At 33.1% G+C, this 288358-nt stretch overlaps 7 protein-coding genes and 1 long non-coding RNA gene across 35 annotated transcripts; 5 read left to right on the top strand and 3 right to left on the bottom strand.

Annotated features, from left to right (window-relative positions):
• The first annotated feature begins 36904 nt into the window (after positions 1-36904).
• LOC148630167 (3',5'-cyclic-AMP phosphodiesterase 4C-like) lies at positions 36905-219678 on the top strand. 27 transcript variants are annotated; one of them, XM_088562151.1, is made up of 16 exons: positions 36905-36933; positions 43949-44201; positions 146789-146971; positions 148448-148483; positions 181414-181521; positions 191473-191546; positions 195396-195508; positions 196168-196261; positions 204681-204725; positions 210420-210613; positions 211478-211576; positions 213604-213768; positions 215509-215608; positions 216281-216558; positions 216975-217157; positions 217407-219678. In XM_088562151.1, exons 2-16 carry the CDS (start codon positions 43984-43986, stop codon positions 217686-217688), a joined length of 2172 nt encoding a protein of 723 aa, XP_088418277.1. In that variant the 5' UTR covers positions 36905-36933; positions 43949-43983; the 3' UTR covers positions 217689-219678. The 27 variants fall into 27 exon arrangements, with proteins under 27 accessions (XP_088418277.1, XP_088418302.1, XP_088418341.1 ...); XM_088562215.1 differs by lacking the exons at positions 36905-36933; positions 43949-44201 and adding exons at positions 78253-78676; positions 138712-138753; XM_088562146.1 differs by lacking the exons at positions 36905-36933; positions 43949-44201 and adding exons at positions 99223-99416; positions 138712-138753.
• On the bottom strand, positions 64041-67351 carry LOC148630168 (uncharacterized). Its single transcript, XR_015918706.1, has 2 exons — positions 66429-67351; positions 64041-65437 (listed from the first exon to the last, which is right to left on the bottom strand). It is a non-coding gene; the product is annotated as an uncharacterized LOC148630168 (long non-coding RNA).
• Positions 219679-226470: 6792 nt separating the features above from the next.
• On the bottom strand, positions 226471-236464 carry LOC148630169 (E3 ubiquitin-protein ligase RNF170-like). Its single transcript, XM_088562385.1, has 6 exons — positions 236229-236464; positions 235635-235773; positions 233725-233930; positions 233464-233540; positions 231706-231825; positions 226471-230861 (listed from the first exon to the last, which is right to left on the bottom strand). Exons 2-6 carry the CDS (start codon positions 235751-235753, stop codon positions 230586-230588), a joined length of 798 nt encoding a protein of 265 aa, XP_088418511.1. The 5' UTR covers positions 235754-235773; positions 236229-236464; the 3' UTR covers positions 226471-230585.
• Positions 236456-260967, top strand: LOC148630170 (protein Hook homolog 3-like). Of its 2 annotated transcripts, XM_088562350.1 has the most exons (22): positions 236456-236570; positions 240552-240637; positions 241035-241107; positions 241882-241932; positions 243624-243675; positions 243940-244088; positions 244590-244646; positions 244957-245040; positions 245684-245778; positions 246153-246164; positions 247240-247319; positions 247984-248048; positions 248532-248615; positions 248857-248899; positions 249286-249371; positions 249810-249974; positions 250245-250387; positions 252754-252897; positions 254832-255132; positions 255447-255551; positions 256457-256528; positions 257020-260967. In XM_088562350.1, exons 1-22 carry the CDS (start codon positions 236532-236534, stop codon positions 257152-257154), a joined length of 2121 nt encoding a protein of 706 aa, XP_088418476.1. In that variant the 5' UTR covers positions 236456-236531; the 3' UTR covers positions 257155-260967. The 2 variants fall into 2 exon arrangements, with proteins under 2 accessions (XP_088418476.1, XP_088418484.1); XM_088562358.1 differs by lacking the exon at positions 246153-246164.
• Positions 260968-261100: 133 nt separating this feature from the next.
• LOC148630171 (uncharacterized) lies at positions 261101-264678 on the top strand. The gene is made up of 3 exons (XM_088562372.1): positions 261101-262451; positions 263394-263461; positions 264407-264678. Exons 1-3 carry the CDS (start codon positions 261955-261957, stop codon positions 264664-264666), a joined length of 825 nt encoding a protein of 274 aa, XP_088418498.1. The 5' UTR covers positions 261101-261954; the 3' UTR covers positions 264667-264678.
• Positions 264679-264829: 151 nt separating this feature from the next.
• Positions 264830-269971, top strand: LOC148630172 (uncharacterized). Its single transcript, XM_088562398.1, has 3 exons — positions 264830-265963; positions 268741-268844; positions 269151-269971. Exons 1-3 carry the CDS (start codon positions 265842-265844, stop codon positions 269420-269422), a joined length of 498 nt encoding a protein of 165 aa, XP_088418524.1. The 5' UTR covers positions 264830-265841; the 3' UTR covers positions 269423-269971.
• Positions 269972-271354: 1383 nt separating this feature from the next.
• LOC148630173 (uncharacterized) lies at positions 271355-275338 on the top strand. Its single transcript, XM_088562414.1, has 4 exons — positions 271355-273397; positions 273685-273866; positions 274606-274659; positions 274905-275338. Exons 1-4 carry the CDS (start codon positions 271599-271601, stop codon positions 274967-274969), a joined length of 2100 nt encoding a protein of 699 aa, XP_088418540.1. The 5' UTR covers positions 271355-271598; the 3' UTR covers positions 274970-275338.
• A 1397-nt stretch (positions 275339-276735) lies between these two features.
• LOC148630174 (cytochrome c oxidase subunit 6C-like) lies at positions 276736-285225 on the bottom strand. Its single transcript, XM_088562422.1, has 4 exons — positions 285148-285225; positions 281471-281628; positions 277910-278023; positions 276736-276831 (listed from the first exon to the last, which is right to left on the bottom strand). Exons 2-3 carry the CDS (start codon positions 281626-281628, stop codon positions 277930-277932), a joined length of 252 nt encoding a protein of 83 aa, XP_088418548.1. The 5' UTR covers positions 285148-285225; the 3' UTR covers positions 276736-276831; positions 277910-277929.
• Between the last annotated feature and the right edge of the window lie 3133 nt (positions 285226-288358).

Here is a 288358-nt window from a genome sequence, read left to right on the forward strand (position 1 = left end):
GATCTAAGGTTTACAGGGATATAACCATGATCTAAGGTTTACTAGGATATAACCATGATCTAAGGTTTACTGGGATATAACCATGACCTAAGGTTTACTGGGATATAACCATGATCTAAGGTTTACTAGGATATAACCATGATCTAAGGTTTACAGGGATATAACCATGATCTAAGGTTTACTGGGATATAACCATGATCTAAGGTTTAGTGGGATATTATCATTACCCAAGGTTTACTTGGATATTATCATTAACCAAGGTATACTGGGATATTACCATAATCAAAGGATATTGCAATGACCAAAGGTTTACTGGGATATTAGAATAAACCATGGTTTATTGGGATATTACTATGACCAAAGGTTTACTGGGATATTACCATGACCAAAGGTTTACTGCGATATTACCATAAACCATGGTTTATTGGGATATTAGCATAATTGTAAAATGTAACCATGACCCATGGTTTACTGGGATATTACCATGACTAAATCTGATAGAAACCAATACATAATATGTATATCCTCCTGGAGAGAGGTATCAGTTTTCAGTTAAACATTAGTGTGTACAGGTTGGATGTCCTATTTAGGTTTCAAATGGACATCCATTGCTGATTAGAACTTCTGAATTTCCTTTTAATTAGCATACCAATATTACGGTAATAGAATATCAGTATACTAAGCATGTGCAGACAAATACTAATTTTATATGGAATAATTACAATGTGATGTATTGACATTATGTTGCTAACAAGTTTAGCAATACTTATTGCTCATCTGGAGCCGAGGCTTAAAGTGGCTTGTGCCATCACTTGGTGTCTGTTGTCTGTCTATCTTATTACTTTACCAATTAACAGGTATGTCGGTTTCTGTCTGAAAAGTGAGCTGCATGAAACATTCATTTATATATACTGCACACATTGTTAAAGAGGCCATCTTGGTTTTTAATTGGCCAAACTTGTCTAAAACGATGTTTTCTATACTTGAATCTCAAAAGGATGGTTGAAAGTAGAGACTTAAGCCTACGATTTTCTAGTAATTAGGTTTGATTAGGTAGCTATGATTGTCCATTGAAATACTAAAATAAATGATGGTAAGAGACCAATGCATCTTATACAAAATCATGTTTGGTTCTGGGTGATGATACTTGAGCAGGCTTTGGTTCAGATCTTCAGTTATACATACTGAAGTTTCACAAATTTAATGAATTCAGATGTGTCATTGATATGGTGGTCAACCAAGGTTAATGCTGATTTTGTTCAATTTAAGTATAACTTAAAAGACAAATGGTTTACTCTCATTTTGACAGGTCTGGGTATACCCATGTCATCCGACGGGCCCAGGGTTTACTGTCATTTTGATGTCTTGGTTTACCCATGTCTTCTGACAGGCGCAGGGTTTACTGTCATTTAGACAAGTCTGGATTTACCCATGTCTTCCGACAGGCCCAGAGTTTACTCTCAGAACAGATTCATGGTTTACTGTAAAAATGATAGTTCTGATGTTTACTGTTATTCTGGCATTAAATTGATTTTGTCTTGAGATATTTACTATAAGTTATAATTAATCAGTTAGTCACTTGATGATCAGCTTACTACTACTAAACAGAATTACTACTGTTGCATTCAACACTTTCACTAATCCCAATTCCTGCCATAACAGGTCCTTACTCTTGATATAACTGATCCACATCTCTCTAAATATGTTATATTACTGAAACTGTGATGAGTTCCAATTCTTCACAGCTTTATATATATATATATATATATTTATTTGTACATGGTACCAATGCAGAAATCATAGTATCATGCTTTATTAATCAACAAATTATATATATATATATATTTGTTGATTAATAAAGCATGAAACTATGATTTCTGCATTGGTACCATGTACAAAATGAACATTTGGTTGGTAGCTGTCTTGAGTTTTTTAACCTGTGTTTATTTCTTTAATCAATACCGACTGTCACTGAATGTTCTTATTGTCCATTGTATGTCATCATAACGTAGTTTTAGCCTTGCCTAATGATGTATCTATTTGTTTGAAAAAAGTAAAGACTGATAGGAATCTGGTTAATTGTGGAAATCAACAGTCAACGGTGTGTAATTGATCAGATTTAGTAATCTGTTACTATTATGACAGATTAGAGATGATTTACATTGAATTTCTGATTGCTGGAAATCTGGTATTTTGAAAGATTGACAAATTGATAAAAGTATTCAGTTAATGTCAGATTTAATTAACTTTTGTCAGGATGACTTGCTTAACATTACAACTTTCATACTTGAAATCTAGGATTGTTTGAAATCTAGTATTATTTGAATTGAGTACACTAAGGTAAGTTATTTATTGTTTATTAAATGTTTATAGCTACAGAAATTTTATGATCTTACAATTAAGTATGTAATTAGTTAGATCAGTAGACTTTTTACTGCTAAAATGTTTTAATTAAAATGAAGAAAACATAAAATACAGTTTATCCTTTTTGTATCAGTACCTTGATGGCTTACTGTGTGGTAGAAAATATATTTTTTTTCTTACAAAAAGCTCATTTCATTTTCCATGTTAAATAAGGATTCCAGTGTGCTTAATATGGTCAATTGATTTTCAGGAAAAGAATTTTCCTCCTAAAAAAAGCAATACAATCTCAGGATTAGGCAAATGACAAACACATTTTGGATCTAACTTAAAACAGCCAGTAAATCATAGGAAACTACTGTAAGCTTCTCAACCCTGCATGGGAAGAGTTGAGATTGATATTACATAATATTACTGATATTACTTTTTGTAATAATAATTTTTTCCACAATGCCCAGGTTTAAAAGGGTGAAAGGTTGTGATCACGCCAAAGTGCTTTAACCTGCCAAAAATTGTTTTCGCTTGTCTCAAGTAAGGAATTTCTGGCCTCTGTATGTATTGTTTCGTTTTTAAACATTCAGTTTACTTATATGTTGCTTGACTACTGGTATTGGTGGGGGGGTGCAAATATTTCACTGTACCTGTGTGAAATGTTGTTTCAGGGTCAGCTGCAGCCTGCCGTGTGGTGTGAGGATTGACTTATCTTTTATTGAAGACCCATGGCTGGCCTTTAGCTGACATTTTGTATCCTGGTGGGGTTTTGTCTCTTTGACATATTCACCATATCCATTCTCGTTATATTCATCAATAACTTCCAGTTTTTAGTGACTGAAAATCCATCAAATGATCTGGTCTTTTAGTGTAACTTACTCTGATATATAGATTATCAACTGCAATGATCATGGTTTGTTTCTATGTATTTCTTGTGTCCTACATTTAGTCAGTGATGTGTAGATATTTTAGAACAATTTGTTCTGCATGATATTAAGAAATGTATTGAATTCTCATCAAAACTATTATCAAAAGTTGGTCACTTTAATCCTCACCTGATACAGAAATAGGAATAAAATTTGAAAGGGTTTATACATGTATTAATGTTTATATGATAGCACTATAGTTTTGAAGAGAAATTAAAAGGTTGTTTGTTTAATAGAAATTCTTAATATCTCAGAGATGAAATGTGAATGTGTCTGCAAATTTACATATTGTAAATCTTGCAAAAATGTAAGAAAAGCAAATACTAAAAGATAGGGATAGTTAATAATTGGAAAATATAATTTCATGTGTACCAGGTATAAAAGTGTAATCAAGATGAAGTGGTATAGATTGCATTTGTAAAAAAAGTTATTAGGCAGGGGGATATGCCATTAGGAGAATGGGTATCATATACTTTGATATTTAGATTGGATAAATGATGAAGCTACAAGAAAGATATTGGATAGGAGAGATTTGAAGAAGTTGATTAGAGATATGGTAGTGAACTTATGAATTAAACTGTTTCATGACAAAAAATAGGAATAGAGTTAAGAAATGGGAGAGATAAAAGTTAACTTTGAATTCAGAAAATAGGAAAAGAAAAAAAAAAGATGTATTTGGTTGTGTTGATTTTTATGAAGAAAACAAAATGTATGCCTAGACCTGTTAATATATCGGATATAATATTTAAGTAGGTTCATTAGGACTCATTTAGAAAACTTTTGGTAAAATTATACATGCAGCCATCAGTCATTATAAAGAAGGTAAATCTATTGTTGATGAAGACATTAATTCTGTAAAAACTAATCAACATTAATCTGTTTGGCTTAGTTTACCAAGACTTTGATTTACGATTATTAGATCTCAATGCAAATTACATCAGTTGGCTTGTACTTGGGGGATTATTTATTTCATCAGAACCTGTTTGTTTAGATTAAGCTAAATAATTTTTAAGTGATATGTTCAGTATCTATTTTGCCTACAAGATAAAATTTCAGTGGGAATCGGTACAAATGATGAGTTGCCTGTTCTATCAATCAGCTGTACTGAGATCTATTTTTTTATTTGTGTGGTACATGTACTATGAAGTAGACTATGTAAATTTTTGGTCACAGTTTCTGGTCCATTACTCACCTGGATGTAGATTAAAGGTTTTGTTTGTTTGTTGGGGTTTAACGTCCGAGCAGCAATATTTCAGCTATATTCAGATGATAGATTAAAGGTATCTGTAGTGCTTTAGTATTAAGGAATGATCACAGATTGATGAAACTTAGCATATATGTGTATTTCACATTATGTTAGGGAAGTCTCTGTCAAGCATTCACTTCAAAAAAATTCCCTAGACTGTTTTTTTTCCGATGCAGTCGGTATAGTATCTGTTTTTACCCTTTGATGTTAAAGACGCTCTTACCGATTACCGTGATTACCGCTAAACCTTGGTTCCCTTGATTATTCTTCCATGGAAACGCAAGTCACCTGATAGCAGTTCTGTTTTCTGATTGGCCAAATACTGATAACTTAGTGGCATTCGAAAAAAACTGTATCAAAAATGGAAGCAAGATTTGCCCAAACATTTCTAAATTCCAACTTAAACAACAAAATCAAGAGTTAGCTTTTATGGTTTTACAGTTGGTACAGTGATACTGTTCATTTCAAATTATTTTAGGTATATAAGATATATTTAGGAATATATGAGATATAGGAATGGACAAGTGACAAGGGGACTTGATTATTCTATAGGTATTTAAATCTGTGTCTAATAGAAGGTTAAATTTCCGTGTTCATACCTAAGGTGATTTTCCTTGCTGATACCTTAAGGGATTTTCCTTGCTGATACCTAAAGGAATTTTCCTTGCTGATACTGATACCTAAGGTGATTTTCCTCGCTGATACCTAAGGTGATTTTCCTTGCTGATACCTAAGGTGATTTTCCTTGCTGATACCTTAAGGGATTTTCCTTGCTGATACCTAAAGGGATTTTCCTTGCTGATACCTAAGGTGATTTTCCTTGCTGATACCTAAGGTGATTTTCCTTGCTGATACCTAAAGGGATTTTCCTTGCTGATACCTAAGGTGATTTTCCTTGCTGATACCTAAAGGAATTTTCCTTGCTGATACCAAAGGTGATTTTCCTTGCTGATACCTAAAGGGATTTTCCTTGCTGATACCTAAAGGAATTTTCCTTGCTGATACCTAAGGTGATTTTCCTTGCTGATACCGAAAGGAATTTTCCTTGCTGATACCTAAAGGAATTTTCCTTGCTGATACCTAAAGGAATTTTCCCTGCTGATACCTAAAGAGATTTTCCTTGCTGATACCTAAGGTGATTTTCATGGGAAGAACAACTCCATCCCATGCACATTATTATTGTATTATTTCTAGTTTTTTTAAGTATGCCTTCAGTGTAGTTCTGAGGTGTAGGAACCTCCATTTATGACCCAGGACTTTTCAATCTCATTAGCATAGGTCCATGAACTTTTATATATTAAGTTGAATTTCTAATGATGACCTTTAGTTTACATCACATTACATGCTTTTTATTTGAAATGTACAAAGGTCCTGGACCTTCCGTTGTCAAAAATAAATTTTGAACCCTAACCGTTTTACACATGTTTACGGAATACAATTTCTTGTTTCGGGTAAGGATTAATTTTTTTTATGAATATTGATAAAACAACAGTTATGAAATTAATAAGATTTTTGTATCAGTATTATTATTGATAAACTGATAAAAACAATAATAAATTATGGACATTTTGACTCCTAGGGCATCAGATAGTGATGAGGTTGTAAGGTAATATTAGGTATCAAAACTTGCATGAGGTCAAAGTTGATTTCTGTCAGTCTGGTAAATCAGTTTCCCACACTTTATTTGGTCATGCTTTCAGATATTCATTGATATTTATGGCTTTCCCATCACAAGTTATAGATCAGGTTTGAATTTTCCTCTGGTCTATTGATTATTTGCTAAGTTATGGCCTTTGGACTAAGAAATTTAAACAATAACACTAGATAACTGCAGAAAACTAACTATTAATGTGTCATTTCTATGTTCAAGGGCCACAACTCAGCAAAAACTTAAACTTGATCTGTATCATATCAAATGAATTTCTGCAGGCATGTGGAAACAAGTGTATAAAATAGAGTTTTTTTTCATATCACTCAGTCAATAAGAGACTTTGTATTGCTAGCCAACACCTTCAGAATGCTTGTTAGTTTTTAGTCCACTACCAGCTTTAGTCCAAGGGGACTTTTAGATTTGCACTCCTTCTGTCCATCCATTTGTCCGTCCATCCGTTTGTCTGTCAGTCTAGAAAAAGTTTTCCACACTTTTTTCTAAACATTCGCAGATGTTGAGCTGATTTTTGGTTTGTGAGTTTACCTTTATGAGTTACTGAACAAGTTTATGTTTGTTCCGCTCCACTGATTTTTGTGTTAGTTACGGCCCTTGCACTTGAAAAATTTACTGAAGTTTAACTTTTCCACACTTTTTTCTAAACGCTTGCAGATATTGAGCTGATTTTTGGTATGTGAGTCTACCTTGATGAGTTACAGATCAAGTTTACATTTTGTTCTGCATTACTCATTTTTTTCCAAAGTTACCAACTTTCAGTTTTACCCGCTATACCAAAATTTCAGTTTTACACACTTTTTTTCTAAAGAAAGCCTGTTAACATTACCTCAATGTGACAGTATGTTAATAAAACTAAAGATTGGGTAATTTATTTATTTAGATTGGTATGGAATTTGAATCCGTGTCTGTCCTATTGTCCTGCATAAAACTTTGCAAATCTGCATCTGTTAAATGGATTTGAACATCTTTCTTGTCTTTGTCCATATCCATTCTCCTGTTTAAAATCAAGGTCGTTTATTCTTAATGATCCAAGATAGTATTTGGGTCTTTGATATAAGCTGCCGGTAGGGGACTATGTATTGTTTTGCAATACTTTCAGAATGCTTGTTTATTTTAATTACATTGCAATATAAGTGGGTTATGAGACAAAGAGATGAGGAAGGGTTTGATGATATAGACCAATAGAAAAAACAATTCTTAATTGGGTTAAATGTTTGAAATGATCAATGTATGGCTACAAAATTTCATCAGCCTTTTTTTTACACTGTGGATTATTACTGACGTGATCACCAGCATCCTTAGGGTATCTACTTTAAACAGATCAAGTGTAAAACATGTTAGACCATGTCACCAATATCTCAAAAGTTATAAGAGGTGTTGGAAAATAAATGTGTTCTTTTTATTTCAGCTTGAAGAGCTCTTACTAAAGTCTACACTGAATCAAAGTTGTTGGGTGACTTATTGTGAGAGCTACTGGTCTTGAAAAGGAAAAAAAGATATTTTTTTGCGCTTCTCAGCCAATATCTTGAAAAATTTAATAGATAAAAAAAACTTTCAATTGATGAACTTATCCTTATGATAAGGCTTACTAAAGTTTCATTGGGTCAAAGTTGTCAGATGACTCCCTGTTATATTTACTGTTCTTGAAAGGCAAAAAAAAATGAACCCGGTGTGTGGTTAAGGCTCCTCAGAGCCTCTTGTTAAGTTGTAAGAGGACTTGTTGATACCCTACAAACAATTGTACTCAATGTAAGGCAACTGAAGCAAGGATTCAGAACTCTCTACCTCCAGGTTTGAAGCATTATTTTGCATTCACAAGCTTATAACACAAGTTTCTGTGCAGATCTGATAACTAAGTCAGGATTAACTTAAAACTGTTTGGGATTAGATATAAGGACAGTTGTTACTTCCTGTGAAATCTTCATTACTGCTCATGTAACCCTTTTAAACTTGACTTGTTACAGTTCACATTGCCATTGTATCGTACAGATATCCTACACAGAATTACAAAGTCATTACAGTAATGAGAAGAATTAGATCAATGTTCTGTGTTCCTTTCTAAGCACATTTTTCATTAAGTTGTAGTTTTTCTGTATATGTTAGATTGACATTTTCATGCTTACACTTTGAAGGAAAAATCTTTATATTTTTTTATTTGATTGGTTGTTCAAGTATTAAAAAGTGCTAGCTCATGGTAATGATAATTTATTGTTGACCAAAATTAAATGTTTACCAAAAATCAAATATTTTCAGGAACTTGGGTATTACATCATAATATGAAATTATATTTCTATAGAATGCTTTTACTTAATAAGTCAGTGTTTTATGATGGGAAATTGAATTATATTTTTGATTCGCTGGTAAAATTGCACATAAATTGGATTTGTTCTAAATGGTAAAAAGCTGGGACTTTTAAGTTATTTGAACTGTTGAATAAATTGCTAGTTAACATGTCTAGGCTCTAGTTATATTGAAATTTTATCAAAGGTCATAATTGTAAAAAAAGTTGTCATATAATGAGTAAACATCAGAAAAAAAAACATTGCTTTATTATCCAGTCCAATGCATGTAACAAGTCACAATTACTAAAATGATAAGGTTGGAAATATGGGGCACCGAATGGGACTCTTGTGGTTTTGTACAGACAAAAGTGAATTTTGTTCAACAAAAAGGAATTCAGATTTACAAAGTTCATAAAATACTTCAAATTTTAAATTTTGTGTCACAAAAGTCTATTCTGTGGCACAAAATTCAATTTTGTGAGACAAAATTCAGTTTTGTGCCACAGAAATCAATTTTGTGAGACAAAAGTCTGTTTTGTGTCACAAAATTGAAATTTGTGAGACAAAATTGAATTTTGTCACAAAAGTCCATTTTATATGCAAATTAGTTTACTGAATCCTTTGAATATGCAAATGAATTCTCTCATCACGATTTTGTAAGGTTTCTCATTGGATATAGTAACCACAGGTATCTGATTACTTCGGGCAACGCAGGACGGTTAATACGGCCGTTTTAAGTGAAATTTCCAAAAAAATCTTTTAAGTTGTTTCTACAGTAAAACTGTTTTGAAATGACTAAAATTGCTATTATACGTTCTCAATGAGATTTGTTTTATAAAACAGGTTTTAAAACACACGAGTTTTCTACTTTCGATTTATTGGGATTTTACCTGGTGAATCACGTGATCATTTCCTGACATCTTTCAACTCAACTAAAAAATGCTTTGCCTGACCTGTTAATTGCAACCAAATTTGTTAAAATTTGACAAGATAATTTGTATTAATGTATTTGTCCCAAATTTTGCTGGAAAAAGGAAGAAATGTCAGATTAGCCAAGAAAATCATATTAGAAAGGTGTTGTTCGGTGAAATTTGTTAATCTGTCAAAGTCGAAAGATTATTTTGTTCCACTATCCCTCACGATTTTTTGCCAGATACAGTTAGAGTCCTTATTTCATTCCGATTTTATTGATGTATGACACAAGAAATTCAGTTGACTGGAACAGGTCGGGCTAGATGAAAAACAGATATAGTACGTGTCTAACTTTCGTTTCCCTTTTGATTACAAACGCTCAAATAATTTATCTTTAGATTCAAGATTAATTGACACAGTGGGTAATACGATTACGATATCCAATATTTCTTTCACTTATGTGCTTTATTATAAACTAACTAATTTGTATACAAAATTGACTTTTGTGACACAAAATTGAATTTTTTCTCCCAGAATTGAATTTTGTGACACAGAATTGACTTTTGTGTCACAGAATTGAATCTTGTCTCACAAAATTGAACTTTGTGACACAAAATAGACTTCTGTCTTACAAAATTGATTTTTGTGAAAAAAAATTGATTTTGATCACAAAAAGATCAAGTCCCATTTGGCGCCCCGTAGGAAATGTCTTAGTATCTATCAGTCCTAATTGTCATATATTTGGCCTTTGGAACAGTAAAGCAGTCAGTAAAATTATACACATACATGAATACCACTGATAAAGGATACTTGTGATTAAAGCCAGATTCATGATGTACCAGGTAATATATGCCTCTGATAAAGTTCAACAAATGGAACAGGCTTTAATTTTATAAAAAAAACAACTACTGTCATCTTAACTTACAATATGCTTGATGACAGTCTCACTGACTGTCACTGAATTACCTTATTTCAGTCTAACTGACTTACCTTATTACTGTCATCATAACTTACATGATGCTTGGTGATATTCTCACTGACTTAACTTATTATTGTCATCATAACTTACAATATGCTTGATGACAGTCTCACTGACTGTCACTGAATTACTTTATTTCAGTCTAACTGACTTACCTTATTACTGTCTTCATAACTTGCATGATGCTTGGTGACAGTCTCATTAACTGACTTCATTACTGTCATCATAACTGACATGATGCTGGGTGACAGTCTCACTGACTTACCTTATTACTGTCATCACAACTTACATGATGCTTGATGACAGTCTCACTGACTTATGTTATCACATGTCATCATAACGTAGGAGATGTTTGGTGACAGTGTTGCTGACTTATTACTGTCCCATTGATACAGATACAGTCCTATAGTGTGATGTTTGGTGACAGTGTTGCTGACTTATTACTGTCCCATTGATACAGATACAGTCCTATAGTGTGATGTTTAGTGACAGTGTTGCTGACTTATTACTGTCCCATTGATACAGATACAGTCCTATAGTGTGATGTTTGGTGACAGTGTTGCTGACTTATTACTGTCCCATTGATACAGATACAGTCCTATAGTGTGATGTTTGGTGACAGTGTTGCTGACTTATTACTGTCCCATTGATACAGATACAGTCCTATAGTGTGATGTTTGGTGACAGTGTTGCTGACTTATTACTGTCCCATTGATACAGATACAGTCCCATAGTGTGATGTTTGGTGACAGTGTTGCTGACTTATTACTGTCCCATTGATACAGATACAGTCCTATAGTGTGTGCTCTTGATTTATGGGATGAAATTGACTTTGTCAGTGATTATTTGTTGTTCTGATACCCAATGGTTCAGACTGTTATGATATGTTATAGTATGGTTTTCATGATGCTTACTTTAATGTTAATTGCAACTTATTCCCTGCTAATAATGATTTTTGACATAACAGAGGTACAGTTATTAGATGCCATATAAGAGGGTTAGATGTTTGACTTGACAGTTATTTTATGACAAAAACTTATAGTATCAACATAATTCATCCTTTGTTCACACAAATATTCTGGGTATTCGGCACTTAATATTGTTGGATTAGTGTTCACAAACCTGTCAATATTGAAATGATGAACCCCGAAAGTTTGTATAAGTATTCTACAATTATGACTTAAGTTTTACAATTAATAGTGATAAATCTTATTTCATATGGTATCTGATAGAACCATGAGGATTTTGGTTTGCTGATTTATTTCGTTATGCTAAATGGAAAGAAAATATACCTTAAAAGTAGAGTGAGTCTCCCTGAAGAAGGAATATATTATTCAGTTATCTTGAGGGATGATGTGGGCAGAGTCACATGTCAGAAAAAAGTTAATAGTTGGGAGAAAAGTACTCAGATTGATTTAAGCTGTCATGGTTTAATTTTAGGGTTTCCTAAAATCGACTGAGTCAGCTTGTCAGGACTACAATTACACCAAAAGGGCAGGAATTGATCAGATAATGGACAGTAATAATTGCATTTAAAACATCTGATGCATTGTTTGACATTTGAATGTAATAGGAGCACTTTATACTGAACTCACAGTTAGATTTATATAAAAAACGTTTTTTTTTAACCGTAGCAGACATTTTTTTCACACAACCACCAATTTTTATCTAGCCAGTGATGAAAGTTGTGGAAGGTAAGACTTAGGTATTGCTTTTCTGATGTAGGCTATGGTATCTGCATTGGTGTGGGCACCGATATGAAACGCTTGTTTTAGGTCATTGTTTTTCATTTTGACTACACTTGCTAGGTCAATGGTATTTAGTTTATGATGGTTACATTAGCATCTTTTCATAGCACTTTCATATCTGTTTCATGCATATGCCCCTGCAGTCACTATCAAATATTGACTAAGAGCCACCATGTGTGACAAGGCGATACATATTTCTGTGATAACATTTTATTTGCCTGTGCAATCACATATTCATTATTGCTTTGGTAATACAAATATAGGCATTAAATGTTTATTGACCTATGGTTTTATTCAGTACTGATGGCTTAGTGATAGGGCTTTAAGGTGTAAATATATTAAAAATAATATTAAATTGACAGTATGTTGATGAAGAGAACTTGATAATGATTCTAAGACATTGTCATAGGTATGAATATTTCAAACAGTAAAATGTTTCCAAAAATATGAATATTTATAGGCATAAAACAATTTTATTTAACTGACAATTTAGTGAAAAGGTGTTAATGTGTGTTGTTGGTTTGTAAATTAGTCAAAAGCAAACCAAGCTGAGGTTAGAAGATTTATTTATTGTTCTTTATATCATAGATTACTGTGGAAAAAATTGTAGGCCAGGTAAGGTTGTTCTTCGTTTGTTTTTTTTTTTATTCTTGACCGTATTCTGTTTCTAAAGAAATTCAGCTTAAGAACTAACTTATTGAGGTGGTGGAATCCCTATAGTAATCAGTCTGTCCCTCAGTCCATCTGTAACCAATTGTGTCAAGGCTGTAACTGAGTTCTACTAAAAACAGCTCAAGGCATCGTTCCATTCCAGTCCTATTCCATGGTTCGTGACCTTTGACACTGAATTTTGACCTCAAGGTCAAGTTAATGATTTTTGCATTACAGATTAGTGTCTTGGCTGGAACTGTTATTTCTTTTGATGTATGCTTTAATTAATAGCCATGAGGCCAGATGAGCTAAGAGGATGTGTGGCATACCATAATTAAAGATCTTTGGTCTTGAACTTTGACCTCTAGGTCAAATTAATGCTATTTGCATGACAGATTTGTGTCTCCACCATATCTTTTTTTGTCTAATGGTGTAGGTTATGATTGTGGGTATAAGAATTGTTGACCTTTGATCTATAGGTCAAATTAATAATTTTATGCATGGCTGTTGTATGGCATTTTTACAACAGTGGGGCCTACAGAGATGGTTTCTATCTTAATGATATCTAGTCTTAAATTATGTTTTCTAATCTTTGAAAAACACAGTAATTGTAATGTACCTACAATATTACAAAGACTACCAAATTATTTTTATTGATACTATAATAATACTACTTGTGGTTATTATCCCAAACAAACAAGCTTTTGGATGTATATAATCACTGTCAGTCTGTCCACCTGTTCACAAACCTTATAAGACATTCCTCTCAACCTCCTAAATGGCTCAATATTTTTTCTATGATAAAGTACATGAAGAAGATAGTTATTGTTTGATGCCTGCAAAGGAAGGTAATCTAACTTGAGGGTGTTACATGTTGAAATCACGGAAGCATAATTCCTACTATTTTGATGGAGTTTTGCTGAACTTTAGATACAGATGGAAGAAGATAGTTTTGTTTGATATCTGCAAAGGGAGATTTAAAGGGTTTTAAAATATTGTAAGCTCAACCCATCCTTAACTGCTCATTATTTGATGGATTGGCATTATGTGTAAATGTTCATGGAAGAAGCTAATTATTGTTGCTCACTGCAAGAGTAATCAAGGGAACCAAGGTTATAGTGGTAATCAAAAGAATGTAATCCAGGGACAAAGACCAGACATGGAAAACAAACACACACAACAAAGAACATAAAGTAACTAAAATCATACATACTAAGTAATAAAAGTAAATGAGCAACTCGGATTCCACTAAAAACTGGCAGCATGGACCAGGTGCACCGGTATGGTAGGCGTCCTCTGCTTTTCTAGAAATAACCGCCGAGTTGCTCATAAAAAGTCAAGTCCGGGGCAGACAAACGAGGAAAGGAAAACTATGACCCGTTGAATAAGTCAGTTTTCATGGTGCCGATGGACACACCATGATGATCCACAAGTCCACGATGACGATCATAAAACTTCTGTAGTGATGACTTCAATCCTGCAACACAACCCTGTTCCAGAAACCCATTTGTCAGAGCTCCAGCGTGATACAAAAAGTCTGCGTAGTTTCGGCAAGGTCTGGCACAACGTATGAGCTGTGATACGAACACTCCATATGCAGGAGCCGAAGGGATGTTGCCACAAATGAAAGGAAAGTTGACAATTTCGAATGAAAAGTCATCACGTTTGTCGTTAAGTTTGGTCAATAGTTTTCCATCAATTTCTAAGTGTAGGTCAAGATATGAGGCCGACTCCACCGTGTCTGTAGTATTCTTTATCTAAAGTTCTTTTGGGTAGATGCGATGTATCAAATCCCCGAAATTAGGATTGTTTAAAGATAATATGTCATCTATATAGCGGAAACTGAGATTAAAGGATCTAGCCAAACGATATTCTTTCTTTCTGATTAGATCAGCTATAAAGTCAGCCTCATAAGAGTGAAGGAATAGGTCAGCAAGTAAAGGAGCACAATTTGTTCCCATTGGAATGCCGACCGTTTCTTGAAAAACATGTGCACCACACTGGACAAATATGTTGTCGATTAAAAATTCCAGCATTTTGTAAACATCTTCCTCTGTATATTTGGAAGATGATTTGGAATTATTTCTTACAAAGTATGAGGAATCTCTACCAAGAACTATATATGTATCTAGGTGTACCATCTTTTTTGGAAAAACAATGATGTATAATGTTTTTAAGTTGGGATTTTAACTGAGTATGGGGAATAGAAGTATACAGTGTTGAAAAATCATAGGTTTTAATGCTATTATATTCAGACAGTAGTCTTGAACTGATTGTCTCCAAAAGATCTTTCGAATTTTTCAGTATCCACATTGAATTAATACCACTACGGGAGTAACAAGTGTTGTGGTAGGACTGCAGACCCTCTTTGACAGTTGTGAGTATAGAAGTTAAAAGTTAAGAAAGAGGTTTGGTGGTACATTTTGCAGATACAGCTATGAAACGTTGTTTGTATGGATTCTTGTGAAGTTTAGGAATCCAGTACATAGACGGTAAATCACAATCATCGTCCTTGGTAGAGAGACCAAAAGAGGATAGCACAGATTTATGGTTTTCCACAATCTCTTCTTTGGAGAGAGTGGTAGCAGTATAAGTCTTATCACTGTTATTATTTTCTACGTCTACCTCTGATAATAAACATTGGATATAAAACGTTTTGCAGACAAAAACAATGTTGTTTTGGGCTTTGTCTGCTGGTACGACAACATATTTGTCATGTATAGTAGACAATGTTTTTGCTACATCGGGGTCTTTGAAAACTGATGTAGCCTTGGCACTCATTGACCTACTTAAAACTTTCATTCGTTTCTAAATTAAAGACCTCACGACCTTTAAACACTCTGACAGAGAATCAATGTCTTCCTGTTCTTGTTTTATCCATTTTCTTGCATAGTCCTCGACGGCATTCATAAGAACTGTAAAGTTATAATTCCAATTTGTGGAGCGTGGTTCACGGTACTTGGGACCTTTAGAAAGGATATTACGCAGAGATTTGTTTTCGATAATGGTTAAATATCCCGTAACGACGTGACCAGAAGGACCATATTTAAATGGGGAGATTTGCAAGAACAGTCAGGTGGTTTAGCCTTGAAGTCCTCAATCTCGAGGTTCTGCAATAGCCTTTTTTAATCGAAAATTTTGGATGCGATGGGTGAAGTATAGGAATATGAAATAATTGGTATGGTTTTGTCTTTGAAATATGGGGGAATTTTGTTGGTAACGTTTTTGTGATGGAGGATGTTAGCCAAATTAATTGCATCTATACCTTTGTTGACAAACGGTAGTGGAAGAAATGATCGTTTTTCTTGATCTTGACTTTTCACACAAACTGGTTTAAAGAGTCTGTGGAAACCAATATCCATAATTGATGGCAACAAGTCTGTATAATGATGAGGTGGGGTCAGTAACAGGAGTGTCAAGACTTGTTTTGTAAAGGGAGTGTAGTAGAGTGAGAGGTATAGAATTTTGGTTCTAATGTGATGAAGCCCAAGAGGTTTTTGTATGAAAGGAAGGAGACCATCTATGGAGACATCATGTAACTTAGGTGACGTATAGTGGCGATGGCCATGACTAATGGATTAACCAACCAAACAAAATTTAAGTCCATTTGAAGTGAGGGGTAAGGTATTCATTATTAAGCTTGGTGTTTCAACCTGTCTGTCTGTCCATCTGTGAACAATTGTGTTATGCAATATAACCACATTAAGAAGTGCATTCTGGCAAACAAAATTGTAGAAATGACAGCTGAATTGTTATAAACATTAATGAGGGAGTTAATTTGCCATATTTTATTATACCATTTTTTTATATTACCATATAAAATGCACATATTGTCAGGAAGTTATGTTTGGACAAAATTGTAGAAATGATGACTGTTGGAACTTCGGCATTTTTTCAGCATAACTTGGTCTCATACATGTTGTCCACAACACTTCCTTAACGACTTGAAGGATTGTTATAAAACATAAAAGGTCCTTAAATTGATCTATGGAAATGTTCATATTGTCAGAATTTATGGCTGGACAAAAATTGTAAAAATGATGATTGTCAGAATTGGATATTTTTCAGCAAAACTAGGTCTTTTGTATTAACCACACCTCCTCCTCAAGGACTTGCAAGATTGATATAAAACTGGATGGTGTGTTGAAATACCATATTGGGATGCACATATTGTCAGGAATTTATGTTTGAACAACAGTTGTAGAATTTTAGGTTAGTTTTCAGAAAAAATATGTCTCATGTGTTGTCTACAACTTTCTTTAACAACTTGCAGGATTGTTATAAAACTCAATGGGATGTTAAATTACCATATGAAAATGTGCATATTGGAAGGAATTTATGTTGGAACAAAAATTGTAGACATGATGACAGTTGACACTTTGGGATTTTTTCAGACTTTGAAATTGGCTAGACCAAGAAAGGTCGGACATCAGGACTTAGGTCAATTGGGAAAAAAATATTGTGTCAGACAAAATTATTCAGCAAATTTGCAGTCGTATTCTTTTATTGTGTTGTCAATTAAAATATATATTGAATTATGTTTGGAGTTTGATGTTTTATGAATGGCAGCAAATGGTGTGTCAGAAGTGCATTATCCGTCATAAATAATAAATATTGTGTCCAGTATGAGTCGTGTGTCCACATTTATTCCCAAATGTACAGTGTTCAACAGACTGCTGAGAAGGGAGGGGGTATTAGTCCTGTTAGGGGCAGTGTCTAGCTTGAACTTGCTGACAATATTTCTTTGCATCTTGTTATGCAAAGTTTTATGAACATCTTTGTAATTGGTAGATATAAAATTATTTCCAATGCTATGCATAAATTTGAAGAAATTGGTTGATGAGTATAAAGGATTATATGGTTTGATTGAAACAAGAAACTAACAAAATAAAAAACAATCAAAACAGTTGACCAAACAATTTAAATATTCATTTTATCAGTGAAAATCTACTGTGATTTGTTACTTTGAATCAGCAATTAGGTTCTCATCCAACCTTTCTTTGTTCAAGGACATGGATTGAGTTGATTGTGTTATGAAGTCTTTGATTATTAACTGCTTATTAGGCACAGTGTGATGAATGAATCAAAAGTTGGATCAATCATAGTAATGAGAAGTAATCAATTTAAACCTATGTCATTGTCCACTCTAGATCAAAGGTCTTAGGCCTGATTAATGATAGACATATAGTACTAACCACAAGAGATCAGTCATCATGATTGTCATGTAGATTAATCCCATATAAAGTAGAGTTTGTTTCAACGTTTAATGCTTAGTTCTTGAAACTTGCATCTAAATGGCCTCTAATATAACTGTTAAAATGAAAATAAGAGAACAAGTTTATATGTTGAGTAAGTAGTTTCTAGACAAATTTTATCTCTTAAATAAAAAGATTAAATCATACAGCAGTGTTGGTTTATAGCAGTTACTGGTTGGCTAATAAGCTGGCTGGTTTATAGCAGTAACTGGTTGGCTGATCAGCTGGCTCCTACATCTAGTTTGCTGATCAGCTGACTCGTACAGCAGTGTTGGTTTATGGCTGTAATTGGTTGGCTGATCAACTGACAACTACAGCAGTTTTGGTGGACGCTATCAACTGACTCCTACAGCAGTATTGGTTTTGAGCAGTAACTGGTTGGCTGATCAACTGACCCCTACAGCAGTATTGCTTTATGGCAGTAACTGGTTGGCTGATTGGCTGACACCTAGCAGTATTGGTTAATGACAGTATTTGGTTGGCTGATCAGCTGGCTCCTACAATTGTGCTGGTGTATAGCATAATCAATTGACTCCTACTGCACTATTATTTTATGGCAGTAACTTGTTGGTTGATCAGCTGACTCCTACTGCATTTTTAGTTTATGGCAGTAACTGGTTGGCTGATCAGCTGACTCCTACAACAGTATAGGTATATGGCAGTGACTTGTTGGCTGATCCGCTGACTCATACAGCAGTGTTGGTTTATGGCAGTAACTGGTCGGCTGATCAGCTGACTCCTACAACAGTATTGGTATATGGCAGTGACTTGTTGGCTGATCCGCTGACTCATACAGCAGTGTTGGTTTATGGCAGTAACTGGTCGGCTGATCAGCTGACTCCTACAACAGTATTGGTATATGGCAGTGACTTGTTGGCTGATCCGCATACAATAGTGTTGGTTTTTGGCAGAACCAAAAACTGACGTTTTTTCCAATTTGAACATGAGCTAGAAGAATCCTTGAAAATGAATGATCCAAATAAGTCTGTTTTTATAGAATAAACTTTTGAGGGTGTTGAACATGAAAATAGATTGCAATGTAGGTTTATGGTAGTAACTGGTTGGCTGATAAGCTGACAAGAAATGATTTAGTTTTGAAGGAACATTTGTGGATGAATCTTTGGCAAATCTATTATGTTCAGTTTCATGAGACCACCCTAATCAATTTCCTTTTTATTAATACTTCTTGTTCTCCACCTGTAGGGATAGTGATGATTCTTCTCAAACGATTTTGTAATTTATTTCACTGTTTTGAACCTGTAGGTTAAACTCCCCCAGCTTAAATTTAAAAAAAGAACTTAAAGGTTTTAAAAACAAAAAGATGGTTCTAAAAAATTGACATGGCCTGAATTAAATTTAGTAATAACTAAGACATATTATGGATATAATACAAAATACAGCTGACAATCTGAGATTTTCTCTTCCAATGAAAGAAACAAATTATGAACTGTAGTGGTATTATAATACATCAGCAGGTTCTCCAACAGAATACCATACTTAAGTACTTGTGTGCTCATTCAGTACTGAAATAATTCAGTAATAATAATTCATTTATAGATTCTCTTTATTAATATTTCTAATTAACTACATCTAGTTCCTAATGATTCTTTTATGAAGAATTAGATGAATAACTGCTAACAATTTATAATGATGAGGGATTAACAGTGATCTATAGGTTCATTGTAGTGTGATAAGAAAGATTTGCTGGAATGTTCTGTAGGCTTGGAAAGTCTTCGACTAGAGTATTTCTACCATTAGAATACTGGTATAGTGATTCCTGGTTTACTTAGTGCTTTGAGCTGATTGTTACCATCATCAGATATATTTGTAAGTGGGCAAAGAACAATTATTATCTGTTGTTAACAATATGGCTTATTGTAGAGTGGAACACTGAATATCTTATTTTCATGTAGCATGAAAACTTTTCACAAAGTATCATATTTACTATCCCAGGCATTATTGAAGCTTTCAGTATAATAAGACAGGAGTAAAATTATTATTCTGTTGATAATTGTTTATGTGACCAATGAACTATAGGTAAACTAAGGAAAGGAAATTCTTATTTTACTAGATATATACCTTAAATTGTAAGTCTAGGGCGCTGGACTTCGTGCAGGCGGTGTTGCCATAGATGTCACAGCGGTACGAGTTTGAGTCCCGCGGCGGGAATGACCAAAGATTTGCTTCGCAAATTTGACAGTTCTATAAGTTTGCATTATCTTTCCTGTATCAATTTGATGCGATGGAGCAGTGTAGCAAATAGAGTCGTCACATTCTGAGATGTTGTATAATATTGATTTGTTGTGACATTCATCATTAATTTGATCCTCTATCCTACATAATAACACCTAGATGAACTGTCCCGTACAACCATACATCGTGTACTAAGTTACAACCCTAGATTAATCCTATGAGGAGGAATGACCCAGCCAGCGAAAGCTATAATTTTATATAGCCTAGCTGGCCGAGTTTTCTAGGTCGTTCCCTCCGCGGGACTCGAACTCGTACCGCTGTGACATCTATGGCAACACCGCCTGCACTAAGTCCAGCGCCCTAGAACACTCGGCCAACCATAAGATTCTTTGGGGCTGGCAGATTTTGAAAATAAATAATCTATCTCTGATTATGCAAGAAATAAAATAATTTGGCCTCATTATCCCAGAAAAACAATAGTCTGACTTTTCAAATTGTTAGCAGTGTGTAAGGTCATAGGCCACTATCCATGGTGGTGGGTGACTCAAATTCTTTAGGTGCCAAATATCAAAAGCCTACATCAAAAGACAAAAAAGTCTGGACACTAGTTTGTCACCCAAAAAAACAGGAATTTGATCTTGAGGTCAAAGTTCAAAGGCCACTATCCATGGTATGCTTTGCATGTTTTTTTTTGGGTGATCTACCAAAATGCAAATTATAAAATGCTTACATCTAAAGACCAAAAAAAAGTTAAAAGCTGGTGACGAGTTATTAACAAAGACAGACATAGTGATTACTGTAGGGCAACCACCAATTTTTATGGTGGGGCACTAATCAATTAGGTCAAAGATTTAAAAGTTGACGTAATCTTTTATGACCTAACATCTTTAAAAAATTGTTTTAAATCTGTATAACCTCATTTCTTAAGGAAATCTAGCATATACATACATATGACATAAAATCTAATTAACCAGAACTTGCATAATTTAAAAACCATGCCAAAAATATATGTACATGTACATGATAGCAAGATTCAGCATATCAAATTAACCCAGAAAAACTAGATATCATAATCATTTGATGGTATTTATCTCAGTGCACCCCATCTTAAATTTTTCAGGATAAACTGATAGTAATCCATATGCTGAATATTAGACAATAAAATGTTTAGCATGGCACAGCTTGATACTACTGCAGAGGTTGAACTGTGATCAGTTGGGGAAAGTGTGGACACTCCATTCTAACTTAACATAGCTATGAATTTGATTACCATTAGGTATTTGACACAGGATAAAAATTTAACTTGAACTGAAGTAGTCATTTCAGTCATTATCCCTAAATAGTTCCAGTCAAAACTTGCAGAATCAATCCTACGTTGTACCTTGTGCCACAATTCCGAAGCAATCTATGTGCTGTCACTCAAGTTATTATCCAGAAATCAGAAAAAAATATGTGTTTTTGGCTCCATTGCAACCCTTTACTGGTATTCTTACTTGACTCAAGTCACAATCCTAATAAAATGCTTCCCTGAGTGCAGCATGGTACAACTGCAGTGGTCAAACCCAGAACAGTTTGAACACAACATAGCACAAAACTTGAAATTCAGTTAAAAATCAGACCAAAAATTGAAATGTCAGTTTATGGGTGTGGCCCCTTTCTTTGACCCCTTATAACTTGAAAACTTTAAGAGATATCTGAAATCTGATTGAACAATGGAGGCTGGGATATTTATTAGGAATCCAATTAAAAAAATTTTCAAGTTGGACCAAAAATAAACGTTATTTTCTTGACATCAGGAAAATGCATATTTCTGGCCCCTTATTTCTGAAAAGTTCAAGTCTTAACCCCCAAAATCAATCCAAGTTCTGACCATTGTGGCATAGAATATTGTAAAACTATCATTGACTGCATGCATTCATATGCTTGTTTAAAGCCATGGTTGGGACTATAACCCTGCAAATCAATACTAACTTCCTTTTCTGGCTTGAAACCTCATTATAAAATTTAATATAGATCAACCAACTAATACTCAAGTTATCCCATGAAAAGCAAAGTGTCTCCAGACAGGGTTTGGAACTTTGTTATAAAATGTCATGAAGATCAACAATCAAATAATCAAGTCATGACATGAAAATCAAGTGTCTACAGACAATGTTGACAACATGGAAGTCAACAGCAACATACATGTACCTTAATACACCCTCAATTTTTGCAGTCCTATTAAAAGAATTGCCTTAGTCTCACTTATCTGACATTTGAAATGATGCAAATTATAAGCTCACATGGACTTTTAGTCCAGAGGAGCAAAAAGGCCAATAATATCACTGGAGTGAGAGAAAATTAAAACTGCATGTAAACTGCATTTTAATCCCCATGCATGTACATGTAGGTGTTAACTCAGGATAATCCTGCGTAAGTTCTTAACCTGTGAAGCTGCAAAAATGGATATTCTTTTATTATACTTATATGTACATGTATGATGTTATGATCTGCGTCTGTAATAATATCATACAAACAGTCAATGAAATGTTTTTGGCCATTATTCTACTCTTATCAATGATTGGATCAAGTCACATTTTAAAAAGTTCAAGAATTGTTTTATTATTTTTTATCCAGATAAATATATATAAATAATGTAAAATATAACAAGATTTTAGCATTTAGGGTACCAATGAAGTGAAAAGAAAGAAAACACTGTGAAATATTTAATTCTTTTAATCAAGCAAGATGTGAGAAAAAAAGGCAGATTGACTAGTATGTGACTAGGTATTGTGCATGTGGCACAAAAAATCTCCTGCAATAGACAACTTTTAACGTTTGTCATTCATGTAGAATCCTTGTTGAAACTGGTTTATGATTTGATACCAGACAAAGAAAAGACATCAGATTTAAAGGCTATTAGAACAGTAATCATGGTAATAATTATGTGTAAATACATCTCCAAACATAAAAATATCTTTTATTATATAGGTATCATTAAACTATTCTGTGTAATAACCAATTCAAATTTCTGTTCCATTTGCTCCCATTGCAATGTCTCTGATCTTAGGCCTGCCAACTTCAGTTGACTTCTATATAATTGAAGAACTTTTCCAGAAAGGAAGTGAATACAAAATGCATCTACACTCAAGGTTAACATTTAAAGATACATGTACTTCTCTGTTCTCTCTGTTTTTTATTATAGACACAAGCAGGGAGCCATGGTAGGTTTTTTATGAATTGAGAAGTCAGGAAGCATTCCTCTATCATGCCTGTTTTAAAGATTTTATTCCAACAACAAAATACAAAGATAAACCACGAAGCACCAAGTTTTTAATACCACTTCAGTTACATACAACTGTATCTTATTCAAATTATTGAGGGTAAATCATCAAATGGTCTTTGTCAAATGATATTTTACCATAAGTTGGGGCCCCGTGCAGGTCTGGGTGTCGAAAGAATAGGCCTGCAGCAGTGCTAAGCTTGTTGTAAAAGGCGACTAAATAGTGCTCAGAACCCTAGCTGGGGGGCTAGGGTGCTCTGCCCATAGAGCAACTGGGTTGTGTGCCCCAGGTGGTGGAATGGGGTACCCCTGGTGTGTTACATGCTGGGGTTGTCATGCTATAATACGGAGAACCTGACCGCAAACCATTGTGGTGCACCGTGTTGGGAAAGATGCCACGTTCCTCACATGTTAAAGAACCCTACTGTGGTATTCTCCCGGAGTAGGAACCATAGGGCTTCGCCACAGGAGGCTAAATTGCCCAACCCTACCCACCTTTCCTTATTTCCAGTGGCAATCAAAATTTGTCAACCCCATTATCCTTGTGTCCCATCCCATTTTTCATTTCATCATCATTTCATGTTCATTCGATCATCCATTTCATGTTCATTGCCTGAATATAGCTGAAATATTGCTGCTCGGGCAATAAACCCCAACAATCAATCAATCAACCATAAATTGGGTAATTAGTTATATTGTGCCAAAGTGGGATTTCTAGTGAATGCTGTTTCCAAGTATATATACAAGTACTAGAGGAAAGCAAGCATGCTTTCCAATTTTTGAAAATCCACAAAGTGTAATGTACATGTACATATAATAAAGGGCTACTACCTGTATACAAATGTTTTGTGATAACAAAAAAGCATGGCATTTCTGGATTTCATACGATCTATTGATAAAGAAAATACTTTTCTGACTCATTGTTGGTCATTTTTCTTCTGCAAGAAAGTCTGCAGTTCACAACTCATTCACAATGCAATTTGTCCCTGCACATTAACTTCGGAAACCAGTCTAGTACTAACTACTAGTTTGTCCCCAGAAAGGTTTCGCCCTCTTTTTCAGTTCGTACCAATTTCAAATTCAAAAAACATATTTTATATAAATACTTGATTCTTTATAAATGTGTATTAAAATTTATTCTTTTAATAATTATATCTCCCCAATAATTTAGATGTAGTGAATGAACTGTGATATAAACTGACCTAAAAATGTATCTTTCCGAGTGGTCGATGAAAAAGTGAAATATTAAGTGCATACTTTTCAATTTTAGTGACCGGTGTTTCCGAAAGAAGGATTTTTGAAGTTATGCGATATAAATTCATTTTTCAATAGTTTCAACAACTGGCCGGTTAACATTTACATGATTCAAGTCTGAATAACCTGCTGATCATATGAGCATAAACTAAATGGAAATAGCAAAAAATCAGGAGAAGTTATGCTATAAAGACTGCTTTCCATTTTCTTTGGCTTTTCTTGTAATTTAGTCCTTTTTGTTCCTGGCATGACTTCTTGGAACTTATTGTAAAGTATCTTAAGAACACCTGAAATCTTTTTCCTATTTTTACTTCCGAACTGTGTGAAAATCTAGCCTAAATCTTTAAGTAGGCTTTAGTAATGGATTATTGTCTCTTTTAATGCATCTTGAAGACATGTCTTCAAGACACGACTTGCCATGTCTTCAAGAGTTGTGTCCACAAGATACGACTTCAAGACACACTTGCCATGTCTTCAAGAGGTGTGTCTACAAGACATGTCTTCAAGACACACTTGCCATGTCTTCAAGAGGTGTGTCCACAAGATACGACTTCAAGACACACTTGCCATGTCTTCAAGAGGTGTGTCTACAAGACATGTCTTCAAGACACACTTGGCATGTCTTCAAGACGTGTGTCTACAAAACATGTCTTCACAAGATACGTCTTCAAGTCATGGCACAGTCCAATTTCCTGAAATAAGTTTAAAATCCATTTTGGAGGCAGGTAAACAAAAACACAGCTTGTTATCTTGTCAGTGCTTGTGATGTCAGGAGCATAAACAATGGCAAATGAAACCAAGACCATAGGAAAAAAGCCAGTATCTCTGTTATGCCTTTTCTTTGTGTTGCAGTAATACTTTGCACAGTTACTTTTTTCGACCATCTGAATCAATTTAACCCTACTTGTAAAAATCGCAAACTTACTCTTTGAATAAAACAGTTTCCTTGCAATGGATGATAATTCTGTTTCCCTTTGCTAGAGTCAGAACATTACTAGTACATACTTTTTATATACCCCACATGCAAATTGGAGGTTTATAGTGGTAGGGGTGTCCATCCTTCCTTCCTTCACTCTGTTACTCAAGGTGGACCTGTCTCATAACAACTGAATGGAATTTAGTAAAACTTTTACAGAATCTTTATTACATATTTCCATTGTGTACCTCTTATAGGTTTTGATCCAAATTTTAATTTGGGGTTTTCACATAGCATAATATATATGTAGTCATTATGAATATGGAGACATAGGGAAGTTGTTTCTTACCCCTCACTCCTCTACTCCACTTGAAATAATTATTGAATCTTTATTACAAATGTTCCCATACATACCTTTTGATCCAAATTAATTTAGAAAGGGATAAAAATTGTGTTTATTTAGAATTCATGTAGAAAGTTAATTTCTCAGTCAATTTTGACAATTTATTTCTTATGAAATTCTGGTTTGAGAATATTTAACAGATATTCAATAGCATGATTGAAAATTACCAGTGTAAAGGAGTCCAAACCCTAAAAATCAACTTTTTTATTTCTGGTCTGATTTTGACAATTTTTCTTATCTGGATTCATCATTGATGTTGCTACCAGTATTTTTTAATCAATATTGGAATATCTCTCACAGTCTTTCAGCAGTAAGGGACAAAAGAGCTCATTATTTGAAACACTATTTTTTCAATTGTTCATCTGATTTTAATGATTTTTTGTTTGTAATTTGTTCCTTTTTCAAGGGCTTTTAGAAGTAAAATTGCTAGCAAATTTACTTTACCATTTAGTGTATTTAATAATTGGGTACAGAGTAATCCAAGAAAGCACCCTGAAAACAGAATTGCCCCAAGTGAAGAGATTTCAACTGGCAGTAGTCATATCATGCTGCACTCAGCAAACTTTTTATGAAGCGTTTTGCCAAATGTATCCAATTACTATATGTAAACTGAAAGAGTGATCAGCAAACCTGTTTTGTGGAAGTAGGAGTAAGTTATTTGTAAATAAATCTCCAAATCACCCGAATACACATACTACTTATGGTAACTAGTGGGCTATGTAGATTTTATATACGGAGAATATTCACAAATAACTGAGGTAATTTTAGGACTGTAACAATGACTTGGTTTCATTAGTATTACTAATAACTTGTATTAAAATAGAAAATATTTTGGCATTTCTATGATTAAATGATAAAGATAACAAACTTTGTTAAAAAATCAACATGTAGACCAATTCAATGCATTAATTCTTAATTGGTAGAAGTTAAGTTTAGAATTATTTTCTTCGACAACTAGTTGTATAATTGTGATGACACCAAGCTGAAATCTTCTCCCATTGTTTTATTGAAGTCCAACCTAGTTTATCACCTTTTTCTGATGATGTCACCACTTAAACCATTGGAAGACAATTTGACGTCAAATTTCATCACATATTCCCTTGTGATAAGGCATTACCAATATTGAAATGTCAATAGACAGTATGTTACAGCATCATTTTAATTATGTGACATCTGTGTCCTCTGGTAACGAGTCTATAATTTGACATTCAGCCACATATGTTGTTGTAATAAGTAAAAATTGTACAAATATAGTGTTGATAATTTAAATAGCCTTTACATTTAGAAGTCTTTCAATTTATTTCCAGCCTTCAATTTATTCTCCTAGTCTAATTTGGTATCTAAGAAATAAAATAAATATGAAACAGAATTAGTCATATTGTAATGAGGACTCTGGGAACATAGTTGGTAGTTTATGTATGATAACTAAACATTACAGGAAGAAGCCTAAGGTAGAGAGAGAGAGAGTACAGCATCACATCAATTTATGATTATGTCAGTTAACTTAATGTATTCTTGGAAGTATTTGTAACATTTGTGAGGATTTAATTTTTATCAGCTCCCCTGTTACAGGTGCTAATTTGTTAAATGTCATCTGTGGTGAATTTAGTTGTCATAAATACCTCAATTATTGCTAATACTGAAATCAAACCTCCTGCTTGGAGGATATCATTTCCTTAACAAAATCTTATTTGTAGATGGGAGTATAATCAAGTATCAGTATCATAATTAGAGATTTTTACCTGAGTTTATATTTAGATAATTGGTTTTTCTCAGGTTCATTCTGCTTCAGGTAAGCAAGTGAAATTTCTTACTAGTCTTTCTTGACAATTATCTTGCTCTTAGGTTGAATTGATTATTTAAATCCACAGATTTCTTATCATTGAATTCATCTTTCCGGAGTTAATTTGTTGTACTAACATAATATTTATATGGATCTAAAGCCTATATGTCATTGGATTGTGTAGATAATATTTTAGATATCCTGTATCATCGATCAGTAAGCAGGTATGTCTTTGAGGGTTTTTTTTGGGGCCATAAGCAGGCCAATGTTTTTGAGGATTTTTTTGGGCGGTAAGCAGGCCAATGTCTTTGAGGGTTTTTTTTTGCTGCCATAATACAAATTTTTATGGTTCATGCTCATTTGCTTTTGTTACTTTGTATGTATGATTTTAGTTACTTTATGTTCTTTGTTGTGTATGTCTGTTTTCCATATCTGGTCTTTGTCCCTGGATTGCATTCTTTTGATTACCACTATAACCTTGGTTCCCTTGATTATTCTTTCATAAGTACATAGACTCGGTGGTAAATTTATTTTTGTATCGTTGGTTATACAGTAATGATGAAACGTTCAACAGACTTTTGAATAACTATTGAGAAAAAATATCAGAAAGTAATCAGGGACCTGCCACATTGAATGAAAGATACATATGTAGTTTTCATGCACTCTGTCCATGTGATTTTTCATGCCCATAACTTTGTAACCAGTCTTAAGAAAGTGATGAATCATTTCATGAGTACTATTTACCATTAAAAGGTGAGTTGTGAGTTTATGACTTAATTAGCAGGTCAAATGTCAAGGACAAGATGTCCTTCATAACATTTGTGTAGTGTAGGCTTATAATCCCTAAGACTGTAAATAAAATATACTTAGTATACAAGTTCACTAGCTTTAAAGGTGGCTTGAGATTTATTCCCATTTCTGCGGGTTGAAATTCAATTATTTAAGAAACAAGTGCTGTCTCAATATCTCCATGTTGTCTCATTTCCTTCAAGTCTAGCTGCTCATAATGTCCTGGTTGTAATGGTTGCTTTATTTTTTTAAGTTCAATTTATTTTAATGCTCACTATTAAATTTGCAACTTTTAGTTAAATCATCATAAAACATAGTGCAATTATTTGATTACAGAACACTACTGTTAATATCTGACTGAAGTACATCAAACCTTGCATGTAAAGGGATGTCATTATGTTTTGATCAAGCACAATCTAAATCCAGCGAGAACACACATTTATATGGGAATTAAAAAAAGAGGCCTCCAAAGCCTACCGGAAGAATGCTATTTCCATACATTATTCTATAAGCCTCTTGTGTGAATGTCTCCCAATATAGCATGAGAATTAGGTTGTGCATTCACCTATTGATCACTTTTTATGAATGTCCCTGATAAAGAGTGAGAATTAGGTTGTGCTTCACCCATTGATCACTGGTTATGAATGTCCCTGATAAAGAGTGAGAATTAGGTTGTGCTTCACCCATTGATCACTGGTTATGAATATCCCTGTGAGAATTAAGTTGTGCCTTCGACTGTTGATCACTGGTTATGAATGTTTCTGATAAAGAGTGAGAATTAAGTTGTGCCTTGGACTATTGATCACTTGTTATGAATGTTCCTGATTAAGAGTGAGAATTAGGTTGTGTCTGCACCTATTGATCACTTTTTATGAATGTCCCAGATAAAGAGTGAGAATTAAGTTGTGCCTTTGACTATTGATGACTGACTATGAATGTCCCTGATAAAGAGTGGGAATTAAGTTATGTCTGCACCTATTGATCACTGGTTATGAATGTTCCTGATAAAGTGTGAGAATTAGATTGTGTCTGCACCTATTGATCACTGGTTATGAATGTCCCTGATAAAGAGTGAGAATTAGATTGTGTCTGCACCTATTGATCACTAGTTATGAATGTCCCTGATAAAGTGTGAGAATTAAGTTATGTCTGCACCTATTGATCACTGGTTATGAATGTTCCTGATAAAGAGTGAGAATTAAATTGTGCCTTCGACTATTAATCACTTGTTATGAATGTCCCTGATAAAGAATGAGAATTAGGTTGTGCTTCACCTATTGATCACTGGTTATGAATATCCCTGATAAAGAGTGAGAATTAGATTGTGTCTGCACCTATTGATCACTGGTTATGAATGTTCCTGATAAAGAGTGAGAATTAAGTTGTGCCTTCGACTATCGATGACTGACTATGAATGTCCAGGATAGAGTGAGAATTAATTTTTGCCTTCGACTATTGATCACTTGTTATGAATGTCCCTGATAAAGAATGAGAATTAGGTTGTGTCTGCACCTATTGATCACTGGTTATGAATGTTCCTGATTAAGAGTGAGAATTAGGTTGTGCTTCACCTTTTGATCACTGGTTATGAATGGCCTTGATGAAGAGTGAGAATTAGGTTGTGCTTCACCTATTGATCACTGGTTATGAATATCCCTGATAAAGAGTGACAATTAGGTTGTGTCTGCATCTATTGATCACTGGTTATGAATATCTCTGATAAAGAGTGACAATTAGGTTGTGCTTCACCTATTGATCACTGGTTATAAATATCCCTGATAAAGAGTGAGAATTAGGTTGTGTCTGCATCTATTGATCACTGGTTATGAATGTCCCTGATAAAGAGTGAGAATTAGATTGTGTCTGCACCTATTGATCACTGGTTATGAATATCCCTGATAAAGAGTGAGAATTAAGTTGTGCCTTCGACTATTGATGACTGACTATGAATGTCCAGGATAGGGTGAGAATTAATTTTTGCCTTTGACTGTTGATGACTGACTGTGAATGTCCATGATAAAGAGTGAGAATTAAGTTGTGCCTTTGACTATTGATCACATTTTATGAATGTCCCTGATAAAGAGTGAGAATTAGGTTATGCCTTCGACTTTTGATCACTTTTTATGAATGTCCCTGATAAAGAGTAAGAATTGGGTTGTGCTTCACCTATTGATCACTGGTTATGAATGTCCTTGATAAAGAGTGAGAATTAAGTTGTGCCTTCAACTATTGATCACTGGTTATGAATGTTCCTGATAAAGAGTGAGAATTAAGTTGTGTCTTTTTGTTTGCAGATTATGAATGAAATTGGAAAAATTAGGATAGAAAGTAAAGTTACAGAAATGTCAAAGAAACTAATGTTAAATTCAGTTGATGTCACAGAGAATATCCATATTATTTAGTCAATAAGGCAGACAAGAATTCATATGAATGATAAAAATATATTGCTTGACCTCCTTTTCAAGGATGGATATTGAGAATTTCTTCCATGTATTGATATTAAGCTTTGTTAAACAAATTAAAGAAAAACCAAATGATCAAAGAATTGGTGAGTTGAGCTTTTGACAGAAACTGTATTGTTACTGAAGACTTGGTCAGCACATTTGTTTTGTTTTTTTTTGTTTTGTTTTTAATGGGAATCAGCATGACTTTTAAAGGAAAAAAATATACCTTTTCTGGGATTTTTTATTTATGTAGAAAAAAAAATTCCTTTGTTTCAAAAAAAAAAAAAAAGGAAGAAAAATTTTTCCATGAATTGAAAAATATAAGGTTATTTAACAAAAAGTGCCTTTGGAGATGGCAATTACTCTTGCTTATAAATGGGGAGGTGGAATTAGTCTTCAAGTAGAATATTTATTTTACCTTGTAAAAATGAAATGATTTAAAAGTCAGCACTTAAAAAGTTGTATTTGAAAATAAGCACCAATGAGTTACAGTCATAAACTGCTCCCAATTGTCAGTCCTAGCAGGGCTCTTGTACATGACACACTGTAAATAATCAACAGTTGTGACATGTTTACAAGTTTTGTGTATTAATCAAGAATTAATGTTAGACACAGAAGCTACTTGCAAAAATATATGCAAGGAATAAACACAAAGTGCACAAAAGTAGTATAGGTGATTTTAAATTGTGATGCAATTCATGGAATGGAAATATTTATTAAATTTATTGATGTAAACTTAGAATACTCAGAATCATAAAAATGAAATTTCTTTTATTTCCAGAACCGTGATGCACCCAACTTGGGAAAAGTTTGAAGATGTTTTGTGGCAAATCGAAAATTGATTTTATTGTGTTTTGTTTAAGTAGCACTCCAGCTAAGGATCATGCAATATGTGATTCATGGATAAAAAACCTACATATATTTTTATTTTTGATGTTTTGTTTGAAATGTCATAGTAAACAGAAATAAACATGTGGTTTTTCATATAACCCATGTTCTTAGGAGATAAAAATTACATAGAATGCACTGTAGATTTCAAAATTAAGGGAGATAACTCTGTAATGGCGCTCAAATACAATAGAATCTACTGTATTTTCAATGTCGATTATCTCCTAAGAGCAGGCAGATTTGAATGAATAATTACACATTTCATAGTATAGACCCATAAAACAACTTAATTACAAAAATAAAAATATGTAGCCTTTTTTGAGGTGTATCACATTTTTGAGATTTTGCATGATTCTTACAAAGACATTTACTTAAATGTTATTATATGAATTAAAGGTGAAAACCTGTAAATGTTGATATTATTAACTGTTACATGGAAACTGGTTTACTATTATTTACTTTGACATTCAATATTGTCATCATTTTTAGCATATGATATCATATCTCATTATTTCTAAGCAATTTACTGTTCATGTTATTGAATATCAGGTTAATTGTCAATGTACTAAACAAGTTCCATGTTTGAAAATCTAGTTGCTTGGAAAGCAATACATTATATAGGTAACATCATGGAAAATACATGTATTGTATAGTCATTGCTATGCTGAACATTGCTGAGGAATACAAATGAAATAGTGAGATCATTAAATTATGATAAGTTAAACCTAGAAGTTGAAAATATGTGGTGAAGTGAAGAAATCCTAAGACTCCTTCTAGCTCTTAAACTGATAAATGAAATCCATCAAAGGTTCCTGGAGGGGTTCTGTTTTATCCCATTCATCCTCTTCATCTCTGCCAGCCAAGGGTTACCGTCCTGTCCCTTCAAGGCTTGGCTAGCTAAGATGTCATCTTTTTTTGCAGTAAAGAATTTTTTTTTGTGCATATGTTCACATGATGCTCTTCTCATGTGTAAATTTTCATTGGAATCTATAAATTTAAACCTTTCCTGCTACCACTGAATATTTGTACATGATGCAGGTTACTTGTGGGTCCTCTTTCCTTGGTTGTTAAGTCATTATTCTGAAGTACATGTACACTGTACTTTCATTTTGTTCTGAATTATATGTATTTCTATTTTACAGTTCTATACATGATACATGATACATTTTAAAGAGAAAACAAATCTGTAAAATTTGTATTTCTCTTCTACAATATAAGTGGTAAAATTTGTATGATTCAGTGGTAAAATGTTCAATGAGTTAAATAGTTGATGTAGTTTTATCTTACTACATTGATGTTGAATGGTATATCATTGTAAAGGTACAAAGCAATTATCTTAAATTATAAAAATGTGATCAGTGGCTAATTTCATTTGTTTAAGTGCTTTACTCTGATTTATGGTTATAGCCTTAATTCAGTTAATATTTTCAGCAGATTTTGAGTTGGCTATACACCCATCCTGGCTCAAACTTAGTGCTGTAGTCTTCTGAAAATTTCTGAAGTGGTAATGCAGTGACATTTGAAATATACAGAGATTAAATTATTTGATAAATATAAATATTTGATTGCAATGTAAACAATAGTCAAATAATGATTCCATTTGGTTGTTTTTGATGGTGTTTGTGCTTCCACTTTGATAAGATACATGTGAGTTTGATTCACATATCAGTAAAAAACATCAGAGTAATTATAATTGTGCTAATTAAGGTATATCTATAAACTAGTCTACATTATATAATGAAAAGCAAAACAGGGAATGAGATGCTCATATTATGTGACATCCCTAATGCTCCAGTAAAGCTATCAAAAAGGCTGCTTGGAACTAATGCCTTAGGAATTGGATGTTTACATCATGTAAAACCCTTTATACCTCAGTAGATATCACAAAAACTGCCTGAGACTACTGATAATCCCACAGGAATAGGCTGTTTACATAATGTGACACCCATTATACCTCACTGCATACCACAGAGATGGTCTGAGATTACCAGTAATGCCTCAAGAATGGGATGTTTACATTATGTGAGGCCCATTTGACCTCATTTAAACTATAGTCATGTGACACCCATCAAACCTCAGTAGCTATCACAAAGACTGCTTGAGACTACTGGTAATGCCTCAGGAATGGGATGATTATATCATGTGACACCCCTTAAACTTCAATAAAGATTTCACAAAGATTGTCTGAGATTACTGGTAATGCCACAGGAATGGGTTGTTTACATCATGTGACACCCATTATACCTCACTGCCTATCACAAAGACTGTCTGAGACTACTGGTAATGCCTCAGGAATGGGATGTTTACATCATGTGACACCCATTAGACCTCACTGCCTATCACAAAGACTGTCTGAGACTACTGGTAATGTCACAGGAATGGGATGTTTACATCATGTGACACCCATTAGACCTAACTGCCTATCACAAAGACTGTCTGAGACTACTGGTAATGTCACAGGAATGGGATGTTTACATCATGTGACACCCATTATATCTCACTGCCTATCACAAAGACTGAGACTGCTGGTAATGCCTCAGGAATGGGATGTTTACATCGTGTGACACGCATTATACCTCACTGCCTATCACAAAGACTGTCTGAGACTACTGGTAATGTCACAGGAATGAGTTGTTTACATTATGTGACACCCATTATATCTCACTGCCTATCACAAAGACTGTCTGAGACTACTAGTAATGCCACAGGAATGGGTTGTTTACATCATGTGAGGCCCATTTGACCTTAGTTGCTGCTTAGGACTTATTCATCAGGAATGGGATGTTTACATGATATGACACCTACTAATACTTCAGTAGAGCTATTACAAAAGCTCCCTGGGACTAATGCTTCTATTTAATAGAAACTGCCTTTCTTATTATATCTATACCTCTGCTTCCAATGCTGACAATAATGATGGATGATGTGTGGCTTCATATAGATGGGGCATAATATGTTACAGTCCTTGAACCAATCCTTGCAACAATTTGACGGATTGATGACCGTTGACTGATTGATCGCTGATGGAACGATGACTGCTGACCGGTGACCGATCTGATCCCAGTTTTGTTATGTAAAATGACGTAAGATGTGTTTTTAAATAAAACAAATGTAAAATGAAAGTACAAATTGATGTTTAAATCTATTACATTATGTAAATATGTGTAAAATTGACAAAGAAAACAATAAAAACGTAAAATACAGTGACCTCTCTGTGGTCACGTGATGCGATCACCGGTTTAATGGATCGGTTTGGTTGATCGATGACTGACTGGAAACTGATTGGTGATCGATGACCGATCGCAATTTTTGTTGCAGGGATCGGTTCAGATACTGTATAAGCCATGTTTTGGTGTACCAGTGGGGATTAGCTGTGAAACATACCTCTAACAATTTTTTTTGTATTTTTGAAACATTAGATTGCAAAATTAAAAAAAAAAAAAAGATCAAGAGCAACAATTTCCCAGCTAAGTGGGGATATACCTAGCACAACTAGGCATGCAGCTTCATGTTTCTGATTTTATAAGTTTTTTCAGCTGAAGTTCATTAATTAAATTTATAAATGAAATATATGTTTTTGACTTATAAGATTCTTAAATACTGCATAAGGTATCTAATACATTATGTGATATATCTTAAATGGGTTATAAATATTGCAATACCTTGCTGTATTATTCATAATCACAATGTGTGAGAAACCAATTCTGTATCAGTTTTGGCCTCAAACAAAGAGAGTGTCTGACTTATAAGGAGTCCATAATTACCTGTTTATAGAATTATACGACAGGGAAATCACACTAGTTTTGTATTTCAGATGGTAAAAAACCAATATACACTTGTCAGTAAATTTATTTCTGATTATAGAGTACTGTTTGGTGGTTTTGAAGTAAAATTAAAAAAAAAATGAAACTAAATCTTAATCTATCAGGTGCAATATGTGTTCATGCTTTTAACATCAATAAATACACCTGGTAACGTTTGATTAAAACTTGGCAGAAAGCAGAACAGTTCTTATCCTGCTGGACAGATTTCAGATTCTACAAGTATTTAATCTGTCATTATAAAGTTGTTTAGAATCAGAACAGACATTAAAGTGACCATGTACAGCTATAATGTAGTACATGTAGAAGATATGTTGTTTTCAAATTAGAAAAAAAAACTTGAGATTGTGTAAAAACTGTTTGTAAGTGGTTTTGTTTGACCGTGATTCAATTAATGGATATTGTTTGATTATAATTGATCTCCGCTACCAAGTAACAAAAGGACATAGTAATTGTTTAAGTCTGTCAGTCTGTCCGTCTGGTTGATTTGTCTCTTTGGTCTTCTAGTCAGATTTCTTCTATATTTGGTTATATGAATTATGAACTGGAGATGTGTATATAATGTATGTAGGATTTTTTGGAATTATTTTACTTACTTAAACTATTTTCAAGATTTCTCAATAATGGTCATTATGGGTCTTCTCTGATAAACTGCTTGACAAATTTGGTAGGATATATTGATGTGAATACTGTACCCTGATTTTGATTTGTAGGAGTTATGGAACTTACTCTTTTTGCTTAGTCTGTTTTAAAATTTATAAATAAAAGACCTTGTGGGTGCATCTTTTCTTAAACTTTTGGCTCATTCCTTCCATATTGTTTTGAAGTGGAGATAGGCAAACTGTACAACCATTTTTATTTAACAGCTTTTGTCAGATCATGGGAACTTCAAATCTCAACAGTGTTGGGGGATATATGGGTACATATGGCTATCTTGTTTTTTCTCTCAAAAACTTTCATTTGGTTAAAATTTTAAATTATTTGACTTGCACAACAAAATAAAAAAAAAAATAGTAAAAATTCCTCTATTTGTGGATAACCTTTCTACTTGAAATCAGGAGTGTATATGTTCATGACACTGGTTTCTGTATGTAATTGCTACATTTAAGCACTGATTCAATTCTTTTTTTCCAGGTTGGAATACTTTGGAAGAAGAATTAGTGGTAAGTAGAAACTTTAAATGTTTATTGTAGGAGCAGTCTCTGTTGAATTAGAAACTGTAAATAAAAAAAGTTATTGGGAGTTGTGTGATTTAAGCTGAAAATGTGAGTTTTGAGAAAATCTTGCATCAATGATGTTGAAAATTCCATAAAGCTAGTTATTTTGTTGGGAACATGGTTATAATTTCAGTATTGAAAAAAGAGTTACTTGATTATATATATATATATTGGAGGAATGGACAAACAATTCTGTTCAGAGAATTCATTGTGTTCCTTTCTGACTGAAAATGGTGTTAGTGTTACCTTAATACACTGTTTTGAGAAGCTGTATATGAGAACGGCATTTGCTCAACTTAATATTACAACCAAAGATGAATGTGTTGTGTGTAGACCTGAATTTTGGCTGAAAGGCATTTTTATGAAACCATGGATACCACAGGACAAATTTTTGAAGGAACATATGTACTAAAATGTCAACCATGAGTAATAAGTCTGTTAATTTATTATGCTGGAACTGCTGTGCAATCTTCTCTTCGATTACATACTTGTCTAATCTTCTTTGTAACAGAAAGATATCTATAGGTGCAACTTTGCAACCTTTGGTCTGGAGTTGCTTCATTCAATATCAATATCAATATCAATATCAATTCCACCAAAATGTTTAGAAGCACAACAATGGAATCCATGATAACTGATCATAATCTTAAACATGCAGACCTGTGATGGTCCAGTTCAGACATTTAAATCCTATGAAGGAGGTCCATCAACTGCGATCAATCACATTGAAGTGGGAATACATTATTTACAATTTGTAATGAACTGTTGTGTTATCAGTGCTCTAACTTGATCATTGTCCAGTCTTTCGCTCATGAAGTCTTAACTATTCACCTTCACAACTGAATGAAGAATGTGTGAACTGAACACGAATAGCTTGGGATCGTGGAAGAAAGAATAGATTGACAAGTGACTATTCATTCAGTGATTGGGATTACCATGCGCCATAGTCACATTTCCTCTTTGAATGGCACATTGAGTGTCTAATGTGTCACGTCATGTGCGCGCATTAACTTTCCATCATTGATACTGGAGTGTTGTCCACTACTTGTGATAGTAAAAAAAGCATGAACGTGTCTTTTAACAATGTTTTTATTAGCTGCAGGCGGATGTTTTGATCATCACGTTTTTGAGGGGATCTGGAGACCGGGGAATGAAACAATACTTTGTCAGTTTTTTAGATTACATATTCTTGATCACTTATGCGTTTGAAAGAACAATAAACATTGTTTTAGAAAAAATAAATAATTTGATAATATCAGAAAAGTGTGGACTGGCGGTCCCATTTGAAATTGAAAATGCCACCAAAGACATTTTTAAGCTATCCAAAAAACAGAAGAAATTATCTTTTTCAACGCCTATAAAATATTAATGATGGTAATTACCAGAATCAAACTGCAATTGTTGTAGAATCTAACTTGGCAGCTTGACACGGTTATGAACCCCCTATTGAAGTTACTGATAATGGCGGAGTCATATTATCTGGTCCTGAAGCACCCCAAAAAAGTTCAAAATCTGATTGCAGCCAAACAAAAAAAATATGATCCTTTCTTATCAATTGTGATAAACTACTTTAATAGCCAAGTTAGGGTCTAACTGATGGGTGATCTGTGGACTATGATAATGGACTAGACAATACATTAGTTTAAAAACTCAAACAACAGAAAAGAAAAGTGATTTTAATGTGACAATTAATTGACATGTTAATTGTTAACTCTTAACAAACATTTGATCTGTAGTGTAAATTAAAGTTTTTTTATGCTACAAATTTTTATTTGGTCTTCAATATCTATGTCTAGCTGGCCTTAGCTGCTATTCCAAATTTTGTCCCATATTATTTGAGAATGGCCCATTGAAATTGAAAATGTCCTATTGAATTGAAGGGTAAGGGGGCCATGGTCCCATTGGCAAAATTTTAATCCCAATCACTGTTCAATTGCCCTCTCTCAAAATCTGTTGACATTAGAGTGTCTATATGGCAAGTTATCTGCGGACTCCATTGAATCATACTATAAATCGATTACCAACGTGATCAAATGTGCTAAGAAAGACACTTTTCCTGTAGTGAATTTCAACTGTCATGTTAAACTGTCATGCACAAAAGATCTGACCTCTTATTATGACCGGAGAGCATGCATCGACTGGCTTAATAATTGTGTCAATACTTCATGGCATACAAAGACTCTAATAGACAACAATCATGAAGCACATTCGATGATTAGGAAAGTAGCTACTCAATGATTTATTTTTAAATTGTACCACAAAATAATTTACAGGTGGAATGGTACCACACAATGATTTATTGATAGATTGTATCACACAAAGATTTAGTCGTAGATTGTACCACACAATGATTTATTGATAGTGTACCACACAAAGATTTATTGGTCGATTGTACCACTCATTGATTTATTGGTAAAATGGTACCACACAATGACTTATAGGTAGAATGGTACTATTTCTTTCTTTTTTTTTTTACTTTGGTTATTAGGTATTCTCCTTGGGCAAATACGAAAAGTGTGCTGATATTAAAAACTTTTAATATTTTCAGACTTCAACAATATGCCATCAAAAACAAGAGGCTGTAGGAAGTGTCAATTGCATGCATTTTAGTTCTTGTTCTATTTTGAATTTTTTCCTTAATGTGTAAATTTCATCAATCTAGATCATCTTATACTACAACTGTTGACCAGTCAAAATGCATTGACTGAATATTTACAAGTGATATATGGTCACTGACTGAGTATAACTTTTTCTTCTGACATCACAAATATTACAATGTTTTGGAGTCATCAGGATGTTGAGATGTTATACCTATTTATCATGCAAAGGACGCATTTTCTGCCAACATTACATGTCCAATATTGTTAATTGATATTGGGCAGTTACTTTTAGAATAAGCTGTGCCCAAATTGGAATTACTTTTTGCCTTGGAAACTGTAAACAATATGGCGGCCTCCGTGTTGATGTGGCTGAGAAAATCAGTCATACATTTTGTATGTTTTCTGCATGTAATATTTCTCCTCATTGGAAATAATGAATATTGAAATAGTGACTTGTTTTTTATGTGATATATAAATGAATGGTGTCTGAGTATTTTTTGTGTTATTTTGTAACCCTATACTAGTTTATCTCTCTCGTTCCCCATTTCACTGCAGACTTATCTGTCCTTCAGCTCATCTCAGATCTCTCTATACCCAGTCAAATCAGCTTGTTAACTCAATGTTTTATGGTGCGACGTTGAACATCCAGAATTTTAATGTTTACATGCATCCACCACCAAATTCCTTGCATGAACGACTCGTTTTGGATGTAATGATACAGTAAAAGTGTTTGACAAGACTTGTTGTGATTTTCATGATATAAAGTACAAAATAAATCATAAATTTACAAACTCATTTCAGCGTACTTTGTCAACAATTTCTTCAGAAAAGTGTGTCACCAGTTACGCAAAAAAGAAATACCTCAACTCCGCAACTGTTGTGTTGTATAAGGATCATTTTTCGGCATTAAATCCGAAAAAAAATATTTTTAAAAATACTTTTAGAGTCATTTACATTTATATAAGTATTTAGGTTACAAATACGGAAATCATTTTCTCCTGAATGTGCTATTTTAAAATGAATGGGCAGACTCGCATACGGATTTGCTTACCCATACTGTCACTAATATATTACTTCGCACTGTGTCATTAGAGGCGAAATATTGGTACTTTTTTTAAACCACATAAAAAGGCTTTTTTACATAGAATAGACTAAAACCAATATATTTTTTTATTTGCAGGATAAACACAATACAAAACCAGTGTCCTAGCATATCAGAAATGTGGGTTACTCGGCATGAAATGGGGTAAATTGCTTGGCAAAGCCTCGCGGAACCCCCTTTTCTTAGCCTCATACCCATATTTCTGATATGCAAGAACACTGAGTATGTATTGTATATAAATCATTGTGTGGTACCTTTCTACATATAAATCATTGTGTGGTAGTTCTTGAAAAAAAATTATGCCTAGATTTAGAAAGGAAAAGGAAAACATGTACTTTATTCTGTACCTCTCACTCTACTACATTCCCTTTACAAAACAAGTCTTGACACTCCTGTTTCTGACCCCACCTCATCATTATACAGACTTGTTGCCATCATTGTGGATATTGGTTTCCACAGACTCTTTAAACCAGTTTGTGTGAAAAGTCAAGATGAAGAAAAACAATCATTTCTTCCACTACCGTTTATCAACAAAGGTATAGATGCAATTAATTTGGCTAACATCCTCCATCACAAAAACTTTACCAACAAAATTCCCCCATATTTCAAAGACAAATCCATACCAATTATTTCATATTCCTATACTTCACTCATCGCATCCAAAATTTTCAATTATAAAAGGCTATTGCAGAACCTCGAGATTGAGGACTTTAAGGCTAAACTACCTTACTGTTCTTGCAAAACCTCTCCATTCAAATATGGTCCTTCTGGTCACGTCGTTACGGGAGATTTCACCATTATCGAAAATGAATCTCTGTGTAATATCCTTTCTAAAGGTCCCAAGTACCGTGAACCACGCTCCATAAATTGAATTATAACGTTAAAGTTCCTATGGATGCCGTCGAGGACTATGCAAGAAAATGGATAAAACGAGAACAAGAAGACATTGATTCTCTGTCATAGTGGTTAAATTACATGAGGTCTTTAATTTTGAAACGAATAAAAGTTTTAAGTAGGTCAATGAGTGCCAAAGCTACATCAGTTTTCAAAGACCCCGATGTAGCAAAAACATTGTCTACTATACATGACAAATATGTTGTCGTACCAGCAGACAAAGCCCAAAACAACATTGTTTTTGTCTGCAAAACGTTTTATATCCAATGTTTATTATCAGAGGTAGACATAGAAAATAATAGCAGTGATAAGACCTACACTGCTACCACTCTCTCCAAAGAAGAGATTGTGGAAAACCATAAATCTGTGCTATCCTCTTTTGGTCTCTCTACCAAGGACGATGATTGTGATTTACCATCTATGTACTGGATTCCTAAACTTCATAAGAATCCATACAAACAACGTTTCATAGCTGGATCTTTAAAATGTACCACCAAACTTCTTCCAAAACTTTTAACTTCTATACTCACAACTGTCAAAGAGCGTCTGCAGTCCTACCACAACACTTGTTACTCCCGTAGTGGTATTAATTCAAGGTGGATCCTGAAAAATTCGAAAAATCTTTTGGAGACAATCAGTTCAAGACTATTATCTGAATATAATAGCATTAAAACCTATGATTTTTCAACACTGTATACTTCTATTCCCCATACTCAGTTAAAATCCCGACTTAAAAACATTATACATCGTTTTTTTTCCAAAAAAGATGGTACACCTAGATACAAATATATAGTTCTTGGTAGAGATTCCTTATACTTTGTAAGAAATAATTCCAAATCATCTTCCAAATATACAGCGGAAGATGTTTACAAAATGCTAGAATTTTTAATTGACAACATATTTGTCCAGTGTGGTGGATGTGTTTTTCAAGAAATGGTCGGCATTCCAATGGGAACAAATTGTGCTTCTTTACTTGCTGACCTATTCCTTCACTCTTATTAGGCTGACTTTACAGCTGATCTGATCAGAAAGAAAGAATATCGATGGTAAAGGAAAACTATTGACCAAACTTTACGACAAACGTGATGACTTTTCATTCAGAATTGTCAACTTTCCTTTCATCTATTGCAACATCCCTTCGGCTCCTGGGTATGGAGTGTTCATAACACAACTCATACTTTATGCCAGAGCTTGCCGAAACTACACAGACTTTTTGTATCGTGCTAGAACTCTAACAAATAGGCTTCTGGCACAGTGTATGTTGCTACAAGATTGAAGTCATCACTACAGAAGTTTTATGGTCGTCATCATGAACTTGTGGATCGTTATGGTGTATCCATCAGCACCATGAAAACTGATTTATTTTCAATGGGTCATAGTTTTCCTTTCCTTGTTTGTCTACCCCGAACTTGACTTTTTATGAGCAACTCGTTGGGTGTGTCTAGAAAAGCAGAGGATGCTTCCCTACCGGTGCACCTGGTCCATGCTCCCAGTTTTTAGTGGAGTCTGAGTTGCTCATTTACTTTTGTCACTTTGTATGTATGATTTTAGTTACTTTATGTTCTTTGTTGTGTATGTCTGTTTTCCATGTCTGGTCTTTGTCCCTGGATTACATTCTTTTGATTACCGCTATAACCTTGGTTCCCTTGATTACTCTTTAACAAATGCAGTACTCCATTCCACTCCAATGTTCTGTATAGAAATGAAGTGGTACTCTATCTCAATAATACAATGTCACAGAATAGAAACATGTAAACTAAACTGTATGTATATATACTGAGATTGTGGCACATGTTCTCTCTTCTTACACCAACACATCAGTGCAGATAAAAGTATAAACCTTGGCACCTATTTTTTTCCACTCAGTGATAATAATGACAAAAACAGTAATATAGAAAATGAAATGATAAAAAGATATATGGGACAATATTAATAATTAAATCCTTATATAATTAGATGGCACCAGTAAGCCTTTGCTAAGAGAGCACAACACTGAACATTAAGATTAATATATATAAATTTATTGTTTGAGTTGTAGTTAATTAACACATGTACTTGTATTTCTTAAAAATATTATTTAATACTTTTTACATGTTGATATTTTCTGTCTGAAGGTTTGATGAAATGAAATACCAGGACATGAAGAGGTGTATATTAGTTGATCATATTGGTTGAATATCAGTTTAACTACCAATGGTTTGAGGCTCTTTGATGTAACCTTTCTAATTTGGGAATAGTATTGCCTGACTATATGGTTCTAGGATGTTTGATAGCTTCCTAGTCTGATTGTGATGGAATTTCCATAATCAATTAATTTTATTACTCTCCTACACTTTTAACAACAATAAAGTGTTTCTTATTGTAGCTGTGTCATTGGTAAAGGATCTATACCATGAAACCATGCTGAACCGTCTAGCCAAAAGTGAGGATATACAACGAACTTTACCATGCAGACAGCAGACAATTGACCTTGACACTGGGCATCTTTGGGCACACAGTCACAGATGTCCAGGGAAAAAGGACCAGTTGACAGTAGACGGTGGGATGTCTAAGAAGCCTCATCGATATTTGATCCTTTCTAGAACATCTCGTCTCACTTGGCCATCTGCCTCTATCAAGTAAGTCTTTTTTTTTTTTTCAAAATTACATGCATTGGAAGTCTTGTTCTATTTTGAATTTTTTTCGTGATGTGTAAATTTCATTTGGTGGCAACTTTCCTTTAAATGCTGAATTTTATTTGATGCTGTTCTGAATTTTATGATACGGACTCCATGTTTGTTCACTCAGATATTTTATTAATGTGCAGGTGCTCATTTTATGATTTTTAATTTCAGTTTTGAGAGATCTATTTAATATTTCAATCATTTATTCATTTATTTATTTAATCAACACCCCCATGCAGGTCCGGGTGTTAAAAGAATAGGCCTGCAGCAGCGCTAAGCTTGTCGTAAAAGGAGACTAAATAGTGCTCAGAACCCTAGCCAGGGGCTAGGGCGCTTTGCCCACAGAGCAACTGGGATGTGTGCCCCAGGTGGTGGAATAGGGTACCCCTGGCGTGTTACATGCTGGGGTTGTCAGGCTATAATACGAAAAACCTGATCGCAAACCATAGTGGTGCACCGTGTTGGGAAAGATGCCACATTCCTCACATGTTAAAGAACCCTACTGTGATATTCTTCCGGAGTAGGAACCATAGGGCTCCGCCACAGGAGGCTAAATTGCCTGACCCTATCCACCTCTCCCTATTTCCAGTGGCAATCAAAATTTGTCGACCCCATTGTCCTTGTGTCCCATCCCTTTTTCATTTCATTATCATTTCATGTTCATTTTATCATCAATTTCATGTTCATCGTCTGAATATAGCTGAAATATTGCTGCTCGGACGTTAAACCCCAACAAACAAACAAACAATTATTTAATCAACATATATTTTTTTAGTAATGAAGGCCTACAGTTGAACTCCTGTATGGTTAACTTTAAAAACCCATGGCCTTGACTAAATCTGATACATGTGTTACTTACTTCATAAATAAATCAAGAGACTCCATTTTATCATTGTTTAACCATGGACTGGTTTTGTTGCAATATTTTATGGACATAATTGGCCACTCCATTGTTAAACAATGAAAAGTTTCTGTGGTTTATTTCGATTCTAATACAGTACCTGAAGCAATCAATTTCCAGTCATGGATCCGTCAAACCAGTGATCACGTCACATGACCCCTCAGCGGTAAATTTTATATGTTTTATGGATTCTGTAAAATTTCGTTTATTGATTTTTACACTTATTTGCCAGATGCTACATATTTAAACATCAGTTAATTACTTTTATTTTACATTTTTTTCATATTGGACAAAATACAATATATGGATTTAATATATCAAAATTAAGACACATTTAATGTAGTACATTATATAGGACTTATTCCTATGGAAATTCAAAAATTTACATGAACCGATCAGCCATCATTTTACATAACAAAACTGTGATCAGATCCTTCACTGGTCACCGGTCATTGGTTATCAGTCCGACAGAGATTGTTTACTCATTTGTTGTAGTTCGGTCGAATAGTTTGGCAGATCAGTTCAGGGACTGTAGGACTAGTTTCTGTCATTTTGTAAAAAGACAGCTATATGTTGCAAGAAATGAATTAAGGAAAAAATGTATAAAATTTATCTCTGAGGTCAGAAATAAGACTTCATACATTCTTGACATTGGTGACCTATTTATTGAACTTTTACCACTGCTTTGGTCTAAAAACCTTTGAGGCATATCATATTAAAATTTTTGTTATAGAAACCTGATAAAGCTTACATGAGATGAGTGTGGAGCTATAGAGATTCTGTTGTAACCGTTTAATCCCCACTAAATACCTTTCACCAGTAATGGTTACAAACACTATTAATGAAGGTGTCTACTATGTGCTGGGACTGGATCAGATGTTTTTATTCATTTTATTATCTGCATAACGAAAAAGAAATAAACTGTCTCTAAAAATTTAATAGTCTTACTTCAAAAATAGGAATTTTATTGAGCATTAAATTAAACTTTTATCACCATAAATGGGCAGTTAAATTGGTGTGAAACGTTTGAATGTTTTTAACTACAATTACCTTAAGCAGTAATATCCATTGTATTAAAACATGACAGTATTCCATAATTCTACTGGCTGTGTTGATCGCTTGTAAATATTTTAATTTCAAATAATTCATTGTAAGCTGTATAATGTTTTTCTCTGTTTATAGATTTTTATCCTCAGAAGATGACTTTAAAAATATGAAAAGTCCAACAGTTAATGATCATTATACTCCTACTTGCAAAGTGGGTGGGTATATATTTATATGGGTGTCAGTGTCCTTTCATCTGTCCTTCCTGCCATCACACAAGGGGGACCCATCTTTATTCCATTACTCCTCCCATACCATCAAATGGAATTGGAGGAACTTTCACAGAATCTTTATTACATGTTCCCATTGTGCACCTCCTATTTTAGAATTTAATCTGAATCAATTTGGGGGTTTCACATTGCAAAACATGGACTTTTTCATCTTTTAATATGAGCAAATGGAGGACCCATCTCTTATCTGTTACTCCTCCTGTACCGCTGAAAGGAATGGGATGAAACTTTCACAGAATCTTTATTACATGTTCCCATTGTGCACCTCTTCTTTAAGATTTTGATCCAAATCAAAATGAAAGTTTAAAGGTGCATGTTATCAAATGTGAGAATAGGGGTATCTATACTCGGCGTCACATAAATAACATACTGTTAAAATTTGAATAAAAATATTTTCTACGACTTTATTGACACCTACCGTCGTTTAAATTGTCTTAAATGACTTGCTCATTCGTTTAACCAAACGGCTTCTCCCTAAATATTGAATCGTTAAATTCTGGTCAGATTTTAATTCTTGGTGCCAATATTTACATTGTAAAAAGTCGGCCATGTTTACAGTGATCGGGTTGCTAGGAGATGTTGTTTACGTATAAATGGTTTGTCCAAAAACCAAAGAACCCAGAATGCATTTTGGCGTTATTTCGGATATCTCGGATTTATTTTACGCGAACAACGTACAATACTGAGAAGTTGATCAAGCAGACGATTGTCACTGGAGTTTGACGGGAACTTACGAACTTCGTTTGTAAACAAATCGTCCCGTAGAAACCAACATGGCAGATATTAGTATGGGATTTTCCCGTAAGGATTTGTTGCGCATGATTTAAGCTAATAAGTGACTCGTTGGTACTAACACGTCATGCATATATGCGAACTATCTTCATGTTAAATAAAAGAGAGACAACTTTAGCGGTAAATCTCGACGGTTTAAAAAGTAGAGCTTCAATTCGAAAATGTGTTGTATGTGACGTCGAGTATAGTTAGTGAGCACTGCACACAGATTTTCAAATTAGCACACATGGCCTTCAGCCATGTGAACTAATGCCATCACTTGGCATCCGTCTTTGTTGTCATTAACAATTTTTCATAATTTTTCTCCTCTGACACTACTTGATCCATTATAACCAAACTTAGTATGAATGTTCCTTGGGGTATTCTGCAGAGAAGCGACATAGGGATTTTTGATCTGTCAAAAAACATGGCTGCCATTACTAAAAATAGAACACAGGGGTCAGACAGAAGTTTTTCACATATATCTCAAAAACTGTTAGGTTAAGCCAGATTTTGACGAAGTAAAAGTGTTCAGCATGATGAGATCTATCTGTGGTTAAATTTTTGTTTCAATCTGTGAAGCAATGTTTGAGTTATTCCCTTTTTCAACATTTTTTTTGCTTTTTTTAATGTTATTTCTTTCAAAAATCTTCTCCTCTGACACTACTTGACCAATTGGAACCAAACTTGGTTTAAATGTTCCTTGGGGTATTTTGTATATAACTGATTCAGCATATGATCAGGATGATGAGATCTATCTGTGATCAAATTTTTTTTTAATCTGTTACGCCATGCTGGAGTTATTGCCCTTTTATTCCATTTTTTGGCTATTTATGTTATTTCTTTCAAAGTTCTTCTCTGAACTGACATGGGGTTTTTGATCCGTGGAAAAACATGGCTGCCATCACTAAGAATAGAATAGAAAGTCAGACCTTAGTTTTTTGCATATTATATCTCCGAAACCATTAGGTTTAGCCAAATTCTTCCAATTGCTGAAATGATCCTTTTTATGAGGACTACTAACAATTCTAGGGATAACTTCTTGTAAGAGTTATTGCCCTTGAAATGTGAAAAATGACGTTTTTTTTTGTTTTTTGTTTTTACATTTTTCAGCCAATATCTTAAGAACTTTGATAGATAAAAAGAAACTTTCACTGCTGAAATGATCCTTATAGTAAGTCCTACCAAAGTCTTCTTGAGTCAAAATTGTTGGACAACTTCTTGTTAAATTTATTACTCTTGAAAGTCAAAAATTTAACCAGGTGAGCAATTCAGGCTTCTGGGAGCCTCTTGTTTTTACATTTGAATTTTATTTAATGTATGAATTTTAAGCCTCAAAATCTAGTACAGTTTAAGTTATGCGTGTTGAAAAAATAAGTATGGAAAATAAATATCAAAGGTTCTGTATCTAAAGTGAATTTTCTACTAGATGAAGACATGTGGTCCATTGATGTTGTACATGTTACCTATAGTTATACAGGAAAGATGATATAATGGAGCCTGACTGCTGAGGTCAGTGTAACATCTTGTGTAGTAAGTGCTTCAAGGGATTCAGTTATGTCTGTGTTATCTGATGAATTGGTTTGATCACCATCTGAATATCTCTTCACTTTTGGTTAGAATGCTGAGAAGGAGCTATGAGGCTTTATTGATATGTCACAGATGTCTCTGTGATATTATATCCTAAAGTTTTCATTTCTAAGTCCTATCAATTATATATCCTATCATTTCTCTGTCCTAACTATGTCTTATTGTTTCTTTGTCCTTACTATATCTAATTATTTATCTAACTACATCCTATAGATTCTTATTCTCTGTCCTGTTGATTTCATGTCCTATTAATTCTTTGTCCCATCATTTCTATGTTCTACCAATTGGGTGTCCTATCAATTCTCTGTGGTATTATTTCTATGTCCTATCAATTCTCTGCCTTGTCATTCTATGTCCTATCAATTCTCTGTCTTGTCATTCTATGTCCTATCAATTCTCTGTCTTGTCATTTCTATGTCATATCAATTCATTTAATATGTTTTAGTCAGTTTTTACAACTTCAGTTTTGTTAACTTGATGTATATAATAATCATGTTGTTCATCTCTGTCTGCTACTTTGTCTGTCTGTCTGTCTATCTATCAACAATTGTTTCGTAACAGTTTTCTTTGCAACTGTTTATGACAGCCACTTGATATTTTGAATCTTTATATTGATATGATGTCTTTGTTTATGTTATGACCATGTGTTTTCTGGGGAAGGTATCTTTTAGTGAAGTTTGCACAATTTTTTTTGGTATTTTTTTTCTGTGTTCCTTTAAATAATACTCTTGAGTTTATAGCCTGCTTTATATGGTTGATCTGCACCAGTGAATGGTTAAAGTTTGTGTAAAAAAAAATTAAGCCACTAATTTCATTGATAACATGACAAGTAGGAAATGACAAAAGTATAGGCATCTGGTATATCGGTAACACTATAAGACATAGTATAAATATATACAAAATTACAGTCAATGAGAACGATCACCTGTCCAGATGTTAACAACTATCAAATCAATTAGATCTGGCAACTGACAAAAACCTGAAAAATACCGACTCATTTTTAGCTCACCTTACCAAAGGTCATGTGAGCTATTGCCATCACTTGGCGTCCGTCGTCGTCGTCGTTAACAATTATACAAAACTCTTTTTCCTCTGAAACTACTTGACTAATTAGAACCAAACTTGGTATGAATGTTCCTTGGGGTATCCTGCATAGAGCTGATGTGGGGATTTTTGATCCATCAAGAAACATGGCCGTCATTACTAAAAATAGAACATAGGGGTCAGACAGTATTTTTTCGCATATATCTCCTAAACCAATAGGTTTAGCTGATTTCTGAGTAAAAGTGTTCAGCATCATGAGATCTATCTCTGGTCAAATTTTGGATTTAATCTGTTAAGCCATGTTGGAGTTATTGGCCTTTTTCAACCATTTTTGCTATTTTTAATGTTTTTTCTTTCCAGAATCTTCTCCTCTGATACTACTTGACCAGTTGAAACCAAACTTGGTATGAATGTTTCTTGGGGTATCCTGCATAGAACTGATGTGGGGATTTTTGATTTGTCAAAAAACATAGCCACCATTATTAAAAATAAAACATAAGGGTCTGACAGTAGTTTTTCACATATATCCCCTAAACCGTTAGGTTTATCCAAATTCTTTCAATAGCTGAAATGATTCATATTATTAGGACTACAAAAGTCTTTAGACTCCTTTTTGTAAGAGTTATTGCCCTTGAAAGGGGAAAATTACTTTTTTTAATAGTTTTCAGTCAATATCTTGAAAACTATGATAGATTAAAAGAAACTTTCAATTGTTGAAAAGATCTTGTGATAGTTCTACCAAAGATTTCTTTAGTCAAAATTATTGGACAACTTCTTGTTTAATTTATTGCCTTTGAAAGGCAAAATTCAAGAAGGTGAGCAATTCAGGCTCCTTGAAGCCTCTTGTTACAGTTGGGGAATGTAGGTCATTTACCACTTCAGAAGAATCAACAGTGCCACCAAAGAAATTATATGTGTTAATCATTACAACAGCACTGACATTTAAGTACTATTCTGTGCAAGAATCAGGCAGTGGGAGGCACATTGTAATTCTTCTTCTTCAAAAAAAAAAAAAAAAATCGTAAAAAATTTCGTAAAAAATTTTTCAGACACGTCTGGATGGTGTCAGGTAAAAGTACTTGGTTAATGCAATAAAATCTCTGCATCTTTTCCCCTCATCTGCCACACCTTATACACATTTTGCCTGATTGTTTGGTGGAGAAGTACTTGAAGTAATTGGTCCACTTTCCCTGAAATTGAGGAAAATGCGAGCTGTCCATTGACAGAATAGGAGAAAAAATTACCAAAATTAAGAAATGGCATTATTATTAAAAGACTTTTACCAAAAACACAAAATGAAAATAATAAGCAAGAGTAGGTGTTGAACCAAAAACCTTTATTTTACATGGTATTGTTAGTTTGACTATAAGGTGACATGGACTCTACGCTTGATTTGTGTCTTTGAAATAAGATATAAAGTATAATGTTCATACGATTGGTGTTCTTTTAAGGAAAAAGTTTTTATTTCACCCAAAAGCAAACATCTTACACTATGGTAAAGATATGTTAATCACAGAACTCAAAAAACCCAATGCTGTAATGGTTGTGAAGGTGCAGACTCTAAGTGACCAAAAAAGTGGAAAATGCATTTTCAACAATTTTTACAAAAAATATTTGTACTTTTCAAACATATGATTATTCACAAATTTGCATTTTTATTAACACTGAATGATTCTACCTGTCCTAATGCAAGTTATAATTATTTGAACAAGTTTTGATATTGACCATTTTTGCGGTCAGAAATCAATTTTTATTAAAAAGGAAATTTAAGGTTAATGTAAAGAAAAACTTTACCTTCTATTACACTACACAGTACATTGTACCAAAATGTTGACCAGGACATAGGGGGAAATCTGATAATATTTAATGTGTATGTGAATTGTATTTTTAAAATAAGTCTGAAATATCTAAGTGTTTGGTAAATCTTTTTAGCTCACCTGGCCAAAGGTCATGTGAGCTATTGCCATCACTTGGCGTCCATCGTCGTCGTCTTTAACAATTATACAAAACTCTTCTCCTCTGAAACTACTTGACCAAACTTTGTATGACTGTTCCTTGGGGTATAATACATATAACTGATGTGGGGATTTTTGATTTGTTGAAAAACATTGCCGCCGTTACTAAAAATAGAACATAGGGGTCAGACAATAGTTTTTCGCATATATCTCCAAACCTGTTAGGTTTAGCAAAATTCTGACAGAGGGTTATTTTTTACAGTTTTCAGTCAATATTTTGAAAACTATGATAGATTAAAAGAACTGTAGTTTTTCACATATATCTCCAAAACCATTAGGTTTATCCAAATTCTTTCAATAGCTGAAATGATCCATATTATTAGGAGTACAAAAGTCTTCAGACTCCTTGTAAGAGTTATTGCCCTTGAAAGGAGAAAAATGACTTTTTTTTAAAATAGTTTTCAGTCAATATCTTGAAAACTATGATAGATTAAAAGAAACTTTCAATTGTTGAAAGATCTTGTGATAAGTCCTACCAAAGACTTGTTGAGTCAAAATTGTTGGGCAACTTCTTGTTTAATTTATTGCCTTTGAAAGGCAAAATTCAACAAGGTGAGCGATTCAGGCTCCTGGGAGCCTCTTGTTCTGTGAATATTTTTATAGTGCCTTTTTGACTTAAATCAAAGCTTGTGGTAAAGAAAAAGGTAAAAAAAACCACAGATACTATTTAATATGCTTTAGCATGAAAGAGCTTTTATACAGGTATTTTCGAAATGTATAAACATGTACGAGATAGTAAATGGATTAGGATAAAAGAATATTCATTAATGAAACAAAAAAATATGCTGATGGAGAGCAAAATTTAAAAAAAAATTCACTTATAATGAATACATAAAGGTTTTTATGTGACTGTTGTTACAGAGAGTAATATAGTTGACTGCAGGGAATAGAGTCCTTGATTGAATGACTATTTATGCCTGATGAAATGTCTTAGGTAGTTGACTGGGATTCATTTCTTAGGAAGTTTAATGCAAGTTTGATAGAAAGTTTGAATCTCTTTCAGTTGTATTGTTTCATCAGGTGAATGTCATTCAATCAAGTAATGACCAACTTTATTCCCAGAAGTTAACTATATTGTTTGCTGTAATTGTGCTAAGGGGAACAAATTGAGGGAATCACTCAATAATGGAGTGGCAGGTTTCTTTTGTAGGATTTATTTAGGTTTGATATCAAGTAATTGGTAATGTCAGTAATGGCTGATTCAATTCAATATTTGAAATAGTTGTTAGATTCCAAAAATAAATTTATAGTAAAAAAGGAACAAGAATTGATAGTATAATCAATTTGTCAGATATGAATTACATCTGTTTTCTGTTTGTTATGTATTGTTGATAGATTTTACTGGGTTGGTCATGGCATATTGTTTTGTGCTGTTTCTGTCTGTGTTTCCTTTTAGTTGTCATTATTCAATTAAAAAAATTACCAAATTGAAGATTTACACAAATACAATCTCAACTTCTGTTTCGGTGTTTTTTATTTATTTATTTCTTTTATTTCTTTTTTTTTTTATTATTATTATTTTTTTTTTTTTTTAGAAAACTCAGGCTTTTGAGGACATTTTATTTAAGAACTTCAATATTGCTGGTCACAAAAATCTGGTAATTCAAAAAAAAAAAAAAAATAATGATGTTGAAAGGGTTGATGACCTTGATGCCCTCTACAAATGACCCACTTTTTGTGTGGCTTGGATGGCTGTAGCCACTTAATGGGGTTGGCAATCTGAGAGCCTTTTATCATTGTTCCTTTTTGAGTAATTCATCAGTTAGCAGGAATGATGTGAGTATAGGAAACCTTTTAAAATGAGTACACAGTTTCAAATTCTCCAGGTGACTTTTCCGTGTCGTGAGAGTCTCTAGTTTTTTATTTAGTCCTTCGCCATCATTAATGATTGAACAAGATTTAAACATACAAAGGGTATGTATAACATTTAGAAGGTGCATTAAGGTTGTTGGCTGGTTTTTGTACGTAGAATTTTGACAATCATTTAATGCATTTATACACAAAAAATGAGTAGAATACCTGTATTTTACTGGTCATTGTTTTTGTAGATTGCCTTCTGTTTCCTGTTTTCATACTTAGATTTTTATGCATTTGAATTGCCCCATTGTTGATGCTTGGGTATTTTTTTTGCAAATATTAAAAAACTTATTTGCGGCGGTTGTTGAAGTAAGAAAATATCATCCTTCTTAGCTCCAACAAATTCTTAAGATGAATTTGGATATTTGTAAATTGAGCAAATCTGTTGGATGATATTGGAAACGAATGAGAGAGTGACCATATCATAGTAGGATGAAAGTTCGAAGACTTGTGTTTTTTGTGTTAACTATGTTTATTTCTTGTTTTATTTTAGTCGTTTGTCTGCTTGCTACCAATTAGCCAGTTGACACCCAACTCTGTTCAATAGTATCTCAAGGAAATCTATTGACTACGGTGATGTTCTACAACAGCATGCTGTTTAAGTGTTAATCAGGTTGTGAAATCTAATTTAAATATGAATTCCAATAGATCCATACACACAGTGACAGTAGCAGTGATTTGGACACTTTAGGACCAAACAATGTTATGTTTTAGTTAAATGTAATTGTTAGTGCATTGCTGACTGTTAAATCGCTTAGTGACCCTTTAGAACAATTCTTACTATGATTAAAGTGTTAAATATATTTTATTAAGGCATAAATCTAGCTAGACAGAGAGCTACCCACTAACTATGTAGTTAAACACCCGCAAACAAAATTTGGGGGGAATATGTAGGAATCCCCTTGTCTGATGTCCATCCGTCTGTCCGCATTTTTTGTAAACTGCTCTAGAGATTTTGATGAAATTTTTAGGAAGGTTAGGTATCATATGTAGATGTGCAGGAGTATTACTACTGTCTATATACTCCAAAGGGAGATAATTCAAATTAAGGTATCACATACCACTTCCAGGTCAAATGGCCACCCCCGTATGTAGTACCAAAAATACACTGAACCTAGATCTATGCATTGTAAGTGCATAATTTGTGTATATTCTGATCAAAAGTGGTCAAAATAAAGCTGAGAATGTGTACTTCAAAATCATATTTGTAATTTACTACAAAAGTGTATGAATATTGTTTTCATGTGTGAATAATTTGCCTCCATGCTGTCAGTTAGCAGAAAAGGTGAAAAGTGTGGATTTTCAGTATTATTTATTCAAGTAAATGGTGTGAAGAATTTCTATGATCACTGTACCATAAGCATAATGACTTTGAAATGTCATTTGTCCTGGGAATTCACAGTGGAACTTTGAAAATTACTTTTTTAACATGTAAAGTAACGGAAATGTTAGAAGTGGTTAGTGAGACCTTATGTTTTACATTTTAAAACCTTATATGTGCAATTCCTCCTAAACCACTATAGGGATTTTGATGAAATTTTATAGAAATGTTGGGTATCATATGTTAATTTGCAAAAAGAAACAATTATTGTTGGAGGACACCAAAGGGAGATAAGCCAACGGAAGGATTTTACATGTTAAAATCTCTGAAGTGCAACTCATCTGAGTCTGCTAAAGGGATTTTAATGAAATTTTAGAGCAAGGTTGAGCATCATATGTAGATGTGCTCATAGGAATATAATTACTGATGATGTTGGATGAGGGTTTAATCCAACAAGCTTTTATATTAAAATCCATTTGAAGCAGAGGGTATATTTTTTTTGTGAGCTTGCTCACAGTATTTCTAGCTTCATTAGGCAATAATAAAAAAATCCTAGATTCTCATTCCCACCCAGATTTTTAGCTCAGATGGCCAAAGGCCATGTTAGCTATTGCTATCACTTGGCATCCATTGTCGTCATCCTCCTTCGTCTTCCGTCATTGTAGTTAACAATTATACTAAACTCTTCTCCTCTGAAACTACTTGACTAATTAGAACAAAAGTTGGTATGAATGTTCTTTGGGGTATCCTGCATAGAACTGATCTTGGGATTTTAGATTTGTTGAAAAACATGGCCACCATTACAAAAAATAGAACATAGGGGTCCGACAGTAGATTTTTTGTAATATATCTCCTAAACCATTAGGTTTAGCTAAATTCTGACATGGGGATAAAAGTGTTCAGCATGATGACATCTATCACTGATCAAATTTTGAGTTATTGCCCTTTTTCAATGTTTTTTTGCCATTTTTAATGTTATTTCTTTCAAAAATCTTCTCCTCTGACACTACTTGACCAATTGGAACCAAACTTTGTATGAATGTTCCTTGGGGTATACTGTATAGAACTGATGTGGGGATTTATGATTCGTCAAAAAACATGGCCGCCATTACTAAAAATAGAACATAGGGGTCAGACAGTAGTTTTTCGCATATATCTCCAAACCTGTTAGGTTTAGCAAAATTCTGACATAGGGTTATATTTTACAGTTTTCAGTCAATATTTTGAAAACTATGATAGATTAAAAGAAACTTTCAACTAGTGAAATGATCCTTATGATAAGTCCTACCAAAGACTTGAGTCAAAACTGTTGGACAATTTCTTGTTAGATTTATTGCCTTTGAATGGCAAAATTCAACCAGGTGAGGAATTCAGGCTCCTGGCCTTAGGCCATGTTAGCTATTGCCATCACTTGTTATAGTTGTCCTCGTCATGGTTAGCAATTTTTCAAACATCTTTGAAACCTGAATGGATTTGGATGAAACTTATTATTATTGTTCCTTAGGGTATTTTGCACAAAAGAAACGTTTGGATTTATGATATGTCCCAAAACATAAAAATAGAACATAGGGGTCAGACAGCAGTTTTTCTCATATATTTCTAAAACCGTTAGGTTTAACAAAATTCTGACTGATGGTAAAAGCATAATAAGATCTATCTTCGGTCATATTGTTGTGAAAATCTGTTGACCCATGATGGTGTTATTGCCCTTTTTGGACATTTTGCTGTTTTTGATGTTAATATTTTCAAAAATCTTCTCCTCAGAGACTACTGTACAGAATTAAATGATAGTTGGAATTATTGCTTGTTAGGGTATTCTGCACAAAATGATCATTTGGATTTTTAATCCGTGAAAAAAGATGGCCACTAATACTAAAAATAGAACAGGAGGGTCAAAATACAGCTTTTGAAAATTACTCAAAAACCGTTTAATTTAGCCAAATTCTGATGGATGGTAATATTGTTCACCATTTGAAGACGGACCATTGGTGATATTCATATTGAGTCATTAATCTGATGTAGGAGTTATGGTCCCTGAAACAGTTGTTTTTGTCATTATTGACATCACTCTTCATTTGTTCTATGACAAGCCATGCTTTTTGAGGAGTGGAGCAAATAAATGAGTAACCATATGAAGGATTATAATTGGCAGAAAGGGTAGAATATGCTTACAATAAGTATCCAATTACTGAGAAATGTTAAGCCTCTGAGAGTTTAATACAGACATTTATTTCTTTAGACTTTAGAATATTACCATCGGTTGAAGCCCTTGGAACCTTTTTAAAGATGTACTGTCAACAGGGGATCAATTTATACTTAACTAATGAACTACTCTAAAGTGAATCATTATTCTTTGTCTCAAAGGAATTATATTCTTAATTTTAATATTTTTTAGGACGGAGCATGAAAGGTTTGACAGGTTTTATATACTGCTAGGGATACTGGTAGATTCACTTTATGGAATGATTTGCTTGGGTACCTTTAATCATTTCTATGTCCCTCTTTTCCTCTCCACCACTTTGGTTGGGTAAATAGTAATCATTTCTATACCCCTTCCCTCAAGCCCCCTCCTGTTATAAAGATGCTTGTTCTTCTATCTATTCCTTAGTCTGTACCTCCATCTTTACTTCTGTCAGTATTTCTATTCTCACAGTATCTCTTATCCACCACTACTCCTGCCTTACAGTTAAGTGTTTCTCTGACTTTACCCATTTCTCATCCACCACTCTCCCTGCCTTACAGTTAAGTGTTTCTCTGACATTACCCATTTCTCATCCACTACTTGTAGATAAGTTTTCAAACTGTGTAATTGCCTAGTTGAGTAGAAAAATCTCCACCATGAGAGACGGTGTAACATCAAAATTTGATTTATATACCTTTGTACAAATAACATTTTGTACCTAGATTGACGTTATCTAATATGAGAGTGGCGTTATTGAGTTATTGGTCATTGCTCTCAGTTTTTTAGTTACGGTATCCCTGTTTTACCATGATTATGTAAATTTGAAAATAGGACCCATTTCTTTAAGTCTGAAGGCAAAAAATTCGTGACTTTTAAGATGTATGGAAAATTTGTTAAGCTCAGTTGGTTCTTGATAAATAATGTGGCTTGCAGAAAGTTTTTATTGTTTACCATGAATCTTTCCTGGCATTGTGTTGATGTTATAATTGAAGTTGTATTCTATAATAGAAATGTCACTTCTTCTTGCAGTGCTGTTCAATTTGACTTGCAGATTATAGATTGATTGAATTAGCATGTTTTTCACAAATCTATAAAATGTACAAGAGATAATTGTATCTAACAACAAGTACGAAATCTGCAGCCTTTTGTGTTCACTATCAATTAACATATTCATCTGAAAGTCAAAAAAAGTGATTTTCTATTTACCCTAATTTCTAACAAATTTACTTGTAAATCTCCATTCAATCTTTATTGTATTTACAGCTGGTTCATCACAAACATGATCTATTGTTCTTACTTTTTCCTTTTTAGCTCACCTGGCAAAAGGCCGTCTGTCGTAGTTAACAATTTTTCCAAATTCTTCTCTTCTGACACTACTTGACAAATTGGAACCAAACTTTGTGTGAATGTCCCTTGGGGTATCCTGCATAGAACTGGTGAGGGGATTTTTGATCCATCGAAAACATGGCTGCCATTACTAAAAATCGGACATAGGGGTCAGACAGTAGTTTCACATACATCTTCAAAACCATTAGGTTTAGCCTAATTCTGACATGGGGTAAAAGTTTTCAGCATGATGAGATCTATTTGCAGTCAAATTTTCATTTTAATCAGTTCAGCTGTTGGAGTTATTGCCCTTTTCGATATTTTTTTCTTGTTTTTAATGTTATTTCTTTCCAAAATCTTCCCCTCTGACACTACTTGACCAATTGTAACCAACCTTTGTATGAATGTTCCTTGAAGTACAGGGATAGAAATTAGCAGTCACTCAATAGCCCATACTTGAACGTATAAAAAATATTAAACAAAAACATGGCCTGGACTACTAGCTTTTTTAGCTCACCTTACCAAAGGCCATGTGGCAATTGCCATCGCATGGCATCTGTCATCGTCGTCCGTCGTTGTTAACAATTATACAAAACTCTTCTCCTCTGAAACTAATTGACTGATTGGAACCAAACTTGGTATGAATGTTCCTTGGGGTATCCTGCTTAGAACTGGTATGGGGATTTTTGATTCATCAAAAAACATGGCCGCCATTACTAAAAATAGAACATATGGGTCAGACAGTAGTTTTTCACATACATCTCCTAAACCGTTAAGCTGCATTCTGACACAGGTGAAAGTGTTCAGCATAATGAGATCTATCTCTGGTCAAATTTTGGTTTTAATTTGTTAAGCCATGTTGGAGTTATTGCCCTTTTTCAACGATTTTTGCTATTTTTAGTGTTATTTCTTTCAAAAATCTCCTCCTCTGATAGAACATAGGGGTCAGACAGTAGTTTTTCACATATATCTCCTAAACCGTTAGGTTTAGCTGAATTTTGACTTGGGGTAAAAGTGTTAAGCATGATGAGATCGATCTCTGGTCAAATTTTTGTTTTAATCTGTTAAGCCATGTAGACACTACTGGACCAATTGAAAACAAACTTGGTATGAATGTTCCTTGGGGTATACTGCATAGAACTGACGTGGGGATTTTTGATTCGTCGAAAAACATGTCAGCTGTTACTAAAATAGAACATAAGGGTCAGACAGTATTTTTTCGCATATATCTCCTAAACCATTAGGTTTAGCTGAATTTTGAGTAAAAGTGTTCAGCATCATGAGATCTATCTCTGGTGAAATTTTGGTTTTAATCCATTAAGCCATGTTGGAGTTATTGGCCTTTTTCAACCATTTTTGCTATTTTTAATGTTATTTTTTTCCAGAATCTTCTCCTCTGGCACTACTTGACCAGTTGAAACCAAACTTGGTATGAATGTTTCTTGGGGTATCCTGCATAGAACTGATGTGGGGATTTTTGATTTGTCAAAAAACATAGCCACCATTATTAAAAATAGAACATAAGGGTCTGACAGTAGTTTTTCACATGTATCTCCTAAACCGTTCGGTTTATCCAAATTCTTTCAATAGCTGAAATGATTCATATTATTAGGACTACAAAAGTCTTCAGACTCCTTGTAAGAGTTATTGCCCTTGAAAGTGGAAAAATGACTTTTTTTTAAAAATAGTTTTCAGTCAATATCTTGCAAATTTATGATAGATTAAAAGTAACTTTTAATTGTTGAAAAAATCTAGTGATAAGTCCTACCAAAGACTTGTTGAGTCAAAATTGTTGGGCAAGTTCTTGTTTAATTTATTGCCTTTGAAATGCAAAATTCAAGAAGGTGAGCGATTCAGGCTCCTGGGAGCCTCTTGTTTCCTAATTTTTACCCCTGGGGTATCCTGCATAGAACTGATGAAAGGTGAAAATGATATTTTTTTGAAAGTTTAAGTATTTTGAAAACTATGATTGATAGAAAGAAACTTTCATTTGCTGAAATGATCCTTGTGATAAGGCCTACAAAAGTTTGCCAGGATCAAAGATGTTATATGACTCCTGTTTAGAGTAATTGCCCTTTAAGGGGAAAAATAATGTTTTTAGCAGTTTTAACCTTATATCTTGAAAATTATGATAGACAGAAACTTTCAATTAATGAAATGATCCTAATGATAAGGCCTACCAAAGTCTGCTTTGAGTCAAAATCGTCGGACAACTCCTTGTTAGATAAATTGCCCTTGAAAGTAAAAAAATTAAGCAGGTGAGTATTCAGGCTTCTGTGAGTCTCTTTTAATTTAACCTGGCCTAAAGGACCATGTGGGCTATTATCATCACTTGGAGTCCATCATTGTTAATAATTTTTCAAAATGCCTCTCCTTTAACACTATTGGACCAATGAGAACCAAACCTGGTTTGAATTTTCCCTTGGTTATTCTGCTTAGAACTGATGTAGAGATTTTGATCTGTCAAAAACATGGCCACCATTGTTAAATGTTTTTTGCATATATCTCCAAAATTGTTAGGTTAAGCCAAATATTCCCTGTGACTAAATTGTTCAGCATGATGAATTCTATCTGAGATCAAATTTTCTTGAAAATCTGTTGAGCCATATTAGAGTTATTGCCTTTTGTGGAAGTTGTTTTGCTTTTTTCAATGTGATTACTTTATAAAATCCTCTCCTAAAACTACTGGACTGAATTCAATAGAAGTTGACAAGATTTTTCCTTAGGTATGAACATTAGGAAAACATGGCTGCTTTTACAAAAAAAAATATATTGTGGGTCATTAAGCTATTCAGGCTCTTAGAGTAAGAAAAAAACATGTAATATGGATTCTACTTTTATATCCCTTTTTACTACTGTTTTTGTTTGGTGATCTGTCTATTCGACTCCATCCAATTTTCATAGTATGGTAAGACAATTGCTTGATTTGTTTGTGATGGACTGTTTCATGCTAAGCAGTGCTTATATCATGAGTAACAGAACTTCTTCCACTTTAAGCATTGCTAGCAATTTGTTTGTGACTTTTACCACAATGACGATGCCAGTTTGTACAGGTATCCTCTTGATTAAGTAGTGAATGATATTTATGCTCACTTAACTTAATTCTATCCATACTCAGATGGCTTATGTCATGATGAAAGACTATTTCATGCAAACTTTGTTGAAATCTGTTTGTACTCAGATTGCTTAGACTAATCTATCAGTCCTTCCTAGCTAATGTAAAGTCTAATGATTGTTTCAACCTAATTGTTAGTGGTGCCAGATTATATCATGGGGAATTTTATCATGTTAACCTTTTACATTAGGTTGCACTTCTAAGTCAATTTCTCACAATTGATTTTATAATTTTATTAGATTTTCATTCTCTTGCAGATTTTTATGTAATTAAATCTGTGCTGTATGACATTAATATTTCATGCTAGTTTTTGGATCAGATATTACTGTTGTAATCAGGTAATTGGTTTCAGTTATTGTTATTACAATACAGTCTGTAAACAAGGTACTTCTGGGTTTCACCAAGAGATATTTATTAGCATCTTACTTCTGGTTCCACCAAGAAATATTTATTAGCATCATACTTCTGGATTCACCAAGAGATATTAGCATCATACTTCTGGTTCCACCAAGAAATCAGAATCATTACACTTCCTACTATTGTAATAAAAATATTGTTACTAAACTGGTGCCCTGCTTGGCACTTTCACCCTTAATGATGTACAGGACCAAGTCACACTGTTTGTTTTGGTTTTAAACAGTTTACATGGTTTATACTGTGACACTGCAAACTTGTTTTTGTTTTTGTCAAGACAGTTTTACAATTTTTTTTAAATATGTTCTATTTCGATACTTTTGTAAAAATAAATTTGTGGGATTTAGATCTTTCTTTGTATTTGATTTTAATGCTGCTGATTAAAGGTTATTCTTTTAAACATGTGTACAGCATATTGAAATTTGTTGTATTATGTGATTGGTACTGTAGTATTGCATAAAGGAGACTTTTAAGTAAGTAAAATGAGCTCAATTTTTAACCGATACCAATTTTTATATGCTCTAAAATATTATCTTTGTGTTCCCAAAGTAAATATACAAGGACAAAAGTTGTCATTAAACCACCCCCATTTATTTAAAATCAAAGTACTCATGTACTGAATCAATTTATATCAATCTTTTGAGTTTTTATGCCTCAAATTATCGTCAAATTGCAAAAAATTGGATAAAAGCAGGTATAAAAGGAAAGTACAGGGATCAAATTCAAACATGTCTAAACACAGGCTTATTGTTGTAAATGGTTAATCATTCGACCTAAATTGAAAAAAAAAACTTAAAATATAAGCCAATGAGAAAAGCAACACAAGAATAGCTATCAGATAGATTTAAACTTTTATGGGTGTTAGATTTTAGCACTTTGGTATCTAAAACTATTTTTGATAAAAAGGATGTCTTGTAAAGTAAGTAAACTCTTTAAACTTGTAAAATTGCTTTGTATTTATAGGATATGAAAATGATTTAAATGAACAATTTTATCTGACTTCTGTTTTTCTTACAAATGAGCTTGATTATCTGTCTTTGTATTCAATGATTTTTGAGTGAATGAAATTCCTACCCAGATTTCTACTTTCTAAAGAAGGTGTGAAGGTCAGATATTGGCAAGGAAATTACAGGGGCATAAGTAATTATTTTGGAAATGAATGGATCATCATTAGTAACAGAAACCTAGGGAAATTTTCTAGACTGATTTCAGATTAATTGAATTCAGTATATAACAATATTGTCATCTAAGTTCCAATATGGGTGTGAGGTAATGGCATGATGATATTCAAGCAATGCTGTTTCATTAAGGGTGGACACCTGGGAGAAAGGAATTCTGTTTTATGGAGGTTGAAGGCTGGGAGGAAGGAATAATGTTTCATAGAGGTTAAAGGCTATGAAGAAGGCATCATGTTTTGTAAAAGTTGAAGGTTAAGAGAAAGGAATGGTGTTTTATAAAGGTTAAAGTCTGGGAGGAAAGAATGGTGTTTTGTAGAGGTTGAAGGCTGGAAAGAAAGGAATGATGTTATACTGAGTTGAAGGCTGGAAGAAAGGAATTGTGCTCTGTATGAGATTTGGCAGAAGTTTGAGAAAAAGGATAGGAAAATGCTGCTTGATCAGCTGTCTCATACAAAACCATGAGACTTGACAGACCAGATTCTCTTGATCTCTGTGTTATCCTGAGCAATCTAGAAAAATGATAGCAATGGCAGCCATTAATCCGCAGTGTCACATATGGGACCTTAGTGTTACTGACATACATGTATCTTCCTGCATATTAGGGGCCTGGTCTTAGGATGGAAAGGATGCAATAAGTTAATGGGTTACTCCTTTCAGTACTAGTTCCTGATCCCTAAACTAAATAGTATCTTTCAACTTTTTTGGATATAGAAGGTCATAGGAGCTCAGTTAAGACTAAAAACATGTTTGGGAAAAGAATCACAGTTTATTGTTAAATTACACAATTACACAATTGCATAAACAAAGCAGAAATGATACAAATATAGTTTTCCACCTGGTAAACAAATGATTTGAAAGTCTGGTATTCCAAACTTCCCAAACACCTAGAGATTAGTAGGAGTAGGAATTATTTGTAGTTAGAAAGCTGATGCAAACCTACTCATAACTTGTCCCAAATGAGAAAAGGATGTATCAATGTGAGATTTGTAGGCATTTGACTTCCAATCCCCCTGGGCTTAGATCAATTCTGATGGTATTCCAATATGTATTAATTCTCTATTTTACCTACCAAAAAATACACATTACCTTCCTTGTTTGGTATTGATCTTGAAGAAATTACATCATTTTGTCAAATAAAACTGTCAGGAAACATAAAGTCATATCTAGATAATATTATCTTGTTGAATATTATATAAGGCCTGATAATATAGTGTTTTATACAGATGAAGTACTTAATATGCACAATATTGCAGATTGTTCTGTTGTGTACAAATATTAATTGTCATTTCTTTGCAGAAGAAGTCCCTGTAGAGCTCTAGAAACATGACAAATTTCCAATAACTGTAGCTTCAAATCCATGTTTCTGACATTATTGTCTGTTTTATTGTAAACAATCATAGTCTAAATACTCTTATCACCACAATACTTTAACCCAGAAAACTCCAAAGAAACAATACTGTTGTTTTTGAAAATAATGTTTACACTTTTTCTCCAATTCATTTTGTTAAAGGTAAAATTAAAACTGACCACTAACCATATATAACATTAATATGGAGTAGGAAGCCCCTGTAATCACATGATGTTTATAGGTTTCACTTTTAGTGACAAATAGTTGTATTGGCATGAACCATAGTCAGCAGGTCCTTGTATGGGCTTAAGCCATAGTCAGCAGGTCCTTGTATGGGCTTGAGCCATAATCAGCAGTCCTTGTATGGGCTTGAGCCATAGTCAGCAGATCATTGTATGGGCTTGAGCCATAGTCAGCGGATCCTTGTATGAGATTGAGCCATACTCAGCAGTTCCTTGTATAGGCTTGAGCCATAGTCAGCAGATCCTTGTATGGGCTTGAGCCATAGTCAGCAGATCCTTGTATGGGATTGAGCCATAGTCAGCAGATCCTTGTATGGGCTTGAAGCAAAGTCAGCAGATCTTTGTGTTGGTTTGAGCTGTAGGCAGCAGATGTTTGTATTGGCTTGAGCCGTAGTCAGTAGATCCATGCATTGGCTTGAGCCATAGTCAGCAGATCCTTGTATTGACTTGAGCCATAGTCAGCAGATCCTTGTATTAGTTTGAGCTGTAATCAGCAGTAGTGCCTTGTATTGTCTTGAGCCACAGTCAGTAGATGTGTTGATCATTCATATTTCTTTTAAAAAAAAAAAATATATGGCACTAAATACTTGAGGTTAACTGGCAAGATATCTATTATACTGCCAATTGAAGGCCATGAGTTGTTAATCAGCCAGGACAAATGTATAACATGTGTAAATCACAAGATTGCTTGTGTTGTTAGATTAAGTAAAATGTGTAATTTCTGCAATGTCAGATTGTTGTTTTTGAACTCATTGGAATTCTTAACTCAGGTTTATTTTCTTAGATTTTAAAGCTCAAAAATATTTTGTAACAGAGCTTATCTAGAAACTTGAATAAGCTCTGGTGAATTCAATATGTTTACCCAAGTTTGACCAAAGGCAAACTTTTTTTTATGAATTTTGATATAATTTTTTCAAATATGGATATGCCTAAATTTCACAAATGAAAAAAGAATATGACTTGAAATAAGTATTGATGATTTTTTTAAATGTATAAATACATGTACAAATATTTTAAGCGCATTATGTTTTGAAAAATTAAATTTGACAAGACACACTGGTACAAAAAAAGATATCTATCAAAATGCAACCAAAAGTAATTTCCTGAAACTAACTGTTATATCCTTCGAGGAAATAGAGTTATCTTTCTTAGGCTACAATGTTCATTTGTTATTTTTGACTCTGGAATCTGAGAAAAATATGTATATATGCTAGATCAATCCACAGATGAATGTCTCTTGAAGTTATAACAAAGTAGTGTCATTTTATAAAAGCACACCAAATATTTATGTTGTTTCTACTGAAAAAAAAAATGTTAGCCCTACTTATTAAATAGACAGTCATTTGTCAGAAAGCTGTGTATTCCCTCATTCAGTAACCCTTTTAGAAATTTTTGTTCCCCACCACAATGTTATGTAAGTAACTTATAATGGTCTTAATTAGTCTGTGCATCTATCCTTCCAACACAAATATGTATGGACACATGCTACTTATTTTGAGACTGCTGACCACACTTAGTTCTAATTTGGTAAAATTGTTAGTCACCACATGTTCTTGATCCTGGTGTCTTGCAATTTTTAACCATAGGTCCATGTGAGCTTATGACATCACTTGGTAGTTGCTGTCCCTTGTTCTATCTGTTTGTCTGTTGTCTGTTATCTTTATTTTTCTCAGAAATCCTCTCTTCTATATCCGATATGTTCATATTCAAAACAAAATGGCAGTCATAACTATAAATAGATCAAGGGACTTAATTGAGCCTTTATCTTGAAAATGTTGAGAATACTTAAGGTGCAGAATCAATTGACCTACATCTTTGATTCAGGATCAATTATCACTGAAGACTCCTTGTTTTTAGCCAATATCTTGAAAACTATGATAGATAGAAAAAAAAACTTTCAATTGATGTATTTTGCCTTGAACATTTTTATGGGGTCAAAGTTTTAGGATAACTTCTTGTTAGAGTAATTGCCCTTGTAAGGTGAAAATTTATGTTTTTGAAGTTTTTAGCCAACATCTTGAAAACTATAAAAACTTTCAATTAGACCAACAAAAGTTTTTATGGGTCAAAGTTGTAGGACTACTCTTTGTTAGAGTAATTGCCCTTGAAAAGCAAAATATGAACCAGGTGAGCAATTCAGGCTGAAGCCTCTTGTTATTTGATAATTTTAATGAGAGTTATGGGACTTCACAACATTTTTCTTCATCTTGCTCTTTTGAAACACTTTGCCAACAAAAAGAAGTCTTATTTGAAATGTACTTCAATTGTTTTTTATTTGACAACTTGTTGGTACACCCTACTCTTTTACATCACCAGTACCAATTCAGGTTAACACTGCCTTTATACACCACCAGTATGAAGTTAAGTACACCCCACTGTCTTACATCATCTGTACCAAGTCAGGTACACCCCACTGTCTTACATCATCAGTGCCAAGTCAAGTACACCCCACTGTCTTACATCATCTGTGCTGAGTCAGTTACACCACACTGTCTTACATCATCTGTACCAAGTCAGGTACACCCCACTGTCTTACATCATCAGTACCAAGTTAAGTACACCAACTGTACTCATATGTTTTACCTTACATAGATTATTGTAGTACAGTTTGGGGATGTTTCAAAACAGTACTCTGACTGAATTATAAAGCTGCAAAAAAGAGTTGCTGGAATTACTATATGTGAGATAATGATTTTTCTGTTTCATCTTCTTCATGTTTTCTTCACTTAAATGGTTATCATTTCTTGATTGAGTATATTACCTAAAATCTATATTAATATACATAATTGCTTCTACCTAGACCTAAAACAATTTTTTATTAAAGATCTTTCTATTTCTTGACTGTTAAAATTTGGAAAGCCATAATATGTTCTTAATTTTTAGATTTATTTCAGAAATATTGTTTTTAACAATTTTTTACAATGTCACCAAATTTTTATGAGTAATGGATTTAGAAAACTGTCAATTCAAGTAAATGTATAGAATCTATACACTTGTTTATAATATTGTATATGTATTGTATAGTTGTTTAAATTTTATTTGTGTTTTAGAGGGCCCAATTTTAATTGGGTAACCCTCTTGAAATAAAGAAATTTCTTACTGTCTTGCATCACCAGTATGAAGTCAAGTACACCCCAATGTCTTACATCACCAGCACCAAGTCAGATACACCCAACTGTCTTACATCACAAGTAACAATTCAGGTAAACACTGCTACTTTTATACATAATCAATACTAACCCAGGTACACCCCATAGTACATATTCAGGTACACTTCACTTTATAGCTGATCTGATCCGAAAGAAAGAATATCGTTTGGCTAGATCCTTTGATCTCAGTTTCCGCTTTATAGATGACGTATTATCTTTTAACAATCCTAATTTCATGGATTTTATACATCGCATCTACCCAAAAGAACTGAGATACAGGATACTACAGACACTGTGAAGTCAGCCTCATATCTTGACCTACACTTAGAAATCAATGGTAACGGAAGACTATTGACCAAACTTTATGACAAACATGATGACTTTTCATTCAAAATTGTCAACTTTCCTTTCATATATGGCAACATCCCTTCAGCACCTACGTATGGAGTTTTCATATCACAACTCATACTTTATGCCAGAGCTTGCCGAAACTACGCAGACTTTTTGTATCACGCTAGAACTCTAACAAATAGGCTTCTGGAACAGAGTTATGTTGCTACAAGATTTAAGTCATCACTACAGAAGTTTTATGGTCATCATCATGAACTCGTGGATCGTTATGGTATATCCATCTGCACCATGAAAACTGATTTATTTAACATGTCATAGTTTTCCTTTCCTCATTTGTCTACCCCGGACTTGACTTTTTCGGCGGGTATTTCTGGAAAAACGGAGGTCGCTTAACCTACTGCTGCACCTGGTCCATGCTCCCAGTTTTTAGTGGAGTCCGAGTTGTTCATTTGCTTTTGTTACTTAGTATGTATGATTTTAGTTACTTTATGTTCTTTGTTGTGTATGTCTGTTTTCCATGTCTGGTCTTTGTCGCTGGATTACATTCTTTTTATTACCGCTATAACCTTGGTTCCCTTGATAACTATTGCACTGTCTTACATCACCAATACCAAGTCAGGTACACCCCACTGTTATTTTCATTTACTTCAATGTAACTTCTTTTGTCATTCTACTGCAAGACGAATTTGAGATGTAAGTGTCAGTACATTGAAAGACATTACTATTTTATTGCTTGTCAACTATCAACAATGGCAAATTAACGGGTATAAAATTTGACATGAAATCAATGTTACATGGAAGCTATTTGTCAGATTATTTTAATGTTGGGTGATGAAAAGTTTTATGACTGGTTGCCTCTGTAGAAATATCTCTGCTTTTTCTGAAACCCATTTAGGTTGCTTTACTTAGTTGGATGAATCAATGTCATTCCAAAAAGAATGGAAATTCCAAATATGATATTCACTGGTTTCAGTTTAATTTCCAATTTTGAGACCTTGAGATATATTTATGCCGATTTTTATTTCATTGTATCTGTTTCTATAGATGATGTTGGTCTGATCATCAAATTCATCACTAAAGTGAACACACCATAGTTCTAGGTGATTAAAAAATAAGCCAATACTTTGCTCTTAGCTTGGAAATGTTTCAGTCTACTGCATCTGATTATTTTATGGCATGATTGATAGCATTTCTAATAAGTTTTCCTTATAAAACAAAAGCATTGAAAATGAATTTTTTATTATGCAATTTCCCATCGACATAATTTCAAAATTGAAGTTGTTCTTTCAATTTGTATGAAGTCTTAATAAAGTTCAAGATTAAGTTTCTATTTTTTTCATTCCTTTGTTTCATATAATTTTTTATGAGAAATTCAGTCCCTCCATCATTCCATCAGAATCTCTCTTTCCACTTCTACCTATTACACTCATTTTACAATAAAATGAACAAGATTGTACAATTATTATGAAGTATGATTATTGTTTATCTTATTTTCTATTCCCATTGAAAAGAAAGTTAATTTGACCGACTTAAAAATGTTTGAGTTGGTGCACCATATTAAATAGTTCATCAACTTCTTCAGCCAACTAAAATTTTGAAGATTCATTAACTGTGCATATTTACTTTGATTTTTTAACAGTTTTCAACCTATAGTGAAAAAATGACTGATCTTATGGGACTGGCGAAAACACATTTCACTCACTGGTGGAAAAAGAAATTTTTGCTCATCTTTTGGTTCATTATACCTTGTTTTTGTGGTATATAGGAATCGCCCTGTCTGTCAACATTTCTTGACATTGCCACTCCCCCTAAACCTCTCAAGGAATTTTGATGAAATTTTATAGGAAGGTAAGGCATCATATGTAGATGTGCATGAAATTGAGTTACTGTCTGGGCACTCAAAAGGGAGAAAATTCAACTTACAGGTTTAACATGTTAAAACCTTGTAAGCTCAACTCCTTCTTACCGCTCAAGGGATTTTGGTGAAACTTTATATGAAGGTTGGACATTTTATGTAGATTTGCATAAATGAATATAGTTATTGCCAGTGGACTCTTCAGGGAGATAATTCAACTTTAAGGGTTAACATGATAAAACTTTGTAGCAAAACAGTTCCCTAACTTTCAAGGGATTTTTATTAACACTTTATTGAAAGATTAGCCATTATATGTAGGTGTGCATGAAGGAATAAAATTACTATGAGAAGACTTAAACATTTATCTGCATTTGAAGCAGTGGTATTTTAACTTGCTCCCAGTATTTCTAGTTTTTACTGAACACTAATTGGAACTTCTTAGACAAATTGATCATGTTGCTGTTCATAAGTCCATTGACAAAGTCACAAATGTTTACTCAATGATGGGATGTAATCTATTGAATTGCCCTTGTTTCACGTTTTTAAAACAGTAAGTTATACTACAAATACATAAACAAGCTATAATTTTTTATCCGTAAGTTTAAATATTATTGTATCAAAAGAATGTCAATACTTCGAAATTTTTCACAGTTTGGTAGATTTGTTGTCAATTTGACACATTCCCTATTTCCATTTATGACAGCTTTGCAGAAACACTAATTGAGATGTTCAACCCTGATTGGTATTTGATGCACAAACATTATGAAACAAAAGTGGTTTCCATTTTGAGATGGTCTAAGTTGTGACCATCCATGCTACTCCTCAAACCGGACACTTGTGGTCTACCATGGTGCACTAACTCTTACTCCATCAGATTACACTCTCTCTTGTTCCTCCACAGTACACTAACTCTTAATCCACTACAGTACACTAACTTTTAATCCACCACAGTACACTAATTCTTGTTCTTCCACAGTATACAAACTCTCACTTCACCACAGTACACTAACTCTTACTAATTCTTGTTCCTTCACAGTACACTAACTCTCACTTCACCACAGTACACTAACCATTTCTAATTCTTGTCCCACAACAGTACACTAACTCTCACTTCACCACAGAACATTAACTCTTACTAATTCTTGTCCCACAACAGTACACTAACTCTCACTTCACCAAAGTACACTATCCCTTGTCCCATCTTAGTACACTAATTCTTGTTCCTCCACAGTGCACTAACTCTCACTTCACCACAGTACAATAACTCTTACTAATTCTTGTCCCCCCACAGTACACTTAACTCTTGTCCTCCACAGTACACTAACTTTCACTTCACCACAGTACACTTACTCTTACTTATTCTTGTTCCACCACAGTACACTAACTCTCACTTCACCGAAGTACACTATCTGTTGTCCCACACAGTTCATTTACTCTTGTAAGGAATATAAGTAAATAGGTCAACAAACTGCTCATATCTAATGATCTGCCTTTTTTAACCAAATGTTAACTTCATCTATTTTTTTTTTGGTACTTTAAGGAATAAACAGGAGGGGTAATAATTGTGTAAATCAATTTTGCATATATATATAATTAACTTTGAATTACTAATTATTAGGAAATTTAATGGTCTGTGTAAATAAAAAAGAAACAGCAAATGTCTCAATTTATTTTTTTCCCCTCCAAACTTGGAAACTTGGTCAGTCGATACAAATGATTGAAGATAATCATTATCTTGGATTTGCTAGTAATTGTCATAAATTTCATGTACATTGAGATTGAGTTCATTAAAAAATAAGATTTATTTACAAAATGTAGTAGTAGTATTTGCTTATGATTTCTTTAGTTGAATTTTTGAAACATGATTGAGTTTTAAAGTAATATCTTATAAGGATAAGAGTGTTCCCCAGTAGCCTATCAGTTAATACATATAGATCATCAGGAATGATATTTACATATCCTCCATTTTCTCTGTTGGTAATAATTCAAGTCTTTTTTTATGAAATAATAGTTCAAAATACCTAAGGACTTATAACAAAATCACTTGTCAGGCATTACTCAGATCTTTTTGTTTGAAATTCATGAATTCCTTTTTATCAATTTAGATCGAAGATCAGAATTAATACAGCAGTCGCCAGAGCCTTTAGATTTGATAGCATCTGTAATTATCTTACACTACTGCAGAAAAATAGTCCTAATGGCATATCCCATTAAGGTTCACATGCAGATAGTTAGGTCCACTTTGTAGGTATTTCTAATATATTAATTTCAATTCTGTGTTATTGATGCCAATAAACAAACCCAATAAACAACTTTTACTGCGAACTCAATATGCTGAATAATTAAAAATAGATGACCTCTTATCATAACCTGTTTAATATTTCTATGCATTTAACCGAATAAACAAGTCATTCAGTGTCGATATATTCAAGTTGCCTATTTATTTTTAAATGCATAATAAACCATTTAATGTTTAGCTAGAAATGCAAACCCTGCAAGACTATGAATAGTCTTCTATCATAGAATTGGAATATAAAGAGGAATGCTGAGTACCAGTTGAAAGAACTGTCTCCAGATATCTCATGCAGGCCAAGACGGATATAAGGTGCAGTGGTTCCAATCAAGAAACTTGTATGAAGAAAAGGGTGTCAAGCTATTATTTGCAGCTCTTTTGGCCGCTTTGTTACAAAAGGGTAGCATAACCGCCGAAACTATCCTGACGTATCATTCACTGTATCGTGTATTTTATTACGGTTACCGCTTCGTGACATCAGAAGCCTTGAGATGGCAAATACAATGAAACTTTGCATAGACGATGGCATAGAAATTTCGATAATGCATTTCTCGGGAATTGTGTCATTTTTTGGTCTGGTGTTATTACTTTTTGCAATAATAATTCTATTTGGCTGTTTTGGCCATGTGTATGTTATTAAAGTAGAGCTGTAGGTGCTGTAGGGCCTTAAATGTGCATGGCTAATGCTTTCTGCACCAGGCATGTTTGTTGAAATTACATCACAGGAACTTGCTCCCGCTATCAAAAATATGCAACCCGACTGTATATAATAAGAAGTATTTGGTGATTATACCTGGGTTTATTTATTAGTTTGGTTGCAGAGCAGTAAATAGTAATATGTTCGATTTTATCAGGGGGGAAATGAGTTGAAGTGAGTTACCCCCAAATCTGGGATTCCCCTTTTCGAGTTATATACTAGTCAGGCTGGATATTTGATAGTGAGAGCAAGCCCCTGAGATTATATTATAAGATTTTATCGCTTTTGTTAATGAACGTGTCTCTGGACTAGGTACCCAGAAACTAAGCACTTTTCATAGGTGTTAATAGAATAACTTGTAGCATTTGAGCTATAAAGCTTATCAACTGAGAAATGTAGCTGGTTGAGAGGAACATATTTCTTAAGTTTGATTGATTTAACAGACAGTTTCAACCTGGAGGTCGATAAATTGAATTTTGACCTGAAAATTCAAAAACTGGGAATGGCCAACTAGTAGTTTGTAATTTTGTTTACATTCGTCTAGGTATTCCATGTAAACCGATATTGACCCTGAATATTACGCGAAATTGCGCACTGCTACAATGCATTATGAATTTTGGTGTGTGTGTTTTTTTAAAATGACCTTTGTAATCAAGTGAATTTAAAAATAAAACAAAGAGATCAATATTAACCATTTATTACAATAAGCTTATGTTAAGATACGTTTGAATTTGATTACCGTACTTTCGTTTTATCCCATATTTTTGCAATGTGACGATTATTTGAGGCATGAAAACTCAAACGATTGATATAAATTGATTCGGTACATAAGTACTTTGATTAGACTTTGTTATACCAGTGGCAGTTGCTTTCTATTACACACCTGTAAAGTTTTGTTTAGGATGTGCAGGTATACTGTTATCACTGCATTACAGATGGTTCTTCCGTCTGCTTATTTTTCCATTTGCTCATCTGCCCATATGTCTGTCTACACATTTTGTAAGCTGATTTTATTAGTCCTGTCAAGGGTAATTCTAGCTGTTTTTTATAATGACCTTTAAGGATGTCATTAGAAGATGGTAACCTATGTAGTTACCACTATGTATAGAATACATCCTACTTCTATGTAATTCTCTCTTTAATGGAAGTAGAAATGCCATTCCTGATATTCATTTGTGTTTTCTATGGATTGTTTTGAATTTTGAATAGATACGAAATCATTTATTGAATTAAGGATTGGTTGTTGGAATATTCCTCAATGCTATGGTATTATTGCAAAAGTAGAGCAGGTCTTGTAAATTTAAATTGAAATATGGTTTGTTTTAACTGTCAATGAAGAAACAAATTATTTGTAATGTGGATGGAAAAGTCTTAGTGATTAAAATAGTCACCTAACTATTTCCATCTTTCTGTGTAGCAAAAAGCCATGGTTACATCAGAAGAAAGTACGGTTGTAGGACCTTGTGATTAATGGAAGCAGGACATGTCTAAAGGTTATCTATTTATTATATTAACACCATTTTCTAGAATCTAAAATAAAACATGTCCTTTGTCTGGAGTTTGAAATTTAAGATTAAAGGATGATGCTAGTGAGACAACCATGGCTGATCTTAAAGTGAAAATGTCAAGAATTTTGTTGAAAAAAGAAGATTGTTGATAGAAGATAAGAAATAATCTGACACTAAGATAACTTTTACAGTAAGATGATTTTCCCATGTTTCTCTGGATACAAGACAATAATTTCCAATTAACTTTAAAGATTTCTTCTGATTATTGAATTTTAACAGCATTTCCTCACAAATTCACCATCAATTGATGCTTATAATTAGATTTTTGTTTTTGTTTTAAGCTTCTATTAAATAACTTTACTCCAGAAGGTATTTCAATGTTCTGTAATTCCTCTTATTGGTTTAAAAAAATGCACTCTGTTTAAAGATAAAGGATGTACTAAGTGGTCCTTGTTTCTGTAACAAGTTCCATGTCTGTCAGTCTGTTAACCCATGGTAATAAGGTGGTGTAAGCTGCATTCTCATTAACTATAATGAGTTTTGTCTATCAATCTGTTTGTCTTTCAGTTGATAAGGAAGATTTATGTAGCTGAGAATTTCAGAGTTTAAATCTTGTGTTGATGTAAACAGCATTTCTCACTAACTGAAACAATTTTTGACTGTCTGTCTGTCTGTTAATCAGCAGGAAATTTTATGTAGCAGTAAATTTTTGTGGATATTCTGTATTGGTGTAAACTACATACTTCTAACACAGTTAGCCAATAGAATGCATGAACATCTGAATCAAATTTATTAATCAGATCCTGTAGAGCAAATTTAATGGTATTACAAATGGACTGTAGTATAAACTTTTCATTTCTTGTCATATATAATCAATCAATAATGGTTCTATTATTGTTGGAATGAAGAACACATATGGAATGTTTGATAAGAGTTGGTTCCTTTCTACATCATTTAATCTTTCTATACTTTTTCTGTTCTGTAGGTTTTGTCGTTTTTTTATAAGTTAGATGTATAATTACTCTCAGTGAAGCTACCTTGACATCTGGTTGTTGAAGATTATAACCTTCCTAATGTTGACATCTTCTTGTTGAAGATTGTAACCTTCCTAGTGTTGACATCTGGTTGTTGAAGATTGTAACCTTCCTAGTGTTGACATCTGGTTGTTGAAGATTGTAACCTTCCTAGTGTTGACATCTGGTTGTTGAAGATTGTAACCTTCCTAATGTTGATATCTTCTTGTTGAAGATGGTAGGCATCCAAGTGTTAACATCTAGTTGTTGAAAATTGTAGGCTTCCTAGTGTTGACATCTGGTTGTTGAAGTTTGTAACCTTTCTATTGTTGACATATGGTTGTTGAAAATTGTAACCTTCCTAGTTTTGACAGTTGTTGAAAATTGTAAACTTTCTAATATTGACATATTGTTTTTGAAGATTGTAACCTTCCTAATGCTGACATTTGGTTGTTGAAGATTGTAACTTTCCTAGTGTTGACATCTGGTTGTTGAAGATTGTAGGCACCCAAGTTTGATATCTAGTTGTTGAAAACTGTTGGCTTCCTAGTGTTGATGTCTGGTTTTGGAGATTGTAGGCATCCAAGTATTAACATTTGGTTATTGAAAATTGCATGTTTCCCAATGTTTACATCTGGTGGTTGAAGATTGCATGTTTCCCAATGTTTACATCTGGTGGTTGAAGATTGCATGTTTCCCAATGTTTACATCTGGTGGTTGAAAATTGTATGCTTCATAGTGTTGATTTCTGATTGTTGGAAAGTATGGCATTGATATCTAGTTGTTCAAGATTGTAAGCATCCTAATGTTGATATCTGGTTGTTGAAGACTGAAAGCTTCCAAATATTGATGTTTCTTCTGAAACTTTTTGTCCCATGCATTTTTAAGTATTGGACAAGTACCGGTATAGTAAATTTCATTTTGATTTAGAGATGATTCATTTGTCATATTTATTTGCCATTTCATAGTTGATTTGCACAGCCTTATTACGTCAGAGATTTCTGTTGTAGAAGAATAGGGTTTATAATTCATATTGACTTGTTTGGAAAATAACATGAGACAATTAACAGAATTATTGGCATAGATTTGTCTATAGAGATTATTGGATGGAAATTGATCTGCCTATTATAACATATGAATAATTACCTAGGAACTAAGCCTGTAACCAGTAGATAAAGCAAAACCATCTCAGAGCACTTAGTTTAATAGGCTTCTCGCAATCGGATATGCAGATTCTGTGTCCAACTGATATTGAGATCTTTTCCCAGGATAGGTGGCTTCAGTGTTTCATTCTAGTCTCCAGTGGTCTCTCTAATTATTCTTTGTAAAAAGGTCTATACAATTTACATGGAAGTGATTACCATGGGAACTCTGCAATTATTTCTCTGCATCAACTGCATGTATTGCAATCCAAGGTTCAATTTCTGTATCAGAAATTTCCAGGAATTTTCTTTAACTAATGGAGAAGTTATTTGTCTGATTAATGGTATGGTTTTGGTTAGGTTAAGTACATAGAAATGAGAAATTTATCCTGTCAAAGCTTAGCATCTATTTTAACTGCAATTGACTATTAAAGAAGGTGGAAGTAATAAAACTGGAAGTTTTATATAGTTAACAAATGCTCAAGCTATGAGTTCACACTAATGTTTGATGTTGCTATTATAAGGTGGACAAACCAGTGTGAAGCTGTGAAAGAGCAAGCAAAAAGATAATTAATCACTCATGCGAAGCTCTGAGAATTGAAAAGAAACACCCCCTCCCCCTCCCCAAATATATATATACGTCTCAGAATGTGACGACTCTATTCGCTACACTGCTCCATTTGATCAAATTGATACAGGGAAGATAATGTAAACTTTACGGATTTAGTGCAGGCGGTGTTGCCATAGATGTCACAGCGGTACGAGTTCGAGTCCCGCGGAGGGAACGACCAAAAATTTGCATCGCAAATTTGACAGTTCTAACATTGTTGGGAATTTTTCAGACCCTTCTATAAGTTTATATATATTCTTTTCTAGAAGAACTGAAAAAAAAATGCAGTTATGTTTTGGATGAGATGAATAGTAAATATTAGATAGTGTCTTCAATATATAATTGATATTTAGTATCAGTTATTTCCATTCCGTTCAGTCTTATTCAAACTTAATTTAAAAATCAACACACATTTGACTGTGCCTTATCTCACTGAATGATAATATTTTCTTTCCGACTTTATAAATGGTAGTAATTACAAGTTTCCCCTACAGAAATTCATGTAATAAAGTGATTTATATACTAGGAAAGTATTTAATAAGTTAATTAAAAAAAAAATCATCACTCAGTTAAATTTCATGGTGAGATAAAAAGAAATAGGAACTTAATAATGTCTTTGACATTTGATATTTTTTAAGCTACTACAAGCTTATCTTTAAAACTTGTAACATATGCACAGGGTAGACAACTCATGTCGTTTCCCAATCAATACCTTGGAATGATCTCTATCTTTTCCTCACTAAATTAAACCTCATAGAATTAAGGTACTACAAAAATAATCTTGGATAAGAAGATCACTGTGTGTTTATAAACATGTACATATTAATTTGAAAAGTTGACTAGCCAAAGGGATGAAGTGTTATTAAGTTTGATTAATAACTTTAATGAAGTTCTGTTCAGTGTAGTCAACACTTGATTGTGATACTTTTTTATTCTTCACTATAAATAATACAGATGGATTGAAAGTAAAGAAGGAAAAAAAAGTACCAAATAGTGACTTAATAACTGTGTGTTATACAAAAAGGAAATTCTACATTTACTTCCCATCAAACCAGGATAAAGTTTTTATAGCAAGAAAAAAAGTGATGGAAGCTGAGTCAGGAGATTTGGCTGATTTGAGGGTGTATCGGAATTGTCTGTCCCATAGTCGTAGACACACCCTTGCCAATGTTCGGTAAGTACTTGAATAAACATAAATCTGTTTGGATATAATACCAAGTTGTTTGATGATAACCCGTTACAGTGAAGTGGTAGTTATTGAGATGTATAGGAATGTTATAGGGAAACATTTTTAAAGTGTTATGTTGTTAATTTATAAAACAATTTATTATATTATGAAATTTTGTGTTATACATGTAATCTTGTTTTTATGTTGAATAACGTTTTTTATGTTGAATATCAACATATATTAGTTTTTATTCATTTAAGAATATGAAAAAAGTTGAAGTACATGTATTATGATAAGAAAGTGAACAAAAATGAATGATTCAAAAGTAGAAATAGAAAGTAGTTGTATTAATGTATTAAACATCTGTAGATTCTGGTGACAGAGGGAAGTCATTATAGAAGTATCATGCAAAAGACATTTGACCTTTTTCTTGACTTGTTGTCATTTATAACATAATGAAAAGATTTAACCTGAAGACATTTGTTTGATGTTCAATTAATTTGTTTAGCTGGTTCTTTGATTAGTAATATTTAGTTTGCCTTAATTACTGTCATCTGAATTAATCACTGTCATCATTTCAACATGAACTGATACAGAGATTCTACTTCCAAATTTGTACATTGTTTGACCTACTTAGATCAAACAGCTCTACCACTCATTCTTGTTCCTGAATGTTTAAAAATCATGCTGATTAAATGCAAGGAAACATTAATCCATTATTGATTGGCTTTAGGTTGTTTACATACAATTAAAAGTATGTCTTGGTCGTCTAGGGATCACTGCATTTCCAAATAGACTGAGCATGTCTTGATGGAATCTTATGAAACTTGGGTCACTGAACCTCTTTAAACACATCATCCAACTGTACCCTTGTGTGTGCCTTGTTGATGTAGAAAATACGTCCCTTCAAATGTTTACTTATACAGGTTTTTTTTTAAAGACTCAAAACTATGCCTTGAAGTTTTACCCAGAGGGGCCAGGTTTTGAAAAGTGGGCATGAAAAGAATATCTCTGAGCATGACTCCATGTTTTGGTATTATTATAGAAAACTGGAAATTTCATGCCAAAAAAAAATTGCAACACTTATCTAGAGCCTAGATAGCTTTTTGATGTCTCAGAGGTTGTTTTGTGTAGCAAGAGACTACATAGTTTGTCTATGTCTTCCCTCAGAGGTTATTTTTTTGTAGCAAGAGCCTAGTTAGTTTGTCCATGTCTTTGCTCAGAGGTTGTTTTGTGTAGCAAAAACCTAGATAGTTTGTCCATGTCTTCACTCAGAGGTTGTTTTGTGTAGCAGGAGCCTAGATAATTTGTCCATGTCTGCTCAGGGGTTGTTTTGTGTAGAAAGAGCCGAGATAGTTTGTCCATGTCTTCCCTCAGAGATTGATTTGCATAGCAAGAGCCTAGATATTGTCCATGTCTTTGCTCAGAGGTTGTTTTGTGTAGCAAGAGCCTAGATAGTTGTCCATGTCTTTGCTCAGAGGTTGTTTAGTTTAGCAATAGCCTAGATAGTTTGTCAATATCTCCTAGGTTGTTTTTTGGTAGCAAGAGCCTAGTTAGTTTGTCCATGTCTTCGCTCAGAGGTTGTTTTGTGTAGCAGGAGCCTAGTTAGTTTGTCCATGTCTTCGCTCAGAGGTTGTTTTGTGTAGCAGGAGCCTAGTTAGTTTGTCCATGTCTTCACTCAGAGGTTGTTTTGTGTAGCAGGAGCCTAGATAGTTTGTCCATGTCTGCTCAGGGGTTGTTTTGTGTAGAAAGAGCCGAGATAGTTTGTCCATGTCTTCCCTCAGAGATTGTTTTGCATAGCAAGAGCCTAGATATTGTCCATGTCTTTGCTCAGAGGTTGTTTTGTGTAGCAAGAGCCTAGATATTGTCCATGTCTTTGCTCAGAGGTTGTTTTGTATAGCAAGAGCATAGATAGTTTGTCTATGTCTTTGCTCAGAAGTTATTTTATGTAGCAAGAGCCTAGATAGTTAGTCCATGTCTTTGCTCAGAGGTTGTGTTGTTTAGCAAGAGCATAGATAGTTTGTCCATGTCTTTGCTCAGAAGTTATTTTATGTAGCAAGAGCCTAGATAGTTTGTCCATGTCTTTGCTCAGAGGTTGTTAGGTATAGTTAGTGGACATGTTGGTTTACATGAACTTGTGATAGGAAATACTTTGTTGTCATGTATTACTAAATTTAGAGTAATTGAGGAAATTTTGCCAAAAAATATTGAACAACATGTCTATTGTTTTTATTGTTAAATTAGTCTTTGGAATTTAACATGTAAATATGTTTTGACTGAAATCAGACTCTGAGTTAAACAATAAAAATCAGCTGTTTATGTTATAAATGAAATCTGAAGATATAACTGTTTTGGGACTGTGGAAAACATTGATTTTTATCACATGTTCAAATTGGGTTTGAAATATTAAGGAAGTGTGCAATGACTAGTAGGATCAGCTTAGTTCTCTCAGTAAAACAATTTAGAGAAGAAATTTAACATTTTGTTTTCAATAATTTGAATTATTTGTTGGCTAAGATGTAAAACCAGCAAGAAGGAGAGTTTACAGAGCTCTTACTCCACAAATTGATACAATTCAGAATCATTTTAACAAACTCAGGTACTGGGTTCACCAGGTTCTTTTTATAGTGGTTAAATGGTCATTGTTCTTGATAGATGGTGTTACTAAGTCATTTTAGAACATCAGTTCCATCATCTAATCATTGTAGATTAGTTCCTTGCATGGTGTCCACATTTTGTGTCTAAATGCACAACTTTTGCCCTGCTTACAGAAATGTATAAATAGCCAAGGGAAAAAAAGTATGTTTAAGAATGGGTAAAATCATTGTATGTTTTTTTTTAAATCGTTTTATATGGACACCTATGGCAGGATTTCTAGGCTTTAATGGTGCTCAACTACAAAATGGGAGTTCAGCAACATCTCATAAGAAAATACAAATAAAATGTGCTAGGGTAGGCAGAAAAAAATATGGTGGGTAGGGTAACCTTAAGTAGACATATTTTTTCTTGTGCTTTATTATATATATTATGTCAGTTCTCTGTCTATTCTTACATGATGTTTCTATTTGTATGTACTTAAATATTTATATACATCCATCTTTTGATACACTTACTTTTGCTGTTTACCCATGTGTCTCTCTGTCAGTCTAAATGCCATATAAACTAACACAGAAACACTTTTAGGAATTTGGAGGATTTTTTAAACACATAAAGACAATGTTTGTCTTCTGTTTACCATTGGTTTCTGATTTTCCGTTTTCACGTTATTGGATTTTGAACACTTAAAAATGGACAACAGGGCATATGTATGTATACTTTTATAATGCTGACCTGTTATTGGTAAGGGGTTTTATGTGAAGTACCAACAAACCTATGAAAAACTGCTTGGTTCTTGTATGTTGATTTACTCCCAATTCTCTTCATCATTACTAAAGATTTCTGTAAATGACTGGTATCTCCATTATTCCCATCAGTTGATTGTCTGGCTGATCACAGTATTGACAGGTAACCAGTCTCTGATTGACAGCAATGCTTGTTTTGTGGCAGTAATTGTTGTATTAACTTGATGAGAGATCATAAAAACTCCAGTGGTCAGTTCTACCAAGAATATGTATTATTATGTATATTATGGTACTTTAGAAAAGATAGGTTCATTATACCCAGGATGGAACAATTGCTGATTTTAAAATGTGTTAGAAATTATCTGAAGTAACACATTTATTATTTATGTCATATAACTTTATTACTTAGAATCATATTTAAGAGCTAGATGTTGATCCACTGCTGTAATATTGTTGCCATTTTGTTGAATGTATGTCTTCAATCACTATTTGTACTTGCTCCTTTAGAGCCCTTAATTGATCAAATAAACATGTATTCCTTGTATATGGAATTTTTCTGTCATTGTAGGCAGGTGACAGAAAGGCTGTGCTCTGTCAACATGGCTTAGTCCTATGGTCAAGTTTCATAGTTATTAAAAAAAATGACAAATACAAATGCTAGGTTTTACTCTCTCAAACACTGTGGTTGAATACTTTTGAAAGGTTGTTGTACTAATTAATTAGCAACTGTGGACAGTAGTCCAGTAAAGAGTTCTTAACAGAAATCAGTTTCTTAAATATTGTCTTGATATGCAATTCAAAGAACACTTAATAATGTAAAAATGTTTGAAATAGAAGAACAAGGGGAAGGTCCACTCTAATCCTGTGCTCAATGACAGTGTATTTTTAACAGGTAATTGTGTATTCAGCTGATGTTCTCCTTGAGTTGATAATGTATTTTGTTATACTATTGTTATAACTATTGACAAGAATGGTCATTTCTATGGAGTGACCATGATTGAATTGAATTCCAGTGTAAGTGTTGGTATCTGTTGAGTAGAATAGTGTTAATTGTGACAGGAATGCTAATGTGGCCAGGTCATGCCTCATCAGTATGCTGTATGTCTGGCTCATAATAACTCTCTCATTAGAAAGAACCAGTCAATTATGATTCCTTGGTGTTTTTGATAGTGTTACCAATGTTGTTGTCACAGTATTACATTTGATAGTGTTACCAATGTTGGTGTCACAGTGTTACATTTGTATCACAAAAAAAGAAGTTTGAACTTGTTTGACATTATGAGCACTTGATCTGTAGTAGGTTGTAATAATGACGATTCTTTATTATCACTTGTATGGTAAAGGATCTCTACCATCATCCAGTATAATCTCTGGCAATATACAAAACTATATTGGTCACTATCTGTTGTCATCTCTTAACATTTTACAGAACACTTCATTGGTCATTGTCCAGTATCATTGCTGGCAAATACAAAACACTTCATTGGTCACTATCCAGTATCTAATAGTTTACTTTTGAATATGAAGTATTATGAAGTTGTTTTTGGTTATTTACTTTTCCAGAATGGTGTATTTACTCTTGGTATTTTCATTGTATTTTCATTGTAATTTCTGTAGAATATCTGGCTCTGTCATAAAACAATTTTATGAATGAAAAATGAATGGCCCCATTTTAATAATAATATCATCCTAACAAATGGCAAATATAGATTAAATCTTTTATTTGTATCATTTTTCTAGAGATGTGGACAGTAGATGTAGTACATTGACAGTGGGAGATATGTAATAGTAGTTACATCTGATTGTTATTAAATTATTAAAGCAGAAAATGACATGAAAAAGGCAGATATTTTATAAGAATATAGATTACATTATGTGATTTGTTCTGTACTTAGGCACCTATAACAGTTCTATTATGTTAATATCTTATCACCAGATCTGTGTTCAAAAAACTTTTCTATATCTGGTTTGTTTTGATTACTTATAGATAAACTTTTAAGAAGTTATATATTGAGACACAATAAGTTCTAAGGCATATATAACATTAAGTAGATGTTCAGCTTGTATAAAAGTTCAATATCACTATGGGCTGGAGACTATCTTCTTTATTACATGGAGTCCTCTATAAACACAGGGGTCTGTAAGTTGTCTGTACCCCATATTTTATCAAGTAAAAGTTTTCACCAGTATTTTCTTGCAAAAGAAGGTTATTAGCCAAGAAAAGTTTAATTACTCTCTTCTACTTGAAGAATTCCTAATAAACTTTTCTAAATTGCATCAGAAGTCTTCCACTTCAAAGATGATTAGAAGCCTATTTTCAGAAGTTAACAAAAATTAGGTGATGTATTGTGCACCAGGGTATGCAGCTTGGCATATCAACTTCATACACTTTGGAAATTGAAGAATTTGTGCATGTAATTAAAAGTCTTTGATCATCAGAGAAAATGTACATCTGGATTTTGCTGTTTTTGCCATAAATCAGAAAAATAAACCATAATATTTGACCAGTAATATTGTCATGATTCAACATTTTCTCAAACAGCTTCAGTATGCATGCCCATGGAATTAATCAGATTTTTAGAATAGTTTGGTTATAGAAAAATTATTGATCTGATAAATGTTTGCTCCACATGTAAGAATTTTTAAATTTTACTTTTTGTTTGATTGATAGCATTTTGATAAAGAAATTCTGTAGGTTATTAGAGTGAATACGAATTAATCATTCTTATCAACACTGTATATCCTAAAGGTTAGAAATCAACTCTAGATGAGATATTGGCCTAAGAAAGTTTATTCTTGGAATAAAGTAGATTGCAAAGGATCTACCAGTAGAATGTTGTCCATACTTTCTAACAGAAATAAAAATTGCAAGGGGATATAACAGAAATAATGGTATGATGGGATCTATCTCCTTGGTCAAGCAGAAGTAATAGGTTTGAGGGAATATATTGTCTTGGTTAATCAGAAGTAATGGGTATGAGGGAATATATTGCCTATGTCATACAGAAGTAATGGGTGTGAAGGAATATAATGTCTTGGTCATACAGAAGTAATGGTGAGGGAATATATTGCCTAGGTCAAACAGAAGTCATGGGTGTGAGGGAATATATTGCCTAGGTCAAACAGAAGTAATGGGTGTGAAGGAATATATTGCCTTGGTTAATCTGAAGTAATTGGTGTGAGGGAATCTTATAACTATGTAATAAATTTACCAAACTAGCCATGGATATCATGAAACTACTGGACAGATTTTAATGCAAGTTGTCATGGATTTTCCATATGGTATCTTGCACAAATAGTGCTTTTGGATTTTTGATCTGTTAAAAGCATGGTCTCCATGTCTATGTTAGGAATATAGGGAAAAAGCCACCTATATTTCAAGGAAGATCTCTGGATAGAGGTAAATAAAGGTCAACGTCTTTCTTTTGGTTTGAAGAGCTATACTAAAGTTTCCATGGATGACTCCTTGTTAGAATTATTGCTCTTGAAAAGGGAAAAACTAACCAGTTGAGTAATTTTGGCTCCTCAAAACCTTTAGTTTAAATTCCTCTGGATTATTAACACAAATAGAAAATATGTTTTATATAAACATTAATCCTGTAAATTGTTCAGTGTACTGAAGACTATTAGTTTCAATGTGTGTATCTCTGATTTGTTTAATCAACTAATCAAAGCATACTAATTGTACTGAGGGTCAGAACCAACCAGTGTCAGAAAGTCCTATCATTCAAATTACATTGAAGCTATCAGAACATTCAAATCTTGTTCATAGTTTTATTTCATTTGAAAGCCTTATATCAATTTCTCTAACAGGAAGTTACAAGTACTGTTTCTCAGGTTCTGTAATCCCTTTCTGATAATCAGTTATATACCAATAATTGTTCATAGTATTGCCCAAGACTTCTGAATAATTTCTTGATCCCTTGCTACAGTAGGGAATTAACGATTTCTCTCAATGGTCAACAAGGCTCATAAAACCAAAAATGGGTATAGAGATTTTCCCCAATCGTTCCTTACAAAGAGTAAGATAGAATTATTAAGTAATTTGATTTAAAAATCAGCTGACCGATTACCAACCATAATCCTTTAATAGTCAGATTAATTATATCTTCAGTTTATTTGTTTGTTCTTAAAGTTTAGCTATGTAAATTTAAGATGAGTGTTTGATATTATTTAGTAACATTGTTAAAGGCCAGAAGATCATTATTAAGTGGATTGCTGTATGAATAGTATGTGGATAAACCTATCTCAGTTTAATCTGAATGAACACTTCACCATACAAATACCTTCTGTAAAGTGTTTATACAAACATGGCCAAGTTAGGTGAAATTGATATATCAATAGACCATGATAATAAGTATCTTCAGGTGACCCTGGCTGTATAAAAGATGGGGTCATAGATGATATCTGCTAGGATACATGATGGGTCCAACAAAAAAGTTCTTAAAAAGTATGGGCTGGTTTTTTTGCAATTTACATCCAATGCAGAGTTTCATTTTGATTTATTTTTGCCATTTTTGATTAGCACATATTTTTGATAGAAAAATGTCCTACTGCTGACTCAAATTCAACAGAATATGATGTTGAGGAATTCATTTTAATTGTACATTGGTTTTTAACAACATTGTAACTGTATAATGCTGTTCACAATTTTTTTTTACATTGCTTGGTGATGCCATTGTAACTGTACATTGCTTTATGACTCCATTGTTAAGTGTACATTGCTTATGACTCCATAGATCTGGCTTAGGGATCAATAGGAACTGTACATGTATAGGTTACTCTGTTATTAATTTTTCACTGCTTATTTACTCCACTGTAGCTACATGGCTTATGACTATGTTTTAACTACATATGGCTTCAACTCCATATAAACCTTGCAATGCAAAAGACTCTGTTTTAACTTTGTTTGGCTGAAAACTCCATTTTAAATGTACATGGCTTTTAGGATTCTTACTATAATTGACCATGACAAGGTGACTCAATTGGTTATGGATTAGGACTCTGTTGTACCTACATAATGCTAAGGACTCTCTTGTAACTGCACATAGGGGTGACATAAAAATGTTTAAGGGGAGGTAAATCTTTTATGATAATGTGAATAATGGTAAGCATTGTTTGTCACAATATACCAATAATATTTTTATTCAGAATTCTGTTGGCAGTCAAGGTTTAATGATCTGTTGTATATTTATGCTCAGAATAAAGTCTCGTTTCTAAGTCTGACTGGTTTTTAAATATCACAAAGAATTCAAAAAAAAGAGAAAAGAGTTTCTATTTTAATTTCATTCATTGCTTTTTCTTAAAACATTAATTATGGTGCTGTATTTGAATTTCATTTAGATTGATTGAGGTGAGAGCCAGTATAATTTTTGGGTTTATTTCAAGTCTTCCTAACCAAAGCTAGAGATTAGAGAATCAATGATATGGAAACATTTTATAGATGGCTTTTTTAGGATTGATGTAAATGAAAATCAATTATAAAGTTTTCAGTATTAACTCCTCGAACAGATTTAGATGAATAGTTGAAATGCTAAATGTATTTTGCTGTTTCATTAGATAAAGTTATTAGATTAGATGAAATGTCTCCTGTAAAAGTCTTAACATTCACTGAAATGCTAATCTAAGCTTGGAAAATACCCTCAGAAGTATGAAGGTCTTTCTGCCAACTTAACTCGATTTAGATTGTATTTTAATGGTTCCTTCACGTATTAAATATGATTTTACAATACTAAATTTGTATTTGTACATGATGACTAGGGAGATAGCTGGTATTTGTATGAATCCCTAGGATGGCCAACAAGAGAAGTATAAATTATCTAATGTCTATCCTATTACAACTCATCTCTTGTCAACTGTGTTATGCTGAATTTTAAATTGACACTTGTAAAGGTTGTATTTCAATTTAGCTCTTAGATGGTTTGGATGAATTAAATATTCTTTTTTTAATGCTTTTTTATGTTCTATTGATCTTTCATCATTTATTCAATTTAGGTATGTACTATCCATCATGTAATCAGTATAGGTTTGTACTATCCATCATTTAATCAGTATAGGTGTGTACTTTCTATCAAACAATCAGTATAGGCCTGTACTATCCATCATTTAATCAGTATAGGTGTGTACTTTCCATCATACAATCAGTATGATATGTACTTTCCATCATACAATCAGTACAGGTGTGTATTTTCCATCATACAATCAGTATAGGTATGTACTTTCCATCATGCAGTCAGTATAGGCCTGTACTATCCTTCATTTATTTAGTACAGATATGTAATATCCATCATTTATTTAGTACAGGTGTGTACTTTACATCATACAATCAGTATAGGCATGTACTTTTCATCAAACAATCAGTATAGGTGTGTACTTTCCATCATACAATAAGTAGAGGCCTGTACTATCCATCATTTATTTAGGATAGGTGTGTACTATCCATCATTTATTCAGTACAGGTGTGTACTTTACATCATACAATCAGTATAAGTGTATACTATCCATCATTTAATCGGTATAGGTGTGTACTATCCATCAAACAGTCAGTATAGGTGTGTACCAAGGGTCCGGAAATTTTGACAGCCCATGCTGGACATTTTGTCAAACCTCAGCAGACGTTTGTGCCTGTCTTTTACATGCTCAAATCAAAAATAAACTTTAAAAAAAAAACTTTTATATGTAGTTATTTTAATGTAAATATTGGAAATTGTGTTATTTCTTCACATACTCTTGTCTTTTACAAAATATTAGAATGAGTGAACGAGTTCGGTTTTGACCACACATGTACACAAATCATCGTATCTTTCAGACTTTTCAGCACATAGGCAAACAACCAAAAATTTCCGAGTGAGGGAAAAAAGTTTATTATTTATAAAGGCTAAAAACCACTAATTCCACTTTCCATAGGCTTCTATGCTAATTTCACAATATTCAATGGCTTCTCTGGACTTTACCTTAACTTTAACCTGCAGAGGACTATATATCAGCATGATTCTACATATGTCAGCTCACAATCCTCAGAATGGCATGTGGGGTTAGCAGACTTGCAGTGCAGTACTGGTCACCGGAAGTGAAGGGTCTATAAATAGCATGGGAAATCCCAGTGTTTTCACAAGATAGGGGTATATTTAAAAATCATTATGGAGATTAGGCTTCACATCACAAGAAGCAAAATGCACCCATAAAATGTACAGAAATGTTTTTCCTTTCAGTAAACTGTTTAATTTTTTTAAATAAGATGAGAACTTTTTTCACAGCACTATGAGGAACAGGGGTAATTTCTGCGTAGGACTATTTTTGCGTACGTTCCAAATGCTCATTGGTTGAATTGGTGGTCTGTAACCTATAAAAGAAAATCGCAAACACATTTTGTACGTTGATTTAAATGGTCTGTTGACTTCTGTCTTAAAACTATTCGATCGATGAATTAATAATTACAAACTACGACTGATTCGTAGGTTCAGTTCCATGTGCTTTTGTTACCTCTGAAAGATCGGCGGGAAAATGACGGGCTTGTCAATCTTTTTTCTTAATTAATCAACTAATAAATGTATGAAAATTCTCAGTCTTTTCAATTAATTGGTATATGCAATGGGACTGCAGGTTAATTCAATTGGGCCATCAACTAATCAGTTACAGGTAAATCACAGCCACAGGTGGCTGCACATCGGCTACAATTGACACACACCTGTCAATTAATTTTCAATAAACAATTAGGAGAGAGGTAGATAGTATGTTTATACACAAATAAAACCGCCGACTCTAATTTATAAGGGTTGACATTTTTTTATGTCAGGTATTGGGAAATGGTCGTCGGTCATTTGCAAAATTTGTTGGTCAATGACCAGCTTTTTTGACCGTTTCCAGATCCTTGTTGTGTACTATCCATCATTTAATCAGTATAGGTGTGTACTATCCTTCATTTAATCAATTTTGGTATGTATAGTACAAGAAAATATTGTATGCACTAGTATTGTACTGATATTCTGTATTGGATACGCTACTGCAGACATTCAATTTAATGCAATGTTGAGTACAATATGGACAAGGACACTTGTACCGTATTATATATATTTCTGGCATGATATCTTAAGATGTTTATGTTTGACCAAGATGCACAATATTTTAAATCTCAACTTCTTTAAAAGCTATAGGACTCTGTGGTGGACAGAGGTGGAACTTTTATAATCCCAATTAATAGAGATGGAAGTTTGTTTTTTTTTTTTTATGACTGCTGAAAATTGTGATTTTATTATGTTATGATGTTTTCATTGTTGTTGGTGGTGTCATTGTTGTTGTTGTCATTTTTGCTTTTGTTTGTTTGTTTTTTTTTTTTTTTCGTTTCAGTGTGATTACTTCAGTTTCAGTTGTCATGAATTATTTTTATATATTGTTACTTGCTTCATGAGAAAGCTAGCTATCAAAAATGGGGTCACTGGCCCCTTCCATTCTGTAAAACATAGGCCAAAAGGGGTTAAAAATGTGTTTATCTAAAATTGATATAGAAGTTTTATTTCTTATTCAAAAATTGACAATTCTTTTAGTTTGTTTCCTATAAAGTATTGTTTTAAGAGTATTCAAGAGATCTTAACTGTAGACAAAGGTAGAAGTGTTTTGATCCCTTTGGACAGAGTTAGAAGTGTTTTAACCCTGTGGACAAAGTGGTTTGACTCCTATCAACAAAAATGGAACTGTTTTTTACTCCTGTGAATAAAGATTGAACTGTTTCAATCCGTATAAACTGAGATGGAATGTTTCAACTGATGTGAACAGAGATGGAACTGTTTTGACTCTTGTGAACAGAGATGGAACTGTTTTGTCTCCTGTGAACAGAGATGGAACTATTTCAATCGCTTTGAACAGAGATGGAACTGTTTTGACTCCTGTGAACTGAATTGGAAGTGGTTTGACCCCTGTGAAAAGAGATTGAACTGTTTCCACCTCAATGAACAGAGATGGATCTGTTTTCACCTCTGTGATCACAAGTGGACATGTTTTTAAACCTGTGAACAGATATGAGATTTTTTTTTGTTCATCTTCGTAAGTTAGCCGCAACATTTTTCTGTTGTGAGAATATAAAGTATGGATTTTGCTATTAACCCCTAAAACTTGAAAGGTTTTAAGACATTATGTACTCCCAGTAGGTTCTATGGACAGCTTGAAGGCCAATTAGCAGTTAAGAACAACAATTATGTAGGAATATGTGAGATAGATATTGGAGAATAATATGATTTTGTCATGGATATAAATCTGTTAGTCTGATTATAGATGATAGAGAGATGTATGGACACTTTATCAGTAGGTTATAATTGTTTTCTTTTAGATCAATGTATAAAGAACCACCATTTCCTACTGAATGTAATGATGTTATTATTAGTCAATATACAACATATTTGAATGATCAGAAGTAACATAATGACGGACCAATTCTCTTGGCTTCTTCAATATCACAAGACTTATTTTTCATAGAAGATGTAGCCTCTTTCTATAATCCTCAAATGATAAAAGAAATAGATATTATTCAGTCATCATAATCTATGATGACATTCCAATTATCAACAGAATTCCTTATTGACTTGTATCTATAATGACAAATCACCTGATGACAGAGTAATCTTGTTACTGACTAACCAAACCATCAGTTTACTGTAGTATGGGCCTATCGGATATTTATATTTATATTCTTTGGGACCATCTTTGTGTTGTTATATTTCTTTTTAATTTGATTTTAAAGAATTGTTATTGTTCTGTTACTTTAACCGTCAGGGCCTTTCAGAGCTTACTTAAAGGTCCTGGAAAGGTATGTTTGCACTTATTGAAGACCTTTTGGTGATTTCTGAAAGTATTTACTATTTTGGAGCTATTGCCATCACTTGGCGTCCATCGTCATCATCATTGACAATTGTACAAAACTCTTCTCCTTTAAAACTACTTGACTAATTAGAACTAAACTTGGTATGAATGTTCCTTGGGGTATCCTGCATAGAACTGATGTGGAGATTTTTTATTCTTTTAAAAACATGGCCACCATTACTAAAAATAGAACATAAGGGTCAGACAGTAGTTTTTCACGTATATATCTCCAAAACTGTTAGGTTTAACTAAATTTTGACATGGATATAAGTGTTCAGCATGATGAGATCTATCTGTGGTCAAATTTTGGTTTTAATCTGTTACACCATGTCAGAGTTATTTTCCTTTTTCAACAATTTTTGCTACTTTTAATGTTATTTCTTTCAAAAATCTTCTCCTCTGACACTACTGGACCAATTGAAACCAAACTTGGTATTTAATGTATCATGCATAGAACTGATGTAAGGATTTTTTATCTAAAAAAAAAAATAAAAATAGAACATAGGGTTCAGACAGTCGTTTTTCACATATATGTCCAAATCGTCAGGTTTAGCTACATTCGGTAAAAGTGTTCAGCATGATGAGATCTATCTGTGTTAAATATTTGTTATAATCAGTTTAGCCATGTTCGAGTTCTTGCCCTTTTTTGACATTTTTTTGCTATTTTTAATGTTATTTCTTTCAAAATCTTCTCCTCTGACATAATTTGATCAATTCGAACCAACCTTTGTGTGAATGTTCCTTGGTGTATCCTGCATAGAACTGGTGTAGGGATTTTTGATCCATCAAAAGACATGGCCACTGTTACTAAAAATAGAACACTAGTTTTTCGCATATATCTTCAAAACTTAGGTTTATCCAAATTCTTTCAATAGCTGAAATGATCCTTATTATTAAGACTACAAAAGTCTTCAGGGATAAAACTTGTCAGACGACTCCTTGTAAGAGTAATTGCCCTTAAAAGGGGAAAAATGACTTTTCTTTTTAGTGGAGTCCGAGTTGCTCATTTGCTTTTGTTACTTTTTATGTATGATTTTAGTTACTCTATGTTCTTTGTTGTGTATGTCTGTTTTCCATGTCGGGTCTTTGTCCCTGGATTACATTCTTTTGATTACCGCTATAACCTTGGTTCCCTTGATTACTCTTTGACAGTTTTGAGTCAATATCTTGAAACTATGATAGATTAAAAGAAACTTTCAATTGTTGAAATCATCCTTATGATAAGTCCTACCAAAGACTTCTTCAGTCAAAATTGTTGGACAACTTCTTGTTAAATTAATTGCCTTTGAAAGGCAAAATTCAACCAGGTGAGTGATTCAGGCTCCTTGGAACCTCTTGTTTGCATTTCACCATATTGTTTTTTTTTCCCATACTGTATATTGATGCCACTACATCACTAGCCTAATGTAATGATTTGAATGACAGAAGACACTTTTGTGTTGAGGTCACAGTTGCTTAAAATTGACTTAAATGTGAAAAGTTGTTTCTGTCACATGAGATGGATGTGCATGAAACTTCTACCGATGGAAGCTTGAGTGAACACAAGGAAGTTATCAATTGATTTGATGACAGTATAGGTCAAGATTCAAGGACACTTCTTTAAATATTTTTTTGCAAGGCAGTGGACTATGCACACTGCTTTTCTTTTCATTTGTCATTGGTTGATTTGATTACGTGATTACCAATATATATTTGATGTCAACCTCAATATCTAGCAAAAAATAGTTTAAAAAAAATTTATATGGACCTTTTTAATTTTCAGATGACACATTGATAATAAGTTCAGCAAAAATAGATATGGCATGGAGTCATATAAAAAACTAAAAATTACAAAGTATCAGATATCAGTGTGGAGTTGTGGAAAGAGTCAGGCAAGAAAAATATGGTTATCAGATACATCTTAAAGACTTATAATGTAATGATGATAACTGTATTTGATACTGCCCTCAAACCAGACCATAGATGCCAGGTTCAATAGAGATTTACAGTTATCTATGGTCATTAGCTCAATAAGTTTAAACATTCCTTATGGTCGTCATCATGAACTCGTGGATCGTTATGATGTATCCATCAGCACCATGAAAACTGATTTGTTCAATGGGTCATTGTTCACCTTTCCTCGTTTGTCTACCCCGGACTTGATTTTTTATGAGCAACTCGGCGGGTGTTTCTAGAAAAGCAGAGGACGCTTACCCTACAGGTGCACCTGGTCCATGCTCCTAGTTTTTAGTGGAGTCTGAGTTGCTCATTTACTTTTGTTACTTTGTATGTATGATTTTAGTTACTTTATGTTCTTTGTTGTGTATGTCTGTTTTCCATGTCTGGTCTTTGTCCCTGGATTACATTCTTTTGATTACCGCTATAACCTTGGTTCCCTTGATTACTCTACAAAGATTTGTAAGAAATGTGATGGAACAATCTTAAATATGTATAATATTTTTTCTTTGTTTATTGATTACAAGAAAGGCTTGATGTCGGGTAATCTTTATATCAAAGTTGTGCTGTTAGAGAAATTATTTATATGAGTGTAAAGATATGTTAGTTTCTTTTGACCATATCTTGATATTTACTGATGTTATATAATCTTTTAGTCTATGTTATTTGTGGCAACAATTTTATGTAACTCAATGTCAGTTATGTAACTTAATATGGAGAAAGATTATAATACTACTGTTGATGTCTACTTGTTGTAATGTTTTAAAAATAGAGCAAAACAAATCTGCCAATACTAATTTAAATAGATTTTTCATTTACTGTTAATTGTAAAATGAAAAATATATATATTTCCACTTTTCAGAAAGATTGTTAATGCTAAGAGTATTGCATATTATATTAAAGTGAATGGAAACAGTATGAAGAAATATTGATTATAGAAGGTCTGATTCCATATCTAGGATTGGTAGGTCAATGTAATGGTTGTTTTATGTGAATGCCTTTCATTACTTCAGTTTGCTTGTCATGCGAGTGTGTAATTTGATTTCTAACTGAATCTTAGTCAGCAATGGTTGATATTGTAGCTTTTAGTTAATTAGAATTGCCTTATATATCCATGTTATGTTACCTTTTTTGTTCAGAACATCCCTGTGGAATTCTTCCTTTTAATCAAGTCTTTGATCTCTCATTATAATGTTGAAATTAAAGGCATCCATTCTGGGTACAAGTTTTGTTAGTTGTCATGCACACCATGCTTTCATATTTCTGTTTCCAGTTGAGTGTATTTTCTGTACATCAATAAGTGGACCATTTTAGATGATCTTTTGATTTGGAAGTGATCCTTTGTACTAAAAGAGGGTTGATTGTATTATCAATGATGAAGTTCTAGAAAGAATGATTTATGGAAAATGAATTCGAAAGATTTTTGTCTCCCACTGCTATGCAGAAGAGGACATTGAAATTTTGGTACCTGTACGTCCGACTGTCACACTTGACTTTGTTGACACAACTACTCAGAAACCATGTTACAAAGTCCATTCAAATTTTGGAATATGTAGTTCTTAGTACATACAAATATGTTCAGCAGTGTCTAAAATTAGCATTGTCCTGTGGACACAGTTTCATAATGCCAGTTAAATGAAATTGAAGAGTTTAGTTTCAGCATTTATCACTTGCAATTATTGGATGCATGAATTTAAAGCCTGTTTGGTTTTCAGAATTTTTTGCATGTTGAGTAACCAGAATAGATGGTGGTTTCCTGATCTCCTATACTGTCTCAATATAAATTCAATATAAAATGATGGATGTTCCAAAGAATGTCATGCGATAAATTAAACTTTGATGATATTTCCAAAGTAAGCTTTTTCACATATTTGATAGAGATTATTAATGGTAAATTGATACAATCAGATAAATTTATCACTTTTCTGACAGTTTCATTTCCATAAAATAGTTCTAAGTAAATAAAATTACATGTTCAGTATGTTTTACAAGTAGGTGAAGTTGCATGGTCAATATTGAATTTATTGATGAATTGAAGAAATGCTGCCTGGAGAGATTAATGGTGTTAAACACTGTTTGTACATATGTTGTGTTTCTCAAATGAATGGCATCATGAAATTCTGTATTTTAGATTTGGTGTTATGCAATTGATATATTGTTTAACTACTTCAATACTAAAAGAAAGTTTCACAAATTTGACTGGCATCTTTCTGGTGTTCTCAATAGTTGATGTAAAGTGGTGATATTTTTGTATAGAATATGGCAGGGATGTAAAGCCGAAACATTTTACTATAAAGAGAAAAATATCCTTAAGATATCAACAACTCTTATCATACATTGTTTCAACAATCCTTTTAAAATATCTTACAATGATTTCATCAAATTCATTTTTTCTCCCCTGCAACAAAAGTCATGAAGGGCCAGACTAAGGTATTGTGTTTCTGATGTCTGTATCAGTGTCAATGTTAAGATTTTTATGTTCAGTTTTCTGCTTAAGTAAGTTTTAATGTGAATCACTTGTGCTAGATCAATCACATTTAGTTTGCAAATACATTTAAAAAGCATCACTGCATCACAATTCCATATCTGTTTTGTGCCTCCACAGTCACAATCAGCTGACTGAAATTTCAAATTTCTGGTAAAGATTTTAATGCTACATTTTCTTATTAGGTCAGCTAATGATAGGTCAATCATTTGGTATCTAATTGTATTAGCATTCTGTATTCATTTTCTACCCCACACTCACAGTCTTTAAAATTTAAAATTTCTTTAGATTTTAATGTGAAGTTTCCTGATTATGAACCACTCATGCTAGGTCAATCATGTTTGGTATGCAGTTGCATTAGCATCACTACACTACAATTCCATTTTTATTTTATGCATATGCCCCTTCAGGTGCTCTCAAATATTGAAACTAGGCAATGGTGTGAGACAAGCAAGACATATCTTTGTGATATCAGTTTATGTTCACACTGGCTGTGTTTCTCTTTTGCCTAAATTTTACTAATTGATGTGGACAGGATAAAAAAAAAATTATAAGAATTTGATAGGATAAGTTTTTTTTGGAAAAATTTTACCCCCATTGAAAAAGATAAAATGTATCCTTAATAATGATTGTAATGGAAATTTACATTTTGTTCAAATTGTACAATAAAAGACATTGACAACATAAACTCAATGCAATATCAACCAGCTTTCTCAGCTAAAGTTGACTCTTTCCATATGGTGAACAACAAGTTGTTGGGAAACTCTGTGTTGTAGAATACCTAGGAATATACAAGTCCATATTCCATATGATCATTACAGACACATCTTAGAACGAGACACTATTCATTCCATCAATTTCATTAATTCAATAAAAGTTTTTTTTAAAAGATATTTGTTATGTAGTTAACCTTTATCCTTATTTTTAAGTTGTAGGAGAGACAGAATATTAACCTTTCTACATAACTTGCTGAGTACTTTATGAAGTGTTCCTGGATTGATCCATTGATGTGACATCTTGAGATAATACCTTCTGTTAAATGTCAAATGACTATAAATTTTCATATTTACATTTTTGTTCAATATCTGAATAACAAAAGGTCAAGTTTCTAAGCTCCAATACATTTACTGATCAAATCATTGGTGTAAATTAACCATACTAATCAATCTATTTAGCTTGTCAACATCATGCACCTTTTAGAGCAAGAAAAATCATATCACTATGCTGTTGTAAGGGAGATAACTCTAGCATGTTTTTTAACATTTTATATTATACCTATCTTTCTTCTTTTATTTTGTTTTGTTTCCTTTTGGTACAATTTAAACCAGATCATGTATGCATTTTTTTTGTATAATGAATTCAAATTGTAGACATTATGAGTCAGAATTCACAGGGAAAATGCACAAGTCAATACTAATGAATGGGAGGTAACTCTGTTGTTCTTAGTAATTATTTTTATGGGTATTTGGATTCATCATAATTTTGTGAAATAGGAAATTTAGATAAAGAAAGTCAAAAAATTTATTAGTTTTGTTTTGTTGTTTTGTTGTTTTTTGTTTTTTGTTTTTTTTGCTTATTTTTTTTACTAATACATGTGTAATACCTGTGATTATTTTTGATTTTCCAGGATGAACAGGCTGTTATGTAACTCAATCAGTTCTGACCTTTTATTTGACTGTATTTTTTTAAACTGATTAAAAGGAGATAATTGAGTCTCATCATACACAATATTTTGTGCAATATTTTCTGCACCCTTTCCTTTTTATCTCTTTTGGTCAATTCGTGTGTTTCAAATTAGATCAGCATCAGAACATAAACATATTAAGTAATGCATAAGATGATGGGTAAAAGGAATCAGTTTGAAGCCATGCAAACAAATTGAATTATATATAGACAATAAACAGAACTATGGGAATAACAGTCATAATATCTCATGATTGTAGTAATTTACTGTCTCCCTACAATGACAAATCTAATTATTGGTAACAGATTGATACTGACTTATCAGGCACTGTTATTGATAGAACTTCTGAATATGTTAAAGCAGACCAAAACTATCTAAAAAAAAACAGGGAAAACATATTCTGATTTCCTTCAATCTGAAGCACTTGTATTTCCTTCAACCCTTTTGATTTTTTTCTTCCTATCTGAAGTACTTGTATTTCCTTCAACCCTTTTGATTTTTTTGTTCCTATCTGAAGAACTTGCATTTATCATACAATAAGCTTTGCATTAGAAATGTTTGTACATGAAAAATTGTTGATTCATGATTTTTACAGGTTTAAGTCAAAATAAAACAATGTAAAGACATTGTAAGAATTTCTGTTGTAGAATCTCTTGGAAGAGTTGTGATATACATGTTAACAAGGAGACAGATCTTTAAAGAAAATGTCTTTGGTATGCAAGGTTGTATTTTAGTTTCAAATTGTTCACAGTTTTTGGAACAAATAGTCTAGTTTATATTGTTCAACAGAATGTACAGTTCTAAGTTCAAAAGAATCTGAAAGATAAATTGGAAGATTTCCACTATTTAGTTCAGAAAAAAAAAAAGATTTTATTTTGAATTAATCCGTTATGATTCATTATGCCCATTTGTATGATAGATAACAGTAACCACTAGTGTTAGTCATTCCACTGTACTTCTGTGTTGGTTCTGACTATGGTATAACCACTATTAATTATTTTATCCACCTATTCTTGCCAATATTTATCTATGGTAATTGTTTTCTGATGTAAGTAATATGATCGTTTACACTTTACTTAGGAACATATGCGCTGCACATGTAAACAAACAATTCACCTTACACAAATACTCTGAACTCCAACTATCTAATTGACAAAAAACATGTCTACCCCGTTTATCTGTTTAAATGAGTAAGTACAATTATGATAGGTTATAACTACCACCACTTCCCTTCACAGTATCATCATTTCACCAAGGTTGTTGGATTATAATGTTTTCAAGGACAAACTTTGACCTTATGGATTCTGGGATTAATTTTCCAACATTTGATAGTGTAGATTCTATTTTTAAGAAGCATCGAGCTCGACACCGGGATCGTGTTCAGAGGATGAGGGATAGACATAGACAATTTTTGTCTCCTCTCTCTCTCAGTGGAAATATTGACAAAATGTAAGCTCTCTTCAAATTTTGTGTATTTAAAAAGTCACTTAAAAATAATTTCAGTATTTAACATTTCAGAAAATCAATATAGTTTCAAATGCACGTATTGACCTACTTACTCTCTAACATTTGCATGTAAACTGAAATATTTCATTTATGTAGGATATAGCTGTAGATCATATAAAAGTAATTATAATGTTTAATGGTCCGTGAAAAATAAATATTATATCATACAAATTAGAAGATGATGTGAAATATCAATATTTATGTTTTACATAAAAAGAAATAATATATATGATGGGCCATTATTATTCCATTAGAATCTATAGTCTTGCATGTTGTGTCTGACTGGGTACTGTTTTAATAAGATGATGCATTTCATTGTTCCTTATGGAGTTCTCGTGTATAGTTTATAATTTTGTTGTTGTATTTACAACATTAAAAGATGAAACAGTCTGACAAAAGGGGTAAGGACATTAACTCCTATTTCAGGCCCATGAAATATAATACTTTCAGAAATGATAATCCAAAGTTTGTTTCACACTGAAGTATTTCACAAGAGTTATTTTTAGCATGTTGTTAATGTTTGAGGAAGTCAGTCTACCTTTACTGTACCTTTTATGTGAAGAAAAAGTCAATAATGTGGCAAATTCTTTCTAATTAAAAAGCTTTAATCTATAAATAGTCAAAACTCCAGACTGAAATTACAATCCTAATTTGTTAGGCTATTTTGATTGTCTTATTGACTTTATCCCTTTTCATTTCATGCTTGTAGAATCTTTATACATGTGTAATCTGCACATTAACTCTCTTTCTTCAATATTCTAATATTAAATAGCATTTCCTTAGATAAACTCCACAAAGATCAAATGTCATGTTTTGATAGATTATGAAATATGAAAAGTATTCTCGCCATAGAGTTTGTGTTAATCATAAGAATTTTTTACTTTTATCTTTTAGTGACAATTGGTATTGAAGAAGCTGTTTGAGTTGTTGATCCAATTATCATTTTCCCTTTATCAGACTTGTCTTTCTTCTAATACAATTGATGAACAACACTGTTATTCCATTTTGAAAGTTTTCTTCATATATTGTATTAACTATTTAATATGATATAGATCTAACATGTTCCATGTTTTGTAATGGCATTTCTTGATACAAATTCTGTTTAATCTCAATTTATTGTTATGCTAAGAGATTTTTTTGCCTTTTGCAGTAAATTATTTATTTTATGCATGGTAATGTCCAAGGATGACTCAATATATCATGATAGAATTGATATTTAAATGATGACAGCTCTATTATTGAGTTATGAAATCTGTGTTGGAGAAATCTTACTAAGAAACGATTTTTCCTAAAGTCTTGAAATCATTAGAAAAGAATAGATTTGATGTATTATTTCTGTTATAAATGAAAAGCAATTTGAACGGAAGAAATGTAACATGAGTTTGATCCATTATATATAGGATAAAACCTTGATTGTAGCTGACCTCTGATTAACTCGTATACCGTAATGGTTGCTATAGATTATAAAATCTGTATCATTCAAAAGATGATGTTTATGTGTCCTTGTTTACTACATATTTTTCTTTCCTAAAAATGTACATGTTCAAGATACCAGTTTTGTGTTTTTGAGAAATTGAAAAAGAAAACTTATACTTCTGCCATTATGTCGAAATATATGTCTTAACCTATGGAGACTTCATGTGCATTAAAAGTCCAAACAATCACATCCTATCTGTTTACCTCACTTCTAACAGACGTGTATTGACTGAGGACATTGCTGTCTTTATAAAACAATTCTCTTCATCACCTCAGTTAACAATGAATTTTATTGAGCCATTTCAATGCTAATTAAGGTATTCTCTGTAGTCTCAGCACGTTACTTTTTACAGATAAGTATGGTTAGAATCACATTGAACAGCACTAGACAATTAATATGAAGATAATGGTTTAAATGCTACCAATTACTTGTGTGATAAAACAACAGTCTTGTTAGGACTGACAAAGAAAAACAATACATCAGATTCTGACATATATATATAGGTACTTCCAGATTCTAGAGGGGAGAACTAAAATTAAGAGAATTTATAAAAGTTCACAGAGTGGTTTCAGTGCTGCTGTTTTGTTATACATTTGGACAGATGATAATTAAATATGATAGGGTCATGTCAGTATCATTCTGAAGTGTTGAACCTTTATGCTCTGTAGAAGTATACTCTGCCAATACATCATATTAAATTTACTGGTAGGTGCCATTAGATTCTTTGTTATGTCACTTAAAGAATTATTTTCCTCTGCAACTCACTCCCGAAACATTAGTTAAGGAAACCAAAACCGAGTTAAAGATCCAACTATGTATTCCAAATATACTTGCCTTTTATTATGAATTGATGTTTAGATGCTCTTATGTGAAGTATTGTGTCTTACAACCTAAATGTGTATTAGTCAATAATAATAGTACAATCTTTAATTATTTCTTGTTCTATAGTTTATGTGTTTGTCTGGTCTGTCAAACAAAAACACCTGTCAACTTCAAATAAAAATGAACTTTTCTTGGTCATTTTAATACCCAAACTCAGTGAGTGGCTGCTATTTTGGTCTGTCATTCTGACTGTCAGACTTTTGTCTCAGTTAAATGGATTGAATTTTATGTGGTATGTGCCTTAAATTTCTATTGTTGAGGTATATGTTGTAAGTAGTATGAACTTCCTGTAGGAGTCAGGGTATACATAGCACAACCACCATGTCTAGGATGAACTTCCTGTAGGAGTCAGGGTATACATAACACAACCACCATGTCTAGGATGAACTTCCTGTAGGAGTCAGGGTATACATAACACAACCACCATGTCTAGGATGAACTTCCTGTAGGAGTCAGGGTATACATAGCACAACCACCATGTCTAGGATGAACTTCCTGTAGGAGTCAGGGTATACATAGCACAACCACCATGTGGTTTTCACTATTTCAGTATAAAGTCTTTCAAGAACTAGAACACTTTTGGAATACTCCTTCAGTATCTTTGCTAGTTTATATCTGGTAAGTAAACAGGACTCCCATGGATTATTATGACAGTCTTATGATTTACAATGATATAAAACTGACCTGATCTGCCATGGATATGTCACAAGTTCAACATTGTCACTGATAATTGATGTTATCTTAAAGTAATAAGTCAATACATGTGCTATTATCTGTTTCAGTGATCCTTATATACATAGTAAAATGTACAAAAAGATTTATGTGCAGAGAAAATGGTTGACTTTTTGTAGGATTTCTTGCTGTGTGATGTGGTGTTGTTCTAGAATCTGTACAGAATTAGTTTGGCTTTGTGAGCGTCATTGAGTTTGTCTCTTAGATTTATTCCAGTAATCTGAAGATATTGATTTGAAATTATGTCCTTTTCAGAAAATTTAAACAAGTTGGGAATAAGTTTAGTTATTTGCCTGTCTTGTAATTAATTTATCAATATCACTTGCTGTCCTTTACACCAGGGAAATTATATTGTTTTTAAATCTCCTACTTCTGTAACTTGATTCCAAGTTTGTTGTTATGTTTCTGATTACACAGACTTATTTGTCCTCTTTCTCTCCCTGTGTCATGTGGAGAGAAATAGATGGGAGTACTTCAGTCTCTATAGTATTCATTAAAGAGCTTTATAGTTTACATATGAGTTTTAATCACAACATTTTGTTACTGAACATCTCTGTCTGTATTGACTTTATTTTAATAGTGGTGTTATTATTACTCAACATATATCATACAAGGAAAAGCTTCTAATAACTGTTATTGCTGTCCTGAGGGGCAAATATAAAGAAGAATCCAACTAAAATATGTTGTAGCATAATTAATCTTTAGAATATTAAAACTTAAGATTTAAATTTGAAGTTAACCATGGCTTAAAAGATGAATAGGTTTCTTATATGAATGAAGATGCAAGATCACCAGTTTGAGATATTCTAGTCTTTTTCATGAATGGAGCATAGTGGAACAAGTGAAAAGACCAAGAATTATCTTATGAGTGAAAGATAACCTGATCTTTTGTCTTCAGTGAGAATAAAACCTGTTTCTTCCTTGAAAACATATATATTGTGTTTGGTTATCCAGGAGAGCACCGCCATTTCTGGAAACATGATATATAGGGACATCAAATTTTATCTTGCCTTTGTTTTGAATATGTCTACAACGCTGTCACTTCTTAAATGTTTCATTGATTAGGAGTATGAGTTAAGTCCTAGTCTTACACAGGTGGTCTAAACTTGCAAAGGGCTCTGTCTGGTAGAGGAATTACATTCACCTCTATAATGAGTGTTCATTTGACTTGTAATCAGTAGGCTAACTTTGAAATAAGTGGAGCTCAATCTGTCATGCATTATGGTTACCATTTTGTATTTAGATTTGATTTGTAACAAGCTTTCTGATTAGTTGCCTCTCTATGAGCCAACCAGGTTATTTTTTATAAGAAGGTTTGGCACTGTGACATCATTAACATTATTGGCTTGCAGTCCCTTTTTCTAATTATCCCAAACAAAATAACTTTTTGCTCACTAATCCATTCTTGATATCTTCTAATTTTTGAACTGGTACCAGGTTTCTGCCAATTTACACTTTTTGTAAACTGCTTTGCAGTTTATAAGCATAAACTGCTGCAGTCTAGGTTATTTCAGTTTGTATAACCTTATCAAAATTAAGAAACATCCCTAAGATATAAAGAACACTATGCTGTTTACTTTGGGAACATGTAGCCTTCTTCCTCTTTTAACTGAGACTGCTCAAATTCCTTGTCGTTAATTTACCATAGAAATGCCAAAATTTAAAAAAAAAAAAAAAGATTACAGATATTTTGTATCCAGGGTTTACAAGATTAAGAACTTTCCTAGGAATCATGTAAATGTTCTGATTGTTTATTTTGATAATGGATACTTTACTTTATTGATTATATAAACTTTACAACTGTTGGATTTTATGTCATAACAAATTGAAATATTTGTATTAACTTTTATATGCATATTAAAATCATTGAAATGATATTGAATAATTAAGGGGGGTGGATTTTTGTATTTTTCCTAATTTTTAGCTCACCTGGCCAAAGGCCAAGTGAGCTTATGCCATCGCTTGGCGTTTTCATCGTCATTGTGGATATATTTTCCAAAGTCTTCTTCTCTGAAACTACTAAACAGACAAATTTTGAACTTAGCGTGATTGTTTCTTAGGGTATTCTGCACAAAATGACTGTTTAGATTTTTTATTCATGAAAAAACATGGCCACTGTTACAAAAAATAGAACATAGGTGTCAGATGGCAGTTTTGTTGCAAATATCCCAAAAACTGTTGCCTTTGGCAAATTTTGGCATGGAAAATAATGTTCAGCATCATGAGTTGAACCTATGCCAAAATTTTCAAGACGGATTTGTCAAGTGATGTAGGAGTTACAGCCCCTGAAACAGGTTTTTTTTGGCATTTTTCTATATGCAACTTGAAAATCTTATTCTCAAAATCTATAGCACAGAATTCAATGAAAGTTGGCATATATGTTCCTTAGGGTATCAGACACAAAATGACTGTTGGGATTTTTTGATTCATGAAAAAACATGGCTGCTGTTACTTAAAAGCATGGGGATCAGAAGGCAGTTTTTTGCAAATAACTAAAAACCTTTGTCTTTAGCAAATTTCTGGCAAATGGTAATATTGTTAAGCATCATGAGAAGGACCTATGCCGAAATTTTCAAAACCATTCATTGACAGATGTAGGAGTTACGGCCCCTGAAACAGTTTTTCTGTTTTTTTTGGTTTTTTTTTCACATGTACAACTTTGAAAATCTTCTTCTCTAAAACCATTTAAGATCATTGAATGAAGATATGTATAATAGTTCTTTAGTGTATTGTGCTCAAAATGACTGTTGTGACTTTTAATCCGTGAATAGATATGGCTGCCTATACTAAAAATGGAACTTAGGGGTCGGAAGGCAGGTTTTTGAAAATAATTCAAAAATTGTTGCCTTTAACAAAATTCTGGTTCAGGTCATGAAAATGCTATTAAAAGCATTTCCTGCATTTTACAATTTAGTTGATTTTAACTTAGCCAGTCTCATTCCTCAAGTTTTTTTCAAATAAGCAATTGGTTAACCAGGTGAGTGATTCAGGCTCTCTTGAGCCTCTAGTTATTGTGAGCAATTTCTGTGTGATTTTTTTTTAGTTTTTTTGTGGGTATTCTGTTGTATAACATTGTGTGATTAGAAATGGACTAGTTGTTCATCATGATTAAATCATGCATGATTTTTAATTTCAAGAAGAGTGATGTCGTGGACAGTTGATCATTGGTCAAGATTTATAGATTCTGTAGTCACATCTGATTCATCAATATTTCACACCCTTTTTTTTCATGATGGCTGTCTCTTAGTATTAGACATATGTCTTTTGCTATGGAAAGAGTAATCAAGGGAACCAAGGTTATAGCGGTAATCAAAAGAATGTAATCCAGGGACAATGACCAGACATGGAAAACAGACATACACAACAAAGAACATAAAGTAACTGAAATCATACATACAAAGTAACAAAAGCGAATGAGCAACTCGGACTCCACTGAAACTGGGAACATGGACCAGGTGCACCGGTAGGGTAAGCACCCTCTGCTTTTCTAGAAACATTTGCCGAGTTGCTCATAAAAAGTCAAGTCCAGGGTAGACAAACGAGGAAAGGAAAACTATGATTTGTGGAATAAATTAGTTTTCATGGTGCAGATAGATACACCATAACGATCCACGAGTTCATGATGACGACCATAAAACTTCTGTAGTGATGACTTCATTCTTGTAGCAACATAACCCTGTTCCAGAAGCTTATTTGTTAGAATTGGTCTTGAGTTGAAACATTAGTCTTTCTTAAAGATACTTTTCCTTCTTGGAATGAGAAGTATTGACAGATGTGTACAGTCTTTTTAACCTGGTTGATCGACAATAGATACCATTACTACTTAATTTATCTCCACTTTTCCTTTATTTCATTATTTATTCATAGCTATTTATGATATTATAGACTGACCTGATAAAGTTTGCCTCTTCAATTATCAATATGTGACAATGTATCAGATATGGACCAATTGAGTTCTTTATTGTTGACTAACTTTGACGCAAATTCTTGCTTATCTGTCAGAAAGGATTCAGTGATGTGGAAAATATTATAGAAAATTTTCATTCTTTTGGATAAAATTACATCTTTATATATACAGACTACACCTGTTATATTATTGTGGAATTAACATGTTTTTTTTTTATTTGGGGATATCAGAAACATAAGTAACTGTTGCCAACATTGATTTCATTCTAGAGGATACACATTAAATAAGTAAATCATACAGGAAACAATTAAATTTTCATGATGGTTTAATCTCTATAGACTGTTCTTTGTTGATTATTTCATACAAGTTAAAGAAGAAAAGAAATTCTATATAATCACAGAGAATTGTATAATTACCTGAAAGGACCTCTATTAATTTGATTTTTATCCTTCAAAAGGTGGAAACAGTAAAGATTTATTTGTCAAATTCTCATTAGAAGCTCTTTAGGTGCAATTATTGGTGATTGAATGGGTTACTAATTAGCATTACAATATTTCACTGGGAGATTATGTGACAGCAAGAAGACTAATCGTCTGTTAATCCCCCCATCGTCTACTGTGTGAAATGATTATCTGCATGTGAAGAAATTTACTGAAGGCATATGACAAGCCACAGTTCGATTGAAATTTGATTCTGTTGGAAATTTGTAAACCATAGATAGAGGATGAAGGATTTTTATGGTGTTTTCTGTGATAGAATTGTTGTTTTATGAATAGTTGTTTATAATTGACCTATCTGTAGAATTATCTATTGACATACTAAGGACAATAAAGGTGTAATGATCAATGATTTAAGTGATTTTAGGTAAATTGATGGATTTGTACATCGAATGACTTCAATTGTTACCACTCGGGATGTTACATTGTCAATATCCACTATCATTAGTCCGTTAATTATTAAGTCAACCCAGACTGATGGAGAGTTGTTGTGTGTTAAGTATGTTATGATTGGGTCAGGAAGCTACTCGGAAAGAGAACCAAGCGTATGCTAATGTTTACTATAACTCAGCTGTAATTATACCATTTCACGGATTAACGTTTCCATCAGGGAAGTTTAATTTACTGATATGTGTTTGCCCTGTTTTAAGCTTTAAATTTGACGTAAAGTAAAATTGCATAATTTTTTTTAACCATATAAGTGTTTTAAATAACTTGGATAGTCAATTTAAATATTGTAAACATTTTTGTTTTGAATGTAAACAAAATGACCACAAGATCTTAAGAGAGAAAGTATTGATGCAGAATAATGAATTAGATTACAGATGAAATCTTTCACACTATGCTCCAGTTTATAAAAGCAACTGAGTGTATATGGAATGAATGCATGGTGTAATTCTGAGGATCTTAAATCTTTGGATGTATTGATGATTGACTATTTGATGTGGTATAAATACAGGGAACATCAGGTTTTATTCTTATAATTCCTTGGTAGAAAATCCAAAGCTATGTTGACAGTTCCAGCAATCCAAGAACCCAGGAGACGTCATTCATGGATTTGGTAAGTTAGCAGATTTTCAAGGTATTATTTGTTTTTATAATTTAAAAAAAATTCTATTTTTTGGAATGGTATTGATTTTTATAATTCACCTCAGTGCAATATATTCACCTTTGCTAATCACCTTGTCAGCTTAATTTTTGTGGGTTTCATTTGTTTTCTGGATTTCAGTTTTGTTATATGTTTTTCATACAAGATTTTGAAAAAATACATGTGTATATGCCATAATTTTTTTGAGAGTTGCAAATTGATAAGTGAAAGGACCAATTAAGTATTGTACATTTGTTTTTAAAATAATGTGATCATTTTATTATGTAATAGATATGACAGTTTTTTTTTCTATGAATAAAGTGGTATGATGGGTTTCCTAATGATTTATTGTCCAGTTGTGATATTTCAATAAATGATGTTATTTGTTATAACCTCATAAGCATAAGTCCAAACAGGTCAGTTGATTTTGTTAAAATTTTGAGCATCATGTGTAGATGTGCATGAAGGAAAATAGTTAATGTCTTATGCCTGCAAAGAGAGTAATCCATCTTGAGGGGGCAGCATGATATATGTCCAATATAAGCAGGGGGTATTTTCTTGTGAGCTTGCTCTTATTACTTCCAGTTTTTCTAAACGCTTGCCGATTTGAGCCAAATTTTATTATGTGAATGTATCTTTGATAGTTTACAGACTTAATGTGGTCCTGATATTTTGAAGAAATTATGGACTTTTGGACTAGATTAATTCTTAAAGCTTCATCCTTTTCCCCACTTTTTGACCACAGTATCAGGAACTAATTCAGTATCTAAAACTAAACTATGGTCCAAAATAAAAGATCTACAAGCTTAATACATGCATGTAGTCCATAATCACCTATACTGAAAATATTCATTAGGACTAAGGCAACCATTATTACTGTTGAAGTACTTATACTTTACTTGATTTGCTGTAGTGTGATTGGTATTCCATATTTATTTGCCAACCTTGCATAATTCCATGGGTCTTAATATTACCACAAACCGTCCTATAATAGTATCACCCTGTCTTTTTCATTGATGTTGTTGGCTTCTGTTAACTTTTGTCTATTTACTATACTTAAGTAAAATTTAAATGATCTTTTTGAAATTTTAACGCATTGTTCCAAGGCACATGGCAGTAGGCCTTATCTTTTTTAGAGGTGTTTGTCCTCCATTTTGAAAAGAATAAGAAAATGGAAAATGGGTGCTATTTTTAGAATTGGTAAGAAATGTTCATTGTTGATTCCATTTTGATGGTTGAGATGTCAATGTGTTCTTTTGAAAATTCTGTTTTAAAATTGTTTTACATGGTAGACTCAACTTAAATCATTTTGGAGTTAAAGGGGTAGAAAATTGGGCCACACCAAAAAAATCTACTTTTTTACTTTTCGTCCAATATTGCATTTTCCTTTCTAGTAATAAGTGGTCAAAGGGGCTGAACCTCCAAAAATAGACTTTTTTTTATATTCTTTGTCCAGTTCGAAATTTCTTCTTAGTTGATTCCTCATGAAATTCCCTTCCTGCAGATTTTAGATATCTCTTACGGTTTTCAAGTTAGAAGGGGCTAAAGGGGTTTCTGCAATAAAAAAAACTTTTTTTTTATTGGATTCCTTATAAAAAATCCCTGCCTGCATTATTCAGTCAGGATTCCTTATAAAAAATCCCTGCCTGCATTATTCAATCAGGATTCCTTATAAAAAATCCCTGCCTGCATTATTCAATCAGATTTCAAAGGTCTAACAGACCACACCTGAAAAAAATCAATCATTTTATTTTTGGTCCAATTTGGAAAATTTTAATTAATTTTCAAAATTATGTTGTATTCTGCTCAAGCAAGTTATATTGTCTTTAATGAACTGTAAGTCCCTTTCCTTAAAAGTGTCAAAAACTAATCTTATGTCCACACTTGCCTCAAGTGAACAGAGTTTGACATGCTCCGGTAGTATAATGCTGCAATGCAAGAAGCTCTTTGTTGTTTTATTCTGGTATGGTTTCATCTTTTACTCTGTTTCCTCAGTGTATTTACTGCATTGCCATTTTACATGTTTAAGCATCATTTTGTATATACTTGGACATTTTCTAGTTCATATTAACCTATTTTATTATATGATGATGTCAGAATTAAACAGCCTAACATTAACAGAGTCTTATAAAGTGGAATCCAAATATTTTGAATTGAAATTAAGTATTTTATCAAACAACTATGTGACATTAAGAAAAATATTTGACATGAGAGATTTAAGTATGAATGACATAATATATTACAAGTTTCCTTCCGAGCAGAAATGCACTTTTATTTTTGAGTTATAAGGAGGCTTATAGTATTATTTATCTACTACTCTAAATTGATAACCTCAATAGAAGCATGGATTCATTGAACTTCAGCTGATAAAATATCTATCTAAAATTTCATTGAGATTAAGCTTTATAGGAGTGGCATTGTCTTATTTGAATGTGTGAATACACTTTTTGTAGATTATTTTATTGTTTTTCCAGTGAAGAGGTAGAGACAAAATACTGTCTGAAAAGACAGGATTTCTACCTGATTATGTGGAGTTATAGTAGACTTGAAAATGGAGACAATATAACCATGTTAGTCCATTTGTCTATCTGTTAGTCTATTTGTCTATCTGTTAGTCCATTTGTCTATCTGTTAGTCCATTTGTCTATCTGTTAGTCTATTTGTCTATCTGTTAGTCTATTTGTCTATCTGTTAGTCTGTTTGCTCATTGACTCCTAATAATCCAGGCTCTTGTAAATAATATGTGAGATATAATCTGGTGAATCATTGCTATCATTAGTTAGTTATTGTGATTTTCCCTATGATTTTGGTCAGAAATTCTTACCAAGCATTTGTAAGATAAAAGTATGATCCATGTAGAACTTACTCCTATGATCCACGTATCCACGTAGAACTTACGCCTATGATCCACATAGAACTTACTCCTATGATCCACGTAGAACTTACGCCTATGATCCACAGAACTTACTCCTATGATCCACGTAGAACTTACGCCTATGATCCACGTAGAACTTACTCCTATGATCCACGTAGAACTTACTCCCAAGTGTTTTTAGCAATTAGTTCTGGAAGATAAACTATGGAATGGCGTTATTTTATGAGTTATTGATCCATTTACTGGATTCTCAATCTGTCTTTTTGCCATCAATATTAAGATATTAAAATTTCTGATTTAATGCCCTTGATCCAGTTAATGCCCCTGTATACAGTTAATGCCCCTGTTTACAGTTAATGCCCCTGTATACAGTTAATGCCCCTGTTTCACCCTATTTTATAGCTTTTAAAGGAAAACTATAGGGTGGTATTAAGTGTCTATAAGTTTGTATACATTCAGTCATGCCATTTATTTGAAAACTTTTTTATCCATGAATTAAGAATTATTTTATTCTTTTTTTTTTAAATTGAATTGATTCTCTTTGAAATGAGTTAGCAATATTTTATAAATAAAATTAGTTGGTTGGTTCAGTCAGCTGACAGTTGTTTTGCCCTGAGTCCATGTAATCATAACAGTCCCTGACACCTGTTTACCTGGGTTGTTTACGCTCAAATACCACGGTAACATGTTGGTAAAATGTGTTAAATTGTGAATTGTAAAAATAAGTGGGATAAAAATGATTCAGCTAAGGAGGAGAAGTTCAAGGTAGGTAATTCTGCAATGATTGGGACAGTAGGGCTACTGGATAATTAAAATTTACTTTGTTATGATAAAATTACACTAAAACTAAATCATTTCATTTGCATCTTGTACCAGATACCTGTATTTGAATGCATCATATTTTATTTAAATGGAGAATTTCCTTTTGTTAAATTCTTCAATATAGTAGTTAACATGGAAGAAGTTTTGTTGGTAATATTTGGTCATATTATTGAATTAAGTTATATATTATTTTTATCAGGTTATATGTGTTTTTAGTTTCTTTCCCCTCATTTTTCCATTTATAATCCTTCCATATTAATAATACTTTTACATCCTTTAATACTATTCATTTGACCGAATTGTGATATTTATTTTGAAATTGAAGACTAGTTCAGTATATTAACTTGGTGATTGTACAGTATGTGAAATGTGATGTTTCATCTGTAGACAAATAAAAAATATATAAAATGATGAAGATGATAATAAATGGTCGATATTTGTAGTAATGTTAATATCTGTAGCCTTTAGTCTATATAGGTCAGGACAGTGATCAAATAACTATAGTAGATATAACCTGAAGCCAGACAGTCATCTAGGATCACTGGACATTTACATTTTATCATTTGCATTATCAAACAGTGAAGTTAGAGGATTTGTATTGCATATAATGGTTAAAAATCAGAATAGGTTTCTTAGTATTTTGTTTATATGCCGTTTTACTTAATACAAGTCCCAATTTAAAGAACTCAATAGTGCAAGTCCCAATCTAATTGACTTGTTCCAAGTCCAAATCTGTAAGTTAAATGCTGGTTAAATTTATCACCTGATTACAAGCATCTTTCTACTTATAAAAGGAATAGCATAGCAGTTAATAAGATTTAAATTCAAATTCTAATCAAGGCATATACACATACATTGATTGGATAATTTCATTAAGCTCCATGAAATAGATGCTAGCTTTTTATTGGATAGATACTATTGAATACCATACCAGGTTTCACTAACAGGACCTAAATTCAGTCACTGTTTATATTAACCAAGTACATATTTAATGAATCAAAGATTAAAAAATAAGTTATTTATGTATTATTTACATTCTAGCTTTTAACCTCTGAATGGATATATTATCCAATAAGACATATTAAAAGCTGTTAATTCTAGAATTATGTCATAATACCATCATAGTAACTTAATAGTAGATATTTTTCTATTCTGGTTCATAGGAGTAGAAATTCTTTTCAATGTTAACACTGATGTAATTATATATATTAATGCAGTACTTGAGACCCTGTTTAGTATTGAAAACACCCAATTATTTATTCTTAGTATTCAGTAAATGAGTTATAGTACTATTTCAAGATCACTGTCTATGTTTTTTTGTTACTATTTCTAGTTGTTAAAAGTCAAGTGTGGTTACAAATGATCATTTTTCATGCAATTTTACCACTGACTCTCCAATTAAATATTTTAAATCAAAAGGATAAATTGAAGCTGTTTGCTATATAGTTATCCCTATTTCCTTTGATGATGAAAATGTATTAGTTAAGACTAAGATATAAACATGTCTACTGAATTGATTCTACAGATTCAATCTGGTTTTTCCTTTCTCCATAGATTGGTTTTGGAAAGTTTGGAATTTATGTTTTTTTCTTAATGGAGGACATGTTTTAATGTCAGACATCATGACTATATTGGTAGAGGAAACAGATTCTTAAAGTTTAAATTATGTAAAGAATGGTAACATTTGTTATAAACTTGGTGGTTAATACATGCCTATAGCCCCTTTTTTCCTGTTAGGTCAATTCTGATCTGCCTTGTCAATTTTTACTCCATCAAAATTCAGGTACAAGATCAGGGGTTCAAAATAGTGGTGGTCCGAGGTACAGAACACTCTATTTTTTTACCTTGGACTTGGAAATTTTATTTACCTACCTCTAGGTTGTGGACATTCGGTCCTTTTCAATGACACTTTATTGAGAACTTTTAGTTTTCCTCAAGTGCACCATTGGTTTAAAACTTGAAGAATTAAAAGGTCTTTCCGCACTTGAAAGTAAATTTGAACCTTTGGAAATGTCAATGAAAATATACATGGATCTGAAAGTTATATGAGGAAAGTTATTAAGCAGAAAAAATTCTAAAAGTGTTCATGTAATTTACTGCTTCAAAGAGGATATAAGTATTAATGGGAAATGAATGTTAATGCTTGTACTGTAAAAGATAACAGTATTGCTGAAGATGGATCATGACCTACTGCTGTAGAAAGATCTCATTGTACTGCTGTAGGAAGATCTCATTGTACTGCTGTAGGAAGATCATGGAGTACTGCTGTAGGAAGATCATGGAGCACTGCTGTAGGAAGATCTCATTGTACTGCTGTAGGAAGATCTCTTTGTACTTCTGTAGGAAGGTCATGGAGTACTGCTGTAGGAAGGTCATGGCATACTGCTGTAGGAAGATCATGGAGTACTGCTGAAGGAAGATCATGGCATACTGCTGTAGGAAGGTCATGGAATACTGCTGTAGGAAGGTCATGGCATACTGCTGTAGGAAGATCATGGAGTACTGCTGAAGGAAGATCATGGCATACTGCTGTAGGAAGATCATGGAGTACTGCTGAAGGAAGATCATGGCATACTGCTGTAGGGAGATCATGGAGTACTGCTGTAGGAAGATCACAGCATACTGCTATATGAAGTTGACAGTATGCTGCCATAGGAGAGTGTATGGCCATCCTAATTGCCCTTTATTGATGAAGGCTGTGGTATCTTGAAGAAACATGATCAGGCAGAGAGAGTATTCATTTGTTTTCTTGATAAGGACTAGGTTTCTGTTTTGTTTACACCATATGTCCAAGGAGTCCATTTCCAATTATAACACTATACCAGTATGGTGCTAAAACTCCAGGGACATACAGAACATGACAATGATATGTACTTTTACTATAGTGACAGAACCATATATTCTCATATTTCTATTGATTTGTATGAAACAGCTTTTATGCCATTGACATATGACCACTTTAATGAAAGAGCAATAAAAATGTAAAATCAATACAAATAATATTAATTTAATAAGCATTAGTTTTAAATTATCAAATGGAAGGAGAATGAACTTTTTTGGACTTCAGACAGAAAACTGTGTTACTGTAGCTGTTAAACAATTTAAAAAAAAATCTTTTTCTTAATTATTAGAGTTAGAATGATGACAAAAGTTACTGCTAAAATCTCCTTCAAGTTTCTGGCTATCATCAGATTGTTATCAGAGAGGTGTATAGTCATCTATTGATTTATTGATTCCAAGGATTCTTACAGGCTATGGCATACTCAGTTTTTACTTTCTATAGAAAAAAAAATTTGTTAAAATCCTCAATTAATCTGATGCCTTCCTGAGAGTAAATGTTTGAAAGTCAAGGAACATGTTTTTTTATACTCCATAGTCCAGTGAAGTTTTATACAAAGCCTGAAAATGACAAACTTGTTAACATTACATTCCTGTCAGGCAGATGGTCCCTATGGAAATAAAATTCTTCATTATAATGATTTGCATGATGATTTTAGTGGCTCTAGGAGTTATGATATAATTTCAATATAGACTATCATCATCTCCAGGGCTATTCAGGATTATTTATTCTGATTGCTTAAATTCAAATAAATAAAGAAGCAATTAAAAGAGACTTGAAGGATAATGAATTTAACCAGAAGTGGATGTAAATTGGTTAATGGGCACAGGAGATTTTTTGGCTTTTAGTTTGTTTTAATGCATTTTCTATTCATGGTGTATGTAATGAAACTTTTCCCTGCTCACAAATGTACTAATACATAATATTGTATGGCTTAGCTGAGGTTTTTTCAGCTGGCAGTATATAATCTCCTTGGCAGAAACAGTGTGTCCCTTTTACTTGAGATTATTTTAGGTAGGGAGTTTGTTTCAGGTGAAAAATTCAAGATGCCATTATTTTCAGTATTTTAGTAGACAAACATCATGATCATATTTTACAATGACAGTAGATTTCTTTCTTATTCAATAGTCTCTGAGTGTTTTGTCTGAGCAGACTAATACTAAAGAGGTTTGTTTCCCTTGACTATACTTTGTTTCATTAATGTCTGAGCAGATGGAGACCAAACATTATCCTATGCTAAATTTGTTCTTCTCACTATAACAGTGTGACAGTGAAGCTTGGACTTGAAACTAAGCATAGTACAATTTGTGAAATAATTTTACTTTTCTTATTGTGATGAAGAGGTTTTAAGACAAAGATTATATTATTTTCTATTGTTGATTAATACTGGAAGCCTTTTATGATAGAGTGTATACTTACTGCCAAATGTCTAGTGGTCAGTTATATGTGTAATGACCACGTGATAATGACCAATGTTATTAATTACTGTAGAGAGTTTACTGATATCCAATAATATTACCAATTTCTTACTGACTAGAGGCTAACTGAACAGACTGTTGGCTTCCTTTAGGAGAGACTTATGTTACAATGATTTGTCTGGTTACTCTGTGGTACACAGTCCTAAATAGGTAATTTGTCAAATCTAAATACAGTCCTGGAAAAGGTTGTTTATCAAGTTCAACATCATCACAACCCTTATAAGGTTATTAGTCTGGTTATTCTGCTACAAAGCATTCATTTCAACAAATCATCAGTGACAAAGCATCCATTCAAACTGTCAACAAATCATCAGTGACAAAGCAGTCATTTCAACTGTCAATAAATCATCAGTGACAGAGCAGTCCTTTCAACTGTCAATAAATCATCAGAGACAAAGCAGTCATTACAACTGTCAATAAATCATCAGCTACATAGCAGTCATTTCAACTGTCAATAAATTATCAGAGACAATGCGGTCATTCCAACTGTCAACAAATCATTAGAGACAAAGCAGTCATTTCAACTGTCAACAAATCATCAGCTACATAGCAGTCATTCCAACTGTCAATAAATCATCAGAGACAATGCGGTCATTCCAACTGTCAACAAATCATTAGAGACGAAGCAGTCATTTCAACTGTCAACAAATCATCAGCTACATAGCAGTGATTCCAACTGTCAATAAATCATCAGAGACAATGAAGTCAGTCCAACTGTCAATAAATCATCAGTGACAAAGCAGATAAAAGTTGTCAGACAACGCCTTGTAAGAGTATTGCCCTTGAAAGGGAAAAAATGGCTTTTTAAATTTATTTATTATTATTTTTTTTTTTTATAGTTTTCAGTCAATATCTTGAAAACTGATAGATAAAAAGAAATTTCAATTACTGAAATGATCCTTATGATAAGTCCTACCAAAGTCTTCTTGAGTCAAAACTGTTGGACAACTTTGCCCTTGAAGGGCTAAATTCAACCAGGTGAGCAATTCTGGCTCCTGAGTGTAAAAAATAATTTGATTGAAGAGAAGTATTACTAGTCAGCCATTTTAATTTTTACCACACATATCACTGTCTTTTGACCCATTTTTCATGTATAGTTTACATTAGTGGGATATGATTTTAAAAACTTGAATATCTTACAGAAACATATTGAGTAATAATTAATAATTGTTATGGTTTGCTGAATTTATTTCCCCGGTTTATCTGAAATGTAGGTGACAATATGGCACAAGTTCACAGTAGTATTTTTTTTTCATTTATAAGTTTCTTATGATGATTTTTACAACTCATTACTATCATTGTAGTTCTAAGCAGTGTACTAATAAATCAAACAGGAACATTGAGGGATACCCTACTGAAACTTTACATAGTGGCCAAGGGATACCCTACTGAAACTTTACATAGTGGCCAAGGGATACCCTACTGAAACTTTACATAGTGGCCAGGGGATACCCTACTGAAACTTTACATAGTGGCCAAGGGATACCCTACTGAAACTTTACATAGTGGCCAGAGGATACACTACTGAAACTTTACATAGTGGCCAGGGGATACCCTACTGAAACTTTACATAGTGGCCAAGGAATACCCTACTGAAACTTTACATAGTGGCCAGGGGATACCCTACTGAAACTTTACATAGTGGCCAGGGGATACCCTACTGAAACTTTACATAGTGGCCAAGGGATACCCTACTGAAACTTTACATAGTGGCCAAGGGATACCCTACTGAAACTTTACATAGTGGCCAGGGGATACCCTACTGAAACTTTACATAGTGGCCAAGGGATACACTACTGAAACTTTACATAGTGGCCAAGGGATACCCTACTGAAACTTTACATAGTGGCCAGAGGATACACTACTGAAACTTTACATAGTGGCCAAGGGATACACTACTGAAACTTTACATAGTGGCCAAGGGATACCCTACTGAAACTTTACATAGTGGCCAGAGGATACACTACTGAAACTTTACATAGTGGCCAAGGGATACCCTACTGAAACTTTACATAGTGGCCAAGGGATACACTACTGAAACTTTGCCAAAGGGAAAAATGGTGAAAAACAACAAATGCATTAGGGTATAACCTAAATCCAAAAACAGAAATGGAGAGGCATGTTTTTTTTGTCAAATATGGACCAAAATTAAATGTAAGGCTGTTGCAATACATATTTCAGTGTATCCAGTAGTAAATTTGTTTTTATTGGTAGACTTGTATATAAGGTACTCTAATGAGAGTATTGCTTTGTTCTTCAGAGTTGTTGAGGTTTTAATAAGTAGTATAAAACTTAATTGATTTGTCTCTTACGTCTTCTTAATGGTAAAAGTGCTTGAATTATATGATTAAGAAATAAAGTTTTGTTCACATTTTTAGCTCACCTGTCCAAAGGCCATGTGAGCTATTGCCATCAATTGGCACCCGTCGTCCGTCATCGTCGTTTACAATTTTACAAAAGTCTTCTTTGAAAATACTTGACTGATTAGAACCAAACTTGGTATAAATGTTCCTTGGGGTATCCTGCGTAGAACTGTAGTGGGGATTTTTGATTCGTTGAAAAACATGGCCACCATTACTAAAAATAGAACATAGGGGTCAGACAGTAGTTTTTCGCATTTTGCCAAACTCGTTCAATTGCTGAAATGATCCTCATTATAAGGCCTTCAGGGATCGAAGTTGTCAGGCGACTCCTTGTAAGAGTAATTGCCCTTGAAAGATGATTTTTTTTTTTTTTTTTTTTTACAGTTTTCAGCCAATATCTTGAAACCTATAATAGATAGAAAGAAACTTTCAATTGCTGAAATGATCCTTATGATAAGTCCTACCAAAGTCTTCTTGAGTCAAAATTGTTGGACATCTCCTGGTTAAATTTTTATCCTTGAATGACAAATTTTATCCAGGTTAGTAATTCAGGCTCCTGGGAGCCTCTTGTTTCATGTTCAAAACATCTTTTCAAACTATTGGTATTATTAGAAATGATGAGATAAATCAATGGATAAATCAACATAATCTTGTCTTTTGTCCTTGATAGTAAAAGTCAAGGTCATTGTTTCATGCACAATGGTAAGTCAGGATGATAGAGCAGGTCTATGAGTTTACAGATAGACTTTATTACAGACTTAAGGTATGTTTAAGGTAGAAATAAGAACAATAAAATGTACTTAGATAATTATGTAAGGAAAGAAAGTTAAAAAAAAAATCACTGCCCTGCACATTAGCTGCACATTTTGGTTAGTTACAATTAAGCTAATATTTCACAATAGTGTTGTCAAGCTAAAGTTAGTAAAGTTAATTGATTACACTTTACAGCAGTGTTTTGAATCAGTAAATTACCAATAATTGGATTGTGAGGGACAGTTTTGATGGTTTGATTGGAGCCTGATGTTTTAGAGATAACCAAGGAGTAATTGGCCTGTGATGTTCCTGTCAGGCTGTGTTTATGTTCAGTTGACAGTGATAATCATGTAGATGAGGAAAAAGTTAATGTGTTACTGTGATAATCAATGAAAACTTTGGTATATAACACAATATACATTTATAGGATTATAGTTACTAAGATAAAATACATGTCCATTATTTTGCATTAGTTATGATTTAGACTAATATACATGTAAGTTATGAAGGTATTCATGGTCTGATATTAGTTATAAGGGTATTCTTGTTCTGATGTTAGTTATCAGTTAATTCCTTGTTGGATATAGCTACAAGGGTATTTGTGGTCTGATATTACTTATGAGGGTATTCCTGGTCTGATATTAGTTACCAGGGTATTCTTGGCCCCAGCGCCACATAAGTTGAAAAATTACTTGAGTCGGAGAAAATTCTTAACTGTTTGTGACCTCATCAATTTCAAAGTCTTTGATTTGAGTTACCATGGAAGTTAAGAATATTCTCAGACTTATGTATTTTTTAACTTTTGTGGAGCCGGGGCCCAGTCTGATATAGACTGATATTAGTAATGAGAGAGTAATCAAGGGAACCGAGGTTATAGCGGTAATCAAAAGAATGCAATCCAGGGACAAAGACCAGATGTGTAAAACAGACATACACAACAAAGAACATGAAATAACTAAAATCATACAAAGTAACAAAAGCAAATGAGGAACTCGGACTCCACTAAAAACTGGGAGCATGGACCAGATGCACTGGTAGGGTAAGTGTCCTCTGCTTTTCTAGAAACACCTGCCGAGTTGCTCATAAAAAGTCAAGTCCGGGGTAGACAAACGAGGAAAAGAAAACCATGACCCTTTGAATAAATCAGTTTTCATGGTGCAGATGGATACACCATAACGATCCATGAGTTCATGATGACGACCATAAAACTTCTGTAGTGATGACTTCAATCTTGTAGCAACATAACCCTGTTCCAGAAATCTATTTGTTAAAGTTCTAGCGCGATACAAAAAGTCTGCATAGTTTCGGCAAGCTCTGGCATAAAGTATGAGTTGTGATATGGACACTCCATACACAGGTGCTGAAGGGATGTTGCCACAGATGAAAGGAAAGTTGACAATTCTGAATTAAAAGTCATCATGTTTGTCATAAAGTTTGGTCAATAGTTTTCCTTTACCATCGATTTCTAAGTGTAGGTCAAGATTTGAGGCTTACTTCACAGTGTCTGTAGTATCCTTTATCTCAAGTTCTTTTGGATAGATGCGATGTATCAAATCCCCGAAATTAGGATTGTTTAAAGATAATACGTCATCTATATAGCGGAAACTGAGATTGAAGGATCTAGCTTAACGATATTCTTTCTTTCTGATCAGATCAGCTTTAAAGTCAGCCTCATAAGAGTGAAGGAATGGGTCAACAAGTAAAGAAGCACAATTTGTTCCCTTTGGAATGCTGACCGTTTGTTGAAAAACATGTCCACCACACTGGACAAATATGTTGTCGATTAAAAATCCCAGCATTTTGTAAACATCTTCTCTGAGAGTATTCCTGGTCTGATATTAGTAATGAGGGTATTCTTGGTCTGATATTAGTTATGAGGGTATTCCTGGTCTGATATTAGTTTTGAGGGTATTCCTGGTCTGATATTAGTAATGAGGGTATTCTGGTTTGATATTAGTAATGAAGGTATTCCTGGTCTGATATTAGTAATGAGGGTATTCCTGGTCTGATATTAGTAATGAGGGTATTCCTGGTCTGATATTAGTATTGAGGGTATTCCTAGTCTGATATAGACTGTTATTAGTTACCAGGGAATTACTGGTCTGATACCCAATACTTTCCACACAAATAAGAAATGCTGTTTATTTGAAGTAGGATTTTGTACTTTCCTCATTCTGGGAGTTATTTTATGAAATCTTTAATTGTTTATGAAAATGCCTATAAAACATTTATTTATTTGTCCAGATCAGAAGTCCAATCTACTTATTCATACCAAGATTTACATGTTGGTTCTTAGGTGCTTATCAAAAATCTGCTCTACTTGGCTACAGTAAGATAAAGTTAATCTTCCTCATGCCCCTCCTGGGCTTTTAATTGGTTTAATAAAGATCTATCTGTCATATTGCCAATTGGTGTTAGACATTACTGGACATTTAAAATGATGAGAATTCCCTAAATGTTTACAAGTTTTTCAAGAATTGTTTCATGTCATTTTCAATTTTCTTCCGGCAGCTGCCATGTTTTGATACACGTTTGCCATTCAGTATCAATTTACTTTAAATTTCCTTGCATGTATTGACCTAAAAGTAATTTATGTAATGCAGATTTTATGTAAATGCCACAGTTTTTCTTAAACAATTCAATTTTTTTTTGTCACTGAGCACTTAGATTATACTGTTACTATTATAAGTGTATAAGGGTTTTATGACATGCTAAATTCTGTTCTATTTTTATTGCTGTCATTGATGTAAAATGTAATCAAACCCTTTCTTAATCAATCAGGTTTTCATTTTTACAAGTTAAGTACTTTTCCCTGGTACCAAATTTTGCTCACTGTAAAGTGGGTCAACAAAATCATTACTGAAACGTGTTTGTATTACTTAAATTTAGGTATATAGAAGATGCTCGAGACAGGTATTACTAGTTAAGAGGCTTCAAACCTAGGGTTTATTTTTTTAATTTCAGTTGAAAAGGATTGTTTTGTTTATTGAGCATTATTCAAAAAATGAGAACTGAAGTGTCTTGGTAATATTAATCAAATATTTTTGTGTCACTTTAATTTTGAGATATAAATTTGATGGGTTCATTGAAAATCTTTTGATCCTATAGAAATTCTCAGCTTTGAGGAATGAATTTGATTATGTTTGGAATAAATGTAAACTGAATCCTTATTTGAGTGTGTCACAAAAGAAAGAAGACTTATGAATGACAGGGTTTCTCTAGAGTTCAAACAATGAATTCTACCCTTTTGTATGACAGTTAACACTGTGGGAAGTCATCATATAGGTATATTAAATATATAGGTATATACATGGTTTCATAGATTATTTAATCGCTTGTATGTAAGAATACTATACTTTATATTATCAGTATAATGTGAAATTTATTCTGTAATTCTGGTATATAATTTGAGGTCATAGAAGGCTAAGGGAGGTAACTGTGATATTTAAACTTCAGTTTTTATTCATGCAGAATTTGAAAGCATCCAGTCCAAATAACAAAATTTTGATGCAATTATTGACCTACAGGCCAGGAAAATAATTGATAATCTCTTCTAAAAAATATTGAACATGTTGGGTTAATGACAATACAACCCTATAATGATTGTCAGCATGGTATATACATGTTGATCTATTTTTTTATTGCTGCCACTTATTTTTATGACAGAAGCTTAATATAGGTATGGCATATCTTTTGATTCATTTTCAGACTCAAACAAAAATAACTTTCTGTTTGGCTACTTTTTTTTTTATTAGTTTCAATGAAAAAAAATGTTCCTAAAATATTCTCTGTGCCTGCTAATACATGTTTGTGGAAGGCATGATTTTTTATGACCAACTTTAGGTATTGCTAATAGATATTTTGTATGTATAGTCATCCTACTATAAATTTTATGCGACCACATTGTGGTTATATTATGTTAGGATGTTGTCTTTGTCCTTGTTAATTTTTTTGTTTCTATGCGATAACTTTAGAAAGAGTACTCAAAGGAACCTAGATTCTGGCGGAAATCAAAAGAATGTAAACCAGGGTCAAAGATAAGTAGTGAACCAAATGTCATGAACATTGATATATTATTACTTGCTATTAGAAGCAGCTTGCTAATTAAAATTGGGTCACTGGCCCTTACCGTTCCAAATATGGGGGCCAAAAAGGGTAAAATTGATGTTTATTTAAAAGAATTTTTCTTTCATTGTTGGCAATTTGTGGTTTAATTTGTTACTTTTAAAGGGAGATAATTCAACTTCAGATTTTACATGTTAACACTTCATAAGTACAACTCCTTCTAAACCATTCGAGATATTTTGATGAACCTTTATTGGAAGGTTTTGCAACATATTTAGATGTGCATGAAGGAATATAGTTACTGTGTGGTGACTGCATAGGGAGAACTTACAGGCAATACATTCAACTGCATTTGAAGCGGGGGGTATTCTATTTGTGAGATTGCTCACACTATTTCTAGTTTATTTCTTTGCAAATTTTGAAAAAAATTCTTTGAATTCTTATGCAAATCCCTGCATGTAATTTTTAACTAGTTTTGGAATACCTCACTTATTTTGAGTCACAATTGGTCAAAGGGGCCAAAAACATCATTTTTCAAAAGACTTGTTTTTTTTTTTTGGTTTTTTTTTTTTGGTTTTTTTTTTTTCAAAAATCATCTGAGTTTGAAAATCTCTTTTTATTTTTTTATTATTGATATAATGTTACTGATAAGAAAAAAAAACTTTTATTTTTGCATTGCATCATAATTGGCAATAAAATCAAAGTTTGGTTAACTATAGTAACAAAGAGAACACTTCATTCATCATGTGTGGATTCCTTCACTTGTCATGTATAAGTTAAGGATTCTTGGACTTGTAACTTATATATGTTAACTTGAGGATTCAGTATTTTTTCATTAAATATTGATGATTCAGTACTAAGATATGCTGCAATATTAGTTTTATTGTGTCAGCGTATTGGGTAATAAACTCTGACATTGTAGTTCTCCAAATCTGACCTATCTGTAAATATCTTGATCTGTTGCAGTTATATCCCTTTGTATGTTGTTGTATCCATGGAAACACTAACGTCAGTTCAGTCTGTAGATAGTGACTAAGGCATTAATTGTAGAGAAATAAATGTTATAATCATTCGGTAATTAAGAGTGCCAAAAAATGTGCATACCTTTATGCCATTTTCTCCCAATGTGGTCAGGCCAAAAGCTTTTCAGTATAATCTATAAAGAACTTTTATTACTGGTCCATGCTCTGATAGTAAAGCTTCAGTTAAATATCATATTCAATTAATACTTAATTAAAGTTCTGGTAATTTGTAAAATTATTGATAAAATGTTGATTAACTTTGTTGATTAGTTTGGAATGTTTATATCTTGCTGAAAATATGAGTAATGTAGTAAATAACATGAATATCCTGAAAGAGTTAGTCTTGTAGAATATTTTATATATATATATATATATATATATATATATGAAAAACAGAAGTATGCTAGTTTTATGTGGATTATGAAGTCGACAATGAGATGTTAGATAGCACGATGCCAGATTATACCATGTTGTTACGTAGATTGGGATGGTAAATTTGTCAAAGATATACTGGTTTCTTGTCAATCCTTGCTGATGTCATGTTGGCACAATGGCTGCCGCTGCAATTTACAGAAAGTTTAAAAAACTTGGTTTAGTTCCTAAACCTAAACATGGGAAAAATAAACACCAAGGACCTCCCATTGTTAAAACTCCAGAGGAGGAGGAGGAAGAAAGAGACACGTAAGTTATAGTAATTTGTTGATAATCAGAATCTTGATCATCATCTGATTCAGTAGAAAATTTTATGATCAAAACTGAACTGAAGCATCACTAATTGGATGTGTATTGACTTTGGTGAGTTCAAACAAGTTGATAATGTATTTCCTGATGCACTTTCTGATAAATATAAACATATGTTTTCCCTGAGAATCATGCAATAGGCTGCAACATGTTGACAATAAACTAAGTTCATTGTCTAATTGTTGTTTTTGGTGTGTTAGTTTTAGTTTGAAAGGGCATACTAAAAAATTTAAGATGACTTCATTAGCCTGGCCTGGTCTGGCCTCTGTTTTGGCTTGACCAGGCCAGATCATTTGATTGCCATGACCTGGAAATTTTAATACTGGTAGCCTGAACAATTTTCTGTCTATTTTTTTGTTTCTAAAAATAATGTGACTGAACTTATCTTATATCATTTCTTCAATAAAATTGATGTCATTGTTCAATCAGTGTGCAAAAGTATAATTTTTGATTCTAAGGAGGTCCAACTAATATAAACCTTACAAAATATAGTTGTCCCCATGATATGACAAAAAAGCCCTAAAATAATAGTTTAATTTGAAATTTCCCCTAAAGATTATCAGCTAGATATTACCAATCATATTTACACCAAGGTTGTAATGAAGAAGAAAACTTTTAAAACAGTAGGTCACTTCATCTAACATTTTAATTTTATGATTGAATCATTGGAGATTGTAACTTTTAAATAGTACAAAAATGATTCTATAAAATTTGAAAGAACCTTCAGGCAGACATATGCACTTAGTGTGACAGATTTACATAGAACAAGTTAGATTGCCCAACACTGTTTGCAAGGAAAATATAATTAAAATATAAGTAAACCTGCATAAACAATACTTTGATAAAACAGGAAGTTGTCTATAAAAAAACCATATGTTTGAAACACATAAAGTACTTTTGAATTCATGTATACCAAAAAAAACTTATTTTTCATGCCAGGCCAATTCCATGTTCTGGTCTGTAACAGATTACATACAATGTGTTTCAAAATAGACAACCTTTCAGAACTCTGTAACAGATTACACACTATGTGTTACGAAATAGACAACTTTTCATAACTCAGTACACCTGTTATATCACACTTGCCACTTATCTCTAGCACTTTGTTGTCTAGTCATTGTTTTTTCTTTTGTTACTATTGGCAAAATGTTTGAAAACTGTTTTATGAACTGTATCTTCAATATTTTGATAAGTTTACTTTTATAAGGGCCTTTCATTCAATTATGATAATAAAAAATTAACTCAAAAACTAATATTAGGATGCCATCTAAACAAGGATGACAAGAAAAAAGTCTTTTTTATAAGAAACTTCCTTGGATTTAAGATGAACCAGCATTGATCCACACTGTGACTAAAAAGATAAACTTAGTACCTTCATTGATCCACACTGTGACTCAAAAGATAAACCTAGTATCAATATTGATCCACACTGTGACTGGAAAGATAAACCTAGTACCAGTATTGATCCACACTGGAACTGGAAAAATAAGCTTACTACTAGTATTGATCCACACTGTGACTAGAAAGATAAAGCTAGTACCAGTATTGATCCACAGTGTGACTAAAAAGATAAACCTAGTACCAGTATTGATCCACACTATGACTAGAAAGATAAACTTAGTACCTATATTGATCCACACTGTAGCTCAAAAGATAAACCTAGTATCAGTATTGTCCACACTGTGACTGGAAAGAAAACCTAGTACTGGTATTGATCCATACTGTGGCTAGAAAGATAAACCTAGTACCAGCATTTATCCACACTGTGGCTCAAAAGATAAACCTAGTTCCAGTATTGATCCACACTGTGGCTCAAAAGATAAACCTAGTTCCAGTATTGATCCACACTTTGGCTCAAAAGATAACCTAGTACCAGCATTGATCCACTCTGACTTTGAAGATAAAACTAGTACCAGTATTGATCCATACTGAGACTAGGAAGATAAACCTAGTACCAGTATTGATCCATACTGAGACTAGAAAGATAAACCCAGTACCAGTATTGATCCATACTGAGACTAGAAAGATAAACCCAGTACCAGTATTGATCTATACTGAGACTAGAAAGATAAACCCAGTACCAGTATTGATCCATACTGAGACTAGAAAGATAAACCCAGTACCAGTATTGATCCATACTGAGACTAGAAAGATAAACCCAGTACCAGTATTGATCCATACTGGAGCATGAATTTGTGGAATATTGTTTTAGTTGTATTTATACTATGTCCAGCTGATCAGTGTTATGAAATGGTGTAATTTGCATTTGTTACATAGCTATTTTCTATCAGATGTTTGACTGACCTGTGCTGTGGAATAGTGTTTTTATTGTATTTATTTGTTTGACTAACGGTCTGAGTTGTTTTTGTTAAATAGTTATATTTTGTGTCAGATGTTCAAGTGACCAGTGTTGTGGTCTGAGTTGTAGTTATTTGTATTTAATCATGGAAGCCCATCACCTCAAATGATTGTTTAGCTCCTGCATAGTACAGTCATAAATTACACTTTTGTGGAACACATAATGGTATGCATGTAACTATAAAGTGTCCAAGTAGTGTTTAAACTTGCAAGCTATGTATTTGTCTAGGTGTAGTTGTAACTGTAGCAGATTTTTATTTAGATTGGGTATCAGCTGTTTCTCCAGTACACTATTACATGTTACCATATAGTTTTACAATGTAAATGCAGAGCTCTGCAGGAAAACATAAATTACATTCTTACACTTGGATAATAGATTTTACTGTATATTCCTCTTTCTATATTCTTTAGTGGTTATATTTAGATTGTTGAGTATTTTAGCAGATAATTGACAGCTAGAATAATGCAATGGAGCACACTGGATGTCTTCCTTATTATCTTTATAGTGTTAGCATTGTTTGTGTACATGGGGAGGAGTTTTAAATATTTACATCATATTAAGATAAATACATTATGGCTTAATAATTGTATGACTCGGAATTTCTTTATTCTTTGTCTTTAATTCTGTCTTTAAATGTCTTTGGCACAGTACTGCAATACTTTGTCTTGTTGAAGCTATTTTATGTCCTGTAGGATGATTTTGAGTTAAGTCCTCATTATTCCTTTATGGCCATTAAAATTTTCTTAACAGTCAAATTCAATGACATATGTGGTTTCATACTTAATTATGATCAGTTCAGTAATTTTGGTGAGAAATTATGTTCAGTATGGGAGAAGTGTCCACATGACTGTATCTTATGTAAATTTTACGAACCTTTTTTGGACATATATAAAAATGATATATGCATGATTTTAAGGAAGACAAATAAATCTAAATCATATCATATTTATTACCCATCTGCATTCATTCACCGCTGAATGATTGAAAGATGCATTAAAGAAAAGACAAATCATATCGGGGAAGGAATTCATAAAGCACAAAAAGAAAAAATTGATTGTAGGCAATGAAGCACACAATCCCACTTTATACAACATGCTATTTACAGTATGGTAATTCTGTTTCCCAATTTGCCAAATACTGATAACTTAGTGGCCTTTAAAAAAAATGTATTGAAAATTGAAATTGTGTGCCATATGTAATTTTTTGAATGAAATGTAGAAGAAAATAAAAGGAACAAATTTTACTGTGTTGGCTATCTTTTTTTTAAGGATACTACTTCTGTATTGTGCTGCCAATAGTTAAGAATTTGGTCTAAAGAAAATATTTGAAACACCATTGATCTTTGTTTTTTTTTCTCTTTATGTTGTCTCTCAGGAAAAGTTGATTATCTTTAAATTGGAGTTATTCCCCTTTGTATGTTGTAGTGCTGTATTTATGTTTTATGAGACGTTTTTTAGTTGTGAGTACTATTTTCTTTCAAGATATAGGGAGTAATTTTATTAATGTTTCTAACTTATTTTATGCAAAAACAATAGCCTAAGCTTAAAATTGCACTTGTATTTATTTCTACCCTGCCATAAGAAATGTTGTAAATATCTGATACTGACTCAATTAATTCACCTTGAAAATCAAATACTGAACTGATAAGATGGTGAGATGGATTGATTCCAAGGTACCTTCTGGCAAATTGATAACTACAGCAAATTAATAGAACTTTTTCATAATTCTTTGATTATTTCTTGATCAATTTTGTCTTGCAAAAGGGGGGGGGCAAAAAAATCACAAGAAAATCTGAAGAAGTTTGTACACATGAAAATTAAGATTGGATGTGTATGCTAATGTTGTAAATGATGCACTCATTAAAATTCTTCTGCTTAGGCACAGACCAATTGATTTGTTGGGAGGGGGTTATTTATTAGCCTTGGTTTTTGTCCCAAGAGATAATTTGCACATAAAAATTTTTGGCTCCTGCAGGCCAGTGCCTTGCAACTTACAGTACTCATACAGTTTGTTAAACATACTAAGTTCCAACAAGGCTGACAAAAATCTCATAACATTATCCGAAATCAATTAAGTTGAAATCTAAAAGCAAAATATTTTCCATGTCTGATGTCTGCTTTAAACGCTATATGAAAAATAGTTAGGAACCATGTGGACCATGAAAATTGGTGTTTCTGACCTTAAGTCTTTAAGTGTACTAACATAAATATTGTTAAACTCCCTGCTCCAAGCCAGTAAATATTAGCATAAAAAATACTGAAGTGTCACTTAACAAATCACAAATCACAAATTAACAAATCACTTCTGGGATAGTACTGCATGTAAACACACTAAATTTGTGAAGGTTAGTGTGTTCAGTTTTTTTATTCCCCACCACACAAAGTGGCAAGGTATTATGTGATACCCACCAAAAAATTGAGTGTCCGTCTGTCTGTTTGTCCCCAAACAGTTCTCAGATGATAACTTGAGAACGGATCAATGTATTTTTTTTTTAAATTTGCACAATAGCATAGTAACATAAAATACAGGTTCAATTTTTAGGAAATTCCAAAATGTATTTTATGAGTCCCTTTTGAATATTTTGCCATTCCCTTTTTTACATGGGGATATCACTTAATGTTCTGGTAATGCTCCCTTTTTTACATGGGGGTATCACTTCATGTTCTTGTAATGCTCCCTTTTTAGCTCACCTGGCCAAACGCTATTTGAGCTATTGCCATCACTTGGCATCCGTCGTCGTGGTTAACAATTATACAAAACTCTTCTCCTCTGAAACTACTTGACTGATTATAACCAAACTTGGTATGAATGTTTTTTGGGTTATCCTGCATCGAACTGTTGTGGGGATTTTTGATTACTAAAAATAGAACATATGGGTCAGACAATAGTTTTTCACATATCTCCAAAATTATTAGGTCTAACTAAATTCAGACATGAGTAAAAGTATTCAGCATGATAAGATCTATCTCTGGTCAAATTTTGGTTTTAATTCGTTAAACCACTTCTCCTCTGACACTACTTGACCAATTGAAACCAAACTTGGTATGAATCTACCTTGGGGTATCCTGTATAGAACTGATGTGGGAATTTTTGATTCGTCAGAAAACATGGCCACCGTTACTAAAAATGGAACATAGAGGTTAGACAGCAGATTTTTGCATATATCTCCAACACTATTAAGTTTCGCTAAATTCTGACATGGATAAAAGTGTTCAGCATGATTAGATCTATCTATGGTCAAATTTTGGTTTTAAACTGTTTAGTCATGTTGGAGTTATTGCCCTTTTTCAACATTTTTGCTATTTTTAACATTATTTCTTTCAAAAATCTTCTTCTTTGACATTATTTGATCAATTGGAACCAAACTTGGTATGAATGTTCCTTGATGTATCCTGCATAGAACTGTTGTGGGGATTATTGATCCGTCAAGAAGCATGGCAGCCATTACTAAAAATAGAACATACAGTGTATGGGTCAGACAGTAGTCTTTGGCATATAACTCCAAAACAGTTAGGTACAGCCAAATTCTTTCAGTAGCTGAAATGATCCTTATTATTAGGAATACAAAAGTCTTCAAGGATAAAATCTGTCATATGACATCTCACTAACCACTTCTAAAGTTTCCATTACTTTACATGTTAAACAAATAATTTTCAATGTTTCACTGTGAATTTCCAGGACAAATGACCCCTGAAAGTTGCATACTATTTTGAAGCATGGAAAATAAGGCTTTCAAAATCATCATTCTAATGATACAATGACCGTAGAAATTCTTCACAAAATTTACTTGAATAAAAAATACCGAAAATCAACATTTTAAGCTCACCTGGCCAAAGGCCATGTGAGCTATTGCCATCACTTGGCATCCATCGTCGTCGTTAACAATTATACAAATTTGTTCTCAGAAACTACTCGACTAATTAGAACCAAACTTGGTATGAATGTTCCTTGAGGTATCTTGCATAGAACTGATGTGGGGATTACTGATTCGTCTAAAAACATGGCCACCATTACTAAAATTAGAACATAGGGGTCAGACAGTAGTTTTTCACATATATCTCCAAAACCGTTATGTTTAGCCAAATTCTGACGTGGGTTAAAGTGTTCAGCATGATGATATCTATCTCTGGTCAAATTTCGGTTTTATTCCGTTAAGCCATGTTGGAATTATTGCCCTTTTTCAACGATTTTTGCTATTTTTAATGTTATTTCTTTCCAAAATCTTCTCCTCTGACACTACTTGACCAATTGAAACCAAATTTGGAATTAATGTTACTTGGGGTATACTGCATAGAACTGATGTGGGGATTTCTGATTCTTCAAAAAACATAGCCGCCATTACTAAAAATAGAACATAGAGGTCAGACAGTAATTTTTTACATATATCTCCAAAACTGTTAGGTTTAGCTGAATTCTGACAAAGGTAAAAGTGTTCAGCATGATGATATCTATCTCTGGTCAAATTTTGGTTTTAATCTGTTAAGCCATGTTGAGTTACTGCCCTTTTTCAATGATTTTTGCTATTTTTAATGTTATTTCTTTCCAAAATCTTCTCCTCTGACACTACTTGACCAATTGAAACCAAATTTGGTATTAATGTTCCTTGGGGTATACTGCATAGAACTGATGTGGGGATTTCTGATTCTTCAAAAAACATAGCCGCCATTACTAAAAATAGAACATAGGGGTCAGACAGTAATTTTTTACATATATCTCCAAAACTGTTAAGTTTAGCTGAATTCTGACATGGGTAAAAGTGTTCAGCATGATGATATCTATATCTGGTCAAATTTTGGTTTTAATCTGTTAAGCCATGTTGAGTTATTGCCCTTTTTCAATGATTTTTGCTATTTTAATGTTATTTCTTTCCAAAATCTTCTCCTCTGACACTACTTGACCAATTGAAACCAAACTTGGTATGAAAGTTTCTTGGGGTATACTGCATAGAACTGATGTGGGGATTTTTGATTCGTCAAAAAAACATGGCCACCATTAGTAAAAATAGAACATAAGGGTCAGGCAGTAGTTTTTCACATATATCTCCTAAACCGTTATCCGAGTTTTTTCAGTAGCTGAAATGATCCATATTATTAGGATACAATAGTCTTCAGACTCCTTGTAAGAGTTATTGCCCTTGAAAGGGGAAAAATTACCTTTTTTTTTTTAAGTTTTCAGTCAACATCTTGAAAACAGTGATAGATTAAAAGAAACTTTTAATTGTTGAAATGATCCTTATGATAAGCCCTACCAAAGACTTCTTAAGTCATAATTGTTGGACAACTTCTTGTTAAATTTATTGCCTTTGAAAGGCAAAATTCAACCAGGTGGGCGATTCAGGCTCCTAGGAGCCTCTTGTTTACATGGGGGTATCACATAATGTTCTGGCAATGCTATATTTTGTTATTGCTTGATGAACTCTATACCTAGTTCATAAACAAATATTCATCATCTTAATAACCAACCAAACATGTAACAAATATCAGGGGCTAGACGGGGACCATTACATCAATATTATTCTCAATACTACCATTTTATTGTCTGGAGGTCATTAAATGTAGTGATTAAAATAATGAAAAATTAATAAAACTGCTTATTAATAGATTTATGCTGATCATCATATAACTACTATTCTAACCAAGGATTGGTTATATGTGGAGAAGATATTTTGTATGAATGAGGTGCGTTTCAATAAGATCAAAGGTTCTGTTATTAAATACCAATCTGGATAAGATAGAGTTAGAATCAATTCTATTCAACATGTTTACTCCAATTTGTATTGATGACTGATTTACAAACAAGCTTGTGTATACCCACTTCTTTATCTCTTCAAAGTTCCAAATCTAGTTCTTTAATGTAGACACACATAAAAGGATAAACACGGTTGTAATTTGCATCGCAAATTAACTTCTTTTAGTACTGATGATTATTGAAGAAGTGAAATTACCAAAACTAACCTAATATTTGTGATCAATTTCTATGGATGTTAAAATCTTCAAATTACAGAGTCATGTAAAGGATAGTTGCGTAAATTTAGTGATCTGGAATAATGAGTTTGTATTGATATAAGTATGGGACACTTTTAGTGTCATAATTACATAAGTTAAATTGTAATCTTATCAAGCAAGATTTGTGCACCAGCTGTTACCTTCTCAACTTTGATGTAAAAAAAAAGATATCAATATATTTATAAATAGGATGCATGATTTGGGATGGAGATAAAACACTTACGTCAAGTTCTGATTGTATTCATGTATTTACTCCTTGATGGAAAACAACATACAATAAATTATAAGTGAAAGTTTACTGTTCATAGTAAATATAATTGTTGTATTTCTGGGACATTTATAAACTTGTTGCTTGTATTACAAATTTATTCATGAGAAAGATAAAAGTGTAAACTGTAAACCCTGACTAGGAATAAAGTAGGAATGTCCGGAAAAGAAGTTATGGATTTGTCAGATAATGAAGTAGATGATGTTTTCAGTATGGATTCAGAAAGAAGCAAGTCGGTCCTTGAACAATTAGTCAAGGAAAAATTCCAAAACCCTGATAAGTTTTCATTTAAACGATCTTCTTCTTGGATTAACCGACCAAAATCTATTAAACAGAGAGAGAAAATTAAAGCCGCCAGGTAAGATTTGATAAATCTTATTAATACTGTAAATATTAATTATTATCAGTGAACCATGTAGTAGACAAGGTTTATGGTTTTTATAATATGTTTACTGACAAATATTATTTGTATGGTTATTTAAGTAACTCCAAGATTTTATACAGTTTTTACAGTTAAACATGCATCATTTGACTGTTCCCTCTCCATCATAACTTGGTGATAACATCAATTTTTGTTCAATCATTTATATATCTGTGTGACCAGAGAATTATTTTGATAGGTGAAATAATTACTTTAGATGTATTATTATACATACTTTTAGTTTGTTAAAGCAGAAAACTTCAGAATTTGTCATATCATTCAATAGGTTCATAGTTAATATCTATCATCAGTATATTAGAGAGATTTTCATGAAAATTTAACTTTATCATCTATTTTATAAAACTACAATCCATCTTATAAGGGCATCTGTACTACATTTTCTTGTGTGCCTTGGATTTCAAGTTTTCTATATTGTTTTCCATTATGATCTTTGTCTCATCTTTCTTGCCTTACAAGTTTACACCTGTGTCTGATGCCTGTCTACTTGGGCAAGTTGATACCTTTTTCATGACATTTCTGATGTCTGTTTACCTGGGCAAGTTTGTACCTTTGTCATGATATGTCTGATCACCCTGATGTCTGTCTACTTGAGCAAGTTAATACCTTAGTCATGGTATGTCTGATGTCTGTCTACCTGGGCAAGTTCATACCTTTGTCATGGTATTTCTGATGTCTGTCTGCCTGGGTAAATTTTTGCCTTTGTCATGGTAATTCTGATTAACTTGTTAACTTGTGCAAGATCGTTATTTCTGTGCAGATCATTATATAATTAAATTTTTCTTCTTTAATTTTTCTCACAAGTAAAATAATATTCTCAAGAAGAGAAACACTGTAGTTTGTGTTATCTACCATTGTAAATTTGTTCAGGGCTAGATAGGGTCTGTATATAATCCAGTAGACAGAGAGAGTGATAATCAGTAAATCTCTTTAAATATTAGCTTTCTCCTCTGTAATATGTGGACAAACATGAAGGTGTCATTCTGGTAAACTACATGAAAGTGTAATATTTTAAGGATTGTGTCACTATTATTTCTTTTGAGGGGAAGCTATATTTAATTGTTAGACTAAAATTTGTTGCTTGTCCTGAATTTTCTATTTTTAACTCCTCTGGAATTCTTAGAAAAAAGGAGTTTACTTTATCTAATTTTCTAAATAAAACTTTTTTAAGTGATTAAATAAGCATTGCATGCCATATACTTGATAAGACTGTGAGTCAGTCACCAGGTACAGGTGTTAATTACAGAACCAATACATTAGTGGGTTAATGTGTATTGCTTTGTGGAATCAGGTGTTTTTGTGGGCTTTAATGAGATGGTGTTGGTTCTAAGTTGCTGTTTTATTTATTTCTCTGTTTGTATTCCCTTTGTTGTCACATTATATGGTTATTATAGAATTAATAATAGACAGCAGATCAAACTTTATAAACTGTTATAGTCAGAAGAATGAAAATACTGAATCAGCTTTGATGTCTATTCTCATGTCTGAAAACAGGCACTTTACATGTCATCTAAGCATTGTCTTTTGTTTTCTGTGTGTGGTTGTTTCTGTGACAATGTATCAACAGAATGACTTATCTAATGATATGATATTACTGTATGTCTTGTGTATACATCCTTACATTGTTATTTTCCTAATGTTTTTTTAATACAATATGTCTGTCTATCTGATCTTAATTCCTCTAGCAAATGAAGAAAATAGGGTTTTAAGCTATGACAGTTCTCTTATGGAACATTTGAACAGATGTGATAGGTCTAGGTTATTTCACATCTATACAGAACATACACATTAATGGTCTGCTTCCTATGTTTTATAAGATTAACTTTGTACATTTCTTTTTTCTGGAATATGTACAGGAAAATTTTCTGTAATCTGTAGTAGTTAAGTAAGCTATGTTCGAACATTTCTTGTGGGAAAATCACTAGATCAATAAATACATGTTTAGATGTTCAAATGTACTCTGTATACAAGCATAACCTAATTATGCACAGAGCCATCATTCTCTAACTATATGAGGGATTTGATGGCATTTTGACTGTCTTTTATTTGATGACATATTAACCATCCCAACATCACACCTAAGGATTCATATTTACATAACTTCCATATTCTGCTTATTTTATATTCTGCATGTAAATTGCATATTATCACTTTAGAAACTGTCTGTTTTTATTTATAGAAAAAGAACCATGTTTCCATAAGTATTGTCAAACACAACTTATATTTCTATAGACTAAAGAAAGTTTAATAATAACCAGGAATTTGGACAAATACACATACTAACACTTACATTTTATTAACTTATTATGCATTGACACAAACTTGTAGATGTCACGAGACAAACATATATGCATGAAATAGCTAGTTGTACATGCTATTGCATAAACACTGTTTCCCTAATGAGAAGTACAGCAAGGATTTTTTATATAATGCTGTACAATTGGGTTTTGGTTTATGCTGAACTTCAATGTTTTTGTTTATGCTGAACTTCAATGTTTTTGTTTATGTTCAGTTGAACATCAGTTTACATCAATGTGTTTATTTATGGTGTACATCCTAACCTATTGAATTGATTATTATTGCTGAGACTTATGAAGTTAGTAGACATAGAATAATGATTTACCCTTCTCAATATCTATCATTAGAATACTTTACAAGGACTCGTTGCTATGTCTTGACAATTTTTGTACCAGTGACTTTTTATTCACTGTAGATAGCCATTGGAAGGTTAATGATGCCATAGATATCCTCTATCATTGATGGATAGTCCTGTCTTATTTGTTATTTCCTAATGATTTTGTCAAATTTGTCAGTGATTTGCTATTATCAGTCTAACAATTCATACAAGATACACATGTGATTGGCTTGAATCTGAAGAGCTGTAATTCTTTTAAATGGATATCATATGCTTCATCATTTATTGTTGTTAATGTCATTCCAGAAATTGGTATATTTAGTGTCAGTCAGTTTTCAGAGTGTCAGTGAAGTTGTGGCAATCAGAGGGTTAACAGAAGTCAAAGTAACATATGTATAGTGGCCAGTAAAGTAGTGATTTCACAAAAAGTTGTAAATGTAAAATAAGTTGAAAGGTATGATGTCATTTATTGAGAATAATATTGTTTCTGTCATAACTTTATTTTAAACAATAAAAAAAATTATTTTTCTATGTGAAATTGAGGACTGAGGGTAAGTAATGTTGCCCCTAACAGTTGGTCATCAGTGTTTTAAAAAAAACTGAGGTTCAGTAAGTGGAGCCTCTCAATCAAAGGGTCATCATTGTTACCACTAATTCAGAAGGACATTGGTTGTGTCACAGACAGAGGATCAGTTACATTGCAGGTATCTGAATGGCAGTAGTGAAATCACATTTACAGTAAATCAGGATAGTTGGTAGGAAATAATGTGCTGTTAGATATGGCTGAAATTTGTATTTTACCATCTGTTATCATGGCAGCTGACATTATTTATATAACCTTCTCCCTACCAAATCTCAGTTTAACTTACATTTTATGATAGAAATTACTAAAATAAACTGTTACAGGATATTTTGGCAGTATATCATGTATATTTGAACTTAATTTATGTGTTTTAATCCAAGATTTTTAGGAAGTAGCCAGCATAACTAGTACTACCTACATTATACCATATATAAAGCTGTATAATGTTGTTGATTTTGGTACATTGTTACTTTTTAGGTTGATTGATGTGACAGGGAGAATTTAGTTCACCCAAATTCTTTTTGTGTTTAGTAGTAGACATGTTTTTTTTCTTGTTCTATGAAGATTGATGCTACCATTAGAAATTGCTTATATCTGTATTTGGTGACTATTGCTGAGGATATTTTTTGTGCTTTATGGTTGTACAGAGTGATAAATTGGACATAAATAGATAAAATAGTTTTCAGGATTAGGATCACACTAATCTACAGCCTTTCTGTCATTGATCTTCATATATACTAGTATAGAGTATGTCTTGTGTGAACAGCTATTGTCACAAATACCTTCTGTAAAAGTCATTACTGGTAAAAATTTGCCTGGTATTCTAGAAATGAAAATTGTGAATTGTCTCAGGTCATTTATTGAATCACTTGTTTAACTCCCCTTGTCATTGTACAGAAAGATCTGAACTGTACAAGAAATCTTATTCCAAACCTTTCTATTGTAATATTAATGTAAACTCCGACATTAATGTAAACTCCGACATTTTCACAGCATTTTTACCACAGTATTTCTATTCAATCCACTTTTCACACTAGACTTTAGATTCACGATTATATGTCAAATTGTATAAAATGGAAATCCTCTATGTAGAGAATATTTTGAACATGTTTTTTTTGTGTTAAATGTCTTACTTGGAAATACATGTATAGTGAAAACTAAAGGTCAACTTTTTGGGGTATGATTGGAGAAAGAAATGAATTGATTTAGATGTATCATTTTTGGGGAACTACACATGGTTTTCTCCTGATGCAGTTATACTAAGTTTTGGAATATTGTTTCTCTCAAAATAAAATTCCTCTGTCAATGTGTTAAATGCTTTTAACTGTTAAGTTCATCAACACCCTCTAATATGCAAGTAAATAATAGAATGAAAAAAATGTGATAAAGAAATATTTGGTTTATTGAAGGATCAAGCGACATTCTGATGGTGATATTGGCATTCATTCAAGGTAATGCAATTTTAGTTACTAAGCTCAAGTGCGACTAATTGAACTAAAGATTTTAGTGCTTAAAGCTTTGTAAGCCAATTATACTAAGCAAACAGTGTTATAAATTAATTAAATTGTACAACTTTGTCTGTTTGGAAAAAAAGCTGATGAGTAATGTTCCATACAAAGATCAGGTAATATCTGGTTAGTTGAAACATATCAGTTATAAATTTTTAACGGAAAATATAAAACCTCACATCGCTATAGTATCATCATTTAATTTGTGATGTGCGAATTCCTGCATTTAATATCTTTATTAATTTGCATGTGACACACATTTGCTTATCTTATGTGTGACACTTTTGCCCATTTTGCCTTATTTTAGAATGAAATTGTACTTATATAAATCTGGACATCTAAATGTAATGAAATCAGTCCCAGAAATTGGAGAATAAACATCCATGAAAATAAGATTGTATTTGAGAAATGGTAAGACAAGAATTTATTTGATAAAATCACTGAAATATTTGATGAAATTGTCAGCTCAGATTGATGAATTACTTTGATGACTTGCTCAAATAACTGAATTGATTGGGTTATAGGAAGATATATGTAAATCAATTGTTATTCAGACCTGTTTTGATTCCACAGTTTTGTAATCTGTCCTGGGAATTCACCCTTTCATCTATGATGGTATCTGTAAAGGCTAATCTTAGTGTACAAATACCATGTCTAACATTGTTGGACAATTTGAAAAGGAAAACATGAGTTTCTAAAGCCATCTCAGGAATCCATTGAATACTGTCAATAATACAGTGAGGTTTTCTTGAATTTATTCATACACAATTATATTTTTCATTTTTGTTTGTTTGCCTATTCTTGTCTTGTTTTCTTTGTTTATTTGTACATGTTTGTGTCTTGTTTGCCTATTCCTGTCTTGTTTTCTTTGCTTATGTGTGCATGTTTGTGTCTTGCTTGCATTATTTTTATTACATTGCCATATATAATTTTTTGGGACTCTTTTCTCTTTAAGTGTGCTCGTTTTTTGTCTTGTTCTGTTGACTGAAGGGCTGTCAAAAGTCTGATTGTGTACTAGTTGCTGTTTTTCCCTTAATCCTCTTCATTATCACTTCATTAGCTTTTTGCAACATATTTTTGTTACTGTACTTTGTCGCTCATAGCCTGCAGTTGGCAGAAGTTTCTAAAGCAGTCTTTAAAAATCAATTGATTATTTATTGGTGAAGAATTAAGCGCCATTGTTAGAATCTTACTTACTATGTATTGAAAATTGATTTGTGAGTAACCACAATCATACAAGATTGTGTTGAGTCAGTCAGGATTACTGGGTCTTAGCTTTTTAAGTCGCAGATAAATTATTGTGGGTTCTTTGAGGCAATTTTATATTTGAAGACAATAAGTGTTTTAACAAGCATTTTTGCATGAATCTTACAATCAGTGTCGTAAGCAAAGGTGCCTTTTTGCTCTGACTAATGTGGCAATAGAGAGGATATTAGTGTCTACCCTTTCTTTGGCTGATGGGGCAATTGAGAGGATATTAGTCTCTCCCCTTTCTCTGACTAATAGGGCAATAGAGAGTGTATCATTGTGTTTGGCTCCCTTCTCTGGGTAAAGTGGCAACAGAGAATGTACAATTGTGTTTGGCTCACTTCTCTGGGTAAAGTGGTTACAGAGAGTGTACTATTGTGTTTGGCTCCCTTCTCTGGGTGAAGTGGCAACAAAGAGTGTACCATTGTGTTTGGCTCCCTTCTCTTGTTAAAGTGACAGCAAAGGGTGTACCATTGTGTTTGGCTCTCTTCTCTGGGTAAAGTGGCAACAGAGAGTGTACCATTGTGTTTGGCTCCTTTCTGTGGATGAAGTGGCAACAGAGAGTGTACCATTGTGTTTTAGCTTCTTTTTCTGGGTTAAGTGGCAACAGAGAATGTACCATTGTGTTTGGCTTCTTTTTCTGGGTTAAGTGGCAAGAGAGAGTGTACCATGGTGTTTGGTTTCTTTTTCTAGGTAAAGTGGCAACAGAGAGTGTACCATTGTGTTTGGCTCCCTTCTGTGGTTAAAGTGGCAACAGAGAGTGTACCATTGTGTCTGTCTTTCAACCGTTGGCTAAGTTGGTTTCTTGTTACATTTCTAATGTGAAGAAATTGCATTGTTTTCTAAAATGTACATATTGTATATGTTTACAGACTTTTGAGATGTGGGTGGTTGTAGAGAGAAATGTAGAACATTGTTAATTTATCACATTTTTAAGCTGGCTTTATGAAGACTGTTTACTAGGTGGTATTAAGTTGTTTCTTGATTAAATATTGATTGAAAGATAAATGATGTCTCTTAACTGAAAATGTAACTCTAAGCCAATTTATTTCTGCTTTGTAAATATATCAGTACAGTAATTCATTTGAAAATTACAAAATAATGATTTACAATGGGAATATGGTTTGTTGACATCTTAAATTAGTTTTTTGATTCATTTCAGAATTTTAAATTAAACAGGTGCATAAATATTGTAAGCACTGAATTGTCAATTGATAATATATTGACAGTTTAATTCATTGAAATGTGGAGATTGCTTGGCTTCTACTGAATACAAAGTATATACATTTGGTATTTGGCTTCAGCATGGTAATTTGTAGTTTCCCTTTCACATGTTTCAAGCAATCAGACTTCCTGTGTTATTTTGAAGTGTTTGCTGACAAGGAGTTGAGAATATGCTTTGCCTGATATTATTTGAGAATGATTTTTCCTATAAAACCTAGGTTTGTAGGAGTTCCGTTATTGTAGTAAGGCTTGTTTAACTTTCAAGTTAAATCCTTAATGATAGTAGACAAGTCAGAAAAATTACTTTAAAAGAATTAAGCAAATGACTTAGTTGATTACTAGCAGTAAATCCAATCAACTCTCAAGTTAGCATTGTCAGCAATTGATTCTAATAGTGAAATAAGTGTAAGATTGATTTGTAAAGGATACTCGTATTAACATTTATGATGCATTGGATCAAGTACAAGTGTTCATTATAATAATGATATAGATCTTATTTAGTTATATGCTACTGAATATTATGACATATTTCTGCATACTTACTATCATCAGGTTCAGTCAATTATATGTCAATTAGTTGAGTAGTTTTTATTTGACACCCAGAAAATTATAATATATTTTATGTAGATATATTGTAGATGCTCCTATAGTTACTAGTCGATCTGTACCTGTGTAAGACATAATGCATTTTTTCTGACATTTGTTTTTAGAGGGGTCATGAATAAATATTTAAATTATGATAATTATGTCCTTTATACTTTGAAGTAATGATCAAACTTCTCTATTAGAATATCAATGAATGTGACCTGTACATTAAATATGTAAATTAAATAATTCCAGTAATACATGTGTTGGATTAATCACTGGATACATAGTCTATTCAATGGTTGACATTAATTTACCTTGAAAGTACTTTAACGCTTGTATATCAATTTTCATAGAGTATGGAGATAAGATACACAGGTTCGTGGATTTTTGAATTTGTGGTTTTGAGGTTTTCAGTAAACACATCTTTGAGAATCTCCTTTTCGTTGGGAATCAAATTTCATGGTTGGGCACAACCATGAAAACCACAAAGTCTTTGTTTGGCCTCTCATTCCTTAATTGTTTAAGTCATAACCTGCAAAATCAAACCTCAGTCAGGTGGTATAAAGTATTGTTAGCTATTATTAATGACATTCATTTGCTTGTATTGATGTTTTATTGTTCATTTCTATGAAAAGCTTAATTTTGGCCCATTTTTGGCCCTTAATTCAAAAATGGTTGGGAGCATTAACCCAGAAATCAATATCAGCCTTCGTTTCGTGGTTTGGAACCTTGGTCAACCAATCCTTAAGTTATTGCATTAAAACTAAATGTCTACAGAGGACAGCACCATACCGTTATACAACGGTGAGTAGTTTTTTTGTGGTCGCATAAAAAGTATTTGTCATGATTTCAGGACATTCTCACCTTAATAATGTATAGTCACATTGTTATTATAAGGGTTGCTTTGGTAATGGACTGACAAGGATTGCCTTGATAATGGACTGTCAGGGGTTGCCTTGATAATGGACTGCCAGGGGTTGCCATGGTAATTGTCTGGTAAGTGGGTCCCTTGATAATGAACTGCCAGGGATTGCCTTGATAATTGTTTGGTAAGTGGTTGCCTTGGTTATGTTCTGCCAGGGGTTGCCTTGATAATGTAGTCAGTGGTTGCTTTGTTGATTACTGTCATGTGTAAGTTTGAAGGTTCCCTTGATAATGTTCTGTCAGGTGTTAGTTTGAGGGTTCCCTTGATAATGTTCTGTCTGGTGTTAGTTTAAGAATTGCCTTGAAAGTGTTCTGTCAGGTGTTAGTTTGAGGGTTGCCTTGAGAATGTTCTGTCAGGTGTTAGTTTAAGGATTGCCTTGATAATGTTCAGTCAGGTGTTAGTTTGAGGGTTGCCTTGATAATGTTCTGTCAGGTGTTAGTATAAGGGTTCCCTTGATCATGTTCTGTCTGGTATTAGTTTGAGGGTAGCCCTGGTGATGTTCTGTCTGGTGTTAGTGTATGGTTTGTTTTGATGATGATTTGCCTGGTGTTAGTTTGAGGGTTGCCTTGATAATGTTCTGTCAGCTGTTAGTTTGAGGGTTGCCTTGATAATGTTCTGTCAGGTGTTAGTTTGAGGGTTCCCTTGATAATGTTCTGTCAGGTGTTAGTTTAAGGATTGCCTTGATAATGATCTGTCAGGTGTTAGTATTTTTTTAGGGTTGCCTTGATAATGTTCCGTCAGATGTTAGTTTAAGGATTGCCTTGATAATGATCTGTCAGGTGTTAGTATTTTTTTAGGGTTCCCTTGATAATGTTCTGTCAGGTGTTAGTATGAGAGTTCCCTTGATAATGTTCTGTCTGGTGTTAGTTTAAGAATTGCCTTGAAAGTGTTCTGTCAGGTGTTAGTTTGAGGGTTGCCTTGAGAATGTTCTGTCAGGTATTAGTTTAAGGATTGCCTTGATAATGTTCTGTCAGGTGTTAGTTTGAGGGTTGCCTCAATAACGTTCTGTCAGGTGTTAGTTTAAAGATTGCCTTGATAATGTTCTGTCCGGTGTTAGTTTGAGGGTTCCCTTGATAATGTTCTGTCAGGTGTTAGTATGAGGGTTGCTTCGATAACGTTCTGTCAGGTGTTAGTTTAAGGATTGCCTTGATAATGTTCTGTCAGGTGTTAGTTTGAGGGTTGCCTCGATAACGTTCTGTCAGGTGTTAGTTTAAAGATTGCCTTGATAATGTTCTGTCCGGTGTTAGTTTGAGGATTGCCTCGATAACTTTCTGTCTGGTGTTAGTTTGAGGGTTGCCTTGATAATGTTCTGTCAGGTGTTAGTATTTTTTTTAGGGTTCCCTTGATAATGTTCTGTCTGGTGTTAGTTTGAGGGTTCCCTTGATTATGTTCTGCCAGGTGTTAGTTTAAGGATTGCCTTGATAATGTTCTGTCAGGTGTTAGTTTAAGGATTGCCTTGATAATGTTCTGTCTGGTGTTAGTTTGAGGGTTCCCTTGATAATGTTCTGTTAGGTGTTAGTTTTAGGGTTCCCTTGATAATGTTCTGTTAGGTGTTAGTTTTAGGGTTACCTTGATTATGTACTATCATATGTTAGTTTGAGGGTTGCCGTGGTGATGTTCTATCTGATGTTAGTGTATGGTTTGCTTTGATGATGATCTGCCTAGTGTTAGTTTGAGGGTTGCCATGATAATGTTCAATCAGGTATAAATTAAGGGTTTCCTAAATTTCAAGTATCATACTGATTTTTTACTAGTCAGATCCTAGAAACATAATAGTATAAAGCTTAAAATGATTTTGTCATGTTTCAGATTTTTTTTTACCTTAATATTTTTTGTTTTCTGAATTATGATACCAGTGACATAGTTCCTTGTTATTATTCCCCCATAAATAAGTAATTTGATGCTTACTAATTACCAGGTATTTACTCAGAGATTTAAAACCATTTAGTAAACAATTGATTTCTGATAGTTATGAGTGATTGTTGACATACCTGCATCTGTGACACACAAATATGTCATAATAGGTATGTAAAAGTGCTGTATAAAAAGGAAAGTTAAGTATGTACAATGTAAAAATCAATATCTATAAGTAACTAGGCATACACATAAGTAGTTCAGATTTTAGATGTGGGGTTTTAATGTGTGTCTTCCCTTATGTGACTTTAGACTCTGGACCATACATTTATAAGAATGATCTATTCAAACAGTGAAAATTACTAGTTCCTGTGCATGATGTTATAACTCCTTAGATGTGTTAATATGAGCAAATTATACTGGTATAAAATCTCTATAGTTGAAAAATTAGAAAATCAGTGGGGCAAACATAAACATGGTACATTATAAAACATTAACATAGTACATTATAAAACATTAACATGGCACATTATAAAACCTTTAGTACAAATAGAATTAACATTTATACAACTTCCTGGTGAAGTACAGTACTTTTATCCATTTTGAAGAAAATGGTGTTTATTTCCAGTGGTGTTTAATATGCTAGTTTTCATTCAACAATCTCATCAATTGTAAATTGAATTTGTTAGACAGAAAATCAGAAAAATCTATAACCTGTACTCATGTAGATCAGTTTCAGTCTATATACATCAGTAAAATGGTTGATTACTGATAGCTCTATGTTTTTTCATGTCTTGATTGATCCCAGATATGATCAGTAAATGATACTAATCATCAAGAAAGCATGAGGATCTTTATATCTATTTAATGTATCTGGTACCTGTATCTCTTCAGGCTACCAGTGATTTGGGCAGGGATCCAGGCTATTTGCCATTAGTTTTATTTTAGGAAATGAAATGATCCATACCTGTTCTTAATTACAATATTGATACAGTCTGTCTGAATTTTTCAATGTTTGTAACATTTGTAGAAAAAAAGTTTCTTCTAGTTCTGTTAAGAATTAAAGATAACTCTAATGTTATGAAGCCCAGAATTTTCCTAACATTAATAAGTACAATGTATTTTCAGAAAAAAAAGGGCAAATAGAAAAAAAAATCTGAACTTTTTATGCTTTTATAATAAAAATTCAGACAAATAGAGAATGGGGATTGAACTTCCCAGAGAAATGTTTGGTTGTTTAGTGCACCATATGATTACATGGATTACTTTGCTAAATGCTGAAATAATTCAATCAAAAAGTTATGATGACTATATTCTGGGGGTTTGAATGATTACATAACTTTGCTAATAATCATCCATTTATGCTGTAGGACTTCTAATAAATAATTACTGTATTCTTTACTAGAAGTCCTTTCTCCCAGCCTACATGTTCACGAAACGAGTCACGAAGCTTGATATGATGATGGCAGTTTTCTTATTTATAATCAAGTTAAAACCTACAATTACTTTGTCTGTGGTAGGTTTAGAAAGTAGTTTCCTGGGCCAAGTTTTGTTTTTTATGAAGCATTTGTATCTAGCAAATAAAATAATCATTGAATTTTTGTTTTAAGAGTGTGTACATACTTTAACATAAACTGTTAATTCAGTTCTGTTTACGACAGCTCACTTTTCATGCTTTTATGAGAAGGATGGAAAGTGACAATTAGTTGGGATGATGAAGCAAAGGTCAGTTAAGACTATGGCCCCTATTGTACATGTCATTTACCTTTAGAATTAGATACCATGATAAATAATATTGAATGTTCCCATCTGTTACTTTCTATATCAGGCCTGGGAGTACTCAAATGATGTCCATGTCACCGAAATCTGTGTAATTCGCTGTGACGTGGAATTCTAGAAGTGCATAGTAGTAAAATGTTCATGTGAGGATTTTTTTTGTTCTGCATGGAAAAGAAATATAGTCTTGAAAGACTTGTCATATTGTGTATTACGAAAATGTGTTGGTTTCAGCTAATGTGATAGGTCATAATCATTTCAATGTATAGTAACTTTAGGTTAGTAACCAGTTTTTACAGACAAAGGAGAACTGTTATTTTAATGTACATAGCCATGTATAAGTATTATTGTTTTTCTTTGCAGTTTTGATGTTGAGAATGGAACAGGACCAGGGCGCCCTAACCTTGAAGGATCCAGTCCTTCCTCAAGTCGACTTATCCTACAAAACCTACCACAGAGACGGGAGTCCTTCCTCTACAGGTCTGACAGTGACTATGATCTGTCACCTAAGTCTGTTTCAAGACATTCTTCCATGCAAAGTGAAATGTAAGTAAGTTAAGTCAGTCCTGGTCTTTATAGTGTAAGTAAAATGGGGTATTTCTACTGTTTGCTACTTAAAACAAAGTAATTACAACAGGCCAGATATCAGTTACTTACCATTCCTGGATTTTACTATGATAATGCTGAAGATTTTTTTGTCTACTTGCAGCTTTTATATGTTACAGCTTTTTTATGATTTTTATGCTTGCCTTAAGGGTGAAGAGTTATCTCCTATTTCAAGTTTAGTTTAGCTCACCTGGCCCAAAGCCAATGTGAGATTGTGTCAATATTTGATGACTTCTACAATAATCTCTTCCTCAAAAATCCATACATCTGATGAAACTTAATTTTATGTATTATATCAATCTAAACAAAGTGTATATCTTAGCAAACAAATAAAATATGGCAATCATAGACCCCCATTTTTGGTCATATCTCTGATATTAAAAGAGATAAAAACAATCTGAAAAAAAGTTGCATCAACAGATCCAAAGTTTTTGCAGTGATTAAATTTTTTTACTAGCCTCTTGTATTCTTCTCTTTTGTCTAAATCAACACATTTTAACTAGGGATGATGGAGTGTTCTCCCTTTGTGTATGAAATGCTAAATATTTAATCTGATAGTACTGATGTCGTACAGTCATTGTTTATTTAGCTAAACAACCACCTATTTCAGATATTTTTTCTCCATTTTAGTTCCAAGCATCTCTGACTATAAATTAGATACTATAAATCTAAGAGATTTGCAGTAACCTGTGACTTATATTAAGTTGAGTAGGTGTAAGGTGTAAATACAATTAGATTTTATGTTTCAAACCTTTCTAGCTGAAGCTGTAAAGATTTTATTTTGTTTTCATACAAATAAAATGAATGTAAATCTGATAATGATACCAATGAAATAATGGCCGATTTATTGTCAGTAAAAGATTAAAGAGAAACATTTAATCAACGCTGGAAAGACTATTAAAGCTGTTTTCACATGAATTATTCACAAGTAGAATCAAAACTGTCAGAAACTCTTATCTTGTTCCACTCTCTTATTTAAATATTGATTAATTTTTTGCTTTTGATTGTCCACTCAAATACACAGAAGTAAAAACTTGTAATCCAACTGTATTGAATATTTAGAACTGAAGTCAATTATAGTAGGGTCTTTAAATTACAGAGTAAGTATATCATTAAAATACAATATCCATATCTGAATCCATACTGTTATAAATCAGTTTTAACTGCAACCCAGGAAAAATGGAAATTAAATATTTTCATGAATTGTAAACTAAACAAAATCCTGTAATACTTTTTGCACTGTGCAGTGACAATATCATCTACTGGAATAAGAGTAACATTAAAATAAAGGTGTATTGATATTAGAAGAATTTTATTAAATTTTACAAGGTTTCTTACTTCAAATTGTTTTTTTTTATACTTGTTTTGCTTTATTTTGTTTGCTTTTTTCACTGTAATAAGAAAGTTTATTTTAAGGTCACCACCAACACCAACAGATAAAAATAAAACCCAGTAAGTTATCACACCTTTACTAACTTGTGAGTTAGGCTAACATATTCTGTGTGCAATACCTAAATATGTTCATTAACTGTTTACACTATAGGAATGTACACTTATTTTTGGCCTGATCAGTCTGGCGCCTCAGGCGACACCACACTGCAGCTGCTACTGGAAAGGAAATACTCTCATTAGCTGGTTATGAATAATGCAACTTTTATGCTTTGCATGCTCTGCCCATTGAAGCTTTTCACATAGTTTCACATCTCTTGTATATAAACTTAAATAGTAAGGGTGATAGAGTTATCTTCCTTATTCCAACAGGTTAATGTTCATAAAAATGTATTGTCTAATGACATCTTATCGTCTGTTTGTTTTTTCTTTTAATTCTGAGTTCTGATTTAACTTCATACATTAGTATTGCATCATAGCTTAAGTTGTAGCAATATAATGCAATGTCATATAACAGTGAAAATAAGAATGTTGTAACTTTTTAACATGAGTTATTTAGATTCAGGTATCTTCCACTGACCACATTCTCTGGATGTATGTGGTATCTTCCACTGTTTATACTACTTCTTTAATAGGCCTCATTCCTTTTTTAATGGCGGGACAATTTTTTAAAAATTGAAAAAACATGGACTTATTTCAATCCAAAATCATACTGTTCTAAACTGCAGAATAAATATATAGTATGAGAAGTATAAATATTAAATGTATGCAGCGTATAATGATATAGTATTATTGCGTAAGGTTTTCCATATTGGCTGAGTTATTGGTCTGAGTCTAGCCATATGAGCCGTAGCCGAAATCCAAAATTTCTAGCTGAGGACCAATAACTCCGTCAATATGGAAAACCTTACGCCATTATACCTTTATTGTCTAAATAGTCCAATATGCTATGCCAATATCAATGTGGATGTAGGATTTTTGTGTGTTATTAATTTGATTTATTTTACTCTAATTTGAAAAAAGAAGTATTTTATTGAAAGAGAAAGAAATTCCAAAAACTACTTTAAATGATTAAGTAGCAGTCTTTGTAAAAATCATTCAAATTGTGTAATATGTAATACACCCCTTAAAAATTGGTGCACATATTTATTTTTGTTATTAAGTTGTTTTATAGATCAATATGATGAAAAGTATAATTATTCAATCCAATTTGTCTGCTCTTAGGAGGTAATCAACATTGATAATCCAATTTTTTTATTATATTTTAGTGTCATATGCAGAGTTATCTCCCTTAATTTTGATTTCTACAGCATATTGTATATAATTTTTATTTCTTAATTATATTAGAACAAGGGTTATATAAAGCCAGATGTTAACTTCTGTTTATGAAGGCTCATATTTTTCATGATTCTTAGTTGGAGTGCTACTTAAGACCATAAAAATCAATGGATAAGGCAAATCCTTATTATAGCAGTCTGACTATTAGTTTCTTGCTATTGTAGTTGAATTATGCAATATTTTTTAATTTAATGGGTTTTTTTTTATTGTTGATGTGTCATCATTCACTGTTTTCTTTATTTGTACTGGCATCAGACTAAATTACATCTTCCTTATAATTACATTCTGTAATATTTTACTATTGTATGTTTATATTGGCAAAATCTTGTCCTTCTGTTTTGCCAAAATAAATTTTGTGTAAATCTTCAGGCATCATTTTGGAAGATTAACCTGCCAAGTTAAATGAATTAAAATTTCAAGTTCATTGCTTTTTGTACCCTCTGTGTAGAACTATTAAATTACAGGACTTAACTAGCCTGTGAGTTTTGCATGACTAATTAGAAATTCAAGTCAAATCCATTCATATATAATAATGTAATAAATAATGCTAGCCTATTTATTGCATAAAGGAACTGGTCATGAACCATGTAATTTTTGGTAAACATTGCAGTATACGAAGTTATAAATGTGTATTATTTTATGTCATAGTTATTCACTTGTAACAGTAAAGTTTGATTGTATAAATACATCCTAACACTGGATGATTGACACTTCAGATAACTTTTATATAAACTTTAGATGGTTTATTTATTACCAGGTACTTGATATATACTATTTTATCAAGTCGCTTACATCGCTGTTTGTTGTGTTGTATGATAGTATTAACAGTAGTTAATGTGCTAACAAGACAAATACATGTAGTTATAAGTAAGTTTTGTTTACCAGTCAATTCAGAAAGTTACAGATATTTCCAGAAATACTGACCACAATCTCAGTACCAGTAATGTGTTTCATAAGTATTGATGATTTGGGAGTTATCGTCTTATCTCCATTGTGTCAGCTGTTTCCATCTAACTAGGTGCTGGTTTATTTTAAGGACAGCATCATTTGTAACCACGGCAATAGTCTCAGGTATAACTCTCAGGTAAGTTTGTATTAACATTTATTATTAATTAATTAGTTACCATGATAATATTTTTTTTAATTTAGTAGAATTTTAGCGCAAGCAATAGTTAAGTAAACTTATGAAACAGAGCTTTACAACCCAATTGTATATTTAATGGACTGGATATACTTCACCAATACGGAACTGATGTTTTTATTACTTGTATATTGAAGGTAAATTGCATCAAAAATATGACCAAGAAAATGAACAGTTTAATAATTTTACAGTCTGTATGAAGACAAGGTTTATGAGAAGGTCTAGGTCAATTCACTCGTTATTCTTATGTACTGACTAATTGTTACACTGTTGATAAATTTGTTCAATATATCCATTTGATTAATAATTTAAAGGATTGATTTTTATCTCAGAGTTCTGTAATTAAGTAGTTAACATGTTTATCAAGGAAATACCTGCACACAAATTAGTTACACATATACTTTATCCACTTAGTGACTTCCTTCCAGACCTGTTCTGTCAGATGAAACATTCTAGTAGTATCCCTTGACCACCCTGAGTTCTGTCTTATGAAACATTCTGGTAGTATCCATAAGATTGACCTAAATTCTGTCAAGTTAAATATTCTGGTAGTATCCATTGATTGACCTAAATTCTGTCAAGTTAAATATTCTGGTAGTATGCGTTCACTGTTCTGAGTTCTGGTGGGTGAAACATTCTGGTAGTATCCAATAACTGATGTGAGTTCTGTCAGGTGAAACATTCTGGTAGTATCCATCGACTGACCTGAGTTCTGTCAGGTGAAACATTCTGGTACTATACCTTTGACTGGCCTGAGTTTTTTCAGGTGAAACATTCTGGTAGTATCCAATGACTGACCCGAGTTCTATGTGGTAAAACATTCTTGTAGTATCCAATTACTGACATGAGTTCTGTCACATGAAACATTCTTGTAGTATCCAATGACTGACATGAGTTCTGTCACATGAAACATTCTTGTAGTATCCAATGACTGACATGAGTTCTGTCACGTGAAACATTCTTGAAGTATCCAATGACTTACTCAAGCTCTGTCAGATGAAACATTCTGGTAGTATCCATCGACTGACCTGAGTTCTGTCAGGTGAAACATTCTGGTACTATACCTTTGACTGGCCTGAGTTTTTTCAGGTGAAACATTCTGGTAGTATCCAATGACTGACCCGAGTTCTATGTGGTAAAACATTCTTGTAGTATACAATTACTGACATGAGTTCTGTCACATGAAACATTCTGGTAGTATCCAATGACTGACATGAGTTCTGTCACATGAAACATTCTTGTAGTATCCAATGACTGACATGAGTTCTGTCACGTGAAACATTCTTGAAGTATCCAATGACTTACTCAAGCTCTGTCAGATGAAACATTTTGGTAGTATCCCTTGACTGGCCTGAGTTCTCTCAGTTGAAAGATTTTGGTAGTATCCCTTGACTGGCCTGAGTTCTCTCAGTTGAAAGATTTTGGTAGTATCCGTTGACTGGCCTGAGTTCTGTCAGCTGAAAAATTTTGGTATTATCCTTTGACTAGTCTCAGATATTTTGGTTGTATCTGTTGGCTGGTCTGAGATATTTTGGTTGTATCTGTTGCTGTTCAGGGATATTTTGGTTGTATCTGTTGCTGTTCAGGGATATTTTGGTTGTATCTGTTGGCTGGTCAGGGATATTTTGGTTGTATCTGTTGGCTGGTCTGAAATATTTTGGTTGTATCCCTTGACTGGTCTGAGATGTTTTGGTTGTATCTGTTGGCTGGTCTGAGATATTTTGGTTGTATCTGTTGCTGTTCAGGGATATTTTGGTTGTATCTGTTGGCTGGTCTGAGATATTTTGGTTGTATCTGTTGGGTTGTCTGAGATATTTTGGTTGTATTGCTTGACTTGTCTGAAATGTTTTGGCTGGTCTTAAGTATTTTGGTTGTATCTGTTGGCTGAGTTTGGAAACTTTTCCTAGAAAAAGTTGTTATATATGTTACTAATTGTAACACTTGTTGTTCATATCTACAATACACAAATATTTCAGTTGTAAACATTGCAAGGTAAACATACTACAAAAAAAGGTTAGATCTATAAATAGTAAGATGCAAGCTATATTAGTAATTTTTGTGATGATAATGTCAGAGCTAATGTTTTATAGAAGTCTAATGAGGTGTGATGCAGGAAATAATAAGTGTTTTATTATCAGTTTGCATGTCAATTCTGCAACTATTGTCAACAATACTTTCCACAAAGGGAACAAAAAAATGACCAGTATTACACACTTACATGTTTTAAATAAATCAGATTTATTATACAATGTAGTATCTAGCCAGAATGTGGACTATAATGAGACTGTGGACCAACTGTTTAGAAATTTCTTTAGAGGTGATGTGAGCAGTTCTGAGACTGGTTGGTTGATGTTGTTCTCAGCCAGAGTAATCGCTGTTCTGAGATTGATTTGTTTGTATTCTTCTTAGCCAAATTGATGGCTGATCTTAGACTGGATGGTTTGTATTATTCTCAGCCAGAGTAATGACTGTTCTGAGACTGGATGAATTGTATTGTTCTCAACCAGAGAAATGGCTGTTCTTAGGCTGACAGGTTTGTATTGTTCTCAACCAGAGTAATGGCTGTTCTTAGGCTGACAGGTTTATATTGTTCTCAGCCAAAGTAATGGCTGTTCTTAGACTGACAGGTTTGTATTGTTCTCAGCCAGAGAATTGGCTGTTCTTAGGCTGACAGGTTTGTATTGTTCTCAACCAGAGTAATGGCTGTTCTTAGGCTGACAGGTTTATATTGTTCTCAGCCAAAGTAATGGCTGTTCTTAGACTGACAGGTTTGTATTGTTCTCAGCCAAAGTAATGGCTGTTCTGAGACTGGATGGTTTGTATTCTCATCCAGAGTGCTGGTTGGTTTGACACTTTGATATTAAAAGTACCTTCAGTAAGTAAATCATGTCTAGTTTATCTGAAGTGTGTCTCAATAAATGGAACAGTTTTGTCAGATATGCCAGGGAATCAACAGTTGATTTTGATCAAAAATAATTTTTTCTTTGATCTGTGATTTACTGTGGAAGATTCCAAATGGAAATCATTATTGAATGTATTCTACAATCAATTGTTAACCAAATTTATTGTTTTATGGTGTAATGAAGTGTTGCACTGAGACAGTATCAATAATTCAGGAATATTTACCATTCATTTATGAACATTAGAAGTGATGGTCTTTCACTTGTGTTACTTTAATATTGAGGAAGTATTAAAATGGTGTATAAACTTCTACAATCAGTTGAAATGGCATTTATTTGAACTCACCACTGTAGATGATAGTATGGACTTCTTGTGTTTTTTTTCTGAAGGCATATCATGCCAACTGATGTTAAGCCAAGGATTATAAATTGTTATATCTTTGTAAATAATTATATAATTGAGGTCTTTATTCAGGGTGACGATAGTTGGCAGTATAGCAAGCAACAAAATTAGCACAAACAGTTGTTTAGGTTTTTCTGATGTTGTATTTATAGAATTAAAGATATAATGTGTACAATATGCTGAAGTCTTGATTTGTTGATACTTTATTTCTGAACATGTGTTATTTTGATTGATTTTTGAGAACAGCATGTTTCAGAAAGTTGGCAAAAAAAAATGATCAGGTAACCTATAATTATACAACCTAATGGCTAATTAATGGAGGTTTTTGGGTGAAAAAGTGGTGGAAAAGGCTGTTTTCTTGAATGTAAGTTCAAACAGCTGTTCAATCAGTTATATAAGTTCTTACAAAACTGACTTATGCTTTAAAGATTTGTCAAAGACTTAGAAACAGTTTCTTGCTGGATTAGGTGAGATTAGTCCAGAAGTATAGATGTAGACTTCTAAATTACAACAGACCTAGCTAAGACTTTAGGAATAATACACTTTACATACACATCATTCATCATCTGGTTCTTCTCCCAAATTTTAAGTCTTTGAAAATGCATGTTAAATAAATTGACTATTTGCAGCTCTATGTAATATTAGATTTAGGAACTACTTAGAAGCAATCTTCTTTCAAAATTAGTTGAATTCTTCAAATAATTGGTTCAGTTCAGAAACATGAAAGAAATATGATTGATTAACGTTCTTCCTTTAAAATATTGTCACAATAATCTTAAAATACAGAAGGAGGACCTGTGCTTATACATCCTCATCAGGTTTGACATTCTATACATTAATAATATTTATTTGATATATTATGGAAAGCTTTGAACTTTATTACCAGAGTGATATACTTATGATACTGATAATGAATAGAAAACAATGAACCAAGACCAAGGTTTAGTAATTTGGTTGCCAAAAATCAATACCTTAATCTTCAGATTTTATTGTAAGAGATCATTTTTCTTACATTTTATTACCATTCTTCACTAACTAGAAATAAACTTTACCAATGTTGGGTAAACTAAAATATGTAAAGACTTGACAAATCTGAATTAGTAGCAGTTAATTGGAAAATTTCAGTATCAAATACAGTATGTAGAATGTTTCCTGCTTAGACAGATGTTTAGTTTACCCAGGTTCAAAATACTCTGACATGAAGGAACTTCAAAAACTGAAGAAGTGTATGATTCAGACTTCTGTTTATTCCAGGTAACTGTTGATAGTGATAATTGGTAGACATTATTATATATTAATTCTTAGTGATAAGTGATAACCAGGCAGTATAGGGTTCTTTGTTAATGTTAACAACAATCATTTGAATGTTGATGTACCAGGCCATACATGTATTTGGACTGTGAGGGTATGTACCAGACCATACAAACATTTGGACTGTAGGGGTATGGAATAGGCCATACATGTTTTTGGACTGTAGGAGTATGTACCAGACCATGCATGCATTTGAACTGTAGGGGTATGGAATAGGCCATACCTTTTTGGGACTGCAGGGTTATGGAACAAATTATACATGTATTTGGACTGTAGGAGTATGTACCAAGCCATACATGTATTTGGACTGTAGGGGAATGGAACAGATTATACATATATTTGAACTATGTGGCCAGGATGCAATATGTAGATATGCATATATTTAGGAATTTCTAATCCCTAAATGGATCCCCAAATTTTTCAAGTTATGATACTGGAACAGTTAGTCATTGCAAGTCTTGGAAGGATTGAGCTGAACCAACAGACCATGAGTATCACAAGTCTTGGAAGGATTTCTGAATCTGCAAACCATGTCTTCATACAAAAATAAACATGTTACAAATCTAGTGAGCGGGGGCATCATAAGTGTCTTAAAGACACATTTGATTTACTTAAAAAAAAATCACTACTAACAAATGAGGTGGGGGTTCCTGTCATAAACAGGGCTTCTAGTTTGACTGTAGGGATATGAAGCAGGCCATACATGTATTAGAACTGTAGGGATATGGAATAGGACATACATGTTTTTGGACTGTAGGGATATGGAACAGACCATATATGTATTAGAACTGTAGGGATATGGAACAGGCCATACATGTATTAGAACTGTAGGGATATGGAACAGGCCATACATGTATTAGAACTGTAGGGATATGGAACAGGCGATACATGTATTAGAACTGTAGTGATATGGAATAGGACATACATGTTTTTTGGACTGTAGGGATATGGAATAGGACATACATGTTTTTTGGACTGTAGGGATATGGAACAGACCATATATGTATTAGAACTGTAGGGATATGGAATAAGACATACATGTTTTTTGACTGTAGGCATATAACCCAAGGTGTATGTGTTGCTAACCCATGATAAAATAAATTTCTTTTTAAGAATTCCAGTAAGGTTAATAAACTAATCATATTAATCAGATGTCAAATTGTCATTATCTTTAAATTTGACTAAATATAAACATAAAAATTTGTTGTAAAATAGGAATCTAAAAGTATTGGAGATGATAAAGGACTTAAAGCTGTAGTTATGTTTTATAGTACGGTCATTGTGTATATGATATCAATAAAACCTTTGGCATTTGTTTTTGTGCAACTTAATTTGTTCATTATGTTTCATTATTCCATATCAGGTTCAATTTATTTTAAAATAGTTTGAGTCAATTTATAGATTTTGTATTTATATACACACATGGTCAAGATAATCATTACTCCAGCTCATTGTACCATTTACATATGGAATGTGAATGTCATGATGTATTTCCTTGTCAATTTGTCTGTCGACAAATATGGAGGAACAGCAAAGTACTGAAGAAGTGCTCTTTAATTTGTAATGGCATATATATTACTGAGTACTCCAAATAGGACATGTTTTTTTTCTATATTGTCTAAGAAGGACCTATTTCATAAGAATGCCCAATCTTTCTCCATACCCTGATTGGAGCTGACTACTGCCAATACACATCTCCTGATCATTAAAGGATGCCAATCACATTAACCACTTACAAATCAACCATAGATGTTTCATGTTATTCAACACTGTCATAAAACTTGTAAATATTCCATCAGTAAGTAGAATTTGCTTACTGGTACTAATAGAAGCCTCTAATATTACCAATTAGTATTCAGTCTTTAGTAGTAAACAGATAAAATAACCAGTTCAGTTTAGGTAGAATCAATACATCTCTTTCTATAGAAAGATGACTTTAATGAAATAGTTTCGGGAATCGGTGATATTGGAGATTAATCTGGTTATCAGATAATTCTATTACACCACTTAGTTATAGGGATAATTTACAAATGTGAACCTTAGGTAGCTAATGTAGGGTCTTATGACTTTTTTATGCCATGATATATCTTGGGTGTTCTGTTGATATGTACATTTTCTAAAACAAATTGTGAATGATGACAATTGAACTGTTACAAATCCTCTGGCTACTTTTTTATTGCCCAAGCTTAGTTAGACCATAAATTAATATGAATATTGGAGTAGTAAGGTCTCTATACCCAGTGGTAGAAGTCACCACAAATTCTGTTTAACTTTTGAATATACTGACCTGTATTTAATGGTTAAAATAATGAACCTAATCAAGTTAGAGTCTGGGATGAGGTCACACTTCACCATTTCATGGCCTGAGTCTGGGATGAGGTCACATTTCACCATTTCAGTACTAGTTTGGGATGAGGTCACACTTCACCATATCATTGCCAGAGTCTGGGACAAGGTCACATGTCACCATTTCATGACTAGAGTCTGGGATTTGGTCATATTTCTCCATTTTATAACTAGAGTCTGTGATTAGGTCACATTTCATTTCATGGCTAGAGTCTGTGATTAGGTCACATTTCATCATTTCATGACTAGAGTCAGCGATTAGGTCGCATTTTATCATTTCATGACAAGAGTCTGTGATTAGGTTACATGTGACCATTTCATGATTAAAGTGGGATTAGGTCATACTTCATCAGTTCATGGCCTGGGTCTGGGATTAGGTCACACCTTACCATTTCATTACTAGAGTCAAGGATACAATTCTTGGCTAGAGTCTGGGATTAGGTCACATGTCATCATTTCATGGCCAGAGTCCCGACATTGAATCAAGAGGAGGAAGTAAGATTCCCATTGTAGATATGGCCTCTCCATGTTCAACTTTATTGATCAAGTAATTTCTTATGAAGTTTGACAGTTCATACATTATTGTTGGCATCTCTTATCCTCATTCTAAAATGTTCTTGACTCTTTTTTAAGGAATTTACATTTTGTTTTAAGGTAAACAGCCTATATCCATTGAATTTCTGTCAGTTATCTTTATATACATATACATTTGCTACATCTTCATGGTTCTTTGAAATTTAAATCTTTATTTGAAAATTAATGGGAAAGTCAATATTCAGCTCCTTAGGTGTTATAATGTACAGTAATAAAACCTAACCTAAGTATGTATCTTATAACTCTGTACAGGTATATTGATGGGTCTTTTTAGCTCGCAAAACATTTTTTTATTTAATTGTATGCATTAGTTGATAGTATACTTGGCTATTATGAAGTTAATGTTTCAGCATTTTTAGGTCATTATGACTTCATTAAATAATGTCCGTAGAATAAAGAAATCTTTGTAATGTGTATTTAATGGAATGAGTTCTCATCAGATCTATTTTAAATGTTCCATATCTATCTGTTTCTCTGTAGTAGTCACTCTTTATCAGTTCTACTTTAACATCATTTCATGCTCCTTGGTAAAAACCATGTTTTAAAGCTGCTTTATATATGCAAAGTTATGATATTGATTAGTATTTTTTCAAAGGTATTATAGATCATGTTAGAAGAGCTGAATTTTATATATATGTAAAAAAACTATAAATCATAACTTGATTGTTTGAACAACTTGACTTTAGACTGCATGTTTATGAATACTTTTTATTTGACCTTGACCTAAGGAAGTTTTATTATTGTGCTGCATACTGTGTGAAAATCCCGAAAACACCATTACTTTTGTGGTACTCACTGGGGCTGGGATCCTAATATCACCAATACTTTGGTGGCACTGACTGGGCTGCTGGGATCCTAAAAACACCAATACTTTGGTGACACTGGGGCTGGGATTCTGAAATTACCAATACTTTGGTGGCACTGACTGGGACTGGGATCCTGAAATCACCAATGCTTTGATGACACTCACTGGTGCTGGGATCCTGAAATCACCCATGCTTTGATGACACTCACTGGGGCTGGGATCCTGAAATCACAAATACTTCGATGGCATTCACTGGGACTGGGATCCGGAAATCACCAATACATGTACTTATGGCAGTAGCTGAGAACCTGAAATCATCAATACTTTTAGCAGGGGCTGGGATCCTAAAAGCACTAACACTTGTGACATGGCTTGGATCCTTGGAGCACCAATACTTAATGGCTGGACTGAGATCATAAAAGCTAATGGATGTGTGGCAGAGGGTCATGCAGTGGTCACAAGGGCTTGGATCATTTGGGCCATACCTTTGGTGGCAGGGCCTTGGATCATAAGAGTAAATTTTATGTTGGCAAGGGCTTGGATCCTATGAACATAACCAAAACAAATAGGAAGATATATACATTTTGTAGTATCTGAACTCCTTGTTACAATTTTTGCATGTATATATACTGAACTTTTAGGGTAATATCGAAATTCTAATTTTAAATCATTAAATGGCTTAACATTTTTTTTTTATTTAATCAATTTGAAACCAGAATTAATATTACTACTTCCAGTTAGGTTAGTAACATGTCTTTTGGGTTTGAATAAAATAGAAACTTAAGATGCTGGATATTGTTTGGATTTCATTAGCAGTATGTTCCTACAGAAACCTTACAAGGTTTTTTATTTGCTTTTTATCCAACTGATTAAAAATGGTGGCCCATGTCAGCATTCAGACGATTGTGTTAAAAAAGGAATTAAAAGGTGAAATCAGTCCACTTTTTATTATGAAAAATACAAACTTAGAGAACTAAAGAAAATTAACTATTTCCGTATACCATAATATTAGTTGGTTGTCTGCATTCAGTAGTTAAGATATGAGTTGGTATTTCATATAGTGTCTTAAAAGCTGATGAATGACTATGGTTTTTTAAATGCACAGATTGAATAATCTTTGTTGAATTGAAACTACATTGATTTTGAACTGCGATTGTGGAGCATTGATCGAGGAGAGGACAGAAGTTATATTGTATTTCTATTAATAGCATCCAAGTATTTACAGTAGTGATTTAGATTTAGTCCATTTAATATTGGACCATCCGGAGTTTAGTTCGCTTAATTGGACTAGCTATAAAGCTTTCAAATTACTTTATTATAATTTATTCATTAAGGATAAGAACCAAATATAAGGTAGGATCTCCCTGTTTGTTACCTGTATTGAGTATTAAGTTTGTTTGGTCAGGCTAATTAAGAATTGATATTGTTTTGCAGTTTTAACCATTTTCTGTTCAAGAGTTATGTGTTTGAAAGTCAGAAAATGTTTTTTTTTTTTTTTATATTACTACCTTTTTTTACTTACTCATGCTTGGTAGCAATTAGTATTCCATTTTCTCTTGAGTGAATAACTGCTAGTTTCATTGGTTTAAGTAAAATTTTATTTTTAGACTTGTTGGGGTACAGAATGTATGTCTCTTATTCGATTTCTATTTCAGTAATTTGCAGATCTGTAGGATTTATGTTAGTGGTCAAATGCCATGAGAATAAGTTTGATATAGCTTTTAAGTCTGTCCTCATTGTATGTCTGAAATAGAATTGAAATGTTAATCACATTCTAATTATCTAAAGGAGTGTTTTTATTCTTCATTGATTCATACATTTTTGTTTATATTTATCAGTAAATCTGGGTCACTGTGACATCTTGTATAGTTATGATAACAATATATCATTTCCATGAGAAGAAATTTAATTGTTGTCATTTGTCATGGCAAAATAACTGTTTATATAGTGATTGGAGGCCATAAATCATTTAAATTTCTTACTTCTTGTATAACATTGTGCTGAATGTCTGTTGTATGAAGTACTCTGATTATGTGTTAGACCCTTTCAATATGTATGAATGGTGTGAAAAGAAAAAAAAATGAGGTATTTTCGCTTGAAGATAAAAGTGTGTTAGAAAATTTGAAGGTATTTGAAAAAAAAACTGTTGAAGGAGAGTGGGAACTGCCTCTCCTTTATCAACAACTCTCTATGGCTGGTGATTATTATCGAGTATCAAGCATTGTCAGATGTCCTGAAACTCAAGTTGGTGATTATTATTTAGTACCAAGCATTGTTAGATGTCCCAGAACTCAAGTGGTGATTATTATTTAGTACCAAGCATTGTTAGATGTCCCAGAACTCAAGTTGGTGATTATTATTTAGTACCAAGCATTGTCAGATGTCCTAAAACTCAAGTTGGTAATTATTATCTACTACCAAGCATTGTCAGATGTCCTAAAACTCAAGTTGGTAATTATTTATCTACTACCAAACATTGTCAGATGTCCTAAAACTCAAGTTTTATCTGATAACATAGACAGTCTTGTTTGGGTGTATTGTTTTGTTAACTTATTTTTAGATGGACAGTCTTGTTCAGGTGTATTTTTTCGTTAACTTATTTGTAGATTTTCTTCTGTAATTTGATGACTACTTCCCTGTATTTATGACTTCCTTTGGTGACATTGTGGTAGAACAGTGAGATAGTAATGACATTGTGGTAGAACAGTGAGATAGTAATGGCATTGTGGTAGAACAGTGAGATAGTAATGACATTGTTTGTTTGTCAATAATTTTTTCTAGTCAATGTTATATAGTTGGTTAATAAATTTGTTTTAATGTTCTGAACTGACACAGAGTTATCATATAGCATTGATAAATTCTGTAAGTGACTTACTGTCATGATGATGACATTATCTGTAAGTGACTTACTGTCATGATGATGACATTATCTGTAAGTGACCTTCTGTCATGATGATGACATTATCTGTAAGTGACTTTCTGTCATGGTGTAAGCATGATCAGTACTTTTGCAATGACTGTAAAACTTTTTATTGAAGATGAATTTATTGGTTTAAAATAAATAAATTTCTCTAGGAATGTTACCTATTTGACCTACTCAAGTTATTTTGATAAATGATGAGCATTGATTTCTCTGTTTATTTAACCTTAAATGATATTTTTAGGATCAATGTGGACCTAATATTAGTAATTTATTCAATAAGTGTTGTTTTAAACTTGAATTCTGTTATTTTTCTTACATATATTATTTCACACCATATGGCAACTGTTATTACAGTTGACATCATTGGTATTTACAGCCTGTTGGCCGAGTCTGTAGAGTATTAAAGCCTGTTGGCCGAGTCCGTAGAGTATTACAGCCTGTTTGCCAGGGTCGGTAGAGTATTACGGCCTGTTAGCCAGGGTCTGTAGTGTATTACAGTCTGTTGCCCCAGGGTCTGTAGAGTATTACAGCCTGTTTCCCCAGGGTCTGTAGAGTATTACAGCCTGTTGCCCCAGGGTCTGTAGAGTATTACAGCCTGTTTCCCCAGGGTCTGTAGAGTATTACAGCCTGTTGCCCTAGGGTCTGTAGGGTATTACGGCCTGTTAGCCAGGGTCTGTAGTGTATTACAGTCTGTTGCCCCAGGGTCTGTAGAGTATTACAGCCTGTTTCCCCAGGGTCTGTAGAGTATAACAGCTTGTTTCCCCAGGGTCTGTAGAGTATTACAGCTTGTAGCCCCAGGGTCTGTAGTATATTACAGCCTGTTGCCCTAGGGTCTGTAGAGTATTACAGCCTGTTGCCCTAGGGTCTGTAGAGTATTACAGCCTGTTAGCCAGGGTCTGTAGTGTATTACAGTCTGTTGCCCCAGGGTCTGTAGAGTATTACAGCCTGTTTCCCCAGGGTCTGTAGAGTATTACAGTCTGTTGCCCCAGGGTCTGTAGAGTATTACAGCCTGTTTCCCCAGGGTCTGTAGAGTATTACAGCTTGTTTCCCCAGGGTCTGTAGAGTATTACAGCTTGTAGCCCCAGGGTCTGTAGAGTATTACAGCCTGTTGCCCTAGGGTCTGTAGAGTATTACAGCCTGTTGCCCTAGGGTCTGTAGAGTATTACAGCTTGTAGCCCCAGGGTCTGTAGAGTATTACAGCTTGTAGCCCCAGGGTCTGTAGAGTATTACAGTCTGTTGCCCCAGGTTCTGTAGAGTATTACAGCTTGTAGCCCCAGGGTCTGTAGAGTATTACAGCCTGTTTCCCCAGGGTCTGTAGAGTATTACAGCCTGTTGCTCTAGGGTCTGTAGAGTATTACAGCCTGTTGCTCCAGGGTCTGTAGAGTATTACAGCCTGTTGCCCCAGGGTCTGTAGAGTATTTACAGCCTGTTGCCCCAGGGTCTGTAGAGTATTACAGCCTGTTGCCCCAGGGTCTGTAGAGTATTTACAGCCTGTTGCCCCAGGGTCTGTAGAGTATTACAGCCTGTTGCCCTAGGGTCTGTAGAGTATTTACAGCCTGTTGCCCCAGGGTCTGTAGAGTATTACAGCCTGTTGCCCTAGGGTCTGTAGAGTATTACAGTCTGTTGCCCCAGGGTCTGTAGAGTATTACAGCCTGTTGCCCTAGGGTCTGTAGAGTATTTACAGCCTGTTGCCCCAGGGTCTGTAGAGTATTACAGCCAGTTGCCCTAGGGTCTGTAGAGTATTACAGTCTGTTGCCCCAGGGTCTGTAGTGTATTACAGTCTGTTGCCCCAGGGTCTGTAGTGTATTACAGCTTGTAGCCCCAGGGTCTGTAGAGTATTTACAGTCTGTTGCCCCAGGGTCTGTAGAGTATTACAGCCTGTTGCTCTAGGGTCGGTAGAGTATTACAGTCTGTTGCCCCAGGGTCTGTAGAGTATTACAGCTGTTGCCCCAGGGTCTGTAGTGTATTACAGCCTGTTGCTCTAGGGTCTGTAGTGTATTACAGCCTGTTGCCCCAGGGTCTGTAGAGTATTACAGCCTGTTGCCCCAGGGTCTGTAGAGTATTTACAGCCTGTTGCCCTAGGGTCTGTAGAGTATTACAGTCTGTTGCCCCAGGGTCTGTAGTGTATTACAGTCTGTTGCCCCAGGGTCTGTATTGTATTACAGCTTGTAGCCCCAGGGTCTGTAGAGTATTTACAGTCTGTTGCCCCAGGGTCTGTAGAGTATTACAGCCTGTTGCTCTAGGGTCGGTAGAGTATTACAGTCTGTTGCCCCAGGGTCTGTAGTGTATTACAGTCTGTTGCCCCAGGGTCTGTAGTGTATTACAGCTTGTAGCCCCAGGGTCTGTAGAGTATTTACAGTCTGTTGCCCCAGGGTCTGTAGAGTATTACAGCCTGTTGCTCTAGGGTCGGTAGAGTATTACAGTCTGTTGCCCCAGGGTCTGTAGAGTATTACAGTCTGTTGCCCCAGGGTCTGTAGAGTATTACAGTATGTTGCCCCAGGGTCTGTAGAGTATTACAGCCTGTTGCTCTAGGGTCTGTAGAGTATTACAGCTTGTAGTCCCAGGGTCTGTAGAGTATTACAGCTTGTAGTCCCAGGGTCTGTAGAGTATTACAGCCTGTTGCTCTAGGGTCTGTAGAGTATTACAGCCTGTTGCCCTAGGGTCTGTAGAGTATTACAGCCTGTTGCTCTAGGGTCTGTAGAGTATTACAGCCTGTTTCCCTAGGGTCTGTAGAGTATTACAGCTTGTTTCCCCAGGGTCTGTAGAGTATTACAGCCTGTTGCCCTAGGGTCTGTAGAGTATTACAGCCTGTTGCTCTAGGGTCTGTAGAGTATTACAGCCTGTTGCCCTAGGGTCTGTAGAGTATTACAGTCTGTTGCCCCAGGGTCTGTAGAGTATTACAGCCTGTTGCTCTAGGGTCTGTAGTGTATTACAGCCTGTTGCCCTAGGGTCTGTAGAGTATTACAGCCTGTTGCCCTAGGGTCTGTAGAGTATTACAGCCTGTTGCCCCAGGGTCTGTAGAGTATTACAGCCTGTTGCCCCAGGGTCTGTAGAGTATTACAGCTTGTAGCCCCAGGGTCTGTAGAGTATTACAGCCTGTTGCCCAGGATTTGTAGAGTATTACAGCCTGTTGTCTAGGGTCTGTAGAGTATTACAGCCTGTTGCCCGAGGGTCTGTAGAGTAAGTCTTTGTTGTCTTCTTTCATGGGTTTTTGATAGTGGTCAGTCTGTCTGTAGCCCTGGTGTCTGTATAGTAAGTCTTATCTTCTGTTATGGGTTTGTAGTAGTGGTCAGTCTGTCTGTAGCCCCGGTGTCTGTAGAGTAAGTCTTTCTTATCTTCTGTTATGGATTTGTAGTAGTGGTCAGTCTGTCTGTAGCCCTGGTGTCTGTAAAGTAAGTTTTATCTTCTGTGATGGGTTTGTAGTAGTGGTCAGTCTGTCTGTAGGCCTGGTGTCTGTGGAGTAAGTCTTATCTTCTGTTATGGGTTTGTGGTAGTGGTCAGTCTGACCATGTCAGGTCGTCTTAAAAATACCAACAAGATTTTCTAATTTTGGTAAGATAATGGTTTTCATAGTTTGTGTTTAGTAATGATTGTTGGTAACTTGTTTTGTTTACTTGCTCATTTTATCTTCATTTAATCCATTCATCTGTAATGTTTCAGTAAAAGCTTTCATGAACTACATATAATCTGGAACTCATTTGAGAATTTACTTCTACACTATTGTTTAATTTTCTATAAAATTTGCAAACTGAAGAATGATAAGTTTTTTTTTCATAGTTGTGTAATTCATAATTGCAGAACATGTGAATCCAAGGGGAAACTTTACTGCACAACATGAGTAATCAGTCTGAAAAATGGAATCAAGATTTCTATTAAATGCAATCATTTTACATTTTTGTCTAAGCTATAAGGGTATGAATGCCCCATCAATCTTTCTTTTTCCTCAAACAAATGGCATTAATATTCAAGTTCCAATATTCGGTCAAATGAAGAGTTTTTATTAGTCATGCAAACATGAACACTATCTCTAACCTGAAACTATAAAAGTCATGTTTAATCTCAGCTTTAGTAAGTCTTCCTCAAGAGATAATTATAACTGATTGAGTCATTTGAACAAACTTTTGATCCTGTAAGGATGTTAAATTACTTATTGTTTATAACATGTGTCTTAATCTGTCTAAACCTTTTGACAGTTGGTTAATCCTTCCATATGTTAGCAGTTTTCATCATCTAGGATAACCCTAGTTTTCATAATTGTAATGGATGTGAGATACGAGTATTTGCCATTCTAGGACCATGTAAGGTAATCTGATGTAGAATACCAGTATCTTTTATCCTAATGCTGTGCTTCAATCAGTGTAAAAATGTGGTTTGATCTGTGAAACCCAGGACCATGTTTTCACTGATGTAATCTGGTGTGTGATGCCAATATCTGTGAAACCCAGGACTATATTTTCACTGATGAAATCTGGTGTGTGATATTAGTATCTTTGAAACCCAGGACCATACCCAGGACTATATTTCCACTGATGAAATCTGGTGTGTGATACCAGTATCTTTGAAACCCAGGACCATATTTTCACTGATGTAATCTGGTGTGTGATACCAATATCTGTGAAACCCAGGACCATGTTTTCAGTGATGTAATCTGGTGTGTGATACCAATATCTGTGAAACCCAGGACCATGTTTTCACTGATGTAATCTGGTGTGTGATACCAATATCTGTGAAACCCAGGACCATGTTTTCAGTGATGTAATCTGGTGTGTGATACCAATATCTGTGAAACCCAGGACCATGTTTTCAGTGATGTAATCTGGTGTGTGATACCAATATCTGTGAAACCCAGGACCATGTTTTCAGTGATGTAATCTGGTGTGTGATACCAATATCTGTGAAACCCAGGACCATGTTTTCAGTGATGTAATCTGGTGTGTGATACCATTATCTGTGAAACCCAGGACCATGTTTTCAGTGATGTAATCTGGTGTGTGATACCAATATCTGTGAAACCCAGGACCATGTTTTCAGTGATGTAATCTGGTGTGTGATACCAATATCTGTGAAACCCAGGACCATGTTTTCACTGATGTAATCTGGTGTGTGATACCAATATCTGTGAAACCCAGGACCATGTTTTCACTGATGTAATCTGGTGTGTGATACCAATATCTGTGAAACCCAGGACCATGTTTTCACTGATGTAATCTGGTGTGTGATACCAATATCTGTGAAACCCAGGACCATGTTTTCACTGATGTAATCTGGTGTGTGATACCAATATCTGTGAAACCCAGGACCATGTTTTCACTGATGTAATCTGGTGTGTGATACCAATATCTGTGAAACCCAGGACCATGTTTTCACTGATGTAATCTGGTGTGTGATACCAGTATCTGTGAAACCCAGGACCATGTTTTCACTGATGTAATCTGGTGTGTGATACCAGTATCTGTGAAACCCAGGACCATGTTTTTAGTGATGTAATCTGGTGTGTGATACCAATATCTGTGAAACCCAGGACCATGTTTTTAGTGATGTAATCTGGTGTGTGATACCAATATCTGTGAAACCCAGGACCATGTTTTCACTGATGTAATCTGGTGTGTGATACCAGTATCTGTGAAACCCAGGACCATGTTTTCACTGATGTAATCTGGTGTGTGATACCAATATCTGTGAAACCCAGGACCATGTTTTCAGTGATGTAATCTGGTGTGTGATACCAATATCTGTGAAACCCAGGACCATGTTTTCAGTGATGTAATCTGGTGTGTGATACCAATATCTGTGAAACCCAGGACCATGTTTTCAGTGATGTAATCTGGTGTGTGATACCAATATCTGTGAAACCCAGGACCATGTTTTTAGTGATGTAATCTGGTGTGTGATACCAATATCTGTGAAACCCAGGACCATGTTTTCAGTGATGTAATCTGGTGTGTGATACCAATATCTGTGAAACCCAGGACCATGTTTTCAGTGATGTAATCTGGTGTGTGATACCAATATCTGTGAAATCCAGGACCATGTTTTCACTGATGTAATCTGGTGTGTGATACCAATATCTGTGAAACCCAGGACCATGTTTTCAGTGATGTAATCTGGTGTGTGATACCAATATCTGTGAAACCCAGGACCATATTTTCAGTGATGTAATCTGGTGTGTGATACCAATATCTGTGAAACCCAGGACCATATTTTCAGTGATGTAATCTGGTGTGTGATACCAATATCTGTGAAACCCAGGACCATGTTTTCAGTGATGTAATCTGGTGTGTGATACCAATATCTGTGAAACCCAGGACCATGTTTTCAGTGATGTAATCTGGTGTGTGATACCAATATCTGTGAAACCCAGGACCATATTTTCACTGATGTAATCTGGTGTGTGATACCAATATCTGTGAAACCCAGGACCATGTTTTCAGTGATGTAATCTGGTGTGTGATACCAATATCTGTGAAACCCAGGACCATATTTTCACTGATGTAATCTGGTGTGTGATACCAATATCTGTGAAACCCAGGACCATATTTTCACTGATGTAATCTGGTGTGTGATACCAATATCTGTGAAACCCAGGACCATGTTTTCACTGATGTAATCTGGTGTGTGATACCAGTATCTTTGAAACCCAGGACCATGTTTTCACTGATGTAATCTGGTGTGTGATACCAGTATCTGTGAAACCCAGGACCATGTTTTCACTGATGTAATCTGGTGTGTGATACCAATATCTGTGAAACCCAGGACCATGTTTTCAGTGATGTAATCTGGTGTGTGATACCAATATCTGTGAAACCCAGGACCATGTTTTCACTGATGTAATCTGGTGTGTGATACCAATATCTGTGAAACCCAGGACCATGTTTTCAGTGATGTAATCTGGTGTGTGATACCAATATCTGTGAAACCCAGGACCATGTTTTCAGTGATGTAATCTGGTGTGTGATACCAATATCTGTGAAACCCAGGACCATGTTTTCAGTGATGTAATCTGGTGTGTGATACCAGTATCTGTGAAACCCAGGACCATGTTTTCAGTGATGTAATCTGGTGTGTGATACCAATATCTGTGAAACCCAGGACCATGTTTTCAGTGATGTAATCTGGTGTGTGATACCAATATCTGTGAAACCCAGGACCATGTTTTCACTGATGTAATCTGGTGTGTGATACCAATATCTGTGAAACCCAGGACCATGTTTTCACTGATGTAATCTGGTGTGTGATACCAATATCTGTGAAACCCAGGACCATGTTTTCACTGATGTAATCTGGTGTGTGATACCAATATCTGTGAAACCCAGGACCATGTTTTCACTGATGTAATCTGGTGTGTGATACCAGTATCTGTGAAACCCAGGACCATGTTTTCACTGATGTAATCTGGTGTGTGATACCAATATCTGTGAAACCCAGGACCATGTTTTCACTGATGTAATCTGGTGTGTGATACCAATATCTGTGAAACCCAGGACCATGTTTTCACTGATGTAATCTGGTGTGTGATACCAGTATCTGTGAAACCCAGGACCATGTTTTCAGTGATGTAATCTGGTGTGTGATACCAATATCTGTGAAACCCAGGACCATGTTTTTAGTGATGTAATCTGGTGTGTGATACCAATATCTGTGAAACCCAGGACCATGTTTTTAGTGATGTAATCTGGTGTGTGATACCAGTATCTGTGAAACCCAGGACCATGTTTTCAGTGATGTAATCTGGTGTGTGATACCAGTATCTGTGAAACCCAGGACCATGTTTTCACTAGTTAAGTCTTGTATTGGATACCAGTCTCTTGGTTGCTATGATCGTTTTTCACCACTTAAATGTGGTGTGGGATACAAGAGGGTGACTCCATTGAAGTCATGAACTTTGATTTAGTGGTATTATTGAAGTCATGGTGGTAAAGTTAGGTGCCTGAAGGTGAGAGTTTTTTTTTTATAGAAGACAGATGTTAGTGCTATCTGAGGTATATTTTTGGCACAGTGATACTGATAACATCACATAACTATAGTTTTACCTTGCCAAATTCTTAGTACTACATTTCTTCTGTATTTTCTTGTGCAGTATTTATTGTTCCTTTTGATAGGAATCAATGCTTTGATGATCAATAAGTTCTCAAGTGACCTGTGATAATACCTGATAACTTTTTCATGATTTTTCTGTACATTCTGTTTTTCTATGATATACTATTATAAGAGGTTGTATAAAGACTAGCCTGGTATTTATTTCTTAGATAGGTGAGATATTAAACAATTATATACCACAGATTTTGACCAGAAATCAGTCTTTCTGATTAATATTTAGGTACAAGTGATTAACTTTATGCAGCAAACAGTTTCTTAAAACTCAAAATTCCTCAATAATTACTTTTAAGAAGGAACATATTTTACTGATTGTATGAATGATTTATAATGTACAGTATATTGATAGGAAAAGTTAAGGACATACTGAATTGTCACTGGAAGTTGTGTTTTGGGGTACTTTTTGTAGACCATACTACGTTCATTTAATCAATACATTGAACAATGCACCTGTAAAATTTATTCGATTATTTCAAGCAGGTTTGAGGCCAATTTTTCCTCAAATTTAATGCATCACTGTAAGAATTGACCCTGGTTTTTTCTTCAATGAATTACTGAAATGAATCCTGTTGTCCTTGTTATTTTTTCAATAATTTAGTTTTTAATGTATCGATTGACTCATTGACATTTATTTAATACTTCAAAGAAAAAAAATATCAATATGAAAATAGTTCTAATGCAATGACACTATTGGAAACACTTTATAGACATTTAATCTGAAAATTTTTCCTCTTGTTATATCACATGCTAAAAAACAGTCATCATCAATTTTGGAATTTCAAAATCATGAAAAATGGAGATGACTCAGTGTGGATTTTCTGCTGCTTAACAAGGCATTGAAATATTATTTACTTGTAAAATTGATGAGTTGTTTTGTCAGTCTACTGCTGTTAATTGTGTTTCATGAATATTTAATGTTTTAAAACAGAAGAATCTCTAGGTATGAACTTATGTAAACATGTCATGGATTCCTGGATATGGAGCTAGTTACATGCAATGTGGGCAGGATTGTAGGATAATTGATGTTTGAAATTATTTCACCTTGTCACTAATTGGTCCCACAAGGACTCTTATATATCTTTTAGCAGATCTTGTATCCTCCATTGGAAGCAAGACTTTTTATTCGTTCTGATTCATAAACCTAGAGAGTTTAGATAGCTTAATCATGTACATGTAAATTAAATTTTAGAGCAAGTTTTTTAAAGGAACTCTGAAATGTCACAGATCACGTAATGGAATGTTTTCTTTAGTTAATCTGTGCTATGATGAAGGCATCAATTCTCTGTGATTAAGTAATACAATATAATCATGATTGATCCTCTTCATCATGTGTCGCCTGAATATAGCTGAAATGTTGCTGCTCGGGTGTTAAACCCCAACAAACAAACAAAAATCTTCATCATATTTCTTTTGATGAATTTCTTTTTCAAAAAGGAATTTAATTCTGGTATTATTTATAGTTGTTTACCGTGGATACCCAGTACACATCCACCAGATGTGACCTTTGATATGGTCATTTTACAGTGTTCCTGGGGACCTCCTTCAATCTTGTCAGCTCTAGGGGAGTGGTCAATAGACCAACATAGTTGGCTGTAAGTTATTTCTCACTATTTACTACAACTATTCTTTTATCGTCTTCTTTTCTATATTCTGAACTAAAGTTTGGGGAATATTTGTTTGATTGTTTTAGAGGTGTTTATTGAGTGGAATTTCATTGAATCTTTTATTTTTTTCTCTTTTTTGCACATTTATGTGTGAGGCCTAGAAAAAGTCATTAAGATTAATTTGATATTTATAATGATTATATTGTTGACATTTGATTGTTTGAAAGGGTCTTTAATTCATGTGTTATTAGGTATTAATATATCTTTCTGTTGAATCAGTTTTATACATCATTGAGTCAGTTTTTGATGAAGTGATATTTTGGGATATAATGTACTTTAGCATTTAGAGAATTGTTTTAATGTTTCACTGCTCTGAAATTAGTAAAATAAGCCCATTTTGGTTAAGGCAGTCACTACTTCTCTTTCAAGCCCATGGTATTTTAGGGGTAGAGAGATGGAATAAGAATAATATGTACGATTAGGATGACATGTCTACCTGCAGGCTGTTGCTTCTGTGAGGTAGCAAAATTAAGATCCAGCTCAGCATGTTGGTACTAGCACAAAGCAGGGTCTGTTCAATTGGTCAATCGTTCTTCTACAGAAATCTGCCATAATACATTAAACCATAATAAATCAATATGTCAATATTTCAAGGATGGCTTGTAAATTTCTTCTAAAAGTGTAATGTAAGGCTGCCTTCTGATGAAAACATTTATAGTAAACTTTATGCATTGTGAGATTTTTAGTATTATATGGTGAAAAAAAAATTGTGGTGATTGGATATTCCCCTGTAGGTTATACTATAAATATTCCGAACTATGTTAATAGGAGTTTTGTATACTTGAGTGTGGCTGTTTACTTATACTTCAAATTATGATCCCAGAGAATTACTTTAAAACCAGGCGATAAAATAGGATTCACAAGATGTCCACAAAGCTAGATTTTGAACTATGATTCCTGAGATGTCTTGACCTATATATCAATTGTTAGAAGGATCTAAGTATAATTCACTTAATGATCTTAGTTTTTTAGTGTAGTTTGTAGACATCTTTTTACTTTAATTACTTGGTATTTTATAACTTTAACATGTCAAATAAATCAATGCTTTTGTCTTAGTAGATCTATGTTGTCTTCAGGGATTAGAGAATTGAATTAATGCCAAAAATATGACTTTGTTTTAAATTTCAATAAACTAATTGATCTTTTTGTGGTTAAACTGTCAGTTTTAAGGATTTTCATTAAGCTTGAAGTTGTTTTCACATGCCTATTCCACTGTGAAGAAAGTTATGTTTTAATTCAATCCATTGTTTCTCTAATGTTTCCTCTTTCCTGTCATAACTATGATGATTCCTTTGTATGTTATTTCTGTAATCAATTCTCTGTGTTAAGTGATTGGGCTGTTTTTCTTCAACAGACTTCGGTTGATATCCAGTAACTGGTCTGTTGTTCTAGCTATGGTTGGTTGATATTCAGTGACTGGTTTATTGTTCTAGTCTTGGTTGGTTGATAATCAGTGACTGGTCTGTTATATTCTGTGCTGGCTGTTATTCAGTAACTGTTTTGTTGTTCTAGTTATGGTTGGATGATACTCAGCGACTGGTTTGTTGTTCTTATCATGGTTGGTTGAAAATCAGTGTCTGGTGTGTTGTTCTAGTTATGGATGGTTGATATTTAGTGACTGGTTTGTTGTTCTAGTCGTGGTTGGTTGATATTCAGTGACTGGTCTGTTATATTCTGTGCTAGCTGTTATTCAGTAACTGTTCTGTTGTTCTAGTCTTGGTTGGTTGATATTCATTGACTGGTCTGTTATATTCTGTGTTCACTGTTATTCAGTAACTGTTCTGTTGTTCTAGTTATGGTTGGTTGATATTCAGTGACTTGTTTGTTGTTCTAATCATGGTTGGTTGATAATCTGTGACTGGTCTGTTATATTCTGTGCTAGCTGTTATTTAGTAACTGGTCTGTTGTTCTAGTTATGGTTTGTTGATATTTAGTGACTGGTTTGTTGTTCTAATCGTGGTTGGTTGATTTTCAATGACTGTTCTGTTATATTTTGTGCTGGCTGTTATTCAGTAACTGTTCTGTTGTTCTAGTTATGGTTGGTTGATATTCAGTAACTGGTTTATTGTTTTAATCCTTATTGTTTGATCTTTTCCCCAATGATCAATGGATTAAAATTAGTAAGACCAAAAGGGTAAATTTAATATCAAGAGTTTTTGATACTCATATAAATATCTTGGTTTGATACCTATAGGTACGTTTATATGGCTCTTGTAATACAGTTCATTATTCATTAACTTATAACATTATAGCAATGATTCTGTGTTTGAACAGTAAATCTGATCTTTCTGGACTAAAATACATTACAGGTGTAGTAGGCATTTAATTCAGTTTTATTAGAAATGGAAGCAACATATTAACCAATCATTACAGTTTAATTGGTTTTTTTTCTCATAGAAATAGTAGAATTTATATTATAACAGTTTAAGGTTATACTTGATATTTTAAAGAATTGCTATCATTCTGTTGCCATGGATTTTATTACATGTACTTTTATTCAGGGCTTATTTGAAGGTATGTTTACACTTGTTGAAGCTTTTGGTGATCTCTGAAAGTGTTTGATATTTTGTATTGAGGTTATAAGCTGATGCATTTGTCGTCTTCTTTTTGCATTGACTTACATTTATCAGTGTATGAGTTGTTAGATTATTATTTTCTTAGGTCATTTTTTTCTTTATCAATAAATTGAGGAAAATTTAACAATGAGAGATGGAAGCCTAAATGCTGCTAAGGCTAACATCATGTTTTAATCAATAACACCTATTTACACCTGTAATTGTTAGGTAGAAAACAGGTATTTTTGTCTTACCTATGGAGGTAAAATGGCTTTGTTTATGTAAGCTATATACAAGTGTTGTATAAACATTTGTATAACAGTTTGATTCCATTATGGTTCTAAAACAGAAGGTGGTAAACCTTTGATATTGTAATGAGTTCAGCAATATAATAGTATGACAAATATCTTTTTTTTCAAGTTTCTTTGTCATATAATATCTCCATAGTTTGTGTTAAGCTTCCAGCAATGTTTTGAAGAAATAATATTCTAATTATTCATTTCAATGGTTTTCAAATTCTTTTTCAGGACAATTCTGGATGAGATTAATGTGAGGATATTGACAGATACTCTTGTCATGTGATTTACTAGTGTGTTCACTTACTTTCTAATATGAATAATAATAATCCATTACATAGAGTATTGAGTACAAGTGTACTAAGAATTCCACGATCTAGGTATTCTTTTTGGCAAAGGTAAGAGTTTAAGTGATTAGTGTTAATTTTTTTCTTATTTGTACAAAGGTAGATAACTCTAAAATGAATTCTGCACTAATAAGTAATTTGTTATTGCACAATTGTAGACTTTTTTATAATCATGAGAAAATAAATAATTACATCTTAGATAGAAAATAAATATTAGAATATTAAATAAAAAAAATAAGAATTATGGTTTTGATTGTTATTGGTAACATCAAAGGTTTTTTTTATTGTATATTTTATTATTACATGTGACATCAAAGGTTTTTTTTATTGTATATTTTATTATTACATATGACCTCAAAGGTTTTTTTTATTGTATATTTTATTATTACATGTGACATAAATTTTTTTATTGTTATTTGTGACATCTAAGTTATTCGGATTGTTTAGAATTGTGATGGTAGATTATCTGTTTAAGGAGCAATATATCAGTTAATGTACTCATGATACATAACAGAGTGAAATTACCTGTCAACAACTAAATATAACATAAGGTTAATAACAATTGAAACCAAAATAAAAGTGTTTGATGAAATCTAAATACAAGGCCATTATCACAAAATTACAACAAATTAATACTCACAGATTGTCTAAAGTAATGGCTAAAACGAACACAAACACTTAATGGACAATCTATATTCTCATGTTTATCCATTTTCATACCCCCTGCTTTCAAAGGTGGGCATGTATAGTAATACGTATGTCTGTTCCTCTGTAAGAACTTTTGTCCATATTTAGGTCAAGCATAGTTTTACCCATCTCTTATCCCCAACTCCTCCTACATCTTTGTTACATATTCCTGTTGTGCACCTACTAATTATGAATATAGGCTACCAATCTTTTTTTTTCTGTAACTCCTGCGTTACTGAATTTTCACTGAAGATGGTCACCCCTTATTTAGGATTTTGATGTGAATGTTTTTAGGAGGTTCCTATAGCATTTATGATTAAAGGATACCCATCTAAATGCACATACATGCACTATAAAGAACGAGTACCGGGATATCCTTCTTGTTTTTTTTTTCTCCAACATCACTTAATGACATTAATGACACTTTCACAGAATACCTCTTAAATATTGAAGATATACTACTCTTATTACAGTTTTTGAATTGTTTTTTTATTTTTATTGCTCCAGAACATGGGTTTTGCCCTTTTTTGAATTCTTCCTTTGAATGGAATTAAATTTTGAAAATACCAAAAATCTATATTGCATATTCCCAGTGTGCACCTCTGATTTTAAATTTTGATCCAAATCTATTTCGAGGTCATCTAATGGGGGATTGGAAGCATCTATTGAGTGATTTTTGCTTACATTTTTCTTTTGATATGACAATCGATGATTGTGCACCTCCTTTTTTTTCTTGATCAAGGCCTTTTTTTCTTTCTTTTAAATCGTTTACACTTCTTTTTTTTTTTTTTTCAACAACTCATCACACATGTAATGATGCATCTAATCAAATTTTGTGTGACTTGGTAATGATTAAAACTATATTGTGTAATTGGGGTGATATCTGGGGTATGATAGATAGATGGTAATGTTAATTTAAGTGTGAAAAAAATTATTTTCTTGAAATGATGTGGAGATTTTCATCCATGGTGATGCAAATTTCAAACCTTTACTACCAATATTCATTACCGTATTTGTAGTAATCCCACAATGCAACAGTCATTTACCCGATTGGTCAGATCTATCAGTATTAACATTTATAGTCATGAACTGAGATCACATGTGTACTTGACCTGTTTAAGGTTTTTACACAACAAGAGAAAATATGAATTTTAAAACCTGCATTTATATGACTGCAAATTGGTGGTCATATAATAGAATGGCACTGTTGGCAGGGGCGCTGGCATCTGTAAACAATTTAATGTCCAGAGAATAAGTGTATAGGTATATCCATATTGAATACTCAGACAAGGTGCCATAACACAAAAGGCTCAGTTTGATTTTAGGGTTGTGGCTTGAAAGGTTTAGAAATTAGGGACCAAAAAGTTATGAGAAACAAGCATTTTTATGATGTCCAAATGAGAGTATGAGATTAAACATAGAGAATTATTATGGTTAAAACAAAATTTAGTCACATTCTCATAGAAAAAAACCTGATTTGCTTTCACAGACAGAAAATTGATATAATTATACTCTTTGTAACAAAGTTGTGGAGGATATAATATTTTTGATCCATCAGTCCGTCATTAGATTTCCGGACTTTTTTTACTGAATGCTTGCAGATATTGAGCTTATTTTTGGTATGTGATTTTACCATGTTGAGTTACAAGCCAAGTTAACATTTCATTCCACTTTCCTGATTTTTCCAGAAAAAAACAGGCCTAGAACAAATTTCATAAAAATAACAGTTTTACTGAATATTTTCTCAATAATTTCAGATGTTGAGCTGATTTTAGGTATGTGAGTCTACAATGTACCATGATGAGTCACAGGTCAAGTTAATGTTTCATTGTGATTTTCTATGAATTAAGGCCCTTTGAGTTTTCTTTCTTTTTTAAAAAAAAAAACTTTTTTGAGAGTCTATTATGTTGATGGGTGTGTTATGTGAGCATGCATTATTCTATAATTAAGGGATTCAGCAATGGTCCATGTTTAAGCAATTTTGATTTTTAAAGGTTGGTTTTTAATTAATTCATAACTAGGTAGATATGAGATTTATTATTATTATGTAGATCTGTGATTTTTTGAAGTTCCCCTTTGAAAGACATTTTGATAATTCACACTGTTGGTAATTTCACTCTTGTGCACAGAACAAGTTCTATTTATATTCTTTGATCAAGGCTATTGGTTATTTACTTTTTTACAATTGATTATCCTATTATTAATTTACTGTATTAATAAAATATTCATGATTCATGTTTGAAAACTTATTGTTTATATTCAGTAATTCTGAGAATCTTGTTTTTTGCACAATTCTTGGTCAAATTTAATGTCTGCACTCAGACTAACGGATTTATTCCTGCAATAATTACTCATAGGATACATATGAAATTTTTGCTACAGATATCTTGATGATCCATGTTCTAATAGGTCTGTTTTTATGTATTTTATGTTTTCTGGGAGTGCATTGTATTTGTTGTAAATCATTGTGATTTTCCTTTCTAACAAAGAAATGCATTTTTTTCTTTGTAACTTTGATATTTTGCACATGCATGAAAAGTATTTATTTAAGAGTAATCAAGGGAACCAAGGTTATAGTGGTAATCAAAAGAATATAATCCAGGGACAAAGATCAGACAATGAAAACAGATATACACAACAAAGAACATAAAGTAACTAAAATCTTTGAAGTCTTCAACTTGGAGTTATCTTTCTTTGACTGGTATGTACCAACAGTGCATTAGAATTGTATCAAAGTACAATTTGTAGTATGGTGCACTTCTATTGTTCAATAATAATAAATTAGAAATCATGATAAGTAAACAATTATTTTCTTGAAACATCCTTTCTTACATAGAATTGTTTGTTTTGTCTTTTTTTTTTTGCTTAATAAAAATGTTTGGAATGATAGAGGGGTACAGCTGGTTTTCATATTTGGTTGTTTATTTTCACCTTCAATGACACCCTAGATGTATCTTTTACATGTAGTTACTAGTATATGGCTGATATATCTTCTGCTTTGAAAAAAAATATAGATTTGATAAAAAAAAGGAAACATTATGTAACATTTTTTTTTAACTTTTCCACAACAAGATTTGTCTCCAATAGTGTTAAGGAAATAAAATTCTCCCGTTAAATATAAATTGAACTTGGTAAATTGATATGAAATTTATCAGCCCCTTGGAAGTATACTTTATAAATGATAAAAATGAGGTGTTGGCAGAATTGGTACACTGTATATAGTTAAAAAGGGATTTCAGAATATGTTTTGAAATAATTTGTTATCAAATTTCTTTGCCATTTGCATTGTGAAGTCTACTTACATGTATAATAAGGGTCTAAAAGAAACCAATCAATGAATACATTTTCCCAATCTGATTTAAAACTGATCTTGCATTACTCCCAGTTTTCTGTAACGTTGTGTGACGGTTGACAGGAAAGCAAGAACAATGTAAGATCAGCTTTTAATTAAATAGACATTTTCCAAGAATTTGTTTTTATTGGAATTATAAGAATCAAACATTGTTTTTCTGTAATATGAATGCATAAAATAGGACCATTCAGTTGACCAATGACTCCTTTGGACTATATTTTCTCTGGTTCTGGTAAACATTGTTCTGTTTCCTATTTTTATAAGAAAAAATTGAGACAGGCTGTCTCTTTTTCACAGGTACTCCTTTTTCAATGAGTTGTTCATGATTTATCACACTGGAAGATCCAGTTGAGGGTACTTAGGTGGGAAGTCTCCTCTTGGTGGAAAATTTTATTCAGAAATATAGTAAATAACCAAATAACCTGGACCCCTGTCTTTCATTTCTGAGTCAGAACCCCCCCCCCCTTTCTTAAATTTAAAATTTCTAGATCTTCCCCACAATAACCATACTTCTTACTCCATGCATGTTTGTGTGTACTTGTTTGACTACAGTTGCTTGGTTATTTTCAGCATTTTGAATTAGTGAACTAACATATTTACCTTTAGATAATGCTACTTATGCTGCTGAAATTGGTCTTTCAGAATACAAGGTATTATTTGAATTTGGAATTATATCAGATTTAAGAAAATGAGTCAAAAATGATTTGGAAGATTTACCAGTATTCAGTTGGGGGTGAATCATGATGTCATGAGCAAAGGGTTAATTAGTTTTTTCTTGCTTTCTATAATCTTACTGACATAACCCCATAATCATGCCCCCAAATGTAACCCCCTGAGTAAGAGTTAATTTTTACATATTCTTTTTTTCTTTTTTTTACTTCCAGAATAATTCTAAACTTAGATTATACCTTGTTGAAGGTTTAAGTGTAAAAGAATTAGATTGTACAAAAAGATTAAATGTTCATTTCTTTTATTTTTATTGTTTTAACAACAGTGTTTAACCGAAATAGCAGATGTTATGTAAATATTGTCACATGATTCAACTAATGACTCCAGCATTAATGTTCTTTAATGTTACATTGGTATAGAATTCTACCTGTGTAATGTAGAATTAACAAGATACCCAAGCATGAATATAGACAAAGCCCTGCACTTTCTGAATTGTAACGGGCACATGTAACATACTGGCACGGTTTGTAACCTTTTAATAAGTTAAGCAAGAATTAGAATATATTTCCTCATTGAGTTTAAATGACCCACTGAGTTGACGTGTATTAAAAATCAATTGATTTAATATCATAATAAGGTTAATTGTTTAGTTTTTTCTTTCATTTGAAGTAAATATCTGTAGTATTATACAATTATAAATAATTAATCTGTGAAGGGATCGATTATTAGGGTAGAAAAGGTAATCAATGGCTATTAACTTAAGTTTCTTTTATTGACAAATTTTGGGCGGATTTAGAATAAATTATCGGTAATTATTAGTTTCAGTTGATAAATCTTACATTGTTAGTTTAATGGAGAACTAGTGTTGAGTAAATCTTGTTCACTCAGACTTTATAACCATACTGGAGTTCTTCAATCAATACATTGCGATATATTCCCCGACAGAATTTGTATCGTGTTAGTCTAATAATCTTCTCATTTGCAATTCTTTTTCGTCAAATAATTGACCTAAGGAATACAAAAAAGTGGATTTTGTGTCTTGAATGTTTAATCACAGCGAATAGCTACAGCGGATTAATTTAAATAGACATAACTCATCTTTGTCAATAGACAGAATTCCAGTACACTTGTTAATATCGATAGAGAACGACATCTGCCTCATATTTAAGGACATAAGAAATCGGTGATTTTATTTGTTGTCAGCCATCATCTAATACTGGATTTTTATTGACATTTGTTCATTCAACATTATTTGAACTTTTTGTTGTGGAAGATGAGAATAAGCAGACATGTTTTTTATGATCATTTTTTTTCAACTTGGATGCAAAACTCAGCATATTGCTCATCAGAATCCTCCTTCAAAGTTGTTACAATAATTTGGACAGCGTTAATTGTTATATGTCTGCCGATTGTTTAAACCGTCAAAACCTTTGCTTCAGTCCAGTTATGCAGAAAATTGTGCAGTATTTGACTCCTCATTTTAAAAGTAATGGGTGTACAGTTGTGAAAAATAAACGTGATCGTGATAAAGTCAACTCAAGACGTTTTTCTACTTGTTTTAATTCCAGACATGCTGATGACCTCATTGTGACCCCATTTGCACAGATTCTTGCAAGTTTACGAAGTGTACGCAACAACTACATCACCTTAACCAATGTACAGGCACCAAGAGAAAGGTAAGATATATGGTATTGTAGAACAAACATAACATATGTTTCAAAAACTTGATATATCTGCTGTCAAAGAACACATTATTGAAGTATCAATTCTATTGCTACTTTTAATTATGAAAACTACAAAACACCTAATAAGAATTTATACGGTTGTAAGTCTTAGCCAAGATTTCTGCTACCACCCAACCAATGCCCCACATTATTCAGTAGTAAGTTAGGATATTAACATTTTGTCACCAGATTTTGATTGCTCTGTTCATGGGATATTATACTCAACCTGTTACATTTTATTTATTTCCTTTTAAATTAAACTGCATATGATTAACCTGGTCTAAAATCCTGTCATGTTCTCTCACCTTGACCTAGAATATGGATTATAATATCTAACATCACTGGTTTAAACATGACTGTAGTTAAATCATTGCTTTTAATATGACTTGCATCCTTTACTCGATTATTAAGTGGACATTGAGTCGAATATTTTGAATAAATTTGTCATGGCTGTTATCAGCATTAGTAGTAATATCAATTATATTTTCAAGCTATACATCGTAAATAAATGTGTTGGTTTTTGTCAATATTTTTTTTTTTTCTGCAGTCAAGAAGTAAGTTCCTCTAAGTCAGGCCATATACAAGTCTGTAGGACCATTACATATACTGGTCTGTTCAATACTAAATTGGACTGTATACCAGTCTAAAGGACTGAAGTGTATACTGGCATGGTCAATACTAAATAGTACCATATACCAGTCTATAGGAATGTAGTGTATATTGGCCTGGTCAGTACTAAATAGGACCATATTTCAGTCTATAGGACTTATTTGTATCTGGGCTGGTCAATATTAGACCCTATATCATTCTGTAGGACTACAATGTATACTGGTACTGACCTGGTCAATATCAAACACTGTATCGGTCTGTAGGACTACCTTGTATACCAGTACTGGCCTGGTCAATATTAGATCCTATATCAGCCTGTAGGACTACAGTGTATAGCGGTACTGACATGGTCAGTATTAAACACTATATCAGTCTGTAGGACTACAGTGTATACAGGTACTGGCCTGGTCAGTATTAGACCCTATATCAGTCTGTAGGGCTACCGTGTATAGTGGTACTGGCCTAGTCAATATTGAACACTATATCAGTCTGTAGGACTACCTTGTATACTGGTACTGGCCTGGTCAATATTAGACCCTATATCAGTCTGTAGGGCTACTGTGTTTAGTGGTACTGGCCTGGTCAATATTTGACACATATCAGTCTGTAGGGGACAAGTCTCAACCGGATTAATCGTCAATCTTCTGTCTATTTATCTAATCTTTTGGGACCTCTAAGGACAAAGTTGTGTAATATTATTACTTATGTATAGGTCTGCTTGAATAATTTTGTTCTGTCTACCTAATGGATGTCTGCTTCTTGTTTGTGTACTAAGTCTGCTTATGATAATATATTTTATTTCTTTGTTGGTATTTAGTGGATGGTGTTTTTATTCTACAACTGGTCATCAGTGAGATGTAATAGCTGTATGTTTGATATTACTAAGTATTAATAAGGTTGTGTGATTAGATCAATGAAATTGAAAATTTGAATGCAATGTAATAATGAACCAAGAACGGGAGGAAACCAATTAGTTTAAATAGTATTTTAGTTTCATTCCCTACTTGGCTTATTATGAGATTGTATGGAGCAAAATACTGTGAAATACTGAAAATTTGTTAAAAGTGCGGGTGTATTTTTGATTAAGTGTATATGGTTTGTTGGACCTCTTCCTTCTATAATAAGAGAATTTATCACTGTCAATTGACTTCTGTAAATTAGATTGTGGATAAATCTGGCCAGATACAACAGCTTAGTTTTGGCTGCTTCCAATCCTCTAGTTTGTAGGGTAATGAAAAATAGATTTTATCAAATATAAACAAAAGGCTATATCACTTGATTAGGTTTTATAAGTAGAAAAGATTCTTAGCTGATTGCTTTGTCTGAAACTGGACACGCCAAAACTGGATGACATTAAACCCAGAAAAAAAGTAAATTACCTGTCAGTCATTATAGTAAAATATAGGATTTGACATTCATGTGGTGTTTTACTGGCCATCAGTGGACATTCATGAGGTCTTTTACTGGCCATCAGTGGTCATTCACGACATTCATTGTCACCATTCATATCAGGAAACCATGTTTACTATATAAGCCAATTATCATTGAAATCAAAGCAAGTATAAAAATATGCGGGAAATGGATGCCCAGAACGATCTTTTATCATCACCATTCAACTGAAAACACCTCGTTTCCTAAGGTAACCAAAAATCTTTGGAATCTGAGCAACTGGTGAAAATGGTCACAAAATGGCAGCCATTTGATTGTGGCTGCCTAAAAAAATAATTTCAATACTGCCAGTCAACTGAGATTATCATGTTTATCTTTTGAGTAGCTTTCTTTTTCATTATTTTTCAATATTTGAAGGAAAAATAGCAATAAAAAGCATTTTGACCCCTACGTTCTATTTTTAGTATCAACGGCCATGTTTTTTTACCAATGAACAATTTTAAATGATCGGTTTGTGGAGGAAACCCTAAAAAATTTATGCCAACTTATATTAAATTTTGTTGCATTAGGCTTCAGAAGGTTGCACACATGAAAAATGACCAAAAATCTGTTTAGGGGCCATAAATCTTACAACAGGCAACAATTTTTTTAAATTTCTGCAAAGGTCCATCTTCTGATGGTGAGCTATATTACTGTCCATCAGAATTTTGCAAAAAACTGTATTTTGACCCCTATGTTCTATTTTTTGTAACAGCGGCCATATTTTTTCACCAATCAAAAATCCAAACAGTCATTTGTTCAAGATACCTTAAAAAAAGATCGCCTGAATATAGCTGAAATATTGCTGCTCAGGCATTAAACCCCAACAATCAATCAATCAATCAACCTAAAAAAAAACAGTATTACTAACTTAAATTAAATTCTGTACAGTAGATTATGAGAGAAGATTTTTGTAAGGAATAACATGAAAAACAGCAAAAAAAAAAAACATCCAAAAAGGGCAATAACTCCAACATGGTTCAACAAGTTTTTATCAAATTAACATCACAGATAGATCTCATCATGCTGAACACATTTATCCATGTCAGAATTTGGTTAACCTAACAATTTTGGAGGTATATGCCAAAAACTGATGCCTGACTCCAATGTTCTATCTTTAGTAACAGTGGCCATGTTTTTTTGACATCAAAAATCCAAATGGTCATTTTGTGCAGGATACCTTACGGAAAAATCATTAAATTTCATCCAAATCCATTCAGTAGTTTCAGTGGAGAAGATGTGTGAAGTATTGTTAACGACGACGGACGCCAAGTGATGGCAATACTGCACATGGCCTATGGCCAGATGAGCTAACTAGTATAACCACACTGTGGATTCCATGTGCCTGTCAATGGGCAGGAGATGTTCATTAATTTGTCTTTGTTTTGTCATATTACTTTTTAGAATTATCATTGTTCTGTTACCATGGATTTTATAACTTTTGTTGTCAGGGCCTTTCAGAGCTTTCTTACAGGTGTATTTACACTTGTTGAAGACTTTCTGGTGATCTCTTTAAGTATTAACTGTATTGTGTATTAAGGTTATATGTTGGTATCTGTTCTTTTTCTACTATTAAATACCTTAATTAAACAGTATTCACCAAGTTTTCTCGTCTTTCTGAATTTCTATGTGTAAGTGGATGTTGCCAGGGTGTACCTGATTAATGGGTATTGTTCAAGTGCCTTGGTGTACATGAATGCTAATGCTATACCTTGTAAAATTCCTTTGAACTTACCTGAAGCAAAACAATTTGCAACAATTGTTATGTATATACTAACATAATAAAGACAGAATTCAGATGTTTGTATATTGACAACAATCTTCCCAGACGCAATAGAAAAAGATGGCTTGTAATACAGTCAAGCTCCTGTGCTGTTGTTGAAGACATTTTATTACCATGTAAGCCATATATCTAGGAGATCCAGATATGACAGCTGTTCCTTATCAATGTGTTTATGTCCTTACCCCATCTTAATGGAAGGGTAAAAAGATCTTTCTATTTCTGTCTAAGAATTACTTAGACTTGTTAATTATACCCAACTAAATGAGTTGGTGGTATTTTGGAATCACCTTGTCTGTCCGTCATTCTATCCATCCAATTATCTCAGCTTCTAGATGGGTTTGTCACTTGACTGCTTTTCAAGGTAATTCATTTCAAAGGCCAGTCCATCTATGTCTTCCATGGGTTTGTCACTTGACTGCTTATCAAGGTAGATCATTTCAAAGACCAGTCCATTTATGTCCTCAATCGGTTTGTCACTCGACTGCTTATCAAGGTAGATCATTTCAGAGGCAAGTCCATCTATGTCCTCAATCGGTTTGTCACTCGACTGCTTATCAAGGTAGATCATTTCAAAGGCCAGTCAATCTATGTCCTCAGTGGGTTTGTCCTTTGACTGCTTATCAAGATAGATCATTTCAAAGGCCACTCCATCTATGTCCCCAGTCGGTTTGTCACTTGACTGCTTATCAAGGTAGTTCATTTCAAAGGCCAGTCCATCCATGGCCCAAATGGGTTTTTCACCCCTTACAATTTAATTTTGCCATCTCCAATATGTTTGTCTTACTGGCAGGATTATGGTCATTGGATTTATCTGATTGGTGAATACAGACAAGGTCATTTATATCCAGCTCTGATGTCACTGTGTTTTCTTACTTCAGTTTCTTCCATACATTTATTGTTGTCATTTAGTTTTCAAAGTATGATGAAAAAGTCTGTTTAATTTTTATCTGAATTTGTAATTTAATTATTTTCTCATTATTGAATCTGTCCATACAAGACTTCTAGATCTGCAGGCAGTTAGAAGTGTGTTGACATTCATTACCCCTCTTTATTTCTACCTTAATTAGGTATATCATACTCACATTACACTTCTGTTTTGAACAACTTTGATGCTTCAGTTTGAGGAAGCCTTCAGCATTGAATTCTAATATATTTTTAATTGAGATATCTGAAGATGGAAAACCTAAAGGGAGCTGCTTATGACTAGTTTATTGTTTGTTTTTTTTAAAGAAGAATTAGTATGCAAGAAATCAAGAAATTCTGCCTGAAATATAAACTGTAATTAGTGAGTTATTGGAAGATACATGTATTTACCAAATTTGAGGAATGGTTCATACATAAAAAACAATTGGTAGTAAAATTTGAAGAGAATTATTTTAAGAGAACGAATCTCAAAGATATGATAAGTGTCTTAGACAACAACAAAATCTGATTCATAATGTGCAATTAATGATAGTGGTGAATTTCCCAAATGTGATCACACCTGAGGAGAGAATACCCAAATATAATCATTCCTGTGAAGAATGGCATTGGTTAATTAACCAGAATTTTGTAACTCCCATGGAGAATGACAGTGCGAATTACTCAAATATGCTCTCTCATGTGGTTGAGGTTAAAACCTGTAGAAATTACAGTGGTGAAAATGTTGTCATTCCTGTAGAGAATAACAATGGTGAATTACCCAAATATAATCATTCTTGTAGAGAATAACAGAGGTGAATTGCCCAAATATAATCATTCCTGTAGAGAATAACAGTGGTGAATTACCCAAATATAATCATTCCTGTAGAGAATAACAGTGGTGAATTACCCAAATATAATCATTCCTGTAGAGAATAACAGTGGTGAATTGCCCAAATATAATCATTCCTGTAGAGAATGGCATTGGTGAATTACACAGGTATGATCTCTCCTGTGGAGAATAGACGGTGAAAAACCTAATAATAACCGTTCTAGTAAAGAATGTCTATGGTGAATTACCCAAATATGATCTCTTCTGTGGAGAATAGAGATGGTGAAAAACCTAAAAATGATTTATCCTGAAGAGAATAGGAGTGGTGAATTTATAAAGTATGATCACTCCGGGAGAGTGGCATTGTTGAAAATATTATCACTCCTTGGAGAATAGCAGTAGGAAATTACCCAAATACTATCCCTCTTGTATAGAGTGGAATTGTTGAAAATATTATCACTCCTGTAGAGAGTGGCATTGATGAAATTATTGTCACTCCCGTGGAGAATGGCAGTTGTGATTTTTTTCAAATGGTAGAAAGATAGTCCCCTGACCATCATTGATGTCCGATTTCATTTTGTCAGTATGTATTGTGACAGTTTAGTTCAAAACAAATTAGTTATTTCACATATATTAAATATTTGAAATTACACTGAAAAATTTGGAAAAAAATTTTACAAGTCTAAACAGCTTGTTTCTGGGTACCAGATTCTCTATACCAATTCTGTTGATAAGTGATTTGATGAAAAGTAGTTCTCTGTCAGTGTTCTGTTCTATGATACATTGTGATTGAGGGAAACAAATGAGGTTCTAATGGTTCAAATGACGTCTAGAATCCTGAAGAGATGATATACAGTTCCGAGTTCTATCACTTGGAAAATATCCGTTGGATGAACACTTTACTGAGGCCTTGGGGTAAATTGGAATTGATGATTGCACAGACAACTTGAGATTTAAGCACGGAGAATAAAACAATAACTGTTCGCCTGAATCGATTTTCTCTGGCAGCAGATAACATTTCCAAGTAAAAAGTTATGATTGATTTTTGATAATGAAAAAATTGATGATTAGAGTAGAGAATGAGTATTGGCATTTGACAGCTCTCTTAGATTATAGAGGACTCAATCAATACAAATAATACCATTCTAGTCTATGTTTATGTAAGCTTCCCAAGATTTCATGTTTCTATTTTAAGTACTCTTGCTCAATCATCAAGTAGAAGAAATTACAAAACACTAGCGTTTTACTGGAAGGTTTTATTAAGTTGGAAATTCCTGACGTCATTCCTTTCTCTAAGGTCTCAGAATGAATCATTTGTAAAGTAAATTGGTTTTTCCTCAAACCTTTGATCTGGTATCGTATTTTCTTGAAAACTGGATCTTAAAAATGCAAATGTTTCTATTTCTGATGACGGCTGTAGTCTACTTGAACTTTTGTCCTCTCCAGAAATATTTTATGAAGGAATCTTTCTATTGATTTTAACCTAACTGTCATACATACTCTGACTTGTCAGTCCGGAGCAGTAAATACAAACTTATGTCAGATTCACTATATGTGGTGCCTTTTGTGAGCAAGTTCTTATGCAAGTAAGAATTGCACCACTTAATGTGTATGTGTTATTGTGCTTCTGTGACTAAGATATTTCTGACCTAATGCAAACATAAATCTTAAAAAAACTAAGATCAAAGTCCCTTTTTGGTTGGAAAAAAAAACATGCCATGTGTTAAAGTGCCCTCTTCCCTGCACCTCAAGTTCCTTGTGTGAACTGCACTTTGAGTGTGACTGTTACTATTGTCCTCAGATATTGCATGCCCAGTGCATGTGTGTCCTGTACCTAATAGTGTTGCCTAACATGACTGCCCATTGCCTGTATGAACTGTTCTTTGAGTCAGACTACCAATTGCCTGTAGGTAGTTTCACCTTTGTGTGTGATTAGTTCTGCCCACTGTGAGTATCTACTATAAACTGCCCTTTGAGTGTGACCGCCCATTGCTTGTAAGTATTGTCCCCTGTGGATAAGTGTCAAGTCACTGTAAGCACTCCCAAATTGTGTAAAGAAGTGTCCTATGTTTGTTACCCATTGCCTGTAAATATTCTCAATGTGCATGCCCATTGCCTTTATGCACTCTGTAAATGAATTTGTACTCTGTAATCTTAACTGTGTGATTGACTGGTTGCCCATTGATGTAAGTACTCCCTTCTTTGTGTGAGTGCTGATTGCCTGTGCCTTCTGTGATTGAGCACACAGACACTGTAAGTACTCCCAACTGTATGTGGTTGCCCATTTTCTTTAGGTTGTGCCCTCTGTGTTCATGTTAATCATTGGAGAGAAGAGAAAAACAGTGTGTAGCTTTTAATTTATTTAGGAAGTGATTATTTAAATTCCACTTAATTTTTACTTTGTATGTTAAGAAAGTGTTTTTTTTTTTCTTCATCTCTGATAAAATCATAACATTCTGAATCAATCGTGACCTGATTTTCTTGATATTTAACCATATGTTCCCTGTATGAAGTATCTTTGTGAGTGTGGTATTGTTGTACTAAATGTATACTGGTACTCAATTTACTGATACATTTGCTCTCTAAAGTTCAGGCCATTCTTGGCTTAGAAATGGTCACAGTTGTATTGGCTGAGACAGAAAGTGATGTTTCCACCAAGAAGAAGAGATATGTTGTTTTGTAGTAGTACCTTGGTATACATTACTGTTTCCCTTTACTCTATGTTGAATGGGAGGTCGATATATCTAATGTACATAATTTTACATGTTTAATTGAATCCTTGTTGCAATCAACGGAAACAGCTGCTGCATAATGTTGATACAATATTATCGTGTAGCCATGATGGTATACCACGTCTTATAGAGGAAGCTATGTACTACGAATGGGGTGTCGGTTTGGCAAATATGAGGTGTATGTATTCTGTATGGCTTAAGGTCCTATGTTAGCTTTATGGAGTATATTTTTGATATTGATTGCAGTGTGAAGTGAACACAACCAATGGATTTTCACTTAAGTTGCTATTTTATTACATTTCCAACAATGTTTTATATATAAATAGACCATCTGTTGTTTCATTCTGTAGATGTTAGCATTTGTTGGTTATAACAAAAAGAATTTTAAAAAATTTACTTTTTTTTTTTAATTTTGTTAAAGTTAAAGGTTGAAGTTCTAGCAAAAAAGAAAACACTAATATGGATTTTCTTTTCAACCTTTCAACAGTTTTCCCCTAAGGTTAATTATTTTCTACTTTCTAGTAATCATGGTTTTTATATCAGCACTAAATTTGGAATATCAAAACAAGAAAAATGATAAAAACACACATGTCTACTATTCCTTACTTCACATTTCAAAAGTTGTTACCGCAGGATGTCATGATGTGCCAAGTAACTTATATTGAGCTAGTGGTATTGAGTACACAAAGATCAAAGGTAAAGGGTCATTGATACACATAAAGATTTTTCTTTTTCTCTATTAAAATACAGCAATTTTCAGATAAAAGTTAATTCCACCACTTAGATGCTGTTTGTCATTTTGGTGCTTTTGGTCTACGACTTATTTGAGCATTTGAATTCTGTTTGTGTAAAGCCTTTTGACATTTGACCAGCCATGTGTTGGACTTCATTGATCAGTAAAAACAGTTTTCATGTCTCTTGCTCAGTGGTGACAACAAAAATCAATGTTCTTACAATCACAGTAAATCACATTCAGTCTTGGTTTGTAGTTATCAATAGTTTGTGATTACAGGTAATTTTCTGATTAAAATTGCAGTTTTCGTAGATTGTGGCTGTACAATTATTCTTTGAAATCAATGAAGAATAGTAGAAGTATATTGCTATCAAAGCTGTGAAACTCTGCAGGGAATAGAATTATTAATATTGAATAGGAGAAATTCCTAAAGTTTGGAGTTGATGAACTAGAATGATTGACGGATTGTAAAAGACCTTCTATAATGATTGTACTACGGTAATCTGTATTGGTTTCTTATGGAAAGATCGGCACCATCACAACAGATAAAACTACTTATCATACATCTAGATTTGAAATCCCCAGCACATTAATAAGAAGACTTTGTGTGTATGGTTCCTACTTCTTGGCATTGAGCATACAAGTTTTTTGTTGTGCATGTCTGTCCTGTATATTTCTCTACAATTATAACGTTGATGCCCATCATACTTATGCATTCAGCTTTATTCTGATACGTTCTACCATACCTCATTGTAAGAACTTTTGTGACAGCTCATTAATATAGGCAGGGTTATCCAGTGATACATTCTTCTGAGTGTTGCCATTTTGTGAAGTTTATGTAGCTATGGTCTTCACTAAATCAGTATACAAAGTTTTTATTTTTTAGATCGAGAGGTGGCCCTTCTGGTTCACACAGTCATGGTAAATCTTCCTCAGGACAGGAAAACAATAAAGTGCCAGGTAACTCTTCATCTAATGTTGAAGTTAGAAAATCTATGATGACTTTTTACACAACATTTTTATGTCATTGTACCATTTCCAATTTGAAAAAAAAAGGTTATAATACTTTCTTTTAAATGATAAGTTGAATTAAGATTATAAATTGTGGTGTGTAATCTTTCTTTTTTTTAAGTCTGTGGTTGCCATGTAGGTATCAGTCTTGTATTACATATTCCTGAGCAGGTGTACGTCAAAACACGGAGGGTGTTTCCTTTTTGCCTTTTCATTTTTTTGTTTCTTGGCAAATGGCTATAATTTTTCATCAGAAGTACAGGGTAAATATCAAGCTATGACACAATAAACTTGTTTTTGAGGAAAAACAGTATTTTCATGAAAAATGATACTTCAGAAAAGGGGTCTATTTTATGAAATCAAAATAAAAGTGAAAGTAGAAAAGTCTATTTTTAGTTTGACCTGTCCTGGTGTACCAAAGTTCATGCCTTTTTTTCTAAAATGGACCTAAAAATTATTTTTGACATTTCCTTAATTGAAAAACATGGTTAAAAGTTAGATTGAAACTCCTTGTGTATTTTTTTAAAAATCATGAAAATTTAAGGTATACTATAGAAGCCTATGGGGCAAAGAATACAAGACTGAGACCTGATAACCAGTTTCAGTTGAAAGTGAGATTTTTTAGTGAGTTTCAATTATCCTATAAGCTTTCAAACAACAATATATCATATTTTATACTAAATGGAGCAACTTGAATGGAATAAAGTGATGCAAGGCCTTATTTTTTACTTGTATGGCATATTTTTACTAATTTTGGAAATTAGCGATGTTTTTATAGATTAAAAGATGACCAATGGATTGCATTTGTTATTATGAAAAGTTTTCTCAACACAACTATCTAAGAAATAAATAGGAGACTTAAATTGCTGAATTATAAACAGTTTTGATTTTTTGACATTTTTAATACTTTGAGTAGAGACTTGAAAATGGTCGAATTGCACTTGTTACACATGACATATAAAAACTTAAATATTTTTTGCATTTTCACTTTTATTCTACTTTAACTGCTCAAGAAGTGCTGTACTACAGCCATTTGATTGATTTAAAGTAAAAACTGACCAATAAAACATTTTTTATCTCATAAATGACCATTTCTAATGGTACTTCCACTCAAATTCTAATGCGGCTTATAAAAAATTGGTGGTAATGACATATAAAAAAATGAATTTTCTTCAATAGTGTGTGAAGTAAGTAGAAACTTTGATGTTTTCTGTGTATGTTATTTACTGTTCTTGCAAAATATTTATCTGTGTCTGTGAGATATTTCTCATTTTGTAATTACCAAGAACATTTATACATGTCCAAGGTACCAAATGTGACTCAAAATCAGCATTTTAGGGAACTAAGGTTTCTTTTTCATTAAAATAATGATAAATATACAACATTTTGACTCTTATTTTACCTTCGTGTAAACAAGAACTTCAACTCTGTGCAATTGGCTGTTTCAGTAAGCAGATTTTAAATTATCAAGAGGCTCCCTTGTGTTAAGGCTAAAAAAAAGGGGGGGTCCAAACTTGACTTTTTGTGAATATGGGCCAAAAAAATTGAGATTTTGAAACAATTTGGTATTCATTGAATAGTTAAGGCATGTGTCTTATCAATACAGACCATATTTAATGTTTAAAAAGGTAACTAAATTATTTTTTGTCAAAACTTGTCTTTTTTGCAAAATTTTAGATATTTGACTTAATACTGTTAAAGTGTACCTATATGAAAATTGGAACAAAAATTCACAGGAAAGCAGGAGGACAGAGATATTTTGTGTTTAAGTTGGAAATTGAACACAGTTATAGAAAAAACAACAACATTTAAAGATATCTGAAAGTTTTTATTAGTAATAGGTATCAGTCTTGTATTACATATTCCTGAGCAGGTGTACGTCAAAACATGGAGGCTGAACAAAATATAATGTGCTTCCTTTTTACCTTTTTATGTTTTTGTTTCTTGGCAAATGGCTATAATTTTTCATCAGAAGTACAGGGTAAATATCAAGCTGTGACACAATAAACTTGTTTTTGAGGAAAAACAGTATTTTCATGAAAAAGAATGCTTCAGAGAAGGGGTCTATTTTATGAACTCAAAATAAAAGTGAAAGTAGAAAAAGTCTATTTTTAGTTTGACCTGTCCTGGTGTACCGAAGTTTGTGCCTTTTTTTTTCTAAAATGGACCTAAAAAATTTTTTTGACATTTCCTTAATTGAAAAACATGGTTTAAAGTTAGATTGAAACTTCTTGTGTATTTTTTTAAAAATTATGAAAATTTAAGGTATACTATAGAAGCCTATGTGGCAAAGAATACAAGACTGAGACCTGTAGTTAATTTTGTATGTGCTGGATGTTTAAGAAAAACAAGGATTATCTCCCTTGTACCAATTTATATTTGAAGTACAACTTTTCCTTTTTTGGTGAGGAAGCAAAAATTCATTTTTTCTTTAAAATATGGTTTGTGTGATCCTTAAACCTGCACTTCCAAAGATTTTGGTTTATATATAACAAGTTTTTGATTAAATGAGAGAAAAAGGCAGCCATTATGGCATGATGGTTTATAGTAAAATTCTTTGATCTGTTCTTTATTGAACCACAGTAGAAGATTTTAATTTTTTTGCACTGAATTTTTTTATTGATAACCTGCATGGCTTTCTGATTGAAAAAAATGATGATTTTAGATACTAAATCATTTTATGATGGAGTACTTTCAGGTCTTAATACTTACTTCTGAAGTATGTCAAATAACTTAGTCATTTTGAAGGAAACAGAATAAAAAATTGCTCTACTTTTGTGGCTAGATGAATCTATACGCGAGCTGAAGCACGTTTGTCAAGTCATTATTTAACAAGGACTGTAAAACAATATGTATTAATTACTGCTTCTTATGACATTGGACTCTGTGAGAAATAAACAGATTTAATGAGTTTGACAGGAAACAAGTCTTGGTAAATCATACACCTTGTGTGTTTGATGTAGCAGTCCTTAAATACATGGTCCTTCTAATCAATGAAGTCATATGTAATGTAAATCTTTGTGTATCCCTTGTTCTGACTTCTTGTTCTTATGTCAGCCTACTTATTCATTTACTATAATGTTTACTACAAGCATAAATTTACATTGTTCAGGTCAAAAGGTCATATGTTGTAGAAACTTCTCTGGTTTCCGGGCTAAATTTATCATTTACAAAATTTAGAATGCATACAAATAAACAGTGTAATGTTTTTATTGTCATTTACTAGACCTTTCCTGATAGAGACAACAGAGAAGAGGACCACCAGTACAAATCTATTTGAAAAATTAATCGTGTCGGAAATATCTAATAAATTTCTTAAAAAGTGCTTATTTTGTGTATTTTAAGAAGTAAGCTTTCCAAGTAATTATGTTTACTACTGGTACACTTCCTTCCTAAACCCCAGGCTTAATTTGTTCGGGGAAAACAATCCTCTGTGTATTTCTGTTGGCTTGAAATGGAGGCCAATTGAGTACTTATTGCTGTCAAATTAGGCAACTTGGCTACTTCTAATTTATACCAGTCTACAGTTTAATTAGTGCTTCATGACGGTGTTCAAGTTCCAATATCTTGAAATAAAGGCTTACAGCACATCTAAAGCAATGGCATATGTTCTATACCTCTTTAACATTGAAAATCATCAGAGTTATTATATAAATGACATGTACTTATGATATACAGCTAATTAATGTTTTGTTTCTAACTATCCTGATCATAGTAAAACATACCCACTGACATTTACCTTGATTGATATGTTGAAGATGTTCAGGATTGTTTTCATCTTGTCATATTTCTTTGCAGATGAAAAATATTCACAAATGGCCCTGGATACCTTAGAGGAATTAGATTGGTGTTTAGACCAATTAGAAACCATTCAGACACATCGGTCAGTCAGTGACATGGCATCAAGCAAGGTAACTATAGTGTGGGTAGACATATCATTGGTTGATTGACATCTCACGCTTATACCATACAATTGGTACTAGAATATGAAAATCGGAGGATATTTAGCCTGGTTACCATAGAATTAATGGTTATGTAAGGTCTATCTGTCATAGTGACGGCAGTCACACTATGTTTATAGTAGAAATAGTGAAAGAATTGAAAAACACAGTAGCAATAGACATAATAGTTATAACATCTACAAAATACTTGATAATTAGTATGATTGGAGTAACCAATAACAAATGACTTGGACCATTCATCCCTAAAATCAGCATACAATGTCATCTTATTTTGTGTGGTAGTATAAGCCTATAGTAACCAGGTGGACAAATTGTTGCTGAAATCTTTTGATATTCAAACCAAATGACATAGAAAATATACTGACTCTCTCTTTTGTCTTGGTTACTTATACGGATGAATTGGATATGAATTTGATTTTTATTTAAAAGAAAGGTTTAGGATTGGCAATGATATTCATGCTTGAGTTTTTAGTTTTCTGTTTATACATTCTATAACTGAACATGTTTTTTTAAAAGAAAACATAATGGCATAAAATTTATATATGAAGTGTGAATGGCTATTTGATGAAACTGATTTCTGACTGGAACATTGTTTTTTTTCTTTGTAGTTCAAACGAATGCTAAATAGGGAGCTAAGCCATTTTGCAGAATCTAGTAAATCTGGGAACCAGATTGCAGAATATATATGTAACACATATTTAGGTGAGTAGAATTTCTAGTAGTTCTGTTCTGGTTAAGTTCTACAGCAGTACAAGTTAGATCAACATACAGCAGCCATTACTTGCAGTGGGGGGTGGGGGTGCTAAGTTTGGTTTAAATTTTCTTGTATGCCATTACTTTCTCAGCCATGAAAATAAAGAAAATATCAAATGTTTGCCTTATGTCTTTAATCTCAGATATTGCTGTGTGATATTCTAATATGAATGCTTTTAATATAGGATGACCAACTCCTTATTTTTATTTTCATTGTTAATGTTAAGTGTAAATTTAGTTTTTTTCCCATTCTCTATTGTATCATAAGACTGGAATGTAATTTTATAAGCATGGTTTCCTGATCATGTGACAGCTTCTATGGGGCATGTTGATTGGACATGGTATGGAGAATTAAGTCAGACAATAATTAATCTTCAGGTCATGGACTATATGTTTACAGGCAGTGACTTATTTGTACCTAAGACCTGTGTTTATATTTCCTGGTTCTTTCATTACATAATAATGTAATTAATGCCCAAGCTAAATTTTACTTGAGAATTCAGTTTATGTTGTCAAATGTTCTTTAAATTCATGTACTTGGTTGTCTTAAGAATTCTGATTGTGGTTGCGGTTTTTGGTTAATTCCAAAAGTCTGACACAGACATTGTACTTTTATGTCTCAGATTTTACAAAAAAATAGAGATCTCTTGCTGTTATTGATATACCAACATCATGTCTTTAGTAAAATCACATTATGTACTATTAATGGAGGTGGGAGCAATTTTTGACAGCATGCCATTTATTAATGAACCACATTGATAGGGAACACTTCGATCAATTAAGACATTCTCATGATTTACACCTATTGATATTTGTGTACTGACATTGTTTTGTTATCTTGGTAGAGTACTGGTTCAATGAATTGTGATGGCGTTCAGGTTTTCCATACTTTCAAGTGCAGTCCACTTTACCCACTGAATATATTTATTCTTTTATCCTGCATCTAAATTTGAAAAATCATGAGTGATAGTGATTATTTTGTTATTTCACATATGTGTGAGGAAGATCAAATTTTAAAACAAGTACATAATAACAGAGTTAATTAAAATTTGATAGTCACCAAGTCTAAAAACTGTTATCACGACACAATGATATCAAAGTCAATTACTACCGGTATGTACTTTGAGTTTCTTCTTTATCTGGTACTTTGGTGAAACTTTTCATCTGAAACAAGAAAGATTAATATAGTTTAACTTTAATGTTGATAGGCAGATACAGTACTTGTGATTTGTGTGAATTCTTGAAATAAGTTAGAATTATATTCTCTTTGTAAGTGAATGGAAATGATATGAGACCTCTACTTTAGGATGAATATATAGGTCATTCAAACCAATAGTACCAGTAACTGTTAAATATTCTTGGGAGAAAGGTTATGTACTTCTTAAAAAATTATATGTACATGTACCAGTAATAGAAATGTCCTTGCTAGGATTAGGGAGATTTAACATTAATTTCTAATTAATTATAAGAATTTGAGGAATTTTAGAAACTAAATATTTGGTTATTTTCAGCTCCTGTTAAGTTCCTAAGTGTTTTGTCTTTCTATGGAGAAATGTGAGATTGACCTACTTGTTACAGTTTTCTGTTGAGACAGTGCTTTCTGTATGGCTTTATTAGATATCACAACCTTCTCCGTCAATTAGGAAGTTCTTCTTTCCTCTACTTGGAAGGGCTTCATGTCTGATCTGATCAGTAGTTGTCTAGCCTATCAGGAAACCATAGCAAGGAAATTGGGATCAGTGTTATGTTTGGCTGTTAACATCTCTAGGTTCCCCAACACTCGTCCTCTCTTTACCTGACCAGGATCCATGATATATTTGGCTGTTAACATCTCTTGGTTCTCCCACACTCGTCCTCTCTCTACCTGACTTCAAGATCCATGATATGTTTGGCTGTTCACATCTTTCAGGTTCCCCCACACTCGTCCTCTCTCTACTTGACTTCAGGATCAGTGATATGTTTAACTGTAAACATCTCTGAGTTCCCCACACTGCTCCTCTCTCTACCTGACTTCAGGGTCAGTGATACGTTTGGCTGTTAAAATCTCTGGGTTCCTCACACTGCTCTTCTCTCTACCTGACTTCATGGTCAGTGATATTTTTGGCTGTAAACGTCTCTGGGTTCCCCACACTGTTCCTCTCTCTACCTGATTTCAGGATCAGTGATACGTTTGGCTGTTAACATCTGTCAGTGCCCTCACAGTTCTCCAGTCTTCTCCTGACTTCAGGGTCAGTTATACGTTTGGCTGTTAACATCTATCAGTGCCCTCACAGTTCTCCAGTCTTCTCCTGACTTCAGGACTAGTGACTTATGGATGTTTGCTGGTCTGTTTAAGAATAACAAGCATTTTAAAAGGTTGTGAAATCTTTTCAGATCTTTCATGCTAGAACAATATAGTTTTTTTTCACATGTGGAAAATTTCCCATTTTTCTTCAAAAACTGGATGAGGTTTTTTTTTGCTGAATGTCATTTCTGCAGCAGATAAACTGCACAAAAATTAATTCGAGGATACCAATTTTCATGGATTAGAAAGAAACGCAAGTTCGTGGATTCTTAAATTTGTGGTTTTGAGGTATTCAATATACACATCAATGAAAATCTCCTTTTTGTTGAGAACCAAATTTCGTGGTTTGGACTACCCATGAAAACCACAAAAATTGGTACCCCATGAACAATAGTACTTTCACAGTAGATGGGTCAGTATGCTCATTTTGGAGATATAGATATAGAAATTTTGGTGGGAAAAGGATTTCTTTAGATTTTCCATGGGTCACAGTAGGTTTTATCCAATAAATAGATTTTTTCTGTTAAAACTGCTGATGAAATAACAAGGATCAATAAAAACTTCCCAAATAACACTTTGATGTGTGTTTAATGAAAGTATGAAAAGAAAAATGAGAGTCACTGGGCAAAAAATATTAATGCAAGGAAATGGATAAAACAAGAGGAGTTGGAAAATCTGACAAAAATGGCAGAACATGACCAGCGAACATCCTTCAGCTTAATTGATAGAGCACTGGCATACATTGAAAGAGGTCCTGGGTTAAATTCCCTGCTGGTACCAAACTGCTTACAAACAATCTTTATTAAGAACTCTAATATTGGAGCATATTGCACCTGTAGTGACTTCTGTTTGGTGCATCATGCTCTACTGTTTGGTTGTTCTTAAGTCATGTGTACAAATTCTAGAGTGAATTGAAATGTACACTGAAAATGTATTTCATCGAAGAATTATTATATTATTATGTAATGTTGGTCCATTGCACTTTGTGCTCTAGGTATACTAAAATACTAAAAGAACGCATATTTGAGTTTTGGTTAAAAGATCTAAAGATAATTTTGCTGTTTCCATCAATTTTCATCGAAAATATAATTAGATTTCAGTTTGAATATTTTAATAAGGTATGAATTTAAATGTGTGTTAACAAATTTTCTGATGGACACATCCGGCAGTAGATGTAAATTAATCGCATCTGTCTTGATTTATGATGTGCGTAGTTTCAAATGTTTTGTTTGTTATCAATTAAATTCCCTTTTTTTATTGACCTGATTTTTAAGAGACCATAGTGGTATGTCATTCAGGTTTGTGAGATTTCCCATTGTATTTCATTACATCTCAGGTAATTAATCTAATTAGAATTGTTCTCTGTTTAAAGTACTTTACAAGTTTGTTCGTATGATGCAAAAAGTTATTTCCTCTGATGCTTTCATGGCTCAATGGACAAGGGAAGCCTATCCAACTCCTTACTTAGCTTTCTTGTCTCATTATGCATGGCCAACCTATCCTTCCCTTACTTAGCTTTCTTGTCTCATCAGGCATAGCAACCTTCTGTCCACTGAATTTGCTTTCCTGTCTCAATAAAAAAAGGGTAACCTAATACCCCTTTACTTTGTATACTTTCTTCAATGAACAAGGAAAACCCTTCTCCACTTAATTCCCCTAACTACCAGACAAGGGTAACCCTTCTCCACTTAATTCCCCTACCTACCATACAAGGAAAACCTTTCTCCACTTAATTCCCCTACCTACCTGACAAGGACAGCCTGTTCTCCACTTAATTCGTATACTTGCCTCAATGGGCTAGGCAATCTATAGTCCCCATAATACGCCTACTGGTACTTGCCTTAATAGACAAGAAAAGTCTATTCTCCACTTAATTTGCCTACTTGCCTTAATAGACAAGGACAACCTATTCTACACTTAAATCTCTTACTTTCCCTAATAGGCAAGGCCAGTCTAATCTCCCAGTTGGCCTAAGTTAATATAGTTGACATTTTTGGCTTGTTTTTCATTTCTCTGTATTTTTTTTTTTCGTTTTAGATTTGAAGAAAGTAACAAAAATTGTACTTAAATCTACGATTAACTATGTTTAACTGACCATTCTCAGCATTCAACAAATTTAAGATACTTGGAATGTACAGGTTACCGTGTTAAGATACTTGGAATGTACAGGTTACCATGTTAAGATACTTGGAATGTACAGGTTACTGTGTTATTTGTTTGGTATAGACAATTATTTGCCATCAACAAGGCAATACCACTTTTGTATTTGTAAATATCGAAAAAAAAATAGAGAGAAAAAAAAACAATAAATCATAGAAAGATAAAATAGTTACCATTAGGTATAGTGACAGAAAGTTTCTTGTTTAAAACTGGGCATGGCTCTGTCAACAAGACAACCATATGTCAGATGAGCATCATCATAAATTAGACATGTGTGCTGTGAAATGCTAATCTCTGTAAAAGCATTGACCTTTTATACAGAGGATGTTTAGGTTATGTAGACATTATGTGTATCCTCCTAAGACACTTTGCCTGAAGACTTTAAGTCTAGTTGTATTTATTACCTTGGCTTCTCAATTGAATAAAATTGTAAGTAGACAATAAAATAGAATATTTACGTCAGCTGTGACCTAATATAACAATCTTTATATGTGCTGGCTTCATAAAAGTATACTTAAGGGTAAATATCTACTATCTGTATTGATCTGTCTTAGGTCTGGAATGGCCACAATTCTTTGTCTATAGGTCCGACAGACAGCTCTGTTAAATGGTCTGGAATTGCAACAATTCTTGTCTATTGGTCTGACAGACAGCTCTGTTAAATGGTCTGGAATGGCAACAATTCTTTGTCTATAGGTCTGGCATACAGCTCTGTTAAATGGTCTGGAATGGCCACAATTCTTGTCTATAGGTCTGACAGACAGCTCTGTTAAATGGTCTGGAATGGCCACAATTCTTTGTCTATAGGTCTGACAGACAGCTCTGTTAAATGGTCTGGAATGGCCACAAGGTCTGACTAATCTGTTGAAAAAATTATAATGATATTGAATGGATTCATTTATTTGTCTGTAGGTTCCGGTGAAGACACAAAATCTAGGATCTTGACTTGTTTTTTTCTGTCTGTAGGTTCTAGTGAAGACACAAACTCTAGGATCTTGGCTTGTTTGATCTGTCTGTAGGTTCTTGACTTGTTATATCTGTCTGTAGGTTCTGGTGAAGACACAAACTCTAGGATCTTGACTGTTTTATCTGTCTGTAGGTTCTGGTGAAGACACAAACTCTAGGATCTTGACTGTTTTATCTGTCTGTAGGTTCTGGTAAAGACACAAACTCTAGGATCTTGACTTGTTTTTTTCTGTCTGTAGGTTCTAGTGAAGACACAAACTCTAGGATCTTGGCTTGTTTGATCTGTCTGTAGGTTCTTGACTTGTTATATCTGTCTGTAGGTTCTGGTGAAGACACAAACTCTAGGATCTTGACTGTTATATCTGTCTGTAGGTTCTGGTGAAGACACAAACTCTAGGATCTTGACTGTTTTATCTGTCTGTAGGTTCTGGTGAAGACACAAACTCTAGGATCTTGACTGTTTTATCTGTCTGTAGGTTCTGGTGAAGACACAAACTCTAGGATCTTGACTGTTTTATCTGTCTGTAGGTTCTGGTAAAGACACAAACTCTAGGATCTTGACTTGTTTTTTTCTGTCTGTAGGTTCTAGTGAAGACACAAACTCTAGGATCTTGGCTTGTTTTATCTGTCTGTAGGTTCTTGACTTGTTATATCTGTCTGTAGGTTCTGGTGAAGACGCAAACTCTAGGATCTTGACTGTTATATCTGTCTGTAGGTTCTGGTGAAGACACAAACTCTAGGATCTTGACTGTTTTATCTGTCTGTAGGTTCTGGTGAAGACACAAACTCTAGGATCTTGACTGTTTTATCTGTCTGTAGGTTCTGGTAAAGACACAAACTCTAGGATCTTGACTTGTTTTTTTCTGTCTGTAGGTTCTAGTGAAGACACAAACTCTAGGATCTTGGCTTGTTTTATCTGTCTGTAGGTTCTTGACTTGTTATATCTGTCTGTAGGTTCTGGTGAAGACACAAACTCTAGGATCTTGACTGTTTTATCTGTCTGTAGGTTCTGGTGAAGACACAAACTCTAGGATCTTGATTGTTTTATCTGTCTGTAGGTTCTTGACTTGTTATATCTGTCTGTAGGTTCTGGTGAAGACACAAACTCTAGGATCTTGACTGTTTTAACTGTCTGTAGGTTCTGGTGAAGACACAAACTCTAGGATCTTGACTGTTTTATCTGTCTGTAGGTTCTGGTGAAGACATAAACTCTAGGATCTTGACTGTTTTATCTGTCTGTAGGTTCTGGTGAAGACATAAACTATAGGATCTTGACTGTTTTATCTGTCTGTAGGTTCTGGTAAAGACACAAAATCTAGGATCTTGACTTGTTTTTTTTCTGTCTGTAGGTTCTAGTGAAGACACAAACTCTAGGATCTTGGCTTGTTTTATCTGTCTGTAGATTCTTGACTTGTTACATCTGTCTGTAGGTTCTGGTGAAGACACAAACTCTAGGATCTTGACTGTTTTATCTGTCTGTAGGTTCTGGTGAAGACATAAACTCTAGGATCTTGACTGTTTTATCTGTCTGTAGGTTCTGGTGAAGACATAAACTCTAGGATCTTGACTGTTTTATCTGTCTGTAGGTTCTGGTGAAGACATAAACTCTAGGATCTTGACTGTTTTATCTGTCTGTAGGTTCTGGTGAAGACATAAACTCTAGGATCTTGGCTTGTTTTATCTGTCTGTAGGTTCTTGACTTGTTATATCTGTCTGTAGGTTCTGGTGAAGACACAAACTCTAGGATCTTGACTGTTTTATCTGTCTGTAGGTTCTGGTGAAGATATAAACTCTAGGATCTTGACTGTTTTATCTGTCTGTAGGTTCTGGTGAAGACATAAACTCTTTTATTGTTTTTCTCTTTCTCATTATCATTTGAATAATGCTATAAATATTGATGTCTGGATCACATTTCTTTTTGACAGAGTTGAAGTGATTATAAGTGCAACCACTTAGTGATTATTTGATAATTGACATGTACTACTTAGGTTGTCATTTTAAAGAAAAGTTCAGCATATATCATACATACATTTGTTGGACATTTATGGTGCTCCTACACTTCACTTTGATTAATTCATTTTATTAAAATGTCATTGCAGTTCTATGTATTGAGTGAGTCATTTGAAATCTTTCATTAATTAGTTAGTTGTAGCATTGGAATATACGCTTACTGCATAATAAGATAGATTTTTAACTTTACATTGATGAGTGAACAAACTTATCTGAACCTTCAGGCATGACTTCAATAATTTTCAGAAATAGCAGATCATTCTCACGTATACAGTTGGTGCAGAAAGTTTCTTCATGCACTGGCTTACTCAAAGTTATTAAGCCCTTAAAGTTTTACTTGGAAGAGTTCAAAATTATGCTGTATTTCTGATTAGATATTATGATGTTTGTAGCATAGATATGTTTCAGAATGTTGAGTTTGTCCAGGGTTTTCTTGAAACAAGCTAGGTTTCTGTGATTGCATTACTTGGTTACAAGGGTTTCTGTGATTGTGTTACTTGGATACAAGGGTTTCTGTGACAGCATTAATTTGTTACAAGGGTTTCTGTGATTATGTTACTTGGTTACAAGAGTTTCTGTGATTGTGTTACTTGGATACAAGGGTTTCTGTGACTGCATTAATTTGTTACAAGGGTTTCTGTGATTGTGTTACTTGGATGCAAGGGTTTCTGTGACAGCACTAATTTGTTACAAGGGTTTCTGTGATTGTGTTACTTGGTTACAAGGGTTTCTGTGATTGTGAAACTTGGATACAAGGGTTTCTGTGACAGCACTAATTTGTTACAAGGGTTTCTGTGATTGTGTTACTTGGTTACAAGGGTTTCTGTGATTGTGAAACTTGGATACAAGGGTTTCTGTGACTATTATTCACAAGTGTACTAATTAGTACAATATATGATGAATATGTAGACAGTATTGTATCTTTTGTATATGCAATGTATTTTTTAGATAAGAAACCAACTTTATTGAACCCACACCAGAAGAATACACTAGGTATTGTCAAGTGTGCCGTGCTAATAATCAACTCTTGTTTATCCTGCTGTTTTTAACTAACTCATTTTGCTAACTCGTGTTTTGCTCAAGCATACATACTTCTCCTATTTTGTGGGTATTTGGAAGATAATACAAGTACATAATGTAATGCTTTAAACAAATATGACTAAAAGATATGATGCCTCATTTACTTTTTCAAATTTAGATATTTTATTTTAATTTAATATTTTGGAAAGTTAGCAAGCTTAAATATCTATCATGACTTTATGAACACAAGACTTTTTACTGAGTGACATTTCCATTGCCTACATCTCGTGACTGTGTCAGTCATTCTATCCCATTAAAAGTTCATAATGTTGTAAGTCCAGTTCCTTGGCCAATGACATTTACATCTTTAAGCTTTAAGCCTCAAAGCTTCAGTGTCATATGATGCAGTGTATTGAGTCACTTCAGTGTTGGTCAATCAATCCGGGTCATTCTCTTATCAAAACATTAACATAATATTGGTTTGTAGAACTCATTGATTTGCTCTTATGTACATTAGGTGATTGAACTTCAGTTGTCATTTGTGTAAAAACTGGATCATTGATTGATTAAATACAATGTAATTGGTCATTATTTTCCTGGTTAGATATTGTAACAAATTATTAAATAGTGAAAGTGGTAATTTACATGAGTGACAGGTTGTTTAATGGAATCCTTTTTTGATCTAGGTCCCCTGTATTTCACTAATAGCTATACCTAAGTGTCCAAGTTTGAGCAGACTGACTTTTTTATGCTCAAGTTAGAAAGAAAATCAAAACTATGATCTTACATCTCAATGCCATACCTCCAGTAATGAACCTAGAATCTTACATCTCAGTGCCATACCTCCAGTAATGAACCTAGGATCTTACATCTCAGTGCCATACCTCCAGTAATGAACCTAGGATCTTACATCTCAGTGCCATACCTCCAGTAATGAAACTAGGATCTTACATCTCAGTGCCATACCTCCAGTGATGAAACTAGGATCTTACATCTCAGTGCCATACCTCCAGTAATGATGAAACTAGGATCTTACATCTCAGTGCCATACCTCCAGTAATGATGAAACTAGGATCTTACATCTCAGTGCCATACCTCCAGTAATGAAACTAGAACATCTCCTGTCCTTCCCTCTGTCAACTTTTATTTAAGAAACGGAGACAATCATTCCATTTTCAGGATAATTTCTCCTTGAGATCCATTAAAATATGCCAATTCTTACTGACTAGCTCTGATTCATTATAAGACCAGTTTGGCGTCCTCTTTGATGATTTTCAGTTGTAATTTATTGTTTCAAAAATGTTATTAAAATTTTAATTACATTGTGATTTCTAGGAAAACAACGTTTTGCCTGTAGTAGTTACAAATGTCATGTTCTGTTGATTTCTACAGACTGCCACCTAATGAGATGTACACACTCCTTTCTCTGCTATGTTAATGAAGTTAGCAGAGATTTTACCCGTGATGTTGGGTACAAATCAGAAAGTCAACATATATATAAACATGCAATAAATATTGCAGAATAATTACTGAATGCCAGACAGGTGGAAATTTTAATCTAAGAAAATTGCTCAAACAACCTACCTCCAGTTTCAGACATAAATTTTAAGAAAAAAAGGAACAGGGTATGTGCCTCTATTCTTTCAAGTGTCTTCCAAATTGTACACAAAGTACAAAGTTTTTGGTCAGTGATGAAACTGTTTCTTTTTCAACTCTTGTCCAAGTGGGTTAACCAAGAGCATATATACTGGTAGATAGACAGGATCGATCTATTCTATATACCATCATTATTCCTTACTATTAGTGTAACAGTTATATTTGATGTTGTTGAAGATTTTCTTTGATGTCGAATTGTTTTCTCAGTTTTCGTCTGTTATTTCCTATGTAAGTTAATAAGTACCAAAACATTTGTTGGATGTTATGTAAGTTTGTTGACGTCAGAGAATAATTAAAACTGTGTTTTCTCTTAGACATGCATTTAAACATAACAATTTGTAAAATAAGATAGATTTCCATACTTCATCATATGCTGTCTATATTTCCTATCCTACTTGCTCTAACTAAGGTATATATTGTACTACTGAAAACAACTTATTTTTGCAAGCAATTTATTTTTACTAATTTCATCAGTAAGAAAAGATTGTGAAAACTAATTACCATGATAATGGTACCTTCATTATGGAAAATTTATGAAACAAAAATAAATACAGTAGATCATTTTCTTTTAGAACAATATTACAGCAGTAAAATATACAGACTTAGCCATGCACTCATTCATAATCTGTAAATCTTTGTATTCTCTTTTTTTTTTTTTTCTTTTCTTTTTTTTTTTTGCTAATGGAGGCGTTCTACAACATACATCACACAAAAGACTGATGCCAGTTTGGACTGGATTTAAATCATGAGCCATGAATGTCATCTTCCACAGGAAATAAGTTTCTAATACTGTATACTTGAGTAGAAAAATATGTGTACTTTAACACAGTAATGTGATTTTAAAAAGAAACACCTATTCCACCAAAGAGTTTTGTTTTTTATATCCATGGTTCATGACATTAACATTTGATTGATTAGAACTTTTAACATAAAAATTGTAGTAAAAAGTTTGGCCCAGAAACATAGTATCCATATAAACTTGATTTCATAAGTACAACTCTTTCACTTATTCATGTTTAAATGTGACTGTTCTGTTTATTTCTTTTAACACCATTAGATAGCTATAAAATTCATTACTATAATCAATATAAGTAATTGTCACAGTGGTTTTTTACCTTTGAGCTTAAAGCAGGTGAAAGGCCTTAATTACAGAGAACTTCCTTACTGAGCATGCTCAGACTTCTGCTATAAGTATTATAGTAAACATATAAATCCATTCATACAGTCTGAAGTGATCATTAGGATGAATAACACATTCAGTTTAAAACGGATGTTTGTAATACTTAAAGTTTAAATTACAGTTTTCAAAAATTATAGTGGAAGTGATATTTTGTTATATTTTGTTGCGTCATTATGGTCCTGATGCATTCTGTGATTACTTTATCAAGTTATATCCATTCTGATGGAATCAATTTCAAAACTCAACTCATTCAGGAATCTTGTAAGTTTTCTTTTTTTATTGTTTCTGTTTGCATGCTTTATCTAACAGTAGTTCCCCCCTTTTGATGCAACACATTTTTCTCTATTAAGATATGTATTATGTGGATTTTGTATTAACAAAAAAAAAAGAAAACTTATCAAAAATGGGGTTTTTTTTTATTGCTACTTCTTATTCATGCTAAATAATACTGCATGGACTATAAAAAAAGATAAACATAAGCATGTTGACAAACAGTTCTTTTAAATTAAGGATGCTGATCTTGCCTTCAAAGTTTTGTTTTTTGGTTTTTGTGGCATAGTAATAAATGATATTTTGTACATTACAAACCCATACTTCTCTCAGAGTTATTATTGGGCTAAGAATGGTCATGATGGTGCTACTTATACAAATAATTGAATTTACTGACTTCTAGTGTGACAACATAAAATTGTTGTGACAATCACTATCATTGGGACTGTCATTGACGCAAGTCTTTATCTCATCTAACAGGTGGACAGTCCTCGAATATTGATTACTGACCCTTAGTTTCACTAAGTACATAATATAAAAGGTTTTTTGTTGATTGAAAAGGTTTTTGATTTTGTTTTGTAATGAAAGGAGTAAGTTAACAAAACAGATGTTTTTTAATCTGCGACTTAATTGTATACAAACAATTAAGCTTATTTTAAATATAGCTGCTGTGAAATGTGCTTGATACCTCAGATCATGATAGAGAAAAATTGTCAAAAAATGAGCTGAATCCTGGTCTGTGTATAAATGTTTTTGTTTTCAATAAAATTTCTGCCTACTGCCTCTGTTCACTGAGGACAGATTGATTTAGGAAATAAAGTTTCCATCTGCTTTTCTTGTCTATCTTTAAACATAAAAATAATTTCATATCAAAAATCTCTCTGGGAGGTTGTTTTCAACCATTTATAATCATAATATTTTTCTTGTAAACAGAATGTGATTGTGTACAAAATATTTTCCTGACATGTTTTAGGATAAGATTTGGTGTTTATTTGGCACAGACCATATAGGCAGTGAAGTATGTTCGTTATGAACTCTTTTTTTAGGTTTCCCTTTGTGGAAGAAATATGAATATTTATCTGATTACATTAAAACTTGACAACTATATCCAAAGAACTGTAGTTAGATTGGTACATCCTTTGATGTTAAAGTGCACATTGTTCTGAACTGTTAATGCGCTTTAAGTTTCCCTAATAATACTGTAATCTCAGGTAGCTACTTGTATTTTGTGAACTTTTTGTCCTTAAACAAGTAACAACGGTATCATTCAGGTTTCCTTATTCATCATCTTGCTGTACTTAAAATAAAACCTACAACTATTGCAGTTGTAAAATGTGCAGTTTTCTGATGAGAACATGAATTAGTCATTGTAAAGTTTGATTTTTACTTGACCCAGAGCAGTTGTACTATGTAGGTTTTTTTGTAGAGCTTTTCAGGTCTAAGTTAGACACTGCTTTACAGGAAGTGGTAAACCAGGTAATCAGTAAGGTGACAATTTTATGACGTGTAGGACATGTAATAGAAGATAGTCTTACATACAGGAAACTATTTAATCCTTGACAGATTATGATTGTTAAACATACCAGTTAAATGTATTATAGCAGAAAGACTTGTTTCATTTAGGATCACATATACCCCAACACCTACTGATAATTTGATTGTAATGGTTTATTTTGAGAATTACTAACCTGATTTAATCTTACTACTTAGTATTCCTACCAAATTTTATGTTCCATACATGGTCATATCTTTTCTATTTTAATTTAATGACTTTGACATCAAAATCTAAGTATTTTTCTACTCTAATTTTGCTACATAAAAATTAATGACAAACACCCTGCCAGTGAGAGGAGTGTACAAATATAGTCAGCCCTTGACCTTGGTATCATGGTATGGAATACAGAATGAGCCTTGGGTCAAATTCCAGTTCATTGTCAAACTAAATTTCTCATAAATACGTTTAGTATATGCATTAATATCTAGTAAAAGCATCGATTCTTACATAAAAACTTCTTGGGAAAAGTCTCCTACTGCCGTTATATGTTTTTAGTTGGTGGAGTTAATTGTAACTGAACAAATACTTGGCAAGCATGTTAAGTTGGTAGGTAGCTTGACATTTTGAATATCCAACTTCTCAGGAGATACAATAAAGTTTCTGAGGAAAGCCATGTTAACAATGTAAAATTGGACATGAAAATGTCACTTAGACAGACAGATTGTCGTCAATTGAAATGTCAATGTTATGTGCCCATTGAAATGTCTTTATTTCATTATTTTTAGGATGTCAAGGTCATCAGTAGATTTTTTCTTGGTTTTATTTTGGTTGAAACCAAAATAATTTAAATTTCTTAGATTTTTTTCCAGGAAAAATTAGTTTGGTTTTATTAGGTTTTTGTTTTTGTTTTTTTTTTTTTTTTCCATAGAGTGTATAATTGTTTCTTAATGTTGATAAATTTTGCAGTATCTGGAATATATGTCAATCTGTAGGAAAAGTGTGATGATTGGCATAAGACTAACCAAATTGTCACCTCTATGATGAAAAGGTATTTCTTCTCTTACAGATAAACAACAAGAACTAGATCTACCTACAGTTAAAGTTGATGAACCTCAAAACAAGAAGAAAGAGGAGGAACAGAACCGCAAGAGTCCTATGACTCAGATAACAGGGGTCCGTAAAATGAAACATGCAAATAGTTTTACTGGTATTATACCCAAATATGGTGTGGAACCTACAAATGCTGATTTACTTTCTCAGGTAAATGGACTCAAAGTGTCTGTATTTCTGTCAACAATAGAGGGTACTGCCCTGAATTTCTCGCTTATGTAACGATATATTGACTTGAGTAAGTGCATAGTTTTAAATGCTAAACTTATTATGTAAAGAAATTTGATATACTGCACTAAAAAACTGATAGTACTAAACACGTGCTTTGTAACATATATATATGTATGTGTATGTGTGTTTTTGGTTACTAGTAGAAAAAAATATTTAATTGACCTAAATTTCCATTCTTTTGTTAACAAGTTTGACACAAAAATATCATTTTACTAGAAAGATCAATTAAATTTATAGTTGCCTGAAATTGGGACTTAAGCCAATGTTTTCTCAAGGACAATAATGTTATATGTTATAACTCATTTAAATGTACATTGAAGAATTGAATTTCATTTCACGATGTTAAATGATTCACGTAGGTAAATCAAACAAGATTGATGACGTGAGCAGTGTCCCAGTTATTCTTTATTAAATACATGGTGTAATTTGTTAATTAGTGTCGTCTCCTAAAGTCAATATTGATCTCAGTGGTTATACCACTCATCCAATATAACAAGACTTTATTATTAACCTATTGTTAACTTTATACCTCTTCTTTGTATCAATTTCAGAGGCAATGGAAACTCCATGTCGAAGTTACATTAAAACATTAACCTCTGTAAAATTGTATGACTATCTTCAATAACAGCTTGTTATTTGATATATCTCAGTCTTGCTGGGATATTCAAATTAATGAAGCCTATATCCATTTAAGCAATTTTAAAGTACATAAATGTGTGTATAAATATTTCAAATTTCATTATGCTGTACATTTTTTGTAATCATTTTGTCCATTTTTTTCAGCATCTAGGGGATATGAACAAATGGGGTGCTGATATCTTTAAAATAGCAGAATACTCTGGTAGCCGACCTTTAACTTGTGTTACCTACAAAATATTCCAGGTAAGTCTGTGAGGTGTGGTGTGTTTGATTGATAATTTGGATTGATCTCACAGGCCTATAAACAATAGATCCTTTTGTGCTAACTATGAACTAGTTGAGCATGCTCAATATACACTTCCGTGAGGAAAGTTCTTCTGTTCTACCCAAGCCCTACCTCACGGAAGTGTGTACTGAGCATGCTCATCAACTTACCACAAAAGGTTCTATTGAGCACATAAAGATTATTGTACTATATCTGTGAGTCCATTGTTGTAGGTTAATGTACTATCTCTGTGTGAGTCATGTTTTAATGTATTGTTTTTAGTGTTGCTGTGCTTCTAAAATCACGTTTCTATGATGATGCAGCATCCTATTAGAAGGAAAGTTGTCCATGATAAAACTTCTTGGTCCCAATCTATTCACTTAAAAATAGAATCATAGTCTTTAGTCACATTAAAGTTCATAGAGATTATCTAAACATTGAGATTAACATTGTCAAGACTTTCAAGACAAGAAGATGATTAGCCTATTTAGATTTTTCATAGATATGTAAAAAGAGGAAGATATCAAATCTAGCATTGACGTCAGAAATCATTGTCTTAAATTTCTATCTGTTTTCTGATGGAAACGATTCATTCAAATTTTATGATTTTTATTTCAAAGACTATCAATAAATCTATGAATGAGGATAAGTTCTACATAGTGTGCCAAAAAGAAAATTACATCTTAGTTCTGAATTACTTAGATTTATCTAAAATTTGGCAAAATTTCTGATTGTGGTCTAAAGACATGTTTTAACTACTGATATCAAAATGATAAGAAATCTCAAGCTACCAAGCCTCTGAGCATCTGAAAATTTAAGTTATGTTAAACATTTCTGTTGGAATGGTTTGATCAGTAAAGGCAACTTGAATCAAAGCTCTTCTAATTAACATATTAACAAATTGTCTTAGATTTGTGCTGCATGTAAAGGCCTTATATCAAAGAATGAGCTTCTTTAGTTGATGTGTTAATAGTAAGAAATTTGATTTGCTATTTAAGGAATGTTACATGAAGATATTGTGTATTGCCCTTGTTTGGTTTCAGTTGATTAGTTGCAATACACATCATTCCTGCTCATATGTTTCTGTAGTACCGTTACACTAAGATTATAACATATAATACTTGGTCGTATCTTTAAGTTTGAGGTCTGGTGTTTGGTCATGTCGTATCTTTAAGTTTGAGGTCTGGTGTTTGGTCATGTCATATTTAAGTTTGAGGTCTGGTGTTTGGTCATGTCGTATCTTTAAGTTTGAGGTCTGGTGTTTGGTCATGTTGTATCTTTAAGTTTGAGGTCTGGTGGTTGGTCATGTCGTATCTTTAAGTTTGAGGTCTGGCGTTTTGTCATGTCATATGTTTATCTTTTAGTTAGGTCATGTCATATGTTCAGACTTTGAGTTTGTCAACCATTTGATATGACACTTCATTGATCTGTTATTTTTCGATTAATCCTGTGAGATTCAGTTCATTTAACCATATTCAGGTGACTAAATCCGTGTATGTGTTACTATTTAATTATGACCCATGTGTTTTTGTTATATTATAGTAATATTATAAAGACCGCCTCCACAACTCATTAACATTCACACATATTTCCATGAGTATCCCATTACTTAGAATGTTGATCCATCCTGCTGTTTATTTGATGAAGATTTTGTACTAAGAGCTCTAATAACAAAGATGTACCATAAACAGTATTTATTCCAGGTTACCTCTATAACCTGTACAATCTGACCCTCTCATAATTGACAATAATATCAGAGGTATAATGTGTTGCACAGTAGAAAAGTAGGAGATTATGAATGAAGTGGGAAGGCTAATATTTTGTATAAATAACACCTGTAATAGCATCTTATTGTGAAGCTGTATACATCTACTGGACATCACAAAGTTTACTGTAGACTTATTGGTTTGTTAAGGATGTACATACAAGTGCTTTGTAAAACCCTTGTCAATAAATAACCTTTTCTTCTTACTATAGTTATACATGAACTAATATTTTTTTGCAGGAAAGAGATTTACTCACAATGTTTAAAATTCCGGCAACAACATTTTTGAACTACCTGGTGCATTTAGAAGATCATTATCACCGTGACAACCCATATCATAACTCAACCCATGCTGCTGATGTCACACAGTCTACACATGTTCTGCTGTCTTCTCAAGCTTTAGAGGTATGGCACATTACTACAGAAACCTAACCCATTCTGTTTGTCTCTGTTAAAATCATTCATTTGTTTCTGTGCAAAAATTTAAAATTTAAAAAAAAAACTTTCACAAATAACTTTTTATAGCTGAAATTTAACATTTGATTTTTATAGGGCCTGGGATCAAATTTGAAATAAAAAGGTTTGATTATGATGTAAGATAAAAAAAAATCCAGGATGAACATTTGTGTGGATAAAAAGGCAGAATGCAAGTGGAAGAAAAAAATCAGGATCTTTATTAAAAAAAATCCAGGTCATGTTAAAGTGAAAAATTAAGTCAGGTCTGAAATTATACCGAAAAAAAAATTGAGGACACCATAGAAATCAAATTAAGCAACTCAATGGATCTTCTTTGGTTATACTTTCTAAGTTATCTTGTGGAGCATCAAAATTCTAAAGATACTGCAAAAGTACTTGAATTTGTGGATACCAATTTTATGGATTACAGAAATAAAACAACTTTGTGGATTCTTGAATTAGTCATTTTGAGGTTTGCAGGATCATCAAGGAAAATCCACATTTCATGGTTTGGTCTATCCACAAAAAATTAGTACCCCACAAATAATAATACTTTCACAGTAAGTTAATGTAAAACTATATCCTTGATTAGACAAGGACAGTTGGATAAGGGCCTAACCTTTTGACACAGACTAGACCACTCCAAGGACAGTTGGATAAGGGCCTAACCTTTTGACTCAGACTAGACCACTCCAAGGACAGTTGGATAAGGGCCTAACCTTTTGACTCAGACTAGACCACTCCAAGGACAGTTGGATAAGGGCCTAACCTTTTGACCCAGACTAGACCACTCCAAGGACAGTTGGATAAGGGCCTAACCTTTTGACTCAGACTAGACCACTCCAAGGACAGTTGGATAAGGACCTAACCTTTTGACCCAGACTAGACCACTCCAAGGGCAGTTGGATAAGGACCTAACGTTTTGACTCAGATTAGACCACTCCAAGGACTGTTGGATAAGGACCTAATCTTTTGACTCAGATGTAACTGTTAAGAGTATAATATGATCCTTTTCTGGCTTTGGTGTCTCTAATCTGTTTAACTTATCAGGGATTTTCCTTACTCATGGTTTAGTGTCAAATTAATGTCAGCAGTGAAAATATTCACACAGTTATTTAGACTAAGATTCACTTGATAACTTCCTGAATTTGTTAACAGTACAAAAAGGCACCTTTGTTATGACCATAGGTTATACCACCAAGTTATCATTTATTGGTTAAACATAACTTGTTACACAATTATCATATTTTCTCTAACTTTACTGGGTACTTTTTAATGAAAATAGACATTTTAGAGTCAAATTTTACAAAATATACATAATTTGCATTCATATATTTATGAAGCCACCTATAGTTTATCACTGCAATATACATGTGGGAATTGGGATGCTGTTGTAGTAATCAATCTGTCTGATTTTACTTAAACTGATAATAGAGAGAAAATAGCATTAAAATATTGGATACAGATTTAATTTTTATGTGTTTAGTGATAGATTTGATAAGACAATAAACTCACAGTTAGTCACGTAGATGTTTGTAATGCAGTCAATATATATAGTATACCCTATTTTCAGTTTTAGACTACCAAATGACAAACTTTGGGGATGTTTACACTTCATAAACCCAAAATAAACTCTGAAATATAAAGTTTGTAACACCAATATATAGAGATCTGATTTGATGATTTCAGAATGTGTTCACAGATTTGGAAATTTTAGCAGCTTTATTTGCCAGTGCTATCCATGATGTAGATCATCCGGGTCTCACCAATCAGTATTTAGTTCAAACAGGTAAGTAACAAAAGATACTCCATAAAAATCAGCTCTAATGCATTGCATGGTGAAATTTTATGGTGAATTAAATACAAATAAAACAAAAGTACATATGGTCTCTATTGGACATAAGATGATCTGTTTTTATTGGTTTGATTAATCTAAGAATCTCAATCTGCTGCTGTTGATGTTATTTGTGTCCTTAGTCAATAAAACATAGAGTACATACAATCAATAGATAACATATTTTACCTATCAGTAACAGTACCAATAACACCAGATAAACTATTACAAACCAGACCAAAACACTAATAACCAATAGTCAGGCAAAGCTATAATCTTTGTAAATTCTGCATATGATGATAAGCCTGTAGTCAGGCAAAGCTATTAACTTTATAAATCCTGCCTATGCTCTCTGAGTTGTTCATTCTTTTTCATGAGATCTGTATTCAGACAAGTTTTGTTAATTGATGACTTCTATAAGTTGCCACCATTACATTGTCATTAATTGATGACTTCTATAAGTTGCCACCATTATATTGTCATTAATTGATGACTTCTATAAGTTGCCACCATTACATTGTCATTAATTGATGACTTCTATAAGTTGCCACCATTACATTGTCAAAGCAAGTTTAATTTGTTTCTTTTTTTCTGTTTTTTTTTCAAATATTTGTCTTCTTTTTTTAGGGTCTGAATTAGCATTGATGTACAATGACGAGTCTGTGCTAGAAAATCACCACCTTGCCGTAGCATTTAAATTATTACAGGAAGATAATTGTAACATTTTTGTGAATTTAAGTGATAAACAACGTCAAACATTACGTAAAATGGTAATAGACATGGTGTTAGCTACAGATATGTCAAAGCACATGAGTTTATTAGCAGATTTAAAAACAATGGTGGAAACAAAAAAAGTGGCTGGGTCAGGAGTGCTTATGTTAGATAATTATACAGATAAAATACAGGTAAGGGCAGGCGTTAACAAGCTTCCTAGTCCATTGTTATTCAATGATCATTCTACTAGATTGCTAATTAGCACTGATTTCACATTTTTTGTATTGCTCGGTGTACATGTACTGATGTATATTATGTATGCTAATTTATAATGAACAGACACCTGTTATATGACAATGAACTTTTATAAATATATTCATGAAGTGTAAACCTGCAGTCAAAGTTGTCGGCTTATATAATATTCAGAACATATAACATATAGGTCTTGAGTCAAGTAATAGAAAAATACATCAAGTAAATTGCACTGGAACAAAACAAATCATAGCATTCAATAACTGTCCTACTGTTACATTGTACAGTAATTAACACCTTTAGTAAAATCTCAAGTCTATCAACAAATTTTAATTTGTAATTTGTTTGTTTTTAGGTTTTGCAGAACATGGTTCACTGTTCAGATCTGAGTAACCCCACCAAACCTTTAGATATTTACAAAAAATCAGTTGATAGATTGATGGAAGAGTTCTTTCAGCAGGGAGACAAAGAGCGTGAACGGGGAATGGATATAAGTCCAATGTGTGACAGACACAATGCCACAATAGAAAAATCCCAGGTAAGACTTACTTTAGTCACAATAGAACCATATATATAGTTTCTTAGTTGATGTTATAAGTAGTGACTAATGTAACTGGTGTTCATGTATTTAATACAGGTACTATAAACATGAGGCACAAAATGATTGAAAGTCAGTAACAAGCACTGTGACCACATAATTCTTTTACCAACACAGGACTATAATATAGATGACACCTTTGATCAGTAACACTATATTATCATTAATTCTTCTTTGTTTTTTTTTCAGGTTGGTTTCATAGACTATATTGTACACCCATTATGGGAGACTTGGGCAGATTTAGTGTTCCCTGATGCTCAAGAAATATTAGACACTTTAGAAGACAATAGAGACTGGTATCAAAGTCAGATTCCCGTTAGCCCTTCTGCTAGTTTCTCAACGCGCAAGCATAACTCTGAGAAAGATGAGGAAACAAAATTTCAGTTTGACATGGATGAAGTAAAGGACAATAATTCAGACAGTGCTCAACCATCTCTAACAGTGAACGCTTCTTTGCCAAAAACACATTAGTGTTAGGTGTTTTGTTTATTCGGTCGAGCACACTGTGATTTTTATTTTTCTTGGGTTGTTATTTGCGTTAGGTGCTCAGGGACATTGCAGTACCCAATGAAAATAGAACGAAAAAAAACTATTTTGCTGATTTTGCAACGAAACATGCAAATCTGATAGCCATTGTTTTCTGTGTTGCTTCACTGAGAACCACATTAATTCCATCACATGATGTTAAACAAGTACTGGTAGTACATACATTTGTCTTCCTTTTACAACTGTACACTGCTCCTGATGTCTCCAGATATTCCGTAGTTTTATTGAACTGATATTGCCAACTTTTAAATTACATAGTTTTGTCTTTTATTGGCTGAATATTGTTTTAATTTATCTGTCTATTTTTATGCTGATTATTGTATTGTTTTAAAAAGTTTTTGTTTGCTTGTTTTCTTGAGGTTTCTTTTCTTTTTTTTGTTTTTTTTTTTGTTTTTTATTATTCAAATAGTTCATACATATTAACACACAGGGGAGATAAATAACAGGAGACACAATTACATGATTGAAGGGGAGATAACTCATCTGTGATCTCATATCAAGTTTTTATCTGTAAATAATGACGTGTATTTAATTATTTGAGTTATTTATAAATATGTAAATATTATATTGTTAAAGACAACCTATGAACTCATTGTTAGTGAGTGTGTTGAGTTTTTGCCATGACGTTTGTTGCACAAGAGATATAAAATTTCGGGAACTTTAAATTTCTAGTCAAAATCATAATTTGAAAATGTTAAATTTTTACTTGCATCTAAAGCAATGTTTCTTTTTTGAAACAACTACTGTTTGCATATTCAATGAGAAAAAGTCATTTTGAATTGGTTTATTTCTAGACTATGTGATGCATTAAAAGAGATTCTGAACTATTGTATCTTGAAGATCATTGCTACAAGTAGGAAGAGGAATTTTCCTCAGAATCTGATAATTATGCAAATAAAGTCATACGACTAATTGCTTTAATTCAGTACTATCATACCGCTTTGACAACAAATTAAAAGTCATCAACATATCTTTACAATTTGTGTACATAATGTCTGCATAGATTTTACTGGTAAAACTCCTTTTAGTGCAATATTTTGATTGTTCATCTTTTCATTGTATGATACTTCATTATAAGGATAAGCTACAGCAGTTTTAAGGTTGTGAGGTGTGGCATTATATATGGATGAAATAAGGACTTCCTCTGACTTGTGACAAAATAATTAGCTCCATCTTGATTCTTTTGAATATAAACTTTTAAAGTATAAAAACGTATGTTTAGTCATGGTTTCTTCATCTAGTTATGGACTTCTTGTTTCATCTTTGGCATTTAATGGTAACATATGTCATAGATAGAAATCAAAGACTTCCATAAAAGTCCTTGGTTTTATACTACTGAATTACATTTTGTCTAAATTCAGTCTTAACTACTAGAGATTTCTTATAAACTTCTTGTACATAACTTCAGTTAAGAGAAAAGTTTTTTTTTACAACTCAGTGACCAAGAAAAATGACTTTTATTTCTGTTCATTTCTTAGAAATAAATCCAGACTTCTTCTTATTCTCTGGAAATTAAATAAGTTTAAAATGGAAAAGCAGAGAGAAAACAATTGGTTGAAAATTTTGCCGATATTGATCCACATGTCTTTATTACAAGGTTTCGACTATCTAGAGTATTTCTTGTCATGTTGTTTACAATAACTTTCACATTTCTGCAGGTTTTGAAATGGTCTTCATATTGACCATTCTTGTTGCACTATATAGATTCATGTACAAAGTTCTAGATAGATTGCTGTATTCTAAATTTGATATTTAGAATTAGAAAAAGGTAGTTACAGGATTTACATGTGATATAAACTTTATTGCTATTAATAGAAATCCAAACATCACTGTGATACTGATTCAAACATTCAGTAGATGTTGTTGCTAAACTCTCAACATTTATACATAAAACAATAAAAAGTTATCAATGCAATCTTTCTTTTTTATTTCAATTCGATGTTACTTAAATTGCAACTTTCAGACTTCAATGTAACACACTGTGACAAAGCTCTGAAGATTTATACTTAAATTTAACACACATTGACGAAGCTAAAATATTCATTCTTCAATGTTATACACTATGACAAATATCTGACGTTTCATTCATCTTTGTAACACATTGTAACAAAGCTCTGAAGATTTGTTCTTCAATGTAACACACTGTGACAAAACTGTAAAGGTTCATGCTTCAATGTAACGCACTGTGATTAAATTCTAAAGGTTAATACTTCAATGTAACACACTGTGAAAAACTCTAAAGAATCATTCATTAATGTAACACACTGAAAACAAAGCTCTGACTGTTCATGCTTCAATGTAACACAATGTGACAAAATTCTAAATGTTCATTCTTCAATGTAACACTTTGTGAAAAAAAGACTTCAAAGTTACAAACACTGTGACAAAGCTTTGACGGTTCATTCTTCAATGTAACGCATTGTGACAAAGTTTTGAATGTTCAGTCTTCAAGGTTACTAACACTGTGACAAAGTTTTGATGGTTCATTCTTCAATGTAACGCATTGTGACAAAGTTATGAATGTTCATTCTTGAATGTAACGTAAATGTGACTAAGTTCTGAAGGTCCATGCATCAATGCAACACAATGTGATTAATACACTGTATGTTCTGACTTCAATGTTACACATTCACAACTCTGATGTTCTGTTTTTAATGTAACACACAGACAAAGCTCTGAATGTTCTAACTTCAATGTTACACACTCATAACACTGAATGTTCTAACTTCAATGTTACACACTCACAACTGTGAATGTTCTAACTTCAATGTTACACACTCGCAACACTGAATGTTCAGACTTCAATGTAACACACTGTGACAAATATCTTGAGTTTAGATTTCAACGAATACCCTGTGACAAAGCTCTGAAGATCCTGATTTCAATGTTACACACTCACAACTGTGAATGTTCAGATTTCAATGTAACACAGTGTGACAAAACTCTGAAGATTCATGCTTCAATGTAACATACTGTGACAAAGCTCTGAAGAATCATTCTTCAATGTAACACAATGTGACAAAACTCTGAAGGTTCATGCTTCAATGTAACACACTGGGACAAAACTCTGACTGTTCGTGCTTTAATGTAACACACTGTGATAAAGCTCTGAAGAATCATTCTTCAATGTAACACAATGTGACAAAACTCTGAAGGTTCATGCTTCAATGTAACACACTGGGACAAAACTCTGACTGTTCGTGCTTTAATGTAACACACTGTGATAAAGCTCTGAAGAATCATTCTTCAATGTAACACAATGTGACAAAACTCTGAAGGTTCATGCTTCAATGTAACACACTGGGGCAAAACTCTGAAGGTTCATGCTTCAATGTAACAACCTGACAAAACTCTGACTGTTCGTGCTTTAATGTAACACACTGTGATAAAGCTCTGAAGAATCATTCTTCAATGTAACACACTGTGACAAAACTCTGACTGTTCATGCTTCAATGTAACACAATATGACAAAACTCTGACTGTTCATGCTTCAATGTAACAATGTGACAAAACTCGGAAGGTTCATTCTTCAATGTAACACCCTGACAAAACTCTGAAGGTTCATACGTCAATGTAACACAATGTTACAAAACTCTGACTGTTCATGCTTCAGTGAAACACACTGTGATAAAGGTCTGAAGAATCATTCTTCAGTGTAACACACTGACAAAACTCTGACTGTTCATTCTTCAATGTAACACCCTGACAAAACCCTACAGGTTCATACGTCAATGTAACACAATGTTACAAAACTCTGACTGTTCATGCTTCAGTGAAACACACTGTGATAAAGCTCTGAAGAATCATTCTTCAGTGTAACACACTAACAAAACTCTGACTATTCATTCTTCAATGTAACACCCTGACAAAACTCTAAAGGTTCATACGTCAATGTAACACAATGTTACAAAACTCTGACTGTTCATGCTTCAGTGAAACACACTGTGATAAAGCTCTGAAGAATCATTCTTCAGTGTAACACACTGACAAAACTCTGACTGTTCATTCTTCAATGTAACACCCTGACAAAACTCTAAAGATTCATCCTTCGATGTAACACACTGTGATAAAACTCTGACTGTTCATGCTTCAATATAACACACTGTGACTAATCTCTAATTCATATCGACCATATACCATTGCTTTTGATTAAGGCGAGGTGACAGTTTTGATGAGGACAACCACGTAACTAGCACAGGACTGGTTAGTAGTTACTGATACTTGACTTTTCTTAACCTGTTTTAATTCACACCCATTATGGCTGCGATTGTTCGATAATTATGGTTACTATAACTGTAATTGTTTGTTACCATGGAGATCTTATCTGACCTTTGCATATAAAAGACTGCTAATAATGAAAGTTACTTTAATAAGCATGACATTAGCTGAGATATGGAGGCAGGTGAGATGTTAATTGTTTATTCAACATTACAAGTTCATGCCCGAATAATAAATACTGTTAATTTCAAACATCTAAACAAAAACAATATCCTATTTATATCATTTGAACTTTGATGTACACATAACAGTAGCTTTGAAGCAATGAACCGTAAATCAACACTATGGAAAGCAATGGAGGAAAACAATAACATGTCTTAACAGCATGGTAGAAAAAAGCCTTAATTTAATGTTCCTAAAGCATGGCTGAAAGAGTAATCAAGGGAACCAAGGTTATAGCGGTAAACAAACGAATGCAATCCAGGGACAAAGACCAGACATGGAAAAGAGACATACATAACAAAGAACATAAAGTAACTAAAATCATACATACTAAGTAACAAAAGCAAATGAGCAATTCGGACTCCACTTAAAACCGGGAGCATGGAACAGGTGCACCGGTAGGGTAAGTGTCCTCTGCTTTTCTACAAACACCCGCCGAGTTGCTCATAAAAAGTCAAGTCCGAGGTAGACAAACGAGGAAAGGAAAACTATGACCCGTTGAATAAATCAGTTCTCGTGGTGCAGATGGATACACCATAACGATCCACGAGTTCATGATGACCATAAAACTTCCGTAGTTATGACTTCAATCTTGTAGCAACATAACCCTGTTCCAGAGGCCTAATTGTTAGAGTTCTAGCGCGATACAAAAAGTCTGCGTAGTTTCGGCAAGTTCTGACATAACGTACGAGTTGTGATATGAACACTCCATACGCAGGTGCTGAAGGGATGTTGCCACAGATGAAAGGAAAGTTGACAATTCTGAATGAAAAGTCATCACGTTTGTCGTAAAGTTTGGTCAGTAGTTTTGAAATAATGAAATACCAGTCTGAAAATGTTATTAAAGTTTTCAGAAACACTTGGACACCGTCCAATAAATGTTTTCAAAGCATATCAGAAATACTGAAATACTGGCTATAAAATGTTCTCAAATAAAGGCAAAGAAGACTGTCAAAGAACGACAGAAAAACTGAAATACTGACTATAAAGTGTTGAAAAAAATTGAAGTACTACCAATTAGATATTCTCAAGGCATGTCAGACAAACTGAAATACTGGCCATAAGATGTCCCCAAAGAACGGCAAAAAAAACTGAAATACTACCAAAAATACAGAAATGTTCGAAAGTTCTAAAAATGCCGCGCTGTTCGTAGAAAAGGTAGGATATCTACCGTAACGACAGATGGATCACATGTATTCCGTGCTGCTCGATGTAGAGGACGGACATGTATGACAGTTGGGTCACTTATATGCCATGCAGCTCAGTAAAGAGGACGGATATCTATGAAAGATGGACCACTTGTATACCGTACTGTTCGTTGAAGAGGAAGGGTATCTATACGACAGATGGATCACTTGTATGCCGTGCTGCTCGATGTAGAGGACGGATATCCATAACAGATGGATCACCTGTATGCAATGTTGTTCGATGAGTAGGAAAGATATCTACAGCAGGACTGTCATCTGTATGCCATGCTGAACGTTGTAGAGGACGGATACCTACGACAGACGGATAACCTGTATGCCATACTGCAAGTTGTAGAGGAAGGATATCTACGACAGCTGGATCACTTGTATGCGATGCTGCTAACTGAAAACGACAAATATCTTTTCGACAAATGGATCACCTGTAAGCCATCCTGCTCGTTGAAGAGAGGAAGGATATTTTCGGCAGATGGATCACCTGTATGCCATGCTGCTCGTTGAAGACGAAGTGTATCCATGACAGGTGGGTCATCTTTATGCCATGCTGCTCGTTGAAGAGGAATGATATCTACGACAGATGGACCACCTGTATGCAATGCTGCTCGTTGAAGGGGAGTGATATCAAAGGCAGATGGACCACCTGTATGTCGTGCTGCTTGTACAGGTCATGACGAATTTTTACTGATAGATCCGGAGTTGCTGGTTCTTATATAATTTTTAGCTCACCTTGTTAAAAGCCACGCGAGCTATTGCCATCACTTGGCGTCCGTCGTCGTTAACAATTATACAAAACTCTTTTCCTCTGCAACTACTTGACTAATTAGAACCAAACTTGGTTTGAATGTTCCTTGGGGTATCCTGCATAGAACTGAAGTGGGGATTTTTAATTCGTCGAAAAACATGGCCGTCGTTACAAAAAATAGAACTGGGGTCAGACAGTAGTTTTTCACACATATCTCCTAAACCGTTAGGTTCAGCTGAATTCTGACTGGGTAGAAGTGTTCAGCATGATGAGATCTATCTCTGGTCAAATTTTGGTTTTAATCCTTTAAGCCATGTTGGAGTTATTGCCCTTTTTCAACCATTTTTGCTATTTTAACGTTATTTCTTTCAAAAATCTTCTCCTCTGACACTACTTGACCAAATTGAAACCAAATTGGTATGAATGCTCCTTGGGGTATACTGCATAGAACTGATGTGGGGATTTTTGATTCGTCAAAAAACATAGCTGCTGTTACTAAAAATAGAACATAGGGGACAGACAGTAGTTTTTCACATATATCTCCTAAACCGTTAAGTTTAGCTGAATTCTGACGTTCAGCATGATGAGATCTATCTCTGGTCAAATTTTGATTTTAATCCGTTAAGCCATGTTACAAGATTAATAATGTTATACAAAATCAATTATTCCCTAGTTGCCATCACTAAAACAGGCCGGTTAATTGCACCTCTCAAACAGTCCCGAAACATACACTCATTATCCTTCCAAAGTCCTCAGTGTCAGTTACAAGTCAGACAACAATCTTTCTTCCCAAGAACCATCAAATTATGGAACAGCATACCAATGAGCATTGTTATGAGTGACTCTGTCGAGTCATTCAAAACAGCCATCTCAACTTACACCTACAGTCATTAAACATCAACCAATGTATATAGTTTTAAACTCACTCTTATTGTTTATTTTTAATTCACTCCTATTGTTAATGTTTAAATTCACTAGTTTAATTTAGCTTGGAATTTGTAAAGAGCATGCACAGAGAAAAGTGACATTATCTTCAGCGTGTTGAAGTTGGTCAGGAGATTGTTGACTTAGAAGTATCAGTAATTTGGGGTTTCTGGTGCATACAAGTAACTATAACTGGATGGACTGATAAAGTATCTGGACCAACATTACCATCATATATTTGTAAGCACATAAAATTCTTCAATATGAATATATACAACTTGTATAGAATTTCACAAGAAACAAATTAAAACAAGAATTGTCAATTGCCTATTTTACCCCACCCCCACCCCCCTTCAGGACCCTTTTCCTCTAGCAGACAGTAACGACACGTCAAAATTTCATTACACTGGGTTCCCTACAACTGAAGTTCTTACTTGGAAATGAAAAAAATAACAGAAGTGGTGACAACAGCATCATAATATAATACAGCCACATTTTTTTGCAGTCATATTACAACTTAACAGAGTGCAGCATGAAACAACCACAGCAGCAAGTGTGGACACAATATTAGTTTTTGACACACTTAAATATACGGTTTTACTGTTCATTGTGGACACAAATGATTTGGATACACTGTTGTACCATTTTTAAAAATTCAATTTAAGCGAAAAGTTCTGCATTTAGGGTGCTTTCATGAACCACCTTAGACCCCTCAAACATTGTGAGAGATATTCCATAACTGAATGAAAAAATAATAGCAGGGTTTCCCATGCTGAAATAAGGTTTTATTTGAATTTATAATTATTTTGATCAAAAGTATATTTTCAAAAAGGTGTGTCCCCACTTTGGCCTCTATAACCAGATAATGATAAATGCTTTTTAAAATCTGTTTAGTATTCTTACATCAGAATTTCAAAAAAAAAAATATTCATTGACTGGAAATTTAGCCTTCAACTTCTATTTTAAATAAACACCTACTTTACCCATCTTGGCCCCTTTCTCAGAATAGTAAGGACTAGTGACTCCTATTATAATAAACAAGCTTTCTCTAGCTGCAAGTTTCTATAAATCAAACTTTAATGGCATTTGGTTATCTACAACTAAAGACAGAAACAAAACATTAACAACAACACCAAGAAAAAAAGGACAGAATCAGCATAACATGACCGCAAGTGTTTGTGGTCATATAAAAATCTGTTATCAAAATCATTACCATTATTTGTTTTATACAAAAATGTTAAAGAATGACCCCTTAATAATCTGAATATCATTCAAAATGGACAATTCTCAAAACTTAAATCTCAGACACTGAAAGTATGTACTTACAAAAGCAAAGGGCTATGTTCTATGTTCTACGTTCTATGTTCTATGTTCTATAGATAACAATTCATACAAATACTTGTCAAATTTACTCATAACAGAAATATTCAATATGGTGTGTTAACATCATGCAAAGTTTCAACAATATTTGTTACTTTTTTAGTTTAATACTACACCAACTATGTAAAGTCAACAAATAACAAAAGAATGGTAAAGTAAATGTAAGAAAAGATGAATCAAATTTCTCCATAAAAAGGGGTCAACATCTTCCATATATAAATATAAACACCCCACAAATTTTGATAATTTAGGAAGGTACACCATAAGTGTGATAGACAGAGGGATGGACAAGCTGTACTAGACCTGCTCTCAATGTTATGACAGGTAAAACATAAGTCATATAACCTTATTAGCTCTTTAACATTTGTTTGTAAGTTGATAAAACAGGACATTACAGGCACATACCCACAGAGATAGACACAATATACACTCAGGCACATACCCACAGAGGCACACATTGTACACTTGGGCACGTACCCACAGAGGCAGACACTATGTACACTCACCCGACCCAAATTTTGAGAAAAAAAATTTTGCATAAAAACTTTTTTCGTAAGTTTTACTGCAAAAAGTTTGGAGCCTCTCTACTCATTGGCCCTTACCTGAAATCCTGGATCTGACCCAGCAATATGTTACCATCACTTAAGCACAAGGCAATCTTCATATATTTACTTGCATAATTTACAGATTTAAAAAGTATATTCAAACACAGACCTTGACAATTTGGTTTTTCACATGTTTTTGCATGGTTAGTTGTGTAAGTATTTTTCACATGGTTAGTTGTGCAAGTTGTTTTCAATTGCATAAGACATCCTTGAACAAAAAAAAATTAGGTTTGCAATTCAAGTTCACACATTCAAATTTTTTATCATATTTTCTTTTAACATTTCATTTAAAATTCTTACGTAATTATTATGCAACTTTCCAGTATGGCATACTTATGCAATACCACCAAATCAACTGTTGAACTTATTGACAAAAATGAATTCATAATATGTCCTATTTGTCCTGTATTTGTCTCCTATATTTTAATTTCACAGTCTGACATTTCTAAATGTCAGCATAACAGAAACAAGATCTACAGGAGAAAACCAATCAGGTAATCTGGCCTTTCATTGTTAACATACAAGGTAATGAAAGGTCCAATTAAGATTGAATAAAATGTTTTGCAGGATGCAGCTTGATATGATCTCAGTGGTCAAACTCAGACCTATTGGGCAACTATAGACAAAACATTCAAGCTTGATACAGTTATAAATTTGGATAAATGTTTATCACAGCTAGTTTCCAATCATAGTATGACAGAGGTTAAAGAACTTTCATTTAGATTTATCTACTTTTACTCAAGCTATTGTCAGGAACAAAAATTAAAAGACAAATTTTTACAAGAGTAGTTATCAGACAATGAAAATTCTCCAAAAGGACTGCTATAGAATCAGAATTAAAACTTGAAAATAATATGTCAACATTACCTTTTAATCTTTTGTATATATTTTGTAGATTTAGATGTGGAAATCACTGTCTACTCATAAAGTAAGGAAAGTGGTGAAACCTTTATCGTAACGAGAGAGACGAGAGGGTTTGCGACCTTTGTGACCCTATTGATATTGGTGATGAATTTCACTATATTCTATCATGCAAATTTTTCACAAAAGAAAATAAAAAAATGTTGCCACAATATTGTTTAAACAATGTAAATATAAAAAATTTTGTAGTTTATTTTCAACTTCTGCTACTGTAGAATTGCAAAAATTGTGTAAATTCATGAAAATCATATCTTCGAAAGTTAATCCTCCGGGTTGATAGTGCTTACTGTTTATATGTTTAAACTTTATTTTGTACTTTTACACATGAAATGCATTGGTTATGTTGTATATATTAACATCTCTGTAACTATGTATTTAGATTCATGAAGCAAACTAAAATTGTGCTGCTTTTTTTCTCCCAATTACCCAACAGTTGGGCCAACATCACCAAAAATAAAACCCCAGTGTTAACAAATGACATGAACAATGACAATGATGAGAGCATCATATCATTATAAAACTGCAAAAGTTTTACACAGTATTTGCATAAAATGATTTTACTTTCCACGAACAGACAAGAACATATGATACATCAAAACAATAAAGGAATGATTTAGTATATTGTGTTTGCATTTTTGGCGTGAGCAATCTACCATTTACCTCCCTTGAGAAAAAATATAAATTTGAGAAAATAATATTGTCACTTTAGAAGATATTAGAATTTAATCAAAAAAAAAATGTTGTTAATCAACCCTGGATTTATGACTGCCATTAAATCACTGACTAAGAACTTTTGTAATTTAATATTTTTGTTTCCAAGAAAAGAAGAAAAATCCCCAAATTCTACATAATGAGCTTATTTAAAAGTATTTACATATAGTATTTAGTTTGTCACTTGTTTTGTCTGTTACATGCTAAATATATAAAACTGAAAAGGAACAATTTGAGAAAACAATAATTTGAAACCTTCAACAAAATGACTAACCAGAAAAATTCGTTTACAAAACATAAAAAAACCCATGATTTATATAATGAAAACAGTAAGTCATGAATTTAAGTTCATCTACACAAGGACAGTAGACTTCCAAAACAACATTAAATATCACATAAACAAGAACACATTAAACAAAAAACACAGATAAAAGGAAGTTATTATGTAACTAAAAGACTGTCAAAAAGCTCACAAAAAAATATTGTCTCCTTAAAAAGACTCTATTCATGTATGACTTATAAGTTGTTTTTTTTCTGCATATGATGCCTCAACTTTTCAATAACATTATATCAAAATCTTTGGAGCTGCTTGTGATGTTTAAGAACCCTGAAGTTAGGTTTTCAGGGATCTAGCAATATTCATTTGTGTATTCTGCCATAACTTTGTATGATTATGATAAGTATGGACAGACTAATAAATAGACTAATTTATAAGTCACTGCTCACTGTCAAAATCCTCATTTTTAATAACAAAATGGTTGTCAGTCACTGCTCACTGACAGAAATCCTATCTAGAATGACAAGATAGCTGTCAGTCATGGCTCACTGACAGAAATCCTATCTAGAATAACAAGATTACTGTCAGTCACTGTCTCTTCACTGAGAAAAATAAAACCTCACTGTTATATAAAAAAAAAACTACTGGTATGTCATTAAATGAGCAGAAGATGTCAGATAGGTTAGAAAATTCATTCATGAAAAGAGAATACCAAAAATTAAGTTTTTGACCAAAACAAAAATATGTGCCAAGCTTTTCATAAATATAAAGAAATTGTCACAATGGTTTTAAAGAAATACCTGGTGAATGGAGGCATGTAAACAAGTACATATGTGGACCTATGGGGGCCTTATGGTTGATTATATAATTATATACAAAAAATGGAAATCAGTGGAGAAAGTTGTCCCTTCAGAATTCCTGTATCTGTCACTGAAGTACTCTATTGAAGCAGGAATAGAAACTTAATGAAATACATAATTTAGCAGCTGGCCAAAAGCACACACTAGCTCCATTTTTTTTTTGTCAAACAACTTTGAAGAAATGTGTCCAAAGGACACTGATGCATCCATCTAGAAGTTACACATACAGTACAACTTATCATGCTTACTTCAGACTGAGGCTCAGTTCAAATTATTCAAAGAAAATTTTTCAATTACTAACTAGAGAAAATTTATGGAACAGATGTAATCCATAATATTTTCACATAAATTTTTTTTTGAACAGTGAATAATTGCCCAGGGTAGAAAGGCCTGGAAAATAATTTCTTAAAACATTTTTTTGGACTAAGGTTGTAATAAAACAAATCTTCAAAGACTATCAATAAAAAAAACCTTTTCTTCATAAGTCAGTTCAGTACAATCATTTACACACAAAAAATAACTACATCATTCATCACAAAAATATCTGTTATTCAAAAATCGTGCATTAAAAAATATACTAATTTACCGTATTAATATTTACAATCATTACAGCACTTCAATAGTTATTGTTAAGGTAAGTATACACATTTATCTTAATATTATCTTAACAAGTGATACAAACATTGTCAATGTAGAAGTTATATCTGTAAAAGATGGATTAACTATGATTCAAAAGTTAGTTAATGTAATTATAATATTAATTTCCTGCTGTAGCCCTATTATGTACAAATTGTCTGTAGATTAATGTGACATATATAGCAAGGAGTAGTACAATGAAAAAATCATCTAAGAAGCCCAGAAGACCAAAAACTGCCTCTGGAATAATGTCGAGAGGAGAAATAAAATAAAGTAAGGCAGCAACAAAGCAAACAATAATACGTAATCTGAACATCCATATCAGTCCACCAACAGTAAAAAACTCTGTGTACACATGGCGTAATAATGTAGGCATATCTCGAATATAGTCCATCCACTGAAATACACAAATCATTTTTAATATATTGCACATAGAAACACTGTGAGCAAACTAACTAAAAGATCATCCTTAACTTCAATTGAAATTAAATTATGTCTTACTTCTAATATTTGGTTAAACCTAACGGTTTTGAAGATATATGCAAAAAAAAACAGCTATTTGACCCCTATATTCTATTATAGTAATGGCGGCCATGTTCTTTAAAGGATCAAAAATCGAAACAGTCACTTTATGCAGGATACCCTAGGAACTATCATTCTAAGTTTCATCCAAAGCCATTCAGTAGTTTCAGATGAGAAGATGTTTGAAAAATTGTTAATGGTGACAATAAGGACAAGAATGGATGCAAAGTGATGGCAATGGCTAACATGGCATAAGCCAGGTGAGCTAAGAAATTGAGATTGGACCAAAAATAAATAAGTGAATTATTTGTGTATGGCCCCTTTGACCTCTTATAACTCAAAAAGGTCCAAATACATCATATCTGTTTGACAAATTAGTTTACCAGAATTAAATAAGGAACAAAATAAAATTTTTTTATCAAAATCGGAAGAAAAGTAACATTCTACATGGCTTTTTTAAAACACCTATTTATACCCTTTTTTTGGCCCCTTATTCTAAAATGGTAGGGGCCAAAAACAAATAGGAACCTTCCTTTATTAGATAGTAAAATAATATAAAAATTTCATAACAATTGGTCAACCACAACTAAAGGTATCGCATGAAAACCAAGTGTCTACTGTTGATAACAGCCCTATACCAATATACGACCGTAAATTTTGTGGTAGGATAAAAACACCTGTGAAATTTAATTACACAAAGCAGATAATAATAAACTTACTGGACGTGGAACACCAGAAAATCTTCTATTATACTCATTAACACTTGTTAAAACATTCCTTTTTTCTTCTGTTGTGTTGCTGTTCTCTGCATCAGTGAAGTTCAACAGCAGCAATGTTACCTAAATAAAATACCTTGAATGGTAAACAAATATTGCACAGGGTTGTAATTCTAAGTGATTGTGTTATCACTACTTATTCTTGTTATTTATGAAAAAAATTTGATAGAGATAACTACATAATTCAATCAGACAGGCCATGTCTTATACATTGCTTAAAACAACTGGAAATATAATTTTATAAGTCCATTTCCAACTGACCAGTCATTTATATACTGTACATAACAGTGGTTTATATACTGTACATACAAGTCATTTATAAAAAAGTCAAGTCTAGATAGAAGAAAATGGAAAGGAAAACTATGACATGTTGAACAAATCAGTTTTCATGGTGCAGATGGATACACCGTAACGATCCACAAGCTCTAATGATGACCATAAAACTTCGGTAGTGATGACTGCAATCTTGTAGCAACATAACCCTGTTCCAGTAACCTTAATGTAAGAAGTCTAGCTTGATATGAAAATTCTGTGTAGTTTTGGCTAGCTCTGGCATAACGTATGAGTTGTGATATGAAAACTCCATGTGCAGGTGCTGAAGGGATATTGCCACAGATGAAAGGAAAGTTGACAATACTGAATGAAAAGTCATCATGCTTGTTGTATAGTTTGGTTAATAATTTTTCTTTACCATCGATCTCTAAGTGTAGGTCAAGATATGAGGCTGACTTCACAGTGTCTGCAGTGTCCTTGATCTCAAGTTCTTTGGGGTAGATGCAATGTATCAAATCACTGAAACTAGGATTGTTTAATGATAATACATCATCTATATAGTGGTAACTGAGATTAAAAGATCTAGCTTTTTCAGATCAGATCAGCTGTAAAGTCAACCTCATAAGAGTGAAGGAATAGGGCAGCAAGAAGAAAAGCACAATTTGTTCCCATTGAAATGCCAACTGTTTGATGAAAAACATGTCCACCATACTGGACAAATATGTTGTCAATAAAAAATTCCAGCATTTGAAAACATCTTCTTCTGCATATTTGGAAGATGATTTGGATTTTGGAATTATTTTTTTTTTACAAAGTATGAGGAATCTCTAACAAGAACTAATTATACTGGAACTCGCCTGTTGTCTACATAATGGACAAGCTAATCTAATCATATTGGTACTCATCTGTAGTCTACGTACTGGATTAGTAAAATCTAATTATATTGATACTCACCTATTGTCTGCATACTGGATCATATTGGTATTTACCTGTAGTCTACATACTAGACTAGTTAAATCTAATCATATTGGTATTCATCTGTAGTTTACATACTGGACAAGTTAAATCTAATCATATTGGTACTCACCTGTAGTCCTCATCCTGAACTCTTTAAATCTAATTACACTGGTACTCACCTTTTGTCTACATACTGGACAAGGAAATCTAATCATATTGGTACTCATAAGTAGTCTACATACTGGGCTAGTTAAATTTAACCATATTGGTACTTACCTGTAGTCTTCATGCTGGACTAGTTAAAGTTATTTATACAGGTAGTCACCTGTTGTCTACATACTGGACAAGCTAATCAAATCATATTGGCATTCACCTGTAGTCTACATTCTGGACAAGTTCAATCTAATTATATTGGTACTCACTAGTTGTCTATATCCTGGACTTTTTAACTCTAATTACATTGATACTCACTTGTTGTCTACATACTGGACATGCTATAGCACCCAACCATCTACTTCCATGTCTCCAATAGGTCACTATACAATGACCTGTAAAATATAGATATTTTCTCAATATAGTTTAACCCTCATTTGAAACAAGTGTACACATCTTTAAGTATATTATATCTTACCAGTTTTATCATTTCAAATCTTAAAAAAGAAGAGGTTATAAAATATGAAATCCAAAATATAGTGTAAATAATCCACTTGAAATCAAGATGGCATTTCTTACCACAGAAACAATGGCCACAGTTTGTCTCTACTCCATATTCTGCATTGTTTAGACATATAGGACACACAGCTGACCCATCATTAGCTGTGCGACGGGGTCGGTGCTGGTGATGTTGTTCATTTGAATTATTCTGTGTGATTGCCTCCCTTGTAGCAGCAATACTATCAGCACTGTCAGGATGGATTGTCAAAAGACCTTGTTGCTGGCTGGAATCAATATCAACTTCATTTACACTCATATAAAACATTAGAAGATTGATAAATTAAATCAATTCAAGCTAAACAATAAATCTTATGATTAGTTCTAAGCTGACAATAAATTGTGTTACCAGATTTAAGTGCAAAAATAAAAAACTTTGCACATAAAATAAAATGTCTTCGAAGGGCACAGATTAATACAGCCGCAGAGATGGAACCTTGAACAGATGGGGCAGGTACGGACACACCAACCAAACTTAATCCAGCTTTGAATTTTGATTATGATTAGATATTTGACATGGGAAAAGAATTGGACAAGAATAGAAGCATTCATTTTTTGGCACCTTATTCCAAAACTAGGATTCCTAGGGCCTGATTTACTCATCTGGTTAAAGTTTGTCTTTCAAGAGCAATAAATTTAACAAGGAGTTGTCCAACAAATATGACTCAACAAGACTTTAGTAGGACTATCTAAAGGACCATTTCAGCGATTGAAAGTTTCTTTCTATCTATTACTGTTTTCAAGATATTGGCTGAAAACTGTAAAAAAAAAGGCATTTTTCATCTTTCAAGGGCAATAACTCTTACAAGGAGTCGCCTGACAACTTTGATCCCTTTAGACTTTTGAAGGCCTTATAATAAGAGTCATTTCAGCAATTGAAATAATTATGCTAAACCTAACAGTTTTGGAGATATGTGCGAAAAACACACAGTCTGACCCCTATGTTCTATTTTTAGTGATGACGGCAATGTTCTTCAATGGATCAAAAATCCCCATACCAGTTCTATGCACGGTACCCTAAGAAACATTCATACCAAGTTTGATTCCAATTGGTCAGGTGGTGTCAGAGGAGAAGATTTTTGACAGAAATAACATAAAAAATAGCAAAAAAAACATTGAAAAAGGGCAATAATGCCAACATGGCTTAACATATTAAAATCAAAATTATACCAAAGATAGATCTTATCATGCTGAACACTTTTACCCCGTCAGAATTTGGCTAAACCTAACAGTTTTGGTATGCGAAAAACTACTATCTGACCCCTATGTTCTATAATCAGTAATGATGGCCATGTTTTTCAACAGATCAAAAATCCCCACACCAATTCTATGCAGGATACCCCAAGAAACATTCATACCAATTTTGGCTCTAATTGATCAAGTTGTGTCAGAGGGGAAGAGTATTGAAAAACTGTTAACGACGACGCTGGACAAATGAAGACAACGGACGACGATGTTGATTTCAAATAAAGATAAATAATTTTGGCCCAAATTTTTGCCTAACTTGAAAACTAGGTCCAATTCCAAACTTTAAATATTAGTTTATAATTAGCAAATCAAAGAATTCAACACTTTCAATTTAACTAGATCACTTTTTCGTTTTTCACCCCTAGTTCCTAAAATATTATATCACAACCTTCCTTTGGTGATTTGGAATTGTGTGAAACAATTTCAAAGAAATCAATTCACTTAAACTCATTAGAAAAGGCTTGTTTCTGGCCTTTTTGGCCAATCATTTCTAAACAGTTAGTCACAATACCCAAAATCCTTTCCACTCATTTTTTTGTAATATGGTACTTTGTGGTGCAATTTCAAAGAGAATTCCAGTATTGTCCAGACATTAGAAGTTTGCAGACAACGATGACAGCATCATTCAATTATACAACCGTATATTTTTTGCAGTCTGATGAAAATTCCTGTTGAAATATTACCTTAGTCGTATCAAGTACATTATCAGAGGAACCAGCATACCAAGCATAACAACCAGTGCTAAAACCAATTCATCACCAACACCCTCTACAATGTTAGCTTTCCGGAAATATCCTGCCATGCTAAGGAGAGATTACCTAGCTGAAAAGATAAAAGATGCAATAAAGTCGACAAAACACTAAATACAGATCACCTAGCTGAAATGATAAATGATCAAATATAGTCAATAAAAAAGGTCAAGACTTCTACTATGAATGGAAATTGTTAATGTACAATATAACAAGAATAGCTATGGTGTATATGTCAAAGAGACAACTACCTCACCAGCTGGAAATATCAAGTAATAATGAAGAAATTGGCAAAGTAGTATTTGGGTATGGGGAAAAGTTGGTACATGTACGGGTTTCATTATTCAGACCATACCGCAATTTCAAAGAAATCCATTATTAAGATGAACATATGACCAAGATATGTAGTTAGACACAATAAAAGTGCACGTAGTACTTAATTTCAATTGGAACTCTTACCTTTATGAATTCGATACAAAATGATTGATGCTTGACTAACGTCCCTTAAAAGTAGGTTGTACAACTTACCCATGTATTAAATGTTACTGTAGTTTTTACTTTCACTTTGATATCGTTCTTTCAGATTTCAATTATAAAACAAGAGGCATATATTTCTGCCACATACAGAAGTACAATAAAATTTGCATTTTCATTGCACTCTACAAAACTAAGAATGGTTTAAAGTTGAACAAAAGGATGGAAACAATGTCATGAGTATTTTTATCAAGGAGCTGTCAGCAAAACGAAACCGGAAGCGGAAATGTAGAGTTATTGCCCTTGAATGAACTATTTTTACTAATTTGACAGGACCTGGACGTCAAATTAATCAAAATGAACCGAGAAGAAGTGTGCGATAGCTTAATCATATGGGTAACTATATCATTCTTATCAATATTTCAAGTATATCAATGCTTCCATTGATGTATAATCAAATCTACACATGTCTGTAGTCGTGGCTCCTAACTGCCAACAGCAGTATGATTCACAGTCATTTTTGAGTCAATTTACAGTAATTGGTCCTTTTACATGTTTATTGAAACAAAGGATCTAAAATGGTTTAATTAACAAGAAATGTCTAAGCTCTAGGAAAACATCACAATTTCTTTATAATATGAGACAGGTGAAACTGAAATGTTAATGAATAGCTGAAGAAACACAAGTTCATATTGGCTATTATTGCCCACTTTATGCCGAAACTAAACAAAAAGCATGTGTATTGAATGACCAATTCCAGTCGGTCTATACAACAGAAGCATCAGATAATATTCCAGATAAAGGTAATATGGGGTAGGCATTGCCTAAATCAGTGAGCACCATGAGCTTTACCATATATGTACAGTCTGTGCGAGCCTCATAAAAATAAAAAAGGACATTATAAAGAGGGGATGGGTCAATCCGGATGAAAATTTTTGCTTTCAAGTGCAATATTTTTATTGATATTTAAGCAGCAAGCAAAATCAATATTTCTATTTGAAAATCTGTCTTGCTAATTAATGGGGGAGTTTTTTCTATCAATTAATGAATAACTTGAACATTCCCCCCCATCCCCCACCAAAAAAAAAATTAAATTCCAATCCCATACCCCCCTTTCCCCTTGCTCTGAAAATGGTCAATGACTTTACAGCACTTCGCAGTACTTTACATTTTTAATCCCATAAGGGTATCTCTAGCAACATCCATTTCAGATTCGGACTATCAGATCAATCTGTACAGATACCGGAAATATTACAGTTCTCCACGGATGGTGGGAATATTTTACATCTGTCATGTGACGTAAACAAAATTCAGACTACAGCTGGAAATTCTAAAAAAGAAAACGATTGCCTTTCCTATCTTAGAAAAGCTATGCTTTGATTTTGGTGATTTAATCTGAGTTATATTTTTTTCTGACGCGAGTTAGGTTCTTGACAATAGCAATAGAGATACACTTACGTACTTCCATGTGTTTCTTGAAGTTTTTATAAACATAACCTTCACTTCTTTAAATAAGTAAAACAAATTAGAAAAAGACTTGAAAACTATTAGAAAAGATTAATTTATGTTTACTGAAACGTAATCTTAACCTGTATTTTTTTATTTATTTGATTGAAGGAAATGATAAATTTTCTCCGTAAGGACAGTCACTTTTTGTTACTTCCGGGACATGACGTTTTTTTCGTTAGTATATTGGGGAACCTTAAGGGAAATTTAGAAAGTACACGTAATAACAATAGATCTCACACCACTTCGCGGCGCTCGCTACAAGTCCACACTAAAATTCTATCACTTAAAATCAGCACTGGCTGGCATTAAAAAATTCTTGCTAAAAATCATTCCTCATAAAGCTAGCAAACCAGACAATATAAGTTGTAAAATCCTAAAAGAACTTCACAAAAGTACAGAACCCATTCTTACCACGTTATCTAAAAATCAATACAAACTAGCATCACTCATTTCTGATTGGAAACATGCAAATGTTGCCCTTGCAGTCAAAAAAGGAATAAAATACAAAGCTGTAAATTACTGCCCTATCTCATTCACATACATCAGCTGTAAAATCATGGAACACATAGTCACCAAACACATATTTACTCACTTAGATAACAACAACATACTGCACAATTTACAACATGGATTCAAACACTTTAGATCTGGTGAGACTTGGTTACATGTACATGTACTATCTTTTGTACAAGAACTCGCCTCAAACTCAAACCAAAACACACAAACAGATTTAATCATAATGGACTTTACCAAAGCCTTTGACAAAGTTTCTCATCAAGGACTTTTATACAAACATTACTACTATGGGATCCAAAATGAAACATTAAACTGGATATCAGTTCTTCTTTCAAACAGAACACAAACAGTGGTCTTTGATGCCTCACTGACCTCTGGAGTCCCCCAAGAAACAGCCTTGTGTCCAGTCCCTTTTCTGTTCTATATATCAACAATGAAATTCCTGAGCACTTTACCTTCATCAAACTCAGACTGTTTGCTGACAACAGCATCAAATACAGAACTATCCAGGCATAAAATGACTGTGATAGTCTCCAATCAGATATTGATGTTGCCACCAGGTGGGAGAAAAACTGGCTGATGGCTTTCTGCCCAGACAAGTGTACATTTCATCTTGACAATGCAGGATGTGCTAGAAACTCCTTTTCACACCATCTTAAAGAATTTTCAGACCTGCAGTATATCAGAATCTTAATTTCTATTTCACCATTTTTTTCCTTCCCTATGGGCTATGGGAGCATATGAACTATGTTAAGCCCTTTTCTCTTTCTTATTATTCTTTTTTTCTGAACATCTGAGTAACTAAGGATTCCATAGCATCATTTCTGGAAGAAATATTTGTACAAAATGCATTGTACAAATTATGATAATTTACACAGGCAGTCTGTATCATAACTCATCCATGTAAGTACAAAGCACAAAGCTGTTAAAATGGAACTTATGCTGACATTATTTTTTGCAGACGGAAAAGCTTCAATATTTAATAACAATGAACAATGGACATTTTTTTTAACGGAAAAAAAAGAATTGGAAAAACATGTTGAAGACTAAAATTAATATTTAAGTTTTTAAGACAATTGACCATTGTAGCAAATATCTTGTAATTTGGAAAAAAATATTTCATGAGCTGGTTGAAATGGTGTTCAGAACTTCTGAAGAATTCCAAATTCTAATTTACAATCTATTGCAGCTGTCAAATCTGTTTATTTTTTTAAATATTCTTCTATTTGATCTTTAAAAATTAAAAAAAAAGTAATCCTGTTCATTTTATGTATTTGTTAGAAAAATAACTATTTATCCATCTCAGCACACAGACATTTTATTTTTGAACTACTTCCAGTTATGAAAACACATGTATCGTCATTTGACCAATCATAATCTAAGTGAAACTTCTCAAGGGAAAAAAGAACTTTTTGAACTGTAGGTAGTGTAGGTCTATTTGACCTTTGTTACCAGTAGAAATAAATTAATGCTGTCAGATTGCTGAACATATTGAGAACTCCTGTTGGTGCAGTACAGTGACAGGTCAAAGTTTGAAATAATGTTGTCAATATTGATCCTCAAGAAATGTCTTTACCAAACAAATAGCACTCTTGTGATGTATTGCGTGTTTTATTCTCAATTAATAGCCTCATTAGAGAACTTGAAATTTTAACTTTGGGCCTCTGAAACTCTATCATGAACTCTCAACAATTTTACACTCTTAATGTCTCTTATATTACATGTAGTTTTCTCTTGTTGTGTGTAGAAGGTGGCACTGACAGAATAAAAAAAGTATTAAATGATATATCGTAAAAAGGAATTAAGAAAATTTAAAAAAAAACACTTTCTGGTCTTAAAATGATTTGTTTCTTTAATGTAGCACAGCAGCTAAAATGATCTCTCCATTTATTGTTGATTTCATTAGATGAAGAGTATCTTACTCCATGTAAATTACCAGGAATGATTTTAATTCCTTAAGTCGTATCTCTCATTGTTCTTGGGAATTTTGACAATGCAGGAAAAAATGTTAAGCTTCCTCTTTTACTCCACAATTTTAACAGTCACAACTATTTTGACATATGAGTTTACATGGATTTGGTTAGCATAAGAATCGGAATAATGTAAATGTATTAATTTTTGTTATGTACTTTCCTATTTTTGTTATGGCCAGAAAAGCATGAAAAATAGTACCTGCAAACTATATAAAACTAAATATGTTCTTGAAACTATGAAAATAATTCAGCAAAAATTAATGCATTTACAGCACCTAGATTTCAGTTTTTAATGATGTTGAATGACTATAGTGTACATGTAGGTGAGTCTTTCTTCAGTGTACATTGTGTACCTAATTTTATTCTTTCATTATTCCAGATGCAGACGTTTGATATTGATGCACCATGTAATTCAGCTTCAGAACTTTGTGATGGTGTGGCCATGTCTCAAGTCCTTCACCAAATGTAGGAAAAATCTGATTGATTAAAACCTCTAGAATGTATTATAAAAAAATCATTCAGAACTACAGTAATTTCTTAATAAAAATTAGTTATTCATTTCTTTATAATGTAGGGATTTATTTTGTGATGTCAGGTAATACATGTACAAGCAGTGAATACTAAGTTTAAATTTGCAACATTGAAAATGTAAAATGTAGAATCACTTCACACAAACTTAGTCATATGATGAACAATTAAACAGATAAATTATTTTTGATAGATATTCTGTGTAATATATATTTTGACCTGCATACTGATATGAACAGTTCTAGTCAACAGATTTGTCTTCAGACTTGGCATCTAGGATTAATCTAACTGTTTGTTTTAATGCTTTTGTATAATGTTTTCTATATAATTTCAGAGCACCAGATTATTTTGATGACAACTGGATGACGAAAATCAAAGGTGATGTAGATACCAACTGGAGATTGAAGGTGAATAAGCTTTGTAGTCAACAACTGGTCACTGAATCTGTCATGTTTAATTAACTGATATCCTTTCTAAGTCACTAATATTGTTAGCAACGTCTTGCACTCGTAATTTTAGTACTCCACATTAAGCTGCTGATCAGTGCTATGTTTACCATCATAGCTTCGTAGTTTTAGCTTCATACAAGATCAAAATGTACCTCTTAAATATCATACACATGTATTCTACGTGGGTATTTTGTTGGTATGAGAATAGGAAGTTTACAGACTGTAACTTTTTAGTCATTGATAATATAATTTTCAAATTTGTTATGTAAATTACCATCATCACAAAATTTTTGCCAGAATTACTTTATGGCTGGGCCCATAGATTTGGATTCCATCTCATGATAACTAGTTTATAGAAATTTGGATAGACCAACACAATCTTTGGAAAGTAGACACTTAAATGGGATAAAGCTTAATACTTTGGATATGATTTGTTAAACACTACTGTATTTTACTATTTCTATGGTAACCATTTAAGTAGATATTGAACTGATAATAGAGGCTTTTACATAAAAATGTCAGTTATGACTGAATCTTTTGAAGGGCACTTCAAAAAGAAGTTGGGGCTCAGTTTTTAGCTATCTGTGACACTGACTACTTTAGAGATATGTGAAAGGGGTAATTTTTTGTTTTACATCTTTGATATACAGGTATCAAACTTGCTTTCTTAATGACCATGAGTTTCAATTTAATTAGGCATAACCTTTGTTATTTTAAATATGTACTTTTCAGGTCAGCAACTTAAAGAAGATATTAAAAGGAATTTTAGAATTCAATCTTGAGGTATGACTACTGTATAGCAGGTACTTTTTGTTGGGGGCTAAATTTGGCATATTTTTTGTGGTTTGTCAAGAAAATTGGGCTTAAGTACTTTTTGCACCACTTAGCATCCAGCTATATGAAAAGACAAAGATTTTCACACATCTTTTTGCCTCAAAATTGCCTAATTTTACACCCACTATACTGTATATACAGTATAAACAGTGCTTATAAGTATGGCATAAGCTTACCAATTCTCAGTTCAAGGACTGTTCTGTAAATGACTTTGCTCTGTGACGGACAGGTTTATCTACTTAGTTATAATACAACCCAGACATTTTGCAATCATATAATGGTATGGCTCTGTCTTCATAGTTTGTTTATACTTAGTCTTAAGTAGTAGTTAAAACAATGTACAAAAAGGAAGGTTGGGATTGATTTTGACATTTTGAAAATCTTTGTAGAAATTGCTTTGTTCAGCTGGGTTTGATTTAAAGTCTTGATTACTTCAGGTTATTATAGGGCCTCAGTATTTTTGCGATCATATAATGGTATGACACTGTTGTCTGTAGATTCTGTTTTTTGTGTGATAGTATGACTATTATTTGGTTATTGTTTATGAAATTTTATGGCAAAGGTCCAAACCACAGAAGAAAGGTTTGCATTGATTTTTGAGGGTATGGCCCCAACCTTTTGAGAATTTCAGATAAAAAAATAAGCATTTCATAGTATTTAACTTTACAACTCCAGTAAATATGGTATCATTCCACCATACTCTATACCACAAAGGTCAGGCTAGGATTGATTTCGGAGGTCAAAACTTGAATTGTTTAGGAATGAAGGGCCAGAAACAAGCATTTTCTTGATTTCTAGACAACTCGACTAGAAGTGAAAATTTATAGTCTCTAACACCAAAGGAAAGATTGGATTAATTTTAGGGGCTGTGGCTTAAAACAATTAGGAATTAGGGCCAGAAACAAGCATTCTCCTTATGCCTAGATAAAAACTTGAGTAAAAGTGAATGAATCTCTTTTAAATTGTACTACAAGGTGTCATACTTCAAAAGAAGACTGATTGATTTTTTTGGGTTGTGACTTTAGCCAATCAAGAATTAGGGACCAGAAACACACTTTTTTCAAAATTTTGAATGATGACTCGAGTTAAAGGGAATGGATCTCATTAAAATTCTACCATGAAACCATGAAGTACTATACCCCAAAAGGAAGGTTGAGTCAGATTTTTTTTTTTTGGGGGGGGGGTGTTGTGACTGGTACCACTTAGAGAAGGGGATATCCTTAAATGAACTTTGCTCACAGTTTTTTTGCTTGATATTTTGGCTCTGTTTTGATATGCTGAATTTAACATAGTATTTAGATCCTCCATTTTGTGAAATAATTGATAAGTCAAGTCTTGAAGTATTTTGTGTCAGACACCTATGCTGTGTAAATATTGTCACAATAAAAATTCAGTGTCATTTTAACTCTAAATTGAGTTCCATACTTCCTCCACTCTTCATAGTTTCACCTCTGCAGTCATAACAAGCTGTGCTCTGCTGAACATTTAATCCTAGTCATGCTAATTTAACAATTAAATAATTGTGTTAATCCCACTGGAACTGTGTCATGCAGTACATTTATATGTTATCTAAAAAACAATAAATGATTGTATTGATATTGTGAAAGCCACCATAATAATAAAACATTTTAATTTTATAGATACTGGGAATAGAAATACAGGACTTCCAGATGCCTAATGTCAATGATATAGGTAAGTCTGGACTGATTGTAAGGTTCTTTTATTGATTGTGTTTTTTTTTTGATATAGTGGGCCTTTATAATTTACTTGAAAAAAATTTAGATGAGGACACAATTGTTTATTACTTGTTATTATTTGGTTTTTTTTACAAGAACAAGTCTGTGATCAACACATAATTTGATGAACATTTTTATATTTTACATGATACAGAGGGATGGCTGCCATATATGGTCAACTAATTTACTACTTTTAAGTTTAGTTTATGAATAATTACAGGTGAAAATTGTAACACATCAGAGTTAGGAAGATTACTACAGCTGATATTAGGCTGTGCTGTGAACTGTGCAGCTAAGCAGGAATACATCCAGAGAATTATGTCGATGGAAGTATCTGTACAACAGGTTGTTATGAATGCTATACAGGAGGTAAGACCAGTAATGTTTTCATCTGTTCATACATTACATTGTCACATGATCATGAAAAAAAATATAAACAAAGGACTTTTTAGAGTAATCAAAGGAACCAAGATTTGAGCAAGATCAATAGGATATAATCCAAGGACAATGACTGGGAAAACAGACACACAGACATCAAGGAAAATGAAATGACCAATTAACAGGTACAAAAAAAAAAACAAAGGAAATGAGCATCTTGGACTCCACTAAAAACTGGGAGCATAAACATCTTAGAAATGTTAGAAGTCCACAACTGTTGCAGTTTTAGATTTTTAGATTTTATAAGTATTGCTGCTGTGGAAAGTTGTTTATTGATTGGCTCTTTATTAAAATAAAAGCAACACTTCTAAGAACTAATTCATTTTTATTTGTATTTTTTTTCTTTTAAAAACTGAAATCACGTTGAATATAACTGTAATAGTTCTGTAAAAAAGTTTTGACTGCAGAAGTTATTTGAGATATATTTTTTAGTTGATGATGAAAGAAGTATCAACAAATGGAGATGGTGATTCAGAAATGGCTGATCAGGTAACCAAGATAATCTGTGTCAAAATTATGGATAACAAAAGATTGAAAAAAGACATAAAAATGTATCTTAATTATGTTATCAGATTATAATTTAGAAAACAAATTGTATGAATTGTATACAGTATATTATACTGAATAACTATATTTGCACATACATGTAGTTGAAGTAATACTGTTCTTTATAGGTTGTACATGTATAAGTTTAATTTGTTATCTGTATGTTTTCTCCTCTTACATTTATAAGTTTAACTTGAAAAAAATATTCACTTTCTGAATTGTGTATTAATATTCAATATTTTGCTTTACTCAGCTTAAGAAGGCAGTAGATGATTTAAATTCCGCTTTAGAAGCTAAAGAAGATTTAACACAGAGATGCCATGAATTAGATATTCAGGTTTGCAATGATTAAAACTTTCTAGAGTGTTTATGTGAAAAGATCTCATAATTTTGTTCATTGTTGAGAAAAATAGAAAGTAGTGCTAATGGCAAAATTTTGACAATTTTAACCTCAGCAGTCAAATAGGATATATAGAAATCCAGTGTCTGTCTGTTTGTTCACATCTTTTGTAAGCACATCTCTGGGTGGTAACCACACCTTGATGATCAAACCATGATGTTAATTTTTTTAAACTTCTTGTGGCTACATAACCTTGTTTAAGTAGGAGTTAATATAGAACAAACAAATTTGTGTTGCTTCAGCAATCTTTTGAGTGATATAAAAATTCTTATATTATGCAAGGGTTATTGACATTTTAAAATGATTAGGCATCTTCTCAGGGGAGATAATCACATTTCTCATTTCTCATAGATTGCTCAGTGGCTTTTCATGAGACTTTATATGAGTATTAGGTGTCACAGGTAGCATGAAATAAAAATGGTTATTGTGGGATGCCTTGAAGGAAAATGACCCTACTAATGTCCAAGTGAAGAAGGAACATATTTTTTTTTCATTACACATATATATTAATAATTATTATAGGCTCTTTGCACAAACCATACTAGTATAAACAGATTTAAATAATATATTATAATTTCAGGTTGCTGGACTTTTAGAAGAGAAACAAGTATTGGTTAGTGAGAATGATAAGTTACAGGAAAGATTGAACCAGGCAGAGAATTTAGATGAACCTAGGTATACAACTTGTACAAATTAACTTGTGTAAATACTGTTAATTTAGAAAATATAACTGCCTTAGAAACCTCACTACACATGTTATGATGTAAACAGACTCTGACAATAAATTGTTATAACTTCTGAGTAAATGGTATTTGCTTTAAGTATTTTTATGGTGAAAAAATGATTTTGTTCCAGAACTAAGAAGAAATTATTTTATTTGATTTTGTAATTAAATGTGGAAGGTGAATATAAATTCAAAGTAGTCTCTTGTGCAATTCTTTGAAATTCTACTTTTTTCATTATTTTGCTCTTGGAGTATAGGAGGAATGTCATATAAGGAGAAGATGTTGTATTAATCCTTGATTCACATGTGAAATATTTACTTCTAGCTTGTTCCCTAGGTGAGTGGTGTGAGAGCTGTTATTGCACCATGTATAAAAAAACTGCTCTACTACTAACTTCTTCTGAGATAAACTTAGGTCATATTTAGACTAGATCGGCATGAGTTGAGAAAAAGTGTCTCTAAAACTATCCATAGCATGATCAATATCTTCCTTAAGAGGACATAATATTTGAGTTTTTGTTCATGAAATTGCTGTGCATGAAAATAGATAAATATCATCAGTAATACTGTCAGATGTTGATAAAATTTATGAACAGTTTGTTCTTTTGATAACCTATATCATAACTTAGAATAGTTTCTGCAACTGTAATAGAATATAGACTTCATTTATACTTCATCAATATGTAATCTGGCTCCATTTATCTGGTAGTGGTTTCTTTTGGTAAGTTGAAAAACAGCTTATTTGTTTATCTATATATTCAGGAAATATTGGCCAAGGATTAAGCACCCTTGTTATGAAATCGGGGGTTCTTTTAGAACACAACTATTGTTGAAAACATTTATATGTACACATAAGGATTCCGGGGCACATGTATAGACAGTCTCTAATGCAGTGTCTAGTTTAAGTGACATGTATACACATGACTGAAGATTGGTGTTGGAGATGTTTTATGTAGAACTCCCCTGACATCAAATGTGTTGCTTGTTGTATGATAGACTAGTGTGTGTGTGTTCATTTGCACATTATATACAATAATGATATAGTAGCATCTATACAGTTTGCTAGTCTTAGTTATGTTTATCTCACATTTTATGTCAAGAATGAAAAAAAAAACATACATTGTGGGCCCAAAACTAGTTTTTCATTTTATTTACATGACAGATACATGACATGATATTTTTGGTGTATCTGAGATCATTTTAATGTCATTATTTTGATTTAAACCTCTTTCTTTGGGAGATAATCCTTCAATATTGTGGTTATGTGCCAAATATGGCGATAGTTTCTAATGTTTCAGGAAAGAAACATAACAGCTAATTATCATGATATTCTGTGTAGATACATGAGGAAATCAGTAATTTTTTATGAAGTAACAAAGAATTGATACTAGTATATATGTGTAATGTTTCAGTACCCCTGCTGGAAAGAGATATCAGCAGTTACTTCAACAAACAGAAAAACTTCAGGAAGAGAATTTTAAGTTAGATGCAGGTTTGTAATATTTGTCTTACAAATAATAATGTCTAGCTATACTGACAACAACACCAATTGCCTGATATGATGAAAAAAAATGGTAATGTCTAACTATACTGACAACAACACCAATTGACTGATATGATGAAAAAAAAATGGTCAGTTTTATATCTAAATTATGTTAAGGCAGTTTATATTAATTTTTTTTGTGTTTAACTAAAGAGAAAATAATGATCAGACAGTAACATCTGGGATCTTTTAAGCATAGAGTATGATAAAGGTCTTTAGACCACAGCCATGGCAAAACTGTGGTATACATATGGGATCTTTTAAACATAGAGTATGATATGTCTATAGAAAACAGCCAAGATGAAACAATGATAAACATATGGGATTTTTTAAGCACAGACCATGATACGTCTTTAGACCACAGCAATGGTAAAATAGTGATAAATATATGGCCAATATCATAGACATTTGACAGTCTTATTTCTGATGACATAGATAAGTTTTGCCCCACAATGATCACAATATGCTGTTTTACTTCAGGAAAAAAACTAGTCCTATCAGAATCAAAACAATTACTACGTAAATTTATTTATTTATGTTATAAATAATTTGAATAATACATGTTATTGGAATGCATGAAATGAATTACATTATATTTTTATATATCTGATAGCAAGAGATGATTACAGAATTAAGCTTGATCTGATGACAAAGGAATTCAATGAAATGAAGCACAAGGTATTATTCATTACTCTTTTGTTTTGTTTTGGTTTTTTTTAAAAGTCTAAATGGAATATTTTTAACTGACTCTATGAAGATTAATATTTATTTTATGCATAATTGTCACCTTCTACTTATTATCATATGTAATGTATTCAATTTCTTTTAGTCAGAGTAAAGATCACCATTTACCTTCTGGTTTTTTGGGTTTTTTTTTTTGCATTTCTGAGATTGGATTTCTATGAAACAATATGTTACATGTATGTATTGTATGATGCTTGCATTTTGTGAAATTAAAATTGTTCAGCTGGAGTAATATTTATAAGTTTGTGGGCTGTCTGAATTTTTTTTTTTCAAGAAATTATTTGTTTGACATCAACTGTTCTAAAAACAGAAGTAGGATGTATTTTTGGACAGGCAATTTTTTTTAGAGTGACTTGAATAAATCTGCTGTGCATTATCTGCTTGTTCTATATAAAACACTGATATTTTCTTTAACAGAATATGGAACTGACAACCATAGCTGATGAGGCTAGAGGGTTGAAAGATGAGCTGGATGTTCTCCGTCACACTTCTGAACAAGTTGTGAGTTATCTTTCTTATTCCATTATTCCATGTATACCTTTTTATTTTATACACCAGCTTATTAAGATATTAAACAGAAAGTGAGCCTAATTGATTAAAGAATTTTAAAGTATCACCTTTTTTTGTTTTTGTTTTTAATGAGATAGATACAGAATTTGTTTGCAGTTTCATTCAGAGTAGATGTTCTTGATGCTTTATTTAAAACCACAAAGGATTTCTTACGTAATTTTTTTTACTTCAGACAAAATATGAAGCCATGATTGAGTCTTACAAGAAAAAGCTAGGTAAGTTTGTGACTTTATGACAGGTTTGTGCAAGGAAAATGTTGTGAAAGTACTTTTAAGTAGAACAGAAGTGTGGTGATGTTTAGAGTTAAAGACTTCATCAGATTTCATTTAATATCAATTATATAGAATTAAGATTCATGGATTTACAATGTCACCAATAGCCTGAAAACAGTATATTACAGTAGTCCACATTTTTGTAACCCTGTTATCTTTCCTATAAATACCAAGACTGTTGGGGTATTTTTTTTCATTTGTCATTAAACTCCTTAGAAAACAAAAGGATTAGAGTAACAAATATGCTGAAATCAACCAATTTAAACAAAGAAAGAAAAACAAAAAAAAAACATAGCAACCCAAAAACATAAACTGTCTTTACATTACAGATGAAATGGGTGACCTTAGAGTACAAGTCAAATTACTGGAGGAGAAAAACACTAAATACATGCAGGAACAACTAGAAATGGAAGAGGTAAGGATTCCCTAAACTTATAGATAATTAACAATGTATATTCAGTGGATATATTCATATGTAAACTAATTTATTTAAATATTTTGTTAGCCAATTTATGAATAATATGCCATTCATATTTGTAAAATAAAATCATTGTCAGATCAAAATAAATAAGGATCTATTGTCAATGTACATGGATGAAGTAAAGAAAACAGAGTCACAAAATTACTCATGGCAGTTACTCAGAAACACTTGCAAGAAAACATTGATCTGGTTTGTACAACTTGTTGAGAATAAAGGTTTATCAAAATGTAGAAACACTGTCATGTTCCTCTATTTGAAATTAAGATTTACTCTAATGTTATATGATATTTTAATGACTTTAAATTGTTTCTCTTGAAATATTCTAATCCTTCTAAAGTAGAAGATGTTGCTGCAAAACATCTTTTTTTTAAGGAAATGAGGAAATCTGGTCCAATGAAGCAACAGTTGGAAATGTACAAGAGACAAGTCCACGAATTTCAGAACAAACTTTATGATGAGACAAAGAGAGCAGACAAGGCTGAGTTTGAATCTAAACGAGCTGTAGATAAAATGACAACATTACAGAGAGAGAAAGAGGTATAATTACATGTTTATTGAACTTAAACTATAGAACAGAAAGGAATAATTTGAAGTTAAGCACAGGATAGTAATTTATGTAGTACAGGAGCTGTCCTACAAGGTAAAGAATTAAAATAATCTGTTAAATGCAAAAAAAAATGTGATACAAGTATTTTACTATATTCGTTCACAGATCTTGTCAGGCAGTATTACTCCATTGCACATGTTAGTCTCAGACTTGAATATTTAGAGAAATCATATTTGTATGACTTTTTTTTGTTTTACCAGAGAATAGCGACAGAAAGGGATTCTCTTAAGGAAATGAATGATGAGATGAAGTACACTCAACTACAGACAGTAGAGGACAATGAACCAAATGATCTGAATGCTACACCCAGGGTAGAAATGTTGTCTTTACCACCAGACATCAAGTAAGTATACAATCGATAGACAACAAAACCAAATGATCTGAATGCTACACCCAGGGTAGAAATGTTGTCTTTACCACCAGACATCAAGTAAGTATACAATCGATAGACAACAAAACCAAATGATCTGAATGCTACACCCAGGGTAGAAATGTTGTCTTTACCACCAGACATCAAGTAAGTATACAATCGATAGACAACAAAACCAAATGATCTGAATGCTACACCCAGGGTAGAAATGTTGTCTTTACCACCAGACATCAAGTAAGTATACAATCGATAGACAACAAAACCAAATGATCTGAATGCTACACCCAGGGTAGAAATGTTGTCTTTACCACCAGACATCAAGTAAGTATACAATCGATAGACAACAAAACCAAATGATCTGAATGCTACACCCAGGGTAGAAATGTTGTCTTTACCACCAGACATCAAGTAAGTATACAATCGATAGACAACAAAACCAAATGATCTGAATGCTACACCCAGGGTAGAAATGTTGTCTTTACCACCAGACATCAAGTAAGTATACAATCGATAGACAACAAAACCAAATGATCTGAATGCTACACCCAGGGTAGAAATGTTGTCTTTACCACCAGACATCAAGTAAGTATACAATCGATAGACAACAAAACCAAATGATCTGAATGCTACACCCAGGGTAGAAATGTTGTCTTTACCACCAGACATCAAGTAAGTATACAATCGATAGACAACAAAACCAAATGATCTGAATGCTACACCCAGGGTAGAAATGTTGTCTTTACCACCAGACATCAAGTAAGTATACAATCGATAGACAACAAAACCAAATGATCTGAATGCTACACCCAGGGTAGAAATGTTGTCTTTACCACCAGACATCAAGTAAGTATACAATCGATAGACAACAAAACCAAATGATCTGAATGCTACACCCAGGGTAGAAATGTTGTCTTTACCACCAGACATCAAGTAAGTATACAATCGATGGACAACAAAACCAAATGATCTGAATGCTACACCCAGGGTAGAAATGTTGTCTTTACCACCAGACATCAAGTAAGTATACAATCGATAGACAACAAAACCAAATGATCTGAATGCTACACCCAGGGTAGAAATGTTGTCTTTACCACCAGACATCAAGTAAGTATACAATCGATAGACAACAAAACCAAATGATCTGAATGCTACACCCAGGGTAGAAATGTTGTCTTTACCACCAGACATCAAGTAAGTATACAATCGATAGACAACAAAACCAAATGATCTTAATGCTACACCCAGGGTAGAAATGTTGTCTTTACCACCAGACATCAAGTAAGTATACAATCGATAGACAACAAAACCAAATGATCTGAATGCTACACCCAGGGTAGAAATGTTGTCTTTACTACCAGACATCAAGTAAGTATACAATCGATAGACAACAAAACCAAATGATCTTAATGCTACACCCAGGGTAGAAATGTTGTCTTTACCACCAGACATCAAGTAAGTATACAATCGATAGACAACAAAACCAAATGATCTTAATGCTACACCCAGGGTAGAAATGTTGTCTTTACCACCAGACATCAAGTAAGTATACAATCGATAGACAACAAAACCAAATGATCTTAATGCTACACCCAGGGTAGAAATGTTGTCTTTACCACCAGACATCAAGTAAGTATACAATCGATAGACAACAAAACCAAATGATCTGAATGCTACACCCAGGGTAGAAATGTTGTCTTTACCACCAGACATCAAGTAAGTATACAATCGATAGACAACAAAACCAAATGATCTGAATGCTACACCCAGGGTAGAAATGTTGTCTTTACCACCAGACATCAAGTAAGTATACAATCGATAGACAACAAAACCAAATGATCTTAATGCTATATCCAGGGTAAAAATGTCGTCTTCACCACCAGACATCAAGTAAGTGTACAGTCGATAGACATTGAACCAAATGAGCTCAATGCTGCACCTAGTGTAGAAATCTTGTCTTTACCACCAGACATCAAGTAAATACTTTTAACCCTGTAATTTGTCATTTTTTCCCTCATTTTTTTATTGAACCTACTTAAGTGCAGTTTTAATTTCCAGTTGTTTGTCAACAGATGAAAAATCTTGGTCAAATGGAATGAAATCTTTCAGCATTACAGGTCTAACTTGTGAAAATATAACTGCCAGGAAGTCTCAAAACTCTAGGGTAAACTCAAACTTCAGAATTTGGAACACAAAGAAGGAGTTATCTTTATATGATGAATATAGCAACCACATTTTGGTCTGAAGTAACATAATTACAAGTATAAATGCTAACAAATATTTCTAAGTTTAGAGTAGGTGTTTGCAGTTAATGTTTAATTAAAATTGTTAATTTTTTTCAGAGAAAAGTTTTTAAGACTAGAACATGAGAATAAAATGCTGAAGATGAGATCCCAAAGCACAGACAGTGGAGATGATAGCCAAGTTTTACAATCTATGTTGGATGATTCTAACTCACGTAAAAATGAACTGGAAACAGAACTCAGGTACATATATTGTCCTTAAAAAAAATTATTTATTGGGGTTTTTTTTGTTAAAGGTGTGAACTTGCTAATTGGCTTCTTAAAGGCATATCATAACTGTTTATTTAATGATCAATTTTAATGACATGATTTTGTTTTTTTCTCTGTTAATTTGTTTTAAAATATTCTATAAAACTTGTACTCTTAAAGCAGTTAATACTATGGTATTTTTTTGATGATGTTTATCCATGATGAATAAGAAATTAGTTTATAAGGGTCATTATACTGTTAGTTATCAATGTGATCAGTATATGATAAGTTGATGGTATTAATGTAAGAATTAACCCTTATCATTTAGTTGTCTTCATAGTGAACATTCAGTGGTGTAAGTCATTTCCCTATATTGGAATTAGGGCTTGCTAAAACAAGTAATGTATCTGTCTTTGTGTAGACCTCCATAGTTAATAAGTAAATTATATAGAAAAAACATGCATTATAATAGTGCCTTACAATATAAACATCATTCTCGAAGCCAGAAGAAAGACATTTTGTTGATTGTTTAAAATTCTCTATTAGGTATATACAAGGAATGATAGCATTTCAGCACCCTTTAGTTGGGTATGTCAGTGTTTTGGTGTTAGTGCTTCATCATCAATGTATGCTTTTTAGGCTCATTGGAGAATTTTACTTTATAACAAATTCCCTTTACTTTTTTTATTCACTTAATTGTTTTATTAGGCAGCAATATTTATACACATTTTTTGTTGATTTATCTATTTTAAAGCTCATTTTGTAATTGTTTATGTATACTCCCTCTTGCCAACTGTGTTTAAGTCTATTGCAAGAAAAAATATGAGTATGAATTAATTTGGTATTTTCATAATTATTCGGTGCAACTCTTTTTAAACTATGTATGTGGTAGTCATTGCAGAAATTATTTTTATACAAGATTCAAATTCAAATGCATGTCATTAAATGATGTTGGTATATAAAAGGGATTTCTTGGACATTGATTTTAATTTATCACCAACCAGAAAAATTAAACACAACATGATATGAAATATTGACTGTTTTATTCCCCAAGGCAGGTGGATGTAGTGGATTATCAGGTAATATCAGACATATTGACTGTTTTATTCCCCAAGGCAGGTGGATGTAGTGGATTATCAGTTCAGGTAATATCAAAAACATTGACTGTTTTATTCCCCAAGGCAGGTGGATGTGGTGGATTTTGTTTGTTGTTTGTTGGGGTTTAACGTCCGAGCAGCAATATTTCAGCTATATTCAGACAATGAACATGAAATGGATGATAAAATGAAGATGAAATGAAAAAAAAAGATGGGTCACAAGGATAATAGGGTCGACAAATTTTGATTGCCACTGGAAAAAGGGGGATGGGTAAGGTCGGGCAATTTAGCCTCCTGTGGTGGAGCGCAAAGGTTCCTACTCCTATCGAATACCACAGCAGGGTTCTTGAACGTGCGAGGAACGTGGCATCTTTCCCAACACGGGGCACCACTATGGTTTGCGGTCAGGTTTTCCGTATTATAGCCTGACAACCCCAGCATGTAACACGCCAGGGGTACCCCATTCCACCACCTGGGGCACACATCCCAGTTGCTCTGTGGGCAGAGCGCCTAGCCCCCGGCTAGGTTTCTGAGCACTATTTAGTCGCCTTATACGACAAGCTTAGCGCTGCTGCAGGCCTATTCTTTTAACACCCGGGCCTGCACGGGGCGATGTGGTGGATTGTCAGTTCAGGTAATATCAAACATATTGACTGTTTTATTCCCCAAGGCAGGTGGATGCGGTGGATTATAAGGTAATATCAAACATATTGACTGTTTTATTCCCCAAGGCAGGTGGATGTAGTGTATTATCTGGTAATATCAAACATATTTGAACTGATCAACACTCTTCAAATAACTCTCATATTGAATAACATTAATTTTTTACAGAATATCCAACCAAAGAATCATGGAATTAGAGAGTCAAGTAGAAGATCTTCAGGAAAATCAAAAGACAGTCTCTAATGAAGAAATAATTGAAATCAAGAAAAAATTAAATGAACAAATAAAACGGGCACAGGAAAAAGACAATCAGTTGACAAAATTAAAAACTGTTCAGGAAGATTTAGAAACAAAATTGTCAACAAATTCTGAAACAATACAAGATCTGCAGGAGCAGATTCACAAAAAGGATGAAGAGATCAAGTCAATGGAGGCTCGATACAAAAAATATCTTGATAAGGCTCGACTGGTATGTACACTAAAGAAAGTTTTATTGTTGTGATATAATGTATCTTCATTATCAATGAAACAGCCTTTTAGTTTTTGCTTTTAAGATAATACACACATCTTACACATTTTTTTTTTATTTCCAACCATTTATTATACTTGATCCTATGCCCTCTATTCCCTAACATTCGGGGCAGAATATATTTTTCTATACCAGTACTCTGTATTTTAGTGTAAATAGTGCACACTTAGCAGTATATGCCATTGGTATAATTTTTTACAGTTTTTATTAGTGTTGTAATATTACATGACAAGTTTTTATTTGTCTAACTATAGGTGATAAAGACATTGGATAGTAAACAGAATGTTGACACAGCCCCAGAAATACAGGCCCTAAAAAATCAGCTGTCTGAGAAAGAGAGATATATAGAACAGATGGAGGTAGGAAAAAAGATGGTCAATGGTTTCTACATGAAATCAGTTATTCTTTAGTTATTTTTTATGTGTGATAATTGAATTCCTTAAATAAGATATAATGAGAATAGGTATGGTGTATATGTCAAAGAGACCCCACCGGGATGAAAATGTGAGCCCTTATTTTATCCACTATGGTTTTAATTTTGTTCATGGAGTATTAATTTTAGTGTTTTCATAATGTCGATTCAGATAGATTGACTAACATGTGAAATGTGAAAATTTGCTATCATTCCAATGACATGAAGGTAGGAGCCATATCAGGTGGTTGACATCCTAAATAGGCTTGGGGCTAATGTCACTCACCATAAATAAATTGCAAGAGTGACATTTCTTCTGGTTTTCTCTGACATTTCCATCTTTCTTTCGATATCATTTGTCATAAAAACATCTTTTGGTAAACTTGGGGTTTTACCACTTTCAGTTTATCAAAGAAGTGGCAGTGGTGCCTTGATCTGTTATTTATTATTCAAAAGAATTTTGACGTAACCTAATTTTTTAGGGAAATGATTCCCTCTTGGTTCCCTTTAGGAATGTATCATATAATTAATTTTAATTTGTAATTTGAATTACCTATGTATCAGAAAATGCCTTTTAATGTCTATTGCGAAACAAACATACAAAAAGGATGCTTACAAAATTTTCAATTTATATCGTTAGCAAAAATAGATTTACTTCATTAATGAATTTGCCAAAATGCAGTCGAATTTGTTGATTTTGTTCATAATTTTATTGACCCTTGAACCACAAATTTAAGTATCCAACAAAATGTTTTTTTCCCCTAACCATGAATGTTGATGCACACTGTAAAATAAAGGAAACCTCAGTTTATCATCAGTATGCTGGTATAATATGTTATTCCTTTCATGTAGGAAGAGAATAAAAAAGCCAGACTTTTACGAGAGGAAGAAGAAAAGTATATGGTTGCTTCTTGGTACAATTTGGTAAGTAGCTATCTAGAGAACCATTAACTAACTGTTCAGGAGGATTTAGAAATGAAATTGTCTGCAGAAATCAGAAAAAAAAATCAGATTCTGCTAGTCAGTGGAGGATCATTTCTCACTTTGTGTAATTCTTGTAAAACAAAGACACCTTTTTAAGTTAGTCATGTCAGTTGACATGTTTTAAGATCCTGATTTAACAGAACACCTAACTAATTTTAAAGTCCAAAAGGGGTTCTGTTAAGACAGTTTTCAACGTATCTTTTATCTAGTAAGGGGAACTGTTTGAACCTTTAGTATTTGTGGAGGAAGTTGATTCAGCATAGTTTGCTAAGAGAAAAAATTATTTTCACTTAATTTTTCTGTGACATAAAAAATAATAGGATATGAAAAAAGAAAACAGCAGAAATTTAGATTGAAGTGATACTCCTTATTAACTTGAATTTAAAGAGTAAATACAAGTGACATTACACATTATCTTTATACATTGATAGGGCTTCCAGTTACACCGACAAGCCACAGAGGAAAGACTAAATAACAGTACAAATGGAATGTCTTTCTTAGCTCGTCAACGACAGATCAGTTCCCGACGGACACAGTCTATACCTAATTCTAACTCAGCCAGATAAGACTGGCTAACTGGTAGCTACCATGTGCAATCTATTTATATTGATATTTTGTCAGGTCATATTTTTGTACCAGTCCATTTCATCGTATTGTTGAAGAACCATGATTTATTGTTATAGCTATTAAAACCATTAAATTCTTTTAATTACTCCCATGTAGTATAGCTATTCATTAAGTTTCATTATCAGGAAATAGGGGGGGTATAAAAGAATGGGTAGGTTTTACATTACCATGGAAACTAGAATATAGTGTTGAAAATATGAAGTGTTTTTCTTATGAGGTGTAATTAATATTTTTTGAATAAGTTTAAAGTCATACTTAGGTTAAAATGGCAAAAAAATGTAGTGACATGTCTTACGTGTTACTATGGTAACATGGCTTGTATGTAACCATTGTGATATGGCTTATGTGGTACTAATAGAACAGTGTATTTAGATTTGGTATTGTAGAAGAAAAGATAGTAGATATGAAGCAATTATATTTTCTTTTTTTTAAAACACCAATAAAGTTCTAACTTCTTTCATTTAATTACCTACTTGATTTCTTAAGTTTTTTTTTTTTACTTTTCAACGTCTTTCACCAGTTAGAAATTATTAAGAGAAGAATATACTTGTATACAATATAAGCACTGAGTTTGACCTTGTAAATAGTGACCTATTGGTGAACAGATGTCGTGTCACAATTGAAGCAGTAGTTTTTTTTTTACAGTCAATGTACTGTAAGTTATTCTGTTTAATTTGATAGAAAAAGTGTGCTTTTCTTTGCTCAAAGATGTAATGCTTAGATTTGATAATAAAATCTTTTTTTTTTTTCAGAAACACCTCAATGTCTTAGACATGTTGAATTGTTGTTAACCATTATATATTGTTTATAAAGTGTCTCGTCTGTGATGAAATGTGATTGTGATATCAGAAAATTTTATCCATTGAACTGCCATAATTGTACATATTCACTGTAAATATTGGTACCTAGTCACATCTAAAACTGGTTGTAAGGTTGTGTACATAACTGGGATGAATGGTATCATTACTTTAATACTCGACTTATGATAGTTATACAGTCATTGCTGTAGTTTGTAGTTTCTCTCTTGCTTTGTGGGTAAAACTTGATCAGTTGTCTAATAAAAATCATTGTGACATCTTTTAAGATGAACAGGTTTTCATCTTCATGTTGACCTATTGAAAAGTTTGTAAAACTGTAGGATTTACTTATTTGTGAAAAATAAATAAAACCCATTTTAGTCCATCTACTATTTATTAACTACATAAATAATAAAATTCATATGAATTTTAATCAAAGTAAGTAAATATACTTGTATATATCCTATTGTCTTACCTTTAGTAGGAATTGTTTGAGGTACACAGTCTTTTGTTTATCTTCATTGTATGTGGTTTAAGCTTCTCCTATATATAGGTATTCACTTATATTTCTGTATCACACATTGTTTCAGTATAAAGAATTCTAATCTAACAGGAGAATTATTTTATGTTTACTACTACAGTTGGGATGTAAAGATTGACTTTTGAAGAAAAAAAACTTCTACAGAGATTTAGGAGCATTTTATTTATTAATTTTTTTTATCAAATCCTGTCTTACCTTACATATTACCAGAATCCTCTCCTGTATCGACCACCGTATGACAGTTCTGTATCCAAACTTTAAAGGAAGAAACAATGGCTAGGCAAGATAAAACTATACAAAGTTAAAGTAAGAAATAATGGCCAGGCAAGATTAAACTATACAAAGTCAAAGTAAGAAACAATGGCCAGGCAAGATTAAACTATACAAAGTTAAAGTAAGAAACAATGGCCAGGCAAGATTAAACTATACAAAGTTAAAGTAAGAAACAATGGCCAGGCAAGATTAAACTATACAAAGTTAAAGAAGGAAGGTTCTCAATAGACAGTATAGAAACATGGTACTGATTCTAATGTAACTTATCTCCATATTGATAATCAAACTAGTCAACTGTTTATACAGATATAATATCTTCATAGAATATCTAAAGAAATTTATTTTGGTTATTTCAAATTATTGTAACACTTTTTTTGGAATTTTTTGTTCATAGTTGATTTACTGTAGGCAGGAAAACCTTTGAAGAAGAACATTACTTTAAAATCAGTTCAAATGATAATGCAAATGTGTATTTATCTTTATTTTTTTATTATTTCACAAAAATCCATATATATATTGAAAAAACCTAGGTATTGTTAATATGATCAAACAGAATATTGAATCCCCCAAAATGAATAAAACTTAAGTTGAATTGTATTAAGTTTGGAATAGTGCATCATTTTTCTTGTAATCACTCGAGTACAAATTTCTTTCAGAAATAAAGTCAAAAAAAAAGATGCAAGATAATAGTTGAGAGATCAATTATCTACTTCATGTAAATAGTGACTTACTCAAATATTCATGTAATTGGATGGTTTGTCTGGTACATGACAAAACCTTATGTTAATCTTTCATTTTTGTAGATAAAGCTGTATGATTCTTGAATGTTCTGATTAAATACAATATACACTGACTATTATTATCCATTCTGTTTGTATTGTATGTTAAAAATGGTATAAATCATTTTTTTATATGCTCATTTTTTAATGGATATATTACACTACACCACTATCTGTTCAGGTAAAGTGAAATCTTATTAAAATTTGTTGTACTTGTGGTTCAGTTCAGTCACTACAATGCAATGAATTCATCTGCAAACAATGCTAAGAGGGGTATATATGAATCACCCTGTCTGTTTGTCTGACCACATTTCTTGAAAGCAAAACTCTTCTAAACAGCTCAAGGGATTTTGATGAATTTTTGTAGTAAGGTTGTGCATGAAGGAATATGACAGTTGTCAGAGGACTTTGAAGGGAGATTATCCAAATTTAGGGTTATAAATGTTAAAACCTTGTAAGGGCAACTACTGTGAAACCGAATGGAGGATTTTGATAAAACTTTATATGAAGGTTTGGCATCAAATGTAGATGTGAATATGATAATTGTTAGAGGATTCCAAAAGGAAATTATCCGAATTATGGGTTTTACATTGAAGTCCATTTGAAGCAATGGTATTCGGTTTGTCAGCTTGCTCACAGTATTTCTAGTTACAATTTAATGTTATAAGATAATTCAAATGGGCTTTGATAGATTTTTTTGTACTTTTTTTGTCATCATGATACAGGTATATTTTCAATGTTTCCTAGAATTTTATTTTCGATAATGTGATGGTGCATCAGAAAAAAATAGAAGGAAATGCAAATGTGCTGTTAGGTAGTTATTATTTGGTATATGCATGAGTCAAGTTCTATTTCTGAATTATGCTTTACTCTGAACCTGCACAAAAAAGAAATATGGACAGACGAAAGAATGAAAAACAGGGATGGACTGGCAATAGGATTCCTATATACTTCCAGATTTGTTTGTGGGGAGTATACCAATCTGATTAGAGATTAAAGTGATTGAGGTGAGGTGTATATCCAGAATACATATACAACATGTAATCCATCATATATTTATGTTAACACTGCATTTATAGTGTGCTATTTTTATTGAATCTGCAAGTATTGAAAGATAGTGTGTTTGTATCAAGTGCTTACTCTGTTTTCCTTGAATAAAAAAAATCATTTTTTACTGTCTACTCAAACTTCCTTGTGATATTTACAGAAGAAAAAAGAACAATATTTACATTTTATATGTCAAGGTGGAAGATTAGAACTTGTTCTTCAAATATTGATTTTCTTACATTTCAGGTACAAGAGGGAATTTTATACTGTATTTTAATACAAACTTGAATTGTTATAATAAACATATTTTATATATGTTTTTTTTTCATTGAACAGAGTTAAAGTTCTACAAGAAATGTTGGATTTTATTTAATTTCTAAGTGTATGCTTTGACAAAGGAAGAATATCTGTTGGTTAAGCAATCCTGATTTGTATCAGTAGGTTTCTGTTTATCTGATACAAATCCTTTAATACTGAATGGATTATCATCTGTAGAACTTAATGTAGTTTTTGATATGGAGATGTGTACATTGTCAGGAATTAAGATTTTAGCAAGTCTTTGTCAATGGCCATGAACTTTGTTTTTTTTACCTTATTGTTGGAGGTAAGGTTGTCAGCAACTATTCTTGAAAAAGGATTTCAGAGTAAACTGTGCATTTCCTATTCAATGATGATGTATTAAAACAATTTCATTCATAGTTCTGTTCTATGAAAACAAATTCAACTAATTTTCTCACAACCAGATTCATATATATCAAGGTGGAATGGTCTGAAAGATAAAATAAAATGCGAATATCAATTAGTTATTCTTCATATAACATTCACCATAGCACAATTGACTATTTATAGTTAACAAGCATTCAATTCAGCATGGTGCAACTTCAGACATGTTATTGCTACCAATTTTCAATCAATCCTTTTGATCTATCCATGTGTATACACAAGTGACCTGACACCTTTATTCTGATCAAGCTATTTAAACTGTTATACTATTGTGTTAGGAAGGTCAATACTTGGTATTCTAACCCCTTTGTTTAGGCTGCTTATGTTTCACTTCTATGCACATTTAAATTGGACAAGTTTCACTTCGACTTTGAAATGAATGTTATGTGTGTATAATTTACTTACAAATTATAATGTTGACTTTTTAATGACAGTGGGAAAATAAATAAAATATTCATTGCAAGCCAGGTAAACAGGATGATATATATAAGAACTAGAATTAATCAGCTGGATGTTCTTGCATAATATCGAAGTCTCATTTTAAATATGAAAAGGATTGTGTAAATACTGTGTAATGAGATGGATTCTGTGACTGTAAATGAATTTCACGATAAAACGGTTTCCAGTGAATATAATAAAATAATGGACAAATATCGTGTCCCTGACGAACAATGGGTGTTAATAGAAGATAGGATGAACAATTCCAGTCAAAATTCTCCAGATAGAAGTAATAGTAAACTGTCCCAGTACAGAGTTTCTGGAGAGCAGTGGAGAAATGTAGAACTAAGCCTGAAAAAGAACGGGATAGACCCTGGATTACCTCCAAAACCAACAGCCTCAATTAAAACTATATCTAGGCAAATCTCCATAGACAGCGGTTATGCCATGTTAGATCATATGAAATCAAAACCAGAAAAGATACAACTGAAAGATTCCAGCGGAACGGTTGATGAAGTATCACCACACGACACTAGACAGGGCTCAAGGCGACATTCACACGACTCTGGTAAATTGCTGACCGGTACACCAGATTATGAGAAACAGAAGAAATCGCCGCATCCACACCGCAAGGAAAGGTAAGCCAATATAACAGATTTTTTTTTCTTTTAACTTTTAAATCATTTGGATAACATCACATGTTCATGTTCAAGATCGCATATTACATTAAACGTTCTTTAAAAGAAAAGGGCTGTGTATACTGGTATGAAGGTTCGGACAATTTTCAGGATTCGGACTTTCCCGAATGATTTTCTAAAATAGTCACATAGTTTTCGGTCGTCAAAACTGGATTTTTCTCCTGCCATGTTATGACCAACTCGGTTTCTGAGATTACATGGAAAAGTAAGGAACTCTTCGCTTCGATATTTACCGATATTCCAACCTTCCTGTATAGTGATTTAACAATGGACAAAAATGGCGTAACATATGTATTATGTTTTTATATCATTGTACTTGTAAGTGAACTCCTCCATAATTAGAGTTTGACTCTGCCAGATATAAGTGCATCGTATTGTTCTAATTATGGTACTTCAATTCATTTAGTCAAACATTTTATAGAAATGATTCATTGTGTGGTTTAGCTGGATTGTAAAAAGAATGACCTAAGCTTTTTATCCAGATTTGTAATGGTCATTGGATAGTTTGTATTAAGCTATAAATTCCGTTTTGATCACAAGATCTTTAGAAAGCGTAAACCAGGAGTATTATACGGCGGAGGGCTTAGAATGCCACACAAGACATGTAAAAGGTAAATAAAATTATACTACTTGATAGTGACCATCATCCTCCACCATCATTGAGGGAGCAAAGGTGGACTTGGGATGATCATAAACCGATTCATTTAGCCTTTTACTTGCAGTGCTTTCAACTGCAGTGGTTTTGTGTTTGTACAAGTGGGATGTACGCCTAGGTTCGATTATAAAACTTTTTGTCAACGCAGGCTCAATGACAATGTGCACAATGAAACTTAAAATATGTCCTTCAACCAAGCAACATGTTATATAAACTTTTTTCTTCAGTTCTTTGCAACAGAAAATTCAACAAAGGAAAGAACTCTCACAGAGTATACAGTCGTTGTCACCTGAAGGTATATAGCTTTTTTCGTTTAAGTATCAGTCTCTGTAAAAATCAGACAGTGAGTAAAACATGATTTGAAAAAAAAACACACCGTTGCGAAAGTGTGATTTGACTATTCGCACCATCAGAATCAAGGAAAAAGACTTCCCATATCATTTTGGATAATTAAAATAATTTCATTTAAATTCACTGAAAATGAACATTTTAAGGGAAGATTACTCTGTCGAAAACCTTATTTTTCTAACATTCTATTGAAATCCAGTAATGCAGGACAAATAGTGATCTTTTCAAAAAGAAAAAGCAAACTTGAGTGAAATTATATGGTCAGTTCAATGGGTTTTTGACATGCATGTTTCTATTTTTTCCCGTTTTGCCTGATACACATGTACTTACAAAGACTTACAATTTTATATAAAAAAATGTTGACTTAGCTCTATACATACAAATACATTAAACGAATGACAAATAGAATTAACAATTCTGGACAGTATATTTTACAAATGTAAAATTCTAAATACTTTAATTCATCACTCCAATTTTGTTTGTGGGCGTTATTGCAAGTGCTTTAGGTTTTTTGTGTGCTCTCTTGTTTTTTTATCTTCAATTTGTATACGTAATGGTATTTTATCCTGTTTTTATTATATCTCACATTGTCTCTGTTTCCTGTTCTCACGCTTTCGCCATGTCTGTTGATTTTGATGTCACTGCTTCCGTTTTTTTTTTTTTTTTTTTTTTTTTTTTTTTTTTTAAATTAGTTCTAATTTTTCTAAGAAAAAACAAAAATAGATTTAGCAACTTATTTGAATATCGTGATATCGTTTCGAATTTCAATGTTTTCCTTCTTTCTTTTTCTTCTCCTTTTTTTGTTTTTGTTGTTGCTTCATCAATAGACAACACAATTGTAGTTTATCAGATTATATTCACACAAATCAAATACGATGTTTGTTTATTGCAGCTGTTCAAGATCTCGATCCATTGACAATACCAAAAGATGGAGATCTTCAGAAATTTTCTGTAGAAGAGATATCAACATTTTTAAGATATATGCGCATAGATGAATATATAGTGCAAAGACTTCAAAGGAAGAAATTGGACGGAGTAAAGTTTTCAAAGTTAAAAGACACAGATCTTGAAAACATAGGAATAAAAAATCCCATTATCATTCACTTCAGAGACAGAAGCTCATGTAAAAAACGAATATCATTCATGTTATAAAAGTATCCCGAATCATTGAGTTATAATGTTTTATTTTTCAGAATGATACAGTTTAAATATGGTTTGACCATGATGTACATACAAAGTAGTGTGATTTTTTTTTCTATTACAAGAAAGAGATTTACTTCTTGTATGGTCATCTAATGTGCCAACGATTCTTTGTATTAGATGCTCTTTATGGTACATCATACCTCATATTTCTAGAAGATAGATTTTTCTAGTTTTTCTCAAATATAACCTTGAAAGCACATACTTCGGAATTTCAGTGTAAAAAAAACACAGGTCACCGAACTTGATTTTGAGATAAAGGCAATTTTTTACAACATTTTTTATGGATTCTGTATGGAATTTTCACTGTTTTGCGTACTATTTAAAAACGGGTAGAGAAGATTTCATATAAATTTATATAAAGAACAATTAACTGATATTCTTTCATATTTCAAAAAGAAAACTGGGGGCACCGAACTCTTTTTTCTTGTACTATAAAAAAAAACCTGAAACTCCCATTATATTTCTATGGAACACTTCCACGTCAATTATCTCCCTTTGAAAAAGGTTTTTTACAGTTCATATTCGTAATTTTATCATACAAATTTTTATGTAAAAAAAACTTTTTAAGATATTTTTAACTTACTATTTTTACATCATTTAAAAACTAGTCATTGATTGAAAATACACGTCCGAATTATTTTGCAACATGGCAGAAAAGAATGCTCCGTGTAACAGATATTATCTATCTACCTATTTTGGCGAGTCACCTTGTTGTTTATATTATCATTTATCCATCAATTCCAACAAAACAGTTTTAGAGATAAGATATTTTAGTAAGAAAGGAACACTTCGAGTTTCAGTAAGAAGTTCGTACAAAGACTTGTGAATGACATGTTGCACAGAACTGATATTGGATTACTCGTTGTGAGAAAAATTGGAGCAAATCTGATTTTAACGGTTTTTCATTACATTTAAATTATCAATTCACGCTAAGTTTACTGTTGCAAGAGGCCGTATATAAAGTTTTAAGTTATTAAATCCATTATGACGAGTAAATATGTCTCAGAATGAAGTGTTCATCCCACGTCTATTTAAATACAATGGATTAAAGGTTTGTTAAAGAACAGGTTGTTCGTTACGCATGCCTGGTGCTGACTGATTTGTTATTATTTATCATAAGAACGATGACAGAGGAAGAAGAAGAATTCGTTGCTAAATTTACTGACCTGTCCACTATAGCAGCGAACGGACTACCAGAAGAAAATGAAAAAAGCTCAAACAGTACTCTTACTAATGGTCACGGAAGGTAAGCGAGACTTTTTTCCTGTAGTTAGACGTGACAATTTTATAATAATTGGTAGTGACAATTTTACTGTAGTTGTACCTTACCAAAGCATATGTTTGTCTTTTGAATGAAAAATTACAAAGTTGGCACCAGTTTGTGCTCTTTTTACTGAATATCCTAATGATACAGTAATTTATAATACTCACTAGGCCGCTTCCTTTAAACTATTTATACTCTTTGGCCGCTTCGTCGTGGATATAAATTTGTACATGTCCAATTGATACGTCGGGGAATTTAAAGGCTAAAAACCACTAATTCCACTTCCCATAGGCTTCTATGCTAATTTCACAATATTCAATGGCTTCTCTGGACTTTACCTTAACTTTAACCTGCAGATGACTATATATCAGCATGATTCTACATATGTCAGCTCACAATCCTCAGAATGGCATGTGGGGTTAGCAGACTTGCAGTGCAGTACTGGTCACCGGAAGTGAAGGGTCTATAAATAGCATGGGAAATCCCAGTGTTTTCACAAGATAGGGGTATATTTAAAAATCATTATGGAGATTAGGCTTCACTTCACAAGAAGCAAAATGCACCTATAAAATGTACAGAAATGTTTTTCCTTTCAGAAACTGTTTAAATTTTTTAAATAAGATGAGAACTTTTTTCGCAGCACTATGAGGAACAGGGGTAATTTCTGCGTAGGACTATTTTTGCGTACGTTCCAAATGCTCATTGGTTGAATTGGTGGTCTGTAACCTAAACTGTACCTAGTTTGAACTGTTAATCGATCTGAAAGCTATGGGTCAGACAGAAAAATCAAAGACGTTTACCTGCAGACATTGACAAATAACCCAGTTTAATTGACACAACTAAATTAGTTGTTCTCAGTTTTATTGAAACTGGTTCACACATATAAGTTATGAAGATACTGATGGAAATTTTTAAATCGAAGCGCATTCGAAACCGCATTCGAATTCGCATTCTACAGTTGTGTGAACGTACCATGACACGAATCAATTTATCGAGTCCAGTACATAGTTTCTTGTGAATGCAAATAAGATATTCACGTGTTAATATAAATTCTTCTTGTACACATTACGTGTGAAGTAGACATGAGTGAACATTTTTTTTGTAATTAAGCTTACATTCCACGAATTCTGTAGTTCTCTTTTTTGTCCCGTGTTTCCGTACTTAAATGCGTTGGGCTAATTCAAGGTATTTAAAACTCGCGGTAAGATATTTCCGTTCTTTATTTTACAATTATGGTTTTGTTATAACAAGCCTATTGGAACTATAATAGTCTGTGAGCAAACAAAGCATTCCAAAAAAAAATTATTTCAATCTGTCCTATCACCGTGAGTTTATATGTAACTGCGAGAGTATAAATGATTTAAATATCAGACAAAACAATTGAGACAGTGAAGATGATTATTGGAAGGGATTTTTTTGTCTTGGGTGTGTGGAATGCTATGCTATATTACTTTTGATTTCTAGGATATACGTGAAACCAAAAACTATATACCTATATGACAATGTTAATATCTACTATAGTAATTAATTTCAAATTAGAAAAAATTCAAACCACATTAAATTTAAGCGAATTATATGAAAACACAACCGTCTTAGGGTATGTTTAACCAAATTAATTGACGAGAAAATTTTAACCGATATATGTCGTTTTAGAGAAAAAATAAAGCTCAGAAGTAATTGTTGAACACTTGCATTCAGCTTGATTACTTTTTAAAAAAATTACAATCGCTTCTTATATCAATTTAGATCGAAGATCAGAATTGGTATAGCAGTCCCCAGAGCCTTTAGATTTGTAAAGCCTGTTGGCACCTGAAGTTATCTTGCACTACCGCATGAAAATAGTCCCACTGGCACACCCCATTAAGGTTCAAATGCAGATAGTAAGATTATAGAAGATGGCATGGGGATTTCGATAATACGTTTCCCAGGAATGGTGTCAGTCTGTGGTCTGGTGATATTGCTTTTTGTAATAATAATTCGATTTGGCTATTTGTATATGTGTTATAAGATAAATCTGTAGGTGCTTCAGGACATTAAAAATGCATGGCGAGTGTTGCCTGCACAAGACATAATTGTTGAAATTTTATTCTAAGACTTTGGCGTTTATGTTAATGTACATGTCTTTGGAACTAGGTGCCCAGATAGCAAGGGCTTTTACATGACTCGCACGTGGCTATGCGATAACTTGTATGGGACTTGAGCTATATAGCTTATCAGCTGAAAAATGTAAATACATATAGTTGAGAAAGACATGTATCAAAAGGCATTGTTTATTTCAATGATCATGGCTTAAGTTTGAATGATTTGACGGACAGTTTCGACCTGGAGATCTTTAAATTGAATTTCGACTTTTAAATTTAGAAACTGGGAAAGTATAACTATTAGTTTATAGTTCTGTTGTGCAGTATGTTGAATGTTTTGTGTTAATTCATCTAAGTGTTCCATGTAAACCACCATCGAACTTGAATATTTCGCAAATTGGCACACTGCATGCTACGATGCATCGCGAATTTTCTGGTGTGTTTATTAAATGTCATTCGTAATCAGAATGGTGAATTTAAAAATAAATCAAAGAGTTCAATACTAACCATTCACAACAATAAGCTTGTGTTTAGTTACGTTTGAATTCAATCTCTGTACTTTCTTTTGTCCCTTCTTTTATCCCGTATTTTTGCATTTTTACGATTATTTGAGACTTAAAAATTCAAATAATTGATATAAATTGATTCAATAATGAGTTCTTTGATTTATATTTGTAGTGGTAGAGAACTCCCGCCAGTGCCTCGTGATACTCGTCCTCCACTACCTTTAAATCCCCCTAAAATAATTCCTCCTAGAATAAGAGTAAGCAGACCTCCTGCAGGTGAGTTATATTTTATAATTAGACGTTCCATTCAGATCAGTCGATGAGTTGTCGTAGGTTGAATCACATGCAGGACGGATAAATGTTAGGCGGGATGACCCGTATTAGCTGATTCCATGTACTGCATGCTAATAAAGTTCCCGGTTGCTAAAATGTTTTGAAACGGCTGTACAGGCTCAACAGAAAACAGAATGGACTCGTTTGTGTTATTCATCCAACAATTATATGGGAGGAAAACGTCTGTTGTCCCGAAAAAAAAAGGTAGTCCGTCAAGTTACTAAAATTAAGTTCTTTTTATTTTTACAGAGGTTACCAGATTCATCCCAGAACAAGAAATTTCCTTACCAAATGATGGGAACATATCGAAATTCACAATCGAAGAAATGTCCACATTTCTAAAACATTTGAATACAACGGATCGAGTAGTAAATCATTTGCGGAAAAAGAACATGGATGGAAAACGGTTCTCGAAATTGACGGATTCAGAGCTGGAAAATCTTGGGCTGAAAAATCCTATAATAACCTACTTCAGAGACAAAAGTTTGAAATCAAAGAAAACTATGTCATTTATGTTATAATTGTTATACTATGTGTTCACTGGTAGAATACCAAACGATCGCCATTTTCTACTGATAGACTATGGGTTCGCTGGTAGAATACCAAACGAGCGCCATTTTCTACCGATGGACTATGTGTTCGCTGGTAGAATACCAAACGAGCGCCATTTTCTACCGATAGACTATGTGTTCGCTGGTAGAATACCAAACGAGCGCCATTTTCTACTGATAGACTATGTGTTCACTGGTCATGTAAAATACCAGTCGACCTCTCCCTATAACCATTCCATCATTAATACAAAACTCAGGGTACTACCTTTATTGTATATGTATATATGTATGTATTGAAAAAAAAACATTAACTTCAGATCAATCCGAAACAGCATCTACCAAGGAAACGAGGTTTCTTGTGAGGTTCAGTGTCAATAAGTCTTTTCCGAATTTCAAAAATTGGCTAAAGCTAAACAAACGAAAGCATTTCTACATATTAATTTATAATGTTCATAGTATATAAGTATTATTTTTTTGTTGTTGTTGATATTGTTTTATAATAAAAAACACGGAAATGCATTTTATTTTCTGTTCTGTAATATATAATGGCTTGATGTTAAAGCTACAATATACATCTACAACAATAATTTGAAAACTAGTAGAAGAAATATTGTTTCTCAAGATAAATTAAAACGTATGCTACAAATGGCAAATATTTTTCACGTTAAAGTCGCACGAACTTCATGTGAAAAGTAACATAAAATTCACGTGAAGACTCGATTCACATGGATTTCAAATGAATTCTGTAACAAATTTCATTTGCTTAATTTATGATTTTGCCTGTGTAACTAATGGTTCATTTTATACAATTGACTAAAGCTGAACTAGATATATGCAATTTTTCTTTACATTAAAAAAAAATTGCAAAATTTTAAGTTTAGCAGCGAGAGGGGCAATTAAATACATGTAATAACTTAACAGCTTAGAAATGGGAGCAAAAATAGTAGTCCGAAGACAGCATCCGGGCTAAATGTACAAAGACGACAAAATACAACCAGGAATAATAAAATACAAAACTCAGCAAAGAAACTAAAACTTATAAACAGAAATGACAGCATGAACAAAAATATTATAACAGAAAGACAGAAATGACCTAAACTTTCTCCAGCATTATCTTCCATGATCCGGGATTCACAATACAGTATGACATATCCTTTATATTAAAATGTACCATTTATGATTTAAAGCAGAACGTAAAAAGAGAAAGTACAAATGGTGACCACTAGTGTAGTAATTCATTAAAGAAACTTGAATAATGGTAGATGACATCATTGAATCACGAAAGTATGCGCTAAAATGTCCGATCACTTTTACAGTAGGACATTGACAATTTTATATAATGGCACCTTAAAGCAGAGCATGCACGTTATTTATAGGCATTTCATAAATGTTTGACTGTAGACTTCACTTGCCAAACCTTTTGTAATTGAATTTCATGAAGTTTTCAATGTCGGTGTATTTTGTAAAGGGCCCGGTAAAAGGCATGGCTTTTGTGATCAAGTCAAACAAAGTAGAGCAGAAAAAAAAACCAGTAAGAATTATATCAAACTAGTCTTACTGAATTTGTACATGGATTAATTTGATTCAAAGCTTTGTCACCATAGTTATTATGTACATGTATATATGCATACGTGTAACCCTTGGTCATCTGTTATTTTGTATCCTAGGGCAAATTGATGAGATAGTGTTAATGATTGAGATGAAATCTTTGCCAGAAGTTAGATTAAGCATGTTTTCACGCACATCTACAACTTGTTAATCTGTGTTATAATAATTGCTATGTGTTTTACAAATTGTAGCAACATCTTGGTGCACTTGTTGTCAAGGTTACTAAAATAATTCGTACTGATGCAAATACCATCTAACATCTGAAAGTGATTTTCTCATTTATATTTATGTCTATATAATAGTGTTGGACATTATACTTGTCTCTTAGGGAAACGTTTTCATCGAGGAAGTTCATTGCACTTTCGTTCATTCTTGAATTGTTCCTTACTAAACCTACCTGTTTAGTTTAAGTCGGGCAACTGAAAATGGTGAAGGGAGATAATTTTGTGTGACAATATACCTTGTTGGACATGATAAATTAGAAATTTATTTGCACAGTAAGTCACAACTTTTATGATTGAACAGGTAAATACAAAAAATGGCGGATTCAAATGGAAAATCTACACAGAGGACGGTGTATTCGTTGAAAGATTATACGGAATGTTTTCCACCACCTCGGACCTTTAAAGTGACGGGAGGGAAAGGATTGTATAGTAATTCACACACAACAGCCCTCCGTGTGGGTGACTCGCTCTATTTACATACCTTAGCGGTTGAGTGGTTATGTTTGTCATATTTTGACATCGACACAGGTATACAGAAAGAAGTGAAGGTCCCTCCCGATAGTCAAATTAGATTTAATATAATTCACGGGGCTCAGGAAGTTTTTCGGAGGATATACACCACAGTAGGTGAACTGTTGGATGCTTGGCCCACACGGTTTCAGGCCAGTTATGGACGAGATGACCCTTATCTACCACAAATATTCAGGAAAGATGAACGATTTAGATTTATACGACGTGCTCAAAATCCAAATAATAGACAGTTGTGTTTAGAGTGTGAGGATGAATCTGGCCAGGTTTTGACGTTACCATCTACATGTAGAGGGGATTTTATTGTGCTAGATGACCCTTGTGCTTACACCCTTCAGGAAATTGTACAGTTTGGAAACACACAAAGGACATTAAGACTATCGAACGAAAACACAAAGTTGATACCTGTCACCGACACTGAATGTTCATTTTACACAAATGTGGGGAACAATGGGGATATCTTATCCAAGCTTACCGGTCTGCCCTTGACGTTTAAAGGGCTTATTACTATGCAAAAGCCCAACTTTTATGTGATTGTATCTCCAAATGATAACCATGATATAAAGTGGAAAGTATCTCTGGACGAAGACGTTGAAGTGATGGATCAAATGGAAGATTTCCTGCCCGTGAATAGAGATATGACTCTTAACGAATTCATTGATAATTTTGAGTTGGATTTGCCTGTCATAGCAAGGGTTTCTAGTTATTCAAATAAGATGCCCCAGTTTAGGGACTACTTAACCCCTGGAACAGAAGTTATAGTACATAGGGTTGACAAAGATGTTGACAGAGTTTTAGCGACTGCTAAGTCTGATATTCTTTGTCTTGGAAGTGACGTTAGGGGCCAGTTTAGAAAGTGTAGTAGACATTTCCAGTCAGTCCAGCAGGTCTTGGACGCGAGGGAAAAAATCAAGCTTCAAGTTACAGAAGAGATCGCATGTGATGTTCCGGAACCATTCTGCTTGAAACGTGGGGATACATTGAAATGTACAAATTTTAATATTCAAGTTCTAAAAATAAGATACGGTAAGAAAATATTCGGTGAGTGTCCAATTGTTCAATGGGAAAGTATTAACGAAAACGGGGATCGTGCAATAATCAGACTTCCTGCAGACTTAGAAGTCACACTTCAAGAAGTAGCAGAAGATGATGGTTTTAATGTATCAAATATACTCCAGCACAGAGCAGACTTGCCATTGGATGCAACTTCCTTAGGAACTGACAATTTCTTGCCATTCAACCGTGGAATACGATTTGAACATTATGTGTCCGATCCATTTGTTATGATTTCGACAATTCCTCGTAATTCTGAACGAAAGCATTCATGTCTTGATGCTAAAATAGACCTCTGTTTGTTGGTACCAACACGTCATGAACTGACGTTACATCTTCGGGAAAGACTCCATTTCCCCCCAAGTTATTTTATCCTTCCAAGAAGAGCCAAGTGGATCACTACAGGCCCAGAACATATAAGTAGGGAAGATTACAACAATTTGGTGAAATTTAACGACCAAGCTTATGAGGATTATGAATGTAAAGCCGAGAGTGTAGACAGTGCCTCAGGAAATACTAATTTTGTGAACAGGTAAATTCTTTGTTCTGTGTCCAAATAAATTAATGATATACTACGAAAAGATAGAATATGTCAACTTTGAATTTAACATCAATGGATACATGAATCTCAAATATTTGCACACACACACACACGAAAGATAGGCTGGAAGAAAAACGTTTGACATTAAGGTCAACAACACCTTACCACATAATAATTTGAGACCTAGTAAGTACAATTTTGTAAATAATGGGGTCATGAATAACAAATGCAAAGAAAAAGTTGCATACTGAAACTCCATTAATAATGATGTATTGCAGAATAAAAGACAGTGCTAGAAGATTATCCCGGTTGTCACTGAAGATGTCCTGGTCATCTAGCCAGTTAAATATACAGGAACCCGAGAAGCCGTCGGATCTCCGGCGTGTATCTTCATTTCAAAGTGAGACTCACATCCCTGGTATGTCGAACCAGACGTACGACGACAACATTGGATACAATGGTAAATTATGGGTCGCCGCTTTATGCTTAAAATTGCAGGCTTGACTTCTGCACAATTGCAAATTATGGTGTCGAAGTCATAGATCAATCCTACCATTTCTTTGACAATATATTGTAATAGGTATGATATTGTCATTGGATATTGTACACCAAGTCGGCGCCTCAAGATGAAATATAGGCTGGCGATGACCATATAGTGTACCTGTTATTGCAGTAGCTCATTTAGTTAATTAAAGATTATTAACTAACGTTCGAATATTAGCTTAGATATGATCAAAACAGCCTATACAGTACAGTACAAAATACAAAAGAGCGCCATTACGGGTTTTAGCGGTCCAATACGTCATATTGGCCTGGTTTAATGGCCAATATAACGTTTCTAACTAGTTAGTAAATAAGGTATGATTGCGTAAGATTTCCATATTGGCTGGGTTATTGTTCCGAGGCTAGCCAAATTAGACTGCAATCTGACTGCTTTTATACGCTACATTGCCTTTCGCTCCCTAACGCAAGGCAATGTAGCGTATCGTAACAGCTGATTTTAATCAGATTGTGTGCCATGAGTCGTAGCCGAAGTCCAATATTGCTAATCTAGAACCATTAAGTAAGCCAATATGGAAAACCTTACGCAATAACAATGTTTTTAAAGTCCTTGACATAAAAAGGTTAGAACTTGATTTTATGAGACATGTTGAATCTATCATAGTTTTAAAATGTATAATTATGTTGTATGCTTTCAGATGACAATATCTACGAAGATTACAGTGGCGGTTTGTCGCGAAAGCAGAAAAACAGTAAGTTATAGTTTCATTTTACGGGGAAAGTTTCTTCGATAGCTTTTTAAAATGGCTTCAAAACACATATGCAGCACGTACTTCATAAAAAGAAATGGTGATAGACAATGCTCAAGAATCGAATACTTACGGTCTACATAAAAGAAATCACTCTGTCTTTTGTGCCAACAAGGATTTTAGAATATAAAATGGTGTAAAGAATACTTAAATTGTTGATAAAGTTTTGATTGTTGTAACTCTTACAGGACGATCTATTGGACAACGGGTTCCAAAACTTCTGAGAAGACTTTCGAAAAGAGGAAAGAGATGACGACCAATGTATATATATGATGATCAGTCACCTCGTACTGTCGTGCCATAGATACCCAAATATATTCCAATCACTAAACACCAGTGGAGGATTGTAGCGAAGTTCACTGAGAAGCCAAAGGGATATCTCAACATTATTCGTGCCATGTATCATGTATGGTGTTTTCACTTAGCCAAAATTTCTTGTCCTCATAAATTACTTTTATTTCACTACTTTAGTAGAGACCTTAGACTTCCAGGTACAAGATATTATCTATGCATTGCAATTCAGGAGCAGCCTAGTCCAAATCAATACTGGGTACATGGTAGACACCATGTACAATGTCATTTCCAGTATTACCCTTGCATATTAAACCAATTATTTATTATATTTTTCTGATTTTTTTTCCTTGGCAGTTTCACTACATTGAAATAGGCATTCATCAGTGCTGTTAATGCTGTGTCTTAGAAAGACTATAATCACATTACTTTAAAAAAAATAAAATACTTATAAGTGCACAGCTCGATTTGACCACTGAGGATGAACCCTGAACAGTTGGGAAAAGTATGGACACACAATGCAAGCTTGATTGTGATTAACATTTGACACCGGAATTGAAGTTACCCCTTTTTTGCCATTAATTCCCAAATGATTCCAGTCACTGCCTCCAAAATCCATCCCAACCTTCGAGGGAATGGCACTTATTGATTCTATTTAAGAGATGCATTCTGTTTTGCTCAAGTTATCATATAGACATCAGGAAAATGTTTGTTTCTGATCCTTAATACAAGCCAAGTAACAGCCCCCAAAATATAGAACCAGCCTACTTTTGGTGGTATCTTAAGATACAATTTTAGAGATCCATTAACTTGGGAACTTTGGAAAATGCTTGTTTCTGGCCCCCTTCTTGTGAACAGTTAAAATATTAACCATCAAAATCAATCTCAGTATGACCTTTTTAGCATAAAATATATTGGAACAATATTATAAACATCCATATGCTTTTACTGGAGTTATATAGTTAAAATTCTATGACATGGTTGTTTTGGTCCTTACTTCTAAAATTGTTGAGGCCATAACCTTTGCCTTCGATATCAACCTTCCTGTCGTGGTTTGAAACCTTGTTGTAAAATTCTATAACCAATTAAGACAACCAATACATAGGTTATGGCACAAAAACCAAGTGTCTACAGATGACAACAGCACCATACCGTTATACAAAAAATTGTTTTGAGCTAGTAAAAAAAATTTTTAATGCAAAACGATATCAATTTAGGGTGATGTTCGTAGACTGGCAATGTCTACTGTAAAATCCTTGTAAATTTAGCTGACAATAATACAAAGTGACACTGGGTTATAATGCCAAATACAAATATCTCAAGATAAAAGTCCTGGTATCAGAGCAAGATTTCTTTCTTTCAAGTAACAACAGGTTTAAAAAGACTTGTTCTATGGTGATCAGGTCCTTATTTCAACACTTTCCTTCCCATCAAGTATAAGTTGCTGAACTTAGATAGACGACAAGAATCCAAATCAAGAAAAAAAAGATGACGTAATATTCTAACAATTACATTGAATACTTCTGTGAGACAAACTAGATATGTTAGCTACTCAGATACTCACTTAAAATAAGTACATGTATATATCTACAAGTGCTATCATAAATACAGAAAACTGTTGAAGAATGATGCACAAGGCAACTTAAAATAAATGGCATTGCACCCATGAAACCTAAAATGATAAACAAGGGGGGAATGTCTTGATAATTTTATCAAGATAAATAAAAATATTTTCACATTTTTATTTCATAGAAAACAATTCCTCAAATGAACATAATGTCACTAATAAATGTCTCTTCCATGGTCACACAGAAAGGAGATGACCTGCAAGTGAAAAAAATATATAAAGATTGATAACATACAGAACACATGAGTAGCAAGGTAGTTTATTTATGATGATCCCTGGACTAATTGTCAGAGGTTCAAGAATGTTGGACTGGAAGAAATAAACCTAAACATAAATTAGAATGCACTGTAACGTTGGTCTGAGTATTGCACTGATATTCCCATAGACTTCTATAGAGAAGTACATATTTTTAGGATTTAAAAAAAAATGTAAAATTTTTCAATAAAACTTCCACTTATGTAGCATTTCTAAGGACAAGTGAAAAATTAATTTCCCGCAAAAAAAGGTAGGGTGAGTCTACAAATATCAGACAGAAAAGTAGTCTTGAACTATAAATAGCCATTTTTTTTACTTTTCACTTTTGTTTTGTACTCATCAAACCAACCTTTTCAGTGGAACATTTTTTATGTAATAATGTTAAATTTTCTTCACCAAAAGTTTGTCATCTTGTAGTGTGATGTTTGCTTTATTTTATAAGTCATTGTTCAAATCTTTTGACAAAACATTAGTTTGTAAAGAGGCAAAAAGAAAATGCGCTGTATTTTTGTACCTTCCATGTTTTGATGTACACTCGCTCAGGGATATGCAATGTGATACTTGTTACTGTTCTATAACTGGAGTTGTTTCCCTTTGTACATCTGATGTCAGAGTTGTTTATAGAATCTCTACATCTGATGTCAGAATTGAGTTGTAGAATTTGTACAATGTACCAACTTCACTTAACATTTCTGTTTGCGGTTGCTGGTTTTTACTCATATAATATGTCATAAATAGAGGATATCTACTTGAACCTTAGTATGATCCAAGTTTCAGTTAAACACAATAGAGTATTTTTGATTACATATAAAATAGTAATTTTGACGATTATATAGTTCATTTTTTTTAATTCTAAATATATTATGTTTCGTTTTTTGAAGTTCATTAATTGAAAACTGTAAATACTTTTAGTTGGATACAGGTTCATGTAATCAGTTTAAATTTGTAAATTTAGTCTAAAAATGAAACGTTGATAAGTAATGACACTCATATAAGTTATCAATGTAATGAACTACTTACAACATTAACCCTTGCAAATTTCAGTCATATTTTCGGATTACTCCATTACTATCTACACACTGAAAAACTCCTGCTTTCATTTTTCTCTCAAAATCTTTCTGGAGATCGTAAGTCCTGCAAATTAAATCATATAAGCTATCACCTCAAAATCCATCATACCACTACAAGTACAAGCAAAATAGATTCAATGCTACACACAAAAGCAATTTTTTGTCCACGGTAAAGTTAACAAAATGCCTCAAGATGCTGCTGCAGAAGTTAAACCCTGAACAGTTGGGGCAAGAAGATGTCCAAGCGGCAAGAGACATCAACCCCACAACGTTGAAAAATGTCAGCTCAAGGGTCTTTAATAGATGTCTGACAAGATATTGAAATCCAGCTAACTTGAATCTTGTGCCCAATCTGCAAAATTTCAAGAAGTATGAAATCTTGATCCAAGTTCAAGTCAAAACATCTAACGTGAAAAAATAGACACACATGCCACTCTACCCTAAACTTAAAAAGAAACATAAACAAGCAGTAGCTATGACACTGAGCTCACAAAAAAATTAATAAATTTGGGTATAGAGAGGCTTCATCAAATCAGGAGTTCCATTTCAAACTATGATTCATTCTCATGAAGGGTAGCCAAAATTTTTGGCAAAAACATTACAAAATTAAAAATCAAAGTGTTGTTAGCACTGGAGGTTTTTGATTCTCATGAAATAGCATGGACACAATTTAAAAGATTATATGTTGTAAAATAGAACTATAATCATACATTTGCATCTCACAAATTATTCAGAACTGTTTTTCCTCATATGTTTAAACTGAATTTCAATCAATTACTGATTTATTGAAGTAAAAACTGATAGTTAAACAGTATCCAACTTCATAAATATTTACAAACTTTGTTGTTTCACCTTTTTCCCAAATGTTTAAATCCTGTAATTTGCAATCACATTCAAAAGTATTTCAACAATCATCCTACATTGTAATTATATTCATATGGAACTAATTTCAGCTTCAGAAAATAATATCCTCAAAATTAGACACTTTCTATGAATTTGAATTCTCCCTCCAATTTTACTTGGTTAAAATCACTGCTCTTCACTTCCTGTTAATTAATCATTAAATATTGATCATAGTTCATTTGAAGACAAGATCTTAATTTTATTTGCAGAAAAAATAGAATATTACTGAAATGATTGCAAGAAACATATTTACAGGTTGTACAAGATGTATTGAATGGTGTAAAAGGAATTACATTTGGACTATATTTTTGTAGTGTTCAGAAACAGTAGGAGAATTCCAGCCACAAACTGGTGATATAAGGTATTTTGATAAGTCAAACCCACCCCCCCCCCCCAAAAAAAACAGGAAGATAATGCATCACCAAACCAAAAAAGATTACACATGGTATAACAAAAATACAAAACCATTCCCACAAAGATTTGTTGAGTTTTAAGCAACTGAAATTTACAACAAAAATGTCATGACAATCAAGAGAAGAAAGACAAGGGAGTTGAAAAGCAACCCATCTTGCCAGAGCTGCATACTTAATTTAAAATCATTTCCCTGAGGGTTGCTAAGAATTATGCAACAAAAGTAATGGTACAGGACGAACAGTTATTGTCTACTGTCTACAGATGATGTTGATGAGATCACCATACCATGTTATGACCATACATAATTATGAAGAGCAGTTATAAGAGCTCAATACTGTACATGTAAGTCTCTGCTGCATGTAAAAGCAGCTTTGGGTGCCCAGTTCAAAAGAAAATGTTTTCAATAATTAAGAAAATCCTTTGCAGGGTGCAGCTTGATATGACCACAGAGGTCTATCCCTGAACATTTGGGGCAAGTATGGACACAGTCTGAAACACCATTCGAGCTTGATACAGTTCTGAATTTCAATAATTATGAGACATCTGACACAGGATAAGAATTTCTCCTGAATGAAAGTAGTCCCATTTTCATCCTATTTTCATAAACAGTTCAAGTCACAACCCCATAATGATCCAAGCCTTCAAAGGTATAGTCTTCATGGCACAACTTCAAAGTCTGAAAGAGATCCTTTCATTTAAAGTCATGTTTTTGTTTAGACATCATGAAAATCCATGTTTTTTGCCCATAATTTCTAAACTGTTCAAACCATCACAACCCCTAAAATTGATCCAAGCCAACTTTTGTCATATGACACCTTGGTGTAATTTCATAACAATCCTTACAGTGTAAGACTTATTCTCAAGTTATTGTCTGGAAACCAAACAGTGTACGGATGAAAACACAGAAGACAGATGTACAACAAAAATAATAACAGACTATGATGCAAAGTGAATGATATAGTCTATTACAGGTTCAATACATTTTGAGTTACAAATTACACAAAGTAGGAACAGTTCACTATATAAAATGATTAAGTTCAACATGCTGGAAATGGAGACAAACATTTGTCAAATTTCTCCATAATAGGAGATGTAATTTGTAAACAAACATTGTGTAAAGTTTGAATTATATTGGTTCAAAACTTTTTGAGTTAAGGATAACACTAAATTAAGGGTCAAGCAGCTGCCAGACCTGCTTCACTGTCAGTGATGCAGGTAAAAATACTGTGGAACAGTTGACATCAAATGTGACCATCATTTATGTCATTTTCACTGAACTACAAACAATAAATGATTAAGAGAATGAATGGATAAAGTCTAATGTTATATTTTCAACAATTTGATAATTAAACAAATGCAGTTATTCACTTCATTGTCTTATAATATAAAACTAGAAGCCCTGTTTGTCAGAGGAGCCTCCACGTCATCTGTTAGTAGTGATTTTTTTTAGTAAATCAAATGTGTCTGTAAGACACTAATGATGCACCAGCTCGCTAGATTTGCGAAATTAAGAACATGTTTATTTTTGTATGAAGACATGGTTTGCAGATTCAGAAAGGTTATGTATTGTTGGTTGATGCAGCAAATATTTGGTATGTTAGGCTAAGCACTTCAAAAATACTGGTGATGAGAAAAACAGGATTGATGGACAAACTGACGGACACATAAAAAATGTTAATACCCCCAATAACAAATCCTTAACTTTGTTGCTTGGGGTATATTTCTGACAAAATTTTCAAAGTCCAACTATCACCCAGTTCTGTAATATTCCACAAAAATCAAGATCCTATGACCTTGCACACCATCATTATGTGTAGAAACATCCTGCAAAAAAATATTTAGATTAAGTTCAAAAACTACAGGAGGAGATAGCAGGACAAGCCATATAGCCCTATTTCTAATGAAAAAGTCTAACTATCACCAATTTTTGTAATATTTCACAAAAATCAAAATCCTTCTGTCCTGCACACCTTCAGCATGTGTGGAAATTTAAGATGCAGTTCAAAAACTGTACAAGGAGATAGCCAGGCAAGCCATGATCATGTGTAATCCGGACGGACAGACAAATGGACAGGGGTAAATTAATATGCCCCTGACAGTTTGTGGCAGGGCTATAAAAAACCGTTTCTTACAACATTAATATATTTTTGTACCATTTTTATTTTAACCGAACACTTGACGTCAAACTACTTACTGATAAAACTTTTCTATTCTGTTGTGGTAACATCTATCTTCTGTCATTTTGTACATTACAACGAGAACAGCTGATATACCAAAAGCAATTTTCAGATGCTTACTCATATGGTTTGACCACAAGTTCTTCAGATTAGGTTTAGGTAGTTTAGTTGCCATCTGGAATTCACAATGACACATTTAATATACATATATAACAATAAAATCTGATTGCCAAATCTTGAAAGTTAGTCACTAGTTATATGAGTGATTTTTATTTACTGTATCATGTCTGTGAATATTTTAGAAGGTGCAGTTACATGTAGCTGTCTTGAATCTTGAATAGGCATGCTATATGTATAAGCATCACACTCAAACATATAATTCAGACAAAAAAATAATCAAAGTGCTGCCAACACTGGAGGTTTTTGATTCTTGTGAAAATTGTAGCATAAACAAAAATTCGGTGACTACATGATGTAAAATAACATTGTGATGATATATTTGCATTTTTCATATTTAATATCAAGAACTGTTTTTTCTCTAATACGCATAAACAGTACGTCAATCCATACTTCTGATTTAACTTCTAATACAAATTTTGTTCCATTTCAACTTTTTCCTAAACTTTTTAAACTGTCCAAAAGTTCATTTGCATTAACATTAAAAAAAACTACAGTAACAGATTATTTATTATACAATGTACTCAATTAAAACCAATTTCAGCTTAAGAAAAAAATTTCCTTGATGATCATATGATTTTCAAAAAACTTGACACTTTTATCAATTTGAATTTTCCTGCCAATTTTACTTGGTTAAGATGCTCATGACTATTACTCATGAAGATATTCAAAAGGATCTCTGTAATGGCAAGTAAAAATCTGTGGCTCTTCCAGTAGAATTCAAATCTACAAGTTGAAACACTTAACTGACTGTATGTCCAAAAGACATTAAAGTTGAACTGGGTTTTGAGATGGAATACTCAGGACCTAATCTAGTACATGTAATTGATGAGAAGGAGAAGTTTTAGTAAATTCTAAATGTAAAAGTAAATGTCCTTGCACTATATTACAAAAACTTCTACACAAATGTGAGAAGTGAACATGAACAAGGAGAAGTTTTTGCTCATTTCTCATTCTAGGGACTATTACTGAAAGTGAAATGACTGCAACCTTGATGGTATTGGGTCTATTTGCCTAAGTAATGTGTTCGCCCAGGATATATTTGCTCTTGGGGTCCATTTGCCCTTTACATACATTTGTATATTTGAAGAAAAGGTAAAGTATATATAGAATAGATTCCATAGAATATGTTTCATTCTAATTAAAGATGCCCTTTACAGAGCATATGACATTTGCACACAGTTATAATCATAGACATTAAAAAATTAAACAGGACAGAGAAAAAGATATATATAAATATATATGCATCAATAGTACTGGGTACAATTAAAATACAATATTAAAGTATAAAAGAAAATGGTAAAAAAATCACAATTATGTATATTTGATGAAAAGGAAAGGAAGATAATAATGGAAATGTTTAAATAATTCAATATAGACCCATTGCTGCATGAATAATATGTGTCAGTAGGGAAGGTTATAACAAGTTTGAAACCAGTGAATTATGATTCCTTTATCTACATGTATTTCAAATCATTAAAATATGTTTTTACCAAAGTTAAAGTAATATATGTTTATAGGGCAAACAGACAGGATTAAACCTTGACTAACTAGACTTGCTACAGGCTGATCATGTTATCTACAACGACACAACAAAGCACAGGGAACTTGAGTTTCTAGTGTTATTTAAACCCAAAGCAAACCCTGTTTGTCTACCAACGTCAATGTCATGGTAGTTTCACTGTGTTGAAATTCAATGTATGGAATTCAAATTAATCAAACTTTGTAGTGATTTGATAGTGAAATATGTGTTTATCATCAGATTCTTCCTTAATTGATTGTGGCACAGTAAGGCAAAAAATAATATGTCTGTTTCCTGCTACCCTACCTACCCTAGCCCTAGGCATTTTAAGGCCATTTTAGCTCAAGTACTGTTAAAGTTTAGATCGTTTTCCCCATTAACTCAATGTAAAATGTTTATGAAAATGAAATACTTTCCCTACCTACCTACCCTATTTTTTTTCTTGTTGGTAGCAGGAAACAAGTCTCTTATTTATTATTTGGGTAGTTCTATAACATAAAACCACACATTTTATGTTTACATGTATCTTTTATGTTTTCATCAGATATTTTCGTTTTTTGTTTATAGTCAAAATGCGAAGTTTTATCACTGGACCTTAATTTAAAGATGTAAAAATTAACTTTAAATTCAGACATATTAAGAACATTTACTCTACAAAACTATATTATTACAAGAAAAAGAAGTTAAATTTACCCCAAACAAACTTTGTTAGGAACATACATGTGCTGGCAAGCTATTTTCTGACTTGGTGCCATCCTAACCTCTAGCAACTGACACGTTGATAGCCACCGCAAATGTGAATTAGCTAAACATGTGTTTTAAAATATTTTAACTCTTTTACTTACTTAAAAGAAGTTAAACCTACCGGAAATCGATTGATAAAAATCCTAAATATTTCTTAAATACCTAGAAGCATTTGTAATGAAGAGAGGTGTCAAAATGACCAGCAATTTTGAATTAGGTCACAAATTTTATGGAATACAATATATTTTTGATAAAACGAACTTACAGTTGGTAAAGGCAATTCGCTGGCTAATTTGATATGTTCGTTTCCCAAATTTTAAAATCCGTGATTTTTTCAACCGGAATTACACACTCAAAAATCTAAAAACCAATTATGAAGTTCATTTTAACTGCATGTACAAAAGATTTCCTGGATTATTGGATTTTCTCATCAGGTAGGTCATTTGTTTTTCATCAGTTTTGTCACTTTCTCCCGTGTTATGGTAAAGAAACTGTATAAAATGTTTTAAATGGTAAATAGTTTAATTCTGATAATTTCAAAGAACGGCAGAACAAGTGTTATGCAATATGGCGCTCACAAGTAAGAGGTTGGGGTATGGAGGAACAGAATTCCGACCTCTTACGTTGTAGGAGTAGTGCTGATTTAAAAGCAAATTTGGATGTTTCTAAAGGAATTTCTGCATCAGGTTATTCTACAACCATGTCTTTTGACGTTGTACTTCAATCATTCTTAAATATTTTTAGATTCTATTTAATATTATGTCATATCTAGACAAAAACTCTGCATGTTAATTTGCCAGAACTGACTCCCGCAATATGGCCTCCAATGATAAAACCTGGCATTTTGACTATAAACAAAATGAAATATCCAATGAAAACATGAAAGATAAACATAAAATGTGTGGTTTCATATTATAGAACTAATTATTATGGCCAATATGGGGGCAGGCCAAACAGTAACATGTTAGATTTCATTTCCAGTTATTTCGCTTTTGCGAGACACTCCCCTAATTAGGGATCACCCTTTTCATGTTAACACAATTCGGGCAACAAATTTGATTAGTAGGTCTAAGAGCAAGCCACAGTACTGTGGCAATTGAACCTACTTGTATCAAACGTAGACCGAGACGAAAACTACAAAGGGTCATACAAATAATCAAAAATAAAAGGAACACACAATCATGTTTAAAATAATAAAAAGCATAACAACATTTGCCCAATGTTTCGGTAAAACAAATAGGGCTATTATACCTTTGAAGAACGTGACCTTCCGAATTTCAACAAGGGCTAAGGGGAGGTAATAACTTCTACTATGGTGAAGTGTTCATTTCATGCCTAGGTTTGATGCATTATAATAAAACGTTGAAGAAAAAATAAATTGCAATGAATGCAATGAAACCTTTATGCCTGTTTTAACCCATTGTAAGATTCGAACTAAAACACAATGAAGCTATTTTCGCTGGCAATGCTTAATTGGTTTTATAATTTATTTGTTTTATTAATGAAACGTGACAATATATAACGAGAATACCTGTATATATAGGTATGTTGAATACGTCAAAGAGACAACAACCGGGATGAAGATGTCAACCCAAGGCCACCCATTGGTCTTCAATGAACGACGAGGAAACGCAAAAAAATGCGGCGTGTTTAAAGAACTATAGCATGATCACACTCCTCCTCTTTACTATATGGCCACTGTTACACAATTAAACACGCATAAAATTACTCCGGCAGTACTAGAGCTTGTCTGGCAAGCTATTTTCTGACTTGGTGCCACCTTGGGTATGGAGGAACTGAACCGAACCTCTTACTTTGTAGGAGTAACCTAAAATCAGTTAAAAAAATCTAAGTCCCTTAATTTGTTACAACGGAAATAAGGAAACTGAATATAAATGACACAAATGTACAAGCTAAGGACTATTAACAGTTAACTGGCATGCCCTCCAGACCAGTTTAAACCCACAAAAAGGTATGTCCTCATCGTATATAAAATCAACCCCAATTCTTCCTATGCGGATGAGAACCACGGTACATCATAAGTCATACAATAAGGACACAACCCATGTCATGCCAAAAACTGCTTTTAAATACAGTGTTTTTGTTTCTTTGTAAAGACCCTATGAGCGAATCAATGTTCGATCCTCGGTGGCGGAGTATAATTTTGTGAGTCAAATCATGCTCTCCCGTTACAGTAGTAATTTCTCGGTTAAATAAAGATTCCTTTCGTTAAAATTCGAAACCAGGGGCGTATCCAGGATTTTAGATTGGGGGGGGGGGGTTGCATAGTTAAAATTTTTTTAGATTAATTTTTTTAAATATTCTTCTAGTGAGTGCAATCTTTTGTGGTAAAATTAGCGAGGAGTTAAAGTTTCAACCGATAACCGCCTAAATACTACCCCTGACAACCCATGCTTTGCAAATTTTAGGGGGCGCACGCCCGCCACGCTCCCGCCTGAATCCGCCCATGGAAACATTGTTACAAACACGAGCAAATGGAACCAATTGTGATATTAAAACATTATATGAAAGTGACAATGGTACGTGATTTTTAGCAGTAAGTTTACCATTATCGATATGAATAGTAAGATCAAGAAACGGACATTATTATTATTAATATTAAAACCATAATAAAACGATTTTCTAGTCAATATAATTTTATCTCAAAAGAAAATCTAAAAACACAAAAGGTCAAACAAACAGAAACAAAAAAACATGACAAAAACACGACAAAAACAAACAGCAACAAAAAGATCGAGTGTTTTCCAAACAATAACTTTGTCTTTAAAAATGTACGCTTTAAGAATACGCATTATGATTCAACTGGTAATCTTAGATCCCTTCATCCGAATTTCGATTGTAATACATGTATGTATCCAATAAATTATGAATTATTATAAACAGTAACTTCAAATAATTTGACGTATGGTATTTTGGACATAAATATGGCGCGTACATTACGGGTTGCCGGTCTCTTTTAGCTGGGATCTGATAAATCAAAATTATATGGAGTATGTATCACTTTAAATAACATTTCATTTAGTAATAAAAGTAGGAAATTCGAGAAACCCTTTTAAATTTTTGAAGTATTTATCTTAAATTATCAAGGAAATAACATGATAAACATATTGCACGATATGGCTTCCGTAAAATCGTATTTAGTTATGTTGAAACTTAAGAAAAAATGAGTCTTCCAAAATTTCTTTTTAAATGTCAACATTCTTTACATGAATGTCTACGATTCATTATTGCTTATTTTATTCATAAAGAGCTCGCAAACCTCTGACTCTTTAACAATTTGTAAGGCATCGTTAACCGATCGTAAGAATTCGTAAAGCATTCGCAAGAACTGTTTGGTTGGCTATTTTATACGATTGTTACAAATGATTGCGAATAGTTTACGCTGGTTTCTCGATGAGTTAACGGATAAGTACGAATTAAAGCGAGCACTTTGCCATATACGAATACCACTTAAGACGAAGAAGGTTAGGTTGCCGTAACAGTAGGAAAAAAGTCGAAAGAAGATATTGTTTGATATTATCTTGTTTCTCTCATATTCCTGGATGTTTAATTTAATAAAGATATTTAAGCCTTATGGCTTAAATTAATATGAGTAAATGCAACCCCACTGAAAAATCATAACCATTCGTAAAACGCTTGTAACTAATCCGCACATATTCGTAAAAACTCGTTAAATTATCGTAGACCATTCGTTTATTATCCGTGAAAGCTTGGACCAAATCGTAACAATTCGCAATTATTTTGAACAATATCATATGCTTTCTTTAACTGCAATAAATCGTTACGCATCGCATTCATTCTTAGTAAAACGTAAAGTCATACTCGTAACCAATCGTAAAGTACTCACAAATCACTCGTACAAGTGGCTTTATTTTATCGAAATTTTGAAAGGTCAGACAAAGATACATTTTTCGAATATACTGCTAGTTTGGTTCTAAGTATTTTTATTCGATAGAGTTAGATATAGGACTATTCAATCTTTAATTTTAATCTTGACGTTTCTTAATCTTTAGTTGTCTTTCTAGGGGAAGATTTTTGAGCAGCTTTAATAGTTCACAAATCATTTGTCATTTTAATTGTTCTTTCCGTTCTTGATAAGATGTAGGAATAGAATCATTTCGCCCAAAGTGTCAATTACTATCTAAAAAACCCTTCGTGACCATGGCGGAATATAAATTGAATAAAATTGAGAATATTTCTCTTGGATTAAATTGTATAAGCATGTCGTGAGCTTGCACGTAATGCCAGATCCTAAATTGTGGTTCAACAATTATTCCAGAATTAGACTTGAAAACATGGCTTTGCACGACGATGAACCACTTATAAAATCAATTCTTTCAAATTTCTTCTTAAGAAACTCTTGTCGTGAAGATGGAAATGTCCCAGGAATGAACTTATTAAGAGAAAGAACATAGTGTGCGGAAGCGCCTCTGGTAATGCT

The sequence above is a fragment of the Perna viridis genome, chromosome 1 (genome assembly GCF_037379345.1).
Source record: "Perna viridis isolate PV_CMFRI_1.1 ecotype Kerala chromosome 1, ASM3737934v1, whole genome shotgun sequence".
In the NCBI taxonomy this organism is placed as follows: Eukaryota; Metazoa; Mollusca; class Bivalvia; order Mytilida; family Mytilidae; genus Perna; species Perna viridis.

Bases quoted from the DNA above. Each gene is read 5' to 3' on its own strand.
- LOC148630173 (XM_088562414.1), top strand. From the start codon at position 271,599: ATGGCGGATTCAAATGGAAAATCTACACAGAGGACGGTGTATTCGTTG. The intron at 273,398-273,684 runs GTAAATTCTTTG...GATGTATTGCAG, and splicing joins AATACTAATTTTGTGAACAG to AATAAAAGACAGTGCTAGAA. The intron at 273,867-274,605 runs GTAAATTATGGG...GTATGCTTTCAG, and splicing joins CGACAACATTGGATACAATG to ATGACAATATCTACGAAGAT.
- LOC148630171 (XM_088562372.1), top strand. From the start codon at position 261,955: ATGGATTCTGTGACTGTAAATGAATTTCACGATAAAACGGTTTCCAGT. The intron at 262,452-263,393 runs GTAAGCCAATAT...TTTTTTCTTCAG, and splicing joins CATCCACACCGCAAGGAAAG to TTCTTTGCAACAGAAAATTC. The intron at 263,462-264,406 runs GTATATAGCTTT...TGTTTATTGCAG, and splicing joins ACAGTCGTTGTCACCTGAAG to CTGTTCAAGATCTCGATCCA.
- LOC148630174 (XM_088562422.1), bottom strand. From the start codon at position 281,628: ATGGCAACTAAACTACCTAAACCTAATCTGAAGAACTTGTGGTCAAAC. The intron at 278,024-281,470 runs GTAAGTAGTTTG...TTTAATTTGCAG, and splicing joins AGAATAGAAAAGTTTTATCA to GACTTACGATCTCCAGAAAG.
- LOC148630172 (XM_088562398.1), top strand. From the start codon at position 265,842: ATGACAGAGGAAGAAGAAGAATTCGTTGCTAAATTTACTGACCTGTCC. The intron at 265,964-268,740 runs GTAAGCGAGACT...TTATATTTGTAG, and splicing joins CTTACTAATGGTCACGGAAG to TGGTAGAGAACTCCCGCCAG. The intron at 268,845-269,150 runs GTGAGTTATATT...TTATTTTTACAG, and splicing joins AGTAAGCAGACCTCCTGCAG to AGGTTACCAGATTCATCCCA.
- LOC148630169 (XM_088562385.1), bottom strand. From the start codon at position 235,753: ATGGCAGGATATTTCCGGAAAGCTAACATTGTAGAGGGTGTTGGTGAT. The intron at 233,931-235,634 runs GTAATATTTCAA...TATTGATTCCAG, and splicing joins ATGTACTTGATACGACTAAG to CCAGCAACAAGGTCTTTTGA. The intron at 233,541-233,724 runs GTAAGAAATGCC...TATATTTTACAG, and splicing joins CTGTGGCCATTGTTTCTGTG to GTCATTGTATAGTGACCTAT.
- LOC148630167 (XM_088562143.1), top strand. From the start codon at position 133,801: ATGTCCGGAAAAGAAGTTATGGATTTGTCAGATAATGAAGTAGATGAT. The intron at 138,754-146,788 runs GTAATGCAATTT...TTTTCTTTGCAG, and splicing joins GATATTGGCATTCATTCAAG to TTTTGATGTTGAGAATGGAA. The intron at 204,726-210,419 runs GTATTGTCAAGT...CTTCTCTTACAG, and splicing joins ACACCAGAAGAATACACTAG to ATAAACAACAAGAACTAGAT.
- LOC148630170 (XM_088562350.1), top strand. From the start codon at position 236,532: ATGAACCGAGAAGAAGTGTGCGATAGCTTAATCATATGG. The intron at 248,616-248,856 runs GTGAGTTATCTT...TTTTTACTTCAG, and splicing joins GTCACACTTCTGAACAAGTT to ACAAAATATGAAGCCATGAT. The intron at 256,529-257,019 runs GTAAGTAGCTAT...ATACATTGATAG, and splicing joins TTGCTTCTTGGTACAATTTG to GGCTTCCAGTTACACCGACA.